Source organism: Camelus bactrianus, chromosome 8, assembly GCF_048773025.1.
Source record: "Camelus bactrianus isolate YW-2024 breed Bactrian camel chromosome 8, ASM4877302v1, whole genome shotgun sequence".
In the NCBI taxonomy this organism is placed as follows: domain Eukaryota; kingdom Metazoa; phylum Chordata; class Mammalia; order Artiodactyla; family Camelidae; genus Camelus; species Camelus bactrianus.
In genome coordinates this window covers 29,282,599-29,570,956 of record NC_133546.1, presented here as the reverse complement: position 1 = coordinate 29,570,956, position 288,358 = coordinate 29,282,599, and the positions used below count along the sequence as shown (strand labels likewise).

General features: G+C 38.2%; 2 protein-coding genes and 1 non-coding gene across 8 annotated transcripts; 2 read left to right on the top strand and 1 right to left on the bottom strand.

Annotated features, from left to right (window-relative positions):
* Positions 1-104,635: 104,635 nt before the first annotated feature.
* Positions 104,636-213,379, top strand: L3MBTL3 (L3MBTL histone methyl-lysine binding protein 3). Of its 5 annotated transcripts, none has more exons than XM_045524515.2 (23): positions 104,636-104,731; positions 108,272-108,350; positions 126,301-126,417; positions 133,055-133,166; positions 133,535-133,609; positions 134,999-135,158; positions 136,276-136,405; positions 138,511-138,595; positions 140,109-140,200; positions 142,142-142,246; positions 143,068-143,203; positions 144,844-144,935; positions 147,697-147,848; positions 155,795-155,871; positions 160,312-160,397; positions 162,128-162,238; positions 170,243-170,357; positions 171,825-171,927; positions 181,129-181,278; positions 192,929-193,008; positions 204,005-204,174; positions 204,403-204,465; positions 211,536-213,379. In XM_045524515.2, the coding sequence occupies exons 3-23, from the start codon at positions 126,316-126,318 to the stop codon at positions 211,677-211,679; spliced, it is 2,340 nt and encodes a 779-aa protein (XP_045380471.1). In that variant the 5' UTR covers positions 104,636-104,731; positions 108,272-108,350; positions 126,301-126,315; the 3' UTR covers positions 211,680-213,379. The 5 variants fall into 5 exon arrangements, with proteins under 5 accessions (XP_045380471.1, XP_074224483.1, XP_074224481.1 ...); XM_074368380.1 differs by lacking the exon at positions 104,636-104,731 and adding an exon at positions 105,474-105,531; XM_074368381.1 differs by lacking the exon at positions 104,636-104,731 and adding an exon at positions 105,576-105,787.
* SAMD3 (sterile alpha motif domain containing 3) lies at positions 204,472-257,533 on the bottom strand. Of its 2 annotated transcripts, none has more exons than XM_074368383.1 (10): positions 257,111-257,533; positions 256,245-256,434; positions 252,990-253,097; positions 243,299-243,484; positions 242,965-243,049; positions 236,491-236,658; positions 221,473-221,673; positions 216,757-216,928; positions 216,163-216,245; positions 204,472-205,689 (listed from the first exon to the last, which is right to left on the bottom strand). In XM_074368383.1, the coding sequence occupies exons 1-10, from the start codon at positions 257,187-257,189 to the stop codon at positions 205,633-205,635; spliced, it is 1,329 nt and encodes a 442-aa protein (XP_074224484.1). In that variant the 5' UTR covers positions 257,190-257,533; the 3' UTR covers positions 204,472-205,632. The 2 variants fall into 2 exon arrangements, with proteins under 2 accessions (XP_074224484.1, XP_045380596.1); XM_045524640.2 differs by lacking the exon at positions 204,472-205,689 and adding an exon at positions 215,470-215,956.
* An 18,103-nt stretch (positions 257,534-275,636) lies between these two features.
* Positions 275,637-275,742, top strand: LOC123619857 (U6 spliceosomal RNA). The gene has a single exon (XR_006728597.1). It is a non-coding gene; the product is annotated as a U6 spliceosomal RNA (small nuclear RNA).
* Positions 275,743-288,358: the final 12,616 nt, after the last annotated feature.

The following is a 288,358-nucleotide window of genomic DNA, read 5'->3' as shown; positions in this document are numbered from 1 at the left end:
TGCATTAAGCATTACAAAATTTATCAGAATCATATCTTTTAATGAGATAAATGAGGTCATACCTATCTATAAATCTTACTTACTATTAAAACAGACAATTTATATTTCCAGTTTTCATTGTTATAGATGTAAGCACTGAGAAGCGCTGACAGAACTGGAAGGGAATTTGTTGTGGTCCTGTTATTCAATTCTTTGAACTCCTTCTGAGTTATGTAACAAACATCCAAAGTGATCTATCATCAAAAATTAGTTTTTAATGATCTGTTAGTAAAGAACTCTGTTAGATTCTCACTTAATTCTGATTAAAAAATTTTAAGGAACTTCTTCTTTAGAATGATTTGTTAACCAATCATTTGAGTTATTCACTTTTTCACTAATTATTTGGAATTATCCCTTCATTTTCCACGGGTGAAGTTTTTCAGCCAAGAAAACTATGATAGAGCAAAATTTAATTTAGGAAAGGTAAGACCTTTACGTTTCTTTTATAAAGTGTGAGAAGAGGGGTTACAAAAGGAGACCTGGAAGATGAGAAAGCCCAGAAGACAGTGTTAGCAGAGTTTTGCGAGAGCATACATTTGGTACTTGAAGATCTGGAAACTGATTTACTGAAAATCACTGTCCTCTTATTAGGCCTTGGAAAGCTTCCACATGCTCCCATGTGTACATAAACCCCAACTGGAAGATCACTATCTATTGTTAGCAGAGTAATTCTTTTCTGAGATAGATAGTGGGGACTTTGCTTTACAAGTTTCTCAAAGTCCACTTCCTAGTCTATTGATATTAGTAATATCATTATTTTACAAGTTGCTCTTTTGAGACAGGATGGACAACTCATTAGTTATTGTGTGTAAAAAGAAAGCTCTTGGCTAAATTAAGTAATATAAATGATTATGTTCTTGCCAAAGGACAAAACCATCATTCTAAAATTGCCTTTCCTGCTATACAGTTTAGGCAGAACAAACTTTTCCCTAGACTCCAGGGATATTGAACTGTGTAGGACCTGGTTGAAAGGTATTGAGAAAGTCTTTCCTGAGATCCCAAGCTTGGCTAATTTTCCCTCTTCTGGCCATCCATCACTCTCTCTGCAGACCTTTATCAAACAAAAAGATATTAAAATTATTTTCTTATCATCTGTCTTCCCCCAACAAACTGTGAAGTCCTTGACGTGAAAGAATCATATTCATCTTCGAACCCCCGCTTCCTGCACAATACTTGTTACATAGAGGTGCTCAATAAATATGAATTGAAATGAACTGTACTGAATGAGGTAGAGACAATTATATTTGCATGGAGTGATGTGAGAGTCAGAGAAACTTTTCTGCTGTGAAATATTAACTCTACCAGTTCTTCTTAATTCCTTTGATAAAAGCTTTCGCTTCTCCTGGAATCCTAATATTAAAAAGTGAAATATGACTAAGATTTAGCTGGGAAAATAATAACAGTGAGGACAGAAATTGTTCCCTACAGTGGGAACAGCCAGGCAGCACACTGCAGACTCTACAGCAAGGAGTAGAGCTTGCAAGGGAGGGGATGTTCCAGCAGAAGGAGGAGCTTGACCCCAGCATGACCACCAGGTTCTGGTGTGGGATTTGGGGTTTGATCATAAACATAATAAGTAGCCATTGGAGACGACTAAGCAGAGTATTGACATGATCTGATCTGGTTATTAAAAGATCGCTCTGGCAGACTTCTTTTGCTTCATTGCACCAACTCTCCCACTAAAACCAATCAAAACACCTAGAAAAAAAATATTTTTAACAATCTCTTTAAAGCATTGAAAGACATTAACTGAATAAGAAACTTCCAGGTCAAAATCACTTAAAAAATAAAAGGGAACCCTGAGACTTCCAAGAAGCCCAATGAATTCCAAGCAGGATAAATCAAAAGAAGCCCACAGTTAGATATAGCAGAGTGAAAATACGGAACACCGAAGACAAAGAAAAAGAATTTTAAAACAATCAGAAAAATAAAAGCATACAAATTTTCTTAGGGCTGCCATAACAAATTGCCACAAACTGCTAGCTTAAAACAACAGAAATTGATTCTATCCTGGTTCTAGAGACCATAAGTGTGAAATCAGGGTGTTAGCTGGGTTGATTCAGGAAGCACCAGTGGGGAATCTGTTCCATGCCTCTCTCTCAGCACCTGGAGGGAGCTGGCAACGCGTGGCATTCCTTGGCTTGGAGCTGAACTACTCCAATCTTTGTCTCCTGCTACACGTGACACCCATCTCTCTGTGTCTCTGTGTGTCCTCTCCTCTTCTTCTAAGGACAAAAGTCTTTAGAGGTAGGGCTCACCCTAAATATAGGATGACGTTGCCTTGAGATCCTGAACTTACTACACGTGCGAAGACCATCTTTCCAAATAAAGTCACATCGCGAGGCTCTGGAGGAACATGAACCATCGCAGGCCACCATCAACCCGAAGCAGTTATTTTCAAAAAGCAATGGTAGACTGATTTTCAGTAGTATTAACAGGAGCTGACAAATGGTGAAATTACATTTTTAATATGCTGAAGGTGACTTCCAACCTAATCCCAGTGAAAACAGATTTTAAAAACAAAGGCAAAATCAAGTCATTTTCAGATAAATGCAGTGCAAGTTTGCTACCAGTAGACATTTGCTAAAGAAAAATTCTAAAGGCTGAATTTCCGCAGAAGGAAAGTAGGCCCAGGTACTGAAAACAGTGAAGAATGTAGATAAAGGTAAATGTGTGAATAAATCTACATGAGAAGTGACATTATAAACAGTAATAATAATGACGGTGGAATTTAAAAGGGTAAATATAAAAAACAACAACTAAAATACGTGAATCAGGATGGAGTAAACTGAGTTCAAAATGTTCTGAGGACTTTATACTGTCTGTAAGGAAGGTAAAAGTGGTGATTACTTTCTGTTGATTTTAAGTACGATTTAAAATTTCTGGGGTAGCCACTAAAAGAAGAGGGAAAAAGTGAATAAATCTCAAATAAGTAAGAAAAGAGAATAAAACTGATTTAAATACACACTCAATCAATTTCAAGAAAACAGAAATAAAAAGGCAAACAGAATATGTGGGACAAATAGAAAATACAAAATAAGATGCTAAATTTACACCAGTAAATATATTATATCTATAGTAATTATATTAAGTGTAAGTAGATTAAATGAACTGTTTAAAGAACAGAGATTGTCAGAAAGAATAAAAATATAACTGCATGATGTTACTAACAAACATAACTCAAATATATGTATGTGAAAGATTGAAAATGAAAAAGAGCACAAAGAAATAACATGGAAGTATTTTTAATACAAATTTTGAATCAAAATTTATATTAAAATACATTGCTAGAGAAAGGATAATTATTTCATATTTACTGAGGTTTCACTTACCAGGATGATATAATAATTTTATATTCATCTTCATATAATAATAGAACTTCAAACTCTATTATTCAAAAGCAATAATTAAATGAAATAAAAGAGAAATCAACAATTATACCACGTGCTTTTAACACACTTTTCTTGGCGATTGATAAAAAAATACAAGTAATTATATAAGATTTTTAAAATATATTTTATATATTATAAATAATATATATTCTAATATATTTACAAATATATATAATATATAATATATTTTAATACATTATATAAGATTTGAAAAATAAGATAAGTAAAATTGGCCTAAGGGACAAATTCAGCCACTGTTTAATACAGTCTTTTCAAACACAAATAAAACATTTTCAAAAACTGACCATCTATTGAGCCATAAATAAATTTCATCACATTTCAATGAACCTGAAATCATAGAAAGTATATTTTTTGAATTCAAAAGATACAGAGCAAATTTCTGACAGTAGCCACTTACCTCTAAGACAGAGAAAGACAGAATGTGTGATTGTGCATGAGCAGAGAGGGCTGGGGATGAAATATTCTTTGAATCTTTTACAATAATACTATATTTATGTATTGCCTATGTAATAAAAAAGATAAAAACAGGTTGTTGAAAGAGGAATAAACAATTTAAATTTTGTTAGAAAAAAGTATATTTTCTGATCAGATGCAAATAAACTAGAATTTTTTTAAAGGGTATCTGAAATATTCCCATGCTTATAAATTAAGAAATATACTTCAAACAAACCCATGGGTCACTTCTAACACTCTTATTGAAGGTAGTTAGAGTAGTCTTAGAAGAAAATGTATAACATTAAATGTGTATATTAGGAATATAGAGGCTGAAATTTAATGAATTAAGCATCTATTACAAGAAGTTAGACAAAACTCAGCAAAATAAATTCAAAAAAGGGAGAAGGAAGAAAATAATAAAGATAAGAACAGAAATTAATTAAATAGAAAACACAGTAAAGAGAACAAACTCTCCCAAAAGTTGGTTCTTCAAAAAGGGAGAGGGATAAATTAGTAGCTGGAGATTAGCAGATACAAACTACTATATATAAAATAGATAAACAATAAGGCCCTACTTTATAGCACAGGAAACTATAGTCAATATCTTGTAATAACCTATAATGAAAAAGAATCTGAAAAATATGTTTTCAAAGTATAACTGAATCACTGTGCTGTAGACCAGAAACTAACACAACACTGTAAATCAACTATACTTCAATTTTCAGAAAACTGTCAAAATTCAGTTACTACTGATTAGAGTGTGTGTATGTTTATAAGAGAGAGAACTAAATTATTACTGTCAGGAATGAAGATGGAGACCTTACCAGATGTATTAAAAAAGTCACTACAAAAATATTATAAATAATTTTATGCCAATAAATTTGAAATTTTAGACAAATGGACAAATTCCTAGAAAAAATACATCTTACTAAAATCGATTAGTGAGGAAATAGAAAACTGAAATAGAAAACTAAAATATTTGTCTCATATAATTCTTACAAGGAATTTGAATCATTAAGGACTTTTCCACACCAAAAGTTCCCCAGATCCGTATAACTCCAAATGTGAGTTCTACCAAATATTCAAAGACAACATCCTTCTCTACTTAAACATATTTTTACATATGAAAAACATTCCCCACACCATTTTAGTAGGTGAAATAACCTTCATAGAAAAACCTGACCATCACAGATCTAGAAGGGAAAAATTAAAGGTCAATTCCACTCATGAGCAAGTTACAAAATCGTTAAGAAGGTAACAGATGATGAATAATTTAGGTTTAACCCTCTAAAGTTAGATTTGTTTAATGCTAGCAAATAAATTAATGCAATTTATCACAAACAACAGATTGAAGTATAAGAATGTCATGAACATTTCAATAGATTAAAAAATATTTAAAATCAGCATCCATTTATAATTTTTTGAAAAATAATGTCTTGACAAACTAGTATTAAAAGTGAAAAATCACTAATCCAATAGAGCGTATCTACTAAACCCTATAGCAAAAATTCCTAGTGATGAAAAGTTAGTATCTTTCTCTTTCAATGAGAAATGCCTGCTAGCACTTCTTCTAGTCAACATTTTATTACATATCTTAACTAGTACAAGTAGACAAAAATGAAATTATATGTGTAAGTATTAGAAAGAACTAACATCACTGTCATTTTCAGGTAATATGATTGAGTAAACAAAATCCAAAATAATCTAGATGCAAGTTATTAAAATTAATAAGAGAACATATGATGATTGATGAATACATATACAAAATTGTGTGCTATACAGCTGTATATCTGCAATAATCATACAAAAGTCAAATTAAAAGATGTCACTTAAATAATACAAAAATGGATGTATTTAGAATTAACTATATTAAAAGATGTATATGCTCTCTCCAAGAAACTTACAGAACATTATTGAACACAATTGCTTATTTGAAAGAATGCCTACTGGTTAACTTTTTGATAATCTGAGCAGAAAACGAAAAATGACATAATAGATCATAATGGATGGCATTTAAAAAAAAAGAATCCATGGGTACATGCTGATAGCAAAAACATTAAAAGGGAGGGTGGGGTGAATGGAAAGCTCTTCTTCACAAAAGAATGCCACTTAATAAAAAAAGGAATGATGAAATTTCAAATCACTGTTTTGCAACCACCATAGCAATAATTGATCATCAATGGATGCTAAAATCATTAGATGAAAAATTCCTAGGGAACAGGATGTGCATACAATCTTATAATGTCATCCAGGAGGTTATTTATTAATTTCAAAGGAAAAAGTTTCTTTTTCAAAGGTGACATCTGGCAGACATCACCTTAATGAAGAGATCAAACCTAACATCAGCAATGAGACGTCAGATCAAGTGTGTTCCGAGGTGAGCCCTGAGCAGGAAACACGACCTCTCATACAGTGCTTCTGCCAAACACTTTAACCAAGATTTAATCATGAGGAATCAACCTATCTAAGTTGAATTTTACAAAACAGTTGGCCCAGGTTCTTCAAAAATGTCAATCTCATGAAAGACCAGAAAAGAGGACTAGAGAACAGCTGTTTTAGGCTGAAGAGACTAAAGATACACATCAACTAAATACTTTGCATGATCTTTTCTTGACTTTTTTTTTTTTTTAATGCCCAGGCAGATAGCATATATGGTTCTGGGCTTGATCAGGGAAGCAGAGCCACTCTGAGTGATTTATGATGGGGATTAGCTCTTACACGATTATAGAAGCTGATGGAGCAGTCTCTGAGACCATTGCCTCTGGAAATAGTATTAAGCTAAAAATTGTTTTCGGTCAGCCAGTCAAGCAATCAGGAAAGAAAGATGTCAATGGCCGCAAGGGCAAATCTTGAACCTGAGTCTGTTTCTCACCACCTCCAATCTCAGTATGGTGGGAGACCAGCCAGAGAAGGTAGCCCCCACACCATGGAATTGTACATGCACTTGGCTATGACTTAGAGATGATAGAGAAGGACAGCTGGCAAGGAATTGAAGGGGCAACAGGTCTCTGTGTCATCTCGACCAACAAGGTGTGATAGCAGAGTGGTGACAATGTGTGTGAATTGCCACAAAGCCTGGGACCCCGTACCACTGACCTTACAAATAGCTACAACTTCACATCTACTTTCTAAATCTCATGCAAGCTTCTCTTATGGACAAGGCTAAATCCGAACCATACAGAAAAGGGAATTCTGAGAAATGCAGTTAAAAGCGTATAAAGCTATCACAATCCACCAGAGTGGCCTCCATACATACCTAGTTTGTCATACTTATTTCACAAATAAAGACAATAGCAAAGCCATGCTTCTGCCTAACCTGATGTAAATATTCCCCACGTAACAAAAGACATGTAGACTTCCCAAAAGTTGATGCAAAGCCTTTTCTCCATCTTTTAGTGACATTCACACCTCTTCTAGCTGAGCTACAGTCTCCTTTGGAAATTCTATAATTTAATCCTGAGATATAGGTTTATTACTATCAACACGTCTTATCTTAGATGATAGGGGAATGGTAGAGGGAAAGGAAAAAATTAAAGAAAAATACTTAAAACTATTACAATCCTTGTTTCTGCAACAGGTCATATGGTCATAGCTGGTATGTAGAACCACCCTCTTCGGTATCCATTCTGTCTTCCTTTTGCCCTCAGCGAGCACCTCAGATGGGCATGATTCCTTGCCTGGTGGGGTGACTCCAAACATCATCAGTAGCCCTGCCTGCATTGGGTTGATGCAGTTTTCCATTGACTTAATCATAGGATAACGGACGTACTAAGAGGCACCCCTAGAGGATCTGCACTCCAGAGGTGCTCCTCCTTATACCTGGGATGCAGCAGAGCAACCCTTGAGAGTCAAGATTAATCACCACAGCTGTACAGTAACCCCAAACCCTAAGATTAATGTATGTACTCTGCATTTGTGACATAAAGATGTTAGCAGTAACAGTATTGATCAATTTTAGGGGTGGAAGCATTAAGTAGTGAGAGGAGACAAAGGAAATGGAAACAGTGGAGACAGAAAACATTTTCAAGAAATTTGATGGGAAGAGGCAAAAAAGAGACCACCAGAGCCAGAAAGAGATGTGGGGCCAAGGGAAATTGGAGTTGTGTTTATGAGTCAGAGTAGAAGTTTATAAGTGGGAACTCGATACCTCACCCAGCCCAGTGAGTGGCAGGACCAGGCATTCACTTGTTCAAACCAAAAACTAAGGAATAATTCAAGTGTACTCCCTTTGTTCTACCCCTCTTCTACCCCTCATATCCAATCAATCTGTGAGTCCTGATGTCTCTCCCTCTAAAATATACCCAGATACAATCACATCTCCCTACCTCCACTTACCTTCTTCACACAGGCTACTACCGTAGCCTCCTAACTTGTCCCCTCGCTTCATGCTTACTGCCTTTCCCTCCCCATCTCCTCCTCTCCCCAGGTCATTCTCCACACAGCAGTCAGAGTGATATTTTAGCCTATAAATCAGAATATGCCCCTATAATACAATAAGCCTCCTGCCAGCATTCCTTGCGTTTACCGACTTTGACCTGGTCCCTGCCTCCCTCAGCAACCTTATCTTTTGCTTTATGCTCCAACTAAAGTGACCTTTTCTCTGATCCTTGAACATATGGACTTACTCCCCCCAGGTCTTCATGCTTGCTCTTCCCTCTGCCTGGAATGCTTTTCCCTCTTTGGTTCCTTGCCTGGCTGGCTCGCTCTTACCACTGAGTCTCAGCTCAAATAACCCCTTCTCAGAGAAGTGCCCTCCCCCGTCTAATGTATCACCTCACCCTCAATTTTCTCATCTTGTTTTATGGTCCTCATAGCACTTGTCACCATCTAAAATCATCTTGTGTATTATTTTAGTACTTGTTCATTTTCTGTCTCCCCTGTTGTATAACAAACTACCTGAAATCTAAGACCTTGTTTGTCTTTTCCATGTTCTGTCTCCACAGCGAAGGAGAGTGGCTGGCACACAATAAGTGTTCAGTGAATATTTGTTGAATTCAAATGAGTGAGTAGTTCCCAAAGGCAATAAGAGCTAGCTAATGCAATAGAGGAGATAATTTATATCACTAGGGTGTTGTGCTGGTTATTGTCCCTCAGGTACATTGTCCACCCTTCCTGGCATTGTTCTGTGTCTTGGGAAGCTGACCCCTGTGGGACTTGGACAGGCTGGCCCCTTCCTGGTTGATTTCTGGCTGGGTTCGGTCAGTCGGGGGCACCCACAAGAGACTGGAGACTAGGAAGCAGGGAAGAAATACTACTTTGGGGCCCCACATCTGACAAAGACTGAATTTCGTTAAATTTCCAGTCCTCACCACCCACCATCCTTGATGACTGCAGTCCTCACTGAGCTCCAGTAGCACTGTTTCTACCACTTGTTCCTTCAGTTCTGGGGGTGGTAATGTTGCTATTTCCTGGGTGCTCTAACGTTGCTTTCGTGTCTCTTACCCTTGCTGAAATCTCTAAGTGGTCTCATTGAAAGTCTCTTCAGTAGAACCATTTGGAATATGCTGGCTGTCTTCTGCTTATCCTTCAGGATCCACTCTCCACTTTTCTCCACCACGTTTTGTGTCCCAGGAAGCTGGAAACACCAGCAGGAAACCAAGGTGGGAGAAAAGGGAAATCGGGGTATTCCGTCCCTTTCTCTAGCTACTAGGTTTACTCAAAACAGGTGCTTTTCCCCCCCGCGAAGGACTTAGGTCCTGTCAGGAAATTCACTCTCACACCTAGAGTACACTTTCCCCTTGTCCCGTTAAACCTAAAGTGCAGAAGCCTCCCTGTTTCTACAGGCTGCAGGGTACTTTTCCATCCCTTCCTGTTTTTCTTAAACCTGGCCTACATATTTGCATATATCCTTTTATTAACTCTCTGCAAATTACTCAGTTTGATGGTGCCATCTGTTACCTGCCAGGACCCCGGCTGGTAAACGACGTGAGGCTCCCCCGTTACCACATCACAGGACGCCTCTCAAGTTGAACTATCTGCATGTTAATTTATTTCTGTGCAAAGGATTGTGCTTGTTATTTTCACTCTTTTCTCTCTCACTACGTAATAGAGACCGACCCAAACTCGGAGAACGCATACCTGTGGGAAGAAGGGGGAGATGGGACTACATGAGATTTCTCCTAACACAAGAGTCTGGTCCTTCAATATCCACTGGTTTGGGTAGCACTCCGTGCGACATCTTGGTGCTCTGTGTACTCTGCTTTGCTGAAGGAAGTGTTGTTCTGGACCTCAGATCTGTGTTGGATGCCTATTTCCTGTTGTTATGTTGATAATTCTTCATCTCTTCTCTACAACTGCTTATGGCTCATACTTAACCTGGTCAGCAGTTGGAGAGGGAAGCCCGGTTTTGTCGTGGTGGGAGCAAGGACGTCAGGTAGACCTGGGTGTGAGTTCTCACTCACTGACCACTCTGTGGCCACAATAGCCTCACGCCAAAACTGATGCTAACTCTGCTGAAACAGAAGGATGTCCACTCTGTGACAGGCAAGTCACGGTTTCCTTATATTCAAGAATGACTTCTTACTTTGGAGGTTCTCTTTGTGCTGTCTCTGTTATGCTGTAGTGAGGGGAGGGGTTTTAAAGGCCAGTCTGAATCTGTGGGACTGGGGACAAGGAGAAGACAGCTTCCAGGTAGGATACTCCTTGAAAGTGCATCCTGCTGTTGGCAGAAATCACCGACTCTGTTACTTCCTGTGTTGTACTGCAGTACGTCAGCCTCTGCCTGAAACAACCCAAGTCCCAGCTGATTAACATTCACATACACAATCCAAGGGCTGCATTTAGACAAAGACTCAGGGTGTTAAGAATGTATGTCACATATGGGCCTTTTTAATGTCTACTTTTTACCTTAAAAAAAAAGGTCACAAATACGGTAGGTCCTGGATGACTCTGCAGAACAGAACCCACATAGCTAGACACAGCTCACACACAGCGAAAAGGCTGCACAGTGAAAAAGTAGAGCTAGCGTGACCTGTTTCAAGTCTCCTCCAAACTCTGACTCTGCCTGTCGTAAACCATAGTTCAAAAAAGGATGTCTTTCCGTCTGATCAGCTTTAGGCATAGCTGGAAGTTCATGCATATCAGTTAGGATTTGCTTGGCTGCAGAAAGCAGGGCATTCTCACCATAGCTTTGACATACAGGAATTCAGTTCTCTCACCTAACAAGAAGACTGGTCCAGGAAGGTGCAACTACTTGACAAGCCTGGCAGAGACCCAGACTTAAACCTTTTTGTCCTGCCATACTTAGCTTGTAACTTTAATAAGCACAATTGTGAAAGGATTGCTATGACCAGGCAACATACTTGCATAGCCAGCAGGAGGAAGGAGCAAGGGGCAGACGGCTAAATGAGTCTCTCCAAGTGATTTCTGATTGTAATTCATTGGCCAGAAGTGGGTCACATGGCCAGCCCTAGCTACAAGGGAATCTAGGAAGGTATTTTTCACAGAGTACACTGCCATCATGACATAACTGGGGTTCTGTTTCTAAAGAAGAGAAGAGGTTGCGAAGGCGTATCAGACACGTGGTAGATTTTTTTTCTTTTCTTTTTTTCTTTTCTTTTCTTTCTTCCTATTACATACTTTCTTGTATCTGCTGATATAGTCTCTCTCTTCCCCTAGAAGCACATTTTATATATCCAAGCCTAGAGAGTTTACCCTCAGTTGCAGTAGTACATGTAGGATATTTGAGGGATGGGATGAGGGTAAACACTCAATTATAACTAGAATCAAGGGAGTTTCTTTTTTCTAGCAATTTATTTTCTTTCTTTATGCCCCCACCAAGTTTGTTACATTTATCTTTATGGTCATTATGAAATTACAAAAATATTAAAAAACATTTAGGAAATAGAGAAAATAAAAGGATAATCACTAACAGTTTTACTATTCCAGTACTTCCATTGTTAATATACTTGTATAAAGCTTGCTGTTTTTTACCAGGGATTTTGAAAAATCATTGTGTTCATTAAATTTCATATCCCAATTTTTACAATAAGCAAATCATAAGCATTATTCTATGTTATTAGAATAATAATGCCATTATGTCATAAATTATATATATATAAACATATATATATAACATAAACATATATATATGTTTAGTCATATGTACATATGACTAAAAAGTAAAAGCCAATGCATTCCATCTAATAGGACTGTTAACACCATTTAGTGAGCACTCACTGTATACCAGGAATTGTTTGAAAACAACTTCAAATACATTATCTCATTTATTCCTTACAACAAACCCTATGAACAAGGCATAATTCTCATCCCATGAACAAGTTAGGAAATTTGCTCTGAGTCTCAGAGATGGTTAAGTGACCTTTCTACAAACCGCACAGCTAGTGTCCATTTCATTTGTAAAATAATAATATGTGTAGTAATAATGTATAATTCTGAAAACATAACATTAATGCAAAGTTTATCTCCAATTCTAATGTCTCTGTGTTTCCCTGCTTCAATTTTGTTATAGAAATCTTACTCTGAAGCAGGACTCATAATTCTGAGAGACAAAACGGGTCAATGTGGTCACTTGTAAAAAGAGGATTTGAAAATTATCCTGTCAAGTTAATGAATTATGTCTGTTTTATCCAATTGGATCATCTATTGTATTCAAATTGCTACTACTTAACTCTGACGCATAAACAAGCTTTTTTAGAAACAAATTCTTATATATTTGGCAATTCTCTGCCTCTCAGCTTAATCATGTCACAGTTTCCTGATTATTTTGTGATATTTATAAAAATAATGATTACTCATATCAAAGTTTAATGGTTTTGCCTTCTCCTTTAAGATGTAACATAGATGTATTTGGAGTAGGGAAGTTCTGATGACTTATCAATCTTTTCGGAAAAGACAGAGTTAGAAAAGTGAGAAAAGTCAGAGATGCTTAGGATATTCTTTGATTCTTAATGCCATAAAGCAATTGCTAAAAAATAAAGCAGTTACATCAATTACTAAATGACTTTCATGGGGATTTATCAGTGTATTGACTTAACATTTCTCTTTACCTTTTTCTTGTACCAGGAAGGCTCATCTAAGAAGATACTTCAATGTTCTTGTTCAAAATGATTAAACCAGAAAAAAAAATTAGGGAGCTCTTCCTTATCTTGCCGGGAACTAAAATGATGAGACTAAAATGTGTATCTTCTAAAAATTTATTTAGCTTTTATTTTTAGTAGGTCATACATTCAAATATTTTGAAAAACTAAGGAAGTAGAGTATACATTGAGAAAACTGTTACCTACTCATTGTCCACCGCATTTACTTCCTGCCCCCTGCCCCATCCCCACCCCTGCATGGTTAACTACTTGTATTCATTGCTGACATTATTTCCTCCATTTCTTAAATAAAATGTGGCCTCTCATTTGCCTTCTTCTGCACCTTGAGTTTTGCACTTAACAACGCCTCCTGGAGATCTTTCTTTACCAGTGCATCTCATGCTTCCTCGTTTTTTTGACAGCTACCTAGTATTCCATCCTGCGCAGGTACCATAGTTAATTAGCCACTCCTCTGCTGATAGATAACTTGGGTTGTTTCCAATCTTTTGCTTTTACAAACAAAGCAATATTGAATAACCGTGGATATAAATCATGTTGATGTGTGCAGATATGTCAGTAAGATACATTCCCAGAAGTAAGATTGCTGGGTCAAAGGGTAAATACATTTGTAACTATGAAAAATAATGCCAAAATGTCCTTTATGGGGGTTGTTGTGTCTTGTGTCCTCCAGCTAGCAATGCATGAGTATCTATTACCCCATAGCTTCAGAAGCATAATGATGTTCAGCTTTTTGATTATTGCCAAGCTGATAATTGAAAAAATGATGTTGGTTAGTATAGTCTGGTTTTAATTCACAGAGATAATATGCTATTTTGAGTCACACAAAAGATGTTGGGTGTTTTTTTTAATGTAATCTGTGTCTGTGCCACACAGTCCTCAAGTCTCATGTCACTAAATCAGTGCTGTTAGTTGAACTGTGTCAGTGAGAGCTTCCAGGATTTATGTTTTTGGCCCTTAGTACACAAGGTATCTGTGTGTGGCAAGAGCGCTTGAACATAAGTCAGTGGAAAGATGCAGGAGCGAGGAGTCAAGCCCTTCATCTGCCAGTAACTGATCATGTGCTTCGAGCCAGTCATTGACCCACTAGGGGTTTAGTAACCTCTTACGGTCGGAGTATCGGTAAGCAGATTAATGGGAGAGGAGAGAAACAGAATTTAGATGACTGTGGCTGAGGAGGGAACACTGTGGGAGAAGACACCAGTTTGAGACAGCAAAAATATGCCTGCCTCCAAACCATTGATTGGAGATGGAAATATGACTAGCGATGATCTGGGAAGAGGAATTAGACATACTCTATTGGAACTCCTGTTCAGCTCCAATATAGTGAGTGAGATGCTCAGATGGACCCAGGTGATTCCAAATTCTGATTACATTGGAGCTAAGCCAGCGCTGAAGTTAAAAGGGAATTGGTGTTTGTAAACACTTAATTTCAAAGCCTATAATTAGATACAAATGAAATTTATTTTACTTTGGAGCTCGTGCACATCTCATGACAATAATTTGAGTTAAATTTAAATTCTAAGATAGTCTGCTCAAAATTACATGTTAGATTTTTGTGCATTGATAATTATCAAATAATTATTCCCTGGTTGCCAAATATTTAACTAATAATACATAACGGACCCATTTCTGAAACATTTAGTTGAATATAGAGTATAATCCTATTTTATTTGAAATCTTATTTGCTGACTAGTGCATATTTATATAGAATAATACTGAAGAGACTATACACTAATAAGCATATGGCCTTCCAAACCCATTCTATCTAATTACAAGTAATCTTATTTTTTGCTTGCTTCTATGTATTTCTGTAATTTTTCTACATTGAATATTTGAATATTTGTTATCTTTGATAATACTTTTATAAAATCAAGAAAAAGTACTTCTGAGGTTAAAAATGGAAGTGGGGAGGATTTCATTGTTAAAAGTTCAAAGAAGCTGGGGAGAGGGTGTAGCTCAAGTGGCAGCATGCAGAAGGTCCTGGGTTCAATGCCTAGAACTTCCTCTAAAAATAAATAAACCTAATCACCTCCCCCACACCACCAAAATAAAGTAATTAAAAAATATAATAGTAAATAAAATATTTTTTTGAAAGTTCAAAGAAGCTCTCATATCAAGTCAATGCTCTTCAAACAACCAGAGGCATTTTAGATGAATAGGGTAACAATTGCTAAGCTTTTTTCCTTTATCTGAACACTTTCTGCAGTATCATTCTTTCCTTGTTTTACATTTTTTATTTGAAGTAAAAATAGAGGAAGTCATAGAGCTTGAAGGTGAAAAACCTTTCAGTATGCCTACTTGGTATGTAAACATAATACTTCAACCACGTTGTTTCATTCCTCTTATGATTTCCAACAGCTATAATAGGTCTTAGTTCCATTTTCTATTGTGTTATAATAGTTATTTTCACAGGACATTGTTCACAGTATCTTTTTAACTGGTCTCTGTGCAATCCACCCGACATACAACCTGATTAATATATTCCTAAAACACCACTTTCATTATGTAACTTTCCTGCTCAAAAATCTTCAATAGTTTCTGTTATTTATAGTCATCATTGTCAAGTCTTTAAATAGTAGAACACTTTTCTCCAAAGGAAACTTGATGTGGAATCCCTATGTAAAAAAAAAAAAAAAAGATGAAGGTTAATATTTTATGAGAATTTACAATAAAGACATTCAATAAAAACCATGAGGCTATTTTGATGCACACAAAAAGAAAGCCTGAGTGTTATGGTTGACGCTGAAAGTCTTCAGCCTTCAATATATTCCTGTATTTTATTTTAGGTGCATCCATCTGGGAAAATTTTCAATTTATAAAAAATAAGTAGATGCTGTTAATAAAAAGTCTTTTTAATAGCTAACAATCACAATGAATCACAAATTATATCAAAAGTTTACTCCAAGGTTTGCAATGAAAGTTAACGTGTTGGTGGAGGTCACTGGGTTAAAATGTGATATATCACACATTTGAGTGTGGGTGTTGTTTTGCTTGTCTATTTCATTGTTTCTTTCAATTACAGGACTTGAAATTCAGAAAAAAATTTTTTAATGTTAAAGATCAGATTTGTTCTAAAAAGCTTCTTAGTTCATGGAAGGATTTTCACCAAATAAGAATTAGTTAGTTCTTTGCAGCTTGAAAGTAGGCATTCATTTTTCCTCCTTGATCCCTTGCATCCTTCCAGATACATTTTTCAAAAAAAAAAAAAAAAAAAAAAAAAAGACCAGTTTTGTGTACCGTGAAAACCTGCTGAAGTGGGAACCATTCCTCTTTGTTGATCTCTGCAAATTTAGGGAATTATTTTTGTGGCTTTCACACTCACCTCACTTTGACATTGTGCATATTTCAGTGGAGCTTTGCACCTGTGGAAATATATCTTTCATTAAAGGTTTCAAGACCATTTTAAAAAATTTTTTAATTTTTTTTTATTGAGGTATAGTCAGTTTACAATGTTGTATTAACTTCTGGTGCCCAGCAAAATGCTTATATATTCATATATTCATTTTCATATTCTTTTTCATCGAAAACTACTACAAGATATTGAATATAGTTCCCTGTGCTATACAGTATAAACTTGTTTATCTATTCTATATATATTAGTCAGTATCTACAAATCTCGAACTCCAGCCATAAAAAATGATAAAATAATGTCATTTGCAGCAACATGGATGGCCCTGGAGAATATCATTCTATGTGAAATAAGCCAGAAAGAGAAAGACAGATACCATATGATATTACTTACATGTGGGATCTTAAAAAAACAAACAAACAAAAAAGACCATTCTTTTTACTCTGTTTAGTTGGCCTTCGAATTTGCAAACTCTGGAAATCATCCCCCACATAAACATGAGGCCAATAGATAGAAGGTTCTGAGATTGTTCTTTTAGCCCCACTGGTATCTTTTCATTGTGTCATTTTTACACTTCTGCTGATTATTGCCAATCACAGAGGCAAAGTGCTTTTCAGGTGTTGCAATAGTCACTCTTATTTCCTCAGAATCTGTCCTTCTGATGATTTATTTCCGATGCACAAATAACAAGTGCATTTTCATATCTCTTTTACTTTTTAAAATTATTTCTACTTTTTGTCCTAAACACATGTCACTTCTGTGACTTACACTTTGAACACACATTGCTTTGTTGTACTTATTGGTCATGATAGGGTCAATGCTCATTGAAAGCCCTTTAAAACTAAACATGCATTCAGCAAACACACAGTAAACTCACAAGGACAGTAGTCAAGACTAAAGGGAACAGAACAACTGTTGACACTATCTGTTGGTGACACACAAAACTGACTCACTACTGCTCCAGTGAGTAGCTCTGAGTGCAAATATGACTGTATGGAAGTTGCAAGTTTGTCAGTTGACCTTTCCTAAAGAGTTTCTGTAGTTAACAAGCACACTTTTAAAAAGCAATTCAAATCAAGCGTTAGCAGAACATAACTGCATGTTAGAATAAAGGTTAGCAAATTTATCCTGTAAAGGACCAGATAGTAAATATTTCAAACCGTGCAAGTTTTAGGGTTTTGATTATGACTACTCCACTCTGTGATTGTAGCACGAAAACAGCCATAGATAGTATGTAAACAAATGAGCGTGACTGTGTCCCAATAAACCTTTATTTACAAAAGCAAGTCATGGGCCAGATTTGGCCTACAGGCTGTAATTTGCCAAACCATGCAAGGGAGTATAAGCAATTCTTGTTTGTACTACTCAGTGTACTTTAATAAATAATCACTGTGGCCGATCAAAGATGGCAGCAAATCCTTTGCTGCTTCTTCCTTTGAGAAGTAGAGTCTAATTCTCCTTCCCATGAGCTGTTTAACAAACAGTGTGTGCTTGAGTGTCATTCTGGGAATTCCTCCTCGGCCTCTTGGAATGCTTGTTTTAGAGAAGCCAGCCAGCATGTAAAAAGACAACCCCGAGAAAGCCACGTGGTAAAGTAGACCAATCCATGCGGCAGAGCCGTGGAGGGTGAGACACAATGTGGAGGGGAAGTGAGTGAGGAACAGAATCATGTGGCTTAAGAAGCCATCTTCAAAAGGGGACCTCGGCTGAACTCCAGCTGGTGCCAAGCAGATCAGAGAGAAGCCACCCCCAGCCCCATGACGCTCTATCCAAATTGCAGATTGAGCCAAATAAATCTTGTTGTTGTTTTCAGCCATTTTATTTGGGGGTAGTGTAGGGAGTTTGAGAATTTCAGGGCTCATCAAGGGAACAACAAGACCACGTGGTGGCAACAGTACACAGAAGCCTTATTTGGGGGTGCCTTGAGAAGTTGAGGGAGAGGCCCCTGGGGGAAGGAGACCCTCCAGTGATAGTTGGCATGGAGTCACCACTCAGAAAGGGAGAAGGACCCAGGGAATTCCAGGGGAGAGGGGAATCAGAGAGCAGGCTTACACATTTAGGTGATGTTGTGAGCTGCTCCAAAGGGCAGTAACAGCTTGGGGTCTTTTATAGCTGCTCGCCTTGTCTTATACATAGCCAGAAGATATTGGGTGCAGTTTGTGGGTTTTATGCAAAGCAGGCAGGCTCTAAATGACAGAAATATGTTCATGTGGGCAATATTTTTTAAAAATTTGATGTGTAAAATTTGAGTTTAGTGCCAGCAGGCTTTAAGCTAACAGTCAGCCTACTGTGAAGAAGTAAACAACATAGGCGTCTATACAGAAGGGCCATCTTTGGCTTGTTCATACAACAAGTGGTTTATTATTGCAGCAATAGATAAGCAGGACAATCCTACAGCTATATGGTAATGCAATCTTTTCAGGTACCTATATTTTGTTTCCCTAATTAGATTCCACATTTCTTCAGCACACGGAAGATACCTTGAATGTTGTGTATTCTGAATAGGATCTAGCCCAATGCTTTTTAAACAGCTGCTAGATAATAAATATTTTAAATGATGCAAATTTAGCAATATTTCTATGGCAAAGAAGTCACTGTTCTGATTAGTGGACGCAAAAGAAAGGGATCCGCTGGCATGCAAAATGCAAATATTCTGGAGTCAGTGAGAGAGGGCACTTTCTGCAAAGGTTTGAGAGGAGATGTGGAATTAATCTTTAGCTCTGTTGATCAGATCATTTTCTTTGAAATCGACTGTACTCTTACCTTCTGACAGTTACACATGCTTTGAAGAATATGATTAAAATGCACTGGTAAGCCAAATAATTCTTCTCAATACCATTTGAAGTCTTGGCCATACTTCAAAAGCACTGTGCTATAGCTGACATCAGTTGGTATGTTCATTCTATTAAGTGGTAGATTTTAACCCCTAGAGATGTAGATGCATCGGCTTTGTTAACTAGCAGGATACCACCCAGACTCATATCTGTTTGATCAATGTGCGTTTTAAGAAATTAAAAACAAATCATTTATTGAACTACTATATGGACAGAGAACTATGTTAGGTACTTCAGGGGTCATCAATGTGAATTAAACAAAAGGCCTGCCTTTAAAGAGGTTACAATCTAAGAAGAGAAATAGAATAAGTGTAAAATTAAGCATACGGTAAGGAAGAATGAAATAAGTGTCATAGTAGAAGAAGAAACATGGGGATTTAGTACGTAGAGAAATCAGAGCTAGCTTCATGAATCAGGAAAACCTCAAAGAAAATGCAAATTTTTGGATGGATTTTACAGACAGATAACTTTCAAATAGCTAATTTGAATAAATTTTTATTATTATTTTCTAGCCAAGAATTACTTAAAGATTTGGGGTACTTCTCTTTAAGAGCAGTGACTTAGACAAAAGATCTATAAATAGTCTTACACCATTTTTTTTTTTTGGCGACTGGTCTTTATTTTATTAGGAAGGAAACCAGGAGCACCCCAGGCTCCTGCCAGGCAGCCCTGGCAAGAACATACCATAAACCCAGTGATCACACCCAGCCCAACCTGCCATGGAGGTTCCTTCCTTCTCAGGCCAAAGGAATAAACCCCAGTGTACTGCTTATCATTAGCACATCACCAAAAGACAATAACGCCAGCCAAGCAGGACAGATAGTTAATTAGTACTTCCACACATCCCGCTCTGAACTCAGGGAACCTCCAGCTCCTGGCTGCTGCAAGGAGCTCCATAAAGCCTTGGGAGGGAGCACTGTACTCTCACAAAACAGAGGATAATGTGAGAGACTTGTGCAGGCCATGGAAACCAATGAACATGTGTATCCTACAAAGTGGACCAGACCCACAGTGGTGTACTTTGACAATTGCCCAGACAGCAAAAACAAATAATCAAATGACTTCCATCAAAGCTGCAGATGAGACAGCAAATGACAGTATTCTGTGCTTCATTTGCCAGACAATAGGGAGTCATGGAAGGTTTCTGAACAAGGGAGTGATGTGATTGGAGTTGGGCTTTTTGAAGATCAACTGGTGAGGGAAACAGGAAAGTGGATGCAAAAAGGTTTATAGTCATTAGGAGGAGTACTGAGGTTATTACAAAACTTTGCTGACATGAAAGATTGTGATGGCTTTAATAGAGTAATGGCCACAGAAAGGAAACGTTGGCATAGCTGTGACATTGTTTTCATTAGGACTCTTTGGGGTGCAAGAAGGAGAGAGCCCTGTAAGCAAACATGGGCAGGAGTATTTTAAGGCATACAAATCTTCAAGTGAGAATTTGAGAAGAGAGCTATAATTAATTGAGATGGGCTTTCTAGAATAGAGGGAAACCCAAAGTCCCGAGGCTTCTCTGCATGAGTCTGAAGAGACATCTCATTGCTCGCCTCCGCATCGGTCTGCAGGTCGGCTTCCTTCTCCAGCCGTTCTGATCATCATCCTGTTCTTGCCCAGAATTTTCCCGTTGATAACTCTAAGTTGCACACATGCCCCAGAATTCTACAGCCCTGACTCTGCGTGTGAACCCTCAGCTGCAACCTCTGTAGCTCACTGGTAATAGTCTGCTGGCTTTCTAGTTCTAAAATTCCCGTGTGATGGCTGATTGACCCAGATGGCCTCCCCACATCATTCCCCAATCTGTCAATGAGCTGTCCTCAATGAGAGTGCATCACTCTCTCTAAATAGCTGAGGTCAGTGCCAGGCTGGACTCAGGGATCAGAAACAGGTACATGATATGGATCATGGTAGTCGAGACCTGCCCCTTTCTTCAGAGACTGATGGATTGGAGAGAAAGGGTCAGATGCCTCAAAACACATCTTATCAATTGTGGTTCACTGTCAACTTGACAAGTGGCTATGTGGAAGTTCAGAATTAAAGCCTAGGAGAAAAGTGGTGTCACCTGGAAGAAAGTGGTGTCACTAGCCAAAATAAGGAAAGTATATGGGAGAGCCAGTTTTATGAGCTATGGTGAGTCAGGTTATTGGTCTTTAAAGAATAAAGTGAAGATATTCTGTCTGGATTTTCTTGTAAATGGATAGAGGTAATTCCTGAGGCAAGACTAAATTATAAATGTGGATTTGGGGGACATTCTTCCTTTGTGAATGTAGCTGAATGAAAAGGTTATCTATGAAATAAATTTCAAATGGGAATAAATGAAAACCACTTTAATGCCAAATAACTTTAGATAAATGATGCCCTGTCTTCTAAGCCCATTAACCTCAGAAAGTTTGGTTGTAGCACAAAAATAACAAATAGTGCTGACCACATCTTTGAACGTCTAGTGTGTCAGCAACAGCATTATCCAGGCATCTTTTGGGTCAAAGGAGTAAATTAAACTTACAAGAGATACACTTTGGCTTCACTGCTGAATTGTCATAATTCTGGATACCTTTCCCTGGAAGATAAGGGAATAGAATAAGAAACACTGGGCAGGGAGCAGACTTTCTTTTTCAGTCTTGCTCAAAGACACAGTCATATTGTGGACTGATGCTGCCGATAAAGTGCATAGGATTTCCTGCTATAATACCGTCTGAGCGTTTCTAGAGAGAGAACACTCAAGTAACAACGAAAAATGCCAGCAACTTTTCAACTTTTCAAATTGTTCTCATCACTAGAAATGCCTTTCTTACAGTCAGCCAAATTCTGCTTCCTAAACTACATTCATTGATCCTGGTTCTTTCCTCTGACGCTACTCAGAAAAAAATAAAAGTCATTTTCTTCAACCATTTCTCATCTGACATGATTTTTAGATGCCCCAGCATCTTTCTAGACTTCTGCATTGACTGATGACTGGTTTTGCTGATTTCTTAATGTGGTCTGAAGAAGAAAATTCAGTTAGCAACTTACAAACACAATGGCCTGGAATTAGATAACTCAAGGGTTCAGAAAAATATGGGAACAGGTTTTTTTCTTGAAAGTTATGTAATAAAAGCCATCAAGTATCTTATCAAAAAATAACAATGGTGGTAAGGACAGATAACAATGTGTGGATCTCCAGAACTTCCAAAGCCCTTTCCCAATTGACATTTCTCCCCAATTCCTATTTGTACTATAATCCTAGTCTTATTTCCAACACTCATTTCTCCAGATCCAAATAAAGTAAACAGTAACTGTATGTACTTTGACTTAAGGAGAACAGAAAAAAACCTTCTACTTATCAATCCTGATTCTATCTGCTCTTGAATATCTTGAAAACTCTACTGTTAATTTTTGAATATGTAATTCAAACACATAGTACAACATTTAAAAGATATTAAATAGTATATAACAGATAATAATTCTCCATTTGAACCCAAGCCCAAACCTCCCCAATTCCCCTGAAGACTATGACAGACACCAGTTTCTTTTGTAGCTTTCCAGAGAGTCTATAAACATTGTGATCACATATGCAAATTTATTTGCATACACAAATTAAACTTTTTTTTTTACACACAAATTGTAACAATGCATTTTTGGAGACCATTTTGTGACGGAACATAGAATTGCCCCATTCTGTTAAAACATCCATTGTACTCTGATACCACAATTTATTGAACAGTCTACCTTTGTTAGACATTTTGGTTGTTTCCAGAAAACGCTGGTAAAAACAACACTGCAGTGAATATCTTTGTACATATATTATTATCCACACGTGCAAGTATACTCGGTAAAAATAATTATTTTAAAATGATGTACCAAGGAGCATGCACATTTTTTATTGTAATGGATAATAGCACCTCCAGAGAGTCTGTGCAACAGTGTGTGAGTTTCTCTGCACCCTTGCCAAAACTGTGTATTAACAAATCTGTTGATCTACAACAAAATAAAGGTCAAATACAGTGATATACATCTCACTTTTAGCTGGCAGGTTTTTTATGGTGCTAAAACTCCTTTCAAATTTGAATAGTTGTAAGTACTTTCTTTTTAATTACTGGACTGTTCCTTTTTTTTTTTTTTTAGTGTATTGAACGGTCTTTTTAAAAGATTCATTTGTAGCAACTTTTTAAATGTGAAGCTATTAACATTGACTATAACATGACACCAATACTTTCTCCTAGTTGGTATATATCTTTGAATTTTGGCTAAAGAAATTTTGACATGCAGATTTTTAAAACATATTTAAAGTTAGAAAAGTTAGAAAAGTTTTCTCCTCTGAGTTTACATAAAAGGCCTCCCATTTTGTTATAATAATGTTATGGTTTTATTTTAACTTATAAATGTTTGGCCCATCTGGAATTTATTTTGATGTAAGGAGTGAGGTGAAAATTCAATGCTATTTTTTTGAAATATTTAATAATCTCAGAATTACTTATTGAACATTCTAATTTTCCCCAATGATGCGAAATCCCACCTTTATCACTTACTGAATTTAATTTGGGGATTCTATTAGTGGACCTACTCTTCTATTTCAATTGTCTGTGTGTCCATGTGCCAATACAAGACTATTTTAACTACCATAATTGGTAGGTAACCTTTCCCCATGGCTGCAGAGAATTCTCCTAACTATTCTTGTATGCTTATCTTCATATGTGATGTTTAAAGCTTGTTTAGTTAAAAAGATCTGTTGATACATTGTTGAGAGCATGAAGAAATGATAGGTTATTTTAGACACAATAGAGATATTTATAATACTCCTTTCTCTTTAAGACTAAAGTATACCTTGTGTATCTTTATTTCTTTTTGGTCCTTTAGTAGCATTATAAACTTGCTCTTACAGAATTTTGCAAGATTTCTTATTAAGTTTATTCTCAAGTATTTTGTCTTGTTGTTGTTATTGCTTTTTATCTTTTACATGTTCAAACTGGTTACTCTTTGTATATAAAAAGGATATGTTCCAGGGACTTTACTGAATTACCTAATTATGAAGTAAAAGAAAAATTATGTATCTAGTCTGGGAAAAATATTCTTGGGAAGAATCATATTTAAATTATCTAGTCTTATTTTATAAAGAACTTTTATCACAAGTAAATGTTAGTATTTTATCAAATATTTCTTCAGTATCTGTGAAGATTATATTATTTATTTGATTTATTTATATAGTTAAATATGTGATTAGATTTGCTCATACTGAAACATTCTTGCACTTCTTTTTTTTTTTTAACATTTTTTATTGATTTTAATCATTTTACAATGTTGTGTCAAATTCCAGTGTAGAGCACAATTTTTCAGTTATACATGAACATATATATATATTCATTGTCACATTTTTTTCTCTGTGAGCTACCATAAGATCTTGTGTATATTCCCCTATGCTATACAGTATAATCTTGTTTATCTATTCTACAATTTTGAAATCCCGTCTATCCCTTCCCACCCTCCTCCCCCTTGGCAACCACAAGTTTGTATTCTATGTCTATGAGTCCGTTTCTGTTTTGTATTCATGCTTTGTTAGTTTGTTTTTGTTTTTGTTTTTAGATTCCACATATAAGCGATCTCATATGGTATTTTTCTTTCTCTCTCTGGCTTACTTCACTTAGAATGACATTCTCCAGGAGCATCCATGTTGCTGCAAATGGTGTTATGTTGTCGGTTTTTATCGCTGCGTAGTATTCCATTGTATAAATATACCACATCTTCTTTATCCAGTCATCTGTTGATGGACATTTAAGCTGTTTCCATGTCTTGGCTATTGTAAATAGTGCTGCTATGAACATTGGGTTGCAGGTGTCATCCTGAAGTAGGGTTCCTTCTGGATATATGCCCAGGAGCGGGATTCCTGGGTCATATGGTAAGTCTATTCCTAGTCTTTTGAGGAATCTCTATACTGTTTTCCACAGTGGCTGCACCAAACTGCATTCCCACCAGCAGTGAAAGAGGGTTCCCCTTTCTCCACAGCCTCTCCAGCATTTGTCATTTGTGGATTTTTGAATGATGGCCATTCTGACTGGTGTGAGGTGATACCTAATTGTAGTTTTGATTTGCATTTCTCTGATAATTAGTAATATTGAGCATTTTTTCATGTGCCTATTGATCATTTGTATGTCTTCCTTGGAGAATTGCTTGTTTAGGTCTTCTGCCCATTTTTGGATTGGGTTGTTTATTTTTTTCTTATTAAGTCATATGAGCTGCTTATATATTCTGAAGATCAAGCCTTTGTCGGTTTCATTTGCAAAATTTTTTCCCATTCTGTAGGTTGTCTTTTTGTTTTACTTATGGTTTCCTTTGCTGTGCAGAAGCTTGTAAATTCCATTAGGTCCCATTTGTTTATTCTTGCTTTTATTTCTATTGCTTGAGTAGACTGTTCCAGGAGAACATTTTAAAGATGTATGTTAGATAATGTTTTGCCTATATTTTCCTCTAGGAGGTTTATTGTATCTTGTCTTATGTTTAAGTCTTTGATCCATTTTGAGTTAATTTTTGTGTATGGTGTAAGGGAGTGTTCTAGCCTCATTGCTTTACATGCTGCTGTCCAGTTTTCCCAACACCATTTGCTGAAGAGACTGCCTTTATTCCATTGTATATTCTTGCCTCCTTTGTCGAAGATTAGCTGACCAAAAGTTTGTGGGTTCATTTCTGGGCTCTCTATTCTGTTCCATTGGTCTATATATCTGTTTTTGTACCAATACCGTGCTGTCTTGATGACTGTAGCTCTATAGTATTGTCTGAAATCTGGGAGAGTTATTCCTCCAGCTTCTTTCTTTCTCTTCAGTAATGCTTTGGCAATTCTAGGTCTTTGATGGTTCCATATAAATTTTATTATGATTTGTTCTAGTTCTGTGAAATATGTCCTGGGTAATTTGATAGGGATTGCATTATATCTGTAGATTGCCTTGGGCAGTGTGACCATTTTAACAATATTGATTCTTCCAATCCAAGAGCATGGAATATCTTTCCATTTTTTAAAGTCTTCTTTAATTTCCTTCATCAATGGTTTATAGTTTTCTGTGTATAATTCTTTCACCTCCTTGGTTAGATTTATTCCTAGGTATTTTATTACTTTGGGTGCTATTTTAAAGGGGATTGTTTCTTTACTTTCTTTTTCTGTTGATTCATTGTTAGTGTAAAGAAATGCAACTGATTTTTGAACGTTAATCTTGTTACCTGCTACCTTGCTGAATTCTTCAATCAGCTCTAGTAGTTTTTGTGTGGATCTTTTAGGGTTTTCTGTATATAGTAGCATGTCATCAGCATATAGTGACACTTTTACCTCTTCTTTTCCAATTTGGATCCCTTTTATTTCTCTCCCTTGCCTGATTGCTGTGGCTAGGACTTCCAAGACTATGTTGAATAGGAGTGGTGATAGTGAGCATCCTTGTCTTGTCCCAGATTTTAGTGGGAAACTTTTGAGTTTTTCGCCGTTGAGTACTATTCTGGCTGTAGGTCTGTCATATATAGCTTTTATTATGTTGAGATTTGTTCCCTCTATACCCACTTTGGTGAGAGTTTTTATCATAAATGGGTGTTGAATTTTATCAAATGCTTTTTCTGCATCTATTGAGATGATCATGTGGTTTTTGTCCTTTCTCTTGTTGATATGATGTATTACATTGATTGATTTGCGTATGTTGAACCACCCTGTGTCCCTGGGATGAACCCCACTTGGTCATGATGTATAATCTTTTTTATGTGTTGTTGGATTCTATTTGCTAATATTTTGGTGAGGATTTTGGCGTTTATGTTTATCAGTGATATTGGCCTATAATTCTCTTTTTTGGTAGTGTCTTTACCTGGTTTTGGTATACATTCTTGCACTTCTTTTGGGATCCTTATTTAGTCAAGGTCTATTACTGCTTTTAAAAGTGATCAATTTTGCTTACTAATTTTTTAGAATTAAAAAAAATTCTCATAAGTGAAATAGATCTGTTGTTTTCTGTTAGTGTCTGTGTCAGGTTTTGGTCATGATATTTATCCTAGTTTCTTGAAAAGAATTGTGAAGTTTTCGCAACTTATCTATGTTCTGGGACAGTTTAGATTAGTGTTCCCTATCTTTGGAATTTTAGAAAATACCTTGAAAGAATACCTGGGTCCTATACATTTTGGGGGAGGAGAGTGAGAACAAGATGGCTCTTTATGCTTTTTCCCTGTTTTTATTTACATTTTCTACCTCTTCTGTGGCTGGTTTGAATAATTTGTGTTTTCCTGTAAGTTGATCTATCTCTCAGAGTGTTTTCAAATTATATTTCATACATTTGAGCAAAACAACCCCTTATAATATTTATTGAGTTACTTTCCCATTTTCTTTCCTAATGGTATATTTCTCCCCTTATCTTAGTTGCACTAGCTAATGTCTTCTTTATTTTATTGTTTTCTTTGCTTGTTTCCAAATAATGAACTTTTAGATTTCCTATGTATTTCTATTATTTTTTTCTGTTTCCTAATGCATTTATTTCTAAACCTCCATCCTTTCATCTTTTTTTTTTTAACATTTTTATTGATTTATAATCATTTTACAATGTTGTGTCAAATTCCAGTGTTCAGCACAATTTTTCAGTTATTCATGGACATATACCCACTCATTGTCACATTTTTTTCTCTGTGAGTTATCATAACATTTTGTGTATATTTCCCTGTGCTATACAGTGTAGTCTATTCTACAATTTTGAAATCCCAGTCTATCCCTTCCCACCCTCCACCCCCCTGGTAACCACAAGTCTGTATTCTCTGTCTGTGAGACTATTTCTGTCCTTTATTTACGCTTTGTTTTTGTTTGTTTCCATCCTTTTATCTTAAAGCTATGGTTCTTTTAATGTGAAAATTATTCTTGGGAAGAATCATATTTAAATTATTGATAATCATTTTACATCTTATGATAAATGAGTTCCAAATTCTTTTCTGAGACTAGGTTTTGGAAAAGGGAAGGGAGAGTTATTAATGAACCAAGAACTAGAGTCCTAAAGAAGGACGTGGTGACAAGAAGCATGAGCAGAGTGCTGAGGAGGCAGGGAGATACATACGTTTCCTGTCACAGTGTCTCCCCAACACCCATCAGAATGTGCCCCTCTATCATCATCACGTAAGGGCTTGATGTTCCAGAGAAGAAAAGTAAATTATCCAAAGTATCTATTGGAAACATATTTATATAAAAACCACAGAATTAAATCAGCACCATAAATCATGATACAGAAGTCATGGTACTTTTTGTTTCTCAGTAGTAAAAATAAAGCCAAATCGCATAAACACCTTTCTGGAGAGGCCCCTAACTAGCTACTCAAACTCCCAATCAGGCCATTTCATTCACCCAAAGGTACTGTCACAAGGAGAGGCAAGACCAATGACGGCCCCCCACGGCAGCCCCAGGCTTCCTGGGGTCACTGAGGAGTCGAGTCATCCCTGCCCTGCAGTACCTCCTCTCTCTGACTCAGGTGTGACCATCATCCTGCATTTTTCCAAGCTTCGTTATATACGTTCTCCACTTGAACCCTATACCAACCCTGTTTATTAGACTTCTCTCCACTCCTGATCTTCCACTTCCAACCAGACACAACTCCTGCTGATTCTTAATTCAAAATGTTTCCCACATCTTTCTCACCTTTTTATTTTGAGGCCTTTCCCTGAGTTTGGGACTTAACCATCTCATGCCCAGGTTTCTGTAGGCATGTTTCTCCTGTCATCCTGCCTCCAGCAAATCTCAGGTGTAACACAATAGAGCTTTATTTCTCATTCATATCCTAGTTCAATGGAGCATATGGTTGGGTGGGGCAGGTAGGAAGTGTTCTATGGAGTTTTCCAGAGATCCAGGTTCCATGTAGCTATGATTCCACCATCCCTTTAAACACAAAGATATAGACAGATTGAAAATTAAAAAATGGAAAAGTAAACCTTAAGTTTATTTAAGGAAACAATAATTAGGAATTAGGAAAGAAAATAATAATTAGCTAAAATCAATGAAATGGAAAACAAACAACAGAGAAAATTAATAAGGTAAAATACTGTTCTTCAAAAAGACAAATGAAATTGATAAAGCTGTAGCCATAGTGCTTAAGGAACAAAAAGAGAGGAGATATTAGCAGTATTGGGAATGAAAGAAGTGATATTACTCTAGATCCAAAAACATTAAAGATAATAAAAAAATTATGAGCAACATTATGCCAATAAATTCAATAATTTATTGGACAAATTCCTTAAAGAAAATAAAAAGCTTACCAAAATTGACGTAAGATGAAATAGAAGCTTTAAAGGATACTATGAAGTAATATTAATAAATGACATGAATATGAAAATAAGTATAGTATTACAATAATTATAAACATAATATTTGAATAATAATTAAAATGTTTAATTATCAGAAACAAATTTGATATATCTGCTTCTTTGGGGATTGAAATCTATTGTTTAATAGAATGAAAACGTGAACTAACGTCAGTTACAGCACAGGACATTGTGAGTATGGCCAAGACTTTAAAGGGTACTGAGAAAAGTTATTTGGCTTATCAGTGCATTTAATCACGAAGGCCCAGATGGTTTCATTGGTGAATTTTCTCAAACATTTAAGGAAGGAATAACAACACTCTTACACAAACAATTTTTAAAAATAAAGGAAGAAGGAATTGTTTTATGAGGCAACCAAAATCTGACAAAAATGTTTGAAAAAGAAAGAAAGAAAGGAAGAAAGAAAGCGAGAAAGAAATGGAAGGAAGGAAAGGAGGAAGGAAGAGGAAGGAAGGAGGGAAGGAGGGAGGGAGGGAGAAAGGGATGGAGGGAGGAAGAACTATAAAAAGAAAGAAAGAATTACAGGTGAATATCCCCCATGTACATAGCCACAAAATTTTTAAACAAGATATTGGTAAATCAAATCCTAAAATATATGTAAATGGCGATACATCAGACCAAGTAGAGTTTATCCCAGGAATGTAGGAAATGAGAGAAAATATAATTATAAAACAGGTAAGCAAATTAAAACTATACAATAAGATGGTAAAAATAAACCCAAATATAAATTATCATATTAAATCTAAATGTACTAAATCCTAAAAAATTAAGATTTCCAGACTGTTTTAAGAAACCACCACCACGAAGAATATGAAAACGAATATATGTATGTTCATGTATGACTGAAGCATCGTGCTGTATACCAGAAACTGACACAACATTGTAAACTGACTATGGTTCAATAAACAAAGTAAAAAAAAAAAAGAAACAACGACCACAAAATTTATTATCTGTGCCAACAGACTTTGTACCAGTCTTAGTGATGTGTTAGTTTTGACTCTATGTAATATATGTGATAGGTAGTTCATTAAACATATTTACATAAAAAAAAGAAACAACAACCACTACATGCAATTTAATATGCATAACAAAACAGAAAGTTGAAAGGATGAGGGGAAAATATACCACGCAGATAAAATTTTTAAAATTTGGTGTGTGTACTGATATTAATGATAATAGACTTTATGGTAAGAAGTATTAATAGCATTAATAACAAGAAAGTTTTAATTCACCAGGAATGTTCAACACTTTTAAATTTGTATGCACCTGTTTACTTGGCCTTAAAGTATATAAAATAAAAATTAACAAGAACTATAAGAAGAAACAAAAACCAATATTACATGTCTCATTTTATTCCTTATTTTAAATTTATTGAATCATGCCATATTTTGTGCTTATTTGTAAATTGATTTTAAGTCTTTTTAGAATAAGCAGGTATTTAACTCCATTAATTGGCTTTAAAACTCCAATAGCAGGACCTCACTGAAATTACTAATATTTATGGTTAAAATTCTTAAAGTTATGGTCCTTAACTCCCTTCTGAGAAGGAGCTGAAACTCCATAGTTTTGGTTCGAGATTCCTTCCATGGGCCTGGGTCTTGCCAACCAATGCCACGTTTTAAGGAAACTTTCCTGCTTTGGTCGGTAGATAACCCTACATTAGCTGAAGTCTTAGGCCTTGGATGTATAACGTTTGATGTAACATAATTATAGTATTAAAATTTAAGTGCCAGTGCTATCTTTGAAATGAAATGGATGAGTGGTGTCTCTTGTTTTTATTTTCATTTTTATCTTAAAAAAAAATTGTGTGCTTCTAAACCTTTTGATGTTTGTTTAATGGTAATACATTCACAAGATACAAGATTCAAAACACGCAAAAGGAAATGTTGAAAAAATCCATCTTTTCTGTACAACCCCCAAATCCCAGTTCCAAGTAGTAGAGGCCACGAATGTTACCAAAAATAGATTACCAAACAGGTGTTTTTCACTTCCGCCTTTCCCCCTTCATTCCTATTTATCCTAGGCACTATTCTGTATCAGTTGATACAGTGGTTCCTCATTCTTTCCCACCTCCTACGGAATATCCATTGTTGAGATGAACCATTTTTTTTCTTACCAGCTCCTTCTGAAGGTTGTTTTGGTTGTTCCTCATCATTTGTTATCACGGACAATGAGGCAGTAAATAGCTTTGCACGCGACTCCTTGTGGACTTGCCCCAGTGTATCTAAACAGTACGTCCCTAACAGTGAATGAGTTAGATCAAATGGTATGCATATACACTGAATGTTGCTAAATACTGCCAAATTGTTTCATAGCTAGAAGTTCTACAAATGTACTCTCCCAACAGTTTCCGAAGTTGATTGTGCCCCATCACCCTTCCCAGAACAATTCATCATCACAACGCTGATCTTTACTATTGTGATAAGTGAAAAATAGTTTCTCACTGTCATCTTAATAAGTACTCCTCTTATGAGGGAGTTGAGTATCTTTTTAAAAAAAAATACTATAAAATAATATTAATAAGTAACATGAATATAGTTAGTAAAATAATTATAAACATAAGAAATATATTATAAATATAATGATAACAATAGAATATAACATAAGCACATACCATTTGGCTTAAAAAAATACATTAGCAATCAGGTGAAGACCACTGTGCATCCTTCTTTATCTGAATTTCCCCATTTCTTCTTTTCAGAAGTAACTTCTGCCCTAAATTGAGTATTTTTTTATGTCTTACAACTCACATATGTACTCCCAAAATATATGTGTGTGTATAATTAGTTTGCATGTTTTTTAAGCTTCATATAGTGTTATCTGTATGTATTCCTTACAGTGTATTTTTTATCCTTAAATTATTTTGTGAAAATTCATTCATGATATCTATGTAGCTCAAATTCATTCATTGATTTTAGTGCTCATTACTCCAATGAATAAATTCATCATAATTTATTTTACTATTGATGTCCATGTAAGTTTTTTTTCCAATTGTTGCTCTTTGAGACGATGCTGCTGTGACCATTGTAAATGTCTCTTCACCCACACGTAATGACATGTACATACCTGGGAGTGGACCTCCCATAGGATTTGGCATCTTCAGCTTTACTATGCGTTGCCAAATTGCTTTGGAAGTGATTGCCCCAATTTATATTCTCATCAGCAGTATAGAAGATTTCCTGTTGTTTCTCATCCTTGCCAAAACTTGGCATTAGGGTATATTAATTTTTTGCCAATACAATGAATTTGAAATGGCATTTCATTGTGGTTTTCATTTGCATTTTCCTGATTACAAATAGGAATGAGCATTTTTGTGTAAAAGCATTTGTATTTTTCTTTCATGTAAATGGCCTTCTTGTGGTCTTAGCTACTAGGCTATTAGCTTTTCTATTAGGTTGTTTTTGCTTTATTTTTAATTGCTTTGTAGGAGGTTTTTTATTTAATTTTTTAGGACATTATCTAAGCTGTCAGTTTCATCACAAATAGCTTTTTTGAGATTTTCATTTTTCTTTTGTTCTTATTGAAAGGAACTTTATTTTAAAACAAAGTATTTAATGTATATATTTATACATATATTTACATAAATATAACTATATAAATGCATGAATGTGATCAAATATAGGAATTTTGTGTGCGGGTAATTTTTTCCTGTTTTTGTTTGGCTTTCTCCCCATTTTTTGTACTTTTCCTCTAATGTGAATCTCTTTCTTTTCCCTGCAAAAGTAATTCATATTAAAGACTATATATCACCCACATTTTTCACTATTTTCAAGTAATTCTATACTGACATAATTTGCAGGCATGTACATTTATATACATACTATACAAAGTATTTTAATTTTTATCATTACTGGTTTATAAATGTAGGATTAAGCTAATATAATATTGTTTTACTTTTTATATTTTTACTTAGCAATACTTTGTGAAAACCTCTCCTAATCACCTTGCATAGTTCTAATTCATTCTTTTAATGGCTCCTAAATTGCCTTGCATTAGCAAAAATTTTGCTAAGCAAAAGTCACAGTATAGAAACTTTCAGGAACCTAAAGAAAGCTAATTGTACTTAGTCAAAGCTTTAGTAAATATACTTTGGACATTTATTTATATGCGTGAACTTTATAGTGACATTAAGAAGTACATTTCCCCCATAAAATTCTGTTGTTGTAGAAATTAATGTACAGGTAGATATATGTATATCGAAACAGAACCAAGTGACAGGAAGTCTATTCTGTTCTATTCCTGGCTCAGTAGTAGATGCCTGTGTGAACCTGGGGGAATAACTTACCTTCCTGGACTCCAGTTATCCATCTGTAAAATGAAGGCTAGAATTAGAATATAACCCTTGTCCCTGACGAAGTCACAGAATTCCAGTCAGTCAATTCAAAACTAATCCAGGGTTTGCCAAGGCTTCACACCAGCTGATGTGGCGCCACCATGTGGTACTAGTGCAAACACAGTTTAAAATGCATTTGATTCATCGGCTTTCAAATTACATGATTCTTCATCAGTTTCTAATTTGAGGAATTAACATCATCTCAAAATTTGCACCTAAATTGGGACCTTATTAACATGCTTACTTTGTACTATTTCAAGTTTGCATAAAACATGACCACACTCTATATAGTCAGAGCAGTTGTGACCTCTAACAGTCTTCCTCTACCATACAGTAGTAGCCAATCACATGAGAAAATGAGGGAAAAATGCAATAATCAGAGAAAGTGATTCATACTATGAAAGTGTATTTTAAATAAAAATATTCAGCAGCTTTAACAGCCATATGGCTAGAAAACTTTTCAAAAAGCCAAAAGGGAACCAGAAAAATTGGGAGCAGACTTGGGTACAAAGGTACAAGTGACTGTATTAAAATTCTGTATCATCATTTAGTTTTCAAAATATTGGGGGCATATGCTGGACTGAAGAACATCACACAATCCAGTAATGAGGTGGCAAATAGAATAAAGGCTAATGTCAATTTTTATTTTTTATTGTAGCACTTATGGATCTATTACTATTTATTGAAAATAATTGTCAACTCTTCACTGACTTTAGGTATTTGATTTTTGTTTATTTTAAGGTAAATTTTAAATTTTAGAATAGTTTCAGATTCGAAGAAAAGTTGCAAAGGTAGGACAGATATTTCCCATGTACCCTGTACTCAGCTTCCTCCATTAATATCTTACTTTACTATGGTACATTTGTCAGAAATAAAAGGCAAATGTTGGGACATTATTATTAACTAAAGTCCATACTTCATTCAAATTTCCTTAGTTTTCACCTAGTGTCCTTTTCTGTCCTTTTCCTATTCCAGGATCTCATCCAGGGTACCATATTACATTTAGTCCTCATGTCTTCTTATGCTCCTCTTGGCTGTGACAATGCCTCAGATTTTCCTTGTTTTTGAAGACTTTGATGGTTCTGAAGAATACTGGTCAGGTATTTTGTTAACTGTTCCTCACTTTGTGTTTGTCTGATGTTTTTCTCATGATTAAACTGAGGCTATGGTTTTTTGAGAGGAAGACCACAAAGGGAAAGTGCCACCCTCATCACATCACATCAAGGGTACTTATTATCCACGTGACTTACCACTGTTGGTGTTGACCTTGATCACCTGGCCCAGGTCGTGTTTGCCAGGTTTCTCCACTGTAGAGTTATACTTTCCCCCTCTTTCCATACAGTATTCTTTGGGAGGAAGTCACTATGCAAAGCCCACACTTACAGGAAAGGGAGTTATAATTACCCCCTAAGATGGGAATTATGCACACAAATTATTTGGAATTCTTCTGTATAAGATATTTGTCTCTTCTCCATCATTTGTTTATTTATCAGACATTTATTTATATCATAGGGACTTGTGGGTATTTCTTTTATACGTTGGGTTATAATCTAATCCTATGTTATTTATTCAGATATTCAAATTGTTCTATTGTTCAAGTTTTGGCCATTAAGAGTGCTTTTAGGTTGACTTCTGCATCCCTTTGACATGCCCCGTCATTTGGTTTTTGGAATACTTCTTTACTTTCTGGTGCTGTCATTTGCTCCAAGCTCATCTTGTAGATTTCCTGCCCCAGTGCTGGAATCAACCATTTCTCCAAGGAACTCTGGTTCTTTTAATTGGAGATCTGGGCACTAGATGTGATTTTTGTTAACTTTGAATATTTCCTTTCTATGTTTTTACATAAATGAATCTTTCCTCTTGATATTTTTACATAAATTTTTCTCTCCATGTCTTGATCATCTTAAAATTGAGATAATTTTTTTTAAAGCTTTGAAAATTTAAGGAAGTTTGGTTAACAAGACTTGTTTCACATTGGTTAACTATTGTTGTGGATTATTGTTACTGTTAACACTACTCCATCACGACTTGTAGAGTTTGTCACTCCCAGATACGAGTTCAGGATAAAAGCTTTCTGGAGAAAAATGATAAATTATGTATGCAGTTTTTCTTGCTACGTTACTTTTAACCAAATCAGCAGTCAACAAGTGTGTTTCCGTCATGAATAAACAGAGCTACATGTATATATGCATACAGGTGTTTCCCTTTAGGCTTCTTATTGGATCACATTCCTAGAAGACATGTGTCAACATTACTAGACTGTGATTTGCTTGAAAGTAGCACCTGTGTGTTCTCGCCGCCATCTTTACACTTCCAGGGCTTAGCTCCTGCTTGACACAATCCAGGGGCTTCCTGCACGTTTGCTGAATAAATCGCAGAGACTCCTAGAACACGGTGAGGCCTACATCAATAATGTAAGTGTGTCTAAGGATCCCCCCGCCCCTTTTTGTTTGTTTTTGTTCTGTTTTACTTGCTTGCTTTGTTTGGGACGGCTTCAGTGCCGCTAATTAAAAGACTAGTGGTCACTGTCTTTCTCAGTGGAAACTGTTTTCATCCTTCTGATTGTGTTCCATCATGAGCCATGGCAAATTAATCACTTTTAGTCTTCTTTTCCACTGGTGCAATAAGGCCCAAACCATTCATTTCAGAGAAAATGCTTGCCCATAGAAAGCCTATAAAACCAGAGTATATTTTCCCTTGATTCACAGTAAAACATGAACCCTTTATTTGAGCCCTCTATTACATGGAAAAGCATTTCTGTGTATCATGTTGAATAAGCTATTCTTCCACTGGATGGTATTGAATTTAATTAGAAGAAAATATCTTCATGAAAATAAGCCTTAAATGATATACGGTTTCATTTTAAGACCATAAGTCATCATATCCTCTAAATGGTGGGATAATGATGCTGAAACAAAACCCTATAGAGAAAAACTATTCATTTGGTGTTTAATCTTTCTGGGGACAACATGTGCATTTTTGTTCTTTTTCTTCCTTATATTCTTACTTCCAATTTCCCATTTAAAAGAAGGTTCTTTCATATGTTTTATTTTAACTCTACTCTAGATTCAGTACAATTTTCATAAAATGAAATTCATTTCAATATAATTGAGGAACCAAGCAGTCTTGAATGGAAGTATTTGAGACAGCTCTCATGGCTTCAATAAAAACACCACCACCATCCATCCATTCATACATTCATTCACTTATCAGAACTGCTGTGTGTCCATTGCTGTCACGGTGCTGGGGAAACATGGATGGGCAATATAGATTGTGCTTTCAGTGGGTAGCAGGGATGGGATAAAAAGAAACTGGATAATGTAGCAGGATGGTACTGGTTGAGCAGAGGAAAACATAAACCCTGGATCTGGCCTGATGCCTCGTTATGTAAGAGTTTATACAATGTACCCTGTAAGGACCACGTGTTGTGAGCAGGTGCACAACGAATGGGGTAGGTGGGAACTGGCACAACCTGGAGTCTTGTCTCTGGCTGCTAACTTTTCCCTTTCTTTCTTTCTTTTTTTAAATGATTATTAGCATTTATCAAGTGCTTGCCTGAGTCTGGACTCTGTTCTAGGGACTCTGTGTTCTTAATTGGTTCATTTTTCACAAGAGCCCTTCCCAAAAACTAACACATGGTGACAGACTCTGTGTGGTCTAGAGGAGGCACTGTGGCTCCTATTTACACTTTGCAGATGAGGGAGCAGAAGCACAGAGAGTTTATTCAGCTTAACTAAGATCACACAGCCCCAACTGTCCCAGCCAGGATGTAAGCCCCCCTCCCACTGCAATGATTATCTGCAGTCTCTCCTGAGTTTTAAGGAGAGAGGAGCAGCAGACAGACGCTGAAGAAGCTGTTTTTCCAAAGGGCTCCATGGGACAAGCAGAAATAGTGAAGTGGGAAGGGGCACACACAGTGCTTCTTAGGTCCTTTCAGTGGCCAAAGGTGACCTGGAATCCGGGAGAGGGAAGCTAGCACTGCTCCTTGAGACTGATGGTGTCAGGAGCCCTGAAAGGTAGCATCTCAACATGGACACCATTGTTCTCATCTGGGACACTAGCCGCCCTGAGATGAGACATCCTCTGGGAACTTCAGAAGCTGAGAACAATGACAATGGAGAGAAATGTTGGGAAAATTGGGGGGAGAAGCGGAGTGAAGCAAGAGAAGAGCCTAGAACCTTCACGAGGATTGTTCGTGAAGCTGGACATGCTGATACAGCTTAAAGGCTGTTTTGATGCAGAGGACATTTTGGTGGCCTCATGAGAGCTGTGAAACCACTGTTTTGTTGTTTGGTTTCCCAAGCAGTGTACATACCATTCCTAAACCTTATTCTGCTCCAAAGACTCACCAAGATTATAAGAGATTTACGTTGTCCACTTCATTGAGTATAATTCGAATGTTTATTGGTTTATATTACTTTTAGAAATGAAAAAAAAATTCCCTACAATTTGATAGAATTGGTTAACTTCTAAGGAAATAATAAGGCAAATTTATTATCAATAATGAATTTTTATGATAACAATTATGCTTTATTAATATTACTGAGAGAAAAGTCAAAAATTTAATTGAGCATTATTGTGCAGTCCAGTCCCAAGAATGAGGATCATATATGTGGACCAGTTATTCTCTTCCCCAGTGTCTTTAACTTTAAGGGATGGTTGAGAATATTTTATGCAGCTCATTCAAGATGCAAGGGAATTCTCAGAGATGAGCCAATGCACTGTGTGGAATGATTGATGGTCTTCTCTGAGATGAGTGAGTGCAGGAAACAGAGGACTATGTGACCGTGCTTCTGCCAAAGTTTCCAGCCCAGTTCCTCTTTCATCTCTCACCTCCCTCCAACTTAGATTACCCCCTATCAGTAGAAGGAGAAAATAGAACGAGTTTTTCCAAGGATGGAGTGAAGTGATTTATTTTTATCATTATCTTGTAATACAAATTGTTAAAAAGAAAAAAAAAAGAGATATAAGGTAAGTCTTAGTCCAAATGTCTCATCAAAATGTCCCTACCTTGGAAAACATTGTGTCCAAGTGACTGTTTCAGAGACTGAAGTCAAAACAGCTGCATCCTAGTGGCTGCCTCAAAATAGTCGCATCGAAAAGACCGTCAAGACAGCCCCATCAAAATATCGTGTACCTGGAGCAGATGGGAGATGCTCTCTTGACACGCCCAGGTGTAATGAGACCAAGATCTTATAATGTGTTTCCTCTGCACCCACAGTCCCTTGAGGCTTTGAAATACCTGTATTAAAAGTATCGCACGACCTAAATGTCAGGCGAAAGCTAAGCACAGGGTTTTAGAGGAGGAGAACTTCAGAAGGAGAAGGCTTCCTGGAGGAAAAAGGAGTGTTCTAGGAGACTAGAGAGATGGGGGTAACTTGGAGGAGGGCAAGAGGGAGGGAGAAGGTATTCCAGGCTGAAGCAACAACAGGAACATAGACACGGGCATGAGAAACTGAATGGATAATCGCAGCAAACTACAGGCATTCCAAGTTGTTCATCATCCAACCTTTATTGAGCACCTACGGTATGCTTCACCACATTTTCCCCATCATTTTGGAGAGGACATGATTGATCTAGTACATGGTTCTGTCTTTTCTCCCTTTCTCTCAATGACAACAACAAAATATATCTGATTCCTACACCAATTTCAAAAATCTGGTTTGATTTCAATGCTACATGGTTCCCCCTCAAATTTGCTCCACTTAATTTTTAAGCCACCTTAATATGAATTAAATAATTCAGAAAGAAATTTTTTTCTATTTATTTTTGAAATCACCTGAATTAAATATAGGTAAACTACTTGGTTTATTTTGAAAACCACAATTACATTAGAAATACAAATACAAACAAATTGCTGGCCAATTACGTTAGTAAGCATTCACTTGCTATGCCGTAACTTCTGAAAGAAAATACCAGTAATTACTCAATTTTAGTAATAATACTTTGTGCTCTATAGAATTTCAATGTATGCTGAAACATTTTAAATACTCTATGTCAATCTTCTTAAAAAATGAATCTTAACATGTGGATTAAGTACAGATTATTTTTCTGTAACATAGCTATCAACCTGAATGTTCCCATGGTAACAAGAGATCTCTAACAGAATATAAAGCAGATAGCTTTCAATATTTAATTCAAATTCATAAATAAAAACATTTGTAGTTGAATGAAAGTTACACATTAATCCCATCTATCAGGGATGCAGAACTCTCCTTTGGAATCATATTTTTAAAAATTTTATGTTAATACTTTATAATTAATTTCTGATTACAAAGTAACACATGATTTCCGTAAAAAAATTGAAAAAAATGAGAAGAAGAGTTAATCTCTAAGATGAGAACCACTACTATTTGTTTGCAGTCTTTCTTGTATATTATTTATTTATAAGTTTTTTAAAAATGTTATATCAGATTATAAATTTAGTTTGTATTCTTAATTTTTTACTTCTTCCCTTCCTCCCATGTCATTATTTTTTAAATTTGTTTTGTAGGTAGTAGATCTGTGACGGCCTCTGTAATGTAATCACACACCTCCTATTTAAGTGATTTTTTAAAATTCTTGCCACAATTAATCTCATACTTGCAATTGTGAAGTCATACTCCACCCCCTCAAAGAATAATGACTACAACAGTGTTAAATTTCTTTATATTCTTTTTCACTGATTTCACCAGATGATTTCTATAAACATCCAAAATTGATTGACAGTGTTTCAGACTAATTAGTCCTCACTAAACACATTTTTTGGTGTCTAAAATAGAGTAACTGAGAGCTCTTGTAGGAACTCAGTCATAAAAACAGTCACTTCTGAAAGAGAACTTAGAGCTTAGAGGGGACATTGCCTTATATTTCAGCCTTTATAGTAATCTCCCAGGAAGACCATAATGTAAAATTTTAAATAGAGTTTACTACTTTGGCACACAAGGAAATAGTGATAACCAGAAAATGCTCAGTATGTGAACATTTTTCATCTTAATTATATCTATGTTTCCATTATTTTAACTTTGAAGTAGTATCAAATAGCAGATTATATCCAAATAGGAGAGAGACAGAATGGGGACTGTGAAATCTGACAAGCCCAAGTTGCTGGAACGCGTCATCATGGTCAGACAGGGAAATGCTGACGTTGCCTTCCTCTGGTTGCAAATAGTGGTGAGGAAGAGAGATTTACAATAGGTTAGAGAAGAACTCACCCCAAGAGGAGAAATGCAGTAGAGGACCAGGAACTTTGGAAACCAGAATTGCAAAGGTTTGGGAAAATCTAGGAAGTCCTTTTCTTTCCCAGAAGTCTCAGTTCAGCACCTCTCTGCGACCTGATTCGAGTTTCTTTCTCTGCCCAGCAGCCTCCACTGCTCCTCAGTTCACAGGGTGAGGGAAGATGGATGATCCCCACAGCTCCAAGACTCACAGGAAGATACATACAGGTCCAGCCACCTGGAGAAATGGGTTCTCTCTCAGTGCAATTAGGTGCTGTGGACTGAATGCTTGTGTCCTCCCCAAATTCAAAGTCGAAACTCTAATCCCCAGTGTGATAGTATTTGGACATGGGCTCTTTGGGAGGTAATTAGGTCACGAGGGTGGAGCCCTCATATGGGATTAGTGCCTTTATAAGAAGAGACACTGGGGAGCTCACCTCTCTCTGCTCTCAGCCATGTGTGGGTACAGTGAGAAGATGGCCATCTGCGACCAGGAAGCGGGCTCTCAGCAGACATGGGATCTGCTGGCATCTTGATCTTGGACTGCTCAGCCTCCAAATCTGAGGGAAATGGATGTTTGCTGTTTGTATCACCTAGCCTGTGGTATTTTGTTACATCAGGCCAAACTGACTAAAACACCAAGTAATTGTCTCAGCTTGACTCAGGTGCCTAACTCTGTGCCCATCAGCTGTGACCAGGATACAGAGTCACGTTGGAAAAACCTCTGAGTCGCCTCTGATTACTGGGACAGGAGCCAGACGAAGCTTGTGAGTTTGCCCACTGCACCCAGGTAGCTAAACAATAGGTTCTGAATTTGTACGTAATATGATTTTCTTTTCTATTATTTATTTTTCTTTTTTAAGAATAATATTAAAAGTACCCAAATACATTTTACTTATATCTGGTGTGTAAACTTCCAGACCTTTTTCTTTGGGGAAATCTTACTGTAAGTATTATTCCACAATTTGTTTTTGTTTTGTCACTTAACAATATATTTTGTATATTAAAGATATATATTTTAACAAATTAATTTTTAAAGGTATACAAGTATTATATGACTGCATTTTTATTGTAAAAAAATCTATTAATACAGATCATATGGCTAAAAAAGTCATAGTTCTATTTCACACAATTCTTGAATTACTGTTTTTTTTACTTTACTAGGATCATAGTTTATATCTATTGCTTTGCAACTTGAATTAATGCATAAATATATACTCATTATTTAAAAATACATTACTTAAGAAAACATTATTTAAAAATATATATGCACCATAAAAAAACAGAATCCCCTTTCAACACCTTTTTGTTACCACAATCCAACTTGCCTTCTCAGAATTAACATTAACAATGTGTTATGTATCTTTCTGAAATTTTTTCTGTGTATTTACATATATATGTATTTACATATATATATATATAAAAATGTGTAGTTTGGGATTTTTTCTTTTAACATAATTGGGATCAAGGTATGAAGATTAAACAGAACCTTACTCTTTTCAATTTACAGATATGTGTTACAGATGGTTCCACATCACTACAGGTAGACTTATTAAGTTCTGCCTAGCATTCCATATTATAGATGTATAATAGTTGAACTATTTCTCTGTTGGTAAATATTTGCTTTTAATTTATTAACTGTTAAAAATATTGGAATGAATATATTTGTACATATTTCTTCATGCTTCTATGAGGGTGTTTTTTCCTAAATTAAATAAACAAAAATATATTAAAAAGACTCCTCCAGAAAAAGCTGTAATAACTTCATTCCATTCCACATGGAATGTCCGTTTCCACCCTCCCAGCCCTGGATATCAGCAATCGTTTCAATTTTTGCCAAACAGAAGGGTAAAATTTAAAAATCTCTTTCTCTTATTATAATTTGTGTTTCTCTCATCATTAGTGAGAATGGGTATCTCTTTACATGTAATTGGTTATTGATATTTCTTCCCTTTTTTCCCTCTTGGAATTTTTTATACTATTTTTAAAAATCAATTTGTAGGAACAATTTATTCATCTGTCATTATATGTTTTAGAAATATTTCCCAGATTTAACTTTATTTATAATAGTTTTATTATATGAAGTTTAAATTTTTTAAGTTTAAATTTTTTTAAGCAGTCAACACAGTCTTTTCCTTTATGGTTTCTAGATATTGTGCATTGCTTTGGAAGTTTTTTACCACACAAAAACTATTAAAAAATTCTCTAATTTTTAAATACATTATTATATTTTTTAAGGTTTAACTTTTTAAAAAATCTAGAATTATTTGTGCATATCTATATTGTAAGTTGAAAGCTAACTCTACTTTTTTCTAAATGAATAATCAATTGTCTTACCAATTATGAAATTGACTAATAGTTACTCAGTGATTTGAAAATCTGCCTTTCCTAAAAATTAAATTCTCATATATAATTGGTCTGTTCTCAGATTATTTTCTACTGATCCTTTTCTAGTCTTTTGATAATGCTACAATGTTGCAGCTACCATAACTTTGCATTATGTTTCAATATGTGATTATTCCTTTTTCAACTTTTTTTTGACATTCTTATACATTTTCTCTTACAGATAAATTGAAATATCTTCCAATAAAGTTACATAAGGAAACTTTGGGGATGTCTTTTCAATTTTCTTCCAATCTTCTATAGGGATTTTTAATGGAATTACATTGAATATAGATGAAAATGTAGAAAAATGCTTATAGAAGGACTGGAAAAACTCACCTGTAGAACCATCTGAGACAGGTGACTTTCTATCCAAGGTTTCTCCTTCCTCTTCAGTCCAACATACCCATATGTATTTTCTAGAAAACCTTCCCTTCCTTCTAGATTTTCAAGCATATTATATAGAAGTCTTCCTTACTCATTTCTTATGTTGGTAATTTTGCCTTTTCACTTTTGTCTTAATCAGATATGACAAAGATTTGTTGTCTAGTCTCCAGGCAGCTGGCTAAAATCTCTGAGTTGTGTTGTGTTACTAGCTGCTTCTCCAAAAGAGAAATGTGTCCTGTGTGAAGTGGGCAGGACACTCTGACTGCCATGTTTCATTCTAGGCAGGAAGAAGCGAGGGAGGCTGGTGACCTCTCCCCTCCTATTACCAAAGTTAAGAGAGCTTTAATTTGGGGCACATCCCGTGAGTGTCATTAGACACATGTTTCTCTTTTCTTCCCTTAGTGTGTGTGGTGTGGTAGTTCCAGAGGAGTCCCCCCAAGCTCTGCTCAGATTCTCCCAGGCAGCCAGTTCTCTGAGGAGCCCTTGTCCTCCTGTGGCAGATTATCCACCCTCCAGAGGGTTTTTCTGATTTTATCCAGGGACAAACACTGCTAATCCCTGCCACTCAGAATAAGTGGGAAGGGAGAGAGAAAGAAGGTGCCCAACTGGCCTAGCTATTTCAAGAATGTGTTGACTCTGAGCATGGAAAAATCACTGAAATTCCTTCAACACTGTAAAATGTTCTCTTCCCCGTGTTTTAGCCTGAGGTTTTCTCTAACCTTGTTTCTTCATCAACCCGATTCCGTTTTGTTTCTATTTATCCTAGAAACTTTAATTTTCTAGACATCCTTTCTCATTTTCCAGCACTGATACAGATTTATTCTTGAGAAACAAATGAAATCTTTTCTGTCGTCTTCTGGAGGGACTGGGGACAAGGAAGAATGTATCCATGTGTGCTCTGCCGCCATTTTTAGCCTGTCTCTGCTTTTAAATTTGTTTACTCTGAACTGAGGAGGATCATCCCAATAAGTAAATAACTTGAGGAACAAAAATAAAGACTGAATTAGGCACCCTTGTTAGACTCTCCTGTCACTCTGCATTTTTTCTGTTGTTTCAGTGGTTAAACTTGGGTTCCAGTTGTTTAAGTCACTGTGAGAACAAGGATGGTGTCTCTTGATGTGCTGTTCATGTTCCTAGTACCCAGCATCCCCCCATCACAGGAAGCATTCCGGAAACATCAGTTAACTTGAAATGTGAACAAATTATTTTATGTACAAACTGAAAACACAGAAAGTCAAGAACAGGACCTCTGGAGGATTTGGTGCAGATTGATACAGACAGCGACAAGACCAAGACTGGGGACCAGACTGAGTTCTCCTGGAGTGCCCTTTCCACTGACTTTCTCAGGCCCTTTGCCTTGTTAATGGTGTTCTTTCAATGGCTTAGGCAAAGACTACTGGAAAAAAGTCTGACTTCAGTTGACAATGGCAGAAACTGTCACCCTGTCTAACAACTAACATTGACGTCACTTCTTCCATGAGCACTTCAGGGCACCAGCTCGAATAGCTTCACCCCTCCTCCCTTCGGTCTTATGTTCCTTGTTAGAGCAATAAACTGGGGCTCCAATCATCTCTCTGATTATGTTGTAAACTCTCAGCATTTCTGGCCTTTAGTGATGTTGCAAAGGAGAAAGGTGTTGATTAGACTCCGTATGGGGGTTGGGGAAGTAGGTAGGTGTGTAGGGCTTGTTTGTTTATTGTTGTAAAATTTAACATCAGAGTTAGGGAGAACTGTGAATTGGCAAGCCACTGGTTTCCTAGAACAAGATTGTTTCTTTCCAGAGAAGGGAAAAATGGTCCTTTTCTATTTTGTTCCAGCAACATAATAACCACAGGTCTTTGAACCTAATAGCTGAATCCATTTGTTCCCCAACATCTTACCACAAGTAAATAGATGTTATTTTTCTCTGCTGGGGATTATGCTGTTTATATGCCTAATGTGGATGATAAGGTGGATTTAGAAAAATGTTTTTGTTTGCTTTTGTTGTGAGTTATGCTTTCTTACTTTCTTGTAACACAAACTATAGATATGAATTTGTGAGTTAGAAGCTTGTGCATAAATCTTTCTTTTTACAGATTAATATGAAGGTGATTATTACAGAATGGTAATTAATGGATTATTACCACACCACATGATACAGATAAGGCCCTACTGAGATTGTTCATAAAAAGGCTTATTATCTTATGAATAAAATTTTAATTGATATATAGAGTAATTTCCTCTCACTATTATGAGAAATCTGGAATGTTTTCAGGTTACAGGTTCTGACGACATTGAATAAATCCAGCTCATATTAAGAGTTGCCAATAACATTTTAAATTATTTTAAGAGTTGGCTTTCACTTGTCTCTGTTTAGAATAAACAACTGTTTTTTCTTTTTTTTTTTTAAATAGGGTATGTGACTCCAGTTTAACTGGAAATTACTACTGCAGAAAACAGAACAACCTACTACGATGTCTTAGGCTTGGGGTCTTTCTAACAATCTCATGGGCTCATGATGTAAGCTTATTTCTTCTGCTGATACAGGAGCAAAAGAAAAGGCTGACTTGCCACGTTTTTCCTATTGCACTCAGTTGTCCAAACACACTCAGACATTCAACAGTACATGAGTAGCCAGCCATTCAGTCTTCCAGCCAAAAAGGCTGAGGCTGGGGGTTGCTTGAGAAAATATCTGCTTTTGATCAAAATAAAATTCAAGCTGTAAACCAATATAGTTCATGGCCTGTAAGAAGCCTTGTCCCTTAGGGGTCATGATAACACTGTCGGCTTCATATGTTACCCTCTCATCTCCCTCTCTCTCTCTCTCTCACTCTTGCTCTCATTAGTTATCTACTTTGGTAGCATTTCTATGTTCTGATTGTTTTCTTTAGAGATCTGCTTTCTATAGAGGTTATCTTATGTGTTCTGTGTAAATTCTAAGAGAAATGTATGTAAGTATAGAAAGTCAGGCAGCTGGGTGCTATAGAGTTGTTTGAAGTTAGATTATGTCTTCCTGGCCAGGTACCACTAAACACACCTACCAGGCATGGAGAACTCAAGAGTTCTCCAAAACCTACTTCTGCCAGATTAGCACCTGTGACCACTGCCTTGGGGCCACATATTATAATTACTATAAGAAGCAGGTTGTGCAAACTCTACAACCAGGCTGCCAAAGTCCAAATCCTAGCTCTACTGCTTGCAATCTGTTCATAAACTTTGTGTTAGTTACTTCTTTTCTCTATGCCTCAGTTTCCTCATCTTTAAATTGGGGATTTAAAAGAAAGAACATACATCCCAGGGTTACTGTGAGGTTTGGTGAATTAGTGCATGTAAAGCCCTCAGAACAGTACTTGGCACACTGTAAGCACTAAATTAGGGTTAGTTATTATTAACCAGATTTTTGAGAGACTTTTCTTCTGTTCTAACAGAGACTAGAACAAAGTGGATTAGAAAAAGAGGTACGTGATTTATATCTGACTCTGTTATAAACACTGTTCTGAAGTATTGTAATATTCCTTCAGTTTTCTGGATAAAAACTATATTCCTGTTCTAGAAAATAATCTTTTCTTCTGGGCTAGAGTATTTGCGATTCACCTTTGGCAAATGGTTTTTGAGATCACTATAGCTGAGAAATATTTCTGATCATCAAGATTCCCACCCATTTCTTTATGGTTGGAAAGAAAAGTAAGAAGAGGTAAAAATAATGGACTTTGCTTAAGAGAGGGGAAGTTTAAATTCTCTTTATTTGGTTGTGTAAAAAAAAAATCTGATATTCAGTTTTCTCATCTACCTTGAAGATGTCCCTACAAAGAAGTTATTTTGAAAACAGTTCTGTTGCAGCATTAATTTATTATGTAACAAACATAATTTTGAGTTCTAGATATAGAAAGAGTGAAATATAAAAACAAAATTATTAGAGAAAAATACTGAAACTTGGTTCTACTGAAAATATAAATTTAGAGAAGATACTCTTTTTCTAGCACTGGAAAAGAATTAAAACATAGTAACATTAGCTAAATCCTAGTGTCAGTTAAAGTATAGTGAATTAGATACGTTATACACTGCTGGGAATACAAATATTTTCAAACTTTCTAGGAGGCAACTTGATGTACAGATCAAGACAAAACATTTCCATTTGTCGCTATTTATTCCATAGAAATAACAACAGAGAAACACAAAGATTTTTTATTAGAGGATGTTCATTGCAATTATATTTTAGAAGAAAATTGGAAATTTCCATATCTTGCAATTAGAATTTAGTTAAATATATGATGACATGTTCATAAAACAGAATTCTATGTGAATGAAAAGTCATGTTTTTTCATGACATGGAAAACATGGATGATATTAAATTTTAAACAGTAAGATAAAGACTGCGAATAAGCATGGTTCCACTTTTATAAACAGCAAACAGAATCTGACTGTGAATGTGGTGGGAGGGCTGCTCGGTTTAGGATTGTGTGTCACTTTCTGAGATGTAAGCAAGTCCGGGCAGGCTTGAGGAGCTGGTGAGCGTCCTTCTGGGCTTTCAGTCTGCTTGGGGGAATGAAGGAACTTCCTAGAAAATAACTCACTCTAAGTGAAAAGGGAGTTGTGAAAAACAAATTTGGCTGTGAGCAGAAGACTTGGGCTGAGAGGTGGCAAGAATTCTGAGCCCAGGGGTCTCCCCTGCGTCTGCCCTGGCCTAGCCCCCATGGAATTGGAGCTTGTCTTGGGAGACAGAGGATGCCATGCTAAGGTGGGAAGATCTGCTTAAGTCAAAGCCTTGCAAAGCCTTGCAAACCCCGGGAGCGCCCACGGCACTGTTATGTCTGACAAAATGCAAACAGAGGCTTTCTTTGCTGGTTTTCTGTTGACCTGCAACCCAGCTTGGGATTTTGAAGGCTTCGGTGTGTCAGGGCAGTCCTTGAAAATAGAAAGCAGCCAGGCACTGTAGAAATAGCACTGGGGCCCGCCGGCCTGCCATGTGGGAGCTGCGTGGGTGGTGCCTGGGCGCCTGTACGACACCCTCTGGATAGCAGAGAAACACATTGGGAGCAGGGCGAGATCTCCAAGGGGCTGAGGTCCTGCGCTTTGACAAGGCAGCGAAGCGGAGGTAGCACCGCTGAAGTGAGCCTATGCTTAACTCCAGATTGGTGTCCTTTAAGGAAACTCAGATTACAAGTGTGTATCTCCAAAGAAAATAAACCCAAATGTTATTGGTGCTTATTATTTTATGTTGATTTCAATTTTTCTCTTCTGTGTGTAGACTGTGATGGTGTCAGTGTAAAATTAAACGTTTCCATCACTGAGATTTAGATACGACTGGGCATACCATACAGTGAATGTGGTGAAACTTCCGTGTCTATGGTACAGCGAAGGCCTGAGGATTGCTCTAAGAAATTTTACCCCAGAGAAAGAGATAGCAAGTTTTCTTTTCTTTTCTTACTGTTAACAGAAAAATATTGAATATATCTCCATTCCCTTTTAAATCAGATATTCGATATGATTTTATAATTTGGTGAAAACACTTGTAGGTCCATGATCAAACATTTTTATTAATCTAGGAAAATGAAAGTATAACTGCTGTTGTATGTGTTGTGTTTTGCTTATAAAATTCCATTTGTCTCCTGTGGAATTCACAAAAATAGTCATGGAGACCATTGGTTTAAATACATTTGTACAAGAGATCCAACGACTAATATGTCTAGAGCAATGGAAAACAATAAGAGAATTTATTTAAGTGTGTGTTTTTATTTACTCTAGTCCTTTCAATCCTTTATATATAATAGAAGGTCTGGAATTTTTTATTGAAGTCTAGTCGATTTACAGTGTTCTGTTAATTTCTGATGTACAGTATAGTGACACAGTTTTTTATGTACATGTATACACACACATATACCTTTTCATATTCTTTCTATTATAGGCCATTACAAGGTATTGAATATAGTTCCCTGTGCTATATAGTAGGACCTTGTTGTTTATCTATTTTATATATAGTAGTTAGAATCTACAAATCTCAGACAGAAGAAGGTCTATCTCTGTGTGTGTGTATGTGTGTGTGTGTGTGGTCTGTATTTTAGCTATTAATATATTAAGCTGTATTTCTTAAATAAGCTGGGATGTGAAAATAATGCTTTTGCATTTTTTCAAGGAATCAAGCCTGACTCAGCAAGAGGTTTCGTGTGATATCATGTGATAAATGCATCAAGCTCCCAAGGGGAGGAAAAGATGGAATTTATCAAGAGTTAGGAGGTTTGAAAAAGGCAATTTGAAGAGGATACTAATTACATATACTCGGAAGCTGTCAAAGTCACACATTTAGGATATACAAAGTACTCGCAGTCTTTGTCCTGAGGAGGACCATATTAAGAATCTTTACTAGTTGAAATTTCCTTTTCCTCTTCATTTTTTCTTTCGGCTTAAAAAAATTTCTTTTGAGGAGGGAAGTAATTAGGTTTGTTTTCTTCTTTCTTTGTTTATTAATGGAGGTACTGGGGATTGAACCCAGGACCCCGTGCATGCCTAGCATGCACTCTACCACTGAGCTCTACCCTCCCCACCCCAACTAGTTGAGATTTTTAACTTTTAGAATATCTATTGATTATGGAGGAACTGGCCTTTGTATTAAGATTATTTCTACAATATTACCAATTTTTTCAACTGCCATCAATATTTCATGATTAAGATGACAATTGTGTTTGTTTTGGTTAATAAACTTTATCAAATTTCAGTAACTTTTAAAATTCCCATTTTAGACTTATAATTGGGACATTTTTCATCAAAATTCTTAGCATCTGTGATATATTCATGGCTTTTTTCCTTGAAGTTATCAATGAGGTGATTATTTTGAAAAATGTCCTGCTTTTGAATCAACCACACATTCCTGGAACAAACTACTTGGTTGTGTAGCATTCTTTTTGGTGTGCTACTAGTCCATTTGTTAATCATTTACTTAGAAAATCTGCATCCAGATTCGTTAATAAATTTGGCTTATATGACTTTTGTTCCTGTTGTTCTACTGTCTATATTGGGTAATGGTATTAAGCTTAAATTAGTTTCATAAAATTAACTGAGGAGCTTTCCTTTATTCCCTATGAGTTGGCATAGTTAAAATAAGATTGGTACAGGCATACCTCAGAGATATTGTGGGTTCTGTTCCAGTCCGCCACAATAAAGCAAGTATCGTAATAAAGCGAATCACACGATTTTTTTGATCTCTCCAAGCATGTAAAAGTTTTGTACACGCTATACTGTAGTTTATTAAGTATGAAATAGCATTATGTCTTAAAAAATGAATGTACCTTAATTACAAAATACTTTATTGCTAAAAATTGCAAACCATTATCTGAGCCTTCAGTGAGTCATAGTAGTAGCATCAAAGCTCACTGACCACAAGTCACAGATCACCGTAACAAATATAATAATAATGAAAATGTTTGAAATATTGTGAAAAGTACCAAAATGTGACACAGAGACTCAAAGTGAGCTAAAGCTGTTGAAAAAGTGGCACCTGATAAACTTGCTGGAGGCTGGGTTGCCACAAACCTTCAATTTATAAAAAGTACAGTATCTGTGAAGGGCAGTCAAGCAAAGTGCAATAAAATGAGGTATGCCTGTACTTATAGATTAAAATAAACTTTAAATAAATATTAACTATATTAAAATGAATATTAAAATAAATATTAAGTATATTAAATACTATTAATACGTATTGGTGTTAAGATAAATATTACCTGTTTTTTAAATGTTGCTATAAGTTGAAAATCAATATGGATCCATTGTTTTTTCAAATGATTAAGTTCATCATCTTTCCAAATGCTTTCCAAATGGTTTTTTTTTCTGTTCAAGTTTCTATTTTCAGTTGGTCAAATGTGGTTAGATGTATTAGTCAGAATAGGCTATGTGAGGCTGCAGTAACAAAACAGTAAATACCAGAAGCTTAACATGACAAAAGTTTATTCTGACTCATGTCATAGTTTGAGATAGGGCAGAGAGCCATCTTCCAGCTTGTAGCTATGCCATATGGCATATGTGTCTTCTGAAATCATCAGGAAAGAGGACTAGAAGAATGGCAGGATATTTTTAGGTGCCAGACCCTGGAAATGGTTTGCATCACTTGTATTCTCACTCCTTTGGCTGGATCACAGTCTCATGGCCTCTACCTAATAACAAGAGTCTTAGTGTCCAAGAAGAAAAAATAGGAAATAAAACAGCCTCTTTCTGCCCTAGTACTTATATTTTGCCAGGAAATCATCTAGTATCTCTAAATTTTCAAATTCATTACCATAGAATTGCACGTAATGTTCCTTTGTAATCATTTTAATTGTATCCTTATCTCTAATTATATCTTCTTTGTCATTCTTAATTTTGCATAATTTATTTCATCCCTTTTGTCTTTATTTGCTCATACCTGCTATTCATCGATTGGTCTTTATGAAAAACAAGCTTTTGTTTTTATTTATTCTTTCTATTGATATCACAGATAATTACTGAGTGCTATTCTAAGTAAGTGAGCATTTTGTGGAAGTAAGCAAATGAAAGTTCCTGCTCCCACAGAACTTGGAATCCTCCTGCTTTCTTTCAGGCTATTTTGTTTTCTTATAAGTTGGATGCTTTTTTCATTCATCATTAATCTTCCTTTTTAGTTTTAATAAAAGTCTCTAAGGCTATACAATTTCTTCTTGTCTTAACTGTGTTCCATAGGTTTGGTATTATGGATTCTCATTTTCTTTTCTTTCCAGATCCTTTTTTCTCCCTTTGGTTAAGATTTCCTCTTTGATTTAGTGTTTTTGTTTTAAATAGCACATTTTCATTTCCAAGGAGTTAAGCGTTTTGATGATTATTTATTTTTTTCTCTCTAACTATGTTGAATTACTATCAGAAAATGTAGTCTGTAAAATCTCTGTAGAATTTATTATTTTCTTTGTGGCCAAGATCATGATTAATTTTTATACATGTTCCATGGATCTAAACAGAGAATATATGTTCTCTGATGTAAGACATAGCTTTTTATAGCTTGTTGATTATATTATTAAAATAATCTATGTCTTTAGTTATTATTTATCTACTTGAGCTATCAAAGTCTGGAAAAGATATATTAAATTCTTCCACTATATTTCTTTAAAGATCTAGCTGTACTTATAAAACCTTTTTATGTATTTGATGATATGTTAGTTTGTGCATAATTTATGCATAAGTTGTGGGACAAAACTTTTCTGAGTCTAGGTGATTTGTGTCTCTCACCATAAAATCATGTCTCTGTTGTGTTTAATGTTTTTGGCCTTGTTGTTTATTGACAGTTTCACGCCTGCATTCTGTTTGTATTTACCTGCCAGATCTTTCCCCATATCTTTATTTTCAACATTTCTTTGCAACTTTGTTTTAGATGAGTTCCATTTTTAAATTATTTTTAATATGGCCATGATAAAATTTAATGAGAATTGATAAACTTAATTTCATTCCTTTCATTATGTTGCATATTTTCTTGATATTTTACTACCTTGTTGTTATTATTTTCTCTCTTTATTACCTTGTCTGTCAATTTAAATTTTTCTTTATGGCTTTTTCAAATTTAGTAATTTAAAATTTCTTCTCTTTTTTAAATTCTGCTGGTGATTGAACCTATAGCTAAATCTATATTTACCTATTATCATATGAGAATATAGCAACTATATCTAATCCTATATATTTTGTTGATTTATTTCCTTCCTTCCCATACCTGAAAATTAGAATGTTTCTACTTCCTCATGCTCCCACAGTTCTGTTCTCTCTGTCTATAATTGTTTATTCTTAAATTCCAGGAATTTCAATGTGATATTCAAACTATGTAAGTGGGGACATTCATAGAGCTCACGTCATTTGTTTCCTTTTTCTCAGTGATCATGGTTGTTAAACATATGCTGTCTGGTTTTCTAGTTATTTAAAGTGAGAGGGTACATCTAGTTCCTCTAATTCCAGCATAGCTAGAAGTGAAAGTGTGTGTCTTTTTTTCAAAGTAATCTTTCCTAAAATTTGGTAAATCTTGTTAATTTGTACACCCCAGTCTCTTGCTGCTCAGGGAAATTTTATCTCATAATTTAATTTTTACTTCCAATTTGCCTCCCCCTGAGTTCCAGAAGAAGTCCCACATGTTGAATTAATCCCTTGTTGGCTTTCCTGGATCTGTTCTCCTATTTTCTTTTCCCTCATTAATTCCACCTCTTTGTATCTTGCCCTGTGTTCTGACACATTTTCCCAGTAGATTTTCTGCACTACTAATTTGCTTCTCAACAGTAAATGTACCCTACGGTGAGTTGTTTGCCCGATTGTGGTGTTGGGTTTCCTTAGCACTCATGCCGGTTAGGCTGTAGGATCCAAGGAGCAGAGAAAAACCATCAGACAGTGTGAGGCAGATCAGAATCTTTGTGTTGTAGGAGAGCAGCAAACAACTCCTTTCCAAACAATGAAGAATAAAGGGAGATTTTTGAATGGCTGCCATTTTTGGAGGCATTAATGTTTTTCTGAAATCCTATGGTGTAGAGTCTTCTGGGAAAAGTAAAGCTTTGGATTTTGTTTTACTATGGATGAGTTCAGAAAACAGTGAAAGTTTCTGAGTAAAGAACAAGTAAGTGTCACCTGGTGATGAGTATTCCAAAGTCAGCCCACAGCTAGCCCAGTAATAGGGATACGAAGGGCTGAAAGTGTTAGGGAAGGTTTTATTTGGGGGAAGAGGTCAATGAAAGACTTTCAAATAAAAAGTGACAAAATGTATTCACAACAGCCAAAAGGTGGAAGCAACCCAAAACGTCTGCCATCAGATGAATGGATAAAGAAAATGTGGTAATTATATACAATGGTATACTATTCAACCTTAAAAAAGAAGGAAATTCTGACACACGCTACAACACAGATGAACCTTGGAAACATTGTACTAACTGAAAAAGCCAGATGCAAAAGGACAAATATTGTATGATTCCATTTATACGAGATACCTAGAATAGTCAAATTAATAGAGACAGAAAGAAGAATAGTGGTTGCCAGGGCAGGGGGTGAGAACAGACTGGGAAGTTATTGTTTAATAGGCACCAAGTTTCAGTTTATGATGATGAAAAATTCTGGAGATGGATGATGGCGACAGCTGCACAACAATGTGAAATGTACTTAATGCCCTGCAATATACACACCTAAAAATGGTTAAAATGCTAACTTTTTTAATGTGTATTTTACCACTATATATATATATATAACAAAATTATATATATATAATTTTATATAATTCTCACGGAGTATATGGGAACTCTTTCCTCAGTTTTACTGTGACCCTAAAACTACTCTAAAAAAAGTATTTTCTAAAAACACAACTTATCTAGATTTTAGGTTGTGATGGCAAAGGATATGTAGATGAGGACTACAGAGGACAGAAATATGTGTAGAAAAAAACCTACGCATTCTAAAACAATTAACTGGAAAAAGGAACAAAGGAGATTAATTATGCAGTTACATAGTCATTCAAGACTATTTGACATTGTTTCCACGAGATAATGTCAGATCTCTGGATGAACGGAAAGGAGAGTGGGATTAGAATGTGATCTATTAATCTACAGAGTTCACTCTATGTCTCTTTAAAAAATAGCTTTATTGAGGTATAATTGATACTCAAAACCCCACACATATTTAATGTATGTAATTTGATGAGTTTGGAAATATGCATATAACACAATAAAGGTAATAAACATAACCATCACCTGAAAAGTTTCCTGACTGCCCCCACTCTTTTGTGTCTGTGTGTAGTAAGAACACTTAACATGAAATCTACCCACTTAGCGAATTTTTAAGTACACAATACAGTATTGTTAACTATAGGCACTATGTGTAAACAGATCTCTAGAACTTATTCATCTTGCAAACTGAAACTTTATACCCATTGAATACCATCTCCCCATTTACCCCTCCCTCCCAGCCCCAGCAACCCCTTTTCTACTCTCTGCTTTTATGAGTTTGACTATTTTATGAACCTCATATAATTGGAATCAAAATTTGTCCTTCTATGTCTGACTTATTTCACTTAGCATAATGTTAGGATGGCTATTTATAAAAAACAAAAACAAAAAATAAGTGTTGGTGAGGATGTGGAAAAACTTGAACCCTCATTTACTGTTGGTGGGGATGTAAAATGGTGCAGCCACAATGGAGACAGCATAGAGATTCTTCCAAAAATTAAAAATACAACTACCTATTCAACAATCCTATTCTTGGGCATCTGTCCAAAAGAATTGAAATCAGAAATCTCTATTCCTGCAGTTCCATGTTCATTGTAGCCCTGTTCACAATAAACAATTTATGGAAACATAATTGTCCATCAGCAGATAAATGGATAAAGAAAATGTGGTATATATAATGGGATATTATTGTCCCCCTCAAAAAAAAAGAAAGAAATTCTGCCACATGCAACAACATGGATGAAGCTGGCTGGGAGCTCTGAGGGAGTTTTTTTATAAGGGCACTAATTCCATTCATGAACACTCCACCCTCATGACCTAGGACATCCAAAAGGTCTCACCTTTTAATATCATCACATTGGGCATAAGGATTTCAGCATATAACTTTTGGGGGACACAAACATTTAAACCATAACATTCTCTAATGGGGTGATTTCCTGTATTTCTTCATACTTCTTATTGGAGGCCATCCTCTGTAGTCGCCCAGATATAGGCAATGCCTCTAATTTTGCAGGTTACATAAGCTTCATCCCTTGGTCCCAGCACATCACCAGAACTCCCTTCCAGGCAGTGCTGTTGAACCTGACTCAACAAGACTCTAACTCCACCTCCTCCCACATGGTCAAAATGTAGTCCACCCAGAGCCACTCATGAATCCACGTCCACTATTGTTGAAAAAGCAGGACATTCCCAGTACAGCTCTTTCCCTCTCTTGCTCTGCCACCTTGGGTCACTCTAGGTACAGCTTCTCCACTGGCCGTCATGCTCCCCAACTTCAGGAAGTAGAGCTTAATTTCTCTAAGTGGTTCTTATAAAGCTCCCTCTCTAGCTTGGCTTGGGGTAAAGGGGGAATGACATGGCACCATTTTCCCCTCTCACAAGGTGTGATCAAGAAAATCTCAAAGTTTCCAACAACATTCTCCAAAGAGATTCTCTCTCTCTGTCTGTCTTTGCATATGTATGTATGTATGTATGTATGTATGTATGTATGTATGTATGTATGTATGTATTTTTTGGCATCCCTGGATGGGCATGATCTCTCTTTGCATCTTTAACCTTAATAACTTTATGCCTTCAGTTTGGTAATGAAATAGGGGTTTAAGTAATCGGTTTTTATAGGGGTGGTCTAGAACCTGCCCTCAGAAACTCAAAGATTTTAGAAACCACTGTTTTATTGATGGTCTTTGTTAACTCAGCCAAAACTAAGACTATTTTAAAAACTTGTTTAAAAAAGCACCAATTCTCTCCACATGAAGTAGACTGTTTCATATTGTTTTTAAAATGACTGGCCCTGGTAATATATTTTAGAACATGTTACTAACATTGCCTACCTCCCCTCTCCCCTCATAGTTCTTGTGGCTTAATAAACGTCTGAAAATTTAAGAAAGTAACAGGAGAATACTAATTATCTTATTGCAGAAAAACCCAAACAAACAAACAAAACTTCTTTCCTCTCTAGCTTGACAAACCATTCAAGAACTCTCTCCACTGCAAGAATAAGAACAATTGTTGTATTCGTAAATACAAACATAAAACATAATTAAATCTTGCTTAACTGGAATATTTTGAATGAACCATTCTGCTAAATTAAATTTTCAGGTTAAGCAGCAACCCCTTCTTGTTTCAACGTTTAGTCATTAAATATCTTCCTTAAATTCCTTAGCTGCCTTAAATTCTTTTTGGAATCAGGCTGTAGGAAATCCCTCCTTATCTACTGTTTTGCTTTCCACGATTTCATTTACCCACGGTCCACCACAGTCTGAAAATATTAAATGGCAAATTGCAGAAATAAACGTTAAGTTTTAGATTGCGCGCCGTTCTGAGTCGCGTGATGAAATCTCGCGCTGTTTTGCGATGTCCCGCCCAGAACGGGAATCGCGCCTTAGTCCAGGGTATCCCGCCCCAGTCACTGAGCAGCCGTCGCTTCTTGGTTATCAGAACTACTGTCTCGGTTTAGCAGTGCTTATGTTCAAGTCGCCTTTATTGTACTTTATAATGGTCCTATATTGCAAGCGTACAGATGCTGGCAATTCGGATATGCCAAAGAGAAGCTGTGAAGTGCTTCCTTTAAGTGAAAAGGTGAGCATTCTTGACTTCACAAGGAACGGGAAAAAAATAATCATATGCTAAGGTTGCTAAACTCTGTAGTAAGAATGAATCTTCTATCCAGGAAATGGGAAAGAAGGTAAAAAATTTTGTGCTAGTTTCGCTGTCTTACCTCAAACTGCAAAAGAAAGGGCCACAGGAAGTAAGTGATAAGTGCTTATTTAAAATGGAAAAGGACATTAAATTTGTACAATAAGATATTGTACAATAAGATAACTTCCATTGCAGTATTTTGTTATAATTGTTCTATTTTAGGTTATTGGTGTTAATCTTTTACTGTGATTAATTTATATATTAAACTTTATGATAGGTATGTATGTAAAGGAAGAAACCTAGTATATATGGAGTTTTCAGTACTATTTACAGTTTCACACATCCGCTAGGGGTCTTGGAATGTATGCCCTACGGATCAGGGAGAAGGGGGGCGACTGTGTAAACAAAATAAAATGAAAATAAATGTCATTTTCCACCTTAATATGGTTTGTAGGAAAGAATTTAATATTTTAAAATTATAGGATATATCAGATAATCCTTGAACCTCTGGCATTCCTCCTCTGCTATTATTACACATCCCTGGGCCTGAGATACCCACACTGCACAGAAAAGTAGAACAGCAGGATGGGGAGGCATCATCCCTGATCAACTAGGAATAAAATCAAGTGCTTAGTCTCAAGCCAGGTGCTGGTTTGCATGTGACAAGGGGAGATCCCAATTTGAACAGGGACCTGGGTCCCCTCTTGGGGGACAGCTGGATGAAAATACTAGCAGAATAATATACTGCCAGTATATGGCCAATTAATTTTTCTCTTGTGTTCTTTTCTTATACTATTTCATGCAAGTAGTCAGGCTTTTTATTTCCTCTATCAGAGATGTTGGCAAACGATGCCTGAGGTCAACAATTTGTTGGTAGTGTGCATTGAAGAGATTTTGCAGTTGCATTGAAGAGTGATTTTGAGAGACTGACAGGAAAAACAGTCCTTAAATTCTCTAGATTGTGAATGAGAAAGGGGCCTTTGGGTCTCTGGCATTTTCTCAGGGGTGGTGAAGGTCTGAAGAAGGTGGCTGTGTGGTATATGTAGGGAGGAGGGATTCCAGGCATGGGTTTCTAGTGTAGGCAAAGATGCCTGTACTTCCAACATGTTAAAAGTAGAACTTTCAGACAGAATGGGGCCATATGAACAAAGGATAGTGAATATCTTGAACAAAAGCCAGTATATTGATGACTGAAAGGGCTTCCAAATGCTTTGGTGTCACCTAAGACCCCAACTCATTTGTACAACTTAAACTATGTGTGCAGACAGGAAAAGGAATGCTGGAATGACTCAGTCCAGAAGGCTGGATGCTTACAGTCAGAATTAAGTAGATTTAGAGAACTCTTATAGGTGTTGCACATTGAGGATGTGGACTAAATTTCCTCTGACCAATGTCTCAATGAGCTCAGGATCCACAATTGCTTTTATTCACCATTAAATGCGCCAGCCCAATGCTTGGCACCTGGAAGATGCACCCCAAAGTAGAAATACACAGAGTCTGCATTAAATATGCCATTATGTGGCTTTGACAAAGAGACCTGTTAATTTTATTGATTTAATATTCCTATCTCTAAAATGTTGAAAAGAATTGTACTTCAAAAGATTGTTGTGGTTATTAAATTAAAAAAAAATCAAATGATCATTAGGCAGACCAAATGAGGTTCCTTCCAGTTCCCTACACTCTTCTTTGAGGCTTTGAACTACTTGCCTGATTCATGGCCCTCTTGAAGACTTCACAGTGGTTATAAAATCTCCCAGATTTCTGAGAGCTGAAATTTCTGTCTTTCTCAGTTTTCCCCTGAGAGCCATGGTTACTGCAAGCAAGTTTCTGAGGTGGGTGCTGATGTCAAAGATGGCTGGCCATCTACATGAGTGGGTGACTAGGTGGCTAGTCAGTCAGTCATCTGTGAGGTGCCTGGAACTAGATCTCTCCACAGCAGGGGCGCCTTATGCTGGATGGTGACTAGGTCAACTGAATCCTCTGTCTTGAGGATTTTAAGTGTGAAATATTAGAGTCAACTGTTAGTAATGGAGGCAGAAATGTATCCATTCATTTTCTCAACAAACGCTCTTGAGCTTCTACTATTTTCTCTTTTTTAATTGAAGTATAGTTGATTTACAATGTTGCATTACTTTCTTATGTGCAGCAAAGTGATTCAGTTATATATAAATGCTTTTTTCATATTCTTTTCCATTATGGTTTATTACAGAATATTGAATATAGTTCCCTGTGCTATACAGTAGGACATTGTTGTTTATCCATTTTATAAATAATAGTTTTTATCTGCTAATCCCAAACTCCTAATTTATCCCTCTTCTCCCCCCTTTCCTCTTTGGTAACCATAAGTTTGTTTATGTCTGAGTCTGTTTCTGTTTCCTAATTAAGTTCATTTGTATTGTGTTTTAGATTCCACATATAAGTGATATCATGTGATATTTGTCTTTCTCTTTCTAATTTATGTCACTTAGTATGATAATCTCAAGGTCCACCTATGTTGCTGCAAATGGCATTATTTCATTCTTTTTTATGGCTGAGTAGTATTCCAGCATGTGTGTGTGTGTGTGTGTACCTCAACTTCTTTATCCATGCATCTGTCAGTGGACATCTAGGTTGCTTTCATGTCTTGGCTATTGTAAATAGTCCTACTATAAACATTGGAGTGCATGTATCTTTTTGAGTTAGAGTTTTCTCCAGAAATATGCCCAGGAGTGGGATTGCTGGATCATATGGCAACTCTATTTTCAGTTTTGTAAGAAATCTCCATACTGTTTTCCATAGTAGCTGCACCAATTTATATTCCCACCAACAATGTTGGAGGGTTCTCTTTTTTCGCACCTTCGTCCAGCATTTGTTATTTTTAGAGTTCTTAATGATGGCCATTCTGACTGGTGTGAGGTGATACCACATTGTAGTTTTGATTTGCATTTCTCTAACAATTAGCAATGTTGAGCATCTTTTCATGTGCCTATTGGCCATCTGTATGTCTTCTTTGGAGGGATGTTTATTTAGGTCTGCCCATTTTTTGATTGGGTTGTTTGTTTTTTTTTTGTTATTGAGTTGTATGAGCCATTTGTATATTTTAGAAATTAAGCCCTTGACAGTCGCGTTGTTTGCAAATATTTTTCTCCCAGTTCATAGGTTGTCTTTTTGTTTTGTTTATGATTTTCTTTGCTGTGCAAAATCTTCTGGGTTTGATCAGGTCACATTTGCTTATTTTTGCTTTTATTTCTATTGCCTTGGGAGGCTGACCTAATAAAATGTTGGTATGATTTATATCAGAGAATGTTTTGCCTATGTTCTTCTCTAGGAGCTTTATGGTGTCTTATGTTTAAGTCTTTAAGCCATTTGGAGTTTATTTTTGTGTATGGAGTGAGGGTATGTTCTAACATCATTGATTTACATGTGGCTGTCCAGCTTTCCCAACACCACTTGCTGAAGAGTCTTTTTTCCACTGTATAATCTTGCCTCCTTTGTTGAAGATTAATTGACCGTAGGTGTATAGGTACTATTTTCTAAATACTCTTCTAGATCGTGAGAAAATAACCAGTGAACCAAAATAAACTATTTCCTGCCCTCCTACTACTCATATTTTGGTGAGAGAGACAAACATGTATTATATTTAATTGATTTGAAGACATGCATTTTTGGGGGTGGGTATAGCTCAGTGGTAGAGCGTGTACTTAGCATGCACGAGGTCCTGGTTTCAATCCCCAATACCTACATTTAAACAAATCTAAAGAAAAGAAGCTATGCATTTTTTCCACATTTAAAAATTTCTGAAAATGGAATGCATTTTACAGTCATTGGCATTTTGTAACCACAGTTGGACAGGGAGCAGTCAGAGTCATTTTCCTGTGTGCACTTATTTATCTGTTTATAGCTATAAACACAATTGAATTATGTGCATTGTTGGTACTGTATGTGTGGACTTAAAATACTGTCTAAAATGTCTTCGAAATATGGTATTCTTATATAGCTGAAAAAGAAAAGTTATTATGTACACAACCAGGCTCAGAAACATAACAATGAGACATAAATTTGATGTTAGAGAAGCAAGTAATAATATTTGAAGAATGACCACAATTCCATATTTCTTGCTTTATGAGTCCTTAGAAGGGAAGACACCCACAAGTAGATGAAGCCGTGTTATATTTATTAGTGAGATTTTGTGTGGGAAAACAGTGACATTGAGTATGAGTTGAAGAATATATCAGAATATTAAATTCTGAAAGATGTCGTAGATATAATTTAATTGATTTATTTTGCTTATAGGTTCTTTTTCATGTGTAAAGGATATATGACTTCTTAAAAACTGTGTCTAAATAAGTCTGAAAGACCTCTTGCCATGAGTATAAGATAAAAATTCTATGTGATAAGAAGAATGATGTGAATTTTATTTGCCAGAGTTTCTCTTTCTTGATGGGTGTGTAAAATAATGGCACATGTTTCAACTGATAACATCTCAGAGTTGCTGAAATTCAGTAGCTATATAATGTCAGTGCTAAGTGCCACAAAGAGAAATAAAGCAGATAAGGGGATAGAGAGTAATGGGCAGATTATGCTATTTTTGGATATGGTGTTCAAGGAAGTCCTTTCTACTAAAGAGACTTTTGAGCAGAAATCTGAAAGAAGTGGAAAGTGAGCCATGCGGTTACCTAGGAGAGGGTTTTCCCACATGGAAGCCACTTCAAAAGCAAAGGTTCTGTGGAGAAATCATGTGTGAAATGTTTGAGGAACTGGGAAGAGTTTTCTGTGGCTGGAGCATAGTGAGAAAATGGGGAGAATGAAGTCAGAGAGGTGGTGGGGGGTGTATGTTATGGAAATCCTTGTAGACTGTGGCAAGGACCTTGGATTTTATTCTAAGGGTGGTGGAAAATCATTAAGGATTTTTAACACTGAATACTGCATGGAAAATAGAATAGGGGACAAGTTAGAAGACTGTTACAATCATCCATGGAAGACATGATGGCAGTTTGTAACAGAATATTTGTGGAGATGGTGGATTTTGAATACATTTAGGAGGTAAAACCTCCTAAAATTTGCTGATGGATTTGCTGATGGATTATATATGGTGATGTGAGGGAAGGAAGGAATCAGGGATGGCTCCAAGGTTTTTGGCCTGAACATCTCGTTAATGGTGGTGACCTTATCAAAACAGGCAAGACTGTAGGAGAATTAGGATCCATAGAGGGTGTCAGGGAGGGAATCAGTAGATGAAGACTTTGATTTTGGACCTGCTAAGCTTAAGAATCTAAGAGAAAAAGGTACACGTCATGTATAAGAATCTGTGGTTGGGGAGGGGCTAAGACATCATCAGAGTATGGATGGTATTTAAAGCCAACACGTAGGATGAGATCACGATGGGAGTTAACAATGGAGACTGAAGAGAGGCAGACAGACAGTGAAGAAAGTGTTTCAAGGAGATGAGACTAATTAGCTCTGTCAAATGTTGCTGAGAGGTCAGTTGAGATGAGACTTCAGAATTGACCATTGGATTAAACAACATGGAGGTCATTGATGGCATTGACAAGAACAGTTTCAATGGAGAGGTGGGAACACCAACCTGACTAGAGCAGATTCAGGGGAAAATGAGAGGTGGAAGGTGAAGAAGATGAGACTAAGGAAAGAAATATTTTAGGTGACTTTTTTGAAGGAGAAAAGAGAAATGGCTCAGATATTGGAGGAAGATGTGAGGTCAAGAGTTTTTTTCTTTCTGCTTTTTTTTTTTTAGAGTATGGGAATTATTAAGGCATTTGGTTGTGGCTGATGATGTGAATGATCCAGTAAAGAAAAGAAACTGAAAGAGAGGTGTCAAGGAGTAGGCAAAAGTGATGTGTTTCCATCTTCCATCTGTAAGAGCAGAATTTGTATAGGAAACTTAGGAGCATAGATAGGAAAGTGAGTGACTATGGTCCAGAACCAAGTAATATTGGGAGACAGTGCATGAGTTTCTCATGGTTTTGTTCATCTTGTAAGCAGAGGCACTGTCTCCTTTTGTTCCCAAATATCATTCCAAGGATGTTTGGTGTAATGAACAGCCTTGGACAATAGTGATACTGTCTTCCTCTGGAAAAAAGTAGGTCTGCTTACTGCCTATTATAAAAGATATGGGTCCCTAATCTCAGGGCTCCTCTCCTATAACACAACCTTTAGCATGTACAGGCATCAATCGGGGCTCATCTGTGAGGGCATCGGGCAGGGGGGAACTGACAATAAATATGCCAATGCTCATGTTGCTTGCTATGCTACGAGTAATAATGTTCTTTGTCTCTGACCCAGAAGTCTTGTGTCTTCTGCTGGCATTCATGGCACTGTGGTAAGCTAACATGTTAGCTTGCAAGTAGGGTAACATCTCAGACCATCCACAGTCCTCTAAATACAGGTTGGTGAAGGGATAATGAGAACATCCGTACTGGATAAAATATAAAGCAAAGTCACAGGCTAAGAATGAGAATGGGGAAGATATTTTGGAGGTTAAAAGACAGAAGAGAAGGCATGGAATAGACATCTTAGGGAATGAAGTGATCAAGGAGGCGCAATAACATTGCCAAGCTATACTGGGGGTATATTTGAGTATTTGGGGATATAAATATAAAGTGCCAGCAGTCTGTATAGTTAATCATTTTTCTTTAGCTACTTTCAGTATTTAGGGTGAAAAAGAAGAAACAGAAAATTAGATTTAACTAGAAGTTGGTTTTTGTCCAAGGTGTGAATGCTGAAGGGAGATCTTGGTGGGCTTGAAGAACTATTGCGATAGACATACTACAGAGTGTGATCTAGAAATGTGTAAGGGAGTGGTTTAACAGCAGGGTATCTGAAATTGAAATTTTGTAAGTGGTAACAATATGGGTAATTGGTCCCTATGTGGATATTGATATCACCAAGAATGATGACTAAGGTAGTGGTAGAGAGAAAGGTAATAAGCCAGGGGTAAAACTGCCAGTGAATGAGGGAAGTACTGTAGATGACCACGTAGGGAGATGATGTGATCTGATCAGGATGGCTGCTAGTCCTAACAGTGGGTGCCTTCACAGAAATTAGAAAAAGCACCCTCTTGATAAATGTAGCTTTGCCTACACCAGGCTTGGTGAATGGTTTATGTCTCTGTGCACATTAAAAATGGCACCTTTCCCCTGGTCACAGCCATCATTCACCAGCCTTGTGCAGGTTCTGCCCGTACAACACTATGTTATAACCCTGAATCAGATGGCACGTCTCCCCTGAAATAGGCTTTATTGGATTTTTTCGTATTTGTTTGTTTTCAAAAACAGTTGTTTTTTTTTTTTTTCCAGAAATGGCAAAGGGAACCAAAGATGTGGGCTTCCACCCTAACTCAGGATAAGTGGTTTGTGGGATACAGGAGAAGAAACAATCATTGCTGCCAGGGTTAAAGGGAAGCTGAGTTCTCGAGGGAGTCAGGCTGTAGTAAGAGAAAGAAGGTTCAGATAAGAGGTCAAAGACATAGAGTATTTAAATGATGACATACTATGGGTATCAGAGAGTAAACTGGGTACATGGAGCTGGGAGAGCTGGAACACTGGGCAAAGTCAGAGCGTTGTATGTAGGTAAGAATCCCAGAGAAACTAAGGAATGATCTTGAGGGCTTGGCTGTGTGATGAGATGCAGAACCTTTTAGAATTAGTCTTGATGGTCTCAGGGTTTTCAAACATTTTGACCATAGTAAAAAATATGTTTTACATTGTGACCCAGAACACACACACACACACACACACACACCAGCAAAAATTCCATGAAACTAGTCCTTATCATATTCTTTTTTATATACAATACACACTGATATTTTCTAGCCAGTTCTATTCTCTTACTAAAAATACCTGGACCCTTCTGGGACCCCTACAGATGGTCAGGAGTAGGAGATTGTAGAAATTCTGAGTAAGCAGAAACCCAGAGGTCAAGAGGGAGACAGAGTGGCTGAGGCTTAAGCTTCGTGTCAATCTGTAGCAGCTTTTCAACAGCCAGTATTTCCAGTGACTGCAGGGACTACCGTTGGACCTTTAACTCTAGGAAAAGCATCCTGCAGGTCTCCCTGAGGCCAGCTGGGCTAGTATTTTGATCTTCCTTCCTTCCTGGGTGTTCTTACAATAAACCTCTATTATCTAAGGTAGATTTAACATATTTGTGACCTTTGAAAATAGAAAGAATCTAATTAATAATGACTGTGAGGCACAATGCCTCATACATATTGGCTATTGATAAATGGTAATAAACACAGTAACAAAATGGGCCCCACCCTCGAATCAAATGTATTTTCCCTAAAGCAGTGCTTCTCTGACTTCATGTGCCTATATATCACCTGGGAATCCTGTAAAAGTGTGGGTTTTGACTCAGTAGATATGAAGTGAGGCCCAGTATTTGGCTTTTTTTTTTCTTATTGAAGTATAGTTGATTTACGATGTTGTGTTAGTTTCTCATGTATAGCATGGTGATTCAGTTACACACACACACACTCACACACACACAAACACACACACACACACATACATTCTTTTTCATTATAGGTATTGCAAGCTATTGAATATAGTTCCCTGTGCTATACAATAGGACCTTATTGTTTATCTGTTTTATATACAGTAGTTTTTATCTGCTAATCCCAAACTCCTAAGTTATCCCTTCCCCAGCCCTTTCCCCTTTGGTAACTGTAAATTTGTTTTCTATGTCTGTGAATCTGTTTCTGTTTTGTAAATAAGTTCATTTGAGTCATTTTTTACATTCCACACATAAGTGATGTCATATATTTGTCTTTCTCTATTAGAAGTTGCTTAGTGTGATCATCTCAAGGTCCATCTGTGTTGCTGCAAATGGCATTGTTTCATTCTTTTATGGCTGAGTAGTTTTCCAGTGGGTGTATATACCACATCTTCTTTATCCAGTCATCTGTTGATGGACACTTAGGTTGCTTCCATGTCTTGGCTATTGTAAATAGTGCTGCTATGAAATTGGGGTGCATGTATCTTTTCAAATTAGAGTTCCCTCTGGATATATGCTTAGGAGTGGGATTGCCGGATCATAGGGTAACTCTATTTTTAGTTTTTTAAGGAATCTCCACACTGTTTTCCACAGTGAGGCCCAAGATTCTGCACACTAGTTTGTACATCACACTTTGAGTAGAGAGACTCTAGATTGGGAAGTGTGGAAGTTTTTCTAGAAGGGACCAGATTATAAATATTTCAGGCTTTGGGGGCCATACAATGCCTGCCATAGCTACACAACTCTGTCATTGTAGGAGGAAAGCACAAACATGTAGACAGTACTTAAAGAAATGCACCTATATTCCAATAAAACAACAGACATATCTCAGAGATATTGTGGGTTTGGTTCCAGACAACCCTGACCATTGCAATAAAGTGAATATCTCAGTAAAGTGAGTCACACAAAATTTTTGGTTTCCAAGTGCATATAAAAGTTATGTTTACACTATATTGTAGTCTATGAAGTGAGCAATAGCACTGTTTTTAAAAACCATACATATCTTGATTAGAAAATGCTCTGTTGCTAAAAAAAAAAGTTGATCATCATCTGACAATACAGGGTTGCCACAAACCTTCTGTTTGTAAAAATTGCAATATCTGTGAAAGGCAATAAAGTGAAGCTCAGTAAAATGAGGTATGCCTGTACGTACAGACACTAAATTTGAATATATATAATTTTAATATTTCACAAAATATTTTCATTCTTTTGGGGATTTTCTCAATATTTAAAAATGTGGAAACCATTCTTAACTCACAGGCCATACAAAAATACATGTATGTATATGCATGACTGGGACATTGTGCTATACACCAGAGATTGACACATTGTAATTGACTGTACTTCAATTAAAAAAAAATATGTGGCAAACCAGATATGGCACACAGGCGTAGTTTGCCAGCCCCTGCTCTAAAAGGTGTCTGCTAGTTTTCACTACCCAGCATCTGTCGCACTTTCCCATAACTATACCTCCAACTGGGGGGAGACAATTGAGGGAAACCGCCCTTGTCCCCATTTATTGCAGTTTCAGTGAGACCATGAATACCATGATACCCTGATCAAAGAGTAGGCACCTGACCCAAGCTAGACCATTCTCTTCTGGGAATTTGGCTCTTGGATAAAGTAACGTAAGGACTTAATGATGTCAGTTTCTCCCACAGGGATGCCCCAAAGAGACTGCCCCATGGTTCCTGCTAACAAGACACAGGAAGCAGCAGATAGAGCAATTCCTTTCTGCAGAACTGTTTCCCAATAGCGTGATATACGCATTGGAATCTTTTCCAGGGATAACCTGTGCCAGTTTATTTATTATCATGTAACTCCAAGTCCATCCTTTTCGCCAGCTCCATGAAAATGGATCTGGGCTCTTTAAATATTTTCCTTTGCCAGTTGGTACACTGTTAGGTTATCAGTGGAGGATGATGGAGAGGCATTGCAGGAGAAAAGGGTTTTGCTTCTGGTGTGCCAGCTTAGCAAGCTGCTGCTGTGTGGACAGCTTCCTAAAACACTGGCAACTTCTGCAGCCCTTGGCTTCTACAGCACACGTCACTTCTCCAGCACTGGACTCCTATAATGCGTGGCAGCCTGGAGCACCCAGTGGCCAGCAGCTGCCCCCAGGAGACCCCTCAGGTGGTTTTGCTGCAGGGTGCCTCTGGTGAGACACTTCCTGTGAACAGCTTTCCTCAGCATTCTCAAGGGTGGATTTCTGGCAAGTTCCAGAGGGTGAATTTCCAGCAAGTTCCACTGTTGTGGCATCACATGAACTCTCTTCCATCCAGTGAGCCATGCTGTGCCCTCCCCAGGATGGTCTAGATGGCAGCTTTGAGGGATGAGCTCTTCCTTGGGCATCTATCTCAGCCCCAAGGGTAGTGGTTGTTCCTTATGTCTGCCATCCTTGTGTTCTCTCAAGTTCACTTCTTACTCCCAATCCCGTACTAATTTAACAGAGGATTGGAGTCACGGTTCTTTATATTAAGCTTCCCCTGTTCAAACAGCTGTGTGGTTTCTGTACCTTGTGAACTCAGAATAATATATATGATACATAACCAATTTTATCTCCAAAATAATCATACCAATTCACCATTTTATGAGAGTTTTCATTTCCTCATCCCTTTGAATTGGAAGATTTTTAATGAGTGCCCACTAGATGAGTTTGAAATTATATCTCCTTGAAGAGTTAATGTTTTTCCTGATCATGAGCCCCCTTTGACCAGTCTCCTACATAGTATCTGCACCATGTTTTCGTACACCGGCCCGAGGGCTGCCTCCTGTGGGTTCTACATGCTCACCCCCTAGGTGGTGTGCTAACAAAGTACCTTGAAGCAGCAAGCCACTTTCTTCAGCAGCTAAAGATTCTAGGCCCAAATCTGATGGCCATGCCAGACTCTCAGATACCTATGACCAACATTTTAGAAACCTCAGCTTCACCATTAATATTTCCCCACATTTGCTTTAGCATACACACTCTTTCCGCATCTGTCTGTATGTTTATATTTGCATTATATGAATATACACATATATATTATACATAATTTATTATTATTTTTGGAACCATTTGAGAGGAAGATGTAGACATCATATCCCTTTACCCCTAAAAATTTCAATGTGAGTAATTTATAAACAAGAACAATATCTTTTATAATCATGGTACAGTTCATTATAAAAATAGAGGAAATTTAACAGGAATACATTTTGTTATGTAACACATAGCCAACATTTAAATAGGCCCCAATTTTTTCCGTACCCAGAGTCTGACATAGGATCATGGATTGCATTTAGTTACCATGTGTCTTTCATCTTCTTTATCCGGAGCAGTCCCTCAGCCTCTTTATATTTCACAACATTGATATTTTTGAAGAACACATAGTAGTAGTTTTACACATGGTTCCTCAGTTTGAGTATGTCTGATGTTTCCTTATTATTAGTTGCAGGTTAGGCATTCTTGACAGAAGTATCAGAAATATCACAGAAATTATATTATGTTCTTTCCAGTGCCTTGTATTGTAAGGTACCTGATAACCAGTTTCTCCTAATATTGGTGTTGTGGACTTTGATCTCTTAAAATAGTATCTGTCAGCTTCTCCATATAAAATTATTATTCCTCCCCTTTGTAATTAATAAGTAATCTATGAGGAGATATTCTGGGGCTATGTACTTATTCTGTTTCTCCCCTTCCCCAATATGATTAAAAAAATTTTTTTTTAATTGAAGTATAGTCAGTTTACAATGTTGTGTCAGTTTCTGGTGTACAGCACAATGCTCCAGTCATATGTGAATATACATATATTCATTTTCATATTCTTTTTCACTGTAAGCTACTACAAGATATCAAATATAGTTCCCTGTGCTATACAGTATAAGCTTGTTTATCTACTTTATATATACCAGTCAGTATCTGCAAATCTTAAACTCCCAATTAATCCCAGTTTATCCCATATGATTTTTTTTTTTTATCTTCCTCCCACAGTGAGAATCCTGGGAGCCAACAAGATCATTGTCTTTACTCATTTGCTCCATCCTATAAATACGTGCAATATTGCTTTATAATTAACACACTAATGCCACCACCAACAACTAAATGGTTACTGAGTGAAGTTCAAAAATTCTTTACAGTCCTTTTTTTGATACACTGTGTCCTAGATGTAAAAAGTACTGTGTTCAAAGCTACTTGACCCATGTTTTTTTTTCTGTGTGATTATTTTATTATTTTGATTTACATGTAGGTTTATTTGTTTCTGTTCACATACTAGTTAGTGATTTACTTTTTTGTCCTTTTTCAGTTTAATTTTACGTTTTGCGTATTTAAAATATTAAACAGTTTACTCTGTTCCTGTCAACCTCTAAAGAAAATTGATTTTATAAGTTTATGGTATATTCTTTCAGTGTTTCTCTTTGCAAAAATAAGCAGATATGTGTATATGTTCTTATTTCTCTTATACAAAAGATGGTATACTATACAAGCTCTTTTGTGCTTTGCATTTTTCACTTAGCTCTGTTTCATAGAAATTTATATAGGGTCACAGGGATCTTCCTCACTCTTCTTTACAGTTTCACAGTTTTCCACTGTGTGTGGATGTGTAATAGTCTATTCAACCACTTTCCTGTGTATGGTCATTTTGGTCATTTCAGTATTTTCCAATTACAGACAATGTTGTAGCACATAATATTATATACATACAAAATTTTTATTTTTTTTTGAGGTGTAACTTCGGGGTAAATTCCTAGAAGTGGTATTTCTGCATCAAAGCATAAATGCTTTATGTAGTAGTTTTTTGTATTTTTTAATATTAGATATAGCCGAATTCTCCTCTATAAAGTGTGTACTATTTTGCACTCCCATGAGGAATACACAAGCGTGTCTTGGGCCAACATCTGAGGCACGTACTTTCCTCACGGCTGAAAAGTCTAGTCTATTAGTTAAAGAAAGCCAACAAAGGAAATTGGAATGGGAAGACTCCTTGTCACGGTCTCCACTGGGAAAAATGAGAAATGAATGGAACAGAGAAAGGGTCAGATATAGACCAACGTTTTTGTTGAGTAAAACATGACTGACATTTGAAACCTGTGTGGAAAGGATACATTTTTCAACAAATGTTGTTGACTGAGTGGTTAATCATTTGGGGGAAAACATTTTGTCAGATAGCGATCGCGGACTGTGCTCTTCGGATGAACCCAGATCAACTCCTGATGGAAATAACTAAAGAGCCTGGACAAAATGTAAAAATATACTCCCTAAAAGCGTTGACGATATGATGAGATAGTAAAAAATTTCTAGGCCCAAACTGAAAGAAAAGAAGAACCAAGATTAGTTCCATTAACTCAAAAGTGCCTTGGCTCTTAGGGCATTTTCTGATCCGTGAAAGGGAGAAGCTTAGTTTTGATAACTCATAAGTTGAGGGGAGAGGAAATCAAAACCTGTAACTCATCCAAGATAGGTATTCTCCTTCCAATAAGCTGGCACTCCAGTGGGCTATACCATCAAGGTAAGGGTGAACCAGAAATTAAAACAAAACTCTGAAGTTGAATTAAAGCTCAAGTTCCTGTTACTTTAAGTGGTTGAATGCAACCCTAGTCTGAAAGTGCCCCCAAGTGTCTGACAGAAGCAAATGTAAATCCTCTGGAAGAAGGTACCTTTATCATAGGTGTCAGATTTTCTCCACAAAGATTTTGCAAATATAATGTACAACAAGTAATATATAATAAAGAGGCAAACAAGGAAATAAAGCTCTATGACTGAGAACCAACAGAAAAAACAAACAACAGAAACAGATGCACAAAGACTTCAGATATTAGACTTATCAGACACAATATAAAATGACAATGCTTACTATATTTAAAGAAATTTTAAAAGGCTTGAAGGTATCAGTATAGAAGAGAAAGTTATAATAAATGGTACTGGACATCCAAAAGAGAACCAAATACAATTCTAGAAATTAAAAATATAAGCAAAATTAAAGCTAAATAGATACCTATCTCACACTATACAAAGATTAATTCAATATGGATCATAGACCTACACATAAAAATTAAATCCATAATGCTTTTAGAGGAAAACATATAACAATATTTTTGTGATTTGGTGGTAGACAAAGTTTTCTTAGATCATAGGAAGCAATAAGCATAAAAGAAAAAACTGACCAAATTAAAAATTACTTTGTATCAAAAGACATTGTAAAAATAAATAGGCATGCTACAAACTAGGGGGAAATATCCGCAAAGCATATAAAAGGTTGGTAGTTAGCATCTATAAATAACTTTTATGAGGAATAATAGATAATAAACTCAATTTTTAAAATGGACAAAGGGTTTAAGAAAAAGACAGCTAAGAAAAAAGATAGATGAATGGCCAACAACTTAGAATTCTATGTCCAGCAAAAATATTTGACACCAAAGGAAACATATACATATACAAAGGAATGAAGAGCAATAGAAACTATAAATGTCAATAAATAAAAAAGGTCCTTTCTCATTTTTGATGCTCTTAAATGATAAAGCAAAAATAATAGCTATTATGATATTTCTAATAGGCAAAAGTTAAATGTATGAAAATGATAATAAAGAGGACAGAAGAGCAAATGGAAGTGTACTGTTTTAAGGTTTTTACATTAAAGGTAAATTGGTATAACACTGTTTGTAGGAAGACTGAAAAAAATAAAGATGCATATGGTAATTCATAGATTAACCACTTAAAAATAAAATGGAAATATATAGATAATAAGCCAAAGGTGTGGATAAAGCAGAATAGTGAAAATACAAAAGAATAGAAGAAAACAAGCAAAGAACAGATGAAACAAAAATTTTTTAAAAATACATCATTGTAGACTAAAATCCAGTCATTGTGTTGACCACATTAAATGCAAACGGTTTAAGCATTGCAATTAAACGGCAGAAACTGTCAGACTAGTTAGAAAGCAAGAGCCAATTATATGCTGTCTGTAAAAAAACCAAAAAAAACCCCAACAAAGAACATACAAAAAAGCCCACTATGAATATAAAGATAGATAGGTTTAAAAGAAGTGTGCAAACACTAATCGTAAGAAAGATGGAGAAGCAATACTAATATCAGAAAAGATACATCACAGAACAAAGAATATTATCAAAGACAGAGGGACATTTCAAAACAATAAAAGGAGCAAGTCATCAAAAATATGTACAAATTTCACATGTGTATGTACAGAATAACAAGCTTAAAATATATGAAGCCAAAACTGACACATATAAAGGATAAACAGATAAAAACACACAAAAGTTGAAAACTTTAATACTCCTATCTCAGTAACTGATGGACTAAATAGAGATGAAATTAGGACTATAGCAGAGCTGCACATCGCTATCAACCAACTTGACCTACTTGATATTCAGAGAACACTATATCAAAGGCAGAATATACATTATTTTTCAGTGTACAAGAAATACTCACTAAAATAGATGATACACTGAACCTATTAAAAAAAGACTGTATATATTTCAATAAATTAAGAACATATGTAGTATGTTAGCTAACACTATGGTGGTGATCACTTTGCAATATATGTTTATCAACACATTCTCTGCCTTAAATGTATACAATGTTATATGAATTATATCTCAATAAACTTGTGGAGGGGAAAGCATACATGATATGTCCTCTAGCAACAAGATTAAATTAGAAACCAGTAACAGAAATGTATGATAAATTCCAAATTTTTGAAACAAACAACACATAAATAACCCATGGTCAAAAATAAATCACAGGAAAAATTAAAATACATTTTAACTAAATTTTAAAAATGTTAGTACAAGAGACAGAGTTATGGGATGCAGCTAAATCAGTGCTTAGAAAGAAAGAACTTTTATGTTCATGCCAGAAAAGAAAAAAGCTCAAGTATTAATTATCTAAGTTTTTATCCTAAGAAACTAGGAAAAAAAAAGGTTGATTTAATCAAGAGTAAATTAGTAGGAAGGAAATAGTAATAAGAGCAGGCATCAGTGAAATAGAAAAGGGTTAAACAATAAGGAAAATTAATGAAATAAAAGCTAGTACCTTAAAAATACCAATAAAACTTATAAACAATTATTTAGACTGAACAAGAAAATAAGAGAAATCATAAGCTAAATTAAAATTACCAATATCAGAAATGTGATGAATAAATGAGAGAAAACCACTAAAGTCCTACAGATATTTTAAAAATCATAAGGGAATATTATGAGCAATCTTAGGGGAATAAATTTGATAATTAGATACAATGAATGAATTCCATGAAAGATGCAAATTACCAAATCTGACCCAAGAAGAAATAGAAATTCTAAATATGTCTATATTTGTTAAAGATATCAAACATATAATTAAAAATGTACAGCAAAAACTCTGGGCCAGATAGCTTCTCTGGTAAATTCTATCACACATTTAAAAAGAAATAATACGATTCTAGATAAATAATTTGAAAAATGAAGAGGAAGAAGCACATCCCAACTCATGTTATGAGCGTAGTACTTTCTTGATACTGAACCAAAGAAGTTACCAGAAAAGAAAACTACATATTGATATTCCTTGTGTTTACAAAAAATAAGCCAAAAAATAAAAATGAAAATTGTTAACAAAATGTTGGCAAGTCAAAAACAGTGATATATAAAATAATAAAACATCATAACAAATTAGGTTTTATCTCAGGAATGTAAGACTGGTTTAATAGTCAAAATTCAGTCATGATAATTCACCATATTAACAGAATAAACAAGAAAAAATATAATCAGCTCTGTAGATGCAGAGAAGGCATTTGACAAAACTCAACACCCTTTTTGTTAGGGAACATAAAACTCTTGGCAAATTAAAAATAAGGGGGAACTTCTTAAAACTAATAAAGAATATCTGTAAAAAACTCTACAACTAATATCCTATATAAAGCTAAAAAAACTAAATGCCTTTCTTCTAAGATAATGGAGAAGACTCATCTGTGCATTCTCGCCATTGCTAATCAATAATATATTGGATCTCTTGGCAAGTGCAATCAGACAAAAAAAAGTCATGCATATTAGAAAGATAAACTTTCTGAATTTATAAGTGACATGATTGTATATTTATGTATGTAGAAAATCTTAAGGAGTCTGCAAAGAGAGGTATTAAAATAATAGTTCAACATAGCAATAATTCAGAATACAAGGTCAATATACAAAACAGTAAAATATCTATATACTAGCAAGGAAAATTGAAAAACGGAATTTTTTTGAAATATGATTTACAATAGCATCAACAAACATAAAATACTTAGGGATATATTTAACAAAATATATGCAAAATTGATATACTAAAATCTACAAAATAGTTTTGAAAGAAATTTAAAAAGCCAAAATGTGTAGTGACAAACTATTTTGATGGACTGGAAAACCAAATATTGTCATGGTAATTTTCTCCAAATTAATCTAAGGTTTTTAATGCAATCCTAGTAAATATTTTCTAAATTTTTTAAACAGAGTTTGATAAGCTAATTCTAAAATTTATATGAAGATACAAATGACCAGGAAAAACTAAAATAATTTTGAAAAATACAAAGAAAATTGAAGGGCTTTCACTTCCTGGTTTTAAGACTTAATAATAGCTAAATTAATCAAAATAGAAAGGAATTTGTATAACAATAGATAAACAGTTTAGCAGAACAGAATATAGTCCGGAAGGAGATCCATACATATGTGATTACTTGATAAGTTCCCAAAGTAGTTCCTAAAAGTATTTCAATGGAGAAGGAATAGTCTTTTAAAGAAATGGTGTTGGAAAGATTGACTATTCATGTGGGAAAGAAAAATTAACCTTGATTCTTATCTTCTACCATACACAGAAACAGATCATAGGAAAACTCAAAAGCATAAAACTTAGGAAGGAAAACACAAGTGAAAGTCTTCATGCTCTTGGTATAGGCAAAAGTATTTATATTTATAAGACAAAACCCATTAACCACAAAATAAAAAAAAATTTAGACTTCATTAAAACTAAAACCTTCTACTCTTCAAAAAACATCATTAAAATAAGTTCCAATTCTTCTAAGGCAATATAAGCTCCCTAAAATTCCATCCATCTTATGATAATAATATGAACTATAAACAAAATATTAAAAACAAATATCTGAGAACTCTGAAGAGTTAAAAAAAAAAAAAGGCAGGCAAATTATGGTGAAGAATCAAACTTAGAGAAGTGAATAGCATGGGGAAGGGCTTTACTGTGGTTCTTGGAGTAAATTTACTGTGGTTGTTACTATTATTGTTGCTCCTGCTGCTGTTGTTGTTTTGCAGCTTTCCCAAGATAGAATCACAGTCATGGAACAGTGTGAGCAGCTAGATTTCCAGGCAAAAATCTAGCTAAAATCTTGGTAAAGAAAATGTGAAAAGTAGCCTAGGCAACATAAAGAGAAACTGAGAGAGCTGGAGAAGTGGAGAGTCATCTAATTTTGCTTATGAACACACACAGAGACTCTGCCAATCCCCAGAACCATGTACACATGGGACAGACTCAAAACATTGCAGAAAAACTCAAAGAAATAAATTGAGATTTATACCACCACTCAAAGAAGATAAAAAAATGTTACTGTATGAACCCAACTTGATTAATTGCCTGCTAAAACAAAAATATCAATATTCTCCAGAGAATATAACAGAATGCAAAATCTACACATCTATAAGACACAACATCCAAGATACAATCCAATGTGACTTACAATAAAAATAATCAGGGTTAGGGGGTCAGGTATAGCTCAGTGGTAGAGTGCATGCTAGCAAGCATGAGGTCCTGAGTTCAATCCCAAGTACCTCCATTAAAATATATAAATAAATAAATACAACCTAATTACCTCCCCCTCCACCAAAAAAAAAAAAAAAAAAAGTATACAATGCTGTATGTCAACTATATTTCCATAAAACTGGAAGAAAAAAATTTAAGTAAAATAAAATTTATTAAAAACAAACAAACAAAAAAACCCAAACCAAAAAACAATCAGGAAAATATGACCCATTCTCAGGGGGAAAGACAATTAACAGATGCCAAATCTAAAATTATCAGACAAGAACTTTACAGTAGCTATTATAACTTTCAATAAGGTAAAGAAAATACACCTGAAATGAATGAAATAAAGGAAACCTTGGCAGAGAAATGTTACAAAAAATAACCAAAGGGAAAGCTTTAGAATTAAAACATACAACAACAGAAATAAAAATTTCACTGGATAGACTCAATGGCAGGATATAGATGACCAAAAAAAAAAAATAAAAAGTCAGTGAACTTTAAGTCAGATCTATAGAAATTTTCCAACCTGAAGAATGAAGAGAAAAGGGGGTAAAAAAGAAAGAGCCTCAGGAAACTGTGGGAAAATATCAAAAGGTCTATTGTGCATATAATTGGAATCCAGGAAGTATAAAAGAGAGTGGGACAGAAAAAATATTTAAAGCAATATTTTGTATCCTAATATCCTAATTTTAAGGTATCCTAAATTTTGTGAAAGAAATTAATTAATAGGCTCAAGAAGCTCAAAGAACTCCAAACAGCATGAATGCAAAGAAAACCTATACATATTACAATCAAACTGCAGAGAGACAAAAATTTTTTTTTAATCTTAAGAGTAGTCATTAAAAAAAAAATGACTCTTACAAAGTAACACTGATTTGAGTGACTACAGATTTATCATCAGAAACCATGGAGGCCAGGTGACATGGAAGAACATCTTTAAGGTGCTGAAAGGAAAAATTTTTTTATTAACTTAGAGTTTTATATCCAGCCAAAATATCCCTCAAAAAATAAGGCAAGATAAAGACATTTTAATATAAAAGAAAACTAAAAGAATTTGTTACCAATGGCCCTGCAGTATAAAAAATACTAAAAGAAGTCCTCTGGGCTGAAGCAAACTGTGCTAGAAGGAAATTTGGGTTCCAGATCAAATAGCAAACATCAGAAATAATAAATATCTGAATAAACAACAGTCTGTCTTTTCCTCTTGAATGTTTTAAAATACATATGACTTTTTAAAGCAAAATTATAATATTCTCATGTGTTGTTTTCAGTGTATATAGATATAATGATATCTGTAACATAAAGAATGGCAGCAGGGAGGGTGAGCAATCTATATTGTTGAAAGGTTTTTATAATTTACATGAAATTGTTAGTATACTATTAACTTTGGGTAGACTGTGAAACGTGATAGATGATTGATAGAGAGTAATTCCTAGATCATTCCCTTAAAAAATGCAAAGTAGTGTATCTTAAAAACCAATAGATAAATTAAAATGGAATGCTAAAAAAGATATATACTGAAATAACCCAAAATCAGGCAGGAAAGAGGGAACAGAGGGACAAAGTAACAGTGGGGGAAAAAAACCCAAGAAACAAATAATTGACTGGCTGACTAAATCCATCTATGTCAATAATTGTATTAAATGTTAATTGGAGCCTAAATATCCCCAATTAAAAGAAAGATATTGACAGATTGCCCCCCCCAAAAAAAAACCCAATTAGATCCTGGCTACAAGACGGAGTGAAGTACTGGTAATTTTAATGTATATGCATATAAAACATACAAAAACATTACGCTGAGTGAAAAAAGTCAAACAAAAGAATATTTTCCATATGATTTCTTTTACGTGAAATTTTAGAACAGGCAAAACTAATTTAAAATGACAGAAAGCATGTCAGTCATTGCCTGGAGCCAGGAAGTAAAAGGTAATGAAATTTTATGTATGATAGAAATATTATATTTTTTGATTTGGGTGATGACTAAAAGGTATGTGCATTTGTCAGACTCATTAAAACTGTAAACTTAAGATGGATGCATTTCCTTTATGTGAATTATCCTCAATAAAGTTGAAACAAAACATTAAGATACAAGTTAGAATTTGGTCTTTATAAACTCTTAAGTTTTTCTGATATGTATGTACCTATATAAATTTTAGATTTAAAAGAAAGAAATTAGTTTAATTCCACTCCTCCTTCTGCCCTGTGCTACCCAAAATTAGTTTGCACTCCATAGTCCAGTCCTTGGGAAAATAACATTTTCTTCTCACTGTTTTGGAAAACATAGCTCATCAGAGGGGAAAAGCTTATGCCATGGCTTCAGATTTGGATTTAAATGACATCTCATATTTATTATGTAACTCTAGATAAACCCCTTGTTCTTTTGGAGTTACTCTCTCTTGACATGTAAAATGGTTATCATACCTGTCCTGCTGAGCTGCCAGAAATAAACAAGACATGGTGTGTGAAGTGCCTGGCACTGACAGGAGACTTGAAAGAAATGGTTGCCCCCTTTTTAGAAGAACCACCACAGGTCCTAACTCCAAATGTTCCATTGAATCTATAATCTCAGGTATACTTCTCTTACCATGCTGTTTATTTTAAAAAATTAGGTGACTATATTTTAAAAGCCAAAAGTAGAGAGTTTATTTTCGTTGGCACTAAGTTTATTTTTTAGGATGAGTAGTATCAGGGCTGAATGGAGGTTGAAGATGAACAAGAAAGAAGAGAATTGATGACTGAGAATTCTTAGATGGTGAGGAGTGATGTACTCCAAAGGAGAATGGAAGGGTTGGTCTTTGACATTTTTAAGCGGCTAAAGGCAGCGGAAGGCAGACGATGCAGACAGGTTTGTAGAGAAAGGATGAAGGAAAAAGAGGTAGCATGGTGGAACGTTTAGGAGCCAGACTATGAAACCAGGCTCAAACCCAACTCCTCCTTACTAGCTTGGTCAAGATCTGCTCTTTCTGGACTTCAATTTCTTCATCTGTGAAATGGAGGAAAAGTATTACCTATTTCATAGATCTGCAAATTTTTAAGTGAGTTAACATTTATAAGAGCACTTAAAAAATATCTTGTACCTCCCAAGTGCCGTACAGATGGTAGCTATGATTAAGTCATTGTGGGATGGTAAAGAAGGTCCTGGTGATGGCTTCTATTTTCTTCAATAAATGGGATGAATATGAAAAAAATGTTAACCTTTCTAAGGTGCAGTCACATAAATAAACAATGAGAACTTTTTTTTTCTGTTAAATTGCTAAAGATTTAAAAACTACAGTACCCACTGTTGGTAACAGTGGAGTGAATCAGGCCTACTCCTCCACATCTGGTGAAAGCAAAACGTGTACGTTCTCTTCAGGAGGCAGTTTGGTCCTATGAATCACAAGATTTTATTATGCCAACAACACAGAGGTCCTCGGAGGAGGGGTATGTGCTGTAAAGGCTGGGTGGAAAGTCTTGCCACTGAGAAGCTAGTTAGTTGCATCTGACCCCATCCCCACTTCCCTGATTGCTGAAACTCCTGGAGTCCTCCCCATGGTTCCTATTAATACCCAGGTTTATGCTCTGCAGTGTGATTGGCCTCAGGCTCCTGTGTTTGTATGCTGTCTTTATTTCTCTTTACAACAATTTGGCTTCTTCACAAGTCTCCAAAAGAAATCCACTCAGAGGGAGGGGGTCGCGTCCTTGGAGCACACAGCCTTACATCTTATTTCTCACTCTTATTCTCTACTCCAGCCCTCCAGGCCCCATCTCATCCCCGCTCCGCTGTGGTCTCTGGGTGTTCCAAGTTCTCTAGTGTGCAGAGCTCTTCAGCTCTTCAAATTTCTAATTCGCAAGTTGCATAGTAAGCTAAAAGGCATCCCGGAGAGCATTCTAAGACCCACTGAAGGGTCATCAATGGCAAAATTTTACTACTGCCTCAGCAATTCCGTATCCAGAACTAAGAATAATCAAATATTTGTTTCAGTATTATAACCACCAAAACATAAACTATTTAAATACTCAACAAAAAGGCCTAACAAATCATGATTTATATCATGTGATGGAATGTTACACAACTATTAAAATATGGTTTGAAAAGCACTTAATATGGGGAAATTTTTGCAATATTTTTTAAAAAATATACTGAGATACAAAGAATAAAATAACCAAAAAGGGGTAGGCCCTAATCTCCCTTCTCATCAACACTTTAATAAGGAATAATGCATGTATGAGGTTATAAAATTGAAACAGTGCAGAAAGTTACAAAATGAAAAGTGAAAGGCCTCATTTCTGTCTTTCCTCTCCCCACCACTATCTCCAAGTGAACAATTGCTTATTATACTTCCTAATTTTAAAAAGCATAAATCTGCATAAATTCACATCTATCTATCTTTATTTTAATTTCACACAAAAGTGAGCACACAATTTACATAGTTTTATACCTTTTTTATACTCCTGATACATTTTAGAGATCTTCTAGTAACAGCGTATATGTATATATGTACAGATACACATTTTTAATACGGCCTTGATAATACTCCACATCATTCCATCATCTCAACATACTCTAATTTATTTATCCAGTACCCCATTTTTGGAAACTCTGGTTGCCATGCTTTCTTCCTTAAGATTGCTCCAATTTGCACTCCCATTTACAGAGTTTCCCCATATTTTCATTGCATCTGTACTATCATTAACATTTACAATATATACTGAAAAGAAAAAAAAAAAGCCCTATATAAAAATGTCGATAAAGTCATTCAACTACCAGTGAATGAGCACCTACTACGTGAATCTGGAAATCATGCCATGGTATTATACACTGTACACCAACGAGAGAGATTGGTAAGATATGGTTCTTAGTGTCTGTCCTCAGTTTAATAATCTGGGGGCTGGAGGAGAAAGATGTAAACAAGTGACAACAATACAGAAAAGAATAGAAAAGAAAAAGAGTGCAAGAGAGAAACAGTTGCCATACTGGAATTAAAATAAGGAGTAGAGCGAGAAGGAAGAATTGACTTATTTCTGCTGGGATTATGAAAGCCTTCCTGCTACAGGTACCGTTTTACTTGGGATTTGGAAACCATGACAGCTACCATTTTCTGATGGCACCAGGCACCATGCTGATTTACCTTAAGTACATTTTAAAATTTAATCTCCATAACAATAAGAGGTAGATAAGATTTTCACAGGCCTTTTATAGATAAGAAAACGGAATCTAAGCAAGATTAATCGCTTAACATCACACAGCTGTTACCATACACCTTCCATGTACAGCTCAGTTAATTCCTGTAACGTTCTTATGAGGTAAGCAGTACTATTACTCTTTTACAGGTGATAGAAATAAGGCACAGAGGACTTAAGTTATTTGCTCAAGGTCACAATGACAGATGAGTGGCAGAGCAAGGACACAAACCAAGGCAATCTCAGAGCTTAAGTCCTTTATCGATTTGTTGTGGGAAGGAATAGGATGAGGAAAGGGCATTGGAAGAGCGGAGAGCTGGCTGAGCATGGTCAGTATCAGGGATGGATTGGGTGGACTCTGGAGTCACAGTGACCAATAAGGGAGCTGTTCACTGGGGACTGGATAAGGCCAACAGCCTTGAGAATGGAATAAGTTAATGGAAATGAGATATGTTGCCAAGGTAGAATAGAGAAGACTTGATGACTAATTGAATGCCTCAATCACAGCCCTCTCTAAACTAAAGCGTTTTACCCCTTTTAGTCAGAGCTCACAGGCAGCCTTTTATTCTTTTCATTTTGATTATTTTAGAAGCCTGTTTCAGGATGCTTCTGTTAGAATTGAGATCGTTCCTGTGCAATGTGGGCTTGAGAAAGGATGATGCTAATGAGCTGTGCAGTTGGAAGAGTACTTCTCCCTCCATTGCTCAATAATGCACCAATCATGAGGTTAGGATAGCGGTTATCAATCAGGTTGCAAGAGAGGTAACATCCTACCCGCCAATGGTTTCTAAGATGAATAGAGAGATAGGTCCAATCGCCATATTCCAGTTATCCTAACACTTCTTTCTGTGGCACTCGACCCTGCTGATTATTCCCTCCTTGAAGTCCTCTTGGCCATTAACTTCTGCAATATTACTCTTACTGACTTTCCTCCTACCTCTCTGACTTGCCTTTCCATCCCCCGTAAATCGTGCTTAACTATCCGCTCCTTTGCCTGCCTCTTACAGGACCATGTTCCTCAAGGTTTGCTCAGCGTTCTTCAGTTCTCCTGTTGCTTCCAGTACAATGTCAGATAAATTTACTTAGAATCTTTCAACTGTCAGTTCACAGGAATAAGAGGACCTGGACCTCTATACTTATTTCACTGTTTTTATTCAGAGAACCTCATTAAGCATATAACATTCTTATAACTAGGGCTGTAACTCATTTCTGAGAAGGTCACATAGGCCAACTAGACTTATCTCCTTTCTCAGCATATACCATGACTTCAGCTCTGATCTGGGCTCTGCTCCTTGACTGTATTCATGCCTAGGCCTTTGCCTACCCTGCTCTCCGCTACTATGTGTCAACACTTCATTTGGCCCAATCTAGTTAGTTATCTGTAATCTACATCAATAGTTTCCAGATTTTACAACACATGGGAATCACCTAGGGATCTTTAAAAAAATTCTGACACCTGATCCCCACACCCCAGACATGCTGATTTAATTGGTAAGGTGGAGGGGGGGTACTTTAAAAAGCTCACCACATGATTCGATTGTGCAGTAAATTTGGCAACTACCACCCTATATGGTAGTTCTCATGCCCAGCTACTCATAGGAATCACTAGGGAAGTTTCTTAAAAAAAAAAAAAACAACACAGATTTAGGGGTTCTACCTTAAACCTCAGCCACTGGGACCCAGGAATCTTTACTTTTTATAAGTCTCCGGGGTGAATGGAATATTGAGACTGACTACCTGCATGTGTGCAACTTGAAGTGGGCCTTTATGGCCAGACCACCGCTGCCTGCTTTCCATTGTTTTGAATGGCACCATGATAGAACTCCCACCAGTATCTGAAGGACAGTCTGTCCGTAACTTCCCTTCCTGTCCGTGTTCTGTGATCCAGACTCATGCGTGTAAGATCCCAAGGACATTTGGCTGTCATGCCACAAGAACTTCAAATTCAACATGGCCAAAGCTGAACTCCTCAATTTTTTCTTTTGTTCTGTGTTTCTCTTGCATCTTGTACAGGTGAACTTCACCCCTACCTATACAAGTGCACATATCCCAAGCCTAGCCACCATCTTTGACTTTTGTTAGCCCTATAGCCAACAGCAACTAACTCAGCTACACTAAATTCTATACTACTGATTCTTTCTGTTTTGCAGATTACAGCCTTGTTCAGATCCATGTTATCTCTGAACCAGAGTACTTTTAATAACCTTACTGGTCTCCCTGCTGCTAATTTCCTGACTGCAATTCTCAGCTTTCTTCCCATTCTTTACTGCTGCTTGAATGAACTTTCAAAAATGCAAATCTGATCTTATCACCACGCTTTAAAATCTTTCAATGGCTCCACCTTGCCATTAGGATAAAATTCGAACTTTTAAGCATACAAAGCCCTTCATGAGCTTTGCCTGCAGCCTCATTCTCTGGGACAAAGTTTCCCTTCCGAGTGAGTCACCTGGGGCCCCACGCCAGACCTGCAGAATCAGATTCCCTGGAGGAAAAGTGCTAGATATCTAATATTTAACAAGCCCTAGGTGATTTTGCTGATCACACAAGATTGGGAAACAGCCCTCAGACAGACCCATTCCACTTGTCACTTTAGAAAACCAACTTGCTTGAGGCTTACTGGTTGTACTGCACTGTGTCACATCTTTACTGTAATTTGCCTGTGCCCTCCCACCTGGCTCGCTTCTACTTATCCTTCAAGGTCCCTTATGAGGTGGAGTTTCCTGACTCTTCAGGTACCACTCTCCTGGACTCTTGTATTTATATCACACCCCGTGCTCTTCCTTATTCCACTGTTTACCACCTTTTTATTTTCTTATCTAGTGTCCCCACTAGAATTTGAATTCTTTGATGGTCAACAAAGTGCCTTTTTTTTATCCCCAGATTTCAGCACAATGTTGAGCATAATGAATGTTTGTTGAATGAATGACTAGAAAATGAAAACGGAGGCAACTATTGTAAAGTAAACAGAGTTGTCAAAATCCTAGGCAGAATTAACAATACAGACAACTATCCAAATTTGAATTTAAGTCTGGAGCTCCTGTATCAACTATTTAAAATACAAGTATGTAGATACACACAGAATCATGGTCTAAGTACAGCATCGGTCAAAGTTTTTAATTGCAAGTGATAGACACGGATAAAGGCTGATTGGAACAGAAAAGGAATCTATTGGAAGATTGTTGGGAAGCCCACAGAATTTCCAGGAAGACTCAAATGCCAGGCTTTGAAAACAGGCAGGAACAAAGGAAGGCTGAACAGCTAGAATCACGCCGCGGCTGAGTAGTGGAGGCTGCAGCTCACCCACCTGTCTCCTCCAGCACGAGGCACGATTCTGCACTTGGTGCTTCTTCTAGTGACTGTTGCTGTGGCTGCTGTCACTAAAATGAATTCTCCACTTACTCTGCTGCCTTCCATTGAAATCTCAGACTGTTCAAATGACCGGACAAGGGTATGTGTGTGCCGGGGGTGGAGGCGCTCCGAGAGCACACTTTCGGACATCTCAGCATGTGGAGCAAAGCTTCATAGCTGGGAGAATTCCCCAAATAGAGACAGGAGTTCAGAAACTGCCAGCCAACTTTTTAGAAAATTTCTAATTTTATGTAGTGTTATAAAATGGTAAAATTAATTAAAATCCTAGGGCTCTCAAATTAATTTTTGAGTAAAATAACATTGACAACATACTGTGGTATCAGACTTGCAGAAGTCTTGAGGCAGCAAAAACTGCAGCCTTCTTCCTCCAGGACACTTGGAGAATGAATAGGAATCCAGAGGAGAAACTTAGGTTCCAAATAAGGGGGATAAAGAGGACATGGGTGGGCTCAAGATTGGGACTTGCAGGGTCAAGAGTTTGGAGATCAAATTGCAGCAAGAGTGTGAAGTTCTGAATGATTGTCTCATACAGGGGAAGTATTCAAGGTAGAATAGTTCATTTAAAACTACATTTACTTGCTTTTATTGAAAGAAAAATGTTCTTTGTAAAAAACATAGATCCTTAAAAATTTTTCAGCAATATTGAAAAATGCAAAGAAGAAAGTTGAAACAATGACTTTGAATCTTACCCTCAAGAAATAGCCATTAACACTAGGGGAACATCATTCTAACCACCTTTCTACACATGGTAGATGTATAGAAAACATACATACAAGCATACAGGTAAAAGCGTCTGGGCTGCCACATTACACCATTCAAGCGGTCATCATTCATCCAGAATGCATGTGATAAAGGTAGTCTACTGGACAGATAGATGGATGAATGAACTGTTGTTAAATGATCTCATTTAAAAAATAAAAGTAATAGCTTTAATTTTAATTGAGAGAAAAAAATGAAGGGAATTGGTGGATTTCAAGTATGTTTCTTTATTATAAAATACATTATTTTCTTTAAAAAATTCTCTTAGGTTAAAAAAAAGAATTTGTTAAAAAATAAAGAGGTTGAAATTTTTTTTTTTGTTTCAACTAAATGTTTTGGTTTTAGATAGAATCATGTGACTCTGCTATGAAAGATGTTGACTTCAGCTTTCTTATGCTTATTGTCACCTGCCCCTCTCAATTTTGCCTTGTTTGCAAGTTGTTTTGTTTTTATACTGTCAAGATTTATTACAGTTGTATTCTGTATCTTCCAGTATTCTATATGGAAATGGAGTAATTGCTCACCACGTGGGTTTTTGGGGTTTTTTTTTTTTTTGCCACCACTTATCCATTCCTTTATTTTTAATTTTGATTCATTTCTTACTCAGCTGAGTTTGTGTCATCAAATATATTTTACTTTACAAGAAAAGCTCAGTGTGTTATATTCCCTGAGGTCTTTCTTTTTAAAGTATGTTTGTTTTTACTTACATGACACCGTGCCTGGGAAAATATTCTTTGGTCCTAGTTTCTTTGCTTTAGAACTCTTTTTCACATTTATCCATCATCTCCTTGGCATTGAATACTCTGTGGAGAGGAGTATGATGCCAACCTTTTTTTTTTCTTTGTAGGTGATTTGGTTTTTACCTTGATATTAGACTATTCATTTTTATAGTTTCAAGTTCAACAAGTAACCGGAAGTTTCCTGGGGCTGAGACTTCCTTATTTAATTATCCTTATCAGAATTTGAGGTGTGATTATTGCTTTCCTGACTTTGGCAGTCCTGAGAAGTAGTCTTCTAGGAACCCTGAAAAGCCAAGGAGTATGAATACATCAAGAAGAATGCCAGATGGTGTCTCTGATTCTGATTTTGTCTTCTAGGTCCATTGCCTTTGGTTTTTGTTTCTTCTCATGTTCAAGCAAGTCCTGAGCTCTTCTTGGGTAACCTGAAGTGGTTTCATGCACTCAACAGTTGCCGGAAAGATGATGTAAAGAAGTAAGAGGAGTATAAATCACTGTTGTTATGGAGGAGCATGCTTTTGGTGGAGAGTTGTGATGACTTCTGCACATAGCAAATGGGGTAGACCAGATGTATTATTAGGAAGGTGAGTTTTGTAAGATTCTTTCTACCTGGCCAATGATCTGTGATTTGCTGTAGATAAAAAGATAAATATATTTGAAAAGATATGGACAGAATTTTTTTTCTAAAATGGTAGATGAAGTAGCTGGGAGTCCATGGAGGTAAAAAACTTCCACATAGGCCTCCCGTGCACAGATAATATATCATTTTGGTGAGGGCATATGCTTCCACCAAGAAAATTTCATACCTTAGGAAGGAGAAGGGGAGCAGCCAATGGTAAAATACATGGTAATGTTATCCCAGAGGTGCTTGGGGGTCAGGAGGACTTGAAACAATTATTCTGTACCATTTGATCTGTCCTGCTATGTTCATGTGACATAGGTGTTTGTATTTCGAATGTTAATATGCCAAAGGTAGAGTCATCAGATAGTCCAGAAGGCTGTTTTCAATGTTTTTAGTGGCTCACAGTGCACAGAAGCACAGAATCTGTGGGTGTGCATCTCATGCCAAGATGCCTCATTGGTTTGGTTAAGAGATCTTTCCTATCTCCGGACCATGCTACTGGTGGCTCTGGATGCTGATCAAGCCCTGGGCCTCTAGGTGTTGGCTGGCTTTCCTTGAATTGCCTTCCTTAACTCTGACTGAGGCTGAGATATCACAGTTTTTATACTGGAATATTTCTTGTGATGGGCTGGTACTGGACCTCCAGAGCTGTGTATCTATGTGGTTTTTTTGAGCTCTTGTCTCTCGTCAGTGATACAGATAGCAAAATGGAGCTCCCCTCCTCTGATACAAGTGGAGTTCTCCAGATTGCTTGTCCTACTCACAGCCTTCAAGTGAGAAGTGAATCTATCAGGATGTTGAGCCTTTTTATTTTAATGTGGCACCAAAATGTCTTTGTCAGTAGTTTTGGGGGGTTTTTACCCCTCACTGATGAGTTACCCTGATGAAGAGAAATAGGTCAGTGGTCTTGGAATCTTTTTTGGGCCCAAATGGTATTCACAAAGATATTAGAAAGTTAATTTAGATCAAAGATGTCAAGCTATAAGCCTGTATTATGAAATCAGCTCGCAGGCACATTTTCTTTGGCCAACATGCCCTTTGCCTGCACACAAATTCATTAAAATATTTTTTCAATTAGTTGCTTATTTTTTAAATTTCAAAAATATCTCAATAAATCCAAATTTCTATCTTTTTTGTTAAATGAGAGATGTGACAATCACACCAAATGCACATTTCCAATGGCACCACCAGGTCCAGAGCTGCTAAGAAGAGCTGAGGGGCAGGTGTCCTCTTGTTACAGGTCTGTACTCTCCAGTTCACTAGGTCCCACCAGTTGTCATCCTCCTGACACAGAGGCCAGCTGGCGGTTCCCATTTATTGTCACACCTGAACTTTTGTTTTTCACCTGGTAGAGTCAAGAGGAACATGATGTATGTCCTACCTCAAGTGGAAATATACAAGACAAACAGAGAACAATGGATTTCTTTTTTTCTTTGGCCTGCTTTACTCATTACCTGTTGGGAACCTCTGAGCATCTGGCTGTATGACTGTTGTTTTACATGATAGAAGGGCAAGGTGGGTCAGGTAGGCCAAGATTAGGATACAGATAAACATGATGGTTAGCTTATAGAAAAGGGCAGCTCCTTCCACATGACCAGCACTTAGCTTCATCATGTAGATTTAATGAAGTAGAGATGATAGAAGTCAGTGTCCTTAATTGTTTTCAGTAACATATAGCTTTCTGATTTTTCTCCCTGAGTTTCATTATTATACAATTACAATGTGATTTATTGCAAGTCCTCTGCTTACTCTCCGTGCCTGAACTACTGGGCCAATTAGCAGTTTGCATGTGAGCCTAACCAATGACTCTAGGCTAAGCATCCTTGTGAGCCATGGTTCTGAAATCATCTGAATTTTATACTGGTCAAGACACTTTGCAACTACGCAGCCATGCAGAATATTATTCTTGCATAAACACAAGTTGTCACCTTACTTTCCTTTATCTAGCTTTTAAGTTTCTTAAGCTTTTTAAAAGTATTTTTAAATTTCTCTTGGAAGGACTAATACATTCCCTTACATTCAAATTCAGAAAGTGAAACATCTTCCACTCACACCTGCCCCCCGATTATCCAGTGCTCCTCATTGAAGGCAAATAATGTAACCAGTTTCTAATATATTACTCCAGAAACTGTTTACACTAATATTTCTCAAATATTATAAATCTTAGTGATCCATGGACTCCTGTGGGTTCCCAAGATGCCTTGAGGGGGCCTGTGAGATCAGAACCATTTTTATAATGATAATGAAACACATTTGCCATTTTCACTGTTGACGTTTGCCCGGGTGATGCAAAAATGGTGGTGGGTAAAAACACTGACACCTTGACATGAGTCAAGACAGAGGCACTAAACTGTACTAGGAGTCATTGTCTTCTTCCCTACCAGGTAGTCACAGATAAAAACATTCAAATTTCACTTAAGAATGTCTTTGATGAAGGAGGAAAAGCTAATAATTTTATTAAATCTTGACTCTTGAGTGCCTTTTTAATATTCTGTCTGGTGCAAAGGGAAGTACGTATAAAGCACTTCTGCTGCATAACAAAGGACCAGGTTGTCTCGAGGGAATGCACTTGCATGGTTATTTGAGTTGCAAACCCAACTGGCTGCATTTTTCACGGAACATCATTTTTACTTGAAAGAATGACAGAGAAACTATGGTTATTCATACAAGTGTTTGGGAAACATTTTCTTAAACATGAACATAATGTGCCTGTTAATTCAAGAAAAACAAATGACAATGTGAGTTGTAAATTATAAAATTTGAGCTTTTAAGTAAAAATTAGAATTTTGGAAAACTTGTATCTACCAGTGTGAGCTCAATAGCTTCATAGAATCTAAAAACTTTTCTGATGCAATTGGTGATACAGCAAATGCAATTTTTTGACATTGTAAAATGAGATGTGTTAACATTTAGAAAGATGTGTATAACTCAGTGGACCATTATTTCCCAAATGAGCAATGCATGATCTTAAAAAATCATGCATGGGTAAAAGAATTATTCAAAGTGCAAGATAGACCAGTGGATTTAATGTACCTGGGTATAAATAGCTTTTTGATAGTTTCAGATACTACATTGCAATTAACCTTTAAGAAACTATTAGCTGTCGAGTTTTGGTGTAATATTAAAGAATAGCTACAATTACCTGAAAAGGCTGTTAAACCACTTCTCTGTTTTCCAATGTCTCATCTGTATGAAACCAGATTTTCTTCTTATACATCAATCAGAACAACATATCATGATAGATTGAATGCAGAAGCAGATATGAGAATCCAGGTGTCTTTTCCTGAGCCAGACATTCAAGAGATTTGTAAAATTATGCCACTTTTAACTTTTTTTAAACCCAGTTATTTGTTATTTATGTTAACATGTAATGGGTTCATAATTGCTGTGCTCTCAGATGATGGGAGGAGCAAGGGAGCTCCCCAGAGTCTCACTCATAAGGGCACTAATCTCACTTATGAGGGCTCTGCCTCAGGACCTAATCACCTCCCAAAGGCCTCACCTCCTAACACCATCATATTGGGATTAGATTTCAACGTATAAATTTTAGGGGGACACAAACAAGCAGTCTATATCCACATATATTAAATATATATGTATATCTGTGTTCTTTATGTAGTCTCCTTTTCTTATACAGAACATCCTACACTCACTGATCCCACACCTTGCTTTCTGAACAACCAACATGTCTTCAGAATTATTCCATTATCAGGACACATAGATCTTCCTTATTCTTTTTATGGCTACATGTTATCTCCTTGTAAAAATTTGCCATAATTTAAAAAACTAGTCTTATATGGATGAATTTTTTTAAAGTTATTGTTCTTAGAGACAATGCTACAATGAGTAACTTTATACCTATGTCGTTTCACACATGTTTGGGAAGGTGTGTAGGACAGATATAGAAATGCTAGTCAAATATTTAAGTGCATATATCATTTTGATATATGTTGCAAAACTTACAAGCTCATTTTTTTTAAAGCAAGTAATCTGTTATAGCTTTATAAAAATAGACTACATCAATGTTATATGTAAGTTGTGGTCAGGTGAACATAGCAGAGTGGAATGGTATGTACACACATGCATGTATGCAGTTTACATGTTTGGGAGCAAAAATTGATTTTGAAAAATAAAAATTAAGAAAGCTGTAAAATCTTTTGTAATGTATAAGATATATTGTTAGTTGTTCATAAATGTCCTATATCATGGATGTAATTTTGGAGAAGTTGTAAGTTTTGGCATTTGTTTGGTCTATAGTTGAAATGATTTGTTCTTTTGCTGGAGGTCCTAAAGCAGCTGGCACTTACTGCACCAATGAACACAAGGTCCCGGCATTTGTAAATTCCATGTTCACAGTGGCCAGTGGAGAGATGGTGCTTGTCATTGCAGAAGAAAGGTTTCAGAGCCTAGAAGAGATGAATTCCAGGCAAAGATTTTTGCAGAGAAGCAAGATAAGTTCTTGAGTTCTTGCCTAGATGTTGTAGGTAAGCCCTTGTAGCTCATAGATATGGGCTGGTAAGTGATATAATGAAGCATCTTTGAGTGGGAGGATGGATTTTTTTTAGTCTTAACATTTTCAAATAAATTTAAAGAAATGAAAGGCCTTAGTTACCTCCTCCCTGCCCCCAAAAAACCTTCACAATTTTGGGGGGAGGTACTTACTGATCTTTTGCTCATTATATGGGGTCCCATATCTCCCATTCTGTCTTCACATATCAACATAAATGCCATCTTTTCCAGAAAACCTCACAAGTTTCCTTTAAGTGCAACAAAGTTATCTTCCTTCACATTCCCATAGCATTCTGTACTTTCTCTACCACATTCTTTATTTTTGTACTTTTGCTACCAATATTTCTCTAGCATATATTACATGAGATATGATAAAAATATGAGGTATTATAATTGCCTATTTATTGATAACATCTCCACAGTATGTACATCCTATGGAGAGTGATCATATGTGTTTTATTCAATATGTTTTATTCCCAGAACCTAATATACTGCCTGGAGTATAGTAGATACTCAATAAATATTTGTTGAGTCAACAGAAGGACAAATATGGGTTCTGACTATCTGGGAATTTTAATTTAAAAGTTCCCAGTATCTTAGCAACTACTTTAAACAGTTTTATTTTCATATCATTTGTTTTACTGTTTCATATAAAATTTCTAGCAAAATAAATAAACATAGTATTTCTACATAGTGTAGATAGGCTATGGTTTGACACACTATAGAATGCTATTTTCTCCTCTGTTTTCTGTTCTATCTCTAGTGATATCAGTTCTAGTTTCCTTTTTGTCCATCAATGGCACCTTGGGCCTAAGAATGAATTCTCCAAGAAATAATAGGATAAATCACATAAGAAAAATAGCAGTCAATAAGCTGGTATAAAATACAATTAATAGCCAGTGAAAACATGCTTTAGATGATATTATTAAGTATGAGATTACTTTTCTATATTTTGACCAAAATTGATTTATTTTCCTTGATTTCTAAACTGCCTTAGGTCAACCAAAGAAAGCAATATGTGAGGTAACATTATCATCTTTTAATTCTGAAAAGGCTTCCTGTGTGTTGACTTATGTGAGCAAGGCTCAAGTGAGGAGGAACTCAGGAAACTTTGGAGTTCCAGGAAGCCTCTTCCCCAATGGCCCCTGCCACCTCTTCGCTTTTCCATAAGGCAAAATCCTGTTCATTTCCTTTGAGAAGACTTCTTTCATTCTTTCATTCCAGTCAGAATTCATTATTCCCTCTTCTGTGCAGTCTTTTACTATTTTCCCACAATGTGTTCATACTTATGTGACTGATTTTGTGTCTACTGATAGAAAATGGATTTCTCGGGGGTCCACCTTGGGTTTTCTCATGCCATCTACCATGATAACTCACATGTGATGATGCTCTATACATGTTGTCAAATGCCTTAGTATCTCCATAGTGACGGACATGGGTGTAGAGACCAGGGTATTCAGTACAGGTGGAAAGAGGTAGCTGGACAAACTCTTAAAAATCCAGAAAAGTTTCTGCAAGTACAATATTTAGATGAAGAAGGTAAAAATCATCTGAAAAATATCACAACTCAGCTTAAACACTGGTTCAAATCTTGACATTCACATTTAGAAGTTTGTCATCTTGGCCAATGACTTACCTCTCTAAACCTTAGTTTATTTATCTGTAAAACAGGGATAATAAGAGTAGCTACCTGTGTTAGACAGAATTATAAGATGGCCCCCAAGACTCCCCCTAAGTGGTGTGTATCCTCTGTCTAATCACCACTCCTTGGCTTGTGATGGGAATTGACTCTAGTGATTAGATTATGTTAAGTGACAAAAGAGAAGGGGTTTTTCAGATGTAATTAAGGATTCTAATCATTTGACCTTGAGTTAATCAAAAGGGAATTTATCCTGTGTGGAATTCACTTAACCAAGGAAGCCTTTTAAAGAAGGGCCCAGGGCTTCCCTGAAGGGAGACATTCAAAGTGAGAGAGATTTTTCGGCCAGGATTGAAGAAACAAGCTGTCATATTGTGAGAGGCCTATGGATGGCGTCATATGGCAAGAACTGCAGGGGCCTCTAGGACCTGACAACAGGCAGCGCCTGCTGACAACCAGCAAGAAAAAGGGACTTCAGTCCTATAACCACAAGGAGCAGAATTCTGCCAATAACTACGAGAGCTTGGAAGATGACTCCAAACCACAGATGAGACCTTAACCCTGGCTGATACCTTGACTGCAGCCTCATGAAATCCTGAGCTGGGGACTCAGTTTAGCTCTGCCTGGAGCCCTGACCCACAGAAACTGTGAGATCATAGATGTGTGTTGTCTTTAGCAGCATGTGCAGTAATTAGTTATATAGCAATAGAAAACAAATATACTTACCAGGAAGATTTTTAGGTTACCAACTGCTGATTCTGGCTAAAATTAGTTTTTTTCAAAAACAAGAATTTACTGAAACAAAATTTAGTATGTCACAAAATTGAAGGAAAAGCTAAGTGATCAGGCTTTGGGAATAATAGGCATGGGGGCTACTCAGGATATCATTTAGGAATTTGGGAGAGTGTGCTTTGAAAAACCCTGCCTACAGCCAGCCTACTCTTGTCACTTGGGCCATGAATCGATAATCAATACTCCTGACCGGGTCTAAATGATCTCACTTCCATCACCCACCCATTCCTTGATATTAGAAAGCTGTGGACTTGACAGGCCCCCAAGACCACATGAAATGAGTTGGTGAGCTCCCTAAAGGGGAAGTTGGTGCTAACAATGAATGAAGAGGGAAAGAATCTGGGGGAGTTACAAAAATAAGGAATCCACCTTACTTCCCCATAGTGTTGTCAAGAAGACAGGAGATACTATAAGGAAGTGCCCTGCATGGTTCTTGGCACATAGTAATCACTTAGTAAATTTTAAGCATAATTATTAAGCACCAGGGCATGTAAGTCTCATCTAGATAGTAAAACAAAGAACTCTGCTCCTGAAGATGAAAAGAAAGATCCCATCTTGATGAGGGAAAAATCTTCTTAGCACTCAAGAAAATAGGCTTAAGTGTCTGACGCTACCTGGATAATTTATAATTAAAGCATTATCAGAGGATAGAAAGTTACAGATTTCCAAGTGCTTTTTGCGCTGATTATTGCCATGTACTCAAAACCAAACCAGCTGTCAGGTGGACCCCTCCAAACTCCAATGGGTCAGGAGGGGAAACCAGCTGTTAGTGGCACTTCCTCTTCTCACAGAACCCTTCATGGATGGCTCACAGCTCTGATAGGAAATGCGCCAGACAGTGCCTACACCCATCGATCTGGGTTTAAATCGTGGCTTTAAACTTGAAATGTTAGAAAATTAATTCAGATGTGAGATGATGGCCCATTTACTGAGGATCATAAATAGAATCCATAGCAGCTGTAAGTCCCTGGTAGTGAGTGATGCAGTCGTGTTTTAGAAGTGGGGCTTTCCTTTGATCGTTTTGTTAGAGTGTGTTATTGGTCAGTACACCCATTCTGAGGAAGGCCTGTCTGTGAGGTGGTATCATTTTTGGCCCAAAACATCACTGATGGCTGAATCTAACTTCCATTCCATTCTGTTCTACTCCACAAGTATTTATTGAGCCCCCATTATGTGCATTGAACTGTATTAAGTGCTATGATAGATAAAAAAATGAATAGATAAGACAGAGCTCCTGACCTTATGGTATTTTATTGTCTCAAAAGAGAGACAAATGTTTACAAGGACCAGATACAATATAGAGCAGGATGTGACAAGGGCTAAAATTGATACAGAGACAGAAGAAAGCTTTAAATTTCGAGTGTAATCACCTGGAGTTTTTCACGGTAGAGGTAGAATTTGAGCTCTTCTCAATTATATGCCCCTCTGGGACAAACAGAACTTTATTATTTATTTGTTCATTTGTTTGTATTCCCAAGGCCTAGCACAGTCCCTGGTACTTAATATATGTGACCTAAGATGAGTTTGGAAAAAAACTTAATTCTGGTAAAATATACATGACATAAAATTGATCATTATAGCCATTTTAAAATGTACAGTCATATGACATTAAGCATATTTGCATTGTTGCAAAAAAACTATCACCACCATCCATCTCCAAGACTTTTTTCATCTTACAAAACTGAAACTCTGTACCCCTTTAATAACCCCCACCTTTCCCCTCCCCTAGTCCCTGACAACCACCATTGTGCCTTCAGTCTCTGAATTTGACTACTCTAAGTATCTCAAATAAGTATAATCCTACATTTGTCCTTTTGTGACTGGCTAATTTCACTTGGTATAATGTCTTCAAAGTTCACCCATGTTATAGCACATGTCAGAATTTCCTTCCTTTTATAAAGCTATTCCATTGTACACATATACCACATTTTGCTTATTAATTCATCTGTTGATGGCCATTTGTGCTGTTTCCACCTTTTGGCTATTGTGAATTTGCAGCTATAAACATGGGTGTACAGGTATCTGTTTAAGTGAGTTAGAAATTTTGATAGGTCATGTGAGGGCACAGAGAAGGCATTTTAAGCTTAGGAAATAGCATGAACAAAAGCAAAGACAGGTGGCACTGTGCTGGGTTTGCTTGGCATGGCTTACTTGTGGGTTTGTGGGGTATACCAGCTGAAGATAGAAAGGTCAATTTGTACCTATGCTCGAAGGGCACTGAATACCAGACCAAGGGGATAATTCTTTTCCGAAGTTCTAAGAAACCATTTAGGAATTTGGAGTAGGGGAGTAACATTACCAACTCTATCCTCAAAGAGGATGATAATGGCAAAGATGTAGTTAGAAACATAGAGTACTAAACCTGGCAGGAGACCTGGTTGGGCAGCGGCAGAGTAAACAGTAAAAGGGGAGAGGGATTAGAGAAGAGATATTACAGAGGGACAGTCAATAGGATCTGTTGACCAACTGCATGTGAGTGTTAACAAGAGGAAGTTTCAGTTAAGCCAGTGACTGAGAGTGCTGGGACATTATAAGCTGAGATGAAGAATGCAGAAGGAAGAAGAAGCAGACAAAAACAATAGTTGCCATTCATTAAGCTCTTATGTGTCAGGCATCTTACATGCATTATCTCATTTGATCTTGATAAGGGCTGGTACGGTAGATATTATTGGAAATGCGAGGAAACTCAGTTTAGGTAGATTGTTACTAATATCTGTTAAGTGGTGGAAAGGGGGACCCCAACACAGGCCTAACCCCAAAGCTTTTTTTATTTGTTTGTTTTAAACCACCACATTATTCCATTGTCTTCAAACGCAAAGAATATCCATGTGGATTTATGACTCAAGAAAGTGGAAATATTAAGTCTGAAGCTCTATTGAATGCTCATGGACAAAAATATGGTCCAGGAGTTCTGTAACCAAAGATGAGTTCAAATGATGCTGAGAGAGTATAGGAGTGCCCTCAGGAGAGAGTGTGAAAACAGAAGGGAAGGCCAGAACTTAATTCCAGAAGGACTCACGTTCATCAGGTGGGAGGAGAAAGAGGGACTAGGTCCAAGGGATGCGAGAACAACCAGAAAAGGGAATTGACAGATTACGTGAGGACAGTCTCAAAGAAGGGATTACTCAACACTGTCAGATGCTTCTAGACTGTGGCCACTAGATTTAACATTTAGGAAGTCATGGGAGAGTTTACAAAGAAGAGAGCATGTTCAGTAATGTCCATGGATTGAGGATTGAATTGGATGTAGGGGAACTGAAAAAGTTGAGTATAAACTACTTGTTCAAAAAGTTTGGCAGCAAAGAAGAAATTATGGTACAGTATTTGAAGGGATGTAGAATTGACAAAGGTTTTCCTTTTTAGGACTGGGAAGATATGAGGATATTTTTTGGCTATAAAAAAACCAGTGGAGAGTAAGGAACTGCAAGTATCAGAAGAATAGAGAACATTTATGGAGGAACAGAGAGAGGGTATCCTGGAGGGTATCCTGGGGATGAAGTGAGGGTATTTACCCCTGGAAATGGGAGGGGAAAAGAGGAAGTTTGTAAACTGAAAGGAAGAGTTGAAGGAACTTACATTGGACTAGAAGAAACCTGGAGTAGACTCTGGCCTTGACATTTGTAAACAGTTGGTTGGGCTATGGAAGAGGAAGTCAACTAGAGTCAAAGAAAGACATTATCCAGCTTTACCGAGGGCACCTCTGAGTTAGGATTGTTTTCATCTGTAGTGAAGCCTGTCAACTGTAATAGCGACCAAAACTCAGTACCCCTTTTCTATTCCATTCATTCTCAGACTTGCCTGAAACTCCACAGAGATACCTGACTGGATCTGGCATTTCCCCAGTCTCCTTAAACTCGATTACTCTTTACTGATTTCATCAACAGTGTACTGCTTTTTTTACCCTTTCATTCTTCACTCTCTACAAATTCTAAGGGCAGACATACAGAAACCCCCAGCACATGGACATGAGGAGGAAAGAACTTTCTCAAAATGATTTTCATAGAAAAAGACTGGGAAATTACTGAGATACGGTGAAAGGTTTCGATACTGACTTTCAAAATTTTATCCTTAAAGTTGTCAAACCTATTGAGAAACCTCAGTTTAAAAAACCTTTCTATTGATTCTAGTTTCTGAAATAGAACCAAGTGAAAGGCACTGCTAGTGTAATTTCAAGTAACAGATTGTCTTCTCCCCAACACTGACATTCCATTCGGCATTCTACACGAACAAAGTCATGTTCCAGATTTTTTTTATATATACAGTTACACTTACTGTATTTATGTGATGAATTTTATTCCAGATATAGGTATTAACGATTGGAACCATGCCTCAGTTACCTCCCTCATGAAAGATAACGGAGGAATGTTATAACAAATATTTAGTTAAAAAACCGAAAAGGGCTTTGAAAATGTAAAAGTGTAATATAAATGCTAAATAAAGATAATATATTCTGAACAGCAGGCTTCTTTGAAATAGGGCCTATGAATTCCATTAGCACTCTGTTTACATGCTTTTAGGAACTTTTAGGAGGATGTTGTCCACGGGCAAGCCTGTGACGTGACACCGTGGCCTAGTAACCAGCGGGGAAAGGGACAAGTGAAAGAGCAGCCATAATAATTCCCGTAATATTTCTTTAAGTCAGTCAATAAATATTTATTGCTTACTTCACTGTTGCACGTACAAGTTTGGGTGCTAGGAATATTGCAGGGAACAACTCAGGCAAAAATCCCTACTCACAAGCTAACATTTATTGATTACCAACCACAGGCCAAGGCTTAGTCCTGCAGTATTCTATTACACCTGCACAACCACCTTATGAGCAAGGCACTGTAAATATCCCCATTTTACAGATGTGGAATCTGAAGTAAGAGAGGTTCAGCCATTTGCCTGAGATCACACGTTAGCAAGCGATGGAGTTAGGATTTGTTTCTCACCTTCTGACCTGCGTGTTCCACTAATAGGAATGGTGATTGGGTCCTGGACTGACTAAACTGACTTTCTAACTTGGTCCCCCTTAAATCTGTAGGGCTAAAGAGAACGAGTCATACACATGGCTGTTTCTTAGGGTCTTTGGTTTATCTACCCAGTTCAAAAACCACCTCAATTTTCCATAAGGAATGGGGAGTTATGATGATGATACTAGTGAAGACAGAAATTCTAGCTATGCAGGTGGTCTGCATGGTGGCCCAGAGTGGCCAGGCCTCTCCAGGACGAGAATGACACTTGGGAATAGGAGGAGCAGAAGGAACAGGAGAAGGAGGAGGCCCAGGAGGTCATGCAGGGCCCACTGCAGCTCCAGCACCTTTACCTCCATCTGGCTGGTTCACTTCTGCTCTGGTCTGTCTTATTATTGCTACCATGCGTGGTTTCCAACGCCTAACAGCTAACGCACCTGCACTCTACCTTTTCTTCTCTGTGAATTGTTTAGTTTGCATAATGCCTATCAACTAATTTGATCTCTGGTATTTCCAGTTCATATGGCCAAGTGTGAGAATAGACTGGTCCATTTCATCACTTTTATTCATCTGGGGGAGCACCCTTAGTCTGCCCCTACTTGATTCAGTCCTTGGGTTAAATGCCCACTCCTGGACCAGTCAGCTGTGGCTAGGAGGCCAGGTCAAATGGAAAGAACATTCTAGAACCAGGCTCTAAGGGTATCAGGGGCTACTGTCACAGACTTGTTCTGAAGTCTGGCTTGTCCCTCTAACACTGTTCAGTTATAAGGCTTTTGGTTTAAGCTTTAAGTAAGTGTATTATGGAAAATTATAAATTGTCTCTTTCCTTTTAATTTAGAAGTCACTTTACAGTCCTATACCATTTCACACTTTTGAATATGTCTGTCATGTTTCTATCTTTACCTTTGCATCTAAACAGAATTATAGTAGACATTCACATCTGTCCAGAAGTTCATTATATAGTAATTTCCTTGAGATGTTGAGAATGTGATACACATTATAATCCTTTCCTTACCTGATGAGTAATATATCCTTTTTCTTTCACCTTCAGCATTTCAATTATATTTCACTATCAAAAGCTCTGTGCTAAGAATGTATACAGATGTGTCACAAGAAAGATAACGGGTTGAAATTAGAGTACTATATGAACATTTCAGTGTTATCTGGAACACTAACAAGAAAATCAAACTCAGCTCTTATAAATAAATATCAATAATAAAAATCTTGGCCAAATCAATGTTAACATCATTTTTATACTTGGAAGAACATGGAGCACACAATTATGTAGGCTAAAAAAAATCAATAGCTTGACTCACACTTAAAAGTAAGATAATGCATTGAAAGAATGATTTCAGGTACTGTTCACATTAGGAAATTTCTATGGGAAGATTCAGTTTTACCTTAAGACTTGTGCCCAATAGCACACATTACAACATGGGAAAACTGGGGTTAGGAAAGCAGTCTGTGGCTATGAAACAGATCAAAACTAACTAGTCATCAGGGAACGGAACCCTTGACCTTCATCTCATTAGTACTAGGTTTAAACCAACTGAATAAGCAATAACTGGTAACATTCTGCTACCTAGCAAATAGATGGATTTTTTACTCCTTACTTAAAATTCTTTTCTTGGTTCCATATTATTTGTACTAAAATGTGGCAGTGTTCCTGTTATATGGAAGGATGGGGAGGGACATGGCTTTCAAAGAGATCTCAGAAATCAATTATGACGCTCTATTCTTTGTGTAACTAGTGAGAGAATTCAAACCCTGAAACATGAAGTGACCTGCCTAATGGTTCCCAGTGGGTGGTGGCAGAACTGGATTATAATAAAAATCTCTTGGACTTCAGTCCTGGTCACTTTCAATTTGTGAAGGGCTGGCTGGTGGAGGTGATCGTCCTTGAATTGTTTCAGGAAGGAGGAGTGTGTCCTATCAATGCAGAATAAGCTTGGTGTTAGGAAAAGGGAGTGTTAGGTTTCTAAACTGAATTCATACAGAGTGGAGGTTACAGGATGAAGTAGAGTGAGAGAGGTTTTGAATGACCTTCATCCGGGAGGTGATGAGGAGTCTCAAAAAGTCCCCGAAGAGTGAGTACTATGATTTGTTTAAAACATTTTCCCATGTAAAATGGCTTCAGCTCAAAATATACAAGAGTGGAATAACCTGAAATCATTGAGGGTGGTGATGAGGGACAAGTTTGTGTAAATAAATAAGTACAAAGAAAAGTGAAGGAGTGAGTTACTACTTTAGTTTGGGATGTCAGGGAAGTTACAGACCTGTTCTGAGGATGGATTGGGTATGTTGGTGTGATTGGGTAGAGCAGGGTGGGATGGGAAGGACAGGAGAAGGGTGGAGAATGATGGAATTAAGGGATGTGGGAAAGAAGGGATTCATCGTGAATTATTAACCAGTAACTGGTGGAAGGGTGAAGGAACAACAAAGAAGCTTCTACTAACATATTACCATTTATGGAACAGATAGAGAAAGGTCCTGTAAATACTACCAATTTATATAAAGAATAACATGATGTTATTTAGATTCTAATATCACTGCCTCTGTTGCAGGTGGTGACACCAGTGGATTCTTTGTAGAAAAATTTGGTAGCATTATCCTTACACGTGAGTACTTTCAAAATATCTCCCATTTGGAACTGCATCTTGGGAGCAACTTAGATTAAATCTTTGAGGTTTTACTGATGATCTCTGGGAAAGAAAGACAACGTATTGTAGAGAGCCTCAACTCATCCTTATTTTTGTTAGTGAACCTCAGTATGTGCACAGGTCCCAGGCAAGCCTTGCTCTCCAAACCCTTGGATCTTTACTCAGGATTCCTCTTATTGATTCATCTTCCCAGAGAAAAAGGAGAACCACAAACCCTGGACGCTTGTCCTTCAAGAACCAGCTTAGTTTTCACTCAGTTGTTCTTGCCCCACACACCCCTAGTACAACAAACACCACACTGTGAAGCAATGCCCAGTTCACTAGACTGGCTCTTTGGCCAGACTGAATTCCTTATGGCCTAGTTCCGATTATCTGTTTATCCCCAACACCTTGTACAAATTTGTACAAGGTAGGCCTTTAATATAAGTGTACAGACTGTGGAACCAACATCTCTGAAAATATATGTGACATAGACACATCATCCAGAAACTAGAGAGAACAAATCTAAAACAGACTTTTAGAAGGAGGAGTGTAAAATTAAATTCTGTCTCTTTGGGGGTCAGGGCTGAGTTTTGCACATAACTCCTGGCCTTGCCTTCCTTTTCCTCCCATTGTCTGCCTTTGGCCATTTCACTGCTTATTATTCAAGGGCTGGGGAGAAGGAGAAGCTGAAATTCAGATCGGTTAATTAGGCTGTTTGGGAGTAGCTCTGAAAAAGGCTGATGTGGTGGATGAAATCAATGAGACTCTCAATAGCTCTCATTAACCCAGCCTTCCCCACTTCACACCCCTAAACCCATGGCTGCCCAACATATGAAGCACATTTCATGAACTCATTTCAGCTTCACAGGGTTTGTTCTTTTGTCTTGAGTACGTGTCAAGCGGTATGTTCTGGGTTTTGGTTGGGAGAATTTGGTCCCTGTACCGACAGAAGACATAGTCCCATGATCTGTTTCTCTAGGGTAATTTCATGGTCCTGAGGAAAGAATTTAACAGTTTATTTTCTGAAACTGGTTCAAGGAACATTCCTTAAATGAAAAAATTCAATCAACAGTATTATTACTTACATTTTGGAGAAGGATTTTTTTAATACAGAATTTCCATCTGTGATATATTTAAATTCTAGGCCTCAGGCAGCAATTTCAGAAAAGGGCCTCCTCTACCCTTTATTAGATGCAAGCTAAATAGTCCACTGTGAGGGGCGGGGCCTTACTTTATCTCACCACCCCTGCAAAAAACTTACTTCCACCATTTCTGAAATCACTAGCGCTACTTTTTTTTCCCCCTCGCACAGCAAACTCTGTTATTGACATAAAAATGTTTATCACAACTTCAATTACTTGAATTATTTTGTAAATACTTGTATCTAGTAGAAAAGGAGAATGGTGAGCTGCCCAAAAGGAGGCCTGCAGTCAATAGGTGGAAAGCTGTCAATACAGAAATACAATACTCTCGCTTGATCTAGTTTTGCGGCCTTAACAAAGACAGGTTTTGCTATTTAGGACCGCTCAGCCATCTTGTCTGAATACATTCAGAGGGTAGTCCTCTACCTGCTTCTTGCCACCGGACTTTAAGACTGATTTCTAAGTTTACATACGAATCCCAACATATTTCACAACAGAGGCCTAACACCTTTAAGATGTCAATAAAGACCAACACTTAAGAAACGGAAAGCCCGCGCAAGTTTTACGTGCACACTTGATAATGCATTCTCCCATTCTTAAAAGCGAGGTGGGGGGGCATCAAAGCTTCAAACTTTATTTCTTATTTTTCATGACCTGTAGCATGCATTGAACGTTTGGATTGTGTTTGGGTAAGACCAAGGCCCACTCCTTAATGGCTGAAAGCATACGTTTAACAGTACATGGTGGATTAGCTGCTCTGAGAATTGCCTTTTTTAAAAAAAAGTAAAGTGAAAAATAGACAAAAGAAATCTATAACCTTAGCAGTCTTTCATATTTGTTTTGATTGTTCCTGAACCAGCTCTGAGCCGGTGACAAGGAGGTTGAAAAGATGCACCTGAAACAGTATCTGCGGGCTGCTGCATTTGCCAACCGGCTTTATTGCTGCTTTCCAGCGGCGAAGGCGCAGCAGCATTAACAGGGAAGCCAGAGCGAGCCTCCCCGGCAGCGGCGGCGGCGGCGGCGGCACCGGCACCAGCGCAGTTTCCCCTCTCCCCAGCCCTGACTCTACGCGCACATGCGCACTGCGCCCGCAGCCCTGGACCATTTGTCAGGACTACTCGTGAGACGGAGAAAAAAAAAGAGAAAATTTGGGGGTAAGGAGCGGTTGATCGGATCTAATCTCTAATTAATCTGAAGATTTGTCCGTGCAAAAGCCATTCATTTGTTTTTCTGGGTGAGGATGAAAGTTAAGAGACCTATAGAGAGAAGGAAGCGCACCCTCGTCTTGTGAAACAGATCAGGGGAGGGGAAAGGACAGAAGGGGTTTCTCCCCCACTTCTCTGCGCCTCTGGGAAAGAGGAGAAAACTTAATCCCGGGGAAAAAAGTGGGCAAGTGACTCGGAAACGGTTGGAGGGGGAGTCTCTGGGCATCTCACTCTGAAGTAGTGAGTGCGAGTGTGAAAGAGGAACAAAAGAGAGAAAAGAGAAAGGAAAAAATGGGGGGAGGAGAGACTTGTATTTTTTTCTTTGCGCGCACACGGGGAAGGGTGTGGGGGGCCGTGCGGAAGGGAGCCGGGGCGAGGCGGCCGCGTCGGGCTCTCGCCCGCGCGCAGGCGGCGGGATGCGTGTGGGCCCCCTCCCCCGCGCCCCCCGAGCTTGTCACTTTGGTCGCTTTCATGACACCGGGCGCGGGGTGGGGGAGCGCGGCGGCGCCGGGCTCCGCCGGGGTGCGTGCCCGAGTGGGCGCCGCGGAGCCGCAGCCCGGGCGGCGAGCGCAGCGGCCGAGGCGGGGGGCGCCGGCCGGGGGGCGCGGGGGCGGCCGGGGCCGCGGATCGGTGCGGCGGGAGGGGCGAGCCCCGCGCGCCGCCTCTGCGGCCCCCTCCGCCCGTGTGGCCTTTGTGCCGGGCGCGCACCGGAGAGCGAGCGAGCGAACGAGCGAGCGCGAGAAGTACAAGTACGGGAGACCGAGGCAGTGGGAAAAGAGGCCGGGCCACTTTCTCCCCGCTCGGGCTGTGGAGAATGGACTGGTTGAATGTGCAGGCGCGTCTCCCCGGCGTGTGCTGTGTGTGTGCGCGGCGGAAAGGCCTCCCCGACTCCCACCGCGCACACGCACACTCACACGCACGCACACACTCACGGACCCGCGGCGGGCTCGGCGGCCGAGAGTTTGCGTTTTCTTCCTCGCCGCCTCCCCCTTCCCGACCGACTGTGTGAGAATTTCATATAGATCAGTTCCAATTTCCGCCATTTTGGGAAAGTTGCACAAAAATAAACCCTCCGGTTTATTTCTGCCCGAGGCAGGAAAGTGCTTCGGGAAGCGAGGCGGCGCGGGCCCGCCGCGGCCGTCCGCGCGGGGGAGGGCGCGGGCCGCGGGCCGGGCCGGGAGCCCGCGCCGTCGCGGCGTTCGCCCCGCGCCGTGCCGCGCCGCGCCGGCCCGGGTGCGGGCGCGGGCGTGTGTCGGGAGGCGGCGGCCGCGGTGGTAGCGGCGGGCGGCGGTGGCGGCTGCGCCGGGGCGGCGGGCGGAGGGGGGGGGGGAGGCGCGGGGCTGCTTTTCCTGCAACTTGTTTACGCCGTCCTTATATTGGGGAGGCAAAGAGGGGTCCGAGGCGGGGCCGCCGCCCGCCTCACGCCGCGTGCGTGTGCCATTCCGGAATAATGGGTTTTGCACACTAGCGTCCTGGGCCCGGCGGGCCGTCCTCGCGCCGCGGCGGCGGGGCGGGGGGAAGTAGAGGCCGGCGGGGGTGGGGATCGGGAAGCGCAGGAGCCTAGGCATCCGCCGCGCGCCTCGCGAGCTGGTGGAGGGGGAGAGGGAGGAAAACTTGTGAGCCCTGGAGGCGGGGGGTGGGGGGGGCGGTGGCATGGGCGGGGGGAGGGCGCAACTTTTGTGCTGGTGGTAAAACTTTAATTACCTTGAAAGAAAAAGGCCCTCTGGTCTCCCCCACCCTTTCTGGTCAAAGCCCGGCCCTAGCGCGACCGTGAGAGAAAGTTTAAAAGCGGGCAGTTTCCTCCCCGCCTTCCCTGCGGAGGGGTGGGGGTATCTGTTTGTCCGTCTGCGCTGGGAGAGAGGTGGGGGTATCGAGCCGCCCTCCGGGGTCTCGAGGACCGTGGCTTTTACCCCACCCTTCCACCAGGAGACGAAGGTAAACGTCGCTTCGATTTCCCTCCTACCTCCCCCCCTCCCCGCTTCCTTTTCCTCCCCCTCCCCGCCGATTTTTTGAGGGGACCCAAAAAACGGAGTCTCTTTCCTTATGCAACTTCCTCGGGCGCTGTGAGCACGGCCCTTCCCCCTCCCTGCATCCCTCGGCCCGCTTCTTTACCACCATGGGTCTACCGCCAGAAAAATGCATTAGAGATCATTCAGAGTGCACAGAAACAAAAATAGATTTTTGATTGTTCCAAGTTTAAGTTAAGGGAAACTGAGATGAGAAATAAGAATGGGGTGGGGGGAGCGGCTGGGGCGAGTGCGTCGAATTTTAATTTTGATTTTCCTAGAGCGTTGTTTGTGGTAGCTTTATTGGTTTGGGGAGCCCTAGAGTCTCTGTACTGGCTAGCTCGGTCGCGTGGATTTTTGCGCAAGTTTTTAGAAAAACACTGACTCGAGTAGAGCATTTCTCCGGAAAGTTTCAAGTGCAGCAAAATAGCGAACGTGCAAAACTGGCCAAGGGGAGACCTCTAGTGGTTAAACGCATCTTTAAGTTCGGAAGGCCGAGAGCAAACTTTGGCCTTTACTTTTAGCTACGTAGTCCGTTCCGACGTGGAAGTAATTAGTCGACCTGAGCGAGCAGCCAGATGTTGTATGAAAGGATGCTGATCATAAATAGAAAGTTTAATAAATTGGAGAGCAAGTGAGATTTGAGGACCCAGACCCTGTAACTTCCATCCTTCATTACTTCTATGGGAAAAACACTTTGCTTTTATTCTGGGATTTGAGATTTGTCACTCTCTGGGTTAGGAACAATTGTTTTTTTTATATTCACCGTTGTCTATACATTTGATCAACTTTCAATCAGGAGTCACGGGATGATTTCATTTGAATGTTAATAAAAGTACAAAGTGCAATATGTGTTTAAAACTTTGAAAAGGACTTTTGGTTGAAATTTGCCTTTTGTATGTGCTGATCATTTTATTCTTTAATAAATATAATTTAAGGCTGGTATTTCGTTTCCTTACCATACAGTTATATATAGTCATAAAATAAATAGTCCCATTCAGTTCTAAGAGTGTAATTTTGTTTCACTGGGTAAGACGTTATTTCTGAATACTTTGTGTAGTTTGTGATTTCAGCACTTAAATATATGGACAAAAACTGCTTACATAGTATCTGTTCTTTTGCCACCATGTTCTGTATGGTAACTTTAATTTTAAGGATCAAAGCAATGAGAGAAATTAAAGTTGAATCAAATGATCCCCATAACTTTCACCTGCTTGTTATATAATGGGAGAGACCTTAATGGGGAAATTTAGGGTTAGGGCAATGATACCAATGATAAAATCCATTTCACCTCATCCAGAACTAGTTTAATTTTTTGTAATGTACTGAGTGGTAATTATAAAATTATGCAGTAAGTCAGTGATTAAAATTTAAACTTATTAATTGTGAGTTTGACAGCTGCTTCTTTTTCTTTTTTTTAATGATGATACTTTTACTTCTCTTTTTAATGATGATACTTTTACTTCTCTTGTCTTCAAATCAGTGCTAGACCTTCAGGTGAAGTCTTGAGGGGGACGACAATCGTAAAGACCACCAGACAATTATTTGTTCACCGCCACTAGGTAAGAGTTGCTTGCTGAAACAAATTGCTTGATATTCTTGCAAATGTTAGAAGGTGCGTTTGGGAATCAGGAAGGAGAGTGTGGGACAGGGTTGGCAGAAAAAACATTTTGCGATGGTTTTTTGAATGCGTGGAAGTCTTGACACTAAGTGTGATTGAGGCTGAAATAAAACATTAGGAAAATTTAAGAGATTGTTCTGGATAATCTGAACTGGCTTTTTTTTTTTTAATTCACACTTCAGTTGCACCTGTTTTCTATATAAAGTAAGTAGTTTCATTTTTTGGAATTGAGAAAGTAGAAAAACTAGAACAAAGCAATTGTAAACTAATATAACTATTGTATAAGTACAACAGTGATATCGAAGATTCTGGAACTTGGTAAAAATTTGTAGGTGAAATCTGCAACAAGATCTCTGAGGGTATTTAAGGAACATACCTTCTATGGCTCAAATCCGATGTGGGCTGACTCATGCCAAATATCTTGTCATAGGGTTATAGTGAGTTTCCAGTGTGTTAGCATAAACTTGTCAACTTTTAAGCATATCTCCATAGGGAATACAGCTGTTGTCCAGTAAGATCCCTTTGGTAATTTTGGAGGGTGCTGGCTTGTCTCTAGTAATCCAGGGCCTACTTTCAGGATAGAAGTCATTCTCAGGCAAAGGGTAGAGCATCAAAGTATATTTGTGCTACTGTAGTGCTTTCTACCATTTATACCTTTTTAATTCCTTTTGTCCTTTCTTCCTTTATTCCTTCTCTCTCTTTCTTTCTCTCTCTCTCTCTTTCTCTTTCTTTCTTTCTTTCTTTCTTTCTTTCTTTCTTTCTTTCTTTCTTTCTTTCTTTCTTTCTTTCTTTCTTTCTTTCTTTCTTTCTTTCTTTCTTTCTTTCTTTCTTTCTTTCTTTCTTTCTTTCTTTCTTTCTTTCTTTCTTTTGCTTTTAATCTTTCCCTTTCTTTTTCTGCTTCTTTTCATGTTCCTCCTCTGACTTGAGTATTAAAGGAACTCCTAATTCTTGTTTAGCAAAAGAAAACAAAATAAATTGGCAGGACTAGTAATCCTTATTGGGCCACCTCATAACCAGGGTAGGTGTGGTTTTGTAAGGGCCCCTTTGAATGCATGGAAGTCTTGACACTAAGTGATGTCGGAACTGAATAAATGCCAATGTAAAAATGATTGTTAATGGAAATTTATTGTCATTTTCTGCTTGTGGATCATCTTGTATAGTATAATAGCAAAATACATAGATGTGATCCAAGTAAGTGATGCAGTGGAGATAAGGAGGCAAGAACAGCTAAAGAAGATCATGCAGGTGGAAGTAGAGTTCAAGCGGAGTCAAATGTGTTTCCTAGGATGGTGAGTTTCGAGTTTAGATGTGCTGAGTGGAGACTGTTTTTCTTCCTTTGGGGAGTCACTGTAACTGTAGATGGAGTGCTAGAGTGGGGATCAGAAGACAATCTAGCCACTAAATGTGTCACCTGGTGAACGTCAGTTTAATCCTTTCAGACTAGATTTTTCCATCAGGAAATTGGGAGCAACAATGCTTGCCTTGTTTTCTCTGTTGAAGGGATCAAATAAGATACAAGGTTTTGAGAACTATGATGAGTTGTCTAAACTTTTGGTAGTCATGTTACCACTTTACCTTAGCCATGTTTTGTGAAAAGGGCAGGGGGTAGATTGTCATGAGCCAAAGAGAATGATTTAATTCCTGGCTAAAAGTGTTAGATTGGTTTTTGGTGTGTATATTACATGGGCTTGTCACGATATTTCCAGGGGATATTTCTTTTCTTTAGGAAAATGTAGTTTATCTTTTACAGCCTTGGCTTCTTGAGGGAAGGGACCATGTTTTAACATTGTGTTGAATACAAATTGAAATGTATTTATCCCAAACTAGCCAAATAATAGGTAGGAGTAAATGAAATAAGTACTTTAAAATGAAAATGATGCTGAATTGTGGAAGTGGTAGGGTGTTGAAAGTGGAAGGGTTGATGTGAGCGGAATTCGTGTGCTGTAATGAACACTTGAGTTACAAGAGTCAGCTGGGAAATGAGGATGAGAAAATAGCTAACTGGACTAGTAAGAATTTAGACTATGGGGGCTAGAAAATGGGTCCTGCAAATGACTGTGGATTTAGGGGAGGGTCCCTGTAGGGCTTTCCCACCCCGCCATGTTTTGTAGATCCCTTTGCTACTTTATTCTAATTCTAATCCACTATCTATTACCTAGATAGAAAAAAAAAATCACAGTTACTATCTGTCATTATCTTCAATTTGATAATACTGAACTTGACACACCCTGGCAAGTTTTAGTTTTAGTTTATCTCCCTTTTCTTATAAATTATCCAATCAATATTCTAAGAACCCTAAAACTCAGTGATGGAGGAAGAAAGAAATACATATCTTGTTAATTAGTCCCTGAGTAGTTGAAGGTTGGTTCTTGAATAAGTCCCGATTTGTTTGGTAGTTTATTTCTTTTCTTCTTCTTTTTTTTTTTTTTTTTTTTAATTTGAAGGTACTGGGGATTGAACCCAGGACCTTATGCATGCTAAGCATACAGTCTACCACTGAGCTATTTCCCTCCCCACTCCTTGTAGTTTATTTCTAAGAAATATATATATCAACCAAGGTTATTTATTGTAGATACAGTTAGGATGGGAAATTTACAAAAGAAGTTAGTTACTTTATGTGGTGTGGACCAGGGTACCCTTGGGGGTCCCAGGGTTGGGTAACCTGAGCAGTCCCCCTAGCAGTGTTTCTACGAGTTACCTGGTTTTTATTGAGCTCCTATAGTGCTGAACACTAAAAGACTAGATCTTTGCCCTTGAGGAGTTCCCTGCATTCTTACCCCAGGAGTTTGATTTATGAAGTCAGATTGAAAAAGGCCTTTAAGAAATCCTTATTTAAGAGTCAGAGTGGTTTGAAGGAAAGAACCAGGACTTTCAAGAGGAACTTGAGTAAAGCTGGGTGATGTTGGATGTGAGATCTTCTGATGAGCTTTAGTTTCTGCCTCAGAAGTGGACTTACAATGAATGACTTGGATAGTGATTGAAAGAATTGCATATATATTATGTATCACAGTGCGACACCTCTGTATTATTACTCTTTCTGTAAGTCAGTGTTTTGTGTCAGTCAGCAAGTATTTATTGAGTGTCTGTTTTGTGTAAGTCTCTGTTGGGAAATGCGTCATTCACATAATCAACACGTTAGAGTAGGGTGGGATGAATGAATCTGTTGGGGCTACAAAGAAAGCAACAGTCCTTGACCTCAGTGCAGTGCATTTATAATCTAGTTGAGGAGATAACCCATATACACACAGTGGTAATTACCCAAACGAAGGCATGGTTCAGTGCTAGTGAAAGGTGGAGGAAAGTGCAGTAAGTACTGTGGTGGTACTGCTGGATGTGGTGCGACATGTGTTTCTAAGCAGGGGCCTGGGAGGTGGGGTGCCCTCTGCAAAACACTGTGAAATGTTGTTATATTCCGTGTAATTGTATATTGAGTGCCTTTTGAATGCCAAGCATTAAGCTAGATACTGTATATTCATTCATTCATTCATTCATTTATTCATTCATCTAACAAATACTTACTGAGTGCCTTCTGTGTGCCCAGGTACTGTCCTGAGCACTGAGTATTATCTCTAATACTTTCACTAACCTTGAGCATTTGGCATTATTCTCTTTTAGAGCAAACTGGTGCTCAGAGATACTTAGTAACTTGTCTAAGTTTGTATCATGCAGTTTGAAAGAGAGGGGACCAGGGGAAGTGACACTGGCTTTTGTTTTGTTATGTCTTTGACTTTCTAATTTTCGAAATAGTAATTGTTAGAATATTTCTAAGAAAACACATTCTAGATTAATATATTTGCTCTTATACGTTGGTCACTAAGATGAGCAGTAGCGAACAGATGTATAAAAGATGGGAAGAAATCCCTGTCTCTTCACTTTCCTCTTTTTTTTTTTTTTTAATTGTGAGTTGGAAAAGACTGAAGTATGCTGAAAAGAACACCTTTATCTAGCTCGAGGCCTTGAAATGATCACCAACTGTTAAAACCTTACTCAGATTAGGTTTGGGAATTACTGGGCTTACTTATAAGAAGGTTTCTTTTGTTCTTTGTAAGAAGAGACCTGATAAGGCAGTAGTGTTAGTTATCAAGAAGTGTAAATCAATCAGTCAGTCAAAAAAATGGGACCTAAAAACATGATGGGAACTCGAAACATGATGGAATTTACTCTGATGGTAAAAGAAGAAAATTAAAATGAGGGATAGAGATAATGTTGGTGAGATTCTGAGGGTTGAAAGGAATGTTAGTTTGTTAGAAACAAAGTTTAAAAAAGATAATAGAGAATATGACTAAGAATATATTCACCAAAATGCTGTAATTACTGGTGTTACACTCTTTGACCAGAAGCATAGGCCAATTTACAATGAAGTGAAGAGTCTTTGATTCATTGGGTGGTCCTGGATTACAGTGGGAGTCATATAATAAATATTTCTATTATCTGAGTTATGGTCCATCAAGCAGAGCTTTAATCTGACTTAGAAGGATGCTGTTGTGTGCACTGGTTGTAGGGTGATGGACTATTTCTCCTTTATTGAAACTCTGTCATCCAGTAAATTTTTTGGAGCACCTACTGTGTGCCAGGCCTTTTCAAATTGGACCATAGCTTTATGATATATGTAATTTTATAAAATTAAGCTAGTTCAGTTACTAGAACACTTTGAGTAGAATGGTTCAGGCACCAAATTCAGTTTATTATTTTCCCCCATCTGTTACACTGATCGAACCCTGAAGTGTGACTTGAAATCCCTGGTCTGGTTGTTAAATGATCTAAATAATTTCACCCTATTGCTTTGTGATCTTATTGGGCAGATTTGAGGCCTAGCTGTTCAATCTGTTGATAAGGAGTTTAGCTACAAATGGTTATCAAGATAAGCCATGCACATGACTTCTGTGAGAGAAATAAAATCTGGTCAAATCTAATTTGTTATATGCAAAAGAGAAGTCAAGTGTAAATCTTTTAATTTTAGCTCTATCTTCTATAAACATATGAAGCAGAATAAGAAAAAAGAAGATACTACTTTTAGCATTTAAAAAGTTATGAAGTGAAATAAGAAAAAAGAACAAGATACTACTTTTAGTTTTCTTTTTTAATTTAAGTTCATGTGTATTTTGCATAAGCATGGAAATATCTGTGTCAGACAGGTTCTTGCTCTTTTTATGCCCTTTGAGTCCCTCTGATGTGTGTAAAATTCCTATTATTACTCTACAGGAGAAGTATGTTGATGACATGATAGCATTTTTCAGGATATTTCTGCCTCAAATTGAGATATCTTATTGTCTGTACATTGAAAATGAACTTCAAATAAAAGCATCTATAGAGAGTATATTAAGTATACTGTAAGCCTGTTAATGTCAGTTTGTGATTTCATTTTCTATGCACTTTTTTTTTTTTCTTGAAAGGCATTTTTCATTTTCTGTTCCTCCTTCAGAGGAAGTAAGTAGGTTAGGCCACAGAATCTCAAATAATTCATCCTTCTTACAGTAACAAACGGAAGGGCAGGAAGTTGAGATTTTGTAAAGGTTGCCTTCAGTGACTACCCCTCTGTGTGTGATCTCCCTGGCAGAAAAGGTAGCAAATCAGGTAAACCATTGCTACGTTATAAACAGGGTCGTATTCATGAAAATATGATCAGTAGATACAGGGGCAGGGTGTTTTTGAAAAAAAAAATCAATAAGAGGGAGCGGTCCTGATAACCAATTTCATATTTAAAAGAAGCATAGGTGAGTTGCCACTCAGGCATCTCTACTACGTAAGCATAGATGGTGGACAGAAGACCCAGGTTCTCAAGGATTTGTTCTTGATGCTACTGGGATTTCAGTTCTCACATTGAAATGGTCTAGAGTTTTGCCTGCCTACAATCTATGAACCTGGGTCCTCGGGGCGAAATTTCACATCTCTCCACAACAGATCTCAATTCCAGTATGTGTGTGTTTCAGAGTTCTTATCAGGCTGGTTGAGTCGAATATCAAAGCTGGTATCTGTCATGCTTGATTTGAAAGGGAAATTTTTCTTTGTAGCAATATATGTTTGTTGAGAGATGCTTCAAGTGTGAGTTTAGATTTTTCTCTTATCCTTATTGAATGAGCCTGTTTAAGAGGTTTGAATTTAACTTCTTTTGATGTGTTCTCCACTGACACTTAAATAAGGAGGGTTTCTTGGAGCAGGAGTGTTATGCTTCTGCCAAAGAGGTAAATAAATACTTAGCAGCCTAGTTGTTAGAACTTTCACTGGAGAATGCGAGACAGACGGACAAATGAAGATCTTTTTCTGATTTTCCCCCTCCCTAGTCCCTCCCGCAACTAGTTTGTTGCATTTTCCCCTTCTCTTTTATTCATTCATTTGATACATTTTATTGATACCTACAGTGGATATTCACACAGGATATTGAAATGAATAAATCAAGGTCTCTTTCCTCCAAAACCTCCTATAAATAAATGGTCATGATATGATGTAGTAAGTGTTACAATTGGTGTGTAGATTATGTCTTTCCATCTCCTCTTCTCCTGGCATCTTACATACACATACTCCAGTACTCATCCAGAGAAAGACTCTCACTGCAGTCATTTGAGTCCCCTTTGGAGAGGATCCATAGCTTTCATCCCTCCTTCTCCTGGCCTCTTGCTGTGATCTCTCACGGTGCTTTCCGTTTGCCTCTGTGCTAGCTTTCTTGAAAGCAGGTCCACAGTTGGTATGCAAGGAAGCTTTTATGCCTCCTCAGCAAAAACGTCACAACGAGGTTGCCAATAGCTTACTTAGCCTTGGGTCTTTGTTCAGAGATTATGTCCTTCATACTTTTTTTCATTGTTAAAATGTTTGTTTTTTTTTTTTTTCCTTTGTAAGAGCTTGGAAAAACTAAATTATTAGTTTGTTTGACCTTGTGTCATTTTCACGAACTCATTTTGAAATTTTACTTGTCCTTGAAATCCAGAGTCCTACCATTGTTCTTAAGCCTCTCTTTTCCCCACCTTCACTTCTAGACTCCTGAGTAATCAAATAGGGCTTTGTGGTACCAAAGGTATTGGCTTTTGCACCGTTATTCCTCTGCTCTGGGATGCTTCAGGCATCTGGCAAACCCATGTTTGGAGGGGATGTTTCTGGAGAGCAGCTTGTTTCTTTTCTTCAAAGTAACTGTAGCTATTGTGGACTGAGTGTCCACAAAGTACAAAACTCTTTAACATGAATAATTTAAAAAATATTTTTTAATCTCTATGAAGTAGATATTCCTATTCCATTCCTTAGGTGAAGGCGTTAAGGCTCGAGAGAGGCTGGGTAACCTGTCCAGGATGATACAGCTAGTAAATTGTGAAGGCAGGATTCAGCCCCCGCACTCTGGCTGCTGTGGTTTTCATCTTTATATTCAGTTGCTTTCTTTGTTGACTACAGTACAGAGTGTGGGATAGTCTGAGGGGCACTGTCTTGGGAGAGGAAAGTCTGTTTATTGGTTATGTGGTCTTATTTTTCTCATCTGTAAAATGAGGCTGAGAATTCTTGGCAGTCTTAAAAGGTAACTGTGAGGGTCGAATAAGCTAGTATTGATAAGAACCTTTAGAATGACAAAGTGTAGAAGAAACCTTCCCAGCTCCAGGAGGTCTGTATCCCTTGAATGTGTGTTAGGATTACTGGCTTTGTCGGACTACCCTGTGTGGCCTTGTATTTGTGGGTATGTGAGTTCTCCCGTTACAGGCTGCGGGCCTCTCTGGTGTTAATGAAAGTATGTAGGAGGCCAGCAGTCAGTCAATCAGAAAACCATTGTTAGACCTGAGGACGCAGGGGCCGTGTCTTTCTCAGGGTCACCTTCTCCAGCCTCGACTTCTAGGACCTGAGGGCATTCCCCAGCATTAGGCACTATAAATCTCAACGCGCGGATGCAGATAGGGAGCTCTGCCAGAAAGTAGCATCTCTGAAGATGAATAAATTCTATCCTGTGAGATACTGCCTACTCTCATATTATTTTTTCTTGAATTTATGTTCCATAGCTCAGCATTTTCCAAAAAGTGGGTTCTGTGGAAGTCGCCATACTGTGGTAACAGAGTCACAAGGCTAAGGGACTGTGGGAACCTTTGGCCCAGACGGCACATCACGGATTGCTGCACCGCTGCTGATGTGTGCCATGTGTCTCTCACAGACCCTAGGGGATTACACATCTCCCTCAGCACCAAACTGTTATCATGAGACATGAGTAGATGGTCTTCTAAAAGTTGTGTTTTGGGGCAGACTTCAGGAAATGTCATTCTAGCATTTCACCCAGTCTTTTGGAAATGCCTTAGGCTGGTCCCCAGTGTGCTCTCAGCCCAGTGTGATGGCAGAGAGAGCCCAGCCTTCAGGTCCAGCTCCCTCCCCACGGGCAGATCCCTCTCCATTACTTCAGAGGTATTGTTGTATGCAGAAATCTAGTCATTTCTGGACCCATGTAAGTGTAAGAGATTATTATTATTAACAAGACAACATCTACTTTCATGTAGTGATCTTCACATCATCTGATGGAGCTTTGAACACAGGTGGTTTACCACGTGAAATGCTATTGAAATGAAAGGAAAGAAGAAAAAAGCCACTGCCTGATTGTTTTAAGTTCACTGAACAGCTCTCATGAACTCAAATAATTGTTTCTAATCCAGATAGTTATAATAGAAAGTTCACGTTTTATTGACTGCTTACTACGTGATAGTGCGCTGAGATATTTCCTGTCTTGTCTCATCTAATCCTCCCCATTGCCCAGCGAAGAAAAGTTCTGTTATTTTCCCACATTTTACAGATGAGGAAATTGAAGTTTCAAGAGATTGGTTGGTCTAAAGTCACAGAATAAGTATTTGTCAAACTTTGGAAAGTGAATTGAAGAGGAGGAAAGGAAGGCGGTGGTTTGTCTGGGAAAGGGTGAGGGGTGGAAAGAGGAACTTGTTTGTGAGAGCGTGGCAAGTCTGAGGATCATCTCTGAAGTGACTTGCTTTGCGTCTGCGAAAGGATGATGGGAGTAGGGTGGGTGGGGTTAAGGAGGCTCAAAGCAGTTTTCTGGGCCACTTTAATAAGGTGTTCAGCAGTAGGCAGATGTTGTTACTGATGTTACTGAGGAACGGCCCTTAGAACTTCTGAGAATGTCACAATGTGCCTGAGACAGCATTTGGTTAGTGAGCGATGACTGCTACAAAGTAAACCAAAAGCCACCTTCAGTTGATGGCATGAATGTGGGTGTGGTAGCAGCAGGGCGTCATATCCCTACAGGGGAGGTTGGCTTTTCTCATCACCATGTCGCTCTTCTGTGTAGCTGTCATTTTTCTGTGACTCACGGTCATGATTTTAAGGTTGGCATTCCTGACTTACTCTTTACAAAAGATACTTTACCCTCTTAAACCAAAAATGGGTAAGTTTAGCTCATTGACAGGCAGTGATATCTCATTCCTGTCATCTCTCTGAAAGATTTTTTCTCACAAATATTTAAGTTTTTGTTATTTTTAATATCATTACTATTTGACAGTCTTACATCTAATGAGCTCTCTTGTAGCTGCATCCCTGGCCCTTTTACCTTTTCTTTGAATGTATTCCCAGCCTTCAATTGCCACCCACATTGGAAGAAAAGCCTTGCCAGTTCTTACTACTCCTGCGATAAGCCAGGGGAGGGTGGTTTCTTTGTTTTGTTTTGTTTTTTAAATTTCCGACCCAAACCAAAGAACTTAAATTGGATTTTCAGAAGCTGCTTTTGAGGTAACGTCTACCCTCATTTTACAGCTACTCCCAATTCTTGGCCGTGTCATTTTTGTAGCTTTTGTTTTTTTTTTTTTTTTTTTAACAAATGCACCTGTTAATTGTAAAGCTATAAAATGCAACTCTTAAGAAAACACCTTTATGTAAAATTATTAAAACTATTTAACTGGTCTTAGTGAATTTTAACTAGTTGTTCTGGCAAATACTATAATATTTTGAAAACAGTGGTTTGAGCAGGAATGGCCAGGCTACAGTTAGTAGGCTCTCTTCATAATCTGTAATTCTCACCCTATCTGCAGATCCAGACTTCTCGTTTACAGGCAAGGCCCACTCTTTCACTTGATGTGGGAACGTTCAGGATGGAGTTGCTTATCTCTCAGGGGACCGTTATCTTCTCTTCGTCTCAGCCCCAGGCAGGCTCTTCACCTTGACTGTGCTGTAGAGGTGCCCGCCCTGGGGGAGTCTGTGCCTCCGCCTCTGAGCCATCATTTTATCCACTCACGGCAGATGTGGGCGAAGGAATATTGTATGAGGGGAGGATTATGAAGGACTCTGTTTATCTCCTGTCAAAATAAGGTACAGTAGATTCTTGACATTTGTGAGGGATAGATCTCAAGATCATCGCCAGTCCCCAACCTGAAAAAAAAAATCATGGTAGCACGTAATTCCTCCCTTCAAATTACTAAAGTATAACTGAGAAATGTAAATGATCTCTCTAGATCTTAACTGCTTATCTCACTTGATGAGCAATCTTTGTACTGTCTGGAGCACTTATTGAAACAAATTCACACATCTTTTCTACTTATTTCCTCTTGGAGCATTTGGTAGTCTTGTTCACACAGTGTGTCTGAGTCATCATTGCATTTGACATTTTAGTCTTTAATTTATCCGAAACTTCTATTTCGTGGCTGGGACCTATTGCTTTCATAAACATTTCCATATTCTCCTCCTTCTGTCGTCAACACAAGAATCAACTAGCCATTAATTTTGTTTGTTTTATTTCTTAGCAAGAAACAGTTTTTTTCGCTTTGTTCACAGTGGCCGTAGCACTGAGCCTAGGCACTCTGACCCAGAGCTCACCTGCACCTTAGCCGGGCCCCTCAGCTCACAGTGTGTGTGGTTCAGAGTCATGTCTCTGCAGAATGGCAAGTTATTAAATGTCACAGGAACCTCAACTGCCACTCAGGGATGGTAGAAACCGTAAATAGTCTGCAAATGCCAGGGATCTGCTGTATATTTCTGACACCTGAGTTGTAGAGAGGTGAACCCTATCCTTTCTCTTCTCATCCATCTGTGGAGCTGACATATTTGCATATATAGTTAAGTACCTACTAGTTAAATGACACAAGAGCTTTGGGGAGGTTGATTTCCCTTAGTGACTTCTAGGCTGCAGCTTCTGTTGTTGGCATCAATAAAAAAACTAAGTATTTCCATAAGAAGAGATGCCTTTTATAACGTAGAGTATTTTAAATAAATATGAAACAAGATTTTAAAACATATTTTTTTAAATTTTTTTAAGGAAAAAAACATTCAACAGGTACAAAAGGGTGCCCAGAGGGAAGGTTCCCTTCCATGGTCGTCTTTCAGCCAACCATTGCCCCTTCCTGGAGGTAGCCAGTGTCACCAGCTTCTGACAAATCCTTGTAAAGATAGTCTTTGCCTGTATAAACAATCCACATATTTATATATCCCCATGTGTTTTACACAAATGGTGCCATGCCATTTTTATACCTTGTGTGAAATTAGTAGTATTAATAGCATCTTGGAACTCTATCTATATCAGAATGTAAAGAGTTTCCTCATTATTTTTCTACAGTGGCTTTTTATACCATAGTATGGATGTACCACGTTGTCCTTTATTGATGGACAGTCAGGTTGTTTCCAATTTTTTGACATTCTGAACAGTGCTGTGGTCCGTGAATCACCTCTTACACTTTTTATACATACATGCAAGTATCTGTAGGATGCGCTTCTAAGGCAGAAGTGCTGAACTGGAGAATATGTTCTTGAAAGTTGGTCTTCATAGAGCTGGTTTCAGCTTGTCATGCCACCATCAGTGTACGAGAGGGCCTGCCTCTCCATGTACTTGTAACATAGGATTTTTTTTAATGTAAGATATTAGCTAGTTTCATCACTACCTGATATTTCTAGATTAGTAGTGTTATGTGGTAGGCTAGGGTTTCCAGGCATTTCTTTGCATGGGAGAGTGAGGAAGTTCATCCGTTAGATATGCAATCCCAAGGGAGAGTCAGGTTGCACAGCTTTGGTTTAGGGACAAGGAGTGGTGCAGGAGACAGGTACAGGAGGTCATTCTGAGGACAGCGTTAAATGTCACTTAGTCTGTCCTCCAGCCCTTTTGTTGAATTCTTTGGGCAAGAAGATTGTAATAAAGGTGAGTAGAAGCGAAAGTTTCACAAAAGAGGGACTTTGGGAGTGTGATACATTGCATTGGTGCCAACGTAATGGTCTCCACCTTCAGTAAAGTTATCAGCTCCTTGATGAGACACCTGCCATGGACATTGGTGGGAGCACATTGGATTGTCAGTGGTGAGATATGTGAGTGGGAATCAAAAGCCACTTTGGTGCGTTTGCTGGGTATGTGAACTCCAAAGCTGTCCCTTTTGACATCAGCAGTGGCTGGGGACCATTAGAATTTAGAAGAGGTTAGGAGGAAAATGGTATATCTTGGCTGATAACACAGAGACCTATCATGGTACACATTTAAAATACTTCCTTAGGAAATCTTAGCCTCATTAACAAGAAATTTGGGATGTGATTTTATGCAAAATGAGAAATACTGTTTGTGACTTGTTTTGTAAGTGACTATTATCTACCTGTTTTTCAGGCCCATGGAGTAGAGGTTACAAATGGGGTGATGGAGCAGTGCCAGGTGAAAATTAAAGAAAATACAAAACATAGCATTTCTAAGTATTAGTAAAAAATCGCTTAACTCTTAGAAACATGATTTGTTGAAGTGGAAGGGCTTTGTATGTTTGTATACAAATGTGAACACTTACGGAAAACGAAAAAGGAAGAAGACTTAGGCGGTCATAAAAGCAGCTTCTATTAAAATGATGTTGGTTGCTGGTTCTACCTGATTAGGAGATGGTAAAAAAAACACCTGATCTGCCTTAGCTATTCAGACTTCTTGTGACAGTGAAAGTGTCCAGTGGCTTCAAAATTACATAATGGGAAGGACAATGTAGTGAATATTTTTATGCTGTAATATTTTATACAGAATGCCCACAAGCCTTAGAATGAAACAATGGATGGAAACAAGTTTTACAAATTTTAGATATGTGCTTATAAGCAGAGAATACGATGTAACATTGCCAGGGTTTTATATAGCAAACACGTATTCTAAGTATTTCCTAAAGTACGTAGTGAACATTTACTACAGCTTTTGTACAGAGATAGCTCTTAGATTTTTTTCTATTTTCTATTCCTCCTTCTATGCACAGACAGGATTTTGCTGTTGGGAATTGTCATACATTATGGGTTTTAGATAGGAAAATACCAAAAATTTATTTGTGTTGAATATATGTCTTAATGACATTTTTGTTAAGGAGCATATATTCGATGGTATTTTATTAAAAGGATACAGACTGTACTACTGATCTATATAAATCAAGAACTTTGGACTAGTAAACTGGTTTCTGGATTTGCCATGTTCCAAGGACTGAATAGGGAAAAGTAGGTCTAGCCAGATTCTCAGAGGGAATAAGACTTTGAGACAGGACAAGACAGTGGTTAAGGAAGAAAGCCCATGGTTGGAATCAGACTGACCTGGGTTTAAATCCTGGCTATGCCACCAAATACGGTTTTGGGTGAGTTACTGAGCTCTGCAACCCACTTTTCTTCAGTGTTGACTAGAGGCGTGATAGAACCCATCTTTCTGTGAGAAAGAAGTACGTGAAATCATATGTGTAAATTGTCTGATGTTTTGAATCCTTTTCTGGAGGAAAGTGAGATTGAATTCATAAATCGAAAAGTCTGACACTGAGTACCTGGTGAGCAAATGGCAGTGTATACAACGAGTAGTAAAATCTTTCTTTTTAAAGGAGCACTCAGGTTTTACCTAGTTTATCCATCGGGGAAAATTGTTCTGTCACTCTGCTGTCTTATCAGGAAAGAGTTGCGACTCCTACATTACTTAATAGGGAAGCCAGTTTTATGGCTGATCTTTATCTATTTAGTGAGGTGGGCGTTGTAGAGAACTTAAGTGTGAGTCTTAATTCATTTCATGGTTTCACTAATTCTTGATTAATTCTTCCTCAGGCCTTTACAACCTAGTTCCTCTCTTGAGGATTAAGTCTTAATGATAAAGGAAGAAAGAATATTGAAGCATCTAGTAAACACCAATAGAAGATAGCTATGATTCAAAGAAATACAGGTTTTTTTTTTTCCTGTTTACTCTAAGTCGTAGGAAAAAGAACCAAGATGTAGAATGTAGTATAATAACCAGGCCCTCTCTTGTCTTCACACAGTTTCCAACACATTGCCAGTCTTATTCCACCACTTTACCCCTTGATTGATTTATAGTAACTTCCTTGAAGTATATAATTTCATTTCACAATTTCAGTTAATATCTCTCAAATACAGGGAAGACCTCCCTCTTAAATGTACATGCCGTCATCATTCCTCTAAAAAAAAAGCAGTGATATTTGTCTAATATCATCAGATAGTCAGTTGGTATTCATACTTCCCCTCCTATCTAATAATCTTTTTGATAGTTTAAATCAGGGTCAAAACAAGATCTGTGAAATGCAGTATTGTGATTGGTTAATATGTCTGCTAAATCTCAATCTAAATTTCAAATTTCCTCTTTCATTTGTTACTATTTTTTATATTTTTTTTGTGTGCAGAAAATAAGTTTATAATTTTGTATAGCAGTGACTTTCAGACTTTTTGGATACAGGTCTCCTTTTTGCTCTAAAAAATGAAAAACCCAAAGAGCTATTGTTTGTGTGGGTTTTATATGTATCTATATATATAGAGATATGTATTTATTGCATTAGAAATTAAAATATATTGGTTATTTATTTGTTATTTATTTATAACAATAGTAAGCCCATTACCTTGGTGTATATTAGCATATTTTTTGTGAAATACAATCATAGTTTCCAGAATTTAAAAGAAGTGAGAGAAGTAACACTGGTAGATTTTTGCAAATGTCTTTAATGTTTGCTTAGTAGAAGATAGTTGGATTCTTATATCTGCTTATGCATTCAGTCTGTTGAAATATGTTGTATTGGTTGAAGCATATGAAGAAAATCTGCTTCACACTGATACGGGGTTGGAAAAGGTAGGGATATTTGAAAATTTTCATTTCATGATGGTATTCTTCTTTAATATTACACCAAAACTTGACATGTGGTAGTTTCTTACAGGTGGGTTGCAGTATGCAGTTTGAAACCTAATAATGAGCTTTTTATACTTTGTTACATTAAAATCCATTGGTCTGTTTTGCCCTTTGAATGGATCCTTCAGCCATGCATAATTTTGAAACTTCAAGCATTGGTTGTTTGGAAAATACTCCTTCACTTGAGTTATGCAGATTTTCCAAATGTTGACTTATTTCTTTATGAAATATTGAAAAAATCATACTCATAAATATTACCACCCATTGCCTTAGAAAAGTCTTTCGCTGCTGGGAAACTGTCAAGCTCATGGTGGTAGATACAAATTTTTCCAAAATGCTCGAATTGCTTCATTAGCAACAAATGCTGTCAGTGTTTTCCATGACGTGTCAGGCTCACTTCATTTATTTTTAACAAAATATTTGCCAAATACCCAAACCTGAATAAACATAATTTTTTAAATAAAAGTCAGATTAAAAGCAGCTTGTTCAGCTTGCATCTCAAACAATTCACAAGTGCTTTTCCTTGAGATGACCATGGTACTTTGCCATGCATGAGTGTTTTATGCATACTTCTGTTTCATCACACAGAATATTGAAAAGATATATATTCAAATATCAAAACTTAATAATATGTTTTATTTTACTTCATCAAAGACGGTCTTTGGTGAAACTGACATTTGTTTCCTGTGAGTGCACGGGAGTGAAGAATAGAATGATTGCTACCTCACCTGGGTGCCCCTGCTCCTGCAGTTTTATCCACCATCAGTGTAAATACCAGTGTAATGAAGAAGGCAAATAATGTGGTAGTGTTTTTATGAAAATAATTTTGACTTCTTGCACCTTTTGAAAAGTTCTCAGGGTTCCCAGGATCCATGGACCTCGCTTTGAGAAATATTGCTGAAGAGTTTCTGACAGTCCGAATTTTGCTTCTTCATATCTTTGTGGTGTGATTTCCCATGTTCCTTTGACTCTGATATTTCCTGTAAATAGACTTGATACTTACATCAGGTTTGATTTAGCATTTTCCTGGCAGGACTACTTCATAGATGGTGTTGGATTGGTATTCTTAGAAGACATTGATGGTTGTTGTCTAGAGCCATTATTTTAATGTTTCCAAATGGTTGTTTCAGTTCTATCGTTATTTCTTTGTTTACTAGCAAGGATTTTTTTTTTTTTTTTTTTTTTTTAAGAGAGAGAAACTTCCTCTCACCAACAATTTGGTTACCCTTAGATACAGTTCTCATGGCTCTTATGCAATATAGGCAGGATGAATCCTTGTCTCTTTTTCCAAGTAATGAGTTGGTTCCCTTGTAGCCTCAAAAGGGGATCAGTGAGGTGTTCTTGGTTGGTTTGGAATGTTGTTATGAACTCATGAATTTGAACTTATTTGATGTGTTTCAGTTCACTACAGCTAGTGTGCTTACTTTGGGCAACAGAAACCTTTTCATTTTGGCTTCTGAGTCCTGTTAGTATGACCTCTGCTGTGTTTGATAGCTTCCTTGCTTATTTGACAGGATATTCCAGGCTCATCATGCACGTTTCCTGTCACCAAGCAGAAATCAGCTCCTTCTCTGGGAAGACCTGAGAGAAACGATATTTAGAGACACAGTCTGAGCACTAGACTGTTCACTACTGAGTTTTTTAAATTAATTAATTAATTTTAAATTGAAGTAAGGTCAGTTTACAGTGTTGTTTCAGTTTCTGGTGTACAACACAATGCTTCAGTCATACATGAATATATATATATTTGTTTTCATATTCTTTTCACCATAAGTTACTACAAGATACTGAGTATAGTTCCCTCTGCTATACAGTAGAAACTTGTTTATCTATTTTATATATAGTATTTAGTATCTGCAAGGACTGTTCATTACTGTCGATTGGTGGTGGTTTAGAGTGTGTGAGTGGACAAAGCTAGAAAATATGCATATTTTCTAAATATAAAATGCATCATGAAATCATACTGATACTTCCATTTAGATTTAGGACCCATTGATCTTTGATCACCTGTCAGTGACACCAGCAAAATTACTTATTTGTTATATCCCATGCCACACAGACAAAAGTCTCAGAGTAACTGTATTAAGACTACCATCAGTGATACATGATAATGAAAAAGTTTGTTTTGAAATCTTTTTGAAAATAAAGCATTATCACAGTGTAGTTAGCCAAATTTGTTATCTTATCATAGCCTTATTGTGTTTGCTGTACATTTTTAGACTGTTTTCCTATTTCCCAGAACATCAACATAGCAGATATTTCAACTGAATTTAACAAATCCATTTATTGAAAGAATTAGTCACACTGTGTATTCATTGTATCGATAGAACAAACTTAATTACAAATTTAGCATAGATAGCAGTCAATAATGGACTGAATTTTCATTTCTTTTTTATCTAAATGACCTCTTTTTTCTTTTTCAGTATTTTATGTTGGATATTATCCTTTATCTATATCTAATCTCTTTTCAATGTCAGAGTATTAGGAAAAAAAAAACTCTTTAGAGGGTGAAGAATTCTATCCATATGTCATGATTTTTTGTTTTAAGTGGATATGCTATGAGACAACGTATTCCTTTTCTTTTTAACAATAGCAAAAGTTTACTGTGACACCTTTTTACCTTAGAACTTTTATTAATATTATCTTCTGTAATTTACTATGAATTATACTAGAAAATATGTTCATGACATTTTTGAAGTAGTTATTTCTATATCTGTGGATATGGGATATTGTTATTAAGAAAATTATGTAATTTAGGGAAACTGAAGGAATGACCACTAAAATAACAACTGATTGTATGTAGAATATTTAGTGATATGCATTTTTTCCCCTTTTCCAGATTGAAAAATACATCATGACTGAGTCTGCCTCTAGCACAAGTGGCCAGGAGTTTGATGTATTCAGTGTCATGGATTGGAAAGATGGAGTAGGTACCTTACCAGGAAGTGACTTAAAGGTAAACTGTCTTTATTACATAAAATTGTATGTGTGTGTATCTCTGCTTGTGTGTTTGTTTTGTTTTTTTTTTTGTTTTGCTTTTGATTATTACTAAGATGAATGTGAGCACATACGTGAAATAAGAGTTAACAGAATTAAGCATAGTGATTTTGGTTTTATACAATGCATGGTCCTTAGCATCTCATGGTGATGAACTGCTGGTGGATTGGCAGAAGCCTTTGTCACTTGGGGGAGGAGACTAAAGAATATTTCTGCAGTCTGTACTCATTAGGTAGAAATTAATGTATAGTTTCAAGGAAGATCATTTCAGTTTTTACTCTGTCATGATGGCCAATATATGTAAAAGCAGCGGACTTAGAAGACCTAGCTTTGTGTGTTTTGTAGTAATAGGCTTTATAACTAAGGGAAAAACCACATTCCCTGTGAAGAATTGTCTTATTTAAAAAGTGGGGAATGTTAAATATTGAATAAACAGTACTATTCACCCCCTTTGTTTATACTGTAGCTCTTAAATATGGATTTTTATCTAATCCCTTGTTCAGAAGCTGGTCCTTCCTGTAGATGAGAACTCCCTCAGAGAGCAGTGCTTCAGTCCGCTCCTTTCCTAGGTGCTCACCCAGCCCCTTTGCCCCAGCCCCCTGCAGCCACCCCAGGACCACATCTGCTGCACCATGGTGCAGGGTTGTGCAAGCCCCTACCTGGAAAGCTGCCGCTCCCACCCCTCATTTCTGACTTGCTTTTGCTCTGATCCTGTCTCTGGGACCTTGAACCTGCCTGTGGCCCTTTGGACTTTGTGTTTGTACTTGGTCATTCAGGTATTTGAACTTCCTGTCTCCCTAACTGGCTGTCTCTTGGCTTGCCTTGGTAATGCTTGGCATTCTGGCCTGTCTTGAATATAGAAATTCCTGCCCCCTAATACTGACGTCTTGGAGTTCAGTCCCTTTTAGTGGCTACTTGGCAAGTATCTGAGTTGAGCCAAAACTGTCCTAGTTCAAGACCTCAGTGGTGATATTTGGACAGTTTGCCTCTTATTGGAAGAAAACTACTTAGATTTTAGTTGGTTTAGGTTTAATTAAGTGCAGTGTGCCAACATATCTGAGTTTAGTTTAACAAAAACACTGCAGTGAGATTTAGTGAAATCTGGAGATGAGATTTCGTTTTTAGTTTTAGTTCTGTGTGACCTTGAACAAGTCAGTTAATCTCTTTGGATCCAGTTTCCTCTTTGGTAAAATAAGGAATTAAATGAATACCAAGGATTTTATCTGCTCTAACATTCTCCAAATGTTCATCTGGATTAAATATGATAGAACCGGAGTGCTGAAATTTTTGAGAAAGAAAAGCTGTTCCAGATTCTGATAGTGTCAGCCATGTATTAGCTACATGAGCTTTGTCAGATTACTTAAATTCTAAGTTTCAGAATTTTTATCTATAAAATGGGATATAGGATTTAGGTCATAAGGTGGTCATAGGATTGAAAAAAGTAATATATGTAAAGCACTTAAATTGTATCTTTTACTGCTTCATGGTATGTTTTGTAAACTGCTTTTTTTTTTTTTTTTTTGATTGCTTCTGTCTCTTATTTTTCATATACATCTTTATCCCTTTTCTTCTGAGTGGCTTTTTGTGTGTGTGTCAGGTGGATGATGAAATTTGTCATTTTTGTTCTGTTAAGTTTTGACGATGGAGTGAAGTCTCCATCCCTAAAGAAATTTAGATTGCCTTAAGGTTTTCTAAGTAATGGATTTTAGGAATTAACCTATTACTTTTATTAAGGTAATCAGGTAATTAAGCCACTTAGTGGGTATTATAATCTGGGTTATTTGATTTGACTTTTAGGCTCATCTAATTACCTGGGTAATTGCCATGTATCCAGTTCACTTTATGTGCTGTTGACAGTTTGATTTAAAAAAATATTTAAAAAATATTTTCTACTTTATAATCCTTTTTATCTGTGGAGGCTCAGAGACTAGCCAGTTGATTATATTACTTAGAATTTCTAATTCGCTTGCTCTTAATATTAAAATTTAAGTTGTTTAAGAGGTGTGATTGAGAAATCGATTTTTCACAATTAAGTTATTGGAAAGAACGTTGAATAAATCATGAAATCTACTCTCTCACATCATGCTTTGCTTGTTTTACACTCTGGAAGCTTCTCTTTTTAATGGGCAAAGGCATGTGGGTTTCCTGATGTGCCATCCCTGGGACAGCCAACTGAAGTTCATTCGGCTGGTACGTGGCGGTCAGGGTCTTATCATGGGAACAGGTTTTTTTGCTTGTTTGTTTGTTTTGTTTAATTTTTTTTTATTGAGTTATAGTCAGTTTACAATGTTGTGTCAATTTCCAGTGTAGAGCACAAATTTTCGGTTATACATGAACATGCATATATTCATTGTTGCATTCTTTTTCGCTGGAACAGGTTTTTATATGCTTCAGTTTATTGCTGTTTTGAAAGAATTTTTCCCTGTAAGAGCCTCATGATTGCTGGCCAATCAACTTATATTACTCTTCTGCTCAAAATCCTTTAGCAGTTTCCTGCATCTGTGGTGGTAAAGTTCAAGCCCCGTAAGTTTACCACAGAAGCTTTTTGGTGGCCTAGCCCCTGCTTTCCTCTCCAGCTGCATCTTGTTTCACTCCTCCGTGCCTTCCGGTTCCCTTCCCAGTCCAGGCAGCTAGTTGAAGGCATTCCATCTTGGTCGCTTTTACTGTTTCCTGTTGCTGGAATCCCCTTTCCCCTCTTGACACTGGTCTAACCAGCCCTTACCTGACACAGCGCACAGGCTCCTGATTTGGGTGCAGTAGCGGAAAGAATAGAGAACTTGCTCCATCTTTTCATTTAATTCTCGTGTTTAAACCACTTGAGGTAGTTTCTGTCACTGTCGTCCGTTTACAGATGGGGAAACAGAGGCCTGGGGTGGTTAAGTCACTTGCTCAAGGTCAGGTAGTTACTGACAGAACCGGGTCTTAACAACCAGCCTTTTCTGATTTTAAAATTCTCTTCCCACTGCTATACTACAGTCTAACAAGAGAAATGTTTTTATATCAAAAGAGATGAGAGGAAAATGTTACAGCAATTTAGAAGAGGTGTTACTTTAGCTGGAGGGATCAGGAAGGCTTTGGGAGCAGATGTCATGTGAGCTTTAGGTGCCTGAAAATAGGTAGGAGTTTGTGTGAAGACTTTCGGGGGCAGGGACGGGGGAGAGAAGAGGACCTCCAGGAGAGGGACTAGCATCCGAAATGCAGTGATAGGAGAGAATGACAAGTGTCCACTGGCCTTCTTGAAAATGTTATAGTCATTAACAAGACATTGTTGCTTAAACAAGCTTTGGAAACATTACCATTGCCTAATTTATTTCTTTAAAACTTAAACTGGTGTTTGTAGATTAATATCAAGGCCAGCTGTAAGATCAGGCAGGCAACTAAGCGATAAGGCTCGTGGGAAGGTTCATGGTAGGGTTTGCTGTCCCTAAACGATTTCTCTACCCGAACTTCTTATGATGTCTGAAATTTATCTGCAGAGAATTATTCCTCTGGGTCATAAAGATTTAGTCTCCTGGAGTCCCTCAGTAAAATGTAGGTACACTCCTGAGAGCGATAGCATCTTATCTCGTAAGAATAGTTGCCACTTAAGGGAGAGCAAGACCCAGCAGCAGCGATGCAGAAATCCAACTGGAAAATTCACTGCGCTCTTAGTGCAGGGTACCTTGTCTTGACTGACACTCAAAACAGTTCAGTTATTAAATATCTTTGCCCTTAAAACAGATTGGTAAGTAGAACTCTCATGTCAACATAGAAAGTAATAAAAATAGTAACCTCAGCAGTCTCTTTTAATGATCTACTATTAAAGACGGGCAAAAATAGACAAAAGATCTTTGCCTCTACAAGCAAAAATAAGGAGGAGAATGAATCACCTAATGGCGGTTTAAGCCAAGACAAACAAACAAAACCTTTACAACCCCTTATGTATTTCAGGCATATAGTAATCTTCTGATTGACCTGGATGTATCCACTAGCAGAATGAGTGACATTGTCAGCTGATGTGTGTGATTTGCTTAATGAAGCCCTTTTGTAAAGTTTATAATTTTGACATTCTTGTTTGTAGAATGGAGTCATTTGCTAATTTTTTATAGTGCTTTTTAGATATCTAGGTTAAAAGAACTAATAACTTAAAAAAAAAAAGAATTGAAAGTGATCATATTAAGTTTCCATGGTTCCAGCATCATTCATAAAAGCATTACCAATTTCAGAACCTGAGTGTTTTATTGGAGAAAAAATGTTAGGAAATGTGTCAGTCTTTCTGGAATTCCATCTGTGGAACTCAGTCATGTCAGCAACACCTAACTAACAACCTATGTTGCCCAACATTTTTTATAACCATAGTAATATTGTGGAAGAAACAAGAAATCCAAATTGTGAAGTCAGAAAAAGAATTGATCCCTATGTCTTTTTGCATATGATGGTATACTTTGAAAACACTTTGAGCTTACTTTTGAGATAAAGTAACTTGGATTAGAGTAGATGCTTTTAAGTTTTTTTTTTAAGGTTATAGGATGCCTTTGAGAATATGATAAAACTTATGAATCCTATCCCCAGATAAATATATGTGCCTTTACAATAATTTTGCATATATGTCATGGGATTTATCAGCCTCTAAAGTCCATTCATGGGTCCCTGGCTTACAGGAGGTAACTGTGTCTTTAAATGCCATTGCATCTTTACTTTGTGCTTAGACTGTAGATCACTTACTGGCAATAACTATTAGGAGAAGGAGAAGGAGAAAATAACTGGGATTAAATGTTATATTATGGAAATACTACCTTTTAACTTTGAAAGTATTTGAGCCTAAAGCTTCCAAGTGTCATAGTCTGATTTTTTATTTCAAGTTTTCACTCAGCAGTGTTCTCTTTCCCAGCATTTGAAGTGCCAGGGTGGTTTGTAGTGAACAGCAATGTGGAACCTTAAACCATGGGAGACTTTCTGTGTGATGTAAACGTTTGGTGTTATTCGCCATGTTTCCCATTTGTCAGAAAAGTTTAACATCAACATATAATAAAAGTAGAACTGCTTACCTGGGCTGATGCCAGTTTAAAAAATTTTTCATTCAGAATTGATTTTCTGCCAAATTTTTAAATATCGTTCATTAATAATCATGATGGCTTGGTTTTTCTACTATTGCCCAGTAGATGGTACTGTCAGCTTTATTTTGAAATATTCTGTTTTCAGAGTTGATCATTTAAAAATTATTTTTTTCCCCAAAAGTAAAGTTATTTTTAGCTCTTTCCCTTCCAATTGACTTTTTACCACCTCCTAAACTGACATTTTTAGGTGAACCCACTAGGTTTAGTATATACATTTTACGTGGGAACTTGCATCTGGAGTGTATAACAGGGAGAAAACATTTTCACTTTCCTTAACTGTTTCAGCTTGTTCAGTCTAGAAAGCTTTTTACTGATGATGGACTATGTGCAGAAAATTGTTTAAGGTGCTCTTTTCACCTGGTAGAAAGAATAGTTAATAAGAAAGGTGTAGTTTTTGCTTAAGATTTTTCTGGCTTGTAGTGTGCATCTGGTTTGGTAAAATAGATCATTCTGTTGGCATGCTGATTAAATAAATTTTTAGATTAAGAAATGGAAGGCCTCATTTAAATACTGCATATTTGCATGCTCATATATATTTCTGTGAGAGATCTAGAAACTTTAAGCAAAAAGTTTTATAATCCTTTTGAATTTTGAGCTGTCTAGCTCTTCATCCCCTGTTAAAGTTAGATCTCTAAAGTCATTCTGTTTTATGGAAAAACAAAAGAAATACCGAATGACTTTGAACTTCATGAATGTGAGAGTAAAGTTAGCTGTTTCAGGGAGGATGGGGCCCCTCCCTGCACACAGGTAGTAGTGAAAAGCCTTCAACACATATACAGGATGTCTGAGAAATTGTAGAAGAATATTTGGTTTGAGGCTTTCTGGGAGGTGAGAGGAAATTTTCAATATTTGGAGTCAAAATGTCCATGAAATCAAAATACCCTTACTTTTTAGTAATAAAATTGGCCACGAGCTAGGAGACTTGGTTAGAAAGGAGAACTCTAAAGAACGGTGAAAGAGGAAGTGTGGGGCCGGAGGACCCGTGACTCATGCTCAGCCGTCCTTGTTTACATCTTGGAATATGAGGCTAGGAATGCAAAGGTCGTAATTTCCAGAATAGCAGCACTCCTTTTCTTTAAACTAGGTGAACTGGGGTGAGACAGGTTGATTCCTGGGAAAACAGTAATTCTCCTTATACTTAACTTTGATGATTAAATAAGCAGTGATATGAAATAAGAAAAAGAAATTTTAGCAAAATTTAAAAAAATAGTGTTTGAAGTTACAAGCCGTATCAGTGAGCTGGCAACTCCACAGGATGGTTCAGGTGTGGTTGTTTGTGTCCTTAAGGAGCGTGTTGCTGCTTTGTTCTATTCTTGCTTCCCAGAATTCCAAAATTGGTTAATGTAAGGCGCTTAATAGTGGTAGTGAGCTGATCTAGATAGAATTATTTAAATTAACTTTTCAAACCTAATTCACTTGCTGAAAAATTGTACCAGCCATTAAATGATGACTCTTCTGAGCACTTTTGTAAATTTTGCCTCTTTCTACCTTTGTCGATAGTTTCGCGTAAATGAGTTTGGAGCCCTGGAAGTTATTACAGATGAGAGTGAGATGGAAAATGTTAAAAAAGCAACAGCTACTACAACCTGGATGGTACCAACTGCGCAAGAAGGTAAGAATGGGTCATCTGGATGGCCATTTCTTTCTTTGGAGAATTTTACAGTAAGAACATCTAAGGTTTTATAATAGGCTGCAACTTTGAAAATCCTGGGTGATCGTCTTGTCACATATTCTTAGGTAAATTTCTATAATGAAACTGATATGGAACCAGCTTTTATATTTTTAAATAACTTGAAACTGTCTTCTTTTCTAATGCCAGATCTGTCATAGCACAAAGTTAATTGGAAATTATCAAGTATTACCATGTTGTCATAGCCTACCCAGGTGATATTAGCCAAAAGCCTGCCACTTTTTTCTCATCTACTCCGATGGTTGTAACTAACACCTATATGCTGATGACTCCTAAATCTATATCTCCAGCCCCGACCTCTCCCCCGAGCTCCAGGCCCGTATTTCCACCTGCCTACTGGACATCTCCACCTGGATGTCCCACAGGTACCTCAAACTCCACATGTCTGAAATGCAATTCATTTTCTATTTCTTTCTCCCCTCCCCACAACCTGCTCTTTCTTCTGTAGCCCGCATATCAGTTGACGGTAGCACCACCCACCCCACGGACAAGCAAGAAATCTAGGAGTCATCCTGAATTTGTTCTCCCCCAGCCCCACAGCCTGTTACTTAATCCTTTTGGTTTTTATTTCCTAAGTATGTCTTGGATCTGGCCTTTTCTGCCTATTATCACTGCCACTGCCCTAACTTAGACCCTGATCCCTTCTCACCTGAACTACTGCAGACGTATCCTAAAGAATCACTCTGCTTCTGATTTCCCCTAATTTATCCAGCACACCGAAGTCAGAGGAACTTACATAGATTGCTTATCTGATGCTTCACCAATTTCTTATTGTCTCTAGCAAAGATCTGGGTGACCCGCACCCACCTGCTTGCTTTGTCTCTTTGTTCTCTGTTCTGTTCTTTGAACGCTGTGTTCTGGCGGGGCCAGCAGCACTGAATTACATCAAACTCTCCCAACTCCGTGCGGTTTCATGCTTCCTTGCCTTTGCTTGTGCTGTTTCTCTTGGCTGGGATGCCGTTTCTCTCTTTGTCCATTTGGTAAATTCCTCCTTGGCCTTCGAACCCCTGTTGAGGCTTTATATCAGAAAATCTTTCCTTGACCTCCCCCCAGGCCGGATGAGTCACCTCTGCCTCTGTGCTACTTCTGGACCTTGTTCATACTTCAATTATTGCATGCATCACATTCTATTATAAATGCCGGTTTTCTTGCCTGTCTTCTCTCCTAGACTGTGAGCTCTCTTGGGCAAGGTCTGTGCTGTCATTATCAGTGTCTAGCGTAAATTGGTGCCTAATAAATGTTTGCTGAATGATTGATCAGCCAGCCTAGTGATTCAGGTGAAAGGAAACGTGAGCTCCTGTGGATGGCATGGATTCGGGAGACCTGCTGCATTAAAAGTAGACGAGAAAAACGTTGCTTTGGCCCATTAAGTAAAACATGATATAACGTAGATAACCCTTTTAACAAATTGTCAAAAAGATACCGCTGCATAAGAGTCTATATATGGATGGTTTCATCTTCTGAATTTAGTGACCGTGAGATTGTCTTCATTTTACTCAGACAAGCTTCTGCTTATCTTTTCTGCAGGGTGGTTTTTGTTATGTAAATAATTCGGGTGATGCCAATGGGGCCCATCCTCTTCTCCCCACCAAACGCTGTAGTTTGATCATTCATTCAACAAACATCATTCTTTTATTGTGTTGCTAACAAAATTATTAGAAGAAAAAATATACGTGTATTTTAAGTGTTTGTTGTCACAGTTTTATTTTTATTTTTTATATATATTTTTTTGTCTCCTTCTTCTCATCTTCTAGTCTTTTCTGAGAAGACTGGGATGCCTTTCAGGTTGAAAGATCCGGTGAAAGTGGAAGGCCTTCAGTTCTGTGAGAACTGCTGCCAGTACGGCAGCGGAGACGAGTGTCTTTCTGCAGGAAACTATTGCAGCCAGAACTGTGCACGGCATCTCAAAGACAAGTAGGTTTTTGCCCCCATCCCATCTGTAAAATGAGTTTGAGAGTCCAAGATCACGGTGCTTGGGGATACAGAGGTTTTGTGCTTGCTCTCTGACATCTGTCACCGAAAGATGCCTCCCCCCACCCCCGGAGACTTTCCCCCAGGGGCCCTTGGACCTTGTACCCATTATTGGACCTGGTGACCCCAGTCATGTCTCTGCCCCCTTCTTTAGACTTTTGTTTACATTAAGTGGATTGCTCCCTAGCCAAAAGCATTTAGGTTTCTTTGGGCTCTGTACACATTTTAATGATACTGGTGCTTATGGAAACACTTGTTTATATTTGGGGGTTCTTAGGCGAGTGAGCTAAAACTCCACAGCTGGAGTAAAGCTTTTCCCTGATTGGGAAGCAGCTCCATGGCACAGGGAGCAATGTAGTGAGTTGTGTTGTGGCTGAGCTCAGGACAGACTGAGGGTTACGAGACAGCTGTGACCAATGGTGGTGAGGGACTGCCACTTGGGGACTGTCTGACCAGGTCAGCTTATCATCCAGAAAGTGTGTTTCTTGCATATGATTGTTTACTACAAATAAATGACTTGACATTTATGTTTTAGTGGAGTTTCCCATGTGTTTTAATCAGCACAGACTTGGGAATCGTCTGTTTTTGTTGGCCAACTGATATTTTACAAAGTTACACTTGGCCTTTTTCAGTTGGACTTGGCATTCTTAATAATTGCTAGAACTTAGCTTTAAAATTGCCCTGAAGACTAGAATATCTCTCAGTGGTTGATTCTTTTATTAGTATGGATGGCAGCTGTGAAAGACAAGTAATTTAAAACTTATTAGAACCTTTTTCACATGTAGCCTGGTCCCATTTTTAAATTACATAATTAATTATCTGATTCTAATAAATAATTAATTACGTAAGTTAACATATAAGCTAATTTCCACTCTCAACCTTGACAGTGTCATGCGTGATATTGGTTTGAAGTGTCTCTTATCTGTGATATTTTTATATATACACATTTCTCCTAGGAGTTACATACTTTTTAAAAAATAATGTTTGCGTTGATAATCAACATGTAGATATTTGATAGGTTTTGTTTCCTGACATTCTTTTGCGTTCATAAATACAACAGAGATCAGAAGGAGGAAAGGGACGTGGGAGAAGACAACGAGGAGGAAGATCCTAAGTGTAGTCGGAAGAAAAAGCCAAAGTTATCTCTGAAGGCCGACTCCAAGGAGGAGGAAGAGCGAGATGACGAGATGGTTAGTGCTCGCGGGGCTGCTTCTGAAGCCGGGAGTGCCGTGGTCCAAGGCACTGGCTGTGGAGCCAGTTACCTGAGTTCAAATGCTGGTTCCGGGACTCTGTTTTACCGTCAGCAAGTTACCTAGCTGCCCTCTCTGCGAGTTGCTGTCCTCATCTCAGAATAGGAATAATAAGTCCCCCTTCCTCAGGGTGAAGAAGTAGGAGGTCCTGGACTTCATTGTTGGGGTGAGAGAGGCAGTAGCAGAACCTTCAGTTCCACACGTGAATTTTAAATTCCTCTCGACAGCAAAATGCCAATCTCATTTTGGTCAATTGCAGACGTCTCATAAAACCATGTGAGTAGGTAGAAAATGGCAGATAAATGTCAGGTATATTTGGGGAAAACTCATTCAGAATGTGCTAATTAAACAATAAATATCTCATCTGTAAAGTATTAGTAGCTCTATGAAAAGAGAACTTGGAGGTCTCAAAGCATTCTCCTTAAGATCAATATTGAGCAGCGATTGTTCGCTAGTCACCATTCTGGGAGCTGGGAGTGCAGGGATGAATAAGGTAGCAGGACAGAGTCTCTCTCTTCTCAGGGACCTTACCTTCTTGTTAATAAATAATAAAACTTAAGTAAATAAAATAAATGGGAAATGTCAGCCTGTGATAAGCGCGATGCTGAGAATTACAGTAGGGCAGTAAGATTATCTGACTGCTCTAAGTTGGGTTATCAGGAGGGGTGGCATGGACAGTGTGATCTGAATAATAAGAAGGAGCTTGATACGTAAAGTTAGGAGTGAGGAGCCGCCCAGGGCAATGCCAGGGAAGTCTGTAAGGTAAGGACAGATGTCTGTGAGTCTGTTTCTGTTTTGTATATAAGTTCATTTGTCTTTTCTTTTTTTTAGATTTCACATATGAGTGATATCATATGGTATTTTCCTTTCTCTTTCTGGCTTACTTCACTTAGAATGACATTCTCCAGGGCCATCCATGTTGCTGCAAATGGCATTATTTTATTATTGTGCTGTACACCAGAAATTGACACCACATTGTAAACTGACTATACTTCAATTAAAAAAATACACACAGAAAGAAAAAAGAATATGCATAGCATGTTTTGTTTAAAGAAGTAAAGAAGACAAGGTAGTTGAGCTTTGAGGATTAGGGGAGAGTGGAGTAAGATGAGGCTGAAGATGTCTGTGTGGTCCAGGGCTTTATGTTAAACCAGAGCAGTGAGTTTTCATTTTATTCTGAGTGTGATGGGAAGCCACTGGAAAGCTGAAGGCAAGAGGATACTTTGATATGATTAATGTTTTAAAATGATCACTCTGGCTTTGACATGTGAGAGGAAGACTCGGATCAGGGAAACCAGTTAGAAGTTCATTGCAAGAGACCAGAGGGCTAGAGGGCTGTACGAGATCGAAGTCAGTGGACTTGGGATACATGCTAGAGGTAGGGTTGTCAGGGGGCGTGAGGGAAAGAAAAAAACTAGGGCTAACCCCTAGATTTTTGGCTTGAACAGTTGTGCCATTTCGTGAGAATGGGAAGGCCAAGAGTGGAACGTGGAATCTGGAGGCCTTCGGCTGTCCTGAGTTTGAGATGGTTTTTTAGACATCCAAGTGAAGATCCCACGTAGGCATCTGGATTCATGGATGTGGAGTCAGGGAGGCAGTCAGGGCTGGAGGTGCGTAGACTGGGGATGTTTGGCAGACAGGTAATCTTTAAAATCTAGGGAGAGGGATGAAGTAGAGAAGAGAAGGGGGCTGGACTGCAGGAGGACATCAGCAAGGGGGCTGAGAAAGAGGGGCCAGTGAGGTACGAGGGAAACCAGAACAGAGTGGTCAAGGAGCTGGAAGAAAAAAGCGTTTCAAGGAGGCGGGAGCAGTATCTGTACTATTAACAGTGTGTAATTCTTGGAAATGTTCTTATTTTGTGAGGACCTCAGGCCAAAAGCAACACAGTTCTCAAGTGACCTATATTCTTACTTTCTGTAAAAGTTATGAAGTGAAATTGAAGAACCGTACAGAAAAAATGATGCTTTCTGACAGCTCTCTAGCTTTTCATTGGTGCCAGTTTCATGAACTTTTTAAAACCTGTAAACTTTTCTTCCTTCTTGTAGGAGAACAAACAAGATGGGAGAATCCTGAGGGGCTCCCAGAGGGCCCGAAGGAAACGGCGAGGTGATACGGCCGTGTTAAAGCAGGGTGAGTGGGTGGGAGGAAGATTTTACTTGCAGCTTTATGAAATCGAACATGTTTCACCCAGGTAGACGTTTTAGTCTTAATTGTCATGCACACTCTGGCAGGTTAAGTGTTGTTTGGCGGTTTTCTTTGATTAAATGAGCCAATAAAAGAGTTTATAAGAAGTAGATGGGGGGGAAGAGTGGAAATTAGTAACTTTTGAGTAGTGTCAGGGCAAACTTGAGACTGTTTTCCGTTATTTACTTTTCCATCAAGTAGGTTTCTTCTGCTTCAGCACTTTTACTACAACTTCTGTTCTTGTTCATTTCCTAAGATGATAGATTTTTAATGTTTCTTCTCGATCACAACCTCCTGACATGGCACTGTTTTTCCTTTCTTTGTTCCTCAAGGAACACTTTATTCTCATGAGGAATCTCGTCCTCGGGCCCTGCCCTTCAGTACTTGGTGGATGAACTGGCTGCCTTATTCGTCATGGACCTTGGGTCCTCTCCATAGACGCCTCTGTGTGCTGCACTAGGCTGTATCCCAGGGACCTTCCTGTTAGCTCATGGCACCGTGCACAGCCCCACTTCCAGCCCACCAGCCACATTGTCCCTCCAAAACGGGGCCCGAACCCAGCGCTTCTCTTCAGGGCTGGGCTGCATTCTTCGTTCATTCATCTCTTAATTCCTCAAAGAGTTTTGAGATATTTCTACCTGTGAGCAGACAGCCTAACTTTTACATTTCAGAGATGACCTTCTATTTTTATGTCACGGAGATTAAAGGGAGTAAATAATCTTCAGTTACTCTGCCTCTATCCTTCAGTTCTACTCCCAGGGCCCTGGCTGGTCCGTGACCTTGCTCCTTCAGTCTCTCCCCGACTTGAGTTCTTCCACTGTTTTCCCCTTCATGAGCTTCATCACTGCCTGTTCTGATCCCACCCCTAAAATACCTTTCCCCCAATTTTACTGCCCGTCAAGTTGTTACACTCTTTCTTTCATTTTTCATTTTTTGTCAACTTAATCCCAAATAAAGTTGATAAGAGCTGCCTCGATATTTATCACTTACGTGTTCTTTTGCTGCTTAAGATCTGGCCCTTGATACATTGATTTTTTCCCCCCTCTCCAGGATTAGCGGCCAGTCCCCAAACACTTAGCACTCTGGCCTTTTCTTGATCCTCAACTTCTTGATCCCTTAGGACAACATTTTGAGCCTCCTGCGTCCAGAAGCTCTCACTTCCTGTAGCTTCCATGATACTGTTCTATCTTGGCTTCCTACTACGTCGTCTTCATTTACACTAAGTTCCACTAAGTTCTTCTATCTTCTACCCTTGTCCCTGGATATACACATAGTTCACTTCTTAGCTCTCATTTCTTTGGAAGAGGAGCCAGGAAAAGAGACTGGCAGATACCAGCCATGGAAGTAAGAGGCGAGCCAGGCCTGGGAGTGGCTAGGGAAGCGAGAAGTCGCAGTATACCTACCACTCTGCTTTCTCAGATCTGGACATCCTGTCATTTTTGTCTCCCTTGGCTTTCAGGTTTGCCTCCAAAAGGAAAGAAAGCTTGGTGCTGGGCATCCTACCTGGAAGAGGAAAAAGCTGTGGCAGTGCCGGCGAAGCTGTTCAAGGAGGTACGGGCCCTTCCAGAAGGCGTTGTCTGTAAGAGCGGGGGCTGGAAAGCTGGTCTGGAATTAGTATTGCCGTTCCTACTGTCTGTTTAGGAAATGTGACTAGGGATAATCTCTCAAACGTATTGTTTCTCATATGTGGAGGGTCACCTCCCAGGGCAGCTGGCCTTATGTGCGTACACCTTCCCTAGTGCCACATGCACAGGCACACACACCTCCCCTATTGCCACATGCACAGGCACACACACACACACACACTCTTTCAACATTTACCAGGCTTTCATGCATTTATTTTGAGAAGGATGCTTCTACTACTACTGAAAAACTAGTAGATAAAGAAAAACCGGCATGCAGTGTCATGTCAACATCATGGCTTTGGGAGAATAAAAATGAGTTACTGAGGTTTACATAATATCACAACAAAACATCTACAAATGGCTTACTATATGAACTATAATGAAAATATTTTGTCATAAGTGATTTAAAATCAGTAAAAGTAGTTCTGAGTAGGAGCTGCTGTCCATGGGCTAAACCAGGGGTCAGTAAACCTTTTCCATAAAGAGAGATAGAAAATATTGTAGACTTCGTGGGGCATGTGGTCTTAGTTGTAAATCAACTCTGTTCTTGCAGTGAAAGCAAACAAAGACAGTATATAAATGAATGAACTATGGCCATATTCCAGAAAAACTTTATTTACAAAAACAGGTGGTGGGCTGGATTTGACACAAAGACTGGTTTACAGACCCCTAGTTTAAATTATTTAATTATATTTAATCATGGTATGAAATGAATCTGCCGTCAATACCGTGTTATGTATGTATGAACACAGAATTTTTAAGAAGTAGTGAATAGTAAATGTTGGGATGATTACATCTACATTAAGAATATTTAATTTAAATATAATAGTAATTGCATTTGACACTAAACTGTATAATTATTTTCTGCAACTTTGGTCCTTTTCAGAATAGACTTTCTCTACACTTTTAAAAAAAGTTTTAATGTAGCTAATTACCTGCATCAGTAGTACATTCATGTGATTGGGAATATGAAAGTGCTGTAAGAAAATTGTGTATGAATTTAAGACGTATATGAACACGAATCCTCCCCTCCCTATCTTTAATCAGCTGATAACGTATGTCACCTAACTGGTTTGGGCTTTGCTTTTTTAACTTACTTTGGAGATTATGCCATCTCAGTTCATTTACTTCCCTCATCAGTCTTTCATACTAATGCATAGCATTCCGTCTTGTGTTTGTTCCCTAATAAAGTAAGCTGCTCCCTATTGATTGACATACATGTCACATATGTGTCATTATGTATGTGACACATAATGAGTATGACACACACATATATGTGTCAATAGGGAGCAGCTTGAGTTATTATGAAACAGATATAGATGGAATACTACATGTATATGTGGAATATGTTTTATATATTTATGAATCTTTTGCTAAGTGTTTTAGTGAATAACCTTGTACACCTCTCATTTTGCACATGTGTGGGTATCTCTGTTGGATAATTTCCTGGCATTAGAATTGCTGAGTCAAAGAGAATGTTCTTTTTTTTTTAATAGCTATCATGAGATCGGTAGAGTTTATATGAGTTTATATCCCTGTTACTGATGTTAAGTGTCTCTTTCCCTAGAGCCTTACCCACGCAGTGTTACCAAGCTTACTGTTTCTTACCAACCTGATAGATGAAATCTATTTTACTGTAATTTTACTTTGTCTGACCTTTACGGGTGAGGTTGAGTGTCTTTTCAAATATATAAGATATTTGAACTTCCTTGTCTGTGACCTGCTTATAGTCTTTGTCCATTTTTCCATGAGATGACTCAGGGGCCCTTTTCTTTTGGACTTTTAGGCTTTGTTTGTGTATTTGGTTATATAAGCTTTATTTAAGAATGGTGATCACTCACTAAAACTGTTTCATTTTTCATTTTAGTATCAGTCATTTCCCTATAACAAAAATGGGTTTAAAGTTGGCATGAAATTAGAAGGCGTGGACCCTGAACATCAGTCTGTGTACTGTGTCCTCACTGTGGCTGAGGTAAGCTTTGCCTCATCTTTAGTTCTCAAGTGAAATAGCCCTTGTAGGGTTTTAATAATGGGAAAAGGTGCCATTTGCTGAGTGAAAAGGAGATTGAGAGGCTGAGCTTTTATCTGAGAGCCCACGGCTGAGCGTGACCCAGCTGAAGCTCCATAAGCCCATGTGACCTTCTCACTCAGAACTTCCCCAGGGGGGGCCCTAATTTAGGCAGATATGTGGCCTCAGCATTTGGCATACTTCCAGAGAATGAGTTGTCCCTAGAATCCAGATTCTCTAGATTTTCTTTCTTCCTCCCAACTCTGCTACTGGTGGAGAGGAGAATATGTTGAATTCTCCCTATGTCTGTGCCGGCCTTGGTCTGGCCGGACGTCACCGTGTGCGGAGCTTTGTAGAGGACAGAGAGCCAGCGTTGAGCCAGTGCACAGCAGGGCTTCCACCCTGGGGCCCTGCAGGAGCCGTGTGCCCATGCTGGGCTGGCCGCTTCCCTGCCGGCTCTCCTGGCAGCACATGCTTGTGCAATAGAGGGAACAAAGAGAGGACTTGTGTACAGGGGAGAATTGTTCTTCACCCTGTATCCATGTGCTCCAAACGGAACTGGGGATGATGCCAGCACACCTCAGCTCTTCCCAACATAATGGCCCTTGCCTTTAGGTTTTGTCATTTGTTCGACTGTCTTTGTGGCTGTTAGCGAGGGTACTTTGATGAACATAATCTATATCATATCATACTTGATATCCATGTTAGTTTATTTTTGCACATGTGCACAGACATTCTAGGTTTGTTGTTGCCGTTTTTTAATCAGCTTCCTTTACCTGTTTCAGGTTTGTGGATACCGGATAAAGCTGCACTTTGATGGATATTCTGATTGTTACGATTTCTGGGTCAATGCAGATGCTCTGGATATTCACCCAGTTGGGTGGTGTGAGAAAACTGGCCATAAACTCCATCCTCCAAAAGGTATTGTCAGTTTTTAATTTCATAGTTTATATTCTGAGAACACTTATTTTCTTACATCTTAATTTGGATTTTTAAGAATTCAGACTTTATGAAAATTCAGGTAGGCCCCAATTTAGGCTTATTTGTAGTATTTGGTTAAAGTAGAAGAGTTTTTTAAATTTTGTTTTTTATTGATGATTTACGGTGTTAGTTTCAGATAGACAGCAAAGCAATTCAGTTATACATATACGTAAAGTGAAAGAAATTTAAAAAGTAGGATCCTTCTTAAGAGAATAAACTATGTCCATGTACTTATTTGCATATAAAATAACAATTGCATGATGTTTAATTTTGACTACAAACAAATTTAGGTATGGATTTCTATTCTATACACACATGTGTTTGTGTACATACATCCTTGAAAAACTTGATTTGAAAAATTAGTTCTAACCTGTTTATGTAACTACTGATATTGCAGCACATAAAAAAAACTCAAGAAATTGTATATTGAACTTAGAGATCTTAATATTTAGGAGACTGGAAAGGAGTAGAGAACACTAAAAATTGGTGAAGATGAAGGTTGAACTAACAGCAGTTACTCTTTTATTACTAAATGCTTTGTATTGGTCTGTCAGTGATTTTGTCTGTTTCATGTTTACAAAAGATTAAAGAATAACAGAGACCATTTTTCTCAGTTCATCTCCAGCATATTTAATAAATTGCATTTCCTTCCTTTTCAGCTGTTACATTCACTATTACTTGCTTGATGTCAAAGAATCAGGTTACTAGTTTGATATTTTTGGCCTTTTCAGGGCTGTTGGTTTTTAATGGACAAGCCATCCTTTGGTTTTAAGTGAAAAATTAATGGCAGAGTGGTATTTTCAGATGACTGAGGACTGAACAAAAACACGTAGAAAAGATAAGGGTGAAAAAGAAAATCTATAAACCTTTATATAAATTGGTCTCTTATATATGGTGAATTATCAGCTCTTCTTTTCACGCCGCCTCCTGGACTTGGATGGAAGTAGAAGAAAGCACAGGCGTGGATGAAGTAAAATGCTTTACTTATATCCTTTTGAAGGAAATGTTTGATTTAACGACATGAAACATGAAATTGTGAAAATTAAGACAAGGACATTCCCATCATTGGAACTGGCCAACGTGCTTGCTTCATAAATCTTGAATTGTCACACCTGTAGTGTGATAGGCCAAAAATTTTTATCTGTTGTATTACTGTTTTTTTCTAGCTTCCCAGTTGTTCCTGCAAGTTAGTTTCCCAAAATAGAATAGGTGAGGGGAAAACAAGAAATTTGACTGTTGCAGCTCGCTGCTGAGGAATTCCACCTAAAAATACTGGTAGAAATGGTCTGGTAATAAAAAGAAGTACATCTGAGTACAATATGTGTTTTCTTCTTTACACATTTTTTTATATCCATTCATTATTACCATTCATTCAGAATTGAAAAAATAATACAATTTGTTAGAAATAAACACCCTGTGTATAAAAATCCATAGTTACGAATTATGAATTAAATATTGTCTATTTAAAAAGTCACTTGATTGCTTGATTTTGCCTGTTGGAGTTATAGATGAAAGTAGGAATGGAAAGCTAAGTATGAATATTTTGATATTTTACTGTCTGTTTTATGTGCTTATCCTAGGTTATAAAGAAGAAGAATTTAATTGGCAGACGTATCTTAAGACATGCAAAGCTCAGGCTGCTCCCAAGTCACTGTTTGAAAATCAGAATATAGTAAGTGTATCCAAAATACTTGTCTTTTCACAGGAAGGGGTTTTTGAGTGTTTCATTGAAAAAATTACAAGTGATAACAAGAAACTGTAATAAATTGTATTGCTTTGGTAAATAGAGTGCTCCTGTCTTAAATAAACTTTAAAATTATCTTAAAGTCATCATGAATAAATTTCTGTGTTATAGCCATATCATGGTTGTCATTTTCAAATTAAATAATAAAAGGCAGTGTAGTTTAAAACCTAGGTATAGTTTACAATTAAGGGGCATAAGAGAAAATTAAGTTGGGAATTTTATTGTTATTGGCACTTGGTTTTAAGTTTGTTTGTTTGTTTGTTTATTTATTTTATTTATTTATTTTTTTAATGGAGGTGCTGGGGACTGAACCCAGGACCTTGTGCATGATAGGCAGGCACTCTACTACTGAGCTATACCCTCCCCCCATCACTCGGTTTTAGGAGTGCTGTTCAAGTGGGATTCACATAGTGAGATGAATGGAGCCCCATTTAGATTTGCATGCTAGAGACGATCATTTAACTCTTCACTCCAGTTTCTGGCTCTATTTTGCAGTATTAATAGAAGCAAAGTCTGGATGTGTGTGTATTTTCTACTTTTTTTTTAATAATTTGTTTTTTAGGTTTATTCATGTATTATTTTTTAACTTAATAGAGGTACTGGGGATAGAACTCATGACCTCGTGCATGCTAAGCACGTGCTCTACCACTGAGCTATACTTCCCCCTATTTTCTACTTTTTGACTTGTATTCCCACTTTCTGTTGGCATCTCTGAGGAGGCCCGGCACATTACAGTCTACTTCCCTGCCCAAGTTCTGATCTTATTGTAAAGAACAGAGAGCAAGCAGATGAAAAGCCAAAAATCTCATCTTTATAACCGGAAAGGGCTCAGTTGGAGTACATGCGTGGGCTCTGTCTGCTGACAGTTGAGCTTCTTGATTCTGAGCCCTAGAGTTAAAGAGGGTTACGGGTCCTTCCCATCCCACCACCCAAGCCCAGGAGCCCTGAACCAGCACAGACTTCCCTCTTGCAGGGACAGAGCTTGGCACTGGAGGAGCCGGGTGGGAGCTGTGTGCCCTGTAGGCCAGCTTACTTTTACAGGAGTGACCAGTTCCTCCTTCCAAATTCACAAGCCAGGTGACAGTAAGTGAGTGTGGAGAAAGGCAGTCATGTTGCACTAGGGATTCCCTTCAAATGGAAATTAATACAGGAGTGGAGAAAACCAAATAGCCTCCATTTGGGAAATGATATTAGGTGCGTGTTTTGAGGGCATCAGTCTAATGGCTGAAATGTTCTCTAATCAAACTGATCATAAGCCAGGTTGAATTAAGAGAACTGAAGAAGGGTGTGTGTGTGTTTAGGTAATTAATAGAGATAACGAGCCAGGTTATTATTTTTAAATATTTTAATTGAGAGGAAAAGATAGCTTAACTGCTGAAATGCAGATACTGCATTGTCAGTTGGCCTTCTCTGTCCAGACAAGGGAGGAAGGTCAGCCAGGTGGAAAACTTAGCAGCCCTCCTGCTGTCCCTGCTCCAAGTTTCCCACTCCTTGTCTGCTTCTTGGTGATGAGTTCAGTCAGGGATTGATTCACGGCCTTGAACCGTCTCTTGAATCCTCTGCATTGCTAGCACAAAACTTAATTGGTGGACTAGGTATTTGGTATCTCAGAGGCAATTAGTTTCTCTATTTCTAGATTCCTTCCTCAGAATACTCAAATATTTAGGTCAGAACACTGGTAAATAATTTCAGGACTTTAAAATAGATAGTAATGGTATCTGTGTAGCAGTAGTACCTGATCCTTTGATTAAGACAGGACTTAATTCTAACATATTCAGATACGTGGCTGTCCACATTTTTGTAATGAGAGCTGTATCATTATAGTCAAAAGACGAATAGCATCCATTTTGCTCAAAGTAATTAGAGTAGTGTCTGTATGCTTCAGTCTGGACAGAAGGGTTTTTTAGAAGGGCAGAAATGACTTGCAGTGTGCTGTGACTGGCATAACTGACATCCAGCTCCTTTTCTGAGAGGAGGGTAACTTTCCTCACAGGAGATGGTAAGGAATGTTTACATTTTACAGCACCTGGAGCACTCAATCTTAACCGAACTTTTATTGTCTTAGTTCTAGGCCCCAGATGGCTGATAATCTGTGGATTTCCTTGTATTACAAACTATTTTGAATGGCTGTATTAGCAACCAATTCTTTTGGTGCTATTGTGAATAATATCTGGATTGTTGAATAAAAGCTGTACTAATTGTAGCATTTTGTATAGGAAGGTGACCTACTTTCAGTAGAGTACTCTTTTGAGAGACCTTTTCAGAAGTGGGAGGGAATTTGTACTGACTCATACACATTTTTAACTTGATTAAGTGCACATTTTGTGTGAAACAGTTTTCATTGTTAAGTCTGTAATAAAGGAAAAGAGAAACTGAAAGTAAACTATACAGTGCCTAACTAGTACAGTCATCTAACTAAGGTACCAAGACCCATGTTGACATTAGCTAAACTTTGCGAGGTTGCGCGTGTGCTAGTTTTGAGGTCCAGATAGTCAGTTGGCTGTAGCAACAGGGCCTTTTTCTTACTGCTGCTTGTTGGAAAGCCACCCTGCTGTAGGACTAGTCCATGATTTTTAAATTATGTGAATACCGCTGATGGATGCCAGGCCTTCAAGCTGAGGCTCAGAGAGGGTGTGGGTCCTTGCTGTTAAGTGTGTACTTATCTCTAATTAAATCTGTATTTTCATAGACAGTGATCCCATCAGGCTTTCGAGTTGGAATGAAGCTTGAAGCTGTAGACAAAAAGAACCCTGCATTCATCTGTGTTGCTACGGTAACAGATATGGTGGACAATCGTTTCCTGGTACATTTTGACAACTGGGATGAGAGCTATGACTATTGGTGAGACATTTTCCATTACTATGTGCTTTTTCTAATTGTTTATTCAAGTACATGGTTTAAAAACAATAATAATGCAAAGCTTACAACAAAAGTAACAGTGCTCTGTCCCACTCTTTCCCGTTTCAGATTTTTGACTTTTTATCTGTTCCACATGACATGTATTTTCTAAATAACATCCTTTAATTCTTCTTCATGATTTGTATTTTAGTTGACTTTCTCCTGTGGAAGTGCAGTTCACACCACAGTACTGATGTATGCTCATGTGTGAGTGCATGCACACACACTTCCCCTTCATCTGGGGTGTCTCTCATTTTTTTAGGAAAATATTTTCATCTTCCTTTCAGATTTTCATGCCCAGTAGCTGATTTAACTTCAAAATTCCTGAATACAAATATATTAATTGAGGAATGTTGTTTTTAATCCTTATGGAAACCAGATTGTCTTGTTGAGTCTCCCACAGGAGTTGTTGATTGAATCCTACCATGTTCTTCTGTTCTTTGTGTTTTCTGCAAACTGATGGTTTCTGTTTTATTTAACGTTTAACCTGTAAACTTTGAAATACTGTCATCTGTCTGTCCTGGGTGGAACATGTTTCTCTCTCACGTGTTCCATGTGCTGTGATGATGGCAGTACCAACATGATGACTGGGATCCAGTCCTTTCATTAAGAAATGATACTTCAGAGCAGTTGTTAGAATTTGTTGAAATGAGAGCTTCTTGGTTTTAAAGTTCTGATTCATTTAGGGAGACTTTTTTTTTTAAACTTTTGCCTGATTTAATAAATAAAATGGGCGAATGGTGGTTTCAGTTGTTTTTGTGGTCTTATAAATATTACAGGATTTTAAAAGTGGAAGTTGCTTATTTGACGTAAGATGTTTTTCTTTACAAGCATTCTTCTGGAAAAAAATAATAAGGAAGTCTAAAAGAATTTGTTATATTTTCCTTTGATGCCAAATGCCTAGGGAATAGGAAGCATCTTGGGAACCTTTTAGAAAGAGCAGGGGGAATAATTGATCTCTTTCAGCTCTGATTTTGCACTGTTATGAGCACAAGCTAATTATATTTAGAATGGAATGTACTTTGAGGATATACTTCTAACTATTGACATGAAATTATATTTTGTTAATTGTCAGAAAAAGAATATGGTGTGTTTTCTTCCTCAGTATGCAATTAAATAAGGCACATTGAAAATTGCTTAAGTGCACTGGAATTTCTCCAGCCTTATTAAATATTATGTTCTTTGATCTTTGAATTTTGGATGGTTTTTATCTGCATAAATTACTTACTTAGGTATGTAATTGAGGTTACAAATTGGACTGCCTTTCCCAATTTTAAAATAGTTTGGAAATGAGATTTTCCCCCCATTGAATTGAATAGTTATCTCATCTCTTTCACCCTAGTGGAAATTTGAAAGCACACACACACATACACACACATACGTGGTACTGCATGTTTAGTTGCAATAAAACATTTCCTTCTTCCAAAATGCAGTACTGTCTTGGATTTCATTTCATGGAGGACTGAAGTAGTTTTTAATGAAAGGAAATAGTATATGTGTATTAGAATAAAAATTGGTTTCCCTCTGGGTTTTCTCCATGCGTTTGTTATTGATAGTTGGTAGCTATTTAATTCTATCCCCTTGACAGCCACTAGACTTAGAAATAATCCTAAATATCATGGACTGTTGGAACTAAGAAGAACTTTAAAGATGGCGGAAGGAAAGCCCTCACAGTGAAGATGTCACCATCCTCCCAGGGCGGTGCGGGGCCTCTTTCCCTCAGGCATCGGGGAAAGACTGGGCTCCACAGTGAGGAGGAGTCCCCTTCTCTCTTCCATCAGGCCCTGGGGAGGAATCTTACTTTTAAGAAATGTTTTTTTCACATGACGTTGTCTTTTGGGAACCAGGAAGGCATGACAACAGGACTTAGGTGACTGTGGAGTAGAGTGAGGTTGCCCCTTCAGCTGTCTTTGAATTTGTCTGATGTCTCAGTGAGTCAGGGTGAAAGATTATCAAACAGATCTGTGAAGAAGAGAAGCACTGAGTTAGTGAAGTAGAACAAACAAGGGGCTGGAACCTTTTACTGATTGTTTCCAAGTGGATTGCAGGCTTTTTTTTTTTTTTTTTTTTTTTTTTTTTATAAAGAAATGAGGCTCTTTTACGTTTATACATTGAGAATAATAGTAATTTTATGTGTTTCCCCAAAATAATGTTGAAAACCTTACATCGTGTTGTCAGTTTCTTGGAGCAGTGTCAAAGTTGATGGGTTTGTCATTGTCCATCAAATTTGGGAAGCAGTCCTCAGTGGTGGTGACGGGTTACAGAGATGAAAGGGACTTAGCCAGCTCTGCGCTTCAGTCTTGAGGGGCTCAGGGTCTGGGGCCAGAGAGAAACACACCACCACTGCCTTGACTGCAGGGTAGATGGTGGTTAGTGCTTAACTGTTAGAACCAGCTGCTTGCTGTCTGGGGTGGCACACAGAAGGAAGGACTGACTGACCCATTGGAGGGTTCCTAGGGAGGTCTTCCCAGGGACATGGGAGTTTAGCTGGACTGTGAAGAATGATCGGAATCAGTCCTTAGATGTTGGGGTGGAATATTTCTGGCCAAGGAAAGCACTTCTTACGTGTAAGCCCAGGGAGCAGCCGAGGGCGTGTTTGAGGCTTGGCAGCCAGTGTGTTCAGTAAGTGACTTGTCTCCTCTCAGCTTTAGTTGCCCCCTTTGCAAAAAGGATTAATAATACCTATCTCATAAGGTGTTGTGAGGATTAAAATAAGAGTTTTAGAAACAGAACTCAGTTTGCAAAAGGTTAAAGAGATGGCTGTCGGGGACATCGAGCAGAGATGTTTGGCCCTGAAAGTGAAAGTGGATTATTGCCTCAGTGGGGAGTCAACCCCTTAGGAGGGTTTCCTGCACACAGAGAGTTCTGAGTTCGGTTTTAGGCTGATGGTAGGAGACAAGTGGAGGGAGAGCTTGGAGATACCTGAGACTGGATGGTTGAGGACACTGGGTCCCATGGGAGGGGCTCACCTTGGAAAGAAATAAGCTCTCTTCTCTCTCAGCCTGGAGGAAATGAAGACATGAAGGGAAAATGGATTCCAGAGTAATGAGATGGCACCTTCTTTATCTTTTCCTAGTAGTCCCTGTGTCCGTGGAAACCAGGTTTTAAGCTGAAGCAAATTACTAATATTGAAAACAGCTACCGTGGGGAACAGGGTGGGAAATGAGTTAGGGATGACAGGGAGAACCAGATGGCTCAGCAGGATGAGGTTTGGGGTTTAGTCATAAAACACAGAGTGATGGAGGCCCTGAAGACCTAGCACATAGTGGGAGCCGGGAACGTGGGCACGCGGGATAAACTGACAGCCATCATGCTCTGGACTCAGGGAGTGGGAAAGGCCAATGTGCTGTATTTCTTCAAATATTCTAAGCCATTATTGCCTGAAATTAAGACTGATGTTTCCCTGAAGTAAGCATCTTGAAATGTTCTTGTTTGACTCTCTGCCAGGATCTGGGGAGCCCAGTGTATGCCAGGATCCCTTTCATTTCGACCTGAGGGCTTGGTGAAGCCACTTAACCTCTCAGCGTTTCCATAAAATGAGGATCTTAATGTCTACTCACTTTCTATTCCAAACATGGATTTTTCATGAATCATTATTTCTGTTATCACTGACCAGTCTAGATCTGATTAGATTCTTAGCTGCCTTCATGAATAATTTGCACTGCCTGGTGAAATGGACTTAAAAATTTTTTTTTGAAATGGAATTCTTTTGATGATACCCATAAAAACCCAGAAGGAAGAAAGGAAAGGCATAGCCATCAACCATCTGTCAAACCTCACCATTAGTTCTTCATTGTATTTCTCCTCGGTTACATTTCTGCGTCCGAACACTAGATGGGACTAAGAGATGACTTGTGTTTCATTAGTGACGAGGACTTCACAGCCTTCCAGCTTCTGAACGAAGTGTTGTCTGTTTATCCGGGGGGTATAAGTAAACTAGATTTTTAGGGCTGCTTTTATTTTCTTACTGAGATGGCTTCCTTGTTTATTTTACATGGGGACTTTGACCAATATTTAAAGAATATTAAAACCTTATGTAAGATTCAGGTATTATAAGAATGGGTGGCCAAAATATAGTACAGTATTTTCTTTACTTGCAATTTATAGAGAAATCCAATAAAATCAAAAGAGTTAGTAATGTCTCATGCTCTTACTTTAATCACCAGAAGCCTGACAGATAATTAGAAGTACTTGATAGTTGTACCATATTGGGAAGAAAAAATTTAAATGTTTTATACTTGTTATTTTTTTTTTATTTTTAATGAGCCCTATGTCAGTTAACAGCTTTCCCTAAAATAAAATGGAAATTTCCCTAAAATAAAAGCAATGAATCATTAGTGATAATCCATAACCCAATGATTGTCAAGGAAAGAATATCCACAACCTTCCTTACACAGTTTATAGCAGAATGTTTCTGAAGGAATTGGGTATTAAAACATCTTTTATGGACGTGCGTAGTGTAAGAAGTGTACCAGTTGCTGCGTGAGCTTGGCGGCGTTGACCTGCAGTGCTGTGTCTTCTTTCACATTTCTAAAATGATGACATACGTGTACGTATGTAACCCTGTATAGATTAAGAAAAATAATAGTGTTGGGGTGGGTATGTAGAAGATAAATGAAGAAAGGAAGAAGTTTTTAACTGTAAGTTTAAAGGTATTTTCTACTGAAATGATTTTGAGAAAAATCAGCATCAAATTGGGGTTCCATCAGCTCACCTTGTATTACTGTCCAGAGCTGCTGACTTGGAAAGGCTGACTTGGAAAGTGGTGCCTAGATGTTAGTTCACCTAGAACATTTCTTAGAAGGTTCTCTGTTTTTCACTACTCGTAAGACTTTTTTATATGCCAGGAACTCCAGCCACTGTTACCGTCCTGGCTTTCTGCCTTCTGGTTTCCCATCTTGAATGCTACGTTGAGATTTCCTGATTGTTCAGGATTGATTCAACAGGTCGGATAAACGGAGCAAGACTGGACTGCTTGGCATCCCTTAGACCATTTCCCAAACTCTGTTCTCTGAACCACCAGTGTTCATCGTGGCGTTAATGGGTTGCCTGCCAAGGCGGCGTTTCCTGGTAAAATATCTTCAGGGAAGGCCAGGTTAAGCAATTTGAAACTGAAACCTTTCATTTGTAAACAAAAAATCGTGGTATCCGCAAAGCACCAGAAGGCAGAGTGAAATGAAGCGAGGTGTGCCTGGTGGCGGGTAACTTCACAGGCTTTAACATGCTAATGACGTATTTTGTAAATCTCTAAGAGGGAGATGGAGTATTTTTCTGAAATAATTGACCTTGCGGTCCTGACTTTTTTTTTTTTTTTTTTTTACTTCATTATACCTTTCATCTCCGAGAACACAGATGGGGAATGTTCTACCAACTTTTTTTTTTTTTAAGATTTGGTGATATGCCTCCAGATGCCTGTATTTGTAATACTGTTGTAACTGCTCCCCTGTAACCATAGCCTCTGCTTTCTTATATTGTGTTTGCCTGGCAAAATCCCAGTTCTGGTTGAATCTGTCTTTCTGTCTACTTCTGCCTGAGCAGTTCGCTGTAACTGGAGAGAGACACGGCGTGCTGACGGGTCTAACTTCACATTCATGACTGCTGACCTCAAGGGGCCCTGAGTCTTGCCCCATCATTCTGCTGCATGTCCTTGTCCATTTTTCCACTTAATTTCACTCCCCCTTTTGTTTCTCCTCTAATCTTTCACATCCCCTTTCCTAGTCTGCCTCTCAGCTGATCACCTTGCTTCCTGTATCACTGAGAAAAAAGACCCGTTCGGAAGAGAGGCCCGCATGCTCCCCACCTCTCGTGTCCCCACCTTCCTGCCCTCTGCCCGCAGCCCGCAGCTTCTCTGGAACTGTGGGCACGTCCCCTCTCTCATATTCAGGACTCCCTTCTCTTTCACTCAGTCAGCTCTCTTCTCTTCTGCGTCGGTAGGTCATCCCTCTGTTGAATTATTCAGACCAGTACCCAAGCGGGAGATGGGATTTTTGTTTGTTTTGATCTCTGTTGTAGCCCTTGCACCTAGAGCAGTACCCTGAGCATGGTGGTCACTCGGCATGTATTTCTTGAATAAATGAAGTAATATTTCCCATCTTTAAAAAAAAAGTTTTATTTTGAAATAATTCTAAACCTGAAGTAGACCTGTTGACTTCTTTCTTTCCCTCTTTTACTTTGCTAGTCATTCCTTCTTGGACTTCTCTGCCTCCCCCCTCTTCTGTTCTCCATGCTCATTTTCTGGATGCTCTCATCTCTGCTCATGGCTGTAAAGACCGCACCAAACGCTGATGACTCCCAGATGTGTATTTTTAGCCTTGATGTTGCCTTTGAACTCCATCTAGCTTTTCATGTTTATTACCTACTTGACTTTACCTGTTTGTGAAACACATGTTACTAACAGAACTCTTCATTCACTGTTGGGACCGTCAGGCTGGGCTTGCAGTCGTCCTGTCTCAGGGAACCGGAACTGCACCTGCTCGGAATGTCCTGGGCTTCACTTCACTCACACTCTGTGTCAGCTTCCGGTGGGTTCTTCCTTTAAAATGTAGACCTAGAAACATGATCACTTCCTGTTGTCGTCACCACCAGCACTCTGGTCCAGGCCCCCATCATCAGCTCTTACAGAGGCGTCCAGCAGCCTCTTCTCTTCTTCCCAGTGTGGCTTATTGTCTGCAGAGCAGTCAGAATAATGACTTGAAAACGTAAATCAGATTATGCCACTCCTCTGCCTAAAACCTTTCACATGGTGTTCTAGCAAACATCACTTTACCCTGAGTGGGATCCCAAGGCCTCACTATGGCCGGGTGGCCCCTCCTGGTGTTATTTCCTGTTCGCTGCTTCTCTCAGTCTATTCCTGATCCAGTCCTGCTGCACTGCCCCCTCCTGGCCTCTGTTTGCTGTTCCCTCTGCATTGAATGGCTTTCCTTTATATATTTGAGTGGCTCAGTTCTCTCATTCTTCACCTCCTTCAGATGTCACCTTATTTGAGAGGTCACCTGGACTGTGTCTTACGAAGGAGTACCTTTCCACTGGTGTACTGTTACTCTCTACTTCTTTACCCCAGTTCTTTGTCTGCATAGCAATGGGCCACCAGAACATATATTTTGTTTGCTAAATTTATTTCCTCTCTTTCCGCTATACTGTAAGCTCCAGGAAAGCAGAAACTTGGTATATGTTTTATTTGCTACTGTAGCTTCAGTGCCTACCCCAGTGTCTGGCACACCATAAACACTCACTATTGAGTGAGCGGGTGAATGAATGAAGCATGTTGCGCGTTGAGATGAGGACTGTGTGGAACAAGTTTGGTTAGGAGCAATGTGCCTGTTGATAAAGAGGCCTTGGAAAAATATATGCCTGACTGAAGTAAAGATGACAAAGAGGAGAAAAGGTGAGGGAAAAGTGCACCGTCTAATACCTGATCTCTGCCATTCTAATGGGTGATAGAAATAGCGTGTTTGTTTTTTGAGAGCGATTGAGCTTCCTGCTTTTGCACATTTGTCCTTAGAAATATGGAAATAATTTTAGTTTGCCTGTGTGTATGATATCGATGTACATTTGTTTACTTTTCCAAATGATTTTTGTAAATGGAAATTCTGAATTTTAATGACATAATTTTGACTTTTGGCTATATTTGAAGTTGTAGAATATAACAAAATTTGTGTGAGAACGAAAACTGTTTGCCTGTGGTGTCAAGTTTGCATGATATTTTTCTGATAAAAATCTGCTCAGTATTAATATATTGGAAGAATGAAAGTTCCTTTGGTTTTACAGATTTTTTTTTTTCAAATTAGATAGATTGTAAAAATAAAATAGAGCTCTGTAAGGTTTTTCTCTTACTAGTACTTGAGAATTTATCCTGACACTTACAACTTTTCAATCTATGTAACCTGCAGGTGTGAAGCGTCTAGTCCACACATACATCCAGTTGGTTGGTGCAAAGAACACAGAAGAGCCCTTATTACTCCTCCAGGTTTGTGTCTAATGTTATTCACGTACATCGGTTGGCGGCAGACGTTTTCTGCAGAGGGCCGGATAGTCATTACTTTTGGCTTTGGAAGCCACGCAGTCTGTCACAACTACATGATTCAGTTTCAGCACAAAAGCAGCCATAGATGATACGTAAACAAATGAGCATAGGTATGTTGTAGTAAACGTTCACCTGTAAAAGGCCTGCCTGCAGGTGGCAGTTTGCTGGTCCCTAATACACCTGAACGTATATGAACATTGGCTTAGTCCATAACAGAGTCACAGATATCTCCTTTGGGAAAAATAAGAAGTTCTGTTTTTTAAAAGATGTTTCATGTATCAAGTTAAGATTCATTTCTAAACGTTATATTAATATACATTTCGTATATTGTCTAACCATAGTTGTGAATTATCTAAGGCTTTGACAAGTATAGAGAATTGAACACAGGAGACGGCACTGGTAGATAGAGCCTTGACCCACACGTCAAGTCACGATCAGTTCTGGCAAAAGTACAATGTTCACATTTTGGTGAGAACTTGAGGCTTTAGATTTTCTTTTTTTTCCCTCCTAGATCAGAACTCACACACTGACTTTTCCTTTTTTCTGTTGCGATCCTTGGTTCCAAAACAGATTTTGCACCTTTATGCACCTGTTCCCTGAAGTTTTCAGGGACTTCAGCTGTCCCTGCCTCTGGCCATGGAGGCTTCTCAATTTTTTCACTCTGTTTGACAGGAAACAGTATATAACTGCTGATAAATAGTCTCCTTGTTTTATGTCAATTCGAGTTATTTTCATATGCTAAAGAACAGATTCTGTGGCTTTATCATAAGACTGTGTGTTTTTGAGTATGTCACTATTTTACTCACCGTGGCTACTGCTGATTCAAAATGACAGAGCCGTCAGCTAACACAAAGCATCACCGCGCTGTAGGTGGCTTCTTGGGATGCTCCTGTGAGTGGTGAAGACTGCCTTCATCACAGGGAAAGGGTGCCTCCTTGGTTTGTTAGAAGCTATTGTATGGATGTTGCCTGTGGCACGGAAGCAGCAAAGACTCAGCTTGGAGCATCAAGTACTTGTCTCATTCCATTCTGATAGCTGGTTTCATTTTTAGGCTTGTCCTCAGTTCCTTGGTACTGCATCTGGGTTAGTGCCTGATCATTTTCTCACTCAGAGGACCAACCCCTACTTTGATGGGTACGGCTAGTCCCTTCTACTTTCTGAGTTTTCTCCTGTGTTCAGGAACAAAAGCTCCTGTCCTTTACTGATTTACAGAGATCTTTGGAAAATGAAAGGGCATTTACATAAATCATGAAGCATTAAAATAAGGTATTAATGGTTTGGTGGCCCACATATGGTGCCGCCTGGAAGATTTCTCCTGTTCAGCCCCCTGTATCCTGTGGCTCACATAATATTAGAAGCTAGTGAGTAATCATTGCCACCGTCACCATCTGAACTGCTGTGAGGGTTCTTTTGGATTTCCCAACTTGATATTGATCTTTTTCCCCCCTTACCATCTTTTTGGACATCAGGGATCTGGTAAGCAATCAGGACTGTGAACAGAGCCTCCTTCACAGCACTGGGTTAGGTACCCTGGGAGGGGTGGTGTGAGGCCTTGCTGCTGACTTCTGATGTGAGGCAAATCACCAAGTCTTCCGTCTCCTTTCATGGACTTTTATAATTCAGTAGAAGAGAAAGTACACAGCTTTTTGACAGATTTTAAAAACACAAAATTGCATGTTAAAAAGTGCCAGACACACAACAGTGTGAATATTCTTTATGGCACTAACTGTAACACCTAAAAATAGTTAAAATGGTAAATTTTATGTGATATTTATTTTGCCACACCAACAAAAACAGTGGGGGGGAACAAAAACCAAATCTGCCAAATAATAAGACTGGTTTGCAAGGCCTGTGCTGTTGCTCTACTCTGGCTCCATGGCAAAAAAGATGCTCTTGCTCCGGTCCCTTTTCTTTAAGGCCAGATTCCTGGCTTGTTCTTGGATCTCCTGTCTGAAAAGAAGGGACCTTAGTCACCCACCTCCCTAAGCAGCTGCTTTCCTGACTCCTGCTGCCACTTCAGGGTCAGCCCCCTTCTGCAGCCACTCCCCACCCCCACCCCAAGCAGCCCTGCCGGCTGCCCTGTGTTCCTGTTCTCTCTAAACACATAGCATACCTACTGTTCTTTTTCCAAAATTAAAGTCTTTGTGTCTTAAAATGATTTTTATTTTGAATTATCCAAATTATGCATTAAGACATGCTTGTTTTTAAAAGTTGAGAATAAAACTGGAGATAACTACTGTTATCTCTCTGAATAGATTAACAGTTGGTCATTGTATCTTTTCAAAAGAACCTTTTTGCCTCTGCATACACATACATGCATGCATGCCCAGTCGGCTGCAATATTATTTAAATTGTGTAAGCTGTGTGCCTTAAAACTATGTTGTAAAATGTTGCATACATGGAAACGTTTGTGTATTTATTCTTTAAAACTTTTTGAAACAATTTCAAACGTTCGGAAAAGTTGCAGGAACAGTACGGAGCTCATCTATACCCTTGAACCAGAGATATGTTCAAGTTTGTCACATTCAAGTTTGTCAGTTGTGCTAGCGATGTCATTTATGGCAGAAGGATCAGGCATATCGGTCAGTTGTATTTCTCTTCCAGTAGGCTCTCCTGGGTTTTCATGACCTGTATATGTTTGAGGATAACAGATTAGTCATTTTGTAGAATATTACTTAATTTGGGTACGATTGGTGCTTCCTGGTAATTAGACCCAGGTTTTGAATTTCTGGCAGAAATATCATAGCAACAGCGCTGTGTTCTAGTTGCATCATCTCAGGTGGCATGTGATGTTCATGTGGCTCACTAATGGTTGATATTTACCACTAATTGATGAAGACAGTAGTAACCAGGCTTCTTCACTAATGTAGTTACTTTTCCTCTGTAATTAATAAGTGTTTTGGGAAGATACTTTGAAATTGTATAAATATCTTGCACTTGATCCCCGTATCACTCATTAGTTTTAGTATCTATTGATATTTCTAGTATGAATTATTATTCTGACAGTTGCTAAATGGTAATTTTTCTAATTCCATTATTCTGTGTACATAATTAGTGGACATTTTTCTGCAAAGAATAGCTTTCTCATCTTCCCATTTATTCAGTTAATTTATTTATATCAGCATGGACCCATACACATTCCTATTGTTATCAATAGGTTATAATCTGTTACTAGCATTATTTTCATGTTGAAATTTTCTCAGATTTGGCCAGTGGGAGCCCTTTTAATCTGGTTTCTGTGTGCTTTTGACATGTTTTTATAATTTTTTTGAGAAGTCTCTGTTTTCTGGCACAGCTAGGCTCATCTTGTACTTTCCCTGACCAGCCCTGAGGTCAACCATTTCTCCCAAGCTCCTTAGTTCCTCTTCTTAGAGAATGATATTAGGAAACTAAGATCTGGACACAAGATGTGCTCATTGCTGCTGAATTGTTGCTGCTTCCATCCTCTCAGTGGACATAGGACATATTTATATAAATACGTAGAAGTTTATATTTATGTTTATTTTTGTATCCATTTATAGATTTGAAAACCATGAATTTATACCATTAGCTCCAGTTCACATCTAACACTACTGAATTCAATCCAGTTTTCCACTTCACATGTTTATACTGCTCTTTTTAGTCAGTAAGAGAGCTGACTTCTGTTATCTCCAGTGTATTTACTCATTTTTTTTGTTCCCTTTATGTAGCCAATTTCCCACCCTACTGGGCCACCATTACTTCCTACTAGTGAATTTTGGACCCTGGAGGAGACAAAAGGGGTGGAACAGAGGAAGGACAGTTGTTTTTAGACATTCTATCAGTACTGTTGCATGATTTGTTTTAGCTTATTTGTTTGTTTGACCTAACAATATGATGATATATCTGCTGGAATATTTCACACAGCGGTCTATATAAACCTGCCTCATGCTTTCTGCTTCAATATACTATATACTTTTTTTTTGCACATTTCTATATTGATGGTTATTTAACTGGTTTTTACATTTTCACATTTATAAACAATGGTACATTGTCTTTGTACACATATATGAGATTTTCCTGGATTAGTCAAAGTAAAATTGCTAAACGGTATTTATGTTTGTGTCTTTGTGCGTATCTTGCATTGTAAGACTATCCTTACCTGGGAATGCGGATTATACATGTACGGATACATTAAATTTTCATTTAAAAGTTAATAGAGAAATCATGATCTAGATGAAAATAATTTTTTTATTATAAGGAGTTCTAAATGTGTGATTAGGTTAAAGTAGTTTTGTGTAATGTAAAAGTAACTTTCTACATTATAACGATAACAATATCTCATAATTTTATGAGGTCAGTCTGTGGTTCTCACTGTCATTTTGGATAAACCTGATAGAATTTACTGTTTTCTTTCTCTCTTAGGTTATCCAAATGTGAAACATTTTTCTTGGGATAAATACTTAGAAGAAACCAATTCTTTACCTGCTCCTGCAAGAGCTTTCAAAGTGGTGAGATAATATATTTTACAGTATTTGATTAATTTATGTTTGTATTGATGATCATGTTCATTGAAATTTAAGAACAGAAAGAGTATTGGTGAACAGGAATGAGAGAGAAACAGAAGGCCAGAGATGTTTTTGAATTTTTGCGATTTTGAAAGGCAGAATTGTTACTGGGGATTTTGTTTGTTGGCATCAAAAAAATACTTCCATTTTGGACTTTAAAGTCTCCTTGGAAAATAATTATATTTAAATCGGTTTGCAGTGAGTTGGTTGTACAGCAAAATTCTATTTTCCAGCTAAATACTCTGAAAGACCAAACAGGACAAGATATTGTTTTATAATGAAAATTATATTTGATCATTCCTTTTAGTTTGTTTATGCCAAGCTGAGATACTGCTTTTTATTTTATGGCTATAAATTGGCATTTGATTATCAAAATGCAGGATCATCTGTTTTTATTATAGTATCTTTCTAACTCAGTCATTGCTTCTTGCCTATTAAGATTCATAGTTAACCTCATTTCTGTGCAAGGGAAGGAAGAATAAAATTTGAAATGTATTTTTTAATCTCAAACAGCTTGTTTTATAATTTGTATTTTCCCATTAATTTAAAGGAAAAGAAAGATATATTAAATACTTGATTTAAAAAGATGTTGCACAGTCTCTCAAACATTTTTCTTTAAATGATCTTTCTACATATATATTTCTAGGATTTTTAATGGTAGAATTAATTAGTAAGTTCAGGCCCAAATACAGAAGGAAAGAACATCAGAAATTTTTGAGAGAAAAACTGGATTACATGAAGAAGAGCGTATCAAAGAATATGTATGATTCTATCTGAGAGTAAATTCAGGATTTATAAATAAGTAATGTTAGGAGTCATGTCGTATTTATGAGTTTTTATCTAACTCCTTAACTTAGCCTAGTACAGAGAAGAGCTGCATTACACTTTGCTTTGAACTGGATACAGTTAATTGAGCTCAGTGTGCATATCTGCTGGCACAGTGATATCAGAGAGAAAATTAAGATTTCTCTAGTTTAGCCTTTAGGTGCCTTGCATTAATTGTTCTGCATCCTTTATGTAATTTCCACACTTGATTTTCACAGCAACACTTTTCTTACACCCATTAGCAATCACCTTGCCTTCTGTCTGTAAATTTTTCAGAGGCTTATGAGTTTCTGCTGAGTATTGAAGTGTAGGGAGCTTGTAGGTCCTCATTCTCATTCCTGTTCTTAGCAGAGCAATTCCATCTTCCATGTCTTGATTGCTAATTTTCTTCTTAAAAAGACATCTATTGCTTTTTGGTCTCATTATCGCCTGTAATCTCTGTCTCGTCTCTGCCACTTGGATGTTCTTCCTTTTCTTTTGAAAAATACTTTTCATGTTTGTTGATTTTCGCTAAGACACCTCCAACTAATGAGAAAAAATTCTTGTCTTCCCTGTGGCTAATCAAATAGCCACAGTGTTTTTGAATTTCATCTAAGATTTTTGGCTTTCTCGTCGTGCCTGTAACTAGTAGCTCAGGCTGTTTCTGTTGCCTGCAGGCTTGACCATGTGATTTGGAACTGTTTTTTGATCGTAAGGGTGAGGTTCAAAGCCATCCTGCGAACTTAAGTTAGAAAGGCTGGTTCTCCAAATAGCTCATCTTTTCTTGTTGTCGTTATTCTGTCTTTATGACATAGAGCCCACCTTCTGTTCCTCTGAATCTCACTGTATAAAATTGTCTGTTATGGCAGAAACCTCCACATGGATTCCAGAAAAAAATGAAGCTTGAGGTCATAGACAAAAGAAATCCCGTGTTTATTAGAGTAGCAACAGTTGCAGACACGGATGATCATCGAATAAAAGTAAGTGTTCTCTGCTGTGGTTTTGTTTTGTCTTTTTTTTACAAGACATTTGAGATGAACACCTTAGGAGATATCTAATTTGTGAAGTCCTATAATTTAAATTAGTGAAACCATAGGAATATGCAAATTAAGTAGCTGTGCATCCTAAGTCTGTATTTTTCCACCTTTTCCCTTTAATCTACATAACTTTTCTCTTTAATTATGACTGACTTCTAATATTTTAAGTGTGTATTTGGAGGAAAAAAGTAGATACAGCATATTGAGGTAATCTATTCAGAAGAAGATATAATATTTCATTCTCCAATAGTGTGTTCTTTTTTAAAAAATTAAGGTCACTTTTTTTTTAATGGGGTACGGTACATGTAGACTTTTCAAAAGAATATCCTGCTTTTTAATAAAGGACAAGTAAAGAGAAATGAGTAAGTAAAGTCAGATTTTAACTAGAGTTGGGTTAATAAAAGTCAAGAACCTCTCATGAAGTAGCAAACGTCTAGAAAGATAGGTTCCGTCTGCGTCCAGGTGTGGTAAAGTGAAGGGCAGTAGTGGTTCCCGGCCAGGAGCCCGAGGGTCTCGTCTCTGATTCTGGCTTTGGCATTAACTTCACTCTCAAACCAGAATGATGCACGTTCTGCTTACCTCACGGGATCATTTAGAATTTCTGGGAGTGGTTACAGCTCAGGGGCAGAGCACATGCCTAGCACACAGGAGGTCCTGGGTTCAGTCCCCAGGACCTCCATTAAAAAAGAAAAAGAAAACGATTTTCTGTTAAGAATAATACTAGTTCTAGTAACAGCAAGGCATTAGATTTACATGGTGTTTTACAGGGTATTAGGGCTCTCCCATTATTTGGTATTTGTGGTGAAAACAGCACAGGAGATTTATCTCAGTATTATTACCTCATCGATGAAGACTGAGGTACAAAATGAATTACTCATTAATTATGGGCAGTGACAGAGCTAAGTCATGGTTCTAAACTACTTGAGTCTAAGTTCAGTTCTTTAAAAAACAGTATTACATCTTCAGCTATCTCCAATGAGGTAATGTATAAGAAAATAAATTATAAAATAACATGGAAAACCTGTGCTGATGTATTTCTGTAAATTCAAGTGTTTCTATAAAATAGAAGTTTTAGCGTTTAATTCACTGTTTTTAAGATTATGTAATCATATAACATTTCAGAAAATTTATAAATTGTGTAAGACCTGTGTTCCATCTTTTTGAAGTATATTTTCTTACTGTCCTTCAAAATGTAGAATTAAGCAACATAATATTTTTATAAGCCACATTGGTCAGAATTGAAAACAAAATATATGTTCTGGTTTGGATGCATGAAAAGTTTATTCTTATATACAACTGGTGAAAATACAAAGTGTCTCAGCCTTTCTGGAAGGCAGTTGATGATAGGCATCGGAAGTCATAGAATGTCGTTTACCCTTTAATTCAGGAATTTCAGTCCCAGGAATTTGTTAAGGGAATAACCAAAGGGAGTGTGCACAGAGAAGAGCTGCAGGGAGAATACAGTAGAGTCAGCTGTTCATAGTGTTTAACATTAGAACAAGCGCAGTGGAAGATGATGGGTAAAGTAAATGACTGCGTATCTCCACGATGTTACATATTTTAGAAGAATATTTAATACTGACAGTGAAAATTTCAGTTTAATACCATATGTGATGTCTGGGATTGTCTTTTAGAAGAATATATGTATACATGAGCAGTTATGGAAATAAATGTACCAAGATAATGGCAGTGCTTTTCTGTTAGGATGTAAATGATTACATTTTAATTATCTGGTTTCAGGAACACGATTACTTTTGTAATTTTGGTCCAGAGAGGTTAAATACTCTAGGGTCGATTGTTCAGTTAGTTAATGAGAAAAGTTTAGACTAGAATCCAGCTCTTTTTGCTTCTGGCTGAATTTTCTTCCCAGTGCAACATCCTGGTCAATCTTTCATACCCCCAAAAGAGCTGGCTATGAGGTGTATAGTTGACAATCTTTTTTTTCACTTACTGGAATGAATTTCAGCTAAAGGTGAACCACTAAACAAATATCAGTGTATTTATGAAGTCCACAAAAGCTCAGTGAACAGTGACAGTGACTCAGGTTCGGGATTCATCAGAGACTTCTGAAAATATAGGACGCTTTCCGTAGTAGGAGTTTTTCTAATAATATGGGGGATAATGGAGCAAGAACACGTATTTTTCTTTTTTAGGAAGGAAGATAGAGGAAAATAGAGGCGAAGTCATTAGTGTAGTTTAATATTCTGAGTTTCTCAGATAAAATCAACTCAAGTCAAGTCAACTTTTGAAGTTATGTAACATATAACATTTCACACTGTGAGTTATTACAATTAAAATAGTTTAACCTTTGTATACTTTGCTGTTGAAGAAAAATGGCAAGAACATTTTTGCTCTTGTCTTTGTGTTTTTGGTGACAGAATATAAGACAGTTCTGCCCCGTCCATCCCCACCCCCAGGTCTGGTTCCCCACAGGCGAGAACTTCCCACTCTTGGCTGTTGCTTACGACATTTGATCTGCAATTAAAAAAAATAATACAGGTATCCTGCTGTTTCTCAACCCATCCATTTTAAATATGCTGTTTCCTTTCTGTTAGGGTAGTTCAGGATGGAGATCTTGTCATCCTTCCCTTCCCCTTACTCTTTCAGTAATTATCCACAGCGTTTGGCTTTTTCCCCACTCTTCTGTGTTCATATTATAAATAAACAGATTTTGTTCACTGCTGAGTAATGTAGTCTTTTTCTTATGATATTTAGCTTTTCCTGACATCAATAATTGGGTTTTTTTTTATTTTTAAATTGTCTATGTTCTTGTTATTAGAGTTTTACAAATGCCATAATAAATCTGACATGTCTTTTGGTCAAAAAGCTCGAGTGTATTTTTAAACCTTGCATCTGTATCTTTTTTCCTGGAACCCTCCTTCCCATAGTTTGACAGCCACCTCTTCTGATCTGCCTGGTTGCCCTCTCAGCTTTCATCCTGAGGCTCCTCTTTGCTGACACACGATGTTGCATTTCATTTTTCCTGAGTTGCATGCTTTGTTATTCTTTGCATACTCTCTTACCTTGCCGAAGCATATCTTTTTGTAACTTTCTGAGGACGTGTGTATGGGAAGCATAATTTTTCACTCCTTGCACATCTGACGATGTCAATATACTGGCCTCTCATTTAGTTCATGCTGTGACAAGACGGAGAACCATTTCCCCTCAGAAACGACAAGCATTGTTCTGCTGTCTTCTCACATCGGGAGCTGTTTTTTGAGACATTCAAGGCCATTCAGTTCCTTCTCTCGGGGTGATGTACTTTTTCTTTCTGAAAACTCTAGGACCATCTCTGTCCCTCATGTTCTGACATTATGTGGTAGCCGTGTCTTGGTGTGAGGGTCTTTTTTCGTTTATCATGCAGGGTAGTCATGCCCTTTCACAGTGGAGTTTCAGATCCTTTGTTTTTAGAAATGTTTTTCCATTATTGCCTTGGTGATGTCCTCCTCCCCTCTCTGTTCTCTTTCTGGAAGTCCTGCACCTCTGGTATTACACCTCTTGGATTGGCTGGCCCCCTCCCTGATTTTCTTATATTTTCTTTCTTATTCTTCTCTGTTTTGGTTTTTTTTTTAATTCTTGGTTGGAGATATCTACTCGATTTTCTCAACTCTGTTACATTTTAAATTACAACTATGATTTTTTTTTAACTTTCAAGAATTTTTCCTTATTTTCTTGTCATTTCCCTCCCTTTTCTCCTTTTTAATGGAATCTTCTTTTTTATTTCCTGAAGCAATGTCGTTCCTTATCTGAGGACACCAGTGATGGTTTTCCTCCTGTTCCATATTTATTTCCTTTAAATTTCTTTTAGTTAATTAATTTGGCCTCTGCTTTCATATGAGAGCCTCTCTTCAGATGTCAGGTCCTTGACTGGCTGTTCACGTTAAGAAAAAGGCACTTGAAATTATCTGCTTTTATGGGTGGGGCTTACGGATTGGTGAGCTTCACGGTGGGAAAAGAGAACAAAGAGCCAGCTTTTCCACAGGGAGGTCCCCACTGGTCAGCATCTGGGTTCTTTGTAGCCTTTCAGTTTCTTCTCTTCCTCCTCCCTGGGGATGGGTGAACCTGGCGGCCGCTGTGTGAGGCAGCGAGGGCTGGGTTGGAGTATGCAGACTGTCACTCTGTCCTTGGACTTTCCATCCAGCCATCACCACTGTCCTGGAATTCAGAGGCTCCGCAGCTGTGTCTCTAGAAAGTAAACCTCTTCTCTTTTGCAGGAATGTCGAAGGGGCAGTTACTTTGGTGGGTGGAGTAGAGGCTTAGACTTAAGGATCTGCCGCTCCATTTTCAGATTTTGAGCCAATCCTGTCATTTTCCAGACCTCTTCACACACCTGCTACCTCCAGATCAAGTCCTTGGGTTCTGCACGGTGAGCCAGGTCCCTCTGGTCCCGCGCTCCCGCTCTAGACATCTGAGTTGTGACCGACCCTCTCTCTCCAGTAGCTCAGCACCCCCTCACCTGCCTTTGCCCCACAGACACATCATTGTCATTGTCACTTCTCCTTCTCCACTTGTCCTTCTGGGTTTTTACCTTTTCAAACATAACTTTCCTTTCACAAGAGAGCAGAAATAAGCAGTCTGGGCTAAAATATGTTTTACTGAGTTGCCTTTCACCTGAGCAGAAAATGCAACCAACTCTTTTAAAAAAAAAAAAATTAGTGTACTTTCTAAAGAGATCATCTGTCTTAATCTTGAAGTTGTCAGTAATGAATATTAAGTTTTTATAAAGAGTCCAAATTGCACTTCTGGGTTAAAAATGTATCCAATTTGCCAAACTATAATTTTAAATATGTGTAAGTTAAATCATCTGTACTGTACTTTGATCCGTAATGGTCTATTTAATTTAGAATTTTAATTAAATTCAGCATCATTGCTTAGTTGCTTTTATATGTAATTGTTTTTATAGTGGGACATTTCTATTATGAATATTTTTGGATGTCTTTTTTGTGTTTGTAAAATGTTTAAATATTTCACGTTGTATGTTTATGTATCTTCCTCTCTTGCTCTTTGTCAGGCATTTGATTTCATTTCCAAATAGGACCCAGCAGGAGAAAAACTATCGCTTACCATTTCTAGATTTTGTTTGTTTAAAACTTTTTAATATGCCAAATATGCCAGGGACTGAAGTAGCAAGTTACAAAAGATGAAATGAAACTATACAGACCTTAATAAAATGACCTCATCTGGGTTTCCCAGAATGAGAGTATTAATTAGGGCTGATACTAATTGTTGCATGTAGTGTGAGTGTTTACATAATTTCAGAGAGCAGTTTTTAAGTATGTTTGCTACTTATCAGAGAGTTGTAGTGTTACCTCTGTGCATAATATCTAAGCCAAATTTTAACTCTGAAATTTAACCTTAAAGTACTAAAACTCTCCAAATTGCCTGCCAACCTAGCTTGTAGGTGTTCAGTTTATTTATAGTAGCTAAGGTACATCTATCACTGAAGATAGATGACTTTTCAAACTGAGATGTCAGTTTCAGTGAAAACTAGGAAAGGGTTATGGCATCCCCAGGTATAGTAGCTCCAACATAAACATTCTGAAAGGTAAGTGGGAGGAAGATTTTGAAAAGAACCCTTTTATTTATGATGTTATCAAGATTTTTGGAGTCCTTTTAAAATGTGTCCTATCTACTGTCAGTGGTCTCCCTTCTGAGTGCATGGCAGAGTCACTTAGAAGTAAAGTAAATAGCATATAGGTGCACAGAACCCAAGCTGCACCTCTAAATTCAGAGCCTTCTTAGTGGGCTTGGCCTTTTTTTTTTTTTTTAAACCTTCTTCTTTTCAATATTCTTGAGTGATTCTGATGTGTATCCAGGGTGGAGAACCATTTACTTGTTAGGATTGAGTTTGTTCACTATGGGAAGATAGCTAAATTTTATAAAATTTAATTGTTTATCTGTAACAAGTGGAACATGAGTTGTGTAAACATTGATTCCAATGTAGAAGAAATGGAATTCAGGAATAGCAAGATCAGAAAACATGAGTTTCATGTGTCCAGTAAAACAGAGCGTAATCACTTGATGATTAGTTGAGAATTAGAACGTTTAAAACTTGCTAGCATACTATGAATTATGACTGCTCATTTATTGATGGCACTGATAGCATAAATTGATAGTTTTAGAAGATTATCATGAATATCTTTCTCAGTGTTGTTTGAACTTAGGTTTTGGTCAGAGGAAAGGAAGGGGTTGTTTTGAGTCAAACAAGTTTTCTTTAACTGCTGCTTTAACTGCAACATATATGAATGATGAACAATTTTATTTTGGATCCTTGAATTTTAAGCCTGCTACTCCTCCTACCTAGCTCTGTGATCTCTTTTCCTCTTTAAGATAATATCCATGATTCCTTCCAGGTGTGGAATTCTGTGGGTTTCAGTTCTAGGATTGATTGATTTCTAAGCTTGAGAAAGTGAATTCATTCCAAAGGATACTATTTTGAACCCATATATATGTACTTTAATAACTCTGTACTGTTCCATCATATGAATACCATAATTTACTTAACTATTCTTCTGATGGTAAACACTCTGGGTTTTTTTCTACTACAAACAGCGAGTTGAGTTACTGAGATTACTGAGTCAAAGATGATGTATTTTAAGTGTTGATCATTATTGCCAAATAACTCTCCAGAAATATCTCACCAATCAATACTCCTGTCAGTGGCCTATGAGAACATCTGTTTGTCCTCATACTCACCAGCTCCAGGAATCACCAAAATGGATTATTTTTTGGCAGATTGAAAGGAGAATTGCATCTTGTGGTTTTAATTTGTACTTTTTAAGTTATAAGTGAAATTGATTGTCTTTTCATATGTTTACTAGACATTTATATTTACTTTATTGTTAATGAGTCATTTGTATCTTTTCTTTCTATTAGATTTTTCACTTTTTTATATTGATACATGACGTTTTTATAAATTAAGGAACAAAGTACATTGTCAAATGTTAACAAATGTTTTTTTTTGGACTTCTTTTCACCTTGGTATCGGTAATATTTGCCATTCTCAAGATTTAAATTTTGATGTAGTCAGACTGATCTGGCTTTTGAGTTTGGCATCTTGCTTACAAAGGCTATCCCACTCTAAGATAAATACATTCATTCATGCTTTCTTTTAGAACTTTCTATTGTTCAGTTTTTAATGTTCGGATTTTTTTGTTTTAATCCATCTGGCATCTGTTGTATTTTTAGGAATAAGAGAGTCATAAACTTCAAAAAGAATGTCTAACTGGCAAACTAGATCTAAAATATATAGCGTTTTAGTATATTCTTCCATTCTAAAAGATAAAAAGTATGTATTACTTAAAAGATATGTAGCTGGTCCTTATAGTAACCATGCCTAAAAGACCAACTGGCATTTCACATGGTGGCCAATAAAGTTGGGTAGCCCTGATGACTCTCTAAAATCTCCTTGAGACATATTAGAAAAATATTTAAAAATACATTTGGTAGAGACATATTTTGTAAATTGGGTATATTTGTAGTAGGGCATTGATTTTTTTTTTGAAGTCTGTTTTTAGCATAGTTCTAGGAGACTTGACATTTGTATGAAAGATCTTGCCGCTCCCCTCTCCCTTCCTCCTCCCTCCCTTCCCTGATTTATTCATGACTTGGTAGTATTTATTGGGTGTTTGGTGTTGCTCATATGAAGATGTTAAGTACTCAAACTGCTGATAGTATTGGGAGATACACACACTGTATCTGTAGAAGTATTGCCCAAACATGCCTTTGTCAAGACATTTATTGATGGTTAAATAATATGTTGTAGTTCAAAAGTACCTTTTTCTTATACTGGAATCAAGTAATTTAAATAATTAAAACAATTCACTTGGGTATTAAATGTGTACTATATTACTTAGAAGATCATGAAAATGGTTACTGTGGGCAGAACTTTTACTGTAGGAATTTTTGTGATCTGAGTTATGCTATTAATTTCCTCTCGTTTTCCAGGTTCACTTTGATGGCTGGAATAGTTGCTATGATTACTGGATAGACGCAGATTCTCCTGATATTCACCCTGTCGGTTGGTGTTCCAAAACTGGGCATCCACTTCAGCCTCCTTTGAGTAAGAGACACAAGAATAACTTAAAGAGATGTTTCCATTTTCTTGTGTAGTGTCCTTAATATTTTTTCCCTCTACCCTTCTTGTTCTACTTTTCTACTGTACATTTCTTCTTTGTGTAATCTTTTATCCTCTTCCTACATTTTCAATTACTTGGTAGTCAAAAATATATAAAAGGAAAAATTAATATCTGAAAAAATAAAGTGTGCCTGTACATCCTTTTATTTAGCAGTAGTCACCATCTTTTAAAATTAGTACTGAATTTTTGGAAGACAGTTTGTCAGACTATCAAAATTTAATGTATCAATGTGAATATCCTAATAGTGATTTTATACTGTAGTTTTGCAAAATATTACCATTGGGAGAAACCGGGCAAAGTGTGCAGGGGATCTCCCTCTGTATTATTACTTACAATTGGTGTGAATCTACAGTCACCTCAATAAAAATTTCAGTTAAATTAAAAATTTTTTTAAAGGTACACAGACAGAAATTGATACAACATTGTAAACTGACTATAGTTCAATTGAATAAAAAAAAGAAAACAGAAAGAAAAAAGATACACTGAGAATTTGACATACCAGATCTCAGTTTTTGAGGAAAATAAATACACAGTAGAAAAAATATGTAGCAAATACAATAAATTATTGTTGGGTGTTTTAAAATTAAGCATACCTTCCCCAACTAGTGGCATTACTTCTGGATGCCCATAGAAAGTGCATAAGGGCACCACAAGGCACAGACATGATACTGGTTGCAGTATGTTTAAAATAATAAACCATGGAAACAGATACTGGTTAAATAAATTATAATACACTCATGCTACAGCTACTATGCAATAGTTACAAAGAGTATTACTATTGAGATGGAAAGATTTTTAAGACATGAAGTTAAAGACCAAGGAAGAATGTTTCAGGATAGTACTCCATGTGGTCCCTTTTATGTGGCAGAATCTAAAACTCGATACATGTATATATGCACAAATGTAGGTACATATGGGAATGCTTAGAACATCTAGAAAGGTTACACAGTAACATAATTAGGACTAAGGAGGGTATGAAATGTGTGAGGAGTTGCTTGAAGAGGGTCTGTAACTGTTCTTCTATATTCTGGTGTGTTGTTTGAAGTTTTTACAGTGTGCAAGTATTCATATATTAATTATGCTATTTACCTCATCAAAATTGTTAGAATCTTCTTATAATTTCAGATTTAGATATCTCTGGAATTTGCAACATTTTGAAAGAAGGTTAGATCAAAGGTTACTGTTTCACTATTGAAGAAAGATAGTGAACAAAATCCTAGGGGAAAACCTTTAGAACTAGAGACTTTAAACATATTTTAAATTTTTATAGGGCCTGCTTCTTTTTCTGTTTGTAAGTGTTGATTGAAAAACTGGATTTTTTTCGCTATTCTAATCTGAGACATTTGACTTTAATAACCTTAACTGTTTGACTTTTTTTTTTTTTTCAATAGGTCCCTTAGAATTAATGGAAGCCTCAGAACATGGTGGATGCTCAACCCCAGGATGTAAAGGGATTGGTCATTTTAAGAGAGCGAGACACCTGGGTCCTCACAGGTACATGGTTCTGCCACTCACGTGGAGATTCCTTATATAGTCTGATGGAGGGTGTCTGTCCCACATATGTGGAAGATAATGATCTCCATGTATACTAAATAAATATGAACTAATTTTATATTCAGATCCATATGAAATGTGGTTACCATGGTGATCATGTAAAAATGAAGAGTGTATCAGTAGTTAAATCTTCCTGGGAGAAAATGCATTCATAATTTAAAATAGATTTACTCTTGCTACTTAGCTGTTCCTGGCAACCTGATAGTTTTATAGGTATTTAGCTACTGCAATAGTCATTCTGGGTTGACCATTAAGAATGAGAAGAGAATAGGCTTTGTTGAAAGTACTTGTTCGGTAGAATTTTCTGTGATTGGGTGACTCAACAATTTGAATTTATGAGGGGTAAGATTATTGTAGATTAGCAACAAAGATCACAGAAGGCACAGATATAAATAGGCAAACATCAGAATACATTGGTCAAAAAAAGTGTTTTTCATTATTTTTCTCTTACCTCTGAGTAACTTAAAAAAGCATCCAAATCTGTACATTTGAAATTTGAAATATTGTTTAGGTGATTTAAAATACAACTGAAAATACAACTTTAAAATACAACTGAAAAGCACATAGACTTGATGATGATTCTGTTTGCAGATATCCATTTAAAAACCTTTTCTTGTGTGATTAACTTACCCTGAATTAAAAATACTGCATCTTAGAAATCATTCAGTATTGCCACTGGAGGCAGCTAGTTTATTTTCAGTCATTGCATACAGTAGCCCCCCTTTCTCCCTTATTCCCATGGGAGATACATCCAAGACCCCAGGCGATGCCTGAAACCTTGGATAGTACCGAACTCTGTATGTACTCTTTTTTCTTATACATACATACCTGTAGTAAAGTTTAACTTATGAACTAGTCACGATAAGAGGTTAACAATGACAATAATAAAATAGAGAAATTCTAACAATGTAGTGTACTGAAAGTTATGTGAATGTGGTCTTTTTCTCACTGTCTTATTTTATAATTTAACGCCTTTTCCATTTTAACTAAGTACTTGCTACACACTGTGGCCCTAACTTTTGCAGTTTGAGATGTGACCAAACTAGCGTGAATACCTTTTTCCTTCTTCACGATTTTCACAGAAAGAAGATGCATCCTTACCGTAGATCTTAGCAACATCAGCATGTGATTTTTTTTTCTTTCCTTATCAAGTCAAGAACTTTCACCTTTTCACGTAAATGAAGCACTTTATGGCTTCTCTTTGGCATGTCCAAATTGCCAGCATCACTGCTCTTACACTTTGGGGATATTGTGAAGTACAATAAGGGTGTCTTGAACATAAGGGCTGCTAAACTGAGACAGTGGAGCTGATAACCAAGCTGGCTACTAAGTGGCTGTCAGGATACACTGGACAAAAGGATGATTCACTTCCTGGGTGGGTGAGAGGGGGATGGCAAGAGATTTCATCACGCTACTCAGAATGGTGTGCAGTTTAAAACTTACGAGTTGTTTATTTCTGGGATTTTTGTTTAATATTCTTGGCCCTCAGTTGACCGTAGGTAACAAGCCATAGAAAGTGAAACCGTGGATAAGGGAGAACTACTGTATATAAGTCTAAATGCCAGAAATAACACATTAGTATGCTAAATTTCCATTATACATTTATAAGTGCTTTCATTCAACAAATGAAACTGGAGCAACAGGTTTTTTTTAGTAACATTTTTTGAGCATTTATTTACTCTCTGTAAGATACTGCTGTAATAGTTTTACATGTATTGGATAGCCTTCAAACGACCCTGTAATATAGAACTATTATTTTCTCTACTTTTTGGTGAGGCTGTTATGGACCTGGGGAGGTTTTCCAGTTTGCCTAGTTGACAGCTGGTGAGAGGGAGCCAGGAGTGGCCCCCAGTCTAACTGCGCTCCTGACCACTCCCCTCTCCCTGACCCTCAGGGCCCCGCTCCGTGGCTTAGTGTCAGATCCAGCCTTCAAGAACTCAGGGACTAATGGAACTATGAAAGCTGTAACTAACTTAAAGTATAAGATACTTTAAAACAGTAACTAATAATGAAATTTGGACACATGTACCTTTCTACTGTACAATCTCAAGATATTCATTGGACTAAAGGCAGTTTGCTGAAATTATGAAGGAAAAGAAAAAAGAAATCTTAAAAATGGGTGAAGACTTACATTATGTTGTTGGGGGTACCATTGAAAATGTTTAAAGATTGATTGATTGATTGATTGATTGGTCTTCTGGGAAGAAAACCCACTGTGTAGCAATGTGCATCGCCTCTTCGGGAGTGCTGTAGGTCTGAGCAGAGAGCTTTGCTTCTCACAGCGAGGTCTGTGGTGACAGTCCTGTCTCCTGACTGCTGGCACCGGCCACTCATTAAGACTGCCTTTCTCCAAGTGCTCTGTGGACCTCTGAGGGTCCCTTAGCTGGGCCACACCCATTTCACCAAGTTTCAGTGGTAATCTCTGGAGCATTGTTTCCAAGATGCAGTGTTGTATTTGCCAAAAGAAGGGACAGATTTTGGAAAGAATCATGAAAGCTTTTATGGATAAATGTGGTTTAAAAAAAAAACTTCCTGTATAATTGGAACCATAGTAGAGAATGACTCATTGTTTTTTGGAGTGAAAGAAGAAGAAGGAGACCTGATGATTTAAAAGACATACATTGATTAAGAAGTTGTGTTCACTTCCTTGTCACATATCAGGCATAACTGGCAGGTCTGTGCTCAACCCTGGGACAGGGATGCAATTCAGAGAACTAGTGGGCAGTGTCAGCTCCTGCCCGAGTCCTGTCTTCTCTTCTTCTCAGCTTTCAACTGGCTTTTCTTAGTCTCCCTGAATATGCTATTCTATTTACGAAGCTCAAAGCTCTTTATCTGGTAGCATATTAATCCTTCACAAGCACAGCCTGTTTCCCATTTCCGTGGCAGACCCAGGGAAGAGCTGCTGCATCATGGGTATCTTCTGAAAGGTTCATTTCACTGGCACTTATTTTGTCCTTGCCGAGAATGCTGTGTTTAGGAAAACATAATGAGAAAATTCTCTTTGGATTAATTTACTGCGAAACTGCGTAAATCAAAACATGCATTCCTTGCTTAGATAACAAGGAAAGTTGCTCTTTTGGCAAGAATAATCAGTTTTATGAACACATAAGCAAAAGCCTGTGTTTTGACTAGCATGTGTTGTTAGCTTCTCTGAAAATTACAATAGCTGAATTTGATCTAAGAAATGTTAGAAATTGAACATGTATTCTCAACAATGAAATTTAAAAACGTGAAGTTTTTAAATGTTGAAATATAAACAGTCAGTGGGTTGAATGTGGATATGGTGTCCTCATATTTAGGGATATTCAGTAGTCAGATTACTTAATTCTCTCTCTCTAGCAAGGCAGCATTAATATGGGTTGTGTCGAGGTGTTTCCCTTTGTTGATTTGTTCATTTGAACAAATTTGGCCTACTAAGAGGTCATAATGGGAGGAGATTAAAGGAGAACTGAAGTTACATAAAAGTAGACATTCTGTGTATCTAGTACCTTCAGAAGTAAATCTTCTCTGTGTAAGATTTTATCTTGGTGAAATTAAGCAAGAAAAGAAAAAAGTATTTCCTATATTCTTTAAAAGATATTTATAAACTCTCCATAGAGTTTAAAAAAATTAGTAACTCTGGATGCAAACCTGCAAACTATAATTATCATATTAATTCAACATCCACCCATTTGTGGAGTAAACAATTACTGAGTGCCTGCTTTTGCCAAATACTGGGTTAGGTGAGGTCCCTACTTGTATAGAGACCAGATTTCTAAGGATTCTAAAGAGGCATAAACAGATTTCTGTAGCGGCATGAATGGAATAGCCCTTGGAGAACAGCATCAGCCCTTCCTGAGGGCCTTCACAAATGAGCCATGTTACGGAGTTTTTAATGCTGTTGTTTATTTTTGCTGATGTCCTTTCACACGGTTGGGGTTAAGTGTTGCTTTTCTTCTCCTTTTTAAATAATAATAATCATACACAAGATTTTTTGGTGGCTTCTGACGTCCCCGAAACTATTTTTGGACTATGTTGTTTAATCCTCACAGCAGCTCTATGAAGCCGGCACTGTTCTAATCTCTGTTTTGCAGAAGAGGAAAGAGAGTTAGAATGGTGAAGAGAGTGCCCAAGATCCAAGGGTGATGGGGCTGGGATTCAGCCCAGGCTTTTCTGGCACCAGAGTCACTGCTCTTAACCACTAGGATCTCCTGCAAAGCACAGTGGCTGGATGTATTTTACAGGTTCTTGTCGCAGCAGAGTGTGAGAGTGATTACGTGAGCTGCTGGAAAACTGAAGACGTTGTCCAGTTGTTTAAATGTATTCACAATTAAAAGGGTTCTAAAGGTGGCAGTGGGGCGCAGTGGACAAGGCGGTCCTTCTACTTTTCTTGATAAAGCTGGACCAGTCTTTCCAAGGAAAAACTGCCTCCTTACGGGGCCAGCAGGACTAGTATTTGTGTATTTAGCAGATATAGAATTATTTGCTAATAGAACAGAGCCGTGTCATCCTGTGTGAATCTGTTGCCCTGCCATCTGAGGATCTGAGTAATGGTAGAGTTGTGTGTCCGTGTACGTGTGGGTGTGCTCATGGCTAAATACACGCACATTGCGTGAATGAGCCATGCCTTGCTTACGTTTTGTTGCCAGAAACTCAGTGGATGAGAAACTAGAAATGACTGTAAGCCTAGTGAGAACTCACTTTTTTTCACAGAAATTTAATCAGCACCGCTACATTTATGAAGTCATTAACTTTTACAACTGCATATGAATTTTATAAACTTTAAAATGAGGAAGTTGGCCCAGAGAGGTGAAGTACTGTCTCAGTATATTTTAGCTGCATGACGGCACCATCTTTTTAGCAGTGGTACTGTCAGGTGGATTTGATCGTCATGGATTCAGGATAAGGAACTTCTCAGTATCGCAAGGAGCTTGTTACCAATACAATGTAACAGGAGTTAGCCAGAGCTCATACTCGAATGCTACCAAGGACTGATGGAGTGATACTAAGCAAGTTCCCTTTTTTAAGCCTCAGTTTCTACATCTATAAAATGAGCATTAGAATATGGACAGCTTCCCAGGGCTGTGGGTGTTAGATGAAGTAATGCAGGTAAAGCCCATAGCCTGGTTAATGCACTCAATCTGTGGTAATGTTTGTTGTTAGCATCCTCACTTTACAGATGAGAGAGTGGAGTCTCCCAAGTTGTGCCTGCTCATTACTGAGTCGTGGATAAAGGTGCAGAGCATGATTAGAACCAGGTTCCTGATTTTCGTCTCTGGCATTGCCCATCCCTCTGTGCACACTTCACTTGCATTTTGTGGCATCTCCCTTCTTCTTTTTTTAATCATCTCCCACTCCCAGCTCGCTTCCCTCTCTACCCTAGAGTAGTTGTAAGAATAGGAGGTATGTTAACCCACTTGACTTTTCTCAGGGTTCAAAAGAAGAGAAGGTGTTGGTGCCAGACCCACAGCCGATCATCACCTTGGCAGATGGTCCTGGCCTGTTAGCATATCTTTGCCTGGAAGGCTGTGATTGTTTCCTCTACTTCCAGTTAAGAGTTTGCTATTTGTCTCTGGCCCTGGCAATCCAGACAGGGGGGTGTATTTAGATGGCAAGTCTCATTCTGCCCTGCAGTCTTGCCTCTCTCTGAGCTACACAGGCTTATGTATGGTGACCTGGAGACACACATTCTTCCTTCACATAGTCAACAAATAAACAAAGGGGCTGCCCTCGTGGAGCTTATAATAGAAGCCTTCTAAACTGCAACTGGTCACTAGAGCGCGTGGTTGGGACCCAGCCGTCTAAAAATCCCAGCGCCTTGCCAGTGTTGGAGACGTGTATGGGTTTAGGAACAGGACCCTCATTTCCCCTACTTTCTTCCAAAGTAAATGTACAGACAGTTATTCAGTCATTGTAAAGCCAGGTGTTTTAACAACGAGTGAAACATTTGATTGTGATATTCTAGGAAGAGCAGCATTACTGTCAAAAGAAACCCCCAAAATTATATTTGGATTTCTTTTCCTGCTGCCGCAAAATTTAAGTAGATGAATTTGCAACAGAAATAGATACAATTTGAGGGAGAAAGAACAGAAAAGAGTCAAAGAGGATCAGGATCTGGAAGGTGGTTAATACAGTTCTTTTATCAGAATTAAGAGCGGGAGGAGGAGCTAGTTGTATTTTGTATCCCCACCCACCCAGGGAGGGGCGTTCATTAAAGATGAATTTGGTTCTAAACATGTTTATTATAAGACAACCCTAGGGCCTTTGCATTTTGCCTGAAATCAGCATAAGTGTCAGGCAGGGCTCCACCTCCCGTAGGAAAGGGTCCCCTTCCTCAGGCCTGTGGGCAGTGTCAGTGTGCGCAGAGACATTGCCCATCAGCTGCTGCTGTCTGGACCTTCCTTTATGAGGGGTGCCCTGCAGGTGAAGCAGACTGCGTTTGCAGCCTCCGTGGAATTGAGTGTTGGGTGGGGCGTGGACGTGGCTGAGGGCCTGGGAGGAGAGGCGGGCTGCCTCATCCAGTACAGATCATTTCTGGGGGAGGGAGCTATCCCCTGCTTCTTGCCCAAGCTTGACTGTCTAGCCTTCCTGCTGAGCCATCCAGCGTCTGCGGTAAATTCATTTCTGTTCAAGTTAGAGTTGGTTGCTGTCACTCATGTCCATGAACACTGATTAGTACAGATAACCCATGAAGCACCTGAAAGGTTGCCTTTCAAAAGAGACATTGTGGTTGGAGATGGATTTTCCTCCACATCAGTGCTGAGTGAGTAAAATGAAGTAAAGCAGTATGTCCATTCTGAATTGGGCACATAAATTAGGATGCTCATTCCTCTGAGCTGCTTCATTGCTATGTGACCGTAGTATCTCTGTTTGGATGCGTAATAAACACTCCACAGTGCCTGATGTTGCCCTCAAGTCTCCTTTCCTCTGGTCATTCTCATCTCAGAACAATAGGAAAAAAAAAAAAAGGAGGCTCCCCTATTACCACTTAGTTCTTCAAACCAAAAACCTAAAGGCCGTTCTTAAATCCGTCCTTTATGTCATTCCACATCTCTGGTCCATCCACAGGTTCCTTTGGAGGGATCCCCAAAATAACCATGGCTACCCTCTTTGTCCCCATTTCAAGCACACATTCAAGTCACTGTCGTATCTTTACTCTTAGATAACTTCTCTTCCAACTCTGCTGCCTTGATGTCCTCCCTTTACAGAGAATCCGGAGTGGTGGTTCTCAGTTGTAAATCAAACCCTATCATTCCCTTATTTGAAGGTCTGCCGGTGGCTATAAATTGAACCTAAACTGACAACGTGAGCTGGGGACTCTGGCCTGCTCGGTGCTGCATGATACCCCTCCCCACCAGCTTCTGCTCTGCCTCCTGCCCTTGCTTGTTTCCTCTAGCCTCGCTGGTCTGTCCTGCCCTCACACCTGCCAGGCTTTCCCTGTTTTGTGCATCACTCTTCCCATGTCCTGGAATGTTCTTTCCCTGGACTGACAGAATGGTCTTCTTCCTGACCTTGAGGGCACTGCTTAAATGCTGCTCCTTCAGCGAGGCCCTCCCTCAGCGCCGTGTTCTCTCTTGCGTCACCCTCCGTGGCTGTTGTCGCTGAGTGAAGTCGTCTGACTTGTGCAATCATGTGCTGCCCATCTCTCCCCAGAATATCAGCTCCATGAGGACGGGCAGCCTGTCTTTTTATTTTTCACTGTGTTTCTAATGCCCAGAAAGGTCATTAGTACATAAATATTTAGTTGATAAATCCTTGTTGCACAAACGAATGAAATGATTCAAGGCTGAAGGTATCTAACCGTGTTAAACCTTAGCTTGTCACATGGAAAGCCTTCCTCACAGGTGGTTGTGAAGATTAGGGAAAATACTGGATGTAAAGTACTTAACACAGTGTGTGATATATAGTTAAGTGCTTCATAAATAGCACTAGTTCTTGTTTTTGTTATTGTTGGGTTAACCTTATGCATCGTTATGTCAACACAGGGTCAAATGTTGTTTCCTTTCCTCTTTTGCATAGATACCACTGCAGAGTAGCAGTAGGTAAAGAGAAAAAGGTTGTACTTTTGCTTGCACGATAACCGGTGATAAATTGCATAGGCCGTTATCAGAATCACTTGGGAGCACTTGCAAACTCTTCTCTCCTCTTGGGAGGACGTGTCAGATTCTCTTGGTGGAGGGCAAAAATACGCTATTTAAAATTTTTCTCTGAGTGATTATTAGCGTTCCCAGTATCACCTAACCTGAGGAAAAGACTGTGCAAGACACTAATACAACTTCCCAAAGTCCAGACCGTTTCCAGATTTCAGGAAGCTTCCTTAAAACCAAGGGGCAAGACTGGGAGTTTGTTGGAGGGGTTGATTATGTATTGAGATGCAGAGGCTGCCCAGTTATTGGAGGCTGGAGAGCAGAGGCCTGGGCACAGGAGTGTGCTGCCTTAATGTTAAATTAACAGTCAGTGGCCTCGGTTCCCTTTGCTTGGGTAACAGGAATGATCTCCAGATGGAATCGGAGAGACCAATCAGGGTCACCAGTGGAAGGGCAGTGAGCTAGATGGGTCATTATCCAAGTGGCCTCTGGTCCCTTTTCACATGAGGGACCGGATTAGCTACAGATTGATCTGTGCATTTCCTAGGATATCAGGTGCACACCTGGGCCTGGAGACAGGCACAGGGAGGAACCTGCCTCTTTGGAGGGCAGTGGCTGTTACTAAGGAGGTTAAACATTGTGTGAGGGCCCTGGGCTTGGAAGATCGCTTCAGGAAGCAGTCTGCTTTATGTGTCAGTCGGTCTCTCTGTGTCCTTCCTCTGCCACCAACCTTCCTACATCAAACATTTCTTTCTTGGGGCTGATTGTTCCCAGAGATTTGCACAGACCCTGCCCTTGGACAGCACAGAGGGAATTGTTCGGTGATCACTGCCTACTTTCGAAGATTGGATCTAAAAATCTAGTGCAGAGACATATGTTCTATCAGAATATACTTGAATTATGTTTTAAAGATAGAAGTATTTCATACTGTATGTTTCATCATACATATACACGTATATAAATATGTATATTTAGGTAAATTTTTGAATTTTATATCTTGTAGACTATCATTTGGAAGAATTATGTTCTAATAGGAATGCTCTTTTCTTTTTCTTCTTTCTAAAAAACGTCTTAGTGCTGCCAACTGTCCCTATTCAGAAATCAATTTGAATAAAGACCGCATTTTCCCAGACCGCTTAAGTGGTGAGATGCCTCCGGCTAGTCCCTCATTTCCAAGAAGTAAAAGGACAGACACAAATGAAATCTCTTCATCTCCTGAAATCAGGTAATTAAAGTGATCATATTAGTGTTATTTGGAAACACAGTGGTTGAAAGAGGCTTTTTTCTTTAGGTGTTTTATGTTCTATGGTGACGTCTTCTGGCACATTATTGAAAATTCACCTGATTTAATGTAAAATGATGGTGGGGATCAGTACTTGGACTTTAAAGCATGTCCAGATCAGGCAGGATTACTTTTTACTTGTTCACCTTTTAGTTGAACTTGCTTGATGTTGAAAGTTTGGAAATCCTAGTCATTTTATTTCATGCCAATTCATACTTCTGAATGAACTGATCAATACTTACATAAAACCATTCTTTGCAAGAAAGGTGGCAAACTCCTTATGAAGAATGTTGCCGAGTACTTACATCTCCATTATTTCACTTTATTAAGATTTTTTAATTTAGGTGTAGTTTTTGTGCAATATTAGGTAAGTTACAGGTTATACAGTTGTGATTCACAATTTTTAAAGGTCATACTCCTTTTATAGTTGCTGTAAAATACTGGCTATGTTCCTTGTGTTATACAATATATCTTTGTAGCTTATTTTATACATACCTCTTAATCCCCTACCCCTTATCTAATATCTAACTATTAAGACATTAATTGGACTATATGCTCAGTCATTTAGTTTTGATTTCACTTGAGTTGAGTTGAAATGTTTTAACCTCTGTGGATTATTAAGTGAACAACCGAGTTTTGGTTGATACATCCTTAAGTAAATGGTCGGTGCCCTTATATTTACTGAAGATATTACTAAAAGAAAGCAGACTTTGGAAATCTGATCCTTAGCACTTAGATTTGGGGGCTCTCTTTAATGGAATGTTTTTAAAATCGAAGGCAATGTAGTTCTTTGTTTATTTTAATATTTTATATCTTCTGTTCTTAAGGATAAACCAGGTGAACATTTGAATTAATACATCTGATTCCCAATTCACAGCAGTGTTATTGGCGTAATGGCATTTAAAGAAATAGTATCCTTATAGAAAAGCAATTTTGCCCCACAGATGGGGGAGAGCTGTAACTTCTTTAATTATTAACAACAGTGATTTTTTTTTTTAATCCTTGAAACCATAACTAATGCAACATCAATTCATTTACCCAATTCAGTGCCTTAAAAATGTGGACATACCACTTTAGGAAATTTACTTTAAAACAAAGTACTAATTCACATAGTAGTAATTACAGAAAAAAGTTCATTGACTCACAAGTTGGTAGGGGCACCTGAAGTTTAGATTTCAAAAACCAAGATGTTATTTTAAATTTTAACAGAATACTCTGAAGGGCTGGCCATTCCATCTCACAGGCATTTCACTAACTTTCTGGGCTCTGGGCCAGATACCTGCAGCCAGTTTCCTTACAACAGAAAGGGGCGATTGTTTTAGATGATTTTGTATGTGGGGGGGGGGGTTCTTTTAAACTTGAAATCATTGTACGAAAAGAAAAGAGTAATGTTTTTTCTTTCAGTATGAGAGAAAATTGACATACAGCCCTGTCTAAGGTGTAGCACGTAGTCACTTGACTTACATACACTGTGATATTATCACAGTAAGTTTGGTTAACAGTCATCACCTCATATAGAACAAAAAAAAAAGTTTTTTTCCTAGTGATGAGAACTTTTAGGACCTACTGTCTTAGTGACCTTCAAATATACCGTACAGCAGTGTTAGCTATAGTCACCACGCTGTACGTCTTCGGTGCTTATTTATTGTATAACTCGAAGTTTTGACCTTTTGACCACCTTCCTCCAACCCCACCACCCACCTGCCACCTCTGGGAACCACAAGTGTGGCCTCTAGAAAAGAGTGATGTTTCAGTGGATCTGACCATTCCAGTGAACTGTCTTTTGTGAGGTGTGATCATGGTTTTTCATGTAATCACATTCAGGAGACAACCTTGGACACTGTAAGGTCTCTGTGATGACCCACTGCATGTGATTGCTATCTGAGTATTTTTTTACATTACAAAGATTTTTAGTCCATACTGTCTTGATTCAGTGAATTGTAACCTGCCATTACATCTCTGTGAATTAATACACTTATTTTAAGTGATATACCTTCATTCTAGGGTGCTAGGATACATCATTCATGGTTTCAAAGACTGTTTGGATTTCTTGTTCTTCAACTTTCCAGATTTACCATTTCTATTTAATTTATTTATTTACTGATTTACTTATTTATTCGAGGCTAGCGGAAATGTCAGAGATTTATGATGATCAGTTATGTGTTGTCAAAGGGAACGTGAAGGAGGCAATCCCTAATGATCCCTGAATTTTTAAGTTGGACATTTCTGATTAAGAGTTTTTAAATTCTATTTTATTTTACTTTTTTATTTATTTATTTTCCTTAATGGAGGTACTGGGGATTGAGCCCAGGACCTCATGTATGCCAAGCATATGCTCTACCACTGGCTATACAGCCTACCCTCATTTTATCTTTTATGCTAAGTATTTTTAAGAAATGATTACAGGCATCATGATTTTCCAGTCCAAATACTTTATTATTAATAAAAACATTTCCAAAATAACCAGAATAACATATTTATTTACTCTTTTAAATATAAATTTTATTCTTTTACATTTTTAAAAATTGGCTTTAGATTATTTTATTTTTTCTTCTATGGGCAGTCACTAGTTCTCAACAATCAAAGTGGTATATGGCATTTTAGATATAAATGATTATGAGATGCCAACACAGTAAATGTTAACAAACAAAAGGAAGGTTGTTAACAAGTCTATCTGATGGCTCCAGGATGGTTGATACAAGGGTGGAACTAACAGAGTAGAAGTTAGCTGGCTTCTTTGGTATAAGTGAATCTGTGTGAACATAGTTGATAGTTTTTCATTTTAAAAGCAAATATAAAAATTTTGTATCAATGACTCTTTCCCTTGGACTTACAAATGAAATCGTTAGCTGTGCAAAGCTCTGAGAACAGTGACTAACTTAATAAACCCTCAATAAATGTTCATTTTTATTAGCGTTGTGGGTACTTGTTTGTTTCACAGTACTTCTTTTATTCCAGAGGAGCATGAGTAAGGCTGGCCCATTTTTTGCTATCCCTGGGTTGAGCTTGAATAGAGTACTTAGACAGGCTGATTCTCATAATGTCAGTATGTTCTCTCTTCTCTTCTCATAATCATTGCTTATATGGGTGGTATTTCCCGCTCAGGTTTTTACACATTTTCTTTGCATCCTTCTTAATAATTTACTAAAAATTGGTTGCCAGACTTCACTTTTTAAAAAAAAAGTCATTTGGGAGAGCAAGAGACAGTTTGCACCCCCAGAAGCAGACCCTGAGACAAAGATTTGATTGCAAATGGTTTACTTGGGAGGTGAGGAAAACACCATTGGAGGGAGGAGGGAAGGTGTGAGGAGGTGAGGCCGGGAAGCAGAGACAGCCAGTAAAAGCATCGTTGCCACACTCTGGCTACTGCTGTGGCAGCGGGAACCAGTCCTGTGGGCAGCACTCTGGGAGACTAGAAAACACACACCTCAGCTCTCCACCCAATGAGATGAGGAAGCTGAGCTATTTAAATGCCTGTTCCCTTCAGTCACAGAGTGAGGCTGCCAGAGGTGGGAAGACAGAGCAGCCAGAGCCCAGGTGAACCCTGTAGGGGAGCAGAGCTGGAGAGATGGGAGCTGTGACGCAGAAGGCGTGGGGTGGTCCAGGTGGCTGGTGGTGTCTCCTGCACCATCGCCTTCGCCCATTCACGTGCCAGCCTGTCACCAGAATGAAGTCATATCCTGGCATTGCCTTTGATCCAGGAGCAGACATCATAGGGCCAGATAAATTAACAATACAGGGAACATGTATGTCCTTTTTATACTGTAAATATTATTTTAAGGGCCAGTTCATAGGCCACCTGCTTGGGATGGACCGATGGACTACTAATGTCCCGTAGCAGTACTTCCCAAACCTGGCTTCTCTGTAGATTCTAATTGCCATTTCTAAAATTCAGAAGTGGGGGCCCAGCCCAGGCTGCCTGAATCTTTCAGGCTAGAGCCTAGGAGTTTGCATTTTAAAAATCCATTTGGGAGTGTATCTCCTTGCTTAAAATTGCTTAAAAGAGTGACTTCCCATCACTCTTGGAATTAAGACCCTCACAGATCTGAATGAAGCATACCCACCCAGTGTTATCTGGCCCCTGCTTAACTTTCCAGCTTTTTTGCTGCCAGGCTATTTTCAAACGTCATGCTTCAGCCTCCCTGGTCCTCCAGTATTCTTCTCTCTGCCTCGAACCCCCATCCCTCTCCTAGGGAGTCTCTCACCTCGCAGGCTCCAGGGCAGCTCTCATTTCCATGGAGGCTGGATCTGATGCTCTAGACCTGAGATCAGATTCCTCATTACATGCTTTCCTGTCCACATCCCAACACTGTTGACGGTTCTGTGGAAACACTTCCGCCAAGTCTGCTTACTTTCTTGGTGGTAAGGTCCATAAAGGCAGAGGCCACATCTTCTCTGATTCTGTGAGACACCGTCACACTGCCTGGCACACAGTGAGGATACCTGGCCACGACGAGTCATCCCCCAGGACCCTTAACACGGCAGTTATGTAACCTAAGAGGCAACTGCTGCTTGTTTTTGTTCCAGTAAAACTTCCTTCTCAACTTTGTAAAATCCCACACCTGCTATCTAAGGGGTGATTATTAAATGATGAGATAAATCCCCCAAATATGTAATTACACTTTTATAAATTAGGGCAGTGTTTCCCAAACTGTTGTTTAACTACCTGCCCACATAGAAAATGATACCACAGAAATGACATTTATATGGTGCACCGAGATGGTTAGGGCTGCCTCTGGGTGACTAGACAGGGTCCTGGCTCTTAACAAGGCTACAGCCAACAATACCTCAGCACACTTGTACCCAGGGATCCAAGGCAGTCCAGCTGGGAAGCCCTGCCCCACCTTAAGAGGGCTCCACCTTGAGTCTTTTTGTAGGTGTGCTGAATGTTTGGATTTGTTTTCCTACAGAGATTTGTCAAATGGGTGGTCAGGTGATGAGCGAATTCCCACCATGTATTCAGATCGAAGTGTGAGGATGTAATCCTTTCCCAGTTATCCATTCATTCATCAGGTGCGAGAGGAGTGTATGTGTTGGGTCTGGAGCTTTCAGTGAGTTGTTTTCCTTACCTGGGAGAGCAGCAGTTCGTCTTTGCCCTCACAGTGCTCCTGGCAGCAAGATGGTGAGGCTGGGGCTCTACCAATCAGTGGAGGAACCTTTCCTGGGGACTGATAACCCTAAGTCTGTGTGTGTCTACAGCTGAGTAAAAGAAAGTGTATATTTCTCTATATATCTTAATAAAGCCTATGGGTCTCAAACTTTGTTTTCCATCAGAAGGATCGGATGCTTGTTAAAAGTGCAGCCTTTGAGGTACCATCTCCAGAGATACTGATTCAGGAAATGTTAAGGTGCATCCCAGTTTGTTTTGAACAAGCACCCCCAGGTGGTGGAGGCAAGTTATCTATCAACCAGACTTTGAGAATTGTTATTGAACATAAGGACCCTTCCCTGGAGTAATCGTTCACAGTGTGTTACAAAATAGAAACATCAGTGTCTATCCCACTTACTCTTATCCTCCTGAAATCTATTCTACAGCTGCGTGTAATTGTGTTTCTAAATTAGGTGCTGTCTCTATTAAAAATCACATAATGTGTCAAGCTCCCATGCTGTTTAAGCCTGCTTAGCCATAACCACAGAAACCCAATAAAGCATTTAAAAAATAACTGCTAATGTTCATATTACCTTGCAAAGCAAATGCCCATTACTAACCTAAATCCAGTGAAAAAATTCAATCAGTTAAGTTCTTTATATGCCATTAAAATGGCTTTTCAAGTTGTAGGTCCATTGTTTCTACTCTGCGAATTACATAGAGCAGATGTAGGAACTGCAGCTTCAGTCTGATTTGTATTTTTAGGATGAATCGGATTTACCCATCTGTACCCATGAGAAGGGCCCTATGAAACAGATGGGAACACACACTAACATCAGATACGGAACTATAAGCATATATGTCTCTTTACTTTGCAAAACTGTAAAATCAAGTAGAATAAAATTAATTTACAGCCAAAAGTTCTAGAAGATTGCAGAAGTTAATTAGGGATCTTCAGAAACTTTGCTTTGCCTCCTAAGGTCCTCTGGTCCTGAGGGCTTGGTGTCGAGGGTTGGAGAAAGTCATCGAATGGCTAGGCAATCCCTGGCTGATGTAAAGTCCCTTCCCCCTTTTGTTGATGGGCTGCCGGATGTGGATTAGGAGCTGTGGAAGTTTTCAGATATTCCAGCTCTTGGGAATCTGAGTCGAATCTATACAGTTGTGTGCTCCGAGGAGAAGCTAGGTTTTAGTTAAAACACTCATAGTTCTGATGCCAACCACTGTGACACCAAGGCAGCCATTCAGAGTGTGTGTTATTGTCGATGCCTGGGAAGTTGTTAGAACGCTATTGTTGCAGGGGCTTAATTTATCTCCTCGAATAGCACTTACTCCTGACTCAGGACACCTTTTTCTGTGCAGTAGAAACGCAGCGGCATCTATTCTCCTTCCTTTGCCAACAGCATGAAGGCAGTGCAGCCCTGCTCTTCTTATGATACATGGTCTTTGTTTCCCACCTCTCACCTTATTGGTTAGGGCTTTTCATCTTAGAATTGATTAATTAATTGCTGAATTCATTTTACTGGTGGGTTTCCTTAGCATCTTGATAATATCCACTATGTTTACTCATTATGTTCCTTTCTTCACTAACAGTTCCTGATGCTAAATTATACTTTAGTTGACTTATTAATCAAAATGTTTTATTTATAATCATTAGAAAAATAGTAAACCAAAACTCTTGGGCTTTGTTTATGAAAACACTATTAAAACTATTGTTAATGTATAGTCTCAAAAGGAATTTAATTATAAAAACACTATTCAAATGTTAAGTATAGACATAAACATTTTAATGCCACTGGTTTTATTTGCTATCTTTTCCAAATCTCTGAAGATGATGACTTTCTTGTCCTGAAGCTATTCAAGCACAGGCTCTTCATTTGTAGGAGGCATTTTGGAGGCAATTCAAACATTCTTATAGTTCATCTAACGTACAGCCTTGAGATTCCTATTCTCTGATTTTTTTACCTGTGGGTGACCTTAGCCTATAATTTTTTTTTTTTTTTAATGTTGGGGGCATGCAAGGAGACATCCTGTTAACTTTCAAAATAGGAAACCCTACATTTTTTACAGCTCTCACTACATTCACTGTGTGCCCGCTTGCTACTGGGGATACAGGCACTTTGCAGCTCTAACAAAGCCCCTTTGACACTGAATAAGTTCCTAAAAACAGAAGGATTGGGGTTGTTTAAGGTACGCGCCAAACCAAGCTCATGCTGGATTTAGAGAGATGGCTGAAATCCCTGAATTGAAGCAAAATAGGTAATTGTTTCATATTTTTCAATATTATTTTTAACAAACTGATGACTGATTGAAACATAACTGGCTGGGGATTGTTTTTAAATGAAAAATAAACAAACTTGAAGGAATACAGCTATTTACATTCAGATGCCATCCTGTTACTCTGTATTTACTCTCCTAATGTTTCACTAATATTTACCACAGAGTATAATTAGAGTAAGATAGTAAGACATCTAAAGCATGACACATAATTACAGAGAAAAAGAGAATGCTGACTCAGAAAGAAAACATTTTTCCATTTGAGTGGATTCCACTGTCTTAATTAAAAGCCCGAAGAGTATTCTTGAGTAAGCTTTTAAGCTGTGATTTTATTTCAGTTCAAGCTTAAAGAAATGTTGAAATAAATTGGTTCTTAAAAATTCTAAAATCCGCAGAGAAATTGCTGTATTCCAGGCACTTTCTAGGTGCTTTTACTTATGTTAGATCATTTAACCCTCCATATGCCTTATGTGGGGGTAGGTGCTATTATTACATCTCCATTCTACAGGCAGAGCCTCTCTTGGCTACACGTCACACAGCTAGTAAGTAGCAGACCTGGATTATAACCTAGGTGTCTGCCTATAGTCTGGCTCATAATCATTACTCTAAAAGCTGTCTTAAAACTTGAGGAAAGCAGGTTACTTTAAAGAAAACAGGTATCAGTAAATAATTTTATCCTAAAGTGTAAATAGTTCTCAAATAGTAATATCTGCCATTTATCACGTTCCTACGGATGGCTGTGTGCTAAGCACTTTCTGTACATTATTTTATCAAGTCCTCAAAACGCCTGTAGAGGTGAAGGATTCATTATTGGTTTACAGATGATGCAGCTGAGAATTAGGGGAGTTCAGTAACTTGCTGAAGGTCGTATAGAACTAGTAAGTAGCAGAGCTGAAATATGAACCAGGTCTGTCCACTTCCAAAGACTTTATGTGTAACCCCTGCTGGGCTGCTTTCTCCATGTTTGAATTTGCTCCCCTATGCCTAATCACCTTGTACTCCCTGAATGAAATTGTTGGCAATGAAAAATGTTGATCAAGAGGGGAAGATGAAGGCGTTTTTAAGTAGAGCAAAATTGTAATACTAAAATGCAACATAAAAATATTTTGGGTTGTCATTTTAAAAAAAAACCTGTCAAGGAACGTATCTTGAAGTATGCTCAAGAGTGTATTATATAGTATTACCACAGAGTTCTGACGTTCTGATATAAACAGACTTTGTTCGTAATTGGAAGGCTGTGCAGCAAGAATAACTTTTTGCTTGGGATGTTGAAATCTTAGATAAAGCATTTCATTTTTGCATAGAGAAAGAAATTCATCACAGTACCTATTCAGAGTTAGCAGTGAAATTCCTAACTTTGTAGGCAAGAGAAATATGCGTTGCTCAATGAGAAAGCAATTTTTATTTTAAATAAAATGTAAAACAGGTAAGAATATTAATGAGTCAGATTCTTCCTTCCTGTCCTTATTAATAAAAGCTTGAAAATAAGATTATGGTGCAAGAAGGCAAGTTCCCTTTAATGCCATATAACAAGGATATGTATTATTCTGGAAAAACACAAGGGTGAAAAACAAATAATAATTGCATCTAATTATGAATTCTGGTGTCAATAAGACCTGGTGCTATACATGCCCTGAAAATTCAGGATTAACCTCTTTTAAGTTTCGGTGGATGTAACAACAGAACCTTCTTCCAGTGATTGTTATGAAATATTGGACTTGTAAAGAGCTCAGCCAAACTTTGCTGCATAGCATGTTAAGTATGTTAACTTTTCTTCTTATTACTTCTTACTAATACTGCTTCCACATTTCTGGATGTGCTTGATCAGGATTCTGTTTCCTTCAGTCTACTTGTCTACCTATTTATAATGCCTGTTTTAATAGACTACTTAGATTGACCCCACCCTCAGACCACCCCTCCAGCCCTCTCACTGAAGGAAACATCGCATAGAACCCAAAGGGGCTTCTTAGAAAACTTGCAGTTTTAAGGAGTTAGCAGAATCAATACATTAATTGGAAATAAAACGTTCAAGAAACACTTCTTGTGGAGTCCTGTATTGGAATTGTATTTGGTGAGGGTAAATGTCTGGGTATATATTCCCAAGTATATATGGGTTAAATTTTATTAAATATCATGAGTTAAAGTAAGGAAAGTGAGAAGTGAACATGCTTCTATAATGAAGCAACATAGATATAAGAGCAGATAGCTTCTATTTTGCTTCTCTTGGGATGGATTATGGCAGATTGAGGCACAAAGAAACTTTCTGTGTTAAGGGCCTTATTTTCCTTTTCTATCTCTGTTCCTTCCTAGAAAATGGTCCTTTTTTTTACATTTCATAAAATAAGTCATTTGCACTGTATTTGGGCATAAGAATACAAAAGAACTTTCCTTATACTTTGGTCTTACAGTGTTATTTTAATAAAGTTTACTCTAAAGAAATGTACAGTAGGCTTTATTAAAAGGACAAAAATGTAACTCTTAATTATCAGTGGACAGTTTTAATCATGAAAAGTGAAAACTAGGGAAAATTCTAAGACCTTGGTCTATTGTTTGGTTTTTGTTTGTTTTTGTTTAACCATTCATTAAAGCTTTTAGGAATTCTGCACTAATTAATTGGAAATTTATTTTCTTCGACTCAGAGAAATGCCTGGTATTACTGTGATACCACTGTGATGTGTGGTTGTTTCTAATATTGATGTAGCCATCCACAAAAAACTCTTCTCAGTGGCCACAGTACTTACTGGGATGGGCTTGTGAACTCAAAGATAATTATTTCCAATTTAATATGAAACAAAGTTCAAAAGATCACATGAGCTAATTTTAGCATAATCTCATTTGAACATATAATTACCAAGGCTAACTTCAACACTGTTTTTACGGAGAGGACAAAGTTTTCTATTATAACTTCAACTAATGTCCTTTCTCCAATCAGTGATTTATGTTTGCTTTCACTATACCTGGATCTCCACTCTTTCTATGTAGTAAGAGCCTCCATAGTCATTTAATTGAGTTCTCTTGGGAAAAAATACTTTTATTACATAATGACAGTGAATCTTCCCCATTCTCAAATAAGCAAGTATCCTTCAGCAGTTCTGAAAAGTTGTTTTTAGTCTGAACTAAGCCAGGGAGCTCAGATTCCAATGAAATTTCATGTGTCCCTAGAAATGATCTTTCTAAGGAGTAGTGAACATTTATTTATCACATGCTAACTATGTTGGCATCATAGTGTTAAATTACTGTTCCAAATGGAGAATATATTAGTGCCTTTGTAATTAAGATTATAAAAATGTTTAATATTTTGTTACGATGTTTGGTTTCGAATGTATTCGCCCCTTTTAACCCTGAACAGGGGAAGTATGGTCTGGGTCTTCAAGAAACTCAGGGTGTATTTGTAAAGGTATGATCACAGATGAAATAACAGAGCATCATAAATGCATATGTAGGCCAGTTATCACACCCGAGATAGTCCCGAGAAATAAATTGCAAAAGCGGATTTATTTCCAACTCTGAGAATGAAATCGATTAGGTTTAAAAATTTAAATCCCTAGAATTTAGTTTTAAAGGAATTATAAGTAAGCCTGTCCTGGTCTCTTTCAAAGCCCTTTTTGTCCCTGACTTCAGGGTAAAGCTTTGACTTCAGATTGTAACGGTCTGTTCCATCTTAGAGCACCTTTGGCGTGGTTGTATTAGCATGGTCATTCCTGGTCAGAAAGAGGTGGAATTAGTTCAGCCTCTGAATTTGATCTGATTAAGCCAGGAAAAGCTTCCTAGAATTGAGTCTGATTCTCCTGCACCAGACTCAGCCTCAATCCCAAATCCTGGAGCTGGGTAGTATTTAGTGACTTGATTGACTGGTATAGATTTTCACTTTCTTTTTTTAGACTGTAGTCTTCCCAAACAGTTCGAGTAAAAATTCCTCATGAATACATATCCCAACTTAAAGTGGAATTATTCCATAGCCACATTTTCCAGAATAGTTAACTTGTATACCATTCCTCTCTTTAAAATCTCCTTTCTGAACAGTAATGGAAATTGATAATGAGGACAATGAACCGTTATAGGTGTTATTAATATTAATTGCTTCTTAGTAAAACTGAAAATCCTGTCTGACTTTTCAGTGGTACCATTTGTTTTTAAATTAAGAAAAACATTTGCTGAAATGTAGTATTGAACCATTTTTTTAAAAAAACATTTCTATTATAAAATATTAAAACACCTCTTTTTTTCCAGAGACCAGCATGCTGACGATGTCAAAGAAGACTTTGAAGAGAGAACAGAGAGTGAAATGAGGACGTCACATGAACCCAGAGGTACCCATAATAATCTCATATTATTGATGGGTATTACTGTGAATACTCAAGAATCAAAATTTAACTGGAATGTAACAGTCACTTTTATATTAAAGATAAATGTCATTTGGTTGGTTGGTTCTGTTATCGCAGGCAGTAAAAGTTTATTGTTCCAGATAAATTTGGTGTACAGTTCATAATTATATGGATTCATCTGTGACCCGTATTTGCAGTCTCTCTCACAGTCTGCACAATATTGTATATGAAGGTTAAGGAAGGCTTTGTTTTTGATCCTGGTTGCACATTCTCCTTGGGGTTGTTGATGTCATGTGCTTCCTACGTTTCAGACTCATCTCAGACTGTGCTGAAATCCACAATGAACTAATATGGTCTTACTCTGATACCACAAAATGAAAAGGAAATCACTTGCACAAATGTTTTAGGTTGTGTTGGAGAAAGTGATGTGTCTTACATCTTTGCTGAGTAGACGTTACAGTGGTTTAACCAGGCAATGAAGCCGTGATGACTGTTAGTCATAGTATAGATTGTACTTACGATTTACATATAGTTCTGTAATTATTATTTTTTATACAAAAATATTGGCCTGATTATGATTTTAATGATTGGCCATATGGACTTTGCTTTTCATGTGCTTTTTTTTGGTTTAGATTATTTGTGAGATTGTAGAATGGCACCTAAGGACTGTTTGCTTATAATGACCTGTTCCTTAAGTGATGCTTTGATTTCCATATCTGATTTCCATAAGCAGTAATTTATGATTAATTTAAAAGTTATAGTCTCTGCTGTCCTTAGCATGTTTTTTGGTGTTTAATCTGGCACTGTATACAAACCTTATAGATGACCAGGATTTAAATCCTTGCTCTGCCTCCTGCTAGCTGTGTGATCTTAGACGTTTCATTGAATACCTCTCAGTGCTTCTGTTTCTTTATCTGTCCAGAAGGTTGATGATGGTAACTGCCTCCCACAGTGGTTATGGGGATTGAGTACAGTAATATTTGTAACCTGCTTAGAACACTGCCTGGCACATAATAAGTGCCATGCAAGTATTTGATTATTTAAAATGTTTCTGGTCATTTAGAAAGGAAGAAAAACATTTAATTTACAAAGCTTTTGTCATCAGGGTATAATGGGTTCTTAGACAAAGGCTTGAGCCTTTCTTTGTGAGTGGTGGTTAGGAGCATGGCCTGCATTCTCAGCTCCAGCAGGACTAGCTGTGTGGCTTTGGGAAAAATAGTTAACCTCTCTGTGCCTCAGTGTCATAACAGTACCCGTGTGATTGGATTATTGTGAGGAATAAATGCATCAATGGCCAAGGCACTAGCTGCTAGTAGTAGTGGTGGTGGTGGTGGTGGTGGTAGGGTGAAATAAGTGTCTATTGCTTGGAATTACCTGATCATTGGATGTTTAGACATTCATAATAAAATCTTCTGGGCTCTGTATTTTTTGAGGGAATAATAATTTGATAACCTTTTCAATTTCTTCCTAACTCTGTATTTCACTTTTCATTTGATTTGCTGAGCTGATTTTGATAATTTTTTTTCTGAAAATAGTCTGTTCAGTGGAGAATTTCAGATTTATTAACATATGATATGCCTGGTCTTCTCTTTTATGGTAGATTTATGTCTTCTCAAACTTTATATTTTGTCCTATTTTTCTTGATTTGAATTGCCTGAGTTTTTCTTATTATTCTTTCCAAAGAAACATTGCTAGGGTTCATATATAACTCTTAATTATTTTTCTCACCCACAAAACCTATAGTTCAATATGTACATTTTACTTACGGACTTATTTTTCATCAGGTGAAAAGGAGCCTCATAAAACAAGCTGCTTGAGAATCTTGGCCCATATGTTATGAAGTGAGATTCGCCTGTTACTATCTCATCCAGTTTTAGCCTCCTCAAATGAGTTTGATAAATTTCCTTCATTTTCAAATTTTTGAAACATTTTGTAGAAAACTTTTATAAAATTACTTTTATCTGTAGTGAAATCATCTTATGACTGTCAGCTTTCATTTAACTGCTTTCTCAGCTTTAGATGTCCTGTATTTAAAAAAAAATTCCACATTTATCTTGTATGGAAAAGATTAGGATTTCACTTCCTGACTTAACCATTTAATGGTTTGTTGGTTGTCTTTCCCTGGACCCTGTGGACCTTTAGTCCGAAATGAGATGTTACGGGGCCTGAGGGCTCCTGTATCTGGGTCATAATGGGGACATTTCAGATTCTAGTCCGCGGGTGGATGTGTTTAGTTCTTTCTGTCCTCTTGTCTCTCAGGTCCCAATAGTCATGATCTAGTGTCTCAGTTTGGGCTCTCTGGAAACAGACATTGAGAGTGTTGTGTGCAGGAGGTTCGTTGGTGGGAACCCTTGGGAGCAACACCAGTGAGAGAGTGAGAGAAGTGACACTGAGCAGAATGAGAAGCTGAACTGTGATCGTTACACCCGAGGCCTCAATCGATTCCACAAGGAGCTCCCGTGACCCCTCAGAGTTATCCTGAATTCAGTCATGAGAACCGAGCCTCGTACCTCTGCATTGACCAGGCCTTGGACGTTGGCTGAGAGGGGCCCACGTGCTTAGTTAGGCAAGGAAGCTCCTTGGGTCAAGGGCAGTTCCTGGAGAGGGAGGCAGCTCTGAGCCACCAGCAGTCAGCTGGTGGGAGAATGGACCTCTCAGTTCTGAAGGGCGATTTGAGCGGCACATCCACACTCAGATCTGGCTAGTCATTTGGTCTCTGATTTTCCTTTAAGAAAAATAAAACAAAACTGAAAAAACTAAAAAGTAAACCAAAACTTCCTTTCACATACGTGCGATTAGGCCAGCCCCAGTCAATCCAATCTTTTGGTTTTAAACAGTGAACGTGGCTCCCAAGTTCAGTCTTCGCTCATTATGTTGCCTGAGATGTCGTGAGCTTGCCTCATTTTTTCTTTTATTTTTAGATCAGTTTTTATTTAAATCTAAAAAACTTCCTTCAGTTATCATTTTCATTGTTACTTTTGCTCCCTTCTCTTTTTTGACTGTTAATACCTATTATTCTTGGATTAGGTCCAAGGGATAATATCTAGAATAGTTAGCAATTGGTTTGGCAGCCAGCATTGCCCAGGACGGTTAGAACAAACACCGGTCTCAGTGCTGGAGCAGAGCTTTGGGAGCCCCCTGCTGTACCAAGAGTTACTGTTCGTTGCTGCGTCTTAGGGAAGTCCTGCAAGAGCCTGACTGCTGAGGGTCAGTCAATCTGGAAGCATTTTAATATTTTAATAACATATATATTTTCTATACTCTAGACATATTTCTCCAGTTCAAATATCTTAGGTTCTTACTGCCAGGCCTACTATTTACTGCCTTTAACAGGAGTTTTAATTTTAGTAGTGGTATTTATTTTCCTTTAATTTCCTGCACTGGCTTGTTTTTCTCTTTTCATGGCCTATTTTTGTTTTCAGGAGGTCCTGGCCCCTTGTGCCTTTACTGAAATCATGAAACTCTTCTGTCAATAAATCTGTGCTCCTCTTCCAATGTTTTGTAGAACTCTTATCAGAGGACCCCATGGTGATTGTTTTCTATTTTATTGTTTTTGAGTCCAGAGAGTTTCCTCAGGTCTTTTGTGAAGATGCTGGTAGAATTCTGCTCTCACACGTGAGCCTGAGGGTCGGGTGGTCACACTGACACTAGTCGGTGCTCAGCAGTGTTGACTCAGAGCTCCGCTCTTCCAGTGGTGGAAGCAGCGCTTCCCGAATCTGACCTGGCTGGAGGGTGGCCTGGGGGAAGGGGAGGAGACTCTCTCTTGCAGATGGTGCACTACTGAGTATAGAAGAGACTGAAAAGAGGCCCCCCTGTATTTCCTTAAAGCCAATAGGATTGGACTCAGAAAGCCCAAACTCTTTTGTCTGGGGTCTTAGAGCAAATTGATATTTAAAACAATTCCCCCTAAAAAAATATCCTCCCACCTTGTTTCTTCAGTTAATTCAGTTTAATTCCATGTAATATGTATAATTATGAGCTTTTTAAATTTTTTAATGATTCCCATCATGCTACTGAATTTGACCTTTGGGGACCTTACTGAATACAATTCATCACTTTTCTCTTCTCCTTTTTCTTTTTTCTTTCTTTTTTTTTAATTGGCTTTTATCTCCCTTACCTGAAAGATAAAGTATATCTCATTTTCTCCATTGTAGGAAGGCCCTTTAACAAAGGAGTCTATAAATTGGCCTTCAAATTTGAACTCTTATGTTCCTGGGAAAGGTGTGATTTTGTTTGCCCTCCTGTAAACCTGCTCTCTCATGGGTGCTGATAAGCAGAAAGAGTTGAATTCCATTTTGTAAGGTGCTAGATTCTCACTTGAAAAACTCAGGCTTGCTTTTTGCTTCCATAGCAGTTGGTTTTTATTTTGGTTGTTAACCTTGAAATGATCCTCAAATATTTTTCATGCCTGAGTTTAGTATCTTGGAGCTAATTTTATCCACATTCCTTGATGCTGTGATCCATTTATTTTACCCAATCACTGTTAATTGTTCATCCTTTTATATTTAGTCATCAGTTAGTAAATCCATTAAAAAAAAAATTGGTTGGCAGATGTATCCCATTTCTTCTGGCTTTATTTTTTTTCCTTTCACATTAAGAGCATGTTTTATGGACTCATGGAATATTAGCCTGAAAGGATCATTGACTCCTTTTCATTTTTGCCTTTTTATATCCAATACACTCGCAGTAGCATACCTTTCTTTTAAGATGGAATCATTTCTCCCATTTGCTGAGTCTTTACTATATGTTAGACACTAGGGTAAGCATTTTTTAAATATCATATAATCTTTGCAGTGATCCTGTTAACTTTGATTTAGGTCAAATTTAGAGCTAGTCAGTGGCAGATCAGGAATTTGAATCCAGGTTTATCAGACTCTTATTAAACTCACCCTCTTGACCATGACCATGACTTTGTATTAGGAGACAAAAGATCCAGAGTCACTTTTACTACATCCCTTGCCTCACAATATGGCTTTGGGCTTTGCCCCTATCTCACAGTGTGTTTTCCTTATCTTAAGGAGAGCTACCTCCTAGTATTGTTTTGAAACTAAAATGAAACTAGTCAGTTGGAGATTCTGATCTCATTCCTGTCACTGGCTTAAAGGGATAGGAATGGGTGAGGACAAGTGGTCTGTGGTAATTCATGCAGTGGCTTGTGATTTAGCGTCTTTCAGACTTGGAAATAGGAAGTAGAATGGAATCCAGGCCTGCAAGTAGCTGGGTGCATGATGAGTATGTCTCCTTTTCTCTGGGATTTCCTCATCCTGCTCAGCCTACCACGCAGTGGTTCTGCTGGTCTGAATGGGAACAGTCCTGTGGGAGGCAGCTTCCCTGCTCCATGGTAGTGAGGATGTGATGTCTCTTTCCACTAGGAGATTCCATGTTTGGTTTAGATGGTGTTCCCTGATCTGACTTATTGTCTTGATTCTACATGAAACGTTGGAGGATATATTTCTTCAGGATCACCTTTATCAGATGTGTCTTCTTTTGATGGTTGATCTTCTGCCTCACTTTTTGCTACCCTAAACCAGATCAAGAATTTTAATACCTCTGTTCTCAACCAGAATTGAGAGACATTTGTATTTGCAGATGGACAACTACATTATTACCTATTAAACTTCATTTTAAGACGGCTATGCGGTATCAGTGTAGCCTTCTGCAGTTACTAATGCATTGTAAGTGCTGAATAAATAATTGCTGAATGATTTCCATATAATAAATACTGATTGTAGATTGTAGAGGCAGGCCTTTCACTATCCATTCATTAAGTATCAACATAAAAAGTGTTCTTTGTTTGATAATTGTCTACAGGTGAAGTAGCAGTAAAAACCATACAAAGATCCACAAAGTCATTTCTTTAATGCTACTCACATCTAATATTTTCTTGCCTTTGATATTAAGGCAGTCCAGCAATTGATGCTTTAATAATGTATTTCCAAAAATGCATTAAATTACTTTCCAAGTCACCAAAGTGAGGCTTCCGTTTTTTGTTATTATTTTTGAGTAACAGTAAGTAGCTTATTCAAGATCACCTTCTGGTTTTACATAATTCATTGTCAAAATAGCATTTATTATAGAATAATTAGCCAATACAGGGAACTAAAAAGAAGAAAATCAAGATTTTTCTATAAATGTATTTTCTACCACATTTTCTGAATTTTGGTATCTTTAGGGGGGAGTGGATATTTTATATCTAAAATATTATACTACTTTGTAACCCTCAGTTTTTTAACTACATAATATTACAGCCATTTTCACACAAATATTTATAGTAATTACAAGGTAATATTAAATACTTCCTCTGTGGATGGACACAGCGTCATCTGATGAACCAGTCTGTGTTGGGCGTCTAGGCTAGTTGTTTCCCTCCTCTCACTGTTACAAATGCTGTTGCAGTAAACCTTAGTAGCAGTTGGGACTAGGTGTGCGTGTGTGACATAAAATGCTTACGGGTGGCTTATGTAAGGTAAACCCAGTTTATTTCTCTCTGACATCGAGGAAGTTCAAAGGTAGGTGCTCTGGGATTTAATGGTACTCAGCAGCATCGGGAAATCAGGTTCCATCTCTCTTGTTGCTCTGCCCTGCAGACTGTTTGCTCCCAAGGCCTTATCTTGGTTGGGGTAGTTCTGGAGGGCTGGCCACTCAATTAGTGTTCTTCCCAGTAGGAAAGAGGGTCAGGGGGAGGGAGCAGTGAGAAGTTTGACCATATTCCTTTGGTAAATCTCCATTTCGGGAAACTTCAAAAAATACAGAGGATTCCTTAAAGTGTAATTTTTCATGCAAGTAAATCATTTGAGAGGAGGGTGGTGAGAAATCTGACCCTAGTAGAACGATGATGGCTGAAATACTTTCCTGAATACAAGACCTTGTCTGAAGCCCATTGTGCATGTGCAAACCTGCTCCTACTCTTCTCACTGAGCCAGTTACTTGAGTTGATGTCTACGTGCGTTTATTTTAGTCTATAGCACACGTTAAGACAAAAACCTGGAGTCACGTTTCTATGCAACTCAAGGGATCAAATACGTATCCACTCAGAGGAGGTTGCCTTCTCTGTCCTTTCTGGGTTGGGATCATACCTAACACACTGTTGTGTTTCTGAGGAGAGGTGGCATGTTCTGTGGTTGGCAGACGCTACAGCTGCCCCATTCATGAGAAAATAGCACTGGCCATCAGGACATCAGTCAGCACGAAAGAGTCAGCAAGAGAAGAGGGAGCTTACTGTAAAGGATGCAAAGTTGACATTAGGAAGGAATGTGGTGGTATGTGTGTCTAGGCCTGTTTATAATATCAGCTTCAAAGACATGCAAACGCTACCAGAAATATAGGACCTTTAGGGGTTTTAGTCATTCCTTTAGAATGGCTGTTATTTTTCTAAGGAATAATTATGTAGGAGCATTAGAACTGAACTGTGAATAATACAATTTTTGCAAGAACAGAATAAACAGAATGGAGCTATAATGAAGAAGTAAACAGTGCCAAGTGTCAACAAAGTCTACGGCTTTGGAATAGACTGATACTTACTATGTGGCAACCAGTCGGAATACAAGTTGTAAAGTAGACCATTGTTGTACTGTTGCTTTGCTGTTGTGGGACCAGAAATCTTCCCATTTCATATAAGCCTATCTTCTGAAAGATTTACAAATACTGTATTTCAAATAATTGATAAACTCTTGGGACTATTTGAGTATAATTTTTGCTAAACAAAAATATCTTTATGCTAAACAAAAATATCTTGAACTCTGGGCAGTTTAAAACCAATTATAAAGAGATTCGTTGCGTGAAGTGTGGAAAGAGGACCATGAGGGCTTTTTAAAAAATTTTTTGAAGAATTGAAAATTTTTATGGGGAACAGATACATTTCTCTATATGAGGTCACTCAGGCAGCACCAGGACCAGTGGGTGCTAGCTCCAGTAAGACAGACTTTTTTTTTTTAATTCAACGTAGTGACTTCTCTAATGTTAAGAGCAATTCAAATTTAGATTAGGCTAGTTTAAGAGAAAACTTATTAAAGAACTACAATAGAACAGTAGGAAATAATTTTTTTAACTGTACTACTTATGGGTGGCAGAAAGCATCAGATACATAAAAATAAATTTAACAAAAGATATGCAAGACCTCTACATGAAAATGACAAAGGTTGAAGAGAGATATTAAAGAAGATCCAAAGAAATGGAGAGAGATGCCTTGTTCTTGGATTGGAAGGCTCAGTATCTCAATATCGTGAAGATGTTATCTTACCAGATTGATGTTTTTACAGTTGTAATCCCAAGCTCAATCCTAGCGTTTTTTTTTTAACAAGCTGATCCTAAAATTGGAAATGCAAAGGGAGAAGGATAGTCAGGGCAACCTTGAAGAAGACCTAGATCACAGATATAGTACACTTATGTGAGTAATTAAAATCTGGGGGTTCATGTAAAGAGACCTGTGGAACAGAATAGAAAATCTAGAAACACAGATTTATGTTTATGTTTAAGCTGCCACTGCAGTACAGTGGGGAAAAAGGATGGTTGGTCTTTTCATTAAATTATGGCTGGGCAATAAAATCCATGTGAAAGAAAACATACTGATCTTTACCTCATAACGTGCACAAAAGTAAATTTGAGATGGATTGTAGATCTAAATGTGAAAGGTAAAACCAAGTGTTTAGAGAAGAACAGAGGAGCCTATCTTCAGGACCTTGGGGTAAGCAAAGATTACTGAGAGATTTCTTCCAAAGTAGTAACCATTAAAGAAAAAAATTAATAAATTAAACTTTCCTACAATTAAGGACTTCTGGTTTAAAAAAAAAAATCCCTATTTAAAGAGTAAAAAGAAGACAGTAGGAGGAGATATTTTTAAAACATAGTTTCAGGAAAGGATTCTTACCCGGAGTATATATAGAGATAACTTCTACAAATCCATAAGACAACAAACAGCAAGATGACACGATGGAAAAATGAGCATAAAAATAGATAAGTGCTTCACAAAAGGGGATCTCCATATGGCCAGTGAACAGGACAAGACGGTCAACTCTGTCATCAGACAAATGCAGTTGTAACCACAGTGTGATACCACGACACACCCACCAATATGGTTACAATGAAAAAGAGACTGTTCCACCTGTCGGTGAGGATATGGAACATTTGGAACACGCTTACACTACTAGTGGGTGTGTAATGTACAACTCTTCTGGAAAACTGGCAGAATTTGCTGAAGCTTAACGTACACAAACGCTGTAACCACAGAGTCCCACTCTTCAGTATATATGCAACAGAAATGCTTACATATATTCAAGAAAAGATACATACAGGAATGTTCCTAGAAGCACTGTTGGTCATAGCCAAAATTTAAAAACAACTCAAATGTCCATCAGCTCCAAATTAATTGTGACATATCCATAACAATGAAAAAACATCAGCCAAGAGCAGCTGAGTTACAACTCCCTGTGGCAATGTGGATGAATTTCACAAACCCTGTTGAGAGAAGGAAGCCAGGTACCAAGTTTTCATCCAACTACAATTCAGAAACAGGGTGAAAGAAGTGACAGCGTTAGAAGTCAGGGGAAGGGTCCCCTCGCTGGTGGGGTGTGATCGGAAGGGGTTCTGGGTGTGCCGCAACATTCTGTTTCTTGATCTGGGTGTTGGTTATGTGGATGCCTTGTGTTCACTTTCCAAATATGCTCTAAACTTTACACTTAGGATTTATGTAGCTTTTTGTACATCTTACTCATCAAGGAAACAAAGTTTGAAATATTCTTAGAGGTACAAAAGTCTAAACTAGGTAGTGAGGTGACCAACATTTGTGGTGGAATTTAAATACCAGTGTAGCTGAGCTGGTGGGTGGGAGAGTGACGAGGAGGAGTTACATTTCTTCTGATGGGCTTTGAGTAGGTAGTTTCCAGGAAAAAAAAGTCTGTTCTAAAGATCTTAAGGAGATAATGATTGACAAGCTCTAAGAGTCCCAAGGACAAAAAAAGCATTTGCTAGAAAATGGATGTTTTAGGAGAGTAGGAAGGAGTAAACGAGGTTTGGAGTCAGAAGAACTAGCAGATAAATAAATTTCTGTAGTTTTAATTTTGATCTTCACAAATGAAGAGTGACAAAGGCATTTACCTTTCTGCTGTTTTATTTTTATTGCAATAATTTCCCATCCCCTTTCAAAACAATTAAGTTGGCTAAATTTAAAGAGTCGATGTGGGAAGGGATAAATTGGAAGTTCAAGATTTGCAAATACTAACTACTATATATAAAATAGGTAAACAACAAGTTTCTTCTGTATGGCATGGGGAACTATATTCAATATCTTGTAGCAACCTATAATGAAAAAAATAGGAAAATGAATATATTTATGTATATGTATGACTGAAACATGCTGTACACCAGAAATTGACACATTGTAAACTGACTATATTTCAATTAAAAAAAAGAATTAGAACAAAAAAGAATGTAAATATCTCATTAATAATTTTATACTGATTATATATTGAAATGATAAATTTTGCATATATTGGATGAAAAATACTGTTGAATAAAAAACAGTCAATGTGATTAGTAAAAAGAATACAGAAGAATAAAGCAGGGCTGAGATAAAAGGAGAGAAGTACAGAGTAATCACAGTGGCTGGATGTTGGGTCTTTTAGGACATCTAGAGCCGAAAGGGAAACAAATGTAATTTTCTGAGGTGAGAGTTACTTTCCTTGTCACTAAAGCTCGGAAGCAGATTTCTTACCTGAAGCGTTAAAGAGGCAACACTGAATGACTAATGATGCGTATCTTCAGTCATGGGTTAGATACAGCAAACATGTCAGTTGAATTTTAGGTTGATAATTATGACAACTTTCAATAAGGACAAAGAAGAGTATAATTATTCAATGGATGTCATGTTGAAAGGAAACAATGCTTTACATAGCATCCCTGACACTCACTGGGGGAGACGTATGCCATTGTGGGCTTTTTTGGCTGCTTTTCAGAAAGTGAGTTCTTGTTTGTTTCTGTCAACCAGGTGCCCGGGAAGAGCCCAGCATACAGCAGGCACAGCGTCGCTCAGCTGTCTTTCTGTCCTTTAAGTCCCCGATCCCGTGTCTGCCCTTGCGCTGGGAGCAGCAGAGCAAACTTCTCCCAACCGTAGCCGGCATCCCTGCCAGTAAAGTTTCCAAGTGGAGCACAGACGAGGTGTGTTTTTCTTTGTCTGCCAGGGATCAGATGTAGGAGTACTGACTTAAGGAGTAGGCAACATGAATGCATGTGGGGTTTAGCCTTTTTTTCTAAAAGAGAAGAAATTATTCTGAGAGAAACAATGAAAACATACAGGTTAAATATTTTGAACCTGTCTATCACATTTAGTTTTTAGATCTTGGCTTCTTTTTTTTTAAACTGGAATTTTGATCTTATTATTAACAGGTGTCAGAATTCATACAGAGCTTACCTGGATGTGAAGAACATGGAAAGGTATTTAAAGATGAAGTAAGTGTTCCACTAAATTGCAGTGTGGTACTTAATGGGGACCATGCACTGAAAAGCAGTGAGTGGTGAAATGTTCTGAATTGGCAGAGGAAGAAGGAGATGGGTTATGTTGAAACTGACAAATTGATACCAGGCTGTCTAACAAGCAGCATTAATCAGTTGCATAAAAATGTCTTTGTGTAAGATTAGATGCAAAGGAAACATTTGTACCATTTTAGGATGCCCTGCAGCAGTAGCACTAAACTCATTATAAAAAAAAAAGAACACAAAAATTAATAGCATGCATTTATATATTTTATAGCACAGAAAGAAACCAAAGAAAGTAAGCAATGTTTCATTTTTAATAGGGTAAAATTAGTTCCCATTATTTTATTTTCAAACATCATTTTAACAACACCAAGATTAACTTCAGTCGATGCTTATAATTAATATCACCATTATTACTAAAACAATCCCTTAGATCTTACACGTTTCTCAGTGATGTTTATACTAACTGATACTCATTACCATCTGCTGTTGGAAGATTATTTTACTAGTTTGTTTTCATCTGCTTATCCAAAATGTTCATACAGGGGATGGTTAATAGTGATACCACCTCTGTGGAGCATTAGAACAAATTTGACTTCTGACTTGCACTACAAGCAGTGCTGTCTCAGTACAGCAGGAGGCTCTTTTCACCAGAGACCTTTAAAAATAAGCCACTTGCTTGTCAGCTCCTCCAAGCAGAACGGTCAGTTACCTCTATGAGTGTGGCTCCCAGAAGGTGGAACGAGGACTGAGTCATCTCAGGAGGCTTTGTGCAGCCCCTGCTCTCTGCAGTCAGAAGCATATACACCTCGTTTGCGCCTGTGTTTAGCCTCTGCTATTCAGAGTAGCACACTTTCGCTGAAGAGCAGTGTGAGTGTCGGGACAGCCAGGAGTCCAGCCACTGGTCGCCAGTGTCGTTATGCTCCTCGACATCATTTATGCTTTAGGTGGACGCCTGTGAAAATGCACAGGGATCTGGTTTTCATCGTCCTTTTTATGATTTATGTTTTTATTTCAGAAGTGTTCTAGCTTCCTCCTAGTCGATCTTTAATTTGCAGTTACTCAGGTTTGGAGATTCTTTCCTTAAGGCCTAGTAAGGGTCTTTGTGGATTATTCTCAATTTCTGATCCCTGAGCGGACTTAAGATCCCTGCAGGGAGCTGTTGCTCTTTCTTTGAAAGAATCCTGTAGTCATTACCTTTGAAAATGATGAAACAGTTTTAAAAATAAATTTCTAGTCCATCAATTTTATAAATTCTATTTTTGGTTCTGTTGCTTCTAGACAATCCATATACATTTGCTCTATTTATTTAAGATTCAAATTTAGATGATATTTTTTGAGTAATTTTTTTCTTCATATTATCTTTGGAGACACTCCTCAGGCACCAAATATCCTCAAAGGCAGATCCTTTTGAAGAATGAGTCAGTGAATGTTCTCTGTCCACATGTGTCATTCATGTATTCATCCCATTATTCACTTACCTGTGAACTCTTGTTAAATTCCTACCATGTGTATGTGACTTCGTGTAATGCCCTGGTGAGAAGGTTAATTGAGAGATAATAGAACACGATCCTTGCTCTCAAATGTCCCACAAGGTGAGCAAGCACTGGTTTTGGGTCCTGGATGTAAAGCAGAAACAAATCTAACTAAAATCTTGTAAGTCATCTCTAAAAGGCAAAGTGCAGGTGTTTGGATGGGCTATTATTTGAAACCATCTTTGACTTCTCTTTCTCTTACTCACACCACATTTAATCTCTTGAAAATCCTATTAAGTGTATTTTAAAAACATACAGGGATTCTGACTTTCAACTACCTCTCCACCTCCACCACTGCCTGTCTGGTCGGAGCCACCATCATCTCCCACCTGGATTAAAGCAGTAACCTCCTAACCATCCTCCCAGCTTCCATTTCTGCTCCCCTATAATTTATTTCCAGCATAGCCAGGGTCATGCTGCTAAAACGTAATTCAAATCATGCCACTCCTCTGTTGAGATTTTTCAGGTAGTTAAATCAGAGCAAAAGCCAAAATCCTCACAAGGGCTACAATCTGACCACTGGACTTCTTGGTCCACTCTGTTCCCCCACTTTATACACTGTTCCACATGTTATCCAGGCTCCCTCTGTCTCCTCCCTCTGCCTGGTGCTCTCCCTCCAGATGTTCACATGGCTCACTCCCTCTACTCAGCCGCCACCTCTCAATTATCCTACCCTGAATGTCCTCCTTCAACTTGCCACCTGCCACCACACATCCGTCCCGGCCCCTACTGCCCACTCACCTCCCCAACCAGCGCTTTCTTCATAGCACTAATTGCTTTTAGAATTACTAATTAATTTGTTCTTATGGCTTTTGCTTATACAGTCTGTCTCCCACTACTAGAAGGTAAACTCCACAAGGAATTTTTGTCTGCTTACTTGCTTTTGTTTTTATCTGTTTTATTCCCTGTTATATGCCCAGACCCAAGAAGAATATCTAGAATATAATTGATGTTTAGTAAGCTTTTATTGGGTGAATATACTCATACCTTTACACTCTGAGAAAGACATTCAAAGAGCATGTCGCTGTGATTTGCAGAGTTAAAACACTGTAAAAAGAACCGTCAGTCCACAGTGGAAAGAATAATGAAATTTGGGCAAGAAACCCCCAAGTTCAAAATCCTCCTTCAGAGTTTTGGGACGTTAGCAAGATACTTAATCTCTGGAGTTAGACCAATTTATATGCATTACAAAGCAAACAAAAAATAAACCCAGGAATACACTGCAGTGATCCCTGTTCTTAGAAAGTTCTTGAACTGTTTACTTCTTTCCAGTGGAGGCTCATCCTTATGGCCCCACCTCAGAGCAGCGTGTATGTAATACACTGACTCTAGCTGCAAGATGATTTTTGCCTTCCCAGGGTAACCATAAAAATAATAATCTACCAAAATTTATCCTTCTCATCCCACTTCTAACTTTCAGATCCCAGCCTTGTAATTTTCTGAATGTTCCTTTTCATCAGTCATCTGTCACTTTAAACTCCTACAGTCTCAGAAGAAGACTCAGTAGGGTCCAAGGTTGTAATAAACCGCTCAATCTTTGTAGTGAGCTCCTTGGGAGCCGGTGTGTGAGTTGACATTTTTGTTAATGACTCAGAAGACTTCCATCAGACCCTTCATTCTCCCACGGTCTGCCTGGGTTGAGTGAAGTGTAAATAGATCTGCTTCTCTTGTTGGCCTTGATTCTCAGAAGGCTGTCACAGCACAAGCACATGGGACCACAGCAAATGTTTCCAGAAAACAATAGAAACTGGTTTCTCATGGCTGTCACTTACCTTGTCTTACACTTAGAAATTAACATCACAATGTCTTTACTTTGAGTTTATGACAGTAGGATGTTTCCTTGCTGAAAAGCAGCAATTTTTTTCCACAAAAAAAGTTGTTACTTGGAGTTGTATAAGATGACTCTAGTTCTTCCTGATTAAGTATTTATTAAGCAATTTAGATTTATAGGTTTTTATTTTTAGAGGAAAGAGGAAAATTTCAAGAAACTGCTACTTAATTACTTTAGCCTTTATTTAGTGAACTGAATACAGAATTTAGGGTAGGATTCGTTTGCTGCTGTAACAAAGTACCATAAACCAGCAGCTTAAACAGCAAAAATTTATTATCTTCCAATTCTGAGGCCAGACATCTGAAGAAGTGTAGAAGTCATCACGTTAGCAGAGTAGCTTCCTTCCGAGGGCCAGGAGGAAGCTCTCTCCTCGGCTTGTGGATGGTGTTCCCTGGTTGTCTTCACGTTGTCCTCTATCTGTATGTGTCTGTCTCCCTGTGTCCAAATCGCCCCTTTTCATAAGGACAGCAGTCATCTTGGATTAGGGGCCCACCCTGCTATGGTATGACCTCACCTTAACTGATGACAATGCAGTGACCCTGCTTCCAAATAAAGTCACATTTGAAGGTTACTGGAGATGAGCTCTTCAGCATATGAATTTGGGAAGGACACAGTTCAATCCCTAATTCCACACGGCTGCCAAGGTTCCTTACGTACTCTGAGGCTGAGAGCAAAAGTGTGTTTTGCTTTTTGTACAAAATGAGAAAACAGAGAAGTGAATTTATTTTTTTAAGGTGGTCGAACTCCCTAAGAGCTGAAAATTATACAAGAAGACTACTCCTGTGCTGTACCCATGAAGTGAGACATTATCTTCATAGAGTTGTATCTTGGAACGTCACAGCATTCTATTCTGTACAGCATAGACGTTTAGTCTTAGAAGAGACCCAGAGAGAGGAAAGATGTGTCTTACAATTACCCAAGGTGGAGGAGAACCAGTCTACAACTCTTCACACGAGTCTCATGTTCCCCAGCTACACTGTGGGTTGCCCTTGTTAGTAATTGCTTTTCTTCTGTATTTGAAGAATAATTATGGCCATTCCAAAAATGAATGTTATTGCAGTTTTCTTTTCTTCATGGTGGAAAGCTGATTTTTTTTTTTGAATGTTAGCATGTAGCTGATGTGTTTGCCTGAATTCCTTTGATTATAGCCACAAATATTTATGTACTTACTCAGATCTCATTCTAAAACCTGCCATGCAAGGTAGCAGGATACAAGATTAACATATAGAAATCAGTTGCATTTCTTTATACTAACAATGAAATAGCAGGAAAAGAAAGTAAAGAAACAATCTCTTTTAAAATAACTAAATACAATAAACAATACAATAAATCACCAAAACAATAAAATACTTAGGAATAAATCTGACCAAGGAGGTGAAAGACATACATGGAGAACTACAAAACACTGATTAAGGAAATTAAAGATGACTTAAAGAAATGGAAAGATATCCCATGTTCTTGGATTGGAAGAATCAATATTGTTAAAATGGTCATACTGCCCAAGGCAATCTACAGATTTAATGTGATCCCATCAAATTACCAGGACATTTCTCACAGAACTAGAACAAATAATACTGGAATGTATATGGAATCACAAAAGACCCAGAATTGCCAAAGCAATACTGAAGAAAAAGAATGAAGCTGGAATAATGACCCTCCCAGACTTCAGACAATACTGCAGAGGTAGAGTAATCAAAACCGCCTGGTACTGGCACAGAAACAGACATATGGATCAATGGAACAGAACAGAGAGCCCAGAAATAAACCCACAGACCTACGGTCAATTTAACTTCAACAAAGGAGGCAAGACTATACAATGGAGAAAAGACAGTCTCTTCAGCAAGTGATGTTGGGAAAACGGGACAGCAGCATATAAATCAGTGAATTTAGAACACTCCCTCACTCCATACACAAAATAAACTCAAAACGGCTTAAAGACTTAAATATAAGACAAGATACAATGAACCTCCTAGAAGAAAACATAAATCTTGGCAGTGTTCTCCTAGGGCAGCCTACCCAGGCAATAAAAATAAAAGCAGAAAATAAACAAATGGGACCTAATTAAACTTACAAGCTTTTGCTCAGCAAAGGAAACCATAGGTAAAACAAAATGACAACCTATGGAATAGGAGAAAATATTTGCAAATGATGCTACTGACAAAGGTTTAATTTCAAGAATACATAAATAGCTCAAACAAAACAAACAACCCAATCCAAAAATGGCTAGACGACCTAAACAAGTAGTTCTCCAGTGAAGACGTACAAATGGCCAATAGGCACATAAGAAAATGGGAGAAAACATATGCAAATGATGTGACTGACAAGGGATTAATTTCCAAAATGTACAAACAGCTTATACAACTTACCATCAAAAAAACAAACAACTCAATCAGAAAATGGGCATAAGATCTGAATAGAAATTTCTCCAAAGAAGACATACAGACAACAAACAGGCCATAAAAAGATGCTCAGTATTGCTAATTATCAGAGAAATGCAAGTCAAAACTGAGGTATCACCTCACACCAGTCAGAATGGCCATCATTCAAAAGTCCACAAACGATAAGTGCTGGAGAGGGTGTGGAGAAAAGGGAACCCTCCTACACCGCAGGTGGGAACGCAGTTTGGTGCAGCCATTATGGAAAACAGTATGGAGATTCCTCAAAAAACTAAAAATAAACTTACCTAATGATCCAGCAGTCCCACTCCTGGGCATATATATGGAGGGAACTCTAATTCGAAAAGATAACATGCACCCCAATGTTCATGGCAGCACTATATACAATAGTCAAGACATGGAAAGAACCTAAGTGTCCATCGACAGATGACTGGATAAAGAAGTGGTATATTTATACAGCGGAATACTGCTTAGCTATAAAAAAAGAATAAAATAATGCCATTTGCAGCAACATGGATGGACCTGGAGATCATTCGAAGTGAAGTAAACCAGAAAGAGAAAAAAAAAATACCATTTGATATCACTTATATGTGGAATCTATATAAAAAAAAAGGATAGTAATGAACTCATCTATAGAACAGAAACAGATTCACAGACATAGTAAACAATCCTATGGTTACTGGGGAAAAGGGAGTGGGAAGGGATAAATTTGGGAGTTTGAGATTTGCAAATGTTAGCCACTATATATAAAATTAGACTTAAAAAATTTCTGTATAGCACAGGGAGCTATATTCAGTATCTTGTAATAACCTTTAATGAAAAAGAATATGAAAACAAATACACGTATGTGTATGCATGACTGGGACCTTGTGCTGTACACCAGAAATTGACACATTGTAACTGACTATACTTGAATAAAAATAAATAAAAAAATAAAACCTGCCATGATAAGAACTGGGTTTGGGGCATTCTAGATTTTTCCAAGTTCTTCTTGACTCAGTGCCTATGTCAGAATAATCACAAAAATATGGGCTCCTTGCACTTTCTATGGGCTGATTTTTCAGATCAATGAATTTGACTTTCTCCCAGTCCACATTTGGGGGTGGGTGGTGTTGTAGATAAGAAAGGTCCACTTACCAGGAAATGTTGTTTGTACACATGAACTCCCGTCCGTGCCATTTCAGTGTTGCTATGTACAAGACAGCTGATAATTTAACCTTGAATATGTTTCACGACTCTATGTCCAATTAACTCACAATCTTTTTTTTCCTCCCATTTTAGCAAATTGATGGAGAAGCATTTCTGCTTATGACCCAGACAGACATTGTGAAAATTATGAGCATTAAGTTGGGCCCTGCTCTCAAAATTTTCAATTCTATCCTGATGTTCAAAGCCGCAGAGAAGAACTCTCATAATGAACTTTGAGGATGGTGAATTCTGACTACCATCAGCTTTCTGCTTTAAAGCTCATGTTTTATTCAAAGCACAAAGACAGTTGTAACTCCTAAGTGAGAAGTCTCCAAAACTCTAAAGAGCAATGCTATCAGATTATTTATATTCCTCAAGAGACAATATATATGAATTCTTACGAAAGTGCTTGAGCTTTTAACCAGGTACTGTCTAACAACAGTCATCTTTCGGTTCTGTTCACTGAGCTAAATTTATCTTTGTAAATCTTTTTGAGGTTGGGGAGTCGGGGGGAAGGGGGACTTCATTAATTATTTATGGACAAAGTCGGGGTGGGGCAGAGTAAGAACTTCTGGCATTTTGTAAACATTGTTGAATTCTCTTTCATGTACGCTTTTTCTTTTTCAATACTTTCAGGAGCCTTTTTATATAATCAAACTTCAACTTAAACCAAATTAGTCAAAACCTGGCTAAATTTAGCCAGCGGGACTGTTACCGGTATTGTTAATTCTGTGCCATATTTTGAATTGCAGCATTATGCTGATTGTAACTTCGCAAGTCCTGATACTGCCTAACTGCTTGTCATAATCTGTTGGGGATGAATAGTGGTAAAAATTACCTTTCTTTAAATCAGTGTTTTTACTTTTGCACGCCATTATGAAATGTTAAATTACTTTTCACCAGCATCTTTACTATAATTACCAAAAACATGTATATAAATAATGAACTTGAAAAATAAAATATATAAGCATAAATAAATTAGGTGACGTATTTGAATGGCATCAGTCTCACACATCATGGTGCCCTGTGTGTTTACAAGACTCCAGTGATATCAAAGGAAAAAAGGAATATGGGGGGAGGGGGTGCTGTTTGTATGATCTTGATCTTGAACTATTTTTATGAGATTATCTTGAGCTTCTCTCTAATCGGCATTGAAGTAACTGTGGTGCTTCTCAGAGACGAAAGGCTCATTCTGTCGATAGAAACACTAATCCAGAAAGAGCTCTGCCTCAGACCTCGCAGGGTCCTCCAAACCCAAAGGTTTTCTTCAGGATTGGCTGAAGAGAGAGTATATAGATTTTCCTGAAGAGGCAAGATGTGAGGGAGCAACATCAATCAATACCGAGATTCTAAATGCTCGAAAATCAGGGAGGCGACTTTACAAAGCAATTATTCAAAAAGCTCCGTTTTGGAGACTCTTTGTAAAACAGTTCGCCTCAATGTATAAGCCTACAGATGCACTTTAAATGAAAGCCCTTGATAACCTATAGACTGATGATAGCTGGTAGTGTTTATTTTGCAAGAATGCATTTCCAACACAAAAGGTAAATCGTTTTATCAGCCTTTGTATGTAACTTCTGATTCCAGGATTGGATTTTTATTCAAGGACTCTTTTAAAAGTAGAAAGTAAGTTTGTAGCATGCTGTCTGAATTCTGGGGAAAGTTCCACCTCTCTCCTCTTTTGCTCTCATTTTTTTCTCATGTAGGATTCCCTTGATATCCCTGTGGGAAGTCTATTAGTGGTCCTTCGCATTTGTCATAATTCAAGGTAAAACAGGGCCCATGACCTCTGCAGTGCCCCATTCATTTCTTTGCATGAATCTGCTTTAAAAAAGGTTTCGTTGTTGACTTTTTTTAATGTTTTGTTCAGAATTTGTACATTCAAGTTGCACTTGTTATACCTGACATGAATGAAATAAAAATCTTAATTACAGATACTTTTTTTTTTACGTATGTATGATTTTTGAGAAAGCTTGTCAAATAGGAGGGGCGAATGAGAGCAGCAACAATATCAAACATGTGGGCATTAGATAGCTGTGGGGATGCATCTGTAGGATTCGCAGTTGTTTGTCAAACTATGTCCCAGATGATGTGAAGAGCATCAAAAAAAAAAATTCAAAAAATCTTATTGTTAAGTAGGATTCACACCCATTGGGGACTTCTTTCCAGTTTAAAGCATGTATTATTTTTAAAAAGAGCCTTTTATATCTTACTGAAAACATCTACTCATTCTAGGAAGCATGTTATATGTTAGAAGCAAGGCATTGAGTGTTCCTACGAGGGTGGAACATCCACCGCAAGAAGTGGAAACCTCTCACCATTCCACCCCTGGTATACAGTCTAATAAGATTGAACAGGGGAAGTAGGGAGCCATGATGACAGGGAGGTCCCTGAAATGAGAGAAGCAGACTTGGGGTAAGACAAAAGGGAGGGATGGGGAATGTGGAAGCTGACAAGACTTTCCCATCTAAAGGCATTTTTTAAAAATCACAAACACTCTGCCAGCCACATAGAGACCTGTCTGCAGGTTGAAAAGTACCCCTAGGCCACCATTTTTCAGATTCTAGATTCACTGGCCCCATCCTCCAAAGAAAATAGGTCCAGGTTGGTCAAGCAATACTGAATATTCGCTAAGCAGCACGGCCGTGCTGGGCACTGGAGAATGATACATCACTGAAAGAAACAATAAAGCTTAACGTGAATCTGCCCTCATGATCAGCTCACGTCTGTCAAGTTTGGAGCCAGACTTCTCTTCAGTTTCCCTGCAGCCCAACCCCCTCTCTCTCTGCCCGAGCCTAAAGGAACAAAGAGAGGCTTTCATTCAAGGCCAAGATAGAGATTGCAGACCTCCTAGGGAAAGGACTCTTTAAGAACTTGGTAAATTCATTTGGGAGAAGAGGAATAAGATCATGCAACTTGAATAATCAGGGGACAAGAAAGAAATTTTCTAAGGAACTAAAGGCATGTTGTATCATGACTGGAATAGGGACTAGTTATGCAAAAGTGAAACGTACAGATTTGTTACTTACTCTGCCCGTCCACTCTCGTGTTTGTTAGTGGGAAGTAGTCCTCGCCGAGGTGGGCGGCTGGTCTGTTCTTTTATCTCACTGACTTAAGCATTTTAATGAACAGAGAGGAAGATAGTATTTTGCAGAATTTTTCAGAGATATATGTTTTAAAAATATATTTTAATAATTCATATAAATCCCTTCTTAAACTTAAAAATTTAATTTGAATGAAGTAGCCCAGGAAAAATGTCCATCGCATTGTGATGCAATATTAGCCCACTCAAATTCTTCAGCCTCTAAACCAGCTGGTTCTGTCGAAACTAAGTAACAATGAGATTGTGATGAAGACCGCAAGGGACACCTTAAAACTGTAATGTTGGATGAGTTGCAACATGGGCCGGTGGGCTGGGTGAGCACCAGGACAGGGGCTCCTGAGGGAGGTCGAGGAAGGGCCCTAACCTGGAAACCAGAAGCCGGGGTCCAAGTGGCCCTGGAAGTGAAAAGCTAGTTCCTTATTACAGAGACAAACAAGCCTAAGGGGCAACCAGGACAGATGAGAACACCGGAGGTCAAGATGAGGGAAAACCAGAAACCATGTGGGAAGACAGGAACCAGGCATGTCACTGTACCTCAAGGCGGGAACACTGTCACAGATGATCAAAACCTGTGCCGGTGAGACCCGCCAGCAGTGAGGAGACCTCAGGAATGCAGCAGCCCTGGTTCTCAGGAGTGACAAGGAAACAAACCCCCCGGGGCAGGTCAGCTGAGGGAAAGAGGAACCAGGGAGTATGTGCATCTTCTTAAAATGTGCAAGTTTAAGGTGTTTCCAAGCAATGTCAGACCAAAGAGGCAGAACCCCAGGCCACAAATATGCAGCTCCTGGGCATTAAGTCTCAAAAGTAGGCACATTAAATGCAAGGCCAAACCCTAACCCAAACGAAGGATTTAGGTAAATCTGAAGCATAGAATCTTTTAAAATCTAATGTCCCGTTGAAAGTGTTAACTTGGATTGGAAACTCTTAGACCTCAAAATAGCTCTTTAATTAAGCAGTAGTATATTACAGAACTTCACAAAGAATTTAAGTATGGAAGGGTAAAGTTAGAAGGCATTGATACTCATTTGAATCTTACGAGACAAGTTGATTTTCTAATATCTACCTCTACTAAATCAAAACAGCTTTTTATAGTTTCAGCCATCCAGGAGATCAATTCTGATCAAATATCTAGCATGCTATTAAGTGACTGAGTATTGAAATCCTACTTCCTTTTCCTTTTCTTTCATGGACTATGCTCATCAAAAATCAGTGTCTCTAGGAAGTTGAGGGTTTGGGACAGTTTTCTTGGACACTGGATCCCAAATACATGGAAGGCAGCTATGAGAGAAGCCAAAGCTGTAACACAGTCATCCACCTTTATGAGTCTCTCTTTTTCTAAATACAGAGAAAATTCGCAAACATCCCTGTTGAAAGGGTTCTTAACTTCTAACACAGGTGTGGACACTTGCACCTGAAAAAAAGACTACAATAGAGTCACCATTGCATGATGTGTGAAATAGCTGAATAATACAAGGCGCCTCAATTTAACCAAGATATTACAATAAGTGAGCTTGTTGTAATTAAGCATATTTGTAAATAAACAGCAGGCCACCAACCTACTTCAAATAAATTACCATACAAAGATATGAAATGTCAAACCAATGATCACTGACATACCTTCTCATTCAAAATGACAAAAAGGCTGGGATCCTCCCCAAAAACATCTGGTAGGAGTAAGCACATGGCTGTCATCTTCATATCTGTCAAAGCAAACATGCTTACAGTCCAAGTAAAATTAATTTCTTACAACTGTCAGCAAAGTGTAAAAACACGTGGATTTTTTAATTGTCACCTTCTGCAGAGAACACACTAGCCTTCCTTAGGTCAGTGTTTCCTTACTAATTTTTTTGACCAACATCCCCTTCTACTAAACATTCAAGATCTCCTGTTCTGCCCTCCAGATCACTGCCAGAAGATAAGAGTTCAGTACTCTGCTCATCAGCCAGGATGATTTCGTTGTACTTTACCCTTGTGGTTTGTAAATTACCTTGTGTGCGAAACTAACAGGTTATTAGTTTCCTAAATATAATTTTACAGTATTGAGTGTACTTTTTAAATCTATACCTCAACTCCTCCTATTTGAGAATTTTTTTTCTTTTCCACATGCTGTTTCACTGAATTTTTACTTATTACCAGCGTATACCTTTCCTAATTATCCTGAATTACACAGATAACGGAGACCAGATTACCCTATCCCCCAGGTTTACTAACGTTTCAACGTGTCTTCATCTGTATGCTGTTTCATTTTTTCTTGCAATGCAATATTGATTGGATTGTCCACCAAAGAAAAAGAAGCCAGTATATTTTCCGAATAGGATTCCAAAATGTGCCTTGTTTTCTTATAAATATCTGTTCTTGTGAGAAGCTGGAATTCTCTGAACATCTGAAAGGAAAAGATTACAAGAAAAGCTAATGTATAGAACGTAAGGAAGTAAATTACTCTTTAGAATTATATTAAGCTTTGAATGCTAGTCTATATACTAGATATTTGATTATCTTTAGTGCAGAAGTGAAGACTTAGGACAGAGGAGGAGAAAAGAATGAAAGCCTTAAGTGAATAAGAAAAGATAATGGACACGATAAACTTCTAAGCCTGTAGGATTAAAACTGGATGCAGACTCAAGTAAACGAGGGTTACAAAGTACATAATGCATATTTTGGCTGTTTGGGTGACCCCCACTAATATTATGGGATCTTACATTCCTTTAGGTAAACTACATTGGTATGTTTCGGCAGTGTCGAACAGGAGGCAAAAGAAGATGATAGTCAGATTTTAGAAAGCCAACCTTAAAAAATACCTAACCATGGTATCCTAAAGGAGAAAGAACTTTAAAGACTGTACGATCAGACAGAGACAAAGGGTGACAAACAATTCAAGTGTAGGTTTGACTACAAGATAAAAGCAAAACCAGTTTACCTGTATGGAAACCCCTTTACTCAAAAACACCTCTTCCTACCACTGTCTAAATTCTTCTCTTCAGAGAATTCCACCACCACTGTCCTCCTCCCGACTTTTTTTGATAGAGTGGTATTAAAAGACTGTTCATTACCCACACAAGTAGCAATTATGTAATCATCACTTTCCTAAAACTCTAAAGAACAGTTACATATTACCCACTGGGTCTCATCGTTTCTTGAATATTTTGGTGGATCATAAATTGCCCAAAGATAAGGTCCAAAAGTTAAGTTATCAGAAAACTGGAATGCATACTCTTGAAAAGGTGCAGTGGCTCTGTTATCAGGCAACTCTCAGTGGACCACTAATCTAGATTAACACCCTAAAAAGAACCTCTCTCAGTAGGGAGATGTGAAGTGAAGCATAAGGAGGGTAAATATTGCCCACTATCTTGAGTGCATAGCCTAGGAATTTTTTAGAACTTAAAAAAAAAAAGTCAAATTTATATTAAAGTTGCAGGAAGAGTAAATAGAGCTCACAAGTGCCCTTCATGCAACTTCCCCAAATGCTAACATTTCTGATCCATCTGAAAGTGAGCTGTAGACATGACGCCCTCTTAACCCTTAAATCTTCATTGTGTATTATTAGTCCTTGTACTTAGGAAGGGCAGGGACACTCTCCTGTATAACCACAGCATAACCATCAAAATCAAGAAAAGCTAATCCAAGGACCTCATGCAAGCTTGCCAGTTGTTGCACTCACATGCTTTGTAAGTCCAGGATCTAATCCAGGAACACATGTGAGATTTAGACATGTTTGTTTAGTCCCCTCCAGTCTGAAACAGCACCTTAGCTTTCCTTATATTCCTCGATGTTTCTGAAAAGTGGAGGCCAATAACTTTGCAGAACGTCCTTCATTCTAGGTCTGTATGATGTTTTTTCATGATTTGTGTATTTTTGGCAAGAATGCTGGCACTTCTCACTCCATCGAGAAGATGGTAATTTGTCCCATCATTGAAGATACTTTTATCACTTGGTTAAGATGTTTTCTGCCAGGTTAATTAACATATATGTTATATTTATTCATAGTTGTGTTTTATAGAAAGGTAACTCTAGTTGACCTAAGTATCTTGTCCCTCCTGTAACTTTCATCCATAAGATTTAGCATCCACTAATGATCCATGCCTGAATCAGATATTACTATGATAGTTGCCAAATGGTGATTTTTCAAATCCTGTCATTCTTTCTAAATTTACTGGCTTTCTATTCTGAGGCATAGCTTTCTTTTCCCCCATGTTAATTATTTATTTATTTATATCACTACAGAATAATAAATTTCCATTTTACTCAAATGACCATATATGTGGTCCTTTTATTATTTATATTAAAGCTCAGATTGTCCAGATTTGGCCAATAGGAGCTGCTTCAAGCTGACTCCTGTGTCTTTTTGACATTCTGTGAGCATGTCCTTAATTTCTGACACTACACAATATTTCAGGCTCATCTTGTGTTTTTTCCTGCCCCAGCCTTAGAGTCAGCTACTTTCCCAAGAGCCCTGGGTACCTTTTAATGGAGAATGATTTTTCTAAACTAAGATTTTAGCCCTAGATGTGCACATTGCTACATTGGTGTTATTGTTCTGTTGTTGAAATCGTTTCTCAATAAGGTGAAGACTGGAGCATCACAAAAGATTTGTTGGAAAATTTGAGGAATCATTTAAATTTGAGTTTGGTATTTTGTCCCTCAGAACATCTTCCAGCTTGTCAGTTCCAACATCCACTGGGTCCCAGTAACAAATTGCTAGTTGATAATATTTTAGATAGTCTCATAAAGTACATTTTTCAAGTTTTTTATTTTCCTGTTGACAGTTTTTTGAGAGGAGGGCAATGATGAGTGCTGGTGGTGGTGGATGGTCTGTGTGAACTCCTGGGACCAGCTTCCCCCAGTGGCTGCTTCTACTCCACCACACCTGCATCCCCAAGCACGTCACCAGGTGTTTTCACACTGGTGGTAGCAATAGCTGATGGGGGAGGTTTGAAGAAGGGACAGCTGTCCTCCTATAGGGATTTGGGTATTTTTTGAGTTGTTTTTGTTTGTTTGTTTGTTTTTTTAATGGAGGTACTGGGGATGGAACCTAGTACCTCGGGCATGCTAAGCACACACTCTACCACTTGAGCTATACCCTCCCCGCTTAACTGGATTTCTAAGTAAAGTCAAGCTTGCTTTATTTTCAGAAACACAGTAAGAGTGTTATAAATTCTACATCCCAGCTAGTCACAGGAGGCTGAGTTAGGGAGGTACTTCCTGAAGAAGCATCAAACATTTAAACCTTTTGTTTAAAACAACAAGTAGAGCCAACTTTATTCAGCAAGTACAGTCATTGCCAAAGCTATACCTCAGCCTGCATTTTGGATACAAAGGGTGAAATACCTGAGGGAATGGGAGGAAATGATTTACAGATGCCAGGGTGGGAGACCTAGACAGAGCAGGAGACAGACAGCCTTTGATCTGAAATCCCTCTGCCCTTCATTCAGGCTATAATGGACCCCACATTTACTATCAACCATGATTCTTTGAAAGGTTGCTGAACCGTAGCTCATCTGCTTTAATCACTAAAACTTTGTAGGCTGCACTTCAATGAAAACCTCAAAGGCTGCAGCATCAGTGACCAGAGCAGCCTTACTAACTGCTATGGACTGAATGTTTGTGTCCCGCAACCCCCACCCCCCAAAATTACCTAGCAATGTGATGGTATCAGGAGGTGGGGTCACTGGGAGATGATGAGGTCATGAGGACAGCACCCTCATAAATGGAATTAGTGCCCTTATACAAAAGCCCCCTGAGAGCTAGCTTGCCCCTTCATCTCTGTAAGGTGACAGCTAGGAGGAAAGGGGCTCTCACAGACACTGCCTCTGCAGGTGTCTTGATCTTGAACTTCCTGACTCTAGAACTGTGAGAAATACATTTCTATTGTTTAAGCTACTCAGTCTATGGTATTTTTGTTATAGCATCTGGAATGGACTAAGACACCAACCATCCTCTAACTCATTCAGCATTAAAAAAAAAAAATCAGTACTTCATTTGTATTTTACACATAGTACTCTGCGAAGTACTTTGGGAAATACTACAATGTTTGGAACATGCTCCTCACATTTAAGGAGTTTATAGACCATCTGTTTGACAGGTTTTGCTTTGAATGTATATTTTGTACATGTGTCAATCTGGCATCCTCTTCTAAAAGCCAGAGGCTATCAGCTATTACTGTTCCTAGCAACCCAAAGATTAAGGAGAAAGAAAGTAATAAATGAGGTAGGGTTACAGAGAGACAATTAAATAAAACAATCCATGTAAAGCATTGAGAGCATGCCTGCTACTAATAATAAACACATAGATGTTTGCTATAAATGTTATTATTAAAATAAAATATGCAGGCAAATTCTTACTTCAGTTTTTTTGGGAGGGGAGAAAAGCATGTGAAACTCTTCATTTCCTGTTTGGTCGATTGCACCCACAGAATTCTTCCATGAAATGTACTCTGACAAGTTTTTCATTATATACTACAGCTACAATTGTAGTAGGACCCTTTAATGGCCACTTTAAATAAACTAAATGGTAAACTGTTTAATTTACCCATTAAACGTCGTATGTTTTAAGACCACTTTATGAAATGACTTGGGATCATAAAGGAAATAGATTCTGAGTAATATTATATACTAACAGTCCTCTGATAACTATCTTGATTGTCTAAATGCATGAAAGGGAAACTGTTTCCCACTGTCAAACTACCCCAGAGTAAGTGGAGTCCCAGGCTCCACAACGTGTCCAATGAGGGCGAACTCTTTAAATCTGAAGGCAGCCAGTGTGTATCATCAGAATATGATCCCAAAGTCTTACTAAAGAGTCCTGGGGGTAGCCCCTTGGGCCTCACATATTCGACTGTGATTCACAACCACCATCTCGCTCCACTCCAAGGGGAAAGAGAAAAATCAATCTGGACACTCTAATCGGAGTATTAGAAGCAAATAAAGATACCTGATAAGGGCACTTCAGGAAAGGAAACATCTGAAGAATGTCCTTCAGAGGTGTTCTGCTGCTGATCAACTTTCTTCTTATTTCCAAAGTCTGGCTCATCCTTCTATCAACTTCTCTCCAGTCCTTTTCTGTTTTCACATATTCTTGTTGGAACCAGTTAATATGTTCATCTACCTCAGAATCTAAATAAACAGCTTCCTTCTGCAAAATAGTTTCAAAATATTAATATGTTCCACGTTTCAAGTGGCAGTTTAATGCTTCATGAAAACTTGAATTATGGGCTGTGACTGCACACTCAATAATGCACTCATACGGAGAGCACGAATTCAGCCCGTATTAGTGTAGCTCCCCACTTCTCCAAGGAAACGGATGTCCTCCTTCTGACAGGCTGGCTTCCTCTGTAGTGCACACTGAGGGAACCAGTGGATGAGAAACATCTGAATCTTACAGACCAGTAGCAGCAGAGCAGACTGCTGGGTATCTGTAGATAGATTGGGGGCGGAGGGGTGGTGCTGAAAACGTAATCAAAGGGAGAGGACATGAAGCAGGGAACAGATCTCTCCTGGCCAAGGAATGCCAACAGATGAAGGGGAACAGTAGGAGTCACCTGTGGGCTTTGTGACTTCAAAGGAATCAGCATAAATCAACCAGAACATTAACTTGAGTTGGACCCAAATAAACTGGGTGACAAGCTTATGCCCTGCCTCCTGTATCGCACCAGGCTGGTCACGTGGAGAGGCTCTCTTCTCCAGCATCACAGTGACTGCAGCACCTCCGGGGTTGAGTGGAACAGCAGAAAGCTCAGCTCCAGCCAGCTTTTAGTCTAAGCTGGCAGCAGGTGCAGGAAATGAGGAGGACAGTATTACTAGGTTATATCTCAACAGAAAATTGAGACTGCTTTTGAAGGAGTAAGACACGGCATGATTTCAAAGATACATTTATAATTCCCCTTCTCCCCCAGAGATGAATAAAAACTAACCTCAACTTTTCTTAAACATAATTTTGTTCTACATCCTGCAATCTGAATAAGTTTGCAAAGGAAGTATCTAGTTATGAAAATTTAATAATTCTAAGTATATCATTAAAAATCTATTCAAAGGAACCTAGCAGATACTCTTAGCATTTGATTATCTAAGCAGTTTTTGCATGACTTTCAATTACATTTTATTTCTAAGCCAAAGAAAGCTAACACACAAAAGGACTTTGTGACTTTCAAAGTTATAGGGTACATATATTCCCAATAAGTATGAGAAGAAAATGTTCTGAGAGAAGTGAATTACAGTAGCCCCACTTCCCTGCAGAGGACACATTCTAAGACCCCTACTGGAAGCATGAAATGCAGACAGTACTGAACTCTGTATATACTGTGGTTTTCCCTTAATACATACTTATGATCAAGTTTAATTTATAAATTAGGCACAGTTAGAGATGAACAATAATAACTAAAAAAAATAGAACAGTTATAATAATATAGGGTAATAAAATTTGTGTGAATGTGGTCTCTCTCTTTCTCAATATCTTATACAAACTTAATGCCTTTTCTGTCCTAACTAAGCACTTACTACTCACTGTGGCTGTGACTTTTGCAGTTTGAGGTACAACAGCAAAACTAGCACAAATTTCTTTTTCCACAATCTTATGGATGGAAGATTCATTCGTACCATAGATCCTAGCAATCTCAGCGTACGATTTTTTTCCTTTCTTAATGAAAGTGAGAACTTCCAAGTTTCCACTTAAATGAAGCAGTTTATGGCTTCCCTGGCATAGCTGAAGTGCCAACACAATTACCCTTGAGCTTTGGTGTCATTATTAAGTAAAATTAGAGTTAACTGAACACAAGCACTGTGATACCACCACAGTCATCTGATAACAGTAGTGGCTACAAGTGACTAATGGCAGGATATGCTGGACAAAGGGACGCTTCACATCCCAGGTGGGACAGTGTGGAAGTGAGGTATTTCATCACACTCCTCAGAATGGCATGCAATTTAAAACTTATGAATTATTTTTACAATTCTCCATTTAATATTTTCAGACCACTGGTAATTAAAACCTCCGAAAGTGTAACTATGGATAATGAAGGACTACTGTATAAATACAGTGTTAGTAACTGAACACCTGGCAGTTAGTTAACTTAACATGTATTTGGAGGATTTTGGATGCAAGAACACCCTATAATCATTTATTAAACTCCTGCATTGCTGTTCCAGGTAGGGTGTAACCTTTTTTTTTCTTTTAAAGCACAAATTAACCTCTCTAAATAAACTGCCTAGATATTCCCAGTGTATATTTGATAAGACATTTCACATCAGAATCAGGCAAAATATTAGTTTTGTTTTCTTCATGTTTCAGACTGAGAAAAGTTCTTACAACTAAGGTGATAATGGAGATAATCTACTCCTAGAACTGAAGAACTGGAAAGAATCTCTAAATAAATTATCTGAAAAAAAAAATTAAAACTAGGTACTTGTACTTAAAGTGAAATAGTGTTTCCCCATGTTTTAAGCATTTTTATTATGACATGGCAATACTTTTCACAGGTCTCACCAACCTAGATACAGTACACAGAGCGTGAAATTCCTGGGGAGGATGGCAGATCACCCAGATGCTCAAAAATGCCTCCATCACTTGAGGAAGTTTGCCCAGGAACAGGAGAATCGGTGAGGCATGGATCCAAAGCCTGCCATGCCATGCCTGGGGCCCCTGGCATTACTCAGGATGAGCAAGATGCTGCCGCTCTACCTAAGAACCCCCAGACCTAAGAGCAACAGAAGCTTATCACTCGTGGGAAATGTCCATCTTGGGCCCAGATCCTCATCCTCTTCACCCAAAAAACTGGCTCCACCATCTAGAATGTCAGTTATCATTGCCAAAGAACAGGGAAAAATGGGGCACTGCGTACTGGGTCTTCAGTGCCCCCATCACTTCTGCTCACCTTTCATTAGTCAGAGTCAGTCTCATGGCCACATCTCCCTTCCAGGAAGATGAGAAGTACAGCCCTGCTGACTGTCTGGAGGAGACAAACTTATTAAATTGGTGAACAGCAATCACGTCCACCCTCACCTACCTCTGGGTTCCTTGTTATGTGAGAGCACAGCTCTTATAGTTTTACTCAATTTCAGACAGGGTTTCCTCTGAGCTACAGCCAAAACAGTAATAACTGAACACCAGAACACCCAGTTCTCAAACCAGAAAAAATTCCCTAAATGAATTCTATATCCGGCAAAACATCCTTCAATATGAAAGAGAGACTTAAGACATTCCTGGATAAATAAAAGAGAGACAATTGGTCACTAGCAGATCTGTCCTACTAGAAATTATAAAGATAGTCCTCCAAGCTAAAGTGAAGAAACATTAGATTATAACTCAAATCCACGTGAGAAAATAGAACACTGATAAAGGTCACTACATAGGTAAATATAAAAGAAAGTATAAATGTATTTTCTGTTGGCAACTCTTTCTCCCATCTTGTTTTAAAAACAGTTGCATGAAGCAATAGTTATAAATTGTGTTGATGTGCATACAGTGTATAAAATTTATCTAACTAACAGCACAAAAGGAGAGAAGGGTGCAAAGTTTTTATATGCTATTGTAATTAAATGGGGGAATTAATCCAAACTAGATTATTATAAATCAAGATGTTAGTTGTAATCCCCTGGGCAACCACTAAGGAAATAACTAAAAATGTTTATTTACTAAAGAAACAATAAGGGAAATTAAAACCACTAGAAAACATCTACTTAAACACAAAAAAAGAATGCAGTAATTAAGGGATAAAGTAACAAGAAAGATATGACATATAGAAAACAAATAGCAGACATAAATCCTACCTTATCAGTAATTGCATTAGGTAATTGACAGACTGGATTTTTAAAATGATCCACCTTTATGCTGTCTACTAGAGATGCACTTTAGATTCAAAGACACAAGTAGATTGACGGTAGAAAAATGGGAAAAGATATACCATGTGAGCAATAACCAAAAGAGACAGTATGTCTATATAAACATCAGAGAAAATCAACTTTAAGACAAAAATTGTTCTTAGAGACAAAAAAATGATATTTAAAATGGGAAGATAGAACATTCCATTAGGAAGATATAACACTAGGAAGATATAAGAGCTATAAACTTATATACACCTAACAACAGCATCTCAAAAATCATGCGGCAAAAACCGACAGAACTGAAGAAAGAAACAACTCAATAATAATAGTTAGGGATTTTAATATGTCACTTTCAATAATGAAGAGAACCACTAAATAGATGATAAGCAAGGAACTGAAAGACTAGAGTGATGGCTATTTCTGGGGAAGGTGACATGAACTGTAGAAACTTGATATAACAAATCATGCATAAAATGAAAATCTCTGAGAAGATATCAAAAAGAATTTTGAAGAAACTGATTGGATTACGCTACTTATTTAAAACTCTTAAAAAGAAACAAAATGTAGATTAAATTAACTGATATAGAGAAAAATCTATGCACTTAAAAATCACATTAATTGCTTCCAAACTGAAAGGACTTCACAGCAATCAGGAAAAAAAGAAAAAGCAAAAGCTCCTGCAGAAAATTCAAAGTCCTTCCTGTATTGCTTCAAGAAAACTAAATAAATGTTCAAATATCCAATTCAGAATTGATTTACTCCATAAAAACAGAGGAGAATCTTTTCAAAGTGGATGAAAAGATCAGGCATAAATGTGAAGAGCTGGACACATGAAAGATTCGAGCCAAGTTTTTTACAGAAGAATTTGAAAGAAGCATTGACTATTATCAAAGTCAGCTTATATCCCATGAGTGAAAAGTTCATGGTAATAAGTTGAAGGCTCTACTGGCTGAAAGAAACCTCAGTATCTTAAGGAAAGAAAATGTGTGCATTTGTCAAATAGCATTAAAGAAGAAATGAAGCATTTTAAAAGTATGTTTACATCCTGATTTTTCAAATAGGGCATTTGGTAGAGGCCCAAAGAGGATCACCAAGGAAATCCTCTGGATGAAGAGACTCCTAGGAAAGGATGTGCATCAGGCTGTGTCAGTGTGAGTGTCCAGGGTCCAGTGTCCTATGTTAACTGGATGTCACCCCCACCTTCACCCCAGGGTCAGGAGGACAGAAGCAGGATCCCCCCATAGGCCATCTCCATCCTGTCACAGCAGGTTCCCCACAAGAGCAAGACAGAGTTTACCTGCTGCTCCTTGTGCTGGCAGATGCTTGAAACCCTCCCTTAGTCCAAACCTCCCACATGAACTCAGCACCCCTAACCCAGACTCCAGTTCTCCTGGGAGAAGGCAGGTACTAAAAAAGGAGTCCCAGGGATGGGTTCCTGAGAAAGGACTGCTTGTTCTTCTTATTCCAGAAGATGAGGGTGAACCGCCCAAGAGATGTCTCTACACTAAGTGCTAAATGATACTAAGTAATATTAAGTGATCAAATGTAATGTGGCAATGGTATAAGAATAGATTAAGAGACCAATGGAATAAGAGAGACTGAAAATCTATTGGGGAACTTAACATACAATAAAAGTGCCACCATAAACCAATGGAAAAAGGTTGGATTTTTTAGTAATTGGTGGTGTAAGAATGACTCACTCTATGGAGATCCTTACTTAATATCATATAGGAAGATGGGCTCCAGAAAGATCTAAACATGAATGTGAAAACTAAACTTAATAGAAAAATGAGTAAGAGAGATCATCTTTTGTGACTTAGGGCAAAGGAAGGACTGCTTCCTACTGATTAACAGGAAAAAGATGCCAGTGCATTAAAAACTGGACAATGAATCTTAAGAGGTAATTTTCTAAAAGAAGAAACTCAAAAGTCTAGCAAACATATGAAGAGATGCTCAGATGCATCAAGTTATCCAGGGAAATGGAAATCACAAGAATGAGATTACACTTTACCCATCAGACTTGGCAAATTTTACAAGGCTGCTAATGCCAAACGTTGGCAGGAATACAGAGGTTGCAGGACTGTGGGAGTGAGACTAACAAAATCACTCTGGAAAGTAATTGCTCAGATTAAGTACATGCAAGCCCTCTGCCCCATGAGTTCCACTTCTGGGTGTACAACCCAAAGAAATAATACACAGCTGGGCCCATAATCAGATACGAATGACCGTGTTCACTGCTGTGCAATTCCTGGTGGGGAGGAAAGGGGCTTGAGAGAAGGACTACTTAATTGTTGCAGTCATGGGCTAGAAATACACATAGTAACACAAATGAGTCTTAAAGGGTGTCAGTGAAAAAGTGAAACACGAATGAAGTATAGAATAACATTTACATTACGTCAGATATATAAACCAAAATGATAGTACACATTTTGGAACACTTTACAAACAGAAAGATACTTATGAAACACATTAGAAGGGTTGCCCAAGAGCAGAGGTGGGGAAGAGGGCAGAGATAAATGAGCACAAAAAAAAAAAAAAAAAAAAAATGAACAGAATGAAAGGCCTAGCCTTTCAGGACAGTCGTTACCAAATGCAAGTTGCTGTGCTCAACATTCAGTGCGGCCAAACAAACCTAAATGGAGTCTGGAGCAGAGAAAGGTTTACTGATGGACGAATGAGGAGCATGAGTGGCTCGTGACCAGAAACCCTCAAATTCCCTGAAGGGTTCAGCTGAGCACTTCTAAGGGTCAGCTGAGGGAGGCATGTGGTCAGCTGTGCACAATTCCGATTGGTTGATGGTGATCAATCCTTAGGCACCAAAAGGTCTGGGGGCTACATGCTCATGATTATCAAGTAGTTAATTTCTTCAATTTGGGGGTGGTTTTTAGCATTTGGAAAACTCAAGAAACAGGCATGAGATACTATTATCTGGGTACTTTAGAGAGGAGCTACAGCAGAGGATATGGGGGAGGGGCCTGTCCCAGGAAGGCCCCATAAGGTCCTGCTCAGTTACAATTCCCCACTTTTCTTTGATACTCCTCAGTCTTGAGGAGAACAGGTGTTGGACAAGAAGAGAAATAATATTTTGGATGGACAAGTTAATCATAAACTCAGCAGAGAAACTTGGTTTCAATCTGCAATCCTGTTTCATCCCTCCCCAGTCTTTAAGGGAATGGGGCAATGACAGCTCTGGCTACTTCCTGCTGAAACAGGGCATAGTCCTACCTCGATTTGGGGAATGAACATCAAGTTGGATGTATTCCTGAGTTCCAGGTCCTGAAACCAAGTCTTCTATGATTAAGGTCTCATTCTTGGAGGGATTCAGGAGGATGAGCTTGAAAACCAGTCTGGACCTGGCCCTTTGGGAGAGGCTTATAGCCAGTTGTTTACTTTTATCTGAATAGGTTTTAACTTCTGCTGTGGTATTAACATATATATGTATATATCAAGAGCTGCTGACCACTACATGTCTCTTTTTCTGCTAACATCTGATCTAAAGCAATTTTATTGTCTAAAAGTTTAATGGTTACAAGAGGAGACCTTGAAGTCATAAAGTTGCAGCTGCCATCTTCCAGCAGACACTGCTTTGAGAATAGCTGGTGGCATCTTGAGTGTGACACAGCTTAGAAGATTTGAGTTCTCAACAACAGGAACATGCCTGAAATCACACCCACAATGGCCACCTGGTTTTACCTTGAATGTCCAAACCACAGCTACTCCATTTTGCCTTTCAAGTGCATTCCCCTCCTCAAGGCCAGAGCAGATGTACAATGCCGGTCCAAAAGGCCATAAACTTTACTGACCAAAGCATCCTGTTTTAAGTCAAGCCAGAATGATTTCCCCACACCTCAAAATGTGCAGGTTTTTCCATCATTTCTCCCTTTTGATTACAAATCTTTCAATAAAAAAGCAATGATGATCAAAATATCTGTCCCTCAGTGCTGGGTATGGCTCTTGCCCTAGGTTTAGATCATGACCCTCAGTGCTAGGTCTCCTTTCTATTTGCCTAATTAACCACATTGGGGGAAAACTCATCAGATAACATGAACAGGCTCAGAGTTATGTTAATGGGGAACCATTTTACAGGCCATATATTTAATCTCTTATAACCAATTACTGATGTGGACATTCTAGAAATTATGTAGTCTCTGAAATTTGGATACATTCTGGTATGATGCTATCAGTCATGGTTCTGGTTGTTATCTTGGAATGTTGGAGTCCTGGAGCCAAGTCTTTTAGCAACAGACTTCAGCAAGCATTGTTACACATCATGAGTAGTTACACTCTGTGACAACTCCACTAGAGAACTCTCTATCCTAAATATTGGGGGCAATAATGACAGGGAGACAAACATTTGCTAAATAATTTAATTAGAAAACACAGATTAAAAGCCAGTAATACTTCAGACAACCAAAAAATTACAGCCATATTCATCAGTTCACTCAATCCCATGCAATCAATCCCCTTTACTAACAATTTCATGAATTCAGAATTTTCATTAGACTTAAAATATTTTATTCAGCATAGCAGCATGACTTAAAAGAAAACTGTACTAGTCAAAAAGTCGTTTCAATGACTCTTTTTGAAGATGAAGCAGTTCCTGCAAAATAGCTTAACTGTCTACAAATGACAGAAGATTCAAAAAGGTGAGGTAAAAGATCTGATTACAATGTTTTTGACAAAGAAGCTTAATCAAGTTGCTATGACATACAACATTCCAAGAAAACAATCAGAATCATTACTGAAAGCATTATACCAAGACAGGTCCAAATTTCAGAGACTCTGCATAATTTCTAGAATGTCCACATCAACCTTATTTATCCATATTGTATAATCCTAGTAGGCTTGTCACTCATTTGACAATGCTGCCCATGCAATTCAACGTACCAACCAATCCAAGTGAAAACATTTTTTTTCCTGAGACGTCTCAAGGGCCCACTGAAGCACCCCAAAGTCAGCTGAAGTCAAAAGAACTTTAATTAGAATTTGATAGAAAGTTTGTCAAAAATATCAAAAAGTTTCACACAATCTGTTATCAGAAGCATTCTAAATAAACTTGTTCTCTTAACAGAGACGAACCAGATCTAGTCCTGCATCAGCCTGTTTTTAATAATGAAATCCATTCACCTAACTGAGCTTAGTCTGGCCTCAGCCCAGCCACGCACACAACTCTTGTTTCAGGGCTCCCTTTCTACAAACTTTCTACAACTTTCTGTATCCATATTAATTTGTCCCTTATTTTTTCCCGTCCAGAAACAACCAACTCTAGAACCAAATCACTTTCTTTCCCCCTTGCAAAGTGCAATTCCATTCCTCATACTTCTCACTCAAAACATACATCCTACTTTCCTGCTGTACACCTTTGTTTTCCTTTACCATTTTCAGTATCTTTGATTACACATCTAAACTAGAATCCTCAATTTCTAAACATGTCAAGATCTCTGGTGAATATTTTAATATCTCGCTTTGTTTGGGAACGACCTAGCCATTCAGCTATTCTATAAACTTCCATCATTTACCCCAATCTAGCACAACTCCAAAATCGAAGGTCACCGAATATCTGGTGAGATCATTTCCAAGCAGACATTCCTAAAACACAACCTTTTCCAAAGAGTTCACTCAAAAGCTCTTCTCATTTGCATTTGATTCACCCACAAGAACTTTACCATACCAAGTTAACTGCTTTCTTTCTGCTAACACACTCTGCAACAGAAATGCGAACCTACTGATCTTCAGGAAACCCAGGTGCAGTAAAAGGCATGTCTGTATCGATTACACCAACATCAGATATCAACTCAGTATTTCCTAGGTCACATGAATCCAAAATGTGTTCTGTTTAGCTCCTTTTATACTTAGAAGTATTTAATTTATAAGCACTTACTTTTAAGTCAGTTAAATAGAGCTCATTTACAAGTTAATTTTTATATAAAGACAGACAGAACCAGAGATCTAACAATTCTTCTGCTTGAGTTTAAAAAACCATTTTTCCCTTGAGAGACCACATAGATTATCAACATCTCAAAGGCACAGGAAGAAAAAGTGCAAATTCCTCCTCTGATTTTACAAAACCCAACCATCTGGGACTTTTTTTTCCAGTTCCCAAATATCCCCTTCACTTTAAAGAAATAACAGTACTAGACAGTAACATATATAACAGTAAGAGTAATGGACAATTTTATATTCATACGTATATGTATATAAAATTATTTGCTCACATTCAATGCCTAATTTTCAGTAAAGACAGGAGATAGAATGGGATTTGAACTCAGGTACTGAGATACACACTGCCCCCCAAATAAAGGCCTAAGCAGTTGCAAAAGGCCCACTCTGATAGAACAGCAGAGCCATTAGGGGCCACTCTTCGCTAGATCTCAGGGTGTACCGGGCCCACACAGCATTACGATAAAAATATTTTCTTTCACTTATGGGAGCAGAGCTGAAGATCTCCCAGTTTTCAAAAATATACCCTTAGGGGGACTAAGGTGGAACAGAGCTCTGATCATCCATACTTAATTATTTATAGCCAGTGTCATCAAACATCAACCAAGCAACAATTCAGGGGCACAGTTGCCTAGTCCCAAAAGGGGAGTACCCCAACCAATGCCCCATAAGAGATGAAGCTGAATGAATGACCAAAGCTAGAAAGGGAACATTCCAACCAATGCTCCAAAGCCAATGTCATGGGGAAGGATACCCTGCTGTCGTCACATGTGAGCCCTCTGACTCACCAAAGACATCTCAGCCAGCCAGTGCAAGTACTACAACACATACACATACAAACAGCAAACATGGTCCCCTCAGATAAGGTGTAGCCATTCCCACTTTGACTCCCAGATGGAGGCTTCCAGAGTGGCATGGCTCCCGAAAGAGATTCGACCCAGAGCGGCTCCCAGAGAGCCCAGAATGGCTCACTTCTCAGAAGGGAATGAGCCCAGGTGGAGCAGGTAGAATTTTCCCATCCTGCACAAGCAAGAGTGGCTCACCCTAAAATAATACACACAAAAACACAGCAAACAGGCTACAGGCACACAGACAATCAGAGGAGGTGCAGTCTAAATAGTCCACTTTCACTTCCAGACGGAGGCCTCCAAACAGAATGCCAGCTCTCAAAAGAGAACAGACCCAGAGTGGCTTACAATGAGCCCAGCACGGCTCATTTCCCAGTGGAAGAGCCCAGATGGAGAGGAGAGAATTCTCAGCCTGTGCAAGCTGGAGCGACTCACCGCTAAGTGACATGGAACGTTGACTGCAGCTCCGGACGTGTCTCAGCTCCCAACAGCCTCATGCTGGGGCAGCTGGCGCCTGCCGGGGACAGTCCCTCCCAGTTCCCCAGAGTGAAGTGAGCGCCGGCAGCTGCTGGGACCCAGGGAAGGGGCTGCGTTCCCCAACCCCGCCCCGCCACGCCTGGGGTCTCCCTGCTATGGGCACAGACTCCTGGGCTGGCTTCACCAAAACTTTACCAAACACAAATTTGTGTACCCGATGAGACCAAAAAATACCAGAAAGTAGGAGTTTGGAGCAGAGAAAAGTTTATTGCAAGGCCAAGCAGGGAAAACGAGAAACTCATGGCCAAAGAACCTAGAACACTCGGAAGGGTTTCAGCTGAGCCTTTCAAAAGGACAGTTGTGGGAGGGGCGTCTCAGGGTGTGTTATCAGCTGTGCACAATTCTGACTGGTTGAAGGTGATCAATCTTAGGCACCAGAAGGCCTGGGGGTTACGTGCTCATGGTCATCAAGTGGTTAATTTCTTCCATTTGGTGGCGGTTTTCCTTGCCTGAAAAACTCAGGAAATAAGCATGAGATACCATTACCTGGGTACTTCAGAGAGGAGCTACAGCAGAGGATATGGGGGAGGGGTCTGTCCTAGGAAAGCCCCACAGGGTCCTACTCAGTTACACAGTGAAAATAACGTGCCATGAGGTGAGGAGTTTGATTCGTTTAGCTCTAACACCTGAGATTTTCACAGAGTAATGCATTACAAAGTTAATTCCACCACACAGCCACGTGGCTCCACACAATTCCTGTAAGCTTTTAAAACCAATGCCTTCATCATTTAAACCTGATAATGCTGTCAGCAACTTAAGAAATTACTCGGTTAATCTACTGTTTTGAGAATCTAACTGTATCTCAGCTTATAAATAAAGAAGTATACTAAAGGGCATTTAAGCAAAGGAAACAGATTTATCAACTTACAGGGCTACATTGCTTGGATGTAAAACTAAACGTCAGAGGCATAGGTAGGGATACCACTGATGATGCATTTGGCTGCATCAGTGTACAAGCAGCAGTGACGTGGTATCATTACATTGAAAAAGGATTTTTAAACATTGCATTTAAACCCAGTATTTTATAGGACTGTTCTGGAAACATAGTCTGGGATTCGGACAAGTATAACCATCTGCATGCCACAGTTATTAAGTCTTTTTAGAAGTGGATATGAGGAACCTAGGCGTTTTTAAGACTCATGGGTGGATGCTTTGATGCTGCTGAAACTTGGGGTTTGGTAGCAGAGTTTAATCAGTGCTACACTGAACTCTAAGGTTGAGGGAGGTGGAGGGCTAGGGATAAAAGATCTGTGGCTAGACTCAGACTCATACAAATTCTGCCTGGTTATCTGCAGAAGCCCACGTAACAGGACAAAGAAATGCACCTTCCTTCATTAAGTCATCTACCGTTAATTCTTTGAGAAATTCCTTCCAACCACCAAAGGGAAAAACAACAGAAACAAAACATATCTAATGAAAAATCTCTTCCCCTCCCTTACTCCTTCCCCAAATCTTCCCCCAGTTTAGCAAACCCACCTCCCTGCCTTTGAGGGAATGGCTTGCTTCTGGCTTCTTGCCTGCATCCGCATTTTCCATCTCTGCAGCACAGGAAATAACTTTTTTCTATATTACAGAAATATCGTGCCCAGTCAAGTAATTTCAAAAGATGTGAAAGTTGCCAAAGTGTAGCTTAATCCAAATATTTTTAATTTTCAGAAATCGTAAAGATGTTAAAAAGGAGCTATCAGAAGTTCAAAATGAAGGTTGGGAAATAATTCAGGCTACTCGCCTGAAGTATAAAATTCCATGAGATAAGTGGTACAGTCAATGGATTTGTCTCTCCACTCTTCTTAGTGTTTTTCCATTTGCTCATCGCCATAGAGAGGAGAAAATATAGAAACACATCGTTTCTGTAACATTCTAGTCTAAATTTTTCTCCATTCTTTCATGTTTTTGCCTTAACAGAACACTAGGTCATAAACAGGGATGCTACAGTCTTTAAAAGAATCAGCAATTTGTAGCTCCATTTGTAAGAGGGAAAAAAGTGAATCCTTACCAATTAGATTTGCTTGGCAGGAAAAATGTTGGCTCGAGATGCAAACAATGACCATTTTATGATCTCTTTTTACCCCAGCTGGCAGGAAGATCAAAACTAAATTCTGTTGCAACTTAACTCATCTTGGGCCCTGGTACATTCCTGCTCTGTTTTTTGGTAGCAAAGACCCCCATGTGGGTCTTAGTAGGATTCACCTTAGGATTCAGACATGTCTGGTAGGAACCACAAAGGATGTAGTTACAGGAAGAACTGAGGTGGTTTTGAGAGAGAACAGAAAGATGGTTGTACAAACTGGGTCAATGACAATGTGTCAACCCAAAAGAGGAACTGTCATTTAGTTGTGTCACTCGGGGTGGCCTCTGACCCCATGGGCTTACTCTTGCTGGGGATAATTTCTACATTTCTGATTTTACCATTCATCTATTCCAATGAATGTTGGTGGGACATGCCTCACAGAGAAAGAAGGAAGACTGAATTTGTAAAATTTTGATTCACTTACAAAGGAACTCCATTTGTAGTATATTCAAAATCACATATTTTGAGTATATGTATGCATAATGTAATTATGTTCCTTTACAAAGTGCCTGTTATTTTGAGAATATAAAAGATATTTTTAAATGAATGTAATTCTGTCTTATGATTTTAGTTTATAATTGGACTATTACAGTCAAAGTTTTAATAAAGTTACATCACTGAATTTAGGTACCTTTCATCTGTCTTGTCTTTTCATCAAGAGTAGACATAAAATTGTATTATCTTAACTGGCCTGTCATTTGAAAATTCCGTTGAAAATTATAATAAGATGTTTAAAAATACACCTTCATTTAAATTTTTTCTTATGTATAATGTTGGGGTGAACGGTTTACAAAATATGTTAAAAAATACTCCTGTCCCCTGGAGTTTATAAGCAGTAAAAATAAAACTGAGATGACCTGGCATAGGTCACTCTATTACAATCAAATGATTACACCAGCTGAAGTAGAAGATAGAATATTTACAACAAGTATATTCTCTAACATAAGTGTGTTTGTAGTGAAAATTAGATTTATGTAGTCATGTTGCATTGAGGTAGAAACAGAATTTGGGGGGACATGAGATGTAGCTGCTATACTTGTTGGTTTGGACATCCTTCCTAGGGACTTCAACTTACTTGATTAGCAGGCAACATTTTTGTTTCTGAGCATATTTGGGGGCTGTGAGGTTGTTAAGCAATATTTATAGAATTTCAGATAATTAGGACCCACATGAACATTACATATAGCAAACTCATTGCAGAGGGAGGAATCTGGGGTTCCGCCTGGGGCCCTCGGCCTGAGGTTCCTGACAGCTGCCTCTAGGTAGGTGCTGGACACCTTCTGGGCAAAGCAGGAACAGTGTGGGGTCTTGTATCCATGCATGTGATTAGTTTCTCCTGAAAAACTTTCGACCAGCAGCTACTTGATCCTACAATATGAGTATTGATAACTTTGGAGCAATAAGAACACAGGATGCATTTTAGGATGAGAGAAAAATAAATCATTCAAAGATCTGGAACGTAAGGGTTTCACCAGGTTTTTTTGAAGGTTGTGAAAGAATAAACTTGAGATGTTCAAAAACACTCTCTGATCAGTTTTTAGAAGTCCTCTTTTGGAAATACTATCATTCACGTGCAAATACATTTTTTTTTTTTTTTGGTTTCTGATCCATACCTCAAATTTTCAAATGGATAAAAAATGCAAATTTTGTTTTAATTCTTTTAAATGCTAGTACTTATTATCCCTTAATCAATCAACCAATCACTAAGTTGTCAGAACAATGAAAGATGCAATCTTACTTTTATCTGGACAGTTTTCATTTCATCAAATCTTCTATCAGCAAGAGATTTTCTTGTCTGGCCTCTTCGGTGGCCAAATTTACACTTATTTCTCAGCACTTGTTCATCATCTTCTATGGGTCTTCGAACATATTTAAAGCGATCTTTTAGGGCTCGTTTCCATAAAAACTGTGTGAAATGATAGAACAGGGCAGTTAGTCTTCAAGGAGATTGGAATAATCCTATGTAAACAATAAAATCTTTATTTGTCTGTCAAAAGGGCTTTGGGCTTGAAATTATTTTCCCATCACGGTAATAGAAATAATATTTCTATCCTATTTATCCTAACAACAATCTTGTAATGTTGCTATAAAAGGTACATATATTTTATATAGCACACAGTGATAGCACTATATAGCTGTATGTGTGTATGTGTGTGTACAACTATATACAGCATCGTATAGCTAAATATACTGGCTTTGAGTCTAAATTTCATAGTTCCTAAAATTGGACACTTTCCGCCTTACTCTGCTGTCTCCACAATGCACTCCACTTTCCTAGAAAAGAACTGAACACTCACTTATGCATGTGTGGACTCACGCATTTGTTTTAAATGCATCATCAGATGAAGCAGCACGTGCGGTGGAGGAGAGGATGGGCTGGCGCTGAGAGTTGTGCGCAGCTAGAACAGAGAGCCCAAGATGCCGAATGGTAGAAGATGTGGTAGAAAACAAGGCAGGAGAGAGAAGCCAGCCCCATCCCGAAGGGCATGGTTACCCCATAAAGACCTTCAAGGTAATCTGGAACCAGATCTTTTCAAATCCCTCTCTGTGGACAGGCTGCACCGGACTCTCATAGGAAAACATCACCCATGATTCTTTTTCTGAAGCATCACTTCTTAAACTCCAGCCTGAATCACTATTCCTAGAGGACTTGTTAAAACACAGGTTGCTGGGTCCCACCCTCAGAGCCTTTAATTCAGTAGGTCAGGGGTAGGACTGAGGATCTGCATTTCCTCCAAGTTCTGGGGTGAGACTCTGATCCAGAAGGTCTTCGAGGAGCCCAGATGTCTGTATTTTAAAAATGTTTTATAGATAACGCAGTTGCAGATCCACGTTAGGAAGCCCTCCTAGGCTATGTTGAATGGGAAGCCTAGATGGTCAGATCTGAGGTCTGGAAGAATCTGTCAGGTATGTGGATAGTTTGGAAGACCAGAGACGTGGACAAGAGCTTGGGGACACACTTGGGCTTCTTTCTCAACTTGCCAATGTTCCTAACATTCCTTCCCTCCACTGGGCCTTTGGTTTTGGACTGGAAAGCTCTGTCCCTCTCCTCCCCAACCCTGCTGGCATGTAGGTAACTCTTACTCTCCCTCCAGATCTCAGCTCGGCCATCACTCCCTCATGGCCTCACTAATAGTTCAGTTTCCTTGGTTATCAGCTCCTCCCTTCCCTTGTCAACACTTATCACACTGGTAGTTTACCCTCATCTATGGGATAGTTTTCTGTTTTTGTTTCTTTTCTTTTCTGTTCTTTTCATTTTTCTTCTCTTCAATTTTCCCCTTCTTTCCTTCTTCCCCTTCCTTCCTCTAGGCTATAAGCACATGGGGACAGCCCAAGCCTGTTTTGCTGACCAAGCCCAGCCCAGTGCTTGATGCATCCTGGAAACTATAAACATGGCGTGGCTTGTGTCAGTCCTCTGCAAAGTAGAGGGACCCAGGTGCTGAAGGAACAGACTAGAAGCAAGACTCTAGTCTTGGCCTTGCTTGATAAGTAATTCACTGTGTGAGGAGTCACCCAACATCTCTTAAAGCCTGGGCCTCAAGGCTGCTTCTCAGCCCCTCATCTTCCCTGCGATGCCATGTGCTTCAACAGGCCCAAGAGTAGGGGTGGGGAAGGAAATGGCCCTTTGCAGTTAATGGGATCCATATTTACCTCCTCATCTTGGCTACTAGACGGTTAAGTCACGGAGTGACTTTGGGCATGTCTTACGAGCTCGGGCAAATGGGAAATGCCACTGAAATCACATTAGTCCAGTGTCTGGCACTTAGATTTTGTCATTCCTGGTTCCCTGGCTTAAGTCTCAATACAAATATTCTCTGCCTTTGAAAAAGCACTGGGACCTAAATTGGAAAGACCCAGGATCTAGGATTAGCTCCAGTACATATTAGCTAAGAAATCTTTAACAAGTAACCTCTTAGTCTCTTCAACTGTAAAATGGAACAATAAGATTAGTCTTGCCAATTGCACTGGGTTGTTGGAAGGCTCAAATGGATAGCTACTCATGGGAAATATTTGTACAGTAAAGTGCTGCTCATAAACCCTGGACAGCCCTGGCGAGAAGCGCTGTTGGCTGGGGACTGGGTGACGGCTTTCACAACAATTAAGCGCACGGGTGTGTATGGGTCAGAGACACTTCCTTACCTCACATAGGCTTGTGGGTCTGGACGCTGCCATCACTGTTTTACAACAGTACAGAAATAATGGGTGGTTTATATTTTTCTTAGCCCTGAAATATGAACTAGTGCAAATGCATTTTTTTCCTCATGTTTCCCACAGCTCTGAAGGGCTTCCAAACCTGCTGACCTGGTAGGAGGTATCATTGCAATCAACTAGGACATTTTAAACTTGCCAATATCTTCTTCCCAGCCTCTCCCTTCTCTCCTTACTAAGTGTCTGATGGGAACAGAAAAAGGACAAATCAATGAAATGGTCCACGTGAGCACTCAATCAATGTGTGTTTCCTGAGTGTCTGCTACAGGCCTGGCACCGAGAGTTCCTGATGCAGATGCCGCAATAGCAAATCCTCCTGTCCCTGAACAGTCATCCCCTTTCTCTACGCTTCTCCAGCTAGACGGGTATGCAAACTGCTCCATGGACACTGCTCTCCCCTGGTCACTCTGAAATAAAACACAGCTTTGAAGTCATGGCCTCCTAATCAGATATGCAAATAGTCCAAGGCATCACCAGCAGATCTTTGCCTGACATGTTAAACCCAGGTACAATCATTAGGAAACATTTAGACAAACCCAAAGTGTGGACCAACTTACATGACAACTACACTAGACTTATTCCAAAAATAAACATTAGGAAAAAATTAAAAAGGCTGGGAGACAGTCCTAGACAAAAAGAAATTAAAGAGACATAATAACTACATGCAATACATAATCCTTGCTTAGATTTTATAGCAAAAAGAATCTATTTTTAAAATATTGTTTGAAGAATGGAAGAAATAGGAATATGGTTTGTATATAATATGCAATTATTGTTAATTTTTTAGGTATAAAATGGTCTGTGGTTACATAGGAGATTGCCCTCACCCTTACAGGATAGAAGCTGAGGTGTTTAAGAAAGGCACCTGCAACATGCCTTTTATCAAATGCTCAGTCAAAACAGACAAACGAATATGAGAGAGGAAAAGTCAGTGTGGGACAGTGGTCATCCCTAGTGACTCTAGATCAGTGATTCTCAACCATCAGAGATACTGCCCCCCTCAGGATACATCTGGCAGTTTGGAGACACAGTTGATTGTTACAACAGTTCATGTGGGTTACAACTTGCGAGTTCCAGGGATGGTGCTAAATATTCCACAATGCACAGGACAGCCCCCACAACAAAGAATTATCCACCCAAAATGCAAACACTGCCCAGACTGAGAAATCTGGGTCTAGGTAAAGGATGTTCACTATAATAGTCTTTCAACTTCTGTGTAGATTTGACAATTTTTGAAATAAAAAGTAGAGAATATCTGTATCTTATAGTAACCTATAATGGAAAATAATCTGAAAAAAATATACATATAAAACGGAATCAGTTTGTTGTACATCTGAAACTAACACAATATTATAAACCAACTATACTTCAATAAAAAATTTGAGAATTAAATTAGTCCTAAAGCCAAATGCTTCCTTGTCTGTGCTCTTTCTCCCTCTCTCTCCCTTTCACACACACACATTAATGTTCTAAGAACTTTTCTACATCTTCCACTGTTACATTAGAAATACAACCTTGCACATGCTTGCAGAGAGAGTTTGGGTAAACATCTACCACACACCAGAGTTTCCCCTTCCACCCTATGTGTACAAACTTGGGCCAGAACGTGTTAAGCAATTTTGCAGGTCTCATCAGTTAACCATGTTTAGTCAAGATCACTGGAAACAAAAGTGGGTAAAATGCACACAAGATCAAAGTAAGCATTATTCATTACTTTCTATTCGTCTCACTTTGATAACCATGAAAATAAAGATCAAAATGGAATTGGATACATACGTATTTGCTTATATATATATATATATATATATATATATATATATATATATATATATAAAGATTCTCTGGAAGGACCCTTTAATAATACTGGTTACTTCTGGGAAGGAAAATTGGGTGACTGGAGGGTAGAGGAGGGAAGGAGATTTTTCCATCTATACCTTTCTAGCTTTTGAATTTGAATCCCATGAATGTATAACTTATTGAAATAGCAAATTTAGATTGTTCCTTTAAAACATAACTAGTTCTATACACCATAACATGAATTTGTTGGCAGACATTATATCTCAAGTGTAGAAGGAATTCTTCTAACTAATTTCTGTCAGTCATGTTGTGGTGATTATCAGTATTAGGACCCCTGGTTTGTTTGGGGTTTTTTTGGTTTTTGGGGTTTTTTTTTTGCTTTTTAAAGACTAAATTGGGTTTATTTTGAAGGGCGCTTTTATATGCAACAGCATATGTTAGAATGGATGTCACACTAAAAGCAAGTACTCCTGAATACTAGTCTGAGCTTCAGTGGTTACTGGTTCCTGATATTATGTCTTTCCTGAGTCTGGGTGGTGAAAGAGAATCTTTAAGGCCCTCTCCACTCTGCTCAGAAAATTCTATAATTCTATCCGTATATAATGAACCTTTTCTTGGGAGGAGGGAAAGAAAGAAAGAAAAGGAGAGAAAAAGAAAGAAAGAGGAAGGGAGGGAGGGAGGGAAGAAAGAAGGAAAACAGAGACCTTAAATTGTTTTTATATTCACAGATATTAGCGTTTATCTTTTGTTATTCAAATTGGAACTAATTCTTAAATTCTATGTCTTCAAGAAAGCACGGCAAAAAAAATTTCACACTAATATCTGCAATAAGGTACAAAAGACATCTATCTTGTTTAGATACGACTACCAATGTGGACGTACACAGCATATAGAGATAGGAGAACTAATAGACAGCACGTCTTTAGGTACACAAAGATGTAATTCTTCCCAATTGTCCTTTAAATCATATAGTTCCAGTGTCACATTACACTCAATTTTTTTTAACCACCATGACTATTTTTAAGAGTACAGGTCAGGAGTGTTAAGTACTGGGCAGTGAAGATTCCAGGCTTTTAAAGCCGAATGGCATGTGGGTCCGGAGAGTAAAGCATGTACCAAAACCTCTGGAGCAGTGTTTCTCCACCCTGGCTGCACATTAGAATCATCTGGGGGACTTAAAAAAATGGCAGGGTCCCGTCTTCCAATCAACTAAATTAGAGTCTCTGGGGATCCAGACATGCAGCCAGAGTTGGGAACTGCGGTCCCAGAACATCTTCAGGATTGGCTTTTGTCAGAACAGCCGAGAAGTGAGAGGTGAGGCTGGAGGTCTAGACTTCAAACCCGGACAACCACTCCACCCTAGCCTAGTGATGATAGCACGGATGCAGGTGTGGCCACATCCTTCTCTTTCTGCTCATCGCATCTCTTTAAAGATCCTTCCTAGAGATTCATCATTACACATGAGCTGCCAAACAGCTTTGAGAGATAGGAAGATGACGGCAGAGAGAGGAAGAAGACAAAGGAGGAGGATGGGAGGGATGAACATGTGGAGCACAGAGGAGTTTTAGGGCAGTAAAAATACTATATATGATACAATAATGATAAATACATTTATCCAAACACATAGAATGTCCAACACCAAGAGTGAACCTTCATGTAACCTATAGATGTTGGGTGATAAGGATGTGTCAATGAAGGGTCATCAATCGTAAAAAAGGTACTACTCTGGCGGGCAATGTTCAATGTCAGGGACTTGCATGTGTGGGGGCAGCGGGTATATGGGAAATCTCTGTACCTTCCACTCAATTTTGCTGTGAACCTAAGGCTGTTTTAAAAAATAGTTTTTTTTTTTTTAAGAAGACAAAGGAAGACAGACAGACACAGAGAAATCATCAAAACAAAACCAAAAAAGGAAACGAACAAATGAAAAATAACAGAGCCAGAGGGAGAGAGAGAGAGAAAGAGAGAAAGACCAAAGCTAAAAGTGAAACAGATTTATAGCAAGAGACTGAAGGGACGGCCAAAGGAACAGAATCAGAGAGAGACCAGAGTCGGAGAAACTGACAGAGAAAGAGAAACAGATAGACTTAGACAGACAGAGACAGGGACTGAGGAAAGGGGAATGAGGCACGCAATTACTGTACAATACAGGCTGTTATATTAAGATGGGTGGAGAGTAGCAGAATGGCGCCGCGTGCTCACTTACAAAGCCACCGCCGTCCTCGTCCAGGAAGGGGTGGGCCTGCAGCAGGGCGCTGACCACGTCGTTGTACTGCTGGGTGGTGGGGTACCTGTTCAGCACAACGAGGAGGAGATTTTTCAGTTCCAGAAGCCCACATTCCTTCCGATGAGTCCAAACTACATTCACTTCTCTTCAATTCTTTCTATCTGACAAGCTAGATATTCAAATATTGGGCAAAATTGGACTAATTACCAATACGTCCTCCAAAATCTGAAGAGAATTGGTTCCCAATGAATTCAACTCTACTCTGAAAACACACCCTCTCCCAAAGCAGTGAGTCTGCCCTGTTATTACTCACAGTGAGCCTTCCAGATACTTAGTCATGTCGGCCTGGAGAAACTCGATGATCCTTATCCTCATGCTGTGATCGGGACACTTCTGTTCTGCTAACATGCATTTGACGTCGTAAGGAAACTCTGGTAAAACATAGGACTTAGTCCACTGTAATGCTTTATTTCTTGCTAGGACATGCTTCACATTCCTTCTGTTAAATATAAACACACAAAGAGTGAAATTCTGTTTCAGATATGTGCAACTTATGAAAACTTACGATATAAACCACTTTCCTGAGATCGAATTATGTCAAAGTCATCAATCCATCTTCCATCCATTCATCTACCTGCAAATATTTGAAGTCTCCATAGGCATCTTTGTTTCCTTCCCCTGTGCACACACATAAATACTTGTCCTTCTGGGGAAAATGTCATCACAAATATAGACTATAGAATAAAGTCTGAAGTTGGAAAGAATATTGATCCGTATATCTTGAAGACGTAATATGTAATGCATAGCTCAAAACTGAACAAGATTTCTAACTAAAAGAGAGTCAGTTGCAATTCAGCAAAGCCAATGAGACAAATAAAAAAGTCAGCATCTGATTAAGAAAATTCTTCTAATTAATTTATTCGGCTGCTGTTCGCAGTGAAATACAAGAGCCACTTAATTTAGTTGGTCTTTGACTATTTTAATAAATTTAGTTTCTAAATTAAATATGAGTATCAGATACTCTGATCCATTCGGGTGAAATTACTACAGAAGGCTACAGAAAATGACAGCTACAGAAAGCAGATCAGTGGTTGCCTGGGGCTGGGGATGGGAGTGGAGAATGCCTTAAAAAAAAAAGGACACCAAACAGTTTTTTAAGGTGATGAAAGCATTCCAAAATGGATTGTGACAGTGGTTGCATACCCACATAAATTTGCTAAAATTAACTGAGCTGTATACTTGAAATGGGTGAATTTTATGTCACGAACATTAAACCTCAATAAGACTGTTTATAAAATTAAGTATCAGAATCACTTTGAAACCTTACAGTTAGTGACTGATCAAGTGTGTAAAAAGTAAAATTTCCAAGCAAGTTAACCAGAGGCAATAGGGAGCTTTCAATCTGCTTCCCTAATAGGATGATTGGAATGGAAGTGAAGTAAAAGAGGCAAGCCAAGCAGAAGACAAAGACACAGAGATTTCCTAAATGAGCCCAAGCAGGTTAATCTTCTGGAACAAGCATGGAATCCGTAGTAGTCCAAACAAAATTCAGACGCGCTTTGAAAGGCCAGGCTTCCTTTAGAATTTTAGGTCACGTTTTGTAAGACAGCAAGAGGTATAATGAAACACGGGGAATAAAAACAAGAGGAGAAAGAACTCCCCTCTCTTTTCATAATAAGCTCTTTCTCCTTTTCTCCCTCTTTGGCAATAGCTGGATCCGTGGTGCAAATATGTCCTGGCTAAAATAAGTACACCGATAATTTAACAGTTGATTCAATATAGCAATAGGCAATTTCCAGAAGAAATCTGTGCTGCAGCCCAGGCTATTTTCCAGTATGTTCTCCTCTCATTTCATTCATTCATTCAGCCAGTATTTACTGGGGGTGTACTTTGTGGCAATTACTCTCCTACAATCCCTGTGTCTTTTGCTTTTCCATTTTCCTATTTCTTTCTCCCATGATCGCTCCCTTATCTACTCAGACCAAGTGTGTAAAGTAACAGCAAGTTTTGTTCTCTGTATTTTGTGCCTTTCCAGGATTTCTTTTTAAAGGTGCTGTAACTATGCAGGTGTTAAACTTGTTTTCAGTACAACATTTTAACATCTATTTCCTTTTCCCCTGGAGTTTCAAGCAGCTAAATTAAACTGCATGACCCCCTTTCAACTTCTGAGGTTGCCATGTCTTTATTTAGTACAGCATCAATGGATAACTCCAATACTCCAATGCCGTAAAATAGGGCTTGAGACAATTTTTACCTTCTTGTTCTCTGTATTTTTTCCTATATGCCTTTTCTTTTCCACACTAGGGGAGGGACTATATAGCACGGTATTATTTCTGTCAAATGCCTGGAATGTATCGAGTCACATGCAGGCTCTATCCAAGCCAGATATTCCGTCTTGCTCCTAATAGAATCATCAGACAAAATCAGAGGCATCAAATTTTCCTTTCCTTTACATTTAAGCAATTTAACAAAATATTCTGGAAGTGAATAAAATACAAGTTATGCTAACTAATACAAGTCAAAACCAGCATTACACAAGAAAAGGGACTCATCAGAAATTTAAAATATATTCTAATTTGGGTGCAGATAACTGCAGGCACAATCACTATCCACTACAAAATGATATTTGCATTGGATTTTAAAAATCTTTACTGTGAAGTTAAGATTCCTCATATCTTTATGGAGGTAGAGTTGGGCAGGACACCCTGGAAGTCAGCCCAAACTAAGTGCAGGGAGCAGAAAGCAGTCCTAAACTAAGAGGATGCTAATATTTCTGTTCCAATCTGACAGCCAGTGCTCTTCAACAAGATAGCCACCACAAAACAAGAGATCTTTAGGCCAGTGGACCTCAGTCCTGGGTTCACAGTCCAATCATCTGTAAAACTTTTAAAATGTGTTGATGATCCCAGTCTAATTGAATCAGAGTCTACTACAGTAAGCACTCAGTTTATACTTGTAATAAAATAAAACGTACAATAAAGTTAAGCTGACACATTCGATAATTAACAGTATCATTACTGCAGTATGTGCTAATTAAAAAAATTATGAGATGGAGATTCTCCAGAAAAAGCTCACGGACTCTAAAAGCTTTTTCTAGCCATAGTAAGAGTGAAAAATCATTTAATTCTTTTGCTCCCAAAGAACAGACAATCTAGGGCTCACCTAGAGTAAGGAAGATGGCTCTCTGCAGAACAAATCCAGCTGAACTCCAGCTCTCTAAGGAAAAAGTCTCAGTGTACAGAAGACAGAAATTAAGCCTTGGCAGGGAGCAGAGGAGGCATATATGAGGGCGGGACTAGTATTTTTATCTCCTGTGTATATAACTTAATAATTAGGGCAGTTCATAATGTGGTCCAATTTGTGTGCCATTTATTATCATCCAGCATCCAATGCAAATGCTCAGCTCCGTCCAAAACTCAAGCCTACTAACTTTCTAGAGCACACCATGCATGTGTCAGCAGCTGTTTCTGTCACCCCAATGCCCTATGTTTCCCCTTCTCTAAGGGCCCCTGGCTTGGAGATAATCTGCTACCTCGAGGGACTGCGATGTTCTTCTAGTCTTGTAAAATGGTTTTGCTTTCTGGTCCTCAAAGAAGAAGAGCAAGGGGCAAGGGGAGCACTTTGCTGTGAAGAACAGCCAGTCCCGCCACAGGGCTTGGCCCTTCACACATGACATGCCACCAGTGGCAGTGCCCCCTCCACTGCAAGGAAAAGCAGTGACAAACACCGTGCTCCCCCGGGGCTGAACTGAAAGACTGTGTACCACAAGCCACTCTGTTTTGAGATCCTACTTCCATTTGATTCTTTTCCACACACAAACTCGCAGATGACTTCATACACTGAAAATGGTATATATTGGGATGCCCAGTTTTATATTATCAATTCTGAAACTAAACGGCATGTACCCACAGCAACATCTAAAAGCTTAAATGTTCTTGGAACATAGAGGAAGAGAAAGGAAGCTACAGGAGGCTTAGTTTAAAGAATTTGCTATCATCTTACCATAGGACAGAAAAGGACCTTATAATATGTATCTTCAAAATAGGGACCAAATTTCACCAAACTCCAAAGTGAAACAGAAATGTTGCCTCTATGTTATTATGCCAGTACTCCGAGATTTACCTGCTTTATTTTACCTAGGCAAGACTCTCCACTGCTAAGAAAACAAAGTAAACAAGAAGTTTTAAAAGCCCAGTAGAGAGATACATGCCAATGACAAGGGGAGAGGCCATCTCTGAAAACAGTGAACAATGTCGCTGCAAAACACGCGTGGACTATGAAGGAAATGCTGCTCTACTGCTCAATTGATGGTATCCACCCCTAATTCAGAAAATGTTTGCTCCACATTCTCAGCATTTTGATGTTTGCTTTTAATTTATGTTTTATAGCTCTGGGCTATCACATCTGCCATTTAATCCATGAGACTTGCAAAGGAATTTAGCTTCTGAAAGGCATGTGTGAACATATAATCAAGCATAAAGTAGGGTAGAGAGGTGGTTGGCATCAGGCACTGTGCTGTGGCACAGACAGACAGACACCTCTCAAATCCTCCCTGACCTTGGTTGCCAGGGCAAGATTCAAAGATCCAGAAGATTTTGGGGGCATTGACTAATCAAAAAAAGAAGCATAAAATAAATAAATCTTTTATTTCTTCCCATTCCCTAGTTATTCTTGGCATTGATGGATGCACAAAGATCCAGAAACTTCTAGCCTTTACCCTCAATATTTACACTTACTAGCATGACAGCCACAAAAAAAGATCTCATGGAGCTGTCATGTCTGAGTCCCTCTTTTTCTTTTTCATTCCTCATTCATACAAAAGAAAAAGTAATGATACATTACCTACTCTGTTATTGCAGAATGGTTCAGTACTACTGCTTTGTAGTTCAGAATTATATGTCTTGTCTACTAGACTCTGAGTTCCCCTAGGCAAGGATTAAATTGCCCCCGACTTCATCCCTAGCTCATGGTGTATATTCAGTAACTTTTGGACTGAATAAAAAAGGAAAAATAAAAATCAAGCTTACTTTTATCTCTCTAAAGATTCCATATTAGATTTAATGAGAATAGGCAGGAGCCAGAAAATTATTTATCAGTCATGTAAGCCCAGTTTTCCCTGATTCTGCAATTCCTGTTTGGCTGGGTCCACAGATATCTTCTGTACTGAAGGAAATTTCAGTTCTAGCTTCATGAGCCAATGTTCCTCATTTCATTTGGACCACTGCTCAAGCATCACCTAGTTCACAGTTGAAGGGCTTCCTTGAAAACCCCATCTAAGTAGAACCCTCCTGTGGCTAACACACACATGCACATACACACACCACTCATTCTCTATTCTCTCCTTTCCATTGCGGTATTGGTGTTCATAGCACTTAAACATACACATATAATGTAATATCATAGGTACTCATTATTCTCTTCACCATTAGAATGTGAACTCTGTGAAGTGGGAGGCTTGGTCTGCTCTGCTCACTACTGTCTCCTCAGTGCCTACACCAGAGCCTGGCACAGAGTAAGCACTCTGTAAATGTTTACTATGGAATGAATGAATCCTGGCTTTGATAAGAGGTCAGTATTTCTTCAGGTGTTTCCTGTAATGTTAATAAAAGTTATACAAAAAAAAAGAATTCTTGGTCAAACAGAGTTAAATGAGTTTTCTTACTGTAGGACTCCTCAGAGCATTTACAATGTTCATGGACACTGGGAATCTCCAATCAAGGACTAGAGTTCGAGTGCAACACTTCCAAAGCACAGAGCCCCTAGGTATGTGTGTTCTATACACCCATGGGATAGGAGATGTGGGATCCTGCACTTCACTCTGAGGGATTCTTGCTGTTTCACTGACCTGGGATTCAGCATCTAAATGTGACCATTTACCACTCGTTCTGTCTTTGGTGCACTTCACTGAACCTCCCTTTACTACGTGCTGGAGAAGATGCACACACAACTGTGCTGCCCCTTACTTGAGCTGTGTGTGTGACAGTGCCTACAAACAATACACCAGGTGTCGACCAATTGACATTTGCCCCACTGAGCTTAGACAGGTGGGTAAGATCATTCTACAACATTTTATAGCAGCACCTGACTCAGGAAAAAAATTGTTAAAGTAATTTTTAAATATGTGTGCAACCATGACTAATTTATAATTACCCCCAAAGGCTGAAGCAAAACAACTACACATATATATTTAAAGTTCAAGCAAAGTGCTTTTAAAATAACATTTAGGAAACTTCTAACTGTTTATCTGATTTCAGGCTTTTTTAGGTACTAAAAGGGAAGCAAATAGTTTCAAATAGCGTAGATGAAAAACTAAGACTGGCATTGCAAAAAAAACCCAAACTTTCTAAAGATTTCGCATGTTGAGGATGGGACTTTATAAACCTTCCATCATGAAAGGGCATTTAAGCAATTGGATAAAGAGCACAAAATCACCTATCACCGAAGAAAACTGCATTGTGTCACAGCACCCTGGTGTTTCCTTAGGACACAGAATTCACCCACTGGCATTCACACATTTCTACTAAGGAATTTTTGAGAACCAAAATCAGGTGAACGTCCTGTCTCTAGAGCCTTCCTTTACTTCTTGTCTGCAAATAATCTGGATAGAAAAAACATGTTCCTTTTAGGGAACATAGGAAAAAAGATCACAAGAATAATGCCGGCCACCTTACATGGTGTGACAACAGCTTTAGGTACTTTAATTTTTAACTCATTTGGACCTCAGAGACTACATATGCGGGTGGGTGTTCCCATCTCTCATTGTGTTGAGACCACCTGGTGAGGAATGGATGAGTCAGGATTCCCAGACAGGTGTGTGAGACCTCAAAGTTGGCACGTGGTCCACCACCCTTCCCTGCCTCATGAAAGCAGTTGGCTTCATGAAAGCCTTGTAGCCAATCATCTGCTTCCTAGCCTGTTGTGTGTGCATGGCTTATAAACTCCTGGAGTTTAACTCTGTTTTGAAAGATAGTGTATTTAACAGCAAAGGAAACTATAAACAAAACAAAAGGACAACCTATAGAATGGGAGAAAATATTTGCAAATGATGTAACTGACAAGGGCTTAATTTCCAGAATATATAAACAGCTCATACAACTCAATAACAAAAAACAAACAACCGAATCAACAAATGGGCAGAAGACCTAAATACACATTTCTCACATGGCTGGATGAAAAAGGATGTGGGAAGGGAGAGAATCTGTCCCACCCCAATCCACAGCCCCAGGTAAAGGGCAGGATCAGAGCAAAAATATCTACAACAGGTACCCCTGCCTTGTCCTTATCTGCCCCTACACAGCTGGTTGCCTAGGAGGGCGACACCTGACCCACGCTGGACCCCTCAGTTTCTCTTCCCCAGATCCTGGACTAAGCAACACCGAAAGACTGAGTCCATTGGCTGGGACGCCCTGAGCTGTTTCCAGGGAGAACGCCCCCTGGAGGCAGTGCTGGGGCAAGGCACTCGTAGGCCAGCCAGTCTGAACAGGGCAGAGCAGCCAGGAGTAGGAGGATAAACCCGTCCTCAGAGGGAGAAGCAAGGGACCGAGGCAGATGCAGGAAGCAGAACAGAGGCAGAGGTGGCCCTCGCCTGGCTCCACCAGCGAGGGGGACGGCTTCACCTCTGGCTTTCCAGCACCAGCTCCTCTGTGCCCAGGGGACTTTACATGTTTGCCCTTGCATGCTGTGAAATGCTTTTCCTGCAATAGACTCCCCTTGTCTGAAGTTAGTATGGATTCGTATTTCTTACAGCCAAATATATATACTAAGGCAAGGGACATGAGTTGATTTTTGGACATGCTTAACTCTGACGTGCTTGTGGACAGAGATGGACGGCGGGGGGGCATATAGACTAGGAGAGACTTTATGATTAGAAGGAAGATATGGGGGTATTGGCCCTGGTTTCCAAACCCTCTTATTTCTCTCCATTTCTAATCCAGTTCTGTTATTTTCTCCCCCTTGCCAGACACTATAAAAATGAGAGATACCATGAAGCACAGGCTGTGCCTTTGACCAGCCACGGGAAAAAATGGGAATGATAATATGAGAATGGACTATCAGCAGAGGGCTTAGGAAAGAGCAAAGGCCTATAGAACCTACAGAGGTGGCACCCTCCTCTCGCACCGGCAGTAAGTAGGGAGAGGAAAGAAGCCCTCAGGAGAGGGGATTACCACCTGGAGCAGTGCTGTGTAGACAGGTACACTGAGTGCTCTCCGGTGCTTCCACTGTGCTCAGCACTGAGCAGGTGTTACTTATTTTTAGACAGTGGTCCTCACAAGAGCACCATGAGGAAAGCATTGTGGTTATTATTCCCATTTTGCAGAGTTGGAAACTGATTTACAGTGGTATTAGGGTTGGACTCCTGGGAGAGTTGTCGCTCTTCCTGTCTCTACTCACACCTGAACAGTCAGAGGAGGGACTGGCTGCTTGTGGTAGCTTCATGATGCGGTCACTGAGACCTCATGGCTGACTTCATACATCTGGAGCCACACTGAAGGACAGCACTTGGAACCAACCAGCACCCATGAGCAGAAAGGAGATGAATGATGCCACCACTGAAATGTCTTTACATCTCCTGAACCACAGACCAGGAAGACCACGGGGACCAAGTCTCACCTAGGACCTCGCCTCCCACCGTCCTGTTCGCCACCCCAAATGGGAGCCAGAGCCAAGGAGGAAGATAGAGCCTCAGACTGGGAGGCCCTGAGGAGCTTTGAGCCCAGGGCTGAGACTGCTAGGCTGAAGGTAGTAGAGAGAGAAAGAGAACAGAGAGGATGCCCAGAGCTGACCCGTTTTGTAGGAGCTCCTGATCGAAGGTGCAGTTTTCCCTGTGCTCAAAGGGCGGCTGGGGCCCGGTGGCCAGGGGTGGGGCTGCTGCCTTTAGTCCCCTGGACTCCCACCCTGATGGCGGTAAAGTCCGTGCTCAGGCGAGAAGGGCCCAAACAGAAAACCTAGCTAGAAGCTCCCTGACTTCTCTAAACTCGGTTTCACTCATTCACAAAAAAGAGAGAATGTATATATAAACAGATAAACAACAAGGTCCTACTGTATATCCCAGGGAACACATTCAATATCTTGTAGTAACCTATTACGAAAAGGAATCTGAAAAAAAAATGTATGTGTGTAACTGAATCGCTATGCTGTACACCAGAGACTAACACAACATTATAAACTGACTGGACCTCAATAAAAAAATATATTTTTTTTAAAAGAGACAAGAATGCCCACCTTGCAAGACTACTGTGTGGACAAAATGAGACAATAATGTAAGGATTTGTGAAAACTATAAAGGACCACACCCTGGCCTGACTATCGCCTAGTTACGCTTCTATACCAGCTGACCTCTCTCCTTTCAATGACAGTACGTTTAACAAAAAGCATTTGCTCATCAGCTGCTGGAAACAACATGTATCACAAGGCTGGGTGGCTGGGACTCGTGTACCAAGTCTCACCTACAGTCCCCCTCAGGACTTGGCTTGGGCGCCCCTTTCCTGCGTCTGGTTCTCTAGGTCTATAGGTTTCCTCTCTTCCAATGCAGCCTGTACGATGAAATACTATACCTCACAAAACCCGGTGTAGGAATATAAGGAAATGTTTACCAAAGCAGTGCCTCCATCAGGAACAGCCAGGCCAAGACAACAACTACCAAACAAAAACAAGGAATCCACGGAAGTCATATTCTATAGGACGTTATTCACAGAATAAATTCTGTCCCTGTGGCTACTGCCAATCACTCTGGACAGTTTATGACAGAGAAATCTTCTTTTTTCCTTAACAACGTGTAATTGAAAAATGCATAATATCATCTCAGACTTCACTTTTCCAATGCAAAGACCGAAAAGCTTAACCTTTGTCTTTTACCAAATAGCCTTCATCACTTGATACAAAAATCCTTTCCAGAAAAACAAATAGCTTCCACTTAGAAATACATGTAAGTACATGAAACCTCATAAAAATAACGGTAAATATTATTATTTAGCCTTAAAAGGTCGAGACGTTGTCAATCCCACCTCTGTTTCAGGACTCTTTGGTCAATTAGTCCATGATCAAGGTTTTCAGCTGGATGGGAAGATGGCACCTGCTCCCCACGACTGGCTGGACTGGAGGACTGGTCATCCCTGTCACCAAGAAAGAAAAGGCGGGTCAGGGGCTATTTGACAGGAGCCACAACCACTGCTGTCACAGTGGCTCTGAAGGTGGGGGTCAGCCCATCGTCAACTCTGTGATCTTTATCTGTTTCCAAGCTCCACTTCAGAGTCATGACTAAGAGAACTGAAAGGAGAACCCTTGGGGGTCATCTCACTCAGTATCAGGGTATCCATGCCAGGAGGCAGACGATGCTAGTCCACAGTGCTGTTTCCACCAATCTGTCATATTTATAAATGGCGGTATGATAATTGTTTGCTTTATGAAATAATGGTGATAGTAGAATGTACCTTTATTGGTTAATATTCTTATATGGCCAAAAAACAAAAAAACGGTGAACTCTGTCAGACCCCTTCTCTGTTCTCTGCCATTTGGGGAGACCTTTATTTTCTGTGTAATTTCATGATCTTAGAATCACACTCCACTAACTCCTGCATTTTCTGAGTGGTGCCCAGAAAGGAAAGCAACTTGCTCACCACCACAAGCTACTCAGTAGCAGCACCAGCTGACCTTAGTTTTCCAACTTCCTGTCCAGTGATTCTGCTACCAGATTCCACAAGAACACCACCAAAAAGCAACAGCAAATACTCCTATTACATATTCCTATCATTTGCCTAAGTTGGAGTAGGATGCCAAATATCCTGTCTAAAGGTGGCCTGTAAATTTTTTTTTTTCAAAATAACATACCAGGCAATCATCAGGCATTAAATGAAATTTGAACTCAAGTTGAAATCCATCTGCAATCTCTGATCTAGCCTGCTGTTTTATAAACTCTTTAGAAGGAGTCTTAAGCATCAGTTATTCTACCCACTTCATTTTACAGTTGAAACTAAGAAAAGTTAAGCAAATCTTCAGGGTTAGATGAGTAGCTAATATCAGAACAGTGATTTGAAATCAAATGTTTTGATACCTAGCTTCAGGGTTCTTTTTACTACACCGAGTTTCCTATCTTTATTAAGCACTTCCTAAAAGGATTTAATTAGATAGCATGTTAAATAAATAGTATTTCCTCATGCCTTTTTCTATTATCATGATTCCCACATGACAATATATTTGTCAAGTGACAATATATTGACAATAAGCAAATACAGCCAATAAATATTTTAACCATATATAAACAATAAACCCACCAGCAATTGTGGTTTTGCACCAGAATAATTTAATCTGAATGCAAAACGAAACAATCCTTAGAGTCAACTATTTACTGGCTTGAGTGAACCGCCTTCACTCATCAATCCCTGGAAGACCAGTGTTCGGAGGCTTGGCTCCATTTGAAAAGGGCTTTCTTAACCAGGTTAGCAAAGCTGATTATTTAACAAAAGACTACTTTGGTCTGAGTGAAGGAGGAGAGATTTTCTCAAAGATAATGATACTTCTAACATCCGTATGAGTAAACATGGAGTTAAGTACTGTATTCCTTTTCACAACCTACAGATGAAGCAACAGGAGTGTCAACATTTACCATAATCAGTCCAAGTCAGTGGTAGAACCAGGAATGAAGCCCAGATTTCCTGGCAGTCCAGCTAGTTCTCATTTACTAGAGAACATTATAAATTGATTTGCAGTGGAAGCAAGGCTGTCTGTTTTCTTCCAAGCTGTGCCTAAGGCAGTATCAAGATTCCAGGCAACTGAGGGGAACTTCCAGCTCAAGAGTCCAACTCGTCCAAGAATGCTGGGAAATTACTTTGAGCTCTGCTTGAGGTTTCCACCCTCCCTTTGCTGGAAAGGAGTGAAAGCATGCAACGGGAACTTCATCGAAAGTCATATATTGACGAGTATGCTTTTACATAGATATGTCAAAACCACGTTTAGAAGAAGTCCTTCAAATAAATCAGATGGTGGAATCTCCAGACCAGCCATGGACCATTCCTTTAAGCCTGCCTATCCCCTCCCATGGCCCAAACATCCAAGTATTCTAGGACTCTGATTACTTAAGTCAGGCCTCTCTAACATAGTGCTGCTTCTAAAAGAGCAAGACAAAAAAAAAATATGTATATATATATATAAAAATATATAAATATATATATTTAAAAATATATAAATATATATATTTAAAAATATATAAATATATATATTTACAGACATAATCTGGAAAAAAAAACTAAAGTAAAAACATAGAATGGATTTCACCAAACATCATAATCTTATTTTAAAAATTCATGAATAATTGGTCTTCAGCAGTTATCTAACCTTAGAAACCTTCCAAAAAGTCTCAAATATGGAAAAACCAAATCAGAATGCCTAAAATGATCCTGGGGGATAGATTTGTGAAGATTTTGATTTTATAATTTCTGTTACCATTCCCTTTTACTGCAGAAGTCAGCGATTGCAGTTTATTGTTATTTGATTAAAAAACAAACAAACAAAGGGTGAGGGTATAGCTCAGTGGTAGAGTGCATGCTTAGCATGCACAAGGTGCTGGGCTCAATCCTCAGGACCTCCATTGCAAAACAAACAAACAAACCTAATTACCACCCCTCCCCCCAAATAAAAGCTTAAAAATAAATCAAGAAACAATAAAAACATCCCTAAACCTCAAAGCCACCACAAATTTTTATATGTGATTTTACAGGATGCTATGATAGCAGTCAGTACCCCAAGAATACTGTGAAAAATGAGAAACTCCACTGCAGCAAGAGTCTTAAGCAAATTATATTATGAAGGCCTCTAGAGGAGAATATAAATTAGTTACAAGAAGGAATCCTTGGCAAATAAATAAATACACACATAAATAGCTTTGGGAAAAGCAGAAGAGCAGAAAAAGATGCTTTTCTCGAATCCTAATGTTAAGACCTAAGCTGCAGAAGTCCACTTCCCCATGTGTCGTACGTGCATTTTAACTGCTTGTGACAGAGCTTTCTATATAGGGACTCTGGGCTCATAGGTCTTCCCTAACAACTGGAGTTAGTGTTTAAAAACTGCTGCATTAAACAAAAATGTATCTTGACTTACAAAACTTTGCAAAGAGTATCTTTTATACCAGTATCAGAGATACTGTACACACGATCTAGCTGAAAACAGGAACAATTTTCAAAGAGGCTTAAACCCTAAACGTCATGCTACAGCCATCATCGGGAAAGCGCAGCATCAAAAATAAGGCCATTCACGCACAGACTTACTCTGGGGCTGCTTCCACTTGCAGGACCCGGGCTGCTTCTCGAGGGCTTCCCGGGGACTTCAGTTCTTGACTCTTCTGCTTATATTTTTTAATTAAATCCATTAGAACAGCTTGGTGCCCAATTTTCTTTACTAGTTGCTGAACCATTCGATCATTAAGCGCTAGAAGAGCAGCCCCACTGACTTCTTCCTCTGGGAAAAAGAAAAAAAAAATGTCTCTACATGCCTGCCAGGTAAAGGACTGTAAGATACAACGCTCTGAGCAGGCAAAATTATTTCTGATGTTAAAAGGAGTATCTAAACTTGTGCTCTGCAGTTATAAAATTATCTGTGTTTTTGACAAAAATAGAACACTAAGATTGCATAATTCCAAATCCATGTCTGCCCCTAAGAAAGTACCAGAACATGGAGTCATAATAAAAACATTTTCTTTCCACATCAACGCCTCCCCTCTTCTGATTCTTTCTAACAGACATTGCTTTTGTAAGGAAAAAGAAATCTTTTTGGAAAAGTATTCTTAATGGTACCTCCCAGGCAATATTCACTACGTGTAAATCCAACACTGCACAAGGCTGCACAAACAATGCACACACTGCATACTTATGGACAAAAGCAGTATCAAATTCATATATCAAATATGTATTTTAAGTAACTCAAGATATATTTTATTCGAGTTGTTTTTGAAATATCAGATTCTCTTGTGGATATCAGGTCAAATGCAAATTCTCCTACAGTCAGTAGAGAAATGAAAGTTCCCCACAGCAACTCCACATCAATGTTCACATGCATTAGGAAAAAAAATCAATAACAGAGGACATTCAGTATTTAGGCTGCTCAATTAACATTTTTGAAAGTGTAAACAACTCACCTTGAAACCTATGAACTAGCTCTCCTAAGTTTTTCTCCACCAACCAATTGCAGACCTGCTCAACTGACCAGGTTTCCATTGCTGTATCCTGTAGGTACACCTGTAGAATAAAAAGAGAGAGTCTTCAGTTTTTCTTTCTGATTGTTGCTCTTTCATTTATTCATTTGTTTTTACCAATCTGTTCTCTAATCTCAGCCCTTCCTCTGCCAGACTCTTTTAGACTCTTAATCCTAAGCTTCTTTAAAATTATTCTTTTCTGAACACACATCTAAAATTTGCTAATAAAACACTCTTTTTAAAAATGAGATCAATTTGAACCTATTTCCTAGTCTCATTTCTCAAATTTCTTCACCTTCTCCTACTTTTTTTCTACAGGCATCCCTCAGCTTTACTAACAGACAGCTAGAGACGTACAATGGTACCCAATCCAGTACCATTAACACCCAGGTTTCTTCACAAAGAAAAGAAAGGTGTGAAATTCACCACTAGTAGGCTCATCAGGAAACGGGTGACATTTACAAAAGGGGTGGGCAAGGGAGGAAGGATCAGATAAAAGCCTGACAGAGATACTTAGTAAACCAAGACTGGTTAACCCCTTGCTGCTCCCCAGGGAGGAGAGATTGCTTTGCTTCAGCAAGAGGAGGAAGTAAGAGCCAAATTCTCAGGAGAATCTGAATGTTTCTTTCCTTCCTTTCAATGATATTCTTACATATTCCATTCAGTTCTAGAACTTTATTGAACACCATTATGATTGGTAAAATAGCTAGGACACACTAGCAGGTTAATTGAAAACTTAGAGAAAAAATTAGTTGGCAGATTCAAAATGGGAAAATAATTCAATATATTAATAATTGTAAGTGAAAGAAGTACATAAGAAGTTGACAAGGTATATTCTTTAGCTCTTCAGTTATATCTGCATGGCACTATTCTTCTGTAACCACTTGGAACACTTAAAACAAGCAAGCCAATTACAATAATTTTTCTTATTTCCCTTAGGCAGCTCATTCTCTGTTTTTTCCTTAATAATTCAATCCAAATTACTTTTATGGACTGAGGAGAAACTGAAAAAAGCTTAAAACAGTTTAATCTTTTTAACATTACTTTTCTTAGTTGCATCTATTTTTTAAAAAATTGGAGTACAGTCAATTGCATACAACGTGTCAATTTCTGGTGTACAGCACAATGTCCCAATCATGCATATATATACATATATTCGTTTTCATATTCTTTTTTATTAAAGGTTATTACAAGATATTGAATACAGTTCCCTGTGCTGTACAGAAGAAATTTGGTTTTTTAATCTATTTTTATATATAGTGGCTAACATTACTTTTGATTTCATCTTTCAAATGAAATGATAGAGATTTACTTGTGCAGTAAGGTACTAACTCTCCTATTAAGACAGAGGGAAAGCTACTTTTAGAGAAATGGAATCACAAAGAAAGATAAAAACAGGTGTTAGATCATCTGTTTAAGTTTTATTGCTAGAAGTTCTCAAAATGAGTATTATATTGTATTTTTCATTTTTGTGTATTTGAATGTTACAGTTTCCAACATCACAGTTGGATGGTGGAGAGAACACATTTACCTTTCATTCTTGACAATCTGAAAAGATAACAGTCTTCAAAAATCATTTCCTAGAAAACAAGAACACTTCAAAGTAATAAGCCTCATTCTCATAAGTACTCACAAATACCAAGTTACAAAATTGAAAACAAGGGTTAAATATAGAAGAACGTCCTTCTGAATTACAGCAGTGGATTTAATTTGCCACAACAGTAGCCAGGACTCCTCCCCTAGGCTAAGCAGCAATAGCAGGGTGTGAAAAGTCATTATTTGCAAGACTCCGGTGTAAATTAAAAATCACACCTTCCTGTCACACTTCTGGCTTCCTTGTGAAGAGCAGGACTTAGAAAAAAATAGACAAGAAAGAAAAAAAAGACAACAATTCTCTAAACTTGAAGATTAAAAGGTATGCAGAGCAGAAGATACTGCCCTGCAGCCATCGATGGACAAAAGGAAATTTGAAAAAAAAAATGAATCCTTGGAAACCCTCTCATATTTTTTTAATTCCCGGAGTTTCACAAAATCTACTTCTGGGAAAACCAAAGCAGTTATCAAATTATAACCTCATACAAACAATAAGATTTAAAGAAGTATAGTTTTTGCCTATTTGTTTTTCTGAATATTTAATAAGATAAAGATACTTAGACAATGTGACATCTTTAAGTACCAGCCTTACAACTTCCTCTCACATATATCATGGATATATTATTTATGATCTTATATGTCATGAAAGAATAAAAAATATATCAAATGAGAAGAGCGGTATCCAGCAGCTTTACTGCATATCCAGCAGTTTCAGAAACATCTGAAGATTTTGAAATGTGAGGGCAAGTATTATCACTAAATATTTTAAGACACAATAATAAAAAGGAATAATAATAATTAATGAGTATTTTGTTTGAATACTCCAGCCAAACCCATATCATTATTTGATTAAATTATATTTCAATTAAATAAACCTGTATTAAATCTTAAATGATAGCATCTAATTAAAGCTAGGAAGAAGTAAGACTTTAGTTAAAGCAACCTAAATGTGGGCAAGTTTTATTTAACAAATCTGGTAAAACTCCAAAGGAAGATGATAGTGCAAACTGTTGTGAATGTGGTTTATAATCTTCAAGAGCAATGTGGCCTAGAACATCAGCCACAAATAAATACTTTTTAAGAAAATACAAAAATATTTTGTCTCTTTGCTTTTTGTTTGCATTTTTTATTTTTATTTTCCCACGGTCCAAAAGCTAAGACAACAAAAGGATTTTTTTAAAGCATTGGTGGCAGCACATACCCTCCCTCAGATCAATGTATCATCCTGCCCTGGGAAAGGGCATCTCTTACCACGGCTGCACTTGAAGGGACCAGCCATTTAGCAAAACTCAGGTCCCACTGGTGAAAAAGAAGGAGAATTGAGAGACAAAAATAGGGATGTGGCTGTCACATGGAGCACTGTCCAGCCTTGCAACCTAAGGCTGTTGGGTTGCAACCTTGCTTCAACATGAAGCACTGATATCATTGAACTTCACTGGAGCACAACATCTCAACCACTTTGGGCCACTGTTCATTCCAACCATCGCCAGATGGGGAGGAATGAAAACTGGAACAGTGAACTAAAATAGCTTGCATAGCTTAGCCATCAAAATGTTTACTGCCTAGATAGCTCAGAGCTAGGTCTACAATGATACCTCAAAGAAGTTAGAAGCCTTACCAAGATGATAAGACATGTACATACGAGACAGGAGGGAAGAGGGAAGGGCACAACTATTACAGGAATGACACAGCACTAGCACCAAGGTGGCAAAAAATTCAACTCCCAGTAGACCTGAGGCCCAAGATGGCAGGAGATTTGACTTCCAGTAGAGTTTGAGCTTCATTATATGCTCATTGTAATATATTAGCATGGTAAATGACACACCCACAGGTGCCATGACAGTTTCAAGGTTGACCATAAAAGGCTAAAAAGTGGGTAATGACCCAATTCCTGGTAATCCCAGCTCCTTCCCCCAAGTAGTTGTAATAAACCTCTCATTTGTTAGCATATGAAGTTACCAAGCCCATAAAAACTAACAAACCCACAACTCATGGTCACTCTCTGTCACCTTTGGAGACAACTTGCACTCTGTCTACGGAGTGGGCATCTCTCTGAATAAATCTACTTTCACTCAATTATGGCTCACTCTTGAATTCTTTCCTGCATGAAGCCAATGGCCCTCACTTGGCGGGGTGCATCCCAGGGACTCACCTGAGACCTGGGACATGGCCATCCTCTTGTACCCCATTTTCCTGTCTCACACACGCAGAGTATAAGTCAATTATGATGGGTGCTGTAAATAGCACTAGGGGCTGAATTTTCCCACTCTCCTGGAAAGGAATGAATCTTGATTTGGAATCTGAATTAAAGATACAGCTTAGACAATGAAGAAGCCAGAAGAAGTGGGATCAACAGAATGAATTAAAAGTAAAAGGCCAGAAATAAACAAGTCATGTTTTGGGACTTGAAAGGGAACCACACTGCCTAGAATGGTGAACACATTGCAGGGATTAACAGCAGACAGGGTCGGAAAGATCTCTGGAGAGCACGGAGTACTGAGTTCAGACTTTATAGATACACTTAGGCTTGGGAAAGTCATTGAGTTGATTGTGTATTCCATACTTTAGAAAGATTATTTTATGCAGCTGAGCCAGATGAATTACAGAAAAGGGTGTTCTTTCTGAAGTAAATTGCACATGAGAAGGAACGGTATAACTTTTACTAAACATTCCTATATGCACCAATTTTTTTTTTCATTTTAGAAAGATAGATATTTATACTAATCTTTCAAAAATTGTGGAAATAAAACTTTTATTTTTTTCATACATCATGGGCAAAAAGGGAGTGAGATCTACAAAGCCAGCTGACACCAGGCAAGTGAAACACACCAAAAGGAGCTGTCAGTATATGTTAAGCTAAGCCAAATGAAATTGCGATTATTGTACATACAAGAGTTTAAGATTAGTAATTTCTTATAGTTGAACTTACTGATTGAATCTTTTAAATTAATTAATTATTTTATTAAAGTATAGTCAGTTTACAATGTTGCATCAATTTCTAGTGTATGGCATAATAGTTCAGTCATACATACACATACATATATTCGTTTTCATATTCTTTTTCATTATAGGTTACTGTAAGATATTGACTATAGTTCCCTGTGCTATACAGTATGAACTTGTTGTTTGTCTGTTTTATGTATAGCAGTTAGTATCTGCAAATCTGATTGAATCTTGATTTTGTAAAAACTACTACTTTTTTGGGTTCCCTTTATTTAGCAAAACTTATCAGAGGTATCTGTAATTCACACCACCTCCAAAGTTTGAGGGACAGAAGTGAGGAATAGAATAATAGTAACTTAAATTTTTTATTTTTACACATATAAAGAAACTAAGCAGCAATCTATCTGGGAGGCTTAATTAAGTTAATGAACAAAAATAGCAATGAGCCAGAGTACCAGGTCGTTTGGGACTTTCGAGTCACAAACACCCAGGCCTTTCGGTTTGTGAGTCAGACTTTTGATGTGTCCTTGCTTTTGCCTAGCTGACGATCAAAGCTTGTGAATCAGCAACAAGAACTGTATTCTCTGGGTTCTTGTCAGAGACAGTACCTGTGAGCTGCACTGTTAACTTTTATCAAAAGCTGAATCTGTAATTGAGAAGACTTGATAGACATCAGTTCTTTCAGAATTAATTTATAAATTCCAATCCATACACAAATGTGTTTATATATTTTTACTTACTATGATAGTGGTAGTTATCCCAAAGAATACATAGGGGAAAAAGACCTAGAAATGCTTGGCAAAAGGACTTGCATTCCCAGATGCTCAAAAGTATTAAGTTATAATAAATATAAAAACATGGTTCTGGAGCAAAAGAGGACAGATCCTTGAAACAGAATAGAAACCTGGAAACAGAAATATATGGAAGTATTAAAAAGATGTTTTTCCAGATTGGTGGCGAGGGAAATTTTGTTCGGATGCTACCTCATATCACCTACAAAATAAATTCCTCAGAGGAATTAAATAATTAAATATGAAAAATTAAATTTAAAAATCAAATGAATCTAAAATAAGTTATAAAATAAAAATGAAAGATTGAGAGATTTGACCACAAAAAATGAAAAGATGTATGTATACATACACATCATATATTATTATAAGGAATATAATTCCTTAAAACCAATAAAAAGATAAATCACCAATAGAAAAATAGGAATAGGCAATTCATAAACAAGACTTTAAATAATTAAATATCTAAAAATGCACCACTTTTAAAATAATTAAGTTAAATACCATTTTCACTTACTTTGTTGGAAAAGGTGAAAAAAATATTAGCAAGAGTGTAAGGTCTAACATTCTCTTACATATTCTTAAGGGAAGTATAAATTGGTACAATTTATCCTGTTGTGTTATTCTCATTTTATATATTAAAAAACCTGAAGTTTACAAAAGAAATTCATTGAACGCCTCATAGCTTGTAAGAGGAAGAGCTGATTTGAATCTCAATCTATCCAACTTTGAAGGCTACTTATATACAAAAAATCTTCAAAATATTCTTACAATTTGATCCCAAAATAACATTTCTAAGATTAAGGATATTAACAGGATGAGCACAAAGATGTTTGCCAAAGCAATAGTTAGAAATGCAAAGAAACTGGACAAATTAAATTTCAGCAATAGGAAGTGACCAATGAATTATGGGCATTGATATTTAAAATAGAATGCTATGCAGTGATTAAAGCCTGTTTTAGAGAAATAGTCGTGAAATATAATTAACTGAAAATAGGTTTAAAATAGTACAATTCAATCTGTACAAAGAATAGAATAAAACTAGAACAACATGCGTAGGTAGCTCGAAGACTGGGAAAATACACCAAAAGATAAAAGAGGTTCTCTCGGTTTGGTGGAATCTATGCATTTTATTTTTTAATTTGCTACTCTCACAATTGTTTCCATTAAAGAACTTTAATGTTATTCTCAGGAAAGTTAGGGTTTTAAAAATGAAAGGTAAAAAGTGATATTTAAGGATGACTGCCGGAGAGGCCACAGTCCATCGGTTCTAAACCAGAAAATTAAAAGAGAGCGCGCAGGGCCAGGATCCAGCCCGTCAAAGTGGGGTTTGTTACTTTGTTCTGTTTTAAAGACAGAAGATTTCGCCTACAAATCTGGAATCTTGGTTCCCTTCGAAAAGTCAAAGTTCTTGCAACACTGGGTTCATACTTCTGAACGGCAACAAACTGAGTAGTGGCTGCTCCCTTGAGAGAAGAGTAAGACACTCAGATGCAGTGTCAGGTACGGGGAGCACAGGGCAAGAGAGCAGCAGGCTGGGCCTCAGATAGCTGGTGTTTGTCAGCTCTGGAGGAAGAGGTTTGAGAAGAATGATAAATACACACACATAAATACATATATACATATATATGTGTGTATGTGTATATGTGTATATATGTATATGTGCAATAATTATCTCTGAATACACTTAGTTCTTAATTCACTTTTCTTTTAACTTCTAGAAGAAATAATACGTATCAGAAAAGCATTTGCCATAGCAACCTCAAGGCAGAGATGATAATATACATATTAGAGTTTAGGCCTTGAATCAAAGTCAAGGGCTCAAAACTTCATGTGTCGGCAAGCCCCGGTGTGTTGGGTGGGGCTTTCATTTTCCTGGCAACTTCACCCTTGAAGTAAAATGCACGAGAATTGATTGACTGTAGACACTGGCTTAGTGTAATTTTTTTTGCAAAGCTCAACGTGTGTGCAATGGCACAGGTGAGAACTGCTTATTTTATAGCTCTGAATGGTGGCAAGAACTGATGCTATTAAAATATTACAGTTATTAAACTGTTTCTTCAGAGCCACTCCTCCGTTAGAGCACATGGCAGTTGATTTCTCGATCCTCCTAGAAGGCTTACCCGGCAGAGCCAAGCTGGGGCCTCTTAATCCGTTATACCAAGTGTCAGTCTGACTTATTAAGGTCCCTTCTGAGGGAAGAGGACACAAGGTGGAGGATCTTCTTAATGCTCTGTGACTCAAACCGCAGGTGGGAGGTGTGGGGACGAAAAAGGCACAGGATTCTGTGGTTCTCCTACAAGGCTGGTGCAGGTTGAATGACCAACACTCATGCTTCTGTCAGCCCTGGTTTCTCTGAAGATAGGCTGGGATGTTCCAACTTTTTGTTGATATCAAGCTACTCTTCTTAAAAAAAAAATTAGTCAAAAAAGTAAACGTGGTACCAATAGGTAGTCTACAGTCGATTGGTTTGAGTGTGTGTGCTTGAATTTGTGTGCGAGGGTGGTGTGTGTGTGTGAGAGAGAGAGAGACAGAAGGAGAGAAAATAAAAGCAAGACTGAACAAAGGAGCAAGCCAGCACAGGGGAGAGAGTAAGGAGAAAAGGAAAAGATTCTGAGGAATGATAACCAGTAAATGATAAGACAATCATATTGGAAATGAAGACTACAGGAATGTAATACAGTTTTCATGTCGAACATGGTAAACACATTTTTAAAATTCATTTTATGGTAAATTTGTAAAAAATCTCTGCATTTCAGCCTTAACTCTTACCCTCCTCACTTCTTCCGTTCTTTGATTGCCTTTGAGAACAAGTGTGGCACACCCGGGAGAAGGTGGGAGTAGTTTGGAAGAAGAGGAAGAAAAATAAATTGCATTCAGAAATTAGATCATCCCCCAAAGATTAAAATAGGAAAAAAACAATCAGTATTTCCATGACCAGTCCTAAAACTAACTTGTCATTTCAAATTTTTTGGCACTGAGAATACATCTTAAAAAATGCTGGCCTGGCCACTTGTTCTTGGTAAAATGCTAAGGAGAGATGCCTAAGTGAATTAAGCCGTCAGCCTGCTATTGGCTTAATCCCAGCTTCATTGTCTACTGATCACATTACCCTGTTAATCCAATTGCCCAAATCCCCTGTTGAGTTATTCACATCATGTTGTCCTCTTTCTGGTGCAGTTTTCCATCCACTGTTGCAGAAATATTTGCAATACTTCAGCATACCGTCAGCTTTCCCAGGAAAGGGTGCTAGTGAAGGCTGTCCCCCAGAGGGGTCTGACAGGCAGGCCAGGGGTGGAGAGGGGTAACAGGTGTTGTTGAGGGGTGCAGGGCTGCTGCTGAGTCCCTGCTTCTCTCTCAGTTGAACTCAGGACTCAGAATTTTATCTCAAAAAATTATTTCTCAACTTACATAATATAGGAGTCCACTGCGGGTACTTAATAAACAAGACTGTACTGTGTAGCACAGGGAAATACATACAGGATCATGAAAATGCTGATTCCCAAACTCTCCCCCTGAAGATCCTGACTCAGCTAGCTTGGGGCGAGTCCCTGTAATGAGTATTTTGAATCATTTCTAGTAGTTCTTGTGATTAGTCAAGTTTGAGAAGACACTGAAATATTCAACATGATTCATTTCAATTTATAGCACCCAAAAGGCCAAAGTTTACAAACCATCCTAACACATCATTAGACATAAATTATACCATTGAGAACTTTTTTTAGCAGTTTATAAAAATAAACATGTAAATATCACCGAAATTAATGTAGCAATGTATTTACAAAGATTTTCATAAAACTAAGAATGTAAAATAAATGTAGTAACCTGATTTTTTTGATATTTTATATTGTGGTTAAATATATACATAACATAAAATTTACCATTGTAACACTTTTTCGTGTGTGCAATTCAGTGGCATTAAGCACATTCACACTGAGCACAGCCATTACTACGGTCCACCTCCAGAACTTTTTTATCATCCCAAACTGAAACTCTACACGTCAAAGAATAACTCCCATCCTCCATCCCTGGTAACCACCATTCTACTTTCTGTCTCTATGAATCTGACTATTCTAGGTACCTCATATAAGTGGAATCATAGAATATTTGTCCTTGTGTGTCTGGCTTATTTCATTTAGTGTGATGCTTTCAGTGTTGTATTTTCCTCCCTTTTGAAGCCTGGAAATATTTCGTTGTATATTTACATCACATTCTATTTATCCTTTCATCTGTTAATCGACATTTGGGTCATTTCCACCTTTCGTTATGATGCATAATGCTGATATGAACACGGATGTACAAGTATCTGTTCAAGTCCGTGCTTTAGTAAGTGGATTTTCATGGTTATAAATGTCAGAGGACTCATTCAATATACTCTGATTTCCTGCTACATCAGTAACAGATGTGGAGACCTTACGCGGATCTTCCAAATCTGGCAAAATCCTCTCATTTCCTAGATGGGGAAAAGAGGGTCTCAGAAATGCCTAGTGACTTGCCCAAGGACACACAACTTGTTGAATTAGGATGTACTCTTTATCAGGCCCAGCAAGGCAAGTAAAATGAATTGCATTTAATGAAACCAACCTTATAGGCACTTTCATCCTAATATAGACTGGAAGCCCTTGCATGGTGACAACTCTGTCTTTTCCCTTTTGTAACCCTGTGCTGAGCACTAACAACACATAATAGGACCTCAAAGGTTATTGAGTAAAATATTCCAGTGCGTAAATACAACAACTGTGTGAATACGCTTTGAAGGAAATGATACACAGGTTGTAAATACAGGGGCAGATGACTGTCATAACCCAGAGGTGCCAACCGCAGTGCCGGAACAGACTGGTTGCCTCCAATCTGTTGACAGGTGGTGAGAACTGACGTCTCTCTTTGCCACAGCTAGCACCTCTTCCAGGTGTACAGAGCCTTCAAGCAACCTTATGCATTTCACCCATTGTACACAAAAAATAAACTTTTTCCTCTGCATGCCGTGATGTGGAAAAGTAAGAAGCAAAGGGCCAGGCTGGCAAAATGGAGTTTGGAAGGACCAGGGGGAGATGGAGATAGCAATGTTTCATCATTACCTCTGGCTGCATGTTAATCTCCAGGGGAGCTGTGCCCAGCTTCCTTGCCAGTCCAGTTAAATGAGAATTTCTGGAGAAGGCATCACAGGCATTAATGTATTTTTTTAAAGCTCGCTCAGGGGACTCCAGGATGCATCAGGGCTGAGAACTAATGGTGTAAAGTGAGGCAGAGAGAACAGACTTCTAGAAACAAGGAAAGACTGCCGTGGAAGCACCTTCTTTTGGAGCCTCCTCTGGAATTGTATGCAATTAACTCAAGGGAGGCTCTCCTGGAGGCCTGCGCTGGGAGGTGCGGGCAGACAGAGCTCAGCAGACACATTCCTGTGTACATCTGAGGTAACTCCCAAGCCCGCATCTCCTTCTCCTCACTACCACCCCTCTCCCAAGAGGGCTCTGGGCTCATTGCCACTGGAGAGGAATAGGGCAAGAACTAGAAGTGAACACACGGGTTTCTGGTTACTACAAGCAAAAGCCTCGGTTCCCAGGGAAGTTTAGGTACTTGGTTTAGAGAGTCTTGTAGTGAAACATAAAGAGAGAAGGCCTTTCCCCAGACTGGAGCGCGCCCTCTCAGGGGGGTACCTCTGCCTTCTCAGCAGCACGGCCAGGAAGAGAGCCGCACCCGGGCAGCAATGCTGGGCTCTGAGTCTGCACAGATGTGACCCCTGGAGGCCTGGGTCAAGTTTCCTGTGCCCAAGCATGGTCCAGATGTAGCAGCGAGGCTCTGGACCCAAGGACCATGTCAACGAGGACAGTGGATGTTTTGATGGGAAACTGTGGAGTGGGAGTTGGGGAGCTCATGGAGGACCTGAGGTTGCTTTTCTTTCTCCTTACTCTGGTGGAACTGTGACACAGAGACTGATATTTAATTGCTGTGAAAGACTGAGAAATTAATGCCTCACGTTACTGAGTTATTGGACTGAGACTTGTACCTGTGTGTAGACACTTTTTAAAAATATTAAGTAAGTCATAGGAATGAAGAGAAACAGGAGGTGGTGAAGCAGGAATTAGGTACGCCATAACATCATATTATGCTTCTATTATGACATTCATCATACGGAAATAACACTGTTTGATTATCAGCCTGGGTTTTCTCCGTTAGACGTTTCCTGAGGATAAGGACTGTGTCTTACCCAGCTTTGTAGTTCTAACACTTAGTACCATGCCTGGCACAAAGCAAGCCTGCGCAGCTCCTCATGAGTAAGCTCACAGCTGGTCAGCTGAATAGCGAGTGGAATGCACAGCTCCCCATGCAGGGATGAACTGCATAGCTAGTAGAGGAGAAGCTCGAGGAAAAAGAGTCAGCAGACGTCCCCACGGTGACCACTGTAATGGGTATCAAACAGATACAGCTGCAGACTCTGAAATGTAGGCAAGTTTCATGGCTGGAGAAATTAGTTTGCTGTAGTCAGAGTTCACAAGACAAGTATCTGCTCATACAAATACTATCAAATGTCTTACAGTAAGTTGTGATGTGTTTGGGAACTAAAGTTTGAAATAAAGAATGACCCCGTGGTATGGTATCTTACTCATGTAGCCGAAGCTGTGATGCAGAACAGTGTTGATTAAATTACTGAAGAAAAGAAAGATTTATTTCCACCAAGTTCCCTGAGGAGTTCCTAAGAACCTGGACGCTGTAGCTATTACTTTGAGCCTACTGGAAGAATGATATGATACTGGAACTCTTTGCACTTAGAGCGTTTATGTCAAACCCAAAGGAATTTCTGGCAGGAAGGTTCAGCAGGCTGGGGTCGAGCAGGGGAAGCGGCAAGGGGACTGCTGAGCTGCCCCAGCCGTGCCCAGGACCGGGCGTCCGCTGTGCTTACGGCTGTGGTGAGATCTGTTCACCTCTCGTGTGCACAACCCTGGGACCCTTCCCGTTTGTTGGAGGAGGGCTCCTCAACCCCACTTTTGTTGAATATGTTGATTGAACAGATTCAGTCCTGGTTAAAGAAGGCTTATTAACAGCTTGTGGTCAAATGATAGAAATATGGGTTGAGTGCCAAGATTGTAAGGAACTTTTAAAAATTGGTCAAATAATCATTCCTGAAAAGTTCTGAGAAGACAAAATCAGACCTGAGGGAAGGTCTTCAGTGTCTGGTTCCTCAATTCAGCCTGTAGTCACGTGCTGTTTAAGAACATTATTAATGCCTTAGAAAAATAAATAAAGATTTCAAAGACCTTAACAAGTATGTGTGTACAGTTTTTATTTTATTTGACTATAGAGATAACTATCATTATAGGAAATGTGGAAAAATATAAGATATATAGAAAAATATTTAAACCCTATAATGTATGTTTTAATACAGTTGTACACGGTTATTTTTATTTTTTATTTCTGCCATTTCTCCTGCTGTTAAAGAATTTCCCCACATTATTCAAATTTTTAAAATATAATTTTTAATGGATATAGCATTCTGACTTATGAAAGTGTAATTTAATTAGCTCACCCCAAATATTGAATGTTTAAATTGTTTCTGTTTTTGTGTGGATGTGTTGTTATTGAAAATAATGCTACAGTAAACATATTTGTTCATGAATAGCTCATAGTTCAAAGATTAGTTCCTTGACCAATCAAGATGGTTCAGTCAAAGGTGTAAACAAAAATGTAAGGGTTTTATTTTAATTTTTTCCAAATTGCTTTCATTTTGGTTTCTTTTCTTTTTTTCAAATAGAGGTACTGGGAATTGAACCAAGTGCCTCGTGCATGCTAAGCATGCGCTCTACCAACTGAGCTATACCCCCACTCCCCAAATTGCTCTCTAGAGGGTATATCCTTCAACTCTCCTACATAACAGCATAGACTAACACTGAACAACAGAACTTTTATCATTAATGAAAATGTTCTATATCCGCATTGTCTGACGTAGTAGCCCCTAGTTACACCTGATTACTAGGCACTTGCAATGTGGTCAATGTGACTGAGGAAATAAAATTCTAATTTTACTTACTTTTAATTAATTTAAATTTAAGTAGTTACATGTGCTTCCAGCTCCTATATTAGAAAGCACAGGGAGACAGTTTCTGTATCACTAAACCCTTAACTCTGAGGAATGGGTAACAGAGCTTGTCAGTGGCCACCCATAACCTCTCAGGCCTAACTTCTGCAGTGTGGGAAAGGCTGACTTCTCCTGCCCTGGGGGGCCTTTCCTAGCAACTAGCACCCATGATGCTCAGGGCAGGCTGCAAATCGAGGAGTCTTAACAATGGAGTAATAGGATTTGGTGTATAAATACCCCCACGGGGGTGGGGAAAGTCACTGTAGATATCTCAGAGGCACAAATTCTATTCAAACCTCAAGAGTTCCAAGCAGGATTAAGTTCTGTTATTTAACGAGGCAACAGGCTTGTTAGTTTACCTTTTATAGGCTGTCTTACCTTCCTTGTTTCACTTCTCCACTTCTATCCTAATATTTCTTTGCATCTACTTTCTCTCAGAATCTACTTGGGAAGCCAAAACTAAGAGTGCTACCAGTTCCAGAAATATATCTACATGTTGGAACAATTGAAGACACTATGTTCTTAGAGCATGCAGTGAAAATTATGGCAATGAGGAAAGACATTGAAGATGATACAAATAAATGGAACGATATACCTGCTCATGGACTGAACAATCAATACTGTTAAAATGGCCACACTACCCAAAGCAGTCTAAAGATTCAATCCAACCCCTCTCAAAATACCAGACATTTTTTCACAGAACTGGAACAAATAATCCTAAAATATGTACGGCTCCACAAAAGGCCCTTAATAGCCAAAGCAATATTGAGAAAAAATACAGCTGTATTATCTTCCGTGTTTTCAAACTATACTGCAAAGCTACAGTAATGGTATTGGCACAAAAACAAACACACAGATCAACAGGCCAGAATAGACAGCCCCAAAATAAACTCATGCTTATATGGTCAATTCATCTAAGACAAAATGGAAATAAGAATATGCAGTGAGGAAAAGACAGCTTCTTCAATCAATATTGTTGGGAAAGATGGACAGCTACACACACACAAATAAAACTGGATTATTTTTGTACACCCTACACAAAAATAAATTAAATGGATTAAATACTTAAATGTAAGGTCTGAAACCACAAAACTCCTAGACAAAAATATAGGCAGTTATCTCTTTAACATGGGTTCTTAGCAATTTTTTTTTTTTTTACTGTGTCTCCTTGGGCAAGGGGGACAAAAGCAATAATAAACAAATGGGACTGTATCAAGTTAAAAAGCTTTTTGCACAGTGGCGGAAATTACTAACAAAATGAAAAGGCAACCTACTGAGTGGGAGAAGATATGTGTCAATGATGTATTAGATAAGAAGGGGATATTCAAAATACATAAAGAACTTAAACAACTCAATATTAACAAAAAATAAATAAATAAATAAAACAACCAGATGAAAAAATGGGCAAAGGACCTGAATAGACATTTTTCTAGAGAAGACATGCAGGTGCCCAACAGGCACATAACAAGATGCTCAGCATCACTCATCATCATGGAAATGCAAATGAGAATCACAATGAGATACTACCTCACAATTGTCAGGATGGCTATTATCAAAAAGACAACAGATAAAAAGTGCTGAAGAGGATGTGGAGAAAAGGGAATTCTAGTACACTGTTGGTGGGAATGTAAGTTGTACAGCTACTACAGAGAAGAGTATGAAGATTCCTCAAAGAAATAAGAATAGAACTACCATACAATCCAACAATTCCACTTCTGGGTATTAATCCAAAGAAACTAAAAACACTCATTTGAAAAGATGTATATATACTCTTATATTTATTGCAGCATTTTTTTTTATAATAGCCAAGATATGGAAGCAACCTAAGTGTCCATTGATTGATGAATGGATACAAAAGTGTGGTATGTATACAAGGGAATGTTACTCAGTCATAAAAAGAATGAAATCTTGCCATCTGTAGCAACATGGATGGACCTGGAGGCTATTATGCTAAGTAAAATAAGTCAGACAGAGAAAAACAAATACTGTATGATTTCACTTATATGTGGAATCCAAACAAAACAAAACAAAACAAAACAGAATCAGACATTGACAACAAACTGGTGGTTGCCAGAGGGGAGGGAGTGGAGGGACAGACAAAATAGGTGAAGGGGATTAAGAGGTACAAACTTCCAGCTCTAAAATGAATAAATCACAGGGATGTAATATACATATAGTGAATAATATTGTAACAACTTTGGGTGGTGACAGTAACTGGTCTTACCTCAGTGATCATTTCACAGTGTATAAAAATATCAAATCACTTAGTTATACGCCTGAAACTAATATAATACTGTATGTTAATTATAACTCAGTTTTAAAAAGTAAGGGTTCAAGTAATGGAGTCAGACAGCTGAAGTTCAAAACTTGGCCTTTCCTTTTTTTTTTGCACGAATGACCTTGGGCAAATTATATAACCAAGTCTCAGTTTCTTCTTTTGCAAAAAGGAAGATAATAAGTGTGCCTGCTCATAGGGTCATGACAGTGTATGAAAAGCAAACAGCAAATGTTGACACAGCATTAATTGTTATTTTACTAACTGTGATTTTAATAATAGTGTGGAGTGCTATTTGCTTAGTGGGCCAACTTTGTGTACGAAAAATGTCTATCTTCTAAGGTGCTTCACAGAAGAATTGGCCAGTGGGGAGATAAAGAGAGCATTTCACAGGTGTGGCACTCGGGTCTCGGGTCATTCACTGTGACACAAGCTGAGCTTGTGCTGTTTCTGATACTCAAAGACAGACCTGGCTAGAGGCTTCAGAAGAACAGTCCAATGAACTTGTCAGACCCTGAGGTCTGAGGGCACCGTCCTTTGTAAGACTGATCTCACTTCAGATCCAGTTGCAAGTTTAGGGGTGCCCAGGGCCACCGTCACTTCTGAACAGCTAACTACAAATTTGGATGTCCCCACAACCACTGTAGGTTCCATAATTCACTAGAAGGCTCACAAAACTCACTGAGAGTACGTATGATCATAGTTTCATTATGGCAAAGGGGTATAAATTAGAAGCAGCCAAGAGAAGAGACATTTAGGACACAGTCTGAGAGAGTTTCAAATGCAAATCTTCCATCTTCCTCTAGATGTGGTCCCTTCCCAGTACTGAAATGTGACAGTACTCAGAGCATTGCCAGCCAGGGAAGTGCTCTCAGTCTTCGGTGTCCAAAGTTTTATTAAGGGTTTATTAGGTGGGCAAGCTTGATTGATTCACAACAAAGACATTTCCATCACTTGGCAAATTCCAAGGGTGAGAAGTTAACTCCCAGGGACAAAGGCCAGCCAAGTCCTTTATGATGCTGACAGTAATTGTACCGAACTGCACTGAGCTCATGGGATCTGTAATCACTGGGGAGATAGAGCATAATGTGTGGACCCAGTGCCCTCTTTCTCCCCGAACACCCTGAAAGCTTTTGGTTTCAAAGACTAAAAATAACAGGAAATAACAGGAGGAGAACTCTTTCACAGTTCACAGCAGACCACAGCCACAGGACTCTTCAGAAACTCCTGAAAACCATCCAAATTTGCCACATCGCCTTGCTGAGCTGACCCAGATACAGGGCAGGGGAGACGTGAGAACCTTCTTTATATTCTGCAACCCAGTTTGCCCTTGAAGTTTCCTGCATTCAGGGGAGAAATAGGCAAGCGAGGAACAGAAGAGGCAGGGGACAAAACAGAAACCTCTCCTTTCCTCTGACTTCTTTCAAAGAAACAAACACCAGCAACCAAACACTGTCTATTCATTTCTAAAATCAAATGGAGGTATTAGCTGAATTCATGGGGCAATTTGCCTTCACACATCACCCAGGTTTCACCTTTCCCAATTGGGGTAAGGAACCACGCCAACAAATTATTCTTAGGCAATCTTGGCCTAGCGTGGAGGTGGGCCAGGATGGTTAGGAATTTTGATTTATACTGTGAAGTCTGCTAGGAAAAATAAAAACCAAAACTGTCCCCAAATGGATTTGTCATCTTGTATAAAGCCCCTGATTATTAGACAGCCTTACCTCCCTGATTTGTTAATGATTACTGACATTAAATTTCAAGCGCAAAATGGAAAGGATTTGATTTAATATTCAGATTAACAAAAGCTTCGTACGGTCCTCCCAGCCATCCAGCGATGTGAGTGAAAAGCAAATGAGGTCATATAGAATTCTGAGTTGAGTGGAGAAATAAATGTCAAACACTTGCTTGAGTTTCAATTTGACTGTGATTTCGTAGGGAGGAACCACTTTGAAAAACCAGATTGGCTGAAGGTGACATTTAGCCTTTGGGTAAGCTACGTTTTCCTTTTCAATCAAAACCCTGAAGTACAATCACTTGATTTCTATCACCATGGAAGCTGACGTGCTGAAGATTAATCTAGCGCTTGAGAGTAAAAATCAACTGTATTTTAAAAATTAATTTTATGGAAAATTACTCTCTAATATATGCTAATTGCTTCTGCAGTTGAGACCAAATTACTTCCTTTTAAAAAGTGAGGTTTGTGGGTAAGCTTTTCATATGTTCGTACAACATGAATACAAACCCATTCACTCATATGGTCATTCTAGGACAATTCTATAGGTTTTTCAGAACTATGTTTTGTTGTTTAATTACATTTAGATATACATAGTGGTATGCTTCTCAAAATACCTAAATTCTTAGAGTCTCTTTGGGAAAGAAACCTTTCATTAGGGATTGCAATTACATGAATTTTGAATCACTGCTGATCAGATAATGTTCCCTGATTATTAGCAAATCCAAATAATAAATAGTTGACATAAAATGACTGACTCTTTTTTTGCTTTTTTAATAAACACAAAATATATTTTAATATTTTTGGTTGAGAAACACACTTATTTAAAAAATAAAAATAATATTAAAAGAAATACAGAGAAGTCTCTTGTTCCTATTCTTGTCCTCATCTACCAAATTCCCCCTCCTTGTAGGTAACTCTGTTGATTATATTCTACTACTTTTACATTATTTCTATGTGCAAACATAAGAGAACAGAAGTATGTATTCTGATGCTTCTTCATTCTGCTCAAAGGAGCACACGAAACACATTGTTCTTCTTACTAAAGGTAAGTTTCAGTGCTCACTTCAGCAGCACATGCACTAAAATAGGAAAAATGCAGATAAGATTAGCGTGGCCCCTGCTCAAGATGACATGCAAATTTGTGAAGTGTTCCATTTTTTTTTTTTTCACTTCAAAACCCAGAATTTTATAACTGGCATAAACATTTCCATTGCATCAAAACAACAGAATACCTAGAAATAAATTTAACCAAGGAGGTTACCTATACTCTGGAAACTGTAAAACATTGATGAAGGGAATTGAAGATTATACAAGGAAGTGGAAAAGATATCTTGTGCTCTTGGATTGGAAGAATCAACATTATCAGAATGGCCATGCTACCCAAAGCAATCTGCAGAGCCAGTGTGAGCCCTGTCAAAATGCTCATGATAATTTTTCACCAAACTGGAACGAACAATCCCAAAATTTGTATGGGACCATGAAAGACCCAGAATTGCCAAAGCAAAAAAACAAACAAATAAATAACAAACAAACAATTAAAGAATATCCAACAATAAAAAAAGATATTTCAGAATTATTTCCTTATCAGAGCAGCTGTGCAGCACATTGTGTGGATGCACCACTGCTTCATTAGCCAGTGTCATAGTGGTTCACCTGGGTTGTCTCCAAACTCCTGCTCATAGAAGCAGTGTTGCATATTGGCACATGCCATTTATTGTAAGTACAGGGATCTGTTCACTATATTCCCCAGAGAGAGCTTGCTGGATCAAAATTAAATGCATTTGTCATTTTGGTAGAAATTGCCAAATGCCCTTCATAGGATTTTATCATTTTCTTCATTCCTACTAGCAATGTGGAAGAGTGACTCCTCTTCCCCCTCCTTGCCATGGTGTGTTGCCAAACTATGGGCTTCCTATAACTTTTATGTAGTTAGCTGAGGTTTAACTTTTATTTCTCTTAAGTGTAAAGTTAATCATTTCTTCATATGTTCAAGACCCGTCTATATTTTTTAGGTGACATTCATGTATCTGTTAGTCATTTGACTATTTCCTCCCAATATTAAAGAAATTTTTTAAAAAGTAACTTTATTAAATGAGTTATTTATATTTATTAAATTAATTGCTGTTTATTGAAGTTTAATTTATAAACTGAGCACATTTAAAGGGCATAATTTGATAAGTTTTCTCACACACACACACACACACACACATATATCCATGAATGTATGCCACAATATGGATACAGATATATATGCATATATCATATATATATATTCCTTGACACCATCACTATAATCAAGATAACAAACATTTCCATCACCCCAAAAGTTTCATAGTCTACCAAATCTGCATAACAAACTTGACCTAAGAAGTAAAATGGTTGTCCTTGAACTTGCAGGAGGACCCTGCTTGGAGTCTGCCCTACCACTGATTCTTCTATCCTATGGATGGGAACGGGTGGTCTGAGACTAATATTCATTCTCTGTCATGCCAGAGGTTGAAAGCTCATTGTCCTTATGTATCTTCCTAAAATGTTTTAAATTTCATTGTGATTTAAAGGGAAATGGAGAAATCACAGTTCTTTTTTTTTTTTTTCTAGTTTTGAGATATAGTTGATGTACAACACTGTAAAAGTTTAAGGCTTACAGCATCATGATTTGACTTACATACATCATGAAATTATTTTCACAATAAATTCAGTTAACATCTATCATCTCATATTGACACAAAATTTTAAATGAAGAAAAAAAATTTTCCTTGTGATGAAAACTCTTGGGATTTACTCTTTTAACTGCTTTCATATACAACATACAGCAGTGTTAATTACATTTATCATGTTTTACATTATATCCCTAGTACTACTTACCTGTAACTGGAAGTTTGTACCTTTTGATCACTTTCATTTAATTCCCTCTCTCCTCACCCCCACCTCTGGTCTTTTTTTCTATGAGTTTGTTTGTTTGGTTTTAAATTATATTAGTTCCTGGTAAACAACATAGTGATTCTGTATTTCTATATATGACAAATTATAGTTCTTTATATTATAGTTCTTTAAATTAACAAACTGAATTTATATTTTAGTTTTGTTATAATAAATATGAAAGTATTTATGTTTTTCTCTAATGAGTTAACTAAACTACTAATGGAAAAAGTATATATATATATATATCTAGCAATAATGTATATGATGACATGAAACGACTATATAGCATGTATACATAAATAACCATATATATAACCAAATTGTCAGCATTCCCAATATTTTATAAAATTAATTTTATTCAGCTAAAACCATATGCACAGAAATAAAACCCCAACAGCCTTAAAACTAGAGGCCTAACAGCAGTGTGATAAAATTTGACGGTTAAGCCAAATAACTGATATATATTTAAAAAGGAAATAGTTTTGGAGGATGGTAGGTAGATTATTTTAACAGTTAGTATTCGTTCTCTCCTTATAAAAGGTAATGTATAATGATATTTGGAAGTCAAGAATAATTTTTTAATTTTTCATTTTTGATTCCATCAAGTAAAATTTTTAACCAAAATGCATCCTGTGAGTAAGGAGGAACAATAATAAGAGACTATGTTTGACTATTTTAAAAACCCATCATAAAGAAAGATAAAAAGATAAAATATACACAAAAAAGCTTGGTCTAAGAACTGTAAGGTTCTAAAAAGACCTTACGAAAGGACATGAGAAAGCGGGGTACCTGACCCCCTGCAGTTCTCATGCCCACATGGACACAGTGAACTCATTACTCTCTGGCTGTGTGTCTGGAGCACGAAAGGATGGGGCACAGGAAGTAAACGTGGTAGATGTTCTTCCCTCAATTTCTCAGACATTAAGAGTGGAGGAGGGTGCCTGGGAAACACCTAAAGATAGCATCTGAGACCGTCCGGAGGCTGCACAGCTACCTTGCACCCTTTCATTTCCTGACTTAAAAGTTTCTCGCTCTTTCCACGATACTGCTCAGTGGTGTGGGGTGTTCCAGTGTCCTGTGTGTAACTAAGAGCTAGAGATGAGTAAGTCGTAAACCAGCTATCTAGCAAATACCCTTCAGTAGATACATTGAGGTACTTTACAAGCTGTTCTGAGACTAGGTTGATTGAATTTAAAAATCTACAAAGAAATTTGAAATATTACATCATTAAAGAAAACTCAGCATTGAAGGCATTTCTTGGTTTTCCCATATTAGAGCTATAAATTCACGGGAGTTGAGAACCAAAAGAGGCTGAAGATATGTCAAGTCCAACTAACCTCTACTGTGGGTGAGAACACTGTTGAGGGCAAGAGGGGAGGGAGAGGAAGAGAGAGAGGAAGGAGCGAGCACTTGGGGGATTTGTCTGAGGTCTCACAGTTAGTGGCAGAAAAAACTACTACTGGCCAGCACATCCTACTGTGCGAGTGAAAACCCACACGCATATACTTATAGGTTGGCTTAAGCTTTGAGGGAAAATTTGTTTTGCTTTCCATAAAAAATTTCCTTTCCTTTCCACAATGCAGGTATTTGGGTCCTGGACCTGAGAAAAGTGTAACATGCCACTTGACACACTCACTATTGGATTGTCCCAATGACAAGCTAGCTGGGACCAGAGTCTACTTCTCTTAATAAGAGGGTTTGAATATACAGGTGAAAACTTTTAATAAAATTGTTTCATAAACAAACAAACAAAAAAGAGGGTTCGAACCTAAGTCCAGCTCCCCAGAACATCATTGGCTTCCCATGGTGCTGGGCAGCTGGCATCGTGTTAACACCTGGCACGCAAATGCCTTCTCCATGAAGCTGTTCTCACACTCGCCCTGGATGAAGGCAGAACACCAGAAGAGTTGGCTCTCTCTCTCCCGGGATGCCATCCCAGGCTGCAGTGGTATCAGCACAGTGCCTGGCCTAGCGTGCCTCTCCATGGGGAAAATGGGAAAAAGAGGAGATTCTCTGCATTCTCCTCTCTTGCTGACCTGGGCTCTGGAAGTTTTCTTCCCAAATATAACCTTTTCCTTAGCCTACACCCTAAGATGCAGAGATGTCCTCTGGAGCCCTGCAGCCCCACTGCTGATCAACCCACCTGGCACAAGCGTCTTATCAACAGTGCCTCAAAGGGTCTTAGTAAAATATCGACACAACCAAAGCATAAAAGAGGGACCACCTGGAATAAGCCATAATACTCAGAGACGACAAAATGTCAGAGAGGTGAGTAATCACAGAATCTATCTGTGAGGTCAGAGGCAAAGGAATTTTATTTAATTTGATTGATAGACTGACGTATAGTTAATATACAGTATTATATTAGTTTCTGGTGTACAACATAGTGATTCAAAATGTTTACAGTTTATTATGGAGCATTAGCTATATTCCCTGTGCTGTGCAATATATCTTTGTAGTTTACTTATTTTACACATAGTAGTTTGTACCTCCTACTCCCCTACCCTTGTCTTTCCCCCCCCTTCCCTCTCCTTACTGGTGACCACATCTAGCATTTTAAATCATTGAGGCTTATATCAGTTTCAAAAATAATCTAAATGTATGTATGAAGAATTTATAATAACGTGTCCCAGTGGGCATCTGTCTTTGCCTGGACTCCCTTTCCTTTTGGTAGTACCACCTCTGTGCTTTGGGACACATTTCCTTTCTCCTATTGCATCCATCCTTGGTGAGCTGTCAGTCAAGATGACAAGGTACCCTCTGGCCAGGGGGAGGCCACAGGGCTCCTGCTGGACCAGCTGGATTCTCCTTGCTTGAAATTTGAATACTGATGATGTGACACTAGGCTGAGAACAGCTGCAGCGGATCTGTTCTGCTGCCTCCCAAGAGCCTGTTCTGCAACTTAATCTTCCCTTTGATTCTACTGGTACCCCAAAATCTTTCCAACATGTTTCCTTTTTTTTTTACTTAAGTTTCATAGCCCTTGTTTCATTGTTTCTCTAGCTTGCAACAAAGGAAACTTTACTAATGTGTATAAAAATATTTTTTATGTGAAATTAAAAATCAAAGTAGAAAATTCTGCATATAATATAAAAACAACTTTGAAAAACTTCTATGTTTGGAAGAAAGACTGAGAAGGAAATACTGATGCCACCATTATGTGTCCCTGAAAAATGGGATGGAGATGATTTATGTCCTCTTCTACATTTTCAATGATGAATATTTATTATCTTTTAAAATAATTTTAATTAAAGGAAAAGAATTATAATAATTTAGAATGAAATTATAATAATTTAGAATGAAATATGAAAAATTCTTGTTATATTAGCATAGCTCTCAAAATACAGTAGGAATCTTAGTCCTAATTCATATCATATATACCACCACTACCAACAACTACAAAAACCAGTGGGAAAAAAGCCTTAAAAATAAATGCCAACGTTATCTGTTATGATTCTTCAACTACTTGTGTTAATATAACCTTTCAGTGCAACAGCATCTAAAGCCTCCTGATGGGGAAATTTTCCCTGAAGCAGGTGGCCTCATTTCTCTCTCTGGTGCTTATTTATTTATTCATCAAATATTCTTTAATGCCGATTACATACCAAACACTATTATAATGCTAGAACAATGAATTAGATCACAAGTCTGCAAACTTTTTTTTTATAGAGGGCCAGATAATAAATATTTTAAGCTTTGTGGGTCAGAAAGTTATCTGTCTCAGCCACTCAACTCTGCTGTTGTAGCACAAATAAATGGGTGTGAAGGTGTTTCAATGAAACTTTATTCACAAAAACAGCAAAAGCCTCTGTTCTGCTAGAGCTTGCTCTCCAGTGGGGGAAAGAATGTTCATAAGTAAGTAAGCAAATAAAGTAAGATATTTTGAATAGTAATGAGTGTTGTAAAAGAAATCAAACAGGCAAGATGACAGACAATGACAAGGCAATGAGGGCTACAATGATCAGGTTTGCAGGGAAGGCCTCTTTGAAAAGCATGCAGCTGGCCCAGTAAAGATCTGGGAAGAGAAGGCTCCAAGCTGAGCTTCCCAGAATGACTTGTAGAGTAATGTCCAGAGCTGGCCCACCAGCAAGACGCTCCCTCTGCCCAGATCAGGAAGCGGAGCCATAATAAAGACCGTGGGGACGCACTGCATGGAGGAAAATTTGGGGAAATGCAGTTGGGATGGGGTGCCTTCAGCTTAGGGGGGCAGTTAGCTCTGGTGGCATCACTTTAACAGCTGGAGTCAGACACTGCGGGGGGAGGGAGCAAGTCTGGGGTCAACAGCAGGCTGTCACTGGGCACCAGCTCAGGTCCCTAGTTGCCTGGGGGTATTCAGGGATTCTGCTGCGCCAGCCCACTAGTGTTAGTCTCAGGTCGCTGAGGTAAGGAACAACAGCCTCTTCCCTGATTGCTCCTGCCCCACAATTCCAGGGACCTCATCTTTGCTCACAGCTTCAGAGCTCCCTCTTATGCCAGGGCAGATAACTACATGGGGACGAATGTCTGCTCGTTATGTCTCCACTTGAATCCCAGCTACTTTGCTGTCCTGGTGAGTTAGCGTGGATATGCAAGAGAAATTTTAAGACTCCCTTTTCCTCTCCTTTTTAACATTTAGAACCTGAGTACTCTGCTCTCTGCTCCCCCTTCTTGGGGCCCTCCATGTTTGGCTGAGTCTTTCCGAGACAAAGCTTTCCCTTAAGTAGGAGGCACCTCTACTTCCAAACTGTACCTCCCAGGGCTCACCGCTCTTTCCTAAGAGAGCAGAGAATACAAAACAGGAAGAGAGAGTGGGCGCTGACATCTGCAATGTTAGATGCTGTGGACTTGACATCCATTATCTCAGTTTTAACCATCTCCTTACAAGGCAGGGAGTGTTCTCGTTTTTTCAGTTTAACAAACTTAGGTTCAACAACTTGCACAAAGTCACATAACTATTAGGCACAGAACCAAGATTTGAGCTGAGTTCTTATTAAATTCTGAGCTCTTCAATCATGGAAAATACTCACTATGTGCAAGACTTTATATGTATACAATCCCACTTCTTTTAAAAACCATTAAAAATCATGAAGCTTAGTAGTTTCCCCCGAGGCCAATGGGGGGGGGGGGGAGAAGGTGTCTCCTGTCTATGTTACACACATGTACACACTCATATACACACACACACACCACAAACGCCCCCATTAATTGTATAATAAAAATCTTTAAAATTCATCTGCTGCTACTTGTATGTTTACTTTGTTCTCATAAGTATATACTGTCTACAACTTGATTTTGGATTCTTTGTTTATGTCCCTAGATGAAAAGAGTAGGTGCCATTAAATTCTCATTAGATAAATGACTAGTAAAATTTTAATCAGTTTGCAAATATAGAATAGAAGGTAGATTTCAAATAATGGCTCTTTTCCTGTATAAAGAAGACCGTTAAATTTGTTCCTAGTAAACTGAAAGTATATTTTAATTGGATTCCAAATTTTATTTTATTGGATGATTTGATTTAGAGGAAAATATTTCCTGCCTTTGACAAAGAATAAAATTTCTGTACAACAGATAATTTGAAGCTTCACTAACCTTATGAGATGTGTCATATGAGTGACTGAGACACTTGGATGGTAGCAATTTTCATTAGCAGGCAGCAAAGATAGTAGTTAAAAATGGACTCAAAAGTCATAATGTCTAGAGTTGATTCCTGGTTCCTTCATTTACTAGCTAATGCGTGTTTAGCTATGTCCTCTTGAGTAAATTATTTAATGTCTTTGTGCCTCGTTTTTCTTCACCTGTAAAATAGCTCAGTGGTATACCAACTTTATAGGATTGTTGTGATTAACTGAACGGTGCTGTAGAGCTGTGTAGAACTAAACTATAGAACTGTGTCTGACACCTAGTGAGCCCTGAGTAAATTTCGCTGTTTTTACTTCCAAGCCACATCCTAGGAGATCACAGCTATGAAGAATGTTAGCGCACATACTTGGAAAGTAGCATTGTGCCTGAAATGCCCCGATATGCTCACGGAGACATGAATTCCGATACAGGGTGAACTCTCTGTAGAAGTTCCAAAATTCATTTGAATCTGGCATATTTAGGGTACATGCCTATGAATGCCCATAGGAAAATGTTCCACAGAACATTGGGAATTACAGCCTAAGGCATAGCTATCTTCAAAAAAAAAAAAAAAACAAAAAAAACAAAAAAACCAAAAAAACCCCAAAAACAAAAAACTAAGCTTGTGCCGCAGGTGCTAAACTAATTTGAAAGGTAGTTAAGAGGTGTTTCTGCTGCCAAAGTATGAGGAGGAAACACACACCATGATCAGAAATGTCTGGAGACTCTTAGGACTCAGCATGGAAAGGGAGCAAGTGATGCTATTTTGATTTGACATCTCTACGTTTCACCACCAGATCCGATTCATAGTATCCAAACCTCTCACTTTTTCAGTGCACTGTGTGTACTTGAGTGTAGTTGAGAGGAAGCGCTCCCTTTCACAACTTCTCTGTGATAACATCTCAATTCACACTGACACAGAACTCAAAGAGAGGAAGTGATTTTCCATTTAGATCAGGGGTCACTGTGTTCTGCGAGGAGGATGTGCACCACTGCCCTGTGTGTTTTATAACCTAGTAAAGGGAAGTGCTCCCCAAGAGCACCTCAGTGGCCACAACACAATTAAGTGGAGACTCTTGAGAATATGAGCTTCTCAACTTTCCTTTGGAACAGAGCCATGAATGGGCCTCAGGGAATATAATGAACCTCTTGAAACGTGTCAAACTGTACATAACAGGGTGAGGCAGAAATGATACGAAGTGGCAACTGAGGTGGATACTTAAAATTTATGCCAGCTTCTCCCATGTCTAGAAGTGGAGTTCAAGTGTTGCCCTGAAACGTTTTTTTTTTTTCCTGTTTCGTGGCAAATCACTTGGACAAGGTAAGAGGGTGGTAAATGTGTAATAGACACTTTAATAACTCTCAAGTTGACACATTAAGATTTCATTCATGCAAAGCTAGTCTCAGGGAAGTATAAATCAATCCGCAAATGGAGTTAGTTGCCAACCAAGGGGTATTCCTGCTGTATCAGTTAAGTTTCTTAGTTGCAAGTAGCAAAAGCCAATTATAGCAGATGAAGCAAAAAGAACCAGTTTATTAGAGATTCAGTAACTCATAGAACCACCGAGAGTCCTTGAAAATCAAGATCAAAACTAAACTTCTAGAAAATATATAAGAAATCATGATACACAAAAATGTTTTACATATATATCACATTTTGTATATTTAACTTTGAAACTATGTAAATATGTTACATAATTATAAAACAAAATAAAAACTTGAAAAAGCCATCCCTACAAACTGAAAGCAAAAAAAGCAAAATGAAACAAAGGAACACAATAATATGTGAAGCTGGCATAACCACACAAAAGTGGAATTATTTCAAATGGCTCTTAAACTCCTTAATTTGACTGTACATCACTAGTGGATGTACTGTAAGGACAAAAAGAACAAAAAAAAATCATAAACTCTTTTCAGTAATCATATCTTTGGTGGCAGTGCTGGTATTGTTGGTATTGAGGCTGCTACGTTTATATGAAATGGGTAATTATATTGATGTTAGAAAATAGGATTTTAGTTGTGGGGAAAAAGCATTTAAAAATGTGAAACAGAAAAATCTAAAATGAGATCTCTCTACCTGTAAACTGGAACTTGAAATTCCAATATGAACTCATGATTTATTTAAAATGTATAAATATATAATTTTATTATATTTGCATATATATAATTTTGACCACTGAAAAGGTCCAGAAACATTGAGCCCTCCTAGAACAGATTATTATCCCTAAAAACTATTTCCAAAGGAACCAGTTCTCTTTGGAGAAATGACTGAGTCCCAGCCTAAGGCAAGAAGTGATTAAATAAGGCTGAGTCTTTCTGTCATATCAGAAATTGAAGAAGCTATTAAAGATTCTTGTTGTCATATCAAAAGGACTCAGGAATCAACTTGAAAATGCTCCCAGTGAACAAAGATGGGACAATTTGAGCATCAGTGTGAATCATCTCTTAAATGGATTGAAATACATCAAGCAGATTTAAAGCCATGAATTCATAACAAAAACCATTGTGTCAATCACCTTTGGAAGATGCTCGGTAAACAACCCAATATTTTGCAAACTGGTAAATCCCAGAACAACAACAAAGTCAGGTGTCTATCCTGTCTTTCCTGTATGACATGTGCCTCAGGACAAGCATGTAGTTAATGAGAAGTTTAATTTTATTAAAGTATTTGGAGAAAACATGAAGAAATTGCTAGCATTACGTAGCACTTCTAGGTCTCTACTAATTTTTGGATCCTGTGTCCATCACGGTCTAGTGAGGTGCGTCGCAACTGCCTATCTCCAGTGTTTCTGGATATTCCTGCTTGTGTCTTGTTTCTTTTATGATTTGTTGTTATTTCATTTGGTTCATAAGGGTTCATAATATACTTGGTGTGAAGTGCATTCGGCCCTTTGCTGTGTAGCTCAATATTTTGCGCCGTATTTCCACCTTGCTGCTGTCGCATCACAGACACACATTCTGTGTGTTAGCATTTTACTGGTATACTTTGGCTCCCCCTGTTATTGTGAACTGCTATGATCGTTTTGTTTTTGGTGTCTTTTGTGTTCCAATCTGAAAACTTTGATTCGTGTGCTTCTTTGCCTTTACTAACAAAAAGTCACTTACAGCATTTCAAAATTTATTCAGACTTGATAGCCAGTGGTTCCAACAAGGGACCACCTGGTGTCTGGATCAAAGCCATACTGCAGGGAGCTGTGTCCTCTCCAGTCTGCCTCATAAGCATCTTAATCTCTTTTTTCCTTTTATCTCATGAATACCCCAGACAGTTAGAAAATGCACAGAAATAAAACCACAGTGGAGGAGTTGGGGGCCCACCTCGTGAACAAGGGAAAACGTTAGATGTCTGAGGAACAAACAGGAAGAGCACTGCTTGACACCCAGGGGACGCCAGTCTGCCCACTGCATCTGTCTGCCCCACGCCACCCTAGATTCCCGTAGGGGCTCAGCACAGAGAAGGAAGCCAGGAAGGTACTCCAAGCTCGGCAATATCTGGCACTGAAGAAATTAACGCTGACCCTATCAATGGATAAAACTCTGCGGTAAAAAGCCAGCCTCTCCTTGAGGGGTGAGGGGTAGGGAGAGAACGCTTTAGAGAAAGGATCTGGGTTTCATTTATAAGCAGCTTGGCTAAGACGCCTCTTAGAAATCTTAATGATGACTCCTGCTTTTATTCTTGGAGCACTAGGAAATTTTAAATTGATATTAGATGGCTAGCAGGAAAAACTTGATTAAAACCATCCCTCAAGGGCAGAAATATCATCGATGTCCAGCTCACAGAGCATCTGATAAAGCGCTCAATACTGGGTCTGTAAAACAAGCCTGTGCACAGGACTTTGGAAAAGACAAATAAAATAAAAATCATCAATGAGCTAATTGTTCAAATATCTGCTTTTCCAGACTTCCCTTCCCTTTCCTGGAAAATTTGGTAATACAACTTGGGTAGGGACCAGATGCATAGCCCACAGCCATAAGTCTGGACCATGCTGGTTATCAGACACCCCAGGAAAGAACATAAAAGCGTTGGCAGTCTAAACAATCAGCATGATTTGGACACAAGGTCCTGAATTTAGCTCTTCTTTGTCTTTATGACTCTAATATTACTCACTCTAATTGCCCAAAGAGTACTTCTTCCAAAGCTATCTGTCTTATTCTAGTAGAAACAGCTTTAAAAAACCAAAAAACCAAAAACAAACCTTGTTTTCATTTTTTCTTTGCATCCAAACCTCATTTTTGAGAAAGACTGGTGTCTGGGAACTTTCAGGAGAGAGACTCTGATGCTTTCACTCCAACATTTCACAGCTATGAACGCTGTGAACACTGGCTGGAGTTCTGCCGCCCCAGGATCGATATTTTAGCTGCTGCATCGTCAGACATACCTGTACTCCAAGGCATACGTTTTCAATCCTATTGTACAGGATTAAGGAAACAAGGAGCAAAAGTGAGAAACCAGCAGGAGAGTTGTGCTAACTGGGCACAGTGAAATGACAAGCTCAAAGGATATTTGACATACTCTATACTGCTTTCTAAAAGTCACCAGTCTAGACCCAGCTCATAAGCACATGAGTTATGGGACATGGAGAACCAACGATTTGAAGGTGCCCAGGAGGACCGATCTCAGGGCAAGTCCTTCATCAAAGAGGCATTCCCAGAGAAGATATGTTTCTGAGTAGGACTTGACATCATACTGGAGGTTATCTAGGGGGAGAAAAACCTCTCTGGTCATTTCATGTTCAAAACAGTCTCACTGAGACCCAAAAGCAGTAAGAGGAAGTCCAGAAACAAGCTCTATGGTCAAGATCTACAGGAAGGCGTCCTGATGACATCAGCCAACCCTGGTCAAACATGGTGCTCGATACTAAACAACATGGTCCTCCTGGGAATGAAGTGGCGGGAATTAGGTGGGGGTGGAGAGGCACGTGAGCCCTCACATTGGTCTGCAATATATGCACACTACTATGGGTGTGGATTTGAATCACCGATGCCACAGTGAGACAGGTTTGTTAGATTCATAACTAAAAACAGGCATAAGCTTAGCACATTTAATAAAAGTACAGTCCACCCTTGAACAACAAGGAGGTTAGGAGTGTCTATCCCCGTGCAATCAAAAATCCATGTATAATTTTTGACTTTCCCAAAATTTAGCTGGTAATAGCTCACTGTTGACTGAAAATGTTACCGATAACATAAACAGTTGATCAATACATATTTTGTATATGTATTATATACTGTATTGTTACAACACAGTAAGCTACAGAAA

Bases quoted from the DNA above. Each gene is read 5' to 3' on its own strand.
- L3MBTL3 (XM_045524515.2), top strand. From the start codon at position 126,316: ATGACTGAGTCTGCCTCTAGCACAAGTGGCCAGGAGTTTGATGTATTC. The intron at 133,167-133,534 runs GTAAGAATGGGT...CTATATCTCCAG, and splicing joins GGTACCAACTGCGCAAGAAG to CCCCGACCTCTCCCCCGAGC. The intron at 140,201-142,141 runs GTACGGGCCCTT...TTTTCATTTTAG, and splicing joins CGGCGAAGCTGTTCAAGGAG to TATCAGTCATTTCCCTATAA.
- SAMD3 (XM_045524640.2), bottom strand. From the start codon at position 257,189: ATGGAAACCTGGTCAGTTGAGCAGGTCTGCAATTGGTTGGTGGAGAAA. The intron at 243,485-252,989 runs GTGGGATTGACA...TATATTTAACAG, and splicing joins CAAAGAGTCCTGAAACAGAG to AAGGAATGTGAAGCATGTCC. The intron at 216,246-216,756 runs GTTAGTAAACCT...TTGCTTTGACAG, and splicing joins AGATGAAGACACGTTGAAAC to ATATGAAGATGACAGCCATG.